Source organism: Ammospiza caudacuta, chromosome 1 (genome assembly GCF_027887145.1).
Source record: "Ammospiza caudacuta isolate bAmmCau1 chromosome 1, bAmmCau1.pri, whole genome shotgun sequence".
Lineage (NCBI taxonomy): Eukaryota > Metazoa > Chordata > Aves > Passeriformes > Passerellidae > Ammospiza > Ammospiza caudacuta.
In genome coordinates this window covers 49,126,314-49,414,671 of record NC_080593.1, presented here as the reverse complement: position 1 = coordinate 49,414,671, position 288,358 = coordinate 49,126,314, and the positions used below count along the sequence as shown (strand labels likewise).

Here is a 288,358-nt window from a genome sequence, read left to right as displayed (position 1 = left end):
GTGCAGCCCTGTTCTTACAAATTGTTCTCTTTCTGAGTATCATAAGGATTATCACATCCTTAAGAGAATGACTGAAAAACCCAACGATCAGTTAGGGGGTGCCAATTAAAGTTTTAATGCTGTAACAGCTGTTGTCTGCTTGTAAATGATTTCGCCTAATTTTGGGATTTTCTGTTAGCACATAAAATGCTTTGTTAATAAATGTGAAAGTCCCTGAGGATTTCTGTGCATTAAACTTTAATAATTGAAGAGTGCAGAGGAATAGCTGAAATGAAAATGACTGCATTATGGAACAACTTTTAATATGTACCAAGTCTACTAACGATCATAAACTCCCATGATATAGCATCTATTTTGGGTTGGGTTTTTTTCTTTATTTTTTTCTTTCTTCCTTTTTTCCTTTTTCCTTTTTTTCTGCTTCTGAAGTCTCTCAAATACTTCTCCCAGGTCTCAAATCCCCAAAACAAGTTAACTAGGATAGATTATTTGGAAAATCAAAGTTCCCCTTAAATACTCTTTCTGTCTAATAAGTTATTCTGTTACCCTCCAGTACAGGTCTGCTAGTTTTGGCAAAACTATGACTATTTGCATCATCTGAAATCTTGGCCGATCGTATCATACACCATTCAGCTGGTGTCCTTTCAAGTCTTTCCTTTCAAGTCTTTTTCTATTTCCTTGAAATCCTCACATCAAGTCAAATTTGACACAGTGCTGGAAAATGCAGCCTAGGCAAGTGAGTAGTCTGTTGACGACATGAAATATCCAACAATCAGGATTACTGTGAGAAAAAAATTTCCATATGGTAAGTTTCATATAAGAAAGACTAAAAGGCCAAAATTTAACAATGATTCAGATGAGCAACTTTTTCTGAAAGCGTTTCTGAAAGTGGACATTTTATCAGCTTCAGTATTTGCAGGGGCTATAGAGGTATATGATGATCCTATTGATAATTATAACAGTAGTAGTAGTAATAATAATAATAATTATTATTATTATTATACAACAAAAATAATAGGACATTAAAAGAAGTAATGTAACCAGATGTAATAAACAAAATCCTGTGTATTCCAGACGGCCAGTATAGGACTTTTGTGGGGCTGATCACTGCATTAGCAGACATCAACCTCATTTGATAATATTGCTGCTCTCTTTGGGTTGTGCTAGCCAGGCTGGCCACAGTATTTTTATCCTCACAAGTTTTCTCACTTTGTATTTCAGAGAATTAGCTGTTGCCCTAAATCCTGCACCTCTGAGCTGCTGCTGAGGGAGCTCAGCATATTGTGTGTTCAGCAGTGGCTCCAGCGTGTTTTTAATTTCGACAAGTCAAACTGATGCATATAGTTACCACTACAGCGCTCATTTGTTTACTGCATCCTGCCTGTCTCTGTGCTAGTCACATACATTATGCATATTGCACATGCTGTCAAATCACTGCAAGGCCCAGGGGTAACCTCCCTCCGAGTCACTAGCAGGTTTAAAACTGTCCAAGGCTGCACATGAGCGGTTTCCCTGTCAGGATCAGCTCCTGCGTGGATCTCCACCTGCAGTCCCTGACAGCTTGGCCCCCAGCAGGGCACTGGTGAGGAGAAGCAGTCGGGGGTTCCCAAGTCAGCTGGGGCCATCACTGTTTTGCCCTTCTGCTCCTTCAGCAGGATGCAGCTAAAACAGATCTGCTGCTGCATTGTCCAGAGGGATTGTGCTGAGGTGGGCTGGAGCCACACACTTCTCACTTCTTGCACTGGAGGAGCTGCACTGGCAGAGGTCATCCAGAGCAGAGGCTCTCCATGATCACACACTGGAAGCGTTAAACCTTCAAGAGAAGTAGTTTTTAGCTTTGGGAAATTCAGATGCATGCCATGTTTCCAATTTTGCACCAGAAACATGTTTAGGAGAGCACTTTCTTACAGGGGCTATGAGAGGAAAGAGAGGTGTCCCTTACTGTGCAATGCATAGAACAGTCCAAACTGAGTAGACTTTCATAATGTCTTAGCATGATATAAAATATATATTTTCTGCTGATCACTTCAGTTTGAGTACAATACTCCTGTATTTTTCAAAAGGTATTTAATTGCACATTTCGAAAGCTTTTACTTTGAAAAAATAAGAACTTTATTGGTTTTGAGATAATATAACTTTAGGAAATAGGATCCATTTGCCTTTTTTTTCATAATTAGAACAAAACCAAATCAGTACAGCATCATAATTATGTCTTAATTATTCTAATAACTTTCATTTTTGTTTTTAATCTTGATTTCTTTCCCTGTGCTGAAGAATAGAAGACAAGCTAAACAATGAATTAATTCATTACTCTAAGCTCCTTATTCTCTTTTTTGTTCTTTCAACCTTGCTTCTCAGATCATTAGAAGCATGAGATAATCAGGGCCAGATTTCATTTGCTAGCTCCTAGTTTTCTTTTAACTCCCCCACTTTTTTTTCCCCTCCAAATCCCACTTTTTTCTCTCTCTCTTTTATGCACACCTTCTTATCTGTATGTAAGTAACTTAAGAGCAGGTAGAATAGGAAGTGGTGTAAAAGGGAGCCCTATCCATTATTACTTTCTCAGTGGGTGAACTTCTGCAGCTCTTTCTGTAGCCTGTTGAAATCAATGGAGCTCTACTGAAATGTTCTTTGGGATCTCCTGTCTCCATTGGAATCACCAGAGACATCATTGTGCTTTTCCATTTGAATCTGATTCATAGAAAATACGGTGTTGTGTAGCACTGAGTACAAGAAAATCTGTGCCCCCCACTCAGTTCATAATTAGCAGCACTCCTTCTTCCTACCTGCTGTGGCTTTCACCCTCAGCTGCCACTCCCTGGAAACTGGGAATTAAATCTCCTGATGGAGAGGGAATTACCTGCTGCCTGCAGTTTGCAGTGCAGGCTTATTCAAACACATCAGATTAAAACTTCTTTCACGAGAGCAAACAGTGGAGAACTCTTGCTGGTGCTCTGCTGAACTGAGAGATTCAAACAAGAGCTGGAGTAAGAGAATGTTGCTCTGAGAAAATCTACCAGTGCAAATAAACCAGATCAATGATGAGTGACAGAAGAAAGAGAGAGGACTAGGTTTGCACTGCCTTTTGCACGCTCCACCTGTGTTACAAGTGGATTAGGAGCTAATATATTTTATGTTTAGATGTACATTTGGTGCTTGCAAGGCTGGGGGGAGCTACATGCTTCTGCTTCATAAATATCTACAGTCAGAGACTTGGAGTTGCTTGGGCAGGGCAAACTTGTGTCTGCCTCCACAGTGGGGGCCTGAACATCATAGAGGCTTGAAGAGATCTATCCCTCAGGAGAGCAGCAGATATTCATTCCTGACTCTGTGTTTCTCATCTCTCTCCTTTCTCTTCATCATAAGTTTATTCAGCAAGTTGATTTAGAGAACAAATTCACATTAGAAACTGTCCACTAGAAGTGGTTAAGTTGATTTCTTTTGGGCAGCAGAACCTGCACCATCTCAAAAGTGTGTATGAAAATATGGTATAGTTTTGTTAACTAGGATAATTGTAAAAGTCTTGTGTTTTCTTTGACCTTGTGCTCTTTTACTGTGACCACTGAAAATATGTCTCCAGTGTAATAAATTATACGTTTGTAAATGTAGTAGTACCTAATGATGAAGAAATGTTGAGTCCATTAGAGTAAAAGAGAGTTTTGACATTAATTTCAATGAAACTAGGATTTCATATATAATTTCAGTGTCAATGAAAAGCAGAAGAGAATAATAACTATAAATTCTGGTAGGAAATGGTGAAATCTGGAAATCCTACTCAGTATTTAGGGTAATATAATTTTTGCCTTAGTATGGTTTGTAAGATTTGACTTAAAAAAGAAGCATGTTAGCTTGCAGTGTTGTTGTTGGTATATATTCATGGTCTTACAGAGATGCCATTATATTACAATTATAATTATATTTTTTTTCTCTTTATCTTCATCTTTGCATCTTCTGCATATTTTCTGTTTGAGCCCATGAGAATATTCTTTTGCTCTTTTCTTTCTCCTTCTTCTCCTCTTTTTCTATCACCATCATATTTTCTGGAAAAATCCTTTCACCAGGATTTCTTCTCCTGGGAAGCTGAGAAGCCTCAGAGAAAAATGAAAACAATAATAATCTGATTGCTTCTCCTGTGTTTTGCTGCTTTGGAATGTGGTTGGAGATTGTTTATCCAACATGTGAATTGTTTTTACTTAATGACTAGTCACAGTCAGGCTGTGTCGGGACTCTGGAAGAGAGAGTCACAAGTTTTTAATTAGTATCTTGTTAAGCCTTCTGTAAGTATCCTTTCTCTATTCTTTAGTATCGTTTTAATATCATATCATATCATATCATATCATATCATATCATATCATAATAAATTAGCCTTCTAAGAACACGGACTCAGATTCTCAATTCCTCCTTCATCCTGGGGACCCAGAAAATACCACATTTCCCCATCTTCCTTAACCTCATCCTCTCATTCTTTTCCGTTCCACTCTTGTGCTGCTAGGACACGCCCACTTGTATGCTAAACCCAGAGCCATTTCCATACTCTGAACAACTGCATTAACTCAGAGCAGTGAGATCCTGTACAGCTCTGACATGTTCTGAGAGTACCTCTACAAATCACACTGAGGAATGTATATTTTAGACATTGGCTTTTCAGTGTCTGCAAAGTCTCAAAGTCTGCAAAGTGCTGAGCATCTCTCCCAAGTTGCTAGAATTACCTAATCCCATCAGTGTTGAAGAAGACACACAGGGTATTGGGAAGTCACCCAAAACCCCCTTCCAGTCCTATTCAGGGTGATGTAAGAAATTACACTTTTATCAGGTCCAGTAGATCTGTCACATTTAAATCATAATGCATCTGTAGGTGGCTTTGCATTTGTTTGTTTTTAAAAAAAGCCTGTGAACTTTGGTGTACTCTTGGTAGGAAATAAAAAAGGCAGGTGATTTTTGGATGTGTTTGACTTTAGTTTAAAAAAACGTATTTAATAATAAATGCATGTTTTCCTCTCCTCTTCTGTTTTACATTCTTCCAGCATACTTCCCTGGCATTCTTCTATTTCTCAATCTGGCTCCACAGCGAGTCGCAGCCAGCAGTAAACACTGAAAGGAGGCTGTGATTACTGCTTGCACAGTAAGTTACATCCAACCAAAGATGGATTTTAAAGTGAGAAAGAGGCTGCTGAGATGACAGATAACTACAGCTTGGCTTCTGAACTCTTTCAGTGCTTCCTAATGTTTTGCATCAGATTTGGAAGTGAAGCAAGACCATGAAATGATATCAATAGCATCACGGGGACCAGAGGAGAAGGGACTGAGGGTTTCACTTTGTGGGTGGGAAAGGAGATGTGTGGACATTCCTGTGAAATTTCACAGCCAGATTAAAATCATGGAAGGCAAGTCTTGGGATTAGAATTTTTTATCCACTGCTAGAAAAAAATCAACAAATTGTTTTAGCAGTCTTGTAAAAAAGACTCTTTTTAGAGAGTTGCAGACAATGACTGAGTGTGTTTCTGGTCTTGAATAAGAAAATTGTGCACAAAAATGCTGAAATTAAACTATTTAATCTGTGTCCTGCCAAATTAAACTGAAGGTAATATTTTTCATCTTTGAATCTTGACAAATCAGTATTTTTGTGGAACAAAGAGTACGTAGCATAATAAATATCTTTCTAGAGTCTTTGGACGTATTAAAATAAATGGATATCTAAATTTTGGATGATGTCAGACAAATTAAGTCAATATTTGTTTCTGAAATGCTGATGATATTAGAGTGTAGATTTTCTACTAAGGTTAGATTTGAAGCCTAGATTTACTCTTGTGTGTCCCAGAAGACACCAAATTAAACATGAACCAGCAAAGTTACATCACAAAAAATAAGAGAAATGGTGTCTGGGGCTGCATTAGGAGTGTTGGGGTGCTACCAACAGATAGGAGATGATCCTTCCCCTTTTTTCAGCCCCGGTGAGGTCACTCCTCTGGAAAGCTGTGTCCAGTTTTGGACCCCCCAGTACAAGAGAGAGATGGATGCATTGAGGTCCAGCAAAGGGTCAGAAAGATGTTTAAGGGTCTGGACCAGCTTTCCTGTGAGGAAAGACTGAGAGAGATGGACCTCTGCAGCCTGGGGAAGTCTCACAGGGGCCTCATTAATGTGTCTAAATACCTGAAGGGGAGGATGCACAAGGGATGGAGCCAGGCTCTTGCCAGTGGTACCAATGGCAGGACCACAGGTGATGGACACACACTGAAACACAGGCAGATCACTCTGAGCATTAGAATATACACTTTTACTCTGAGGGCATCTCCATCTCATATTTAAAAAGCTACTTGGGCTTGGTCCTGAGCCACCAAATTCTAGGTGATCCTGCTTAGGCCAGGTGTTGGACAAGGTGGCCTCAAGAGTTCCCTTCCAACCTCAGACATTTTTTGCTTTTGTATGGATTTTCCATAGTGTTATAATAATTGCGTGAGGCCTTTACGAGTGGGAGAAGAGCAGGATCTAGTTAGGATACCCATATTCACTTACTAGTATCTCATGCCATGTTTGTATTTGTAAGTTTTTGGCGAGAGTTAACTAAAACTTCCAACTCACTGATGCTAAATAAAAACATTATAGAATATTAGAAACACTAAGTTGCTCTGCCTTCTTTCCCCTTATCTCATTTTTTTAATAATTTTATTGTTGCTGTCTGGATTCTCCCATTACATCCTATTTACAGATGAATTGTGAAAACCTAAGGGCCTGTAATGCATCTTTTTGCAAAAATACTTTTTGCTGGTGGCTAGCAGAAACTTTGAAAAGTGATCCAACACATCACACTGCACTTGCAGCAAACTGCCAGCACTGGAGAAGCAGCATTCATATTTGATGGGTGCCACCAATTTTGGTTGAATCTTCTGTTGGAAGAGAAATTATGCTCTTGTCAAAGCCAAGGGTTGGCTGAGTATCTGCAGTAGGGAAAGGGCTGTCCTGTCCTTTATTTCTTACCTTCTGTGTGACTACTGACAAGTCATATGGTTTCTGTTCTGCAGATGACAAATGAGGAGCTAAACATCTCTGCCCCACAGGTGGGTCATGAAGACCCTTAGTGAAACACACTGTGTAAATACATTCAATTTAATATTTTGTTTATTTGTATCATGGAAATGCCTGTGACCTGCAGCTGAGATCAGAATCCCATCCTACTGAACACAATGATCAAGGGAATCAGTCCCTAGGAAATGAAATATATTTTGGTCTTCACCCCTGGCAATACTGCATTCTGCCTTGTCAAGATTAAAATAAAAATTGCAAGTGCTTGGACATAGAGCAGTTCCTCCTGGGATGCCTCTTAATGAAAATTTTTTCATATATATAATCAGAAAGGTAAACCAAATGAACCAGCCAAATCTTCAGACAAAGGACAGAAAACACATCTTTCTCCTCTCATTTGTACTCTTGCATTGCTTCCTTATAATGATGCCACCTGCTTCCTTTAGGTGAATAACAGACTTTTATTTGCAAGGGTTTTTCTTGAATATATTCCAGTTCAAGAAGAACACGTTCTTATGCTTCTGATAAAAAAAACCCTCAAGCCCAATACTTTAATGTTGGGACAATCTGTCTGTCAATATGCACCAGATGTGTTGACCATAAAGTTGATTTAGTATTCTGCACCCATATTTTCTCATGAGGCAGACTAATGAGAAAGGAAAATAGATAAGGGAAATGTCAAGGAGAATTGCAGTGAAAATTTAGATTGTTTTGCAGATAGGTAAATAGAAATGGGGATAAAAAGGAGGAACTTTCATTCTGCCACAATTGCTTCTGCTGTAAAATATCAGACAGTTTGAAAAACAGGGTTTCAGAACTAAAAAACCCCTTCATTATAGAAGCCTGGCTGCCTACATCAAATCTGTAGCTAAACATGTTCTTACACTATGCCTGACAGGAGAGGTAATCACAGACATGACTTGTAGCCAATAAATGTTATTACCAAGTATAGTGTAGTTCACTTATGATGGGCATCTGTGAGAACTCGCACAGTTTTAAAGAATATATTATTGAAGCCAAATTCTGTCTTTATGAAACATAAACCTGTAAGAAATAATGCCATCTTCAAGGATGGAAAAAAGAAATGTAACAGGTGCAGGGTTCTGTATGTTGACTGATGTCCAAATTTCTTTATCATCATCGTTCAAAAGAACTCATCCACTTAGGTTGTACTGATAAAAGTATTTGCTGCCCCAAGGGCATCCAATATAATTTTTGCCATTGTGAATAACCCTCTTTTTATTATCTCTACTTGTTTCTAACTATTTATATGAAAAAAAAAAATGTTTCACAACCCTATTATAAGAAGATGGTGTACAGCAAAGGGGAGAGACGTGAAGTAGGATGCAGGAGAACTGGTGCTTATGTAAAGATCCTCCACTGATCTGGTGACCTCTGCCAAGTCAGGTGGCCTTTCTTTATCTTTTTTTTCTCTTTCCAAGTTGATGATAATGATACTGGCCTCCAATAAAGTGCCTTGATATTTGCTTGCTGAGGATATGAGTTATGTGAATGTCATGCATTTCAGCAATTAATGCAAAGCAGAGGTTCTCCTCCTGCTTTATTCCATCCCTACTCCCTCTGGCTTATAAAGTTAGACAAAAATAAGTGACAGTAGCAGATAAGGAGTTGCCTTCTTCATGCATAGATACATAGATAATCTCAACCAGATGGGAACAAGGAACAGATGTTCTCTAAGCATATGTGCAAACAAAAAATTACAAGTGTGAATGTTCATAAGCAATGACTAAAAGAGGAGAAAGGAACAAAGTATGATTTCAGGACTCAAGTATTGGTGAGGCCTGACCTGGAAATTTTCAGCTTGCTCTAGAAGCAGCACATTTAAGAAAATGAAAGGATTTAGGGATATGAATTATTTTCTTTGAGACATGAAGACATTCATGTAAGTGTCCTCAGTCTTTTCTGAAGAAGAATATGATGGATAACAGTGTTGTGCTATATACATCTGTTTGTATTTAGGCTTCTCTCCACATGGTTGGATTTGTAATGTAAAGAATTACCTTTCCTTTCCAGATTCTGTATGGGCTTAAGCTAATTTTCTCATGATTCAGTTTCAGCCACTTTACAACATCCAAGGACTTCTGTTTTTGTCAAAGTGAGCATTAAAATGACTTACTGAAAACTGAATTGTTCTACTACTGGTATATTTCCCTTCTTTCTAACCATCTGGCTACATTTCACCTCAACTTTCTCTTACCCAAATTTTACCCATAATGCCATTAATTACAATGCAGATCTACAACCTATTACAGATGAAAGATAAGTTGAAGTCCAGCCTCTAATTGTAAAGATATTTTCCCACTACCTGACAAGCAACTGATTAGCAATATTAAAAATACAAGATAAGTTGTTAAGCTTAGATTAAATATCTTAAGTCATTATATGATACCTCCTTTTGTCATTGAGTGGGATGAAAAAACAACTATGAGCTTCCCTAAGATGCAAAGGAGACACAAAATAAACAATAAGGTTAATTTTTTTTCCTGTAAACATAGGAATTCTGTTTTCAGTGTTAGGACGTTGATCTTGTTCAAGCTTCTGTAATTTCAGAGATATTTTTGTTGTTTTTTTTCTAGAAATGTAAAACCAAATATGAAATATGTTGCTTTTTCTCAGTAGATACACTTATAAAATATCATGAAAATATGACTCTTACTTCTTAAAAGCTTTTGGAGGTATGGGTGAGAAGTCTGTTAAAATACGTATAGTTCTTCAAATATTTTCACACCATTATATTTTTTCCATTTGGGTGTAGAAGCCCCGTTTTCCATGCCAAACAGGAAGATCTACAAGTGTTTTTCTTTGATGCACGCTGTTTAAAAATATATTTCACCCTTGAGAAAATACCCATATGATGAATTTTTTATACCATCAGTAGCAAATTCATCTTAGTGAAGATTATTGTCTCTGCTTAGAAATCTTCACATTTATGGATGAAAGCTGCTTCATAAGGTCAAAGATATGAGTTCTCTTTTTCACACTAACTTGAGCAAAGCAAAGGTGAAAGCTGTAAAACATCTTCAAGCTCGCTTGGCACCTGATCAGCTCTGATTTACAAGGATGTTCATATTGCTGCTATTGAATTAATACATTTGCACTAGCCATCTATAATTTAGATCTGTTACCAGACCAGTTAGCTGGAAGAAACAAATAGGTGTTTAGCATTTAATAGATACGATTATAATTTTTATTTAACTTATTAGTAAAGCAGGTTAGCCAATGGTTGCCTCAGCCTCTGAAGTGCTTGGAATTTAAGAAGAGGATTCCTATGCCACAGAAGGAAAATATTAGATATTCTCAGGGTTTTCCTGTCTGTGTGTGTGTGTCTATGCACACATATAGACTTTGTAAGAAAAGACAGTCGCAAAATTCTTGCTGTGTAGTCTGCTGGTGAGAGTATTTAATAAGAAATATAAGCCCAGAGCAAATGAGCTGAACTTAAGTAATTTTTCAGCCTGCAATACTAAGTTGTGTGCAATGAGTCTTTCTCTTGTCAGCTCAGGAGGTCTGCACCGTGCCTGTGGGCCTCTGCCTGAGAAATTATTAGAAACAGTCTGCTGTGAAAAGTTTCATTTCTGTGAATCAGTGAATCACAGAGAAACCATTTAGTTGAAAAATTCACAGTCTCTGTTTAGGCATTTTGGTGTTTTCTTCTTGTATCTTCATTCTTTATCCCCTCTCTTTTCAGAGTACATTTTTCAAAAACTGTTGCTTTCAGATAAATCTGTTGAAATCTTAACAACAGTGATTCTTCAGACATCTGTCACAACATCTGGACATGGAATCCTGAGAATAACTAGCATACTCCCTCCTGTCCTCCTCATTCATACTTAAAAATCAGAATGGACATGTAATGTTTTTTCTGCTACTTCTGTTAGGATGTAACATATGAGAGTCTCCACAGGAAAAGAGATCTCTTAGAGAAGGTGAGTACACGGCTCCCAAGGGTGTAAAGTGTGGTGAGCAAGCAGAACCTGGGATATTGGATCCTGCCTCTGCCTCTTCAGCAGCCCTTGCTTGGCTTCCTTTTTGCTGTCTTGTTCCAGCTGCTTTTCCCTGTCTCCACAATTGCAGCTGGCTCTTGTGCTCGTATTCAGATTCTTTTTTAGCACTGAATTGCCTCTGATCCCTTAAAGTGGCTTCAAGCTCCTGTTTCTCTGTCTTTTCTTCCAGCTTCTCATGCTGTGCAGCTAAAGGATAGGGACAGAAAGGTCCAGGTTTCCAGATGTGCCCAAAACAGATTTAGTCCTAACAGACTTTTGTTTCTGGTCAAGCTGAACTAGCTATGTTATTTTATTTGGCGTTTTTTTTGGTTTTTTTTTTTTTTTTTGTAGGGTTTTTTGTTGTTGTTGTTGTTTTGTTTTGTTTTGTTTTTTCCCAGCCACATCAGCTCTTCTGGCTACGCTGGGTTTTGCATGGTGTGCTCAAATGAACTCACTGAAAGCTTCAGGCTGGTTGATCATATCTAATTTAGCTAACTTTGCAGTCATCACTCTGCAGTAGACAGTGCCACGCTGTCCTAAGTTGATGATTGCTGCTTTTCTAATGTAAACATTCAAAACTACTTGGATAGACCAAGCAAAATACCTTTTTAAATATCGTTATTATTCTGATTTTGTCTTCAAAATAAGACACATTATTAGCTGAAAGAATACCGTTCATCATTTCTGCAACTTATTTTCTTTATCTGAAATAATCACAAGAATTTCTAATATGTTTTCAGAGTTTTTGTGAGTAAATTCAGAAAAGGAACATGAGTTTGTTGAGGAGGCAAAGAGCAGCACAAATAGAAGAAACTGCATCTCTCTCACAAACTTGAGTGTTGGCCCTTCAGGTGCCATGCACACTCTTCTTCCTAACCTAACCAAGCTCTGAACCAGCAAATGTTACCTAGAGAAATTGCACAGAGCTTGTGCATGACCAGCTTGTGCATCTTAATAGAGGAACACTCTTTTCTGTGCGTGTTTTTTGCTTTAATGTACACTGGTTGTATCTTGAGAGAAGTATTTGGATGCTGAGCACCCAGTAAAAGTTTTATTTTAGTTTTACAGTTCATGCTACTGTAGAGGCCAATGCCCATTCTGTCCACTAGCTACCTTGAAACCACCCTTAAATCACATTGAGGCAAAGCTGGAAGAAGTTTTTACTTATTTAGTGGGTAAAATAGGCTCCAAAATTACTAAGGTTTATAAAGTTACAAGATGTTCAAACAGTTTGGCTTTTTGTTAGTGTTTGTTTTTGCTTAGTTTTTTAAGATCTCTAACATTTCATCCAACACTCAACTGACAAAACATGATATCTTTACAAGCTCCTCATCAAGGATTTATTTTAAAGAACCTTTACTACATTGATGGGAGAGGAGCTTGAGTTGTGGACACAGTTTCTTGTTTCTGACCTTTTTAATTGTTTCCACAGCTGACCCTTCCTGCACCGTTTTCAGAGTCTTTAAGGAAAAAAATAAGTCAAAGCATTGCCTGTTGCTAATGTTGCTCTTTTAGCCATGTGTTCCTTCAGTGCTCTCTAATAGTAATCAATAAGTGCTAGCTATTCGTAAGAGAGAAGCAGCATGAAGAAAGGGGTGAAAATATCGTTTGCTAGCACAGAATTGCACATCACTGGACCTCTAAACATGGATCAATTATTTCTCTCTTTGTTTAATGTGAAGCTACTTCAGGTTTTCTAGAAAATAGGTTGCACTTCCTTTCCTCTTGGCTGCATAAAGTGTGTGCTGGTCTTAAGCATACTTAAGAAAAACACAATTTTCTTTAGCCTGTTATATCTATCTCATGAGGATATACTCACCATGCATGTGAGTTATGATGCATTGCCAGTTAAAAGGTCTACTCAGAGAAATCCCAAAGAGTTTAGACATTCCGTATCTTAACCCCTTTCCACTAATATTATTCTCGAACACGTTTGTCATAGTTTTAAGATATACATTTTCTAAAAATATGAGTCTATCAGAATCAGTAGGAGCAATTAATGGTCACATTTTTCTCTTGTCTAGCAAAGTCACCTTATCAGGATTAAACTTGTGCTGAAACACTCTCCCAAACTGGAGCTGAGATCAGTGACCCTGCACTTTTCCTGTGGTTTGGCCACTCACTGCCATCCTATTGGAGGCTCTGTAGTTCTGAAGAGGAAAAGCTGAGGTGGCTGTAAAGGATAAACAGCAACAAAGAGCAGAACAAGGTGAGGAGACAAGGTGAGGTGAGCAGAACAAGGTGAGGTCATGATGTTGGAGGTAGCCTTTCACACCCAGATCTAGAGGGGTCTTCAGGCAGCTAAACTTAAGCCAGTGGCTAAAGGCTCTGCCAAAATGTTTTCAAGCCAGGTTAAGCCAGACTGAAGGTTTTCCATACACGTTAATTATGACTGAGGTGAAGAGTCCTGCAATTCACACGACCCACAAAAAGGTACGTCAATTTCCATATTACTATTATTATTGTATCTTTTAAAAGCCACTATTGACAATATTGAATCCCACATTTGCAACCAGAAGGACTGCCTGCCCATGCTGAATTAGAGACCTCCTGGCTTAAAAGCCCATGTATTGAACAAAGAAATTGTAGGGAACAATATGCACATGCTGCATTCTGTGCTCCTGACAGAAAGCAGAGAGGATGCCTTCAAAGTGTAATTGGTACAACATGTACACCGTGCCTCCTGTGGACCATTGAATATTGTATTCCATAAGAGCCAGGCCTAACTTATATGTATGCATAGATACCCACTGTTGTTTTCACAATAAAACTGCTATTTTTCTGGAAGTGCTGAAGAAATTCAAAATTTAGGCATTATTAGCGCTGGGTTTATCCATTTTTTCCTTCAGTAGGACTGTAGTGTGATGCTCATATGGTATTTTATATTCAAATCTGTGGAAAACATCAGTCCAGATAGTCTCCCAAATTGTTTTTCCCTGGAGTATTTCTACTTCTGTCTAATGTTGCATTTCATTTCTCACAGTCAGCATAACATATATTAACAGGGCACAGCACTATACGTGCAAAAAGTCAGTTCTACCAGTTCTTATTTTAATTAGGAATTCCTCTGGACATTTAGATGGGCTATTAACAGAGACTGTGTCTTTTGGGGCCTTTGATGTCAAGTCCATTCTTTCATGCTATTTTCACCTATGGAGAGGAAATCATCCTGGTTCAAACATTGCCAGCATGTCAGAGGTATTTCCAAGGAAACATTTTGAGAAAGTCAGATCTGTTGAAAAGAAATCTAAAGAAAATCGGTAACAAAACAGAAGAAAATAAGTTGAAAGGAACAGAGTCTAAAAATGAGCTAGGAGTAGGATAAAAGGCCATTTGAAAGATGGCTGAAATACTTTGAAAGACTGAAGAAAAAACAACAAACAAAAATGTAGAGGGGAAACAGTGCAAAGCATTCAGCAATAAAGAGAAATGCGCAAAATTTAAAAAAAAACCAAACAAACATTGAAAGTAGAAAAGAGGAACTAATTAAAGGTATGAGAGAAAGCATATGAAAGGATTGACAGTAAGGGAAAAGATGATAGCAGGAAGTGGATGGTTATGGAAATTTATTTGGAGAGAGGCTATGTCCTTAACATTATCAAGTGGGCATTATCTGAGTTTTGCTGATGACTTCAAAGTGAGCAAGGGGTAAAAATGGAAGACAGGTTCTTTACTTTGGACATCAAAGATCTATGAATATTTGTGAGTAATAAGCTGAAGGTAAACCTGGGTGGTTCCAAACTAATAACGTCAGGTTTTAGGAATGGGCTCATGAGATATTGTTTGTGTCAAGTAGAAAAGAAACATACTGGCTTTTAGTTTTGATGGAGGGAATCCATATTTCCTGCTGCTCTGAGTCAATGGTAATAGTCTTAGTCTGGCCTTTATTTAATACATTCTTTAAAGGGAATGAGATATTAAATCAGTACTGCTTTTGAGTTTGAGTAGATTTGTACTTCTTCAAAGGTGCACCTCAAGTAATCCAGGCCTTACCCAGCCTCACTAAACCCTGAAAATTAAGCTGGAAAAATCCTTTGAAGGCTGAGATCAGTGTACTTAGAAAATGTCCTAGCCAATATTAGGGTAGCAAATCTGATATGCAAGATCAGTATTATCCAATATCTCAAGGTGTTTGCATCTTCCATACCATTCCTCAGGTGATCTGAATGCCAGTCTGGAATGGCCCTGTGAGTGAACTTGCTTTCATACCAGGACATTCATATTGAGCCAGAAAGTCCTGGCACAACTCTAACAGTGAGTCTAACAAAGATATGTCTCTCCTTGAAAAGGATATTCTTTCTTGAGGAAGGAAACTCTGACATTTTAGACGTCAGAGCTCCATGTTAAACATTTAAAAGTATCTTAAATTAGAAATGGTGCTGAGTTATTCCTAAATGACTCAGCTCATTTACCTGTTTTCACATATGTCTAATACCTGAATTTTGGTCTTCTGCAGTTTCAAATTTAGGCCAAAATTTATCACCGCTTCTCCATACTTTAAAAAATCTATCTAAAATCATGTAAAAAACTTTACAGCATGTATTTTTACAAGTATATGACATAAACAAGCCATGCTTGTCTAGTAAACAGGAACCATTATCCCCTTTTAGAAAAGTCAGATTTTCAGATTTGAGGTTCTGCTGATTGGTGGAGAACAAAAATGCAAAAAAAGTCTTTATTTTAAAAAATTTTTAAAAATCCCATTTTCCTAAACCCACAAGGAATGGAATAGGGCATATTTCCTTGCCAACATCTTTTAGACATAATTCTGCCCAGATGGTTCTCTTTCTAGGCTATTCTTCAGAGCTGCACTCCTTTTTCAGTCCATTACCTTCACTTTATCTCTAGTTTGTGCTTTCCTGTGGCTCCTGCTGCTCATGCAAGCTCCTCTACTGAAAGTATTTGTTCTAGAACTTTTTGTGTATGTGCCTGGTATGCTTTTCACTGTGGGCCAGAACCTCACGATTTGGAAGCTGCAAATTTTTGCCATCTTTTTCCACCATGGAAGAATTATATTTTTTTTCTTTTTAAATGAAGAACACTTGTTCTTTCAATAAGATTTTAGCAAATAGTGTCAGTACAGTGAAGATCACTGTCATGGATAACTTGGTCTTTTTGAAATGGGCTCTCGATGCTTTTTTGTTGCAAATTTTCCAGTAGCTTCTCTCAATGCTTTCTAGTGAAAGAATGAGAAAGAAAAGACTGAGCTTCACATGGAAGTTGTGAGTTAACACTGATTAAAGCACATGTCTGGTGGCAAGTAGCATCAGATCAAGAATCAGGTCTCTAAGCAATTTGCCGAATTCTTTCATGGTTTATCTCACAAGATAAAAATGTAAACAACAATTTTCTCCTGTTATTTACATTGGCCTTTTAAAGAGTTTGCTCTTTCCCATAAATATTTGGGCAGGGTAAACCCTGGTATATCTTTGATTATCTTTTGCCCATATCTGAAAGAAAACTTATCACATACACGCCAAGGCCATTCTCCTTGTGCTGCTGTGATATAACGATGCAATATAAAGTTTGGAAGCTACTGCAGTAGAGTGAAGCACAGAGAAGTTCAGGAACAGAGATGAGTCTCCTGAATATCTTATCTACCTGCAGTATACTTAGGAACAGCTCCCTCATGAAGTAATCTCTCCTGCTAGAGATCTAGGTGGAAATGCCACAAAAGCAGCCTGCCTTTGATATGTGAGGATTTTAGTTATTCATGCAGGTTGGAATTCAGTGGGAATAAAATGCAATATACCTGTAAAAGAAATAAATCGTTAGTGTAACTTAATTCAGTGTCCTACTCTCTACCTACCTTAGAATAGGGTTAATATTTTTACAGCCAATACATTTCAATTAATATAGGGCATTTTTGTGCAGTGAATGTGTCCTCCATGGCCACCATAACTTTATGTTTTTATGCTTTTATTTCTATTACAAAGTCATTGTTCTTGTTGAGAAATGGAAAAGAGCTTCATAATGTGTCTGTGCAAAGTACTTAGCTTGTAAGGACTTCAGAATTGTTTTTCTCTAGATCTCTCCAGCTTTTTCAATGACTCCACATGTTGCTGTAGAGGTAAAGTAACTTTTTATTTTTTTTCTTTAAACCTTAACAGTTTCTTTAGACCTTAACAGTTGAACATACTTTTGAATAACAAGTGGTAGGTCATGTATCTTAATTACAAAAGCAAATTGAGGACAATTGTCCTATTCATCAAAATAAAACAGACATTAGTTAACTAATGAAAAAGTCAACAGACAGAAGAAAAATACCAGAGCAGTGTTAGCAAACATGGGATCAAAATCCTTAGCTGGTATAAATCAGCATGGCCCTAATTTCTTAACTGGATTGTGCCAGAAAATACCAGGTAATGATCTGACCTTTTTTGGGTAAATGTATGAAGAATTATGTGCACTAATTTTCTTTTGAGAAATTAGGGAGCAATATTAATTGGTGTCAAATCTTTAGATGTTGCTTTGTATGTCTCCTTTTAGATAAAACAATAATGTTGCTCATATAGTGGGAGAATTTTACTTCTCTTCTGGAGAATGTGATTTGCAATTCTCATTTTCCGAGCCAGCTTGACATGCTTACACACAGAGATTAAATGTCTGAGACCAGAAAGTTCAGTCATTAGGTGAAGTAAAGAGCTGTGGTGCCACAGATACAGCATTTTCAGATCTAGACTAAAGATTAAAGACCAAGGTTATTCAGTGTACAAGAGGAAACACATTTCACACATGAGGTTGAAAATTTTCTGTTAGAGAAAGAGTGAAATTGCTGTTGAAGGTGCAGTGCTGGCTCACAGAAACCAGAATATTTTCTTGAAACACTATTCAGGTCCCTTGTTTTCCTGTGGAGATTTTGTTGCAGTGAATCTCTGCTGCAGGTGCTTTCCAGATATACCAAGTTCCCATCCCTCCAAATATCCTCAATAAACAGAGGTTGGAGGGAGGAAGTAACAACATGGATTTTCTATTTTAATCAATATATTTTCCTATAAAGGCAGCAGAGCATAAAAATTATTTTGAAGCAGGGAAAAACAACAAAGGAAGCTTCAAGACAAATTAGTAAGGGCCAGCTGATGCAGAGAGGGACTGCAGAAGGGTGCGACAAGGTGACTTTTTGGGTTTGTGATAAAAGGGCATGAAGAGTTCAAAAACAGGGCAGAACAGAGGTAATAGGAAGGCCAAGGCTCCTGCTGAAGGGCAGTATCCACATGTCTTTAAGAGGACCTTCAGTGTATTTGCCTATGAGTATTTTATCAGCACTTGCTGATCATTATTTGGAGTGGAAAAAAGGGCTAAGTGATTGAAGACTGGGAAATGCCAGATTTCGGAGCTGTGTTGCTTGAGACTGTTCCCCTGTGCTGTCATGTTGGCTATAGCATAATGTAAGGGCCTTGCATAAAGAGATGGGTGTAGCATTTAAAGAATCACATATGGTATTTAAAGAAAGAAAAGCTGTGAAATGAAAATACCCTAAATCACCGTTACAGAGGAAAACACAGAGTGAACCAAAATAATTCCTTTATAGAGCGTGCTAAGGGGTTTGTCCAACCCAGGACTTTATACATACTAATCTATAGAATACTCTCTCCCCTCATGAATTATTTCTTTTTCTATTAATCTGCGTGATAAAATGGGCTTTAGGCACTTTTCCTTTTTTTTTTTTACAGAAGACCTATACAAGTGCAGCAAGTTTGTAAGGCTTAAGAGGGAACAGTGAGGAAGAGCAGGCTGAAGTACCTCCCATCCAGCATCCAGATCCCTTAGATATGATCTTGAGTTTAAGAAGTGGACCTCATAAAAGATACACTTGGTTGTTCTGACCACTTTTTCTCAAGAGCTTCTGATTTCAGTGCATGCCACTGTCAATACCAGGTGAACAATACCAATATTAACTTGTTTATAAAGGAAATCACCTACAAAAGAACATGAATTTATGGTAGCTTAGCTTATCAGCTGAGCAAAATCACTAACCAAATCTTAAAGACATTTCCTATGAAGATCTCCTATATGACAAATTATTTTTATGTATTTGCAAATGATTGCCAGTTCATTTCAAAGATTGTTCCTGGGTGAGTGCCACATAATTATGAAAATTTCTACAGGGGAGAAGTAGCAGGCTTATTAAATTATCCTTTCCCCTTTGTTTTGCATGTCAAAAGCCTTGAATTTGTTTATATATAATTTTTTCTTTTGCAGAAAGGGGAAATATTTTAGATGCTGGTAATTGATGTTTTTATGAAGAACAGCCCTGATGGTGTTTGGCCATCTTGAAATTTCCTTTTGGTTGTAGGACTTCTCCACTCCTGGAATAGAAATAATACCCTGAGACTTTGACAATCAATCACACAGCATGAATAATGAGAAATCTCTCAAAGCAATAGTCAAATTTGCATAAACCATTCATTTGGTTTATTTGAATATCCACCAAATTAATGCAAATCAAAAGAATCCATGGATCATTTACAACCAGGAAGGAGGGCTGAAACCATTGAATAGATGACTAGATAAAAAAATGTTCATGGCTCTGTCTTTCTAGAACAAAAAAGGGGAGACAGGTTGGAGCAAAAACTACCAGGAAATGTGCTTCTTGCCCAGCCTGACAATGTTTCTTTCCATATAGGTCCTCCATATAGGTCACTCTATTTCTTCCACTGGCTTTTGTTTTCAAGAGGGTTTGGAGGGAGAGAGAGGAAATCTGGGAACACCAGTTTGCAACAGTGAGGAGGGAAGTAGTAAAAAACATGAGTTTAATAGATTTTTGCAAGAGGAAACCAGAGGCAAACACTTTCAAGAAACATTAATTTCCAGAGATGCATGTACTAATAATTTTTTTTATGGTACACTACATGCCTGGGGAAATCAGTTATGTGAGGGTCTCTAGATACATTCAAAACAGGACAGTTTCGAATGCAACTCAGAAATACGTGTTCTTGAATTCTATCTGTTCTATTTCTCTTACTTTTCTCTTCCTGCTTGTAGAAGGTGCTGACAATCCTCTGCTGTGAGTCTATATTCAATTTCAAGACAGAAAACTCTTCCAGCTGTCATAACTAAGGATGAAACCTAAAATCAACTGATAGTTTATCAGGAGGTATTTTATTTATCTGCTCCTGCCACTGCTCAGGCTTCTCATTTCTTGAGAATCTGTTAGTCAGGAAATAAAAAAAAAAAAAACCAAAACATATGCATCATTCAAATGTGGATGCAATTAATTTCATTAGGAAATTCTGTAATCTTGATTTAAGAACAATTCTGTATAGGACAGAAGATCAAATAATGTTTCTCCTTCGATATTTAAACTAAAGATGCATGTATCTGTCTAGTTACTGATTACTGCACTCTACTTTACAACAAAAAGCTTCCACCTGTTCTTCTGACTTTGGCAATATGATATCAACAGAGATTTCACGCATGCCAAAATAATTATCCAAATTAAGAGATACGTATTTATTGCTTTGATAACTCCCATGGGTAAGGAGAGGCCACAGTGTACTTTGGATAAGTCAATCCCTATCAGTCATGACTCTGCCAGACAGGCTGGTGGTCTCTGTGCAGTTCTTCAGCCTGGGCTCTTTCAAAATGTCCATATTTGACACTCATCATTGCTTAAAGCACATGCTGATGCTCCTGCCAGCTGACTCCCTTCTTGCAGGACAGGAATGATCAGTGGGCTGTTCAGAGTCCCCCAGAGAGACTCTTTGACTTAAGGCCCATGTCAGCAGGTTAAACAGATGGCTCTGTTCAGCAGCCAACATCCTGCACAGCAGTCCCTGTGAAGATCCTGAGCCTAACAGCTGACAAAATCTGGGGAGCTGCCAGTTCCACAGGGAATCCCATTTTGGGGGAGACAGGAAGGAAGAACCTCACTCAGGAAGTAGCTCACTCACTCCTAGAGCAGTCCAATCTTTTCAGGTCTTCTTCATTGCTTCTAGGGTTCTTCTGGCATCTGTATAGTTGGGTGGGTTTTTAAGGATTATGGATGGAAATACAACATGCCTGCTTCTCATGGAGCTTATCCTACAGGGTTTGGAGTATGGGTGCTGTGTTAGTTGAATGAAACGAGTCTGTCCCATTGCCTGCTCACAGAAGGGACCTCATGTTCAGAGCTGTCATTTTTCTCCCTCACTGGCTGCTCTTCTTTCTATACCTAAATCTCAGCAGAGTAAGCCCTTGAGACCATGAACTCCTCTTTCCAAAAGGAAACAAACATCTTTTCATATATTCTGTGTATTATTTTAACAACAGCCTTCTGATGAAATGTCTAGTTCAAGGAACACAGAAAGGAGATGGCATAAGATGTACAGATTTCTGATTTTCATCTTCAAGAGCACAGACCATTTTTGTTTTCACTGAAGGCAAATCAAAGGCCCAATGACCTAACTGTAATTTCTCTTTTCTTATTTCCTTGTATTCAGAGAGCAAGAACTGTGCCATCCAAATACCAAACACAATTACTTTTTAGGGAAAAGTTAAAATTAACCCCCATGAAAATCAATTGAATAATATTTTTAAAATAACAGTCATATAAAAGAAGCTGCTTATAGATGGAAAGCTAGTTTCCTGACTTAAGCTGCTAGAGACATTGTTACTGGCATCTGGAAATTTCATTGTTATTATGCTTTTTATTTGTTAAACTAGATCACAAATGAGCTATTTATTTTTATTTCTTTGCTCTTTATTCTGTAAAAGAACCTGCTGAGATACACACCAGATGTCTGTCTCTGTTCTGTATGACTTTATTTCTCATACCTGCATTTGTCATGGCTTATTGCTCGCCTGACTGCTACTTCCTGTTGATTTATTGTGTAGTTTTACACAATAAATTTTTGTCATATTCTTCGTTCTCCCAGCTGTTTCTCAGTAGTCTCAAAGGATGTGACTTCTAAGTGGTTCCTCTCTTAATGTTCATGTACTGTGCCTCCTATAGCAGAAAGACAGAGAGCCTTTGCCCACCATTTGCAGATTTGCATGCACTTAGAAAGCTTTAAGTCATCATAAGTGAACTGTCATTTTCATGTATATTTCTTCTCCTTCTGAAGCAGGGGGTCTCAGCAATACATCTTCTTTTGTCCTCCCAGAACTCACAAGTGTTTAAATCAGCAAGTCACAAATGAGAACATTATGGTAGAAATCAACAGGAGAGCAAGGAAAGGAGTATCAGTAAAAGCAATAAATGTAAATGAGTGAGAGGAATGGCAGCTCCAGGGGGGATTCCAGCCACCTGAAGTCATACCCACTTTGTCCTCATGAAGTCTCCCTCCCTACTGCAGAAGACTGGATTTACAGCTCTCCTCTGTCTTCTCTCCACCAGCTCAGTCCATGGCCTCCTGACTGCTCTCATCACATTTCTGAAGCCTATTCAACAGACTTTAATTAATGCTGACTTTCTTGCCTGCTTTTTAAACTGCAGCCCCCCTGCTGTCTTTACCTTTTATGAACCAGAACTTTCCTGTCAAAATTTGTTTTCTTTTGCTAATATATCCATCCCCTGTGCTTTCTGTTTGCCTGTTTAATATGCCCTGACACCCTAGTGCTTCTGAGCAGATCAGTTGGCTTTGGTGGATCTGACCTCCGCATTTCTCAGTGTCTTTCACTGCTTCTGAAGGTCAGGCAAACTCAGCCTCCAACTTCCCTATCAGACCTATGAGTTAGCTTTTAGTGGCAATCCTTCAGCGCTGGTAACTTATTTGATTTAACCTTATCAGATTCAATATTCATGCTAAAAGAAATAAAATGCTTCTGGTTTTAAAGCCAAAGCATTACAAAGTAATTCACACATTAAAACACATTGCTACATCAACTTTAGTCTTCAACTTTTAGCTTCCCATGTGCTTGTCACATTTTACATTATGTCCTAAAGCTGTATGTTGCTCTAAGAAAGTTTGGTGTCTGCATTAAAATTCAAAGAACTCACACTGGTGATAAAGCTCTAAATGGCATGTAGAAGCAAAGCCCTAGGGCACCAGTATCACCAAAAGGACTGTCCCACCAGTAAATCTAGAAAAGAAATGGAGTCAGAAAGAAGAAACGTGAAGAAATTTTCAGAAATCCAGAATAACGTGAGGAATTTCAGCTGATCTCCAGGCTGCTTTCAAATGGACTTGCTCCATACCATGCCTGCCCTTGTTCCAACCTTCCAGCTCCTTTTTTTAACCACTTCACTGCATTTCTCTGTATTCTTGGAAGCTGTACAGATGCTAAAATCACACAGCTGGATTTACTCTCTCCCTAGCAAGATACTTATCTGAATCTTTTACAACCATTTGCTACTTTCTCAGACAGGTAATGGAGCAGAACATCAGCAAAAAAAATCCAAAATAAAACAAAACACCCCTAAAAACAACAAAAAAACCCCAAAACACCACAAAAGAAAAAGTGCCTGACTTAGAGATTTCAGTTTTATCCTAAGCTTAATGAATAGTTTTATAATCCAAGATTTTTTTGCTTTAGCACCGTGAGAGCTGAAGGGCATGCAATCATGGAGATTTCTTCCCCCTGCTAAAAGTGGTAGTACTTCTAAATATTCATGACATCGTTATGCAGTTTATCAAATCCAAAGCTTTTAATTTAGAGCACATCTCAGTCATGTATCACTTGTAGCCAGAAGTAGTTTTTATTTCTTTTAACATTTGAATCCAAAGTATTCAGAATGGATAGACTGTGAATTTTAAGCTCCTCTTGTCTCTCCTCAGATTATTTAATTTGCACTATTTTGTTTTGATTTCTTAAACAGGTTTTGCTTTTGAGCAACCAATCAGTGCAACTCAACAAGATATAGTGGGAAAGCAGCTCCTGACTGCTACTTTCCATTTTTCACATCCATAGTGTAATTCATCAGAATAAAACCTCCAGGCTTGAATGACAGTCTATTTAGGGCATGAGATAGGTACTCACCAATGAAAACTTAGCTACTCTAGTTTAATCAAGAAAAACAGTTGTTTGCTTCAGGTGGACCATTGCAAGGAGAAAATGAAACTTAGCCAAAATGCCTTTATAGGTTATTGGCTTTCAGACCATTACATCTTCTTGCAACTCTTCAGTCCAGGTCCAGAGATGGGATCTACTGCTGCTTCTCTTCTTGAATGCATTTTCTGTTTCCAAGAAGGTGTGGTTACATTGGGTATTTGGCACAGGTGGACAGCAGCTGCTGAATGTTGTTACATGAATATAGGCAGCCACAGGAACCACATGGCTGTTTTCCCTGGAACCACAACAGCAAAACTATTATAAGAATATAGGGGATAGGACTACACTTTTTGTGTCTTGTGGACTCCAGCTATCTTTGTCTCAGTTTATTTTTGACTAAATAGTCTGGGAATGTGAAAAGTAGGAACTTTCTAAGAAGAAGAAATTGATGCAGTAAGTTGAGAAAGAGTATAACTGAATGGGGTAATAATCTTGAGATTTATTCTCTATTTCACTTTGGGGCATAACAGGAACTCCGCTTTCCAGCTGTGTTTTGGTAGGGAGACAAAGGTTAAGAGAAATGTTTAGAGAGGGTGTGTGGTTATGCTGCTATTTGTCTGCTTGCCCAATTTTACATCAGCATTACTTGAATGCCTTCATCTGAAATCAGGTGCTTAAATGAAGGGATGTCCACTGTCCATTAGTCTGAAAGTACAAGGCATGAAAATGGCATTAGAAAAGAAACATTCATTGAACAAATAAGGAACTAAATCACAGAAGTTGTTCAGTTGTGCTGACAAAAGTCCTGACATGGCTTCCAGTTACCGAGAAGCAAAAGCCAAGAGGGACATTGCAAGTAAAACAAAATGTGGGGTAGCAGCTTACAACAGAACTGCTGACCAAGACTGAAATTACTGTAACACTACCGTGTCACAAACATGAGATAAGAGTAAAATCAGACAAACTGGGCCCATTGGAAAGTGCAAGGAGACACTGGCTGTTTATTAGGAAGGGAGTGAAGGTGGCAAGAGAGAAGGGCTTGGGAGGGAATAAAGGTGTAAAAAGAGGACACAAGGGGTAGCAAATTATGTGATCTGATCTGACTGGGATACAATTTTAAGAATGTTAGTGCTATGAATATTAGACATTTGTGATTATGTTTTGATGCAATTGGTCACTAATCTTTTGTTTCTGTGACAACTGTTTCTATTCTGCAAATACAGACAAATCTGCATTGTGTCAGATCATCAGCATTGCCTCAGACTGCTTTTCACCGGCAAAAAGTTTATTTCTGAACCCTCTAGGATCTTAAAAAATGTTAAGCTGTAGCATATGGATCTCTGTATTATTGTTGATGGCTGTTACTTTCTTTAGGTCTGACTTTGGGAATTGCAATGTTTTTGGTACAGCAGAGCAGTGGTAAACATTCTTCAAGATGCATTGTCCAGTTAGAGAGAGAATGATCCATCCTACCTCAGCTGCTTTTAGGCTTTCTAAGGTTTAGCATGTATTCTTGTTGTTGAGTGTGACCTTTCTTTGGCACAGACAGTTTGTCTCCACTCTTTAAAGATGATTGCCTGCTCTTTTGGTAGTGGCTGCCATGCAGCACAAAAACCTCCGAGGTCCCTTTGCAATCCATTAAGAGATTGGTTTATTTACTGTCTGCTATTGATTATTACTTAATCTTAGGCTTCTTCCCTCAAGGAAAAGAAAATAATCTTTGTGCAGTTTCAGGTTTGTTCTGTGGCCAGAGAGAAGAAAAAGCTCTGATGCTGCTGACTGAAGAGACAGTTCAGCTTTGAATCAAAGTGCATTTGCTTTCATTTTCCAGCCAAGTTTCTAGCCAAAAGATTTATCTTGAGCTAAAGTTTAGGGAAAATTGCCAGGTTGTTGATGCCTCTAGAGTTAAATGTCTCTGTTTACTTGTAGGGCAGATGCAACCCTGGCACATGATGTTTCCTAGATCTGTTTTCCTGGTTGTACAGAAGACCTGAGCCCCCGTCAGAGAAACAGGACTAACCACTGTTGTTGAGTGCTCTCCACTAAAGCCATATATGTCATTCTCAGGCTGCTATTTTTTAAACACTTTGGGGTAGTCCCAATGGTAGGGTTTGTGTAAACAACATGTAACCTCTGCACAGAAGCAAATGTTTTATTTTTCCCACTGTGTTGAACAGCCAATGAATGGCATACATGTACACAAATCCCAGTGTACTGCAAACCACTTACTTAGAAAGGAGTGAGAGCCCTCAAATAGGACAGAAGAGTCTTTTTAAGCAGCAGGAAAAACCTCCCAAACGACAGTCAGGTCAGTTCCTGAGGAGCAAAACTGGGAATGCCAACTTTCTGTGCTTTTGCACACTAACCCCTGTGCTCCTACCCACTGCAGGGGCTCCTCCCTGGCTTCTCACGGCTCTGCTCTCTCTTGGTTCATTCTCACGTCCCCTGACCACGCACTGAGCAAGAAAAGCTGTAGGTACTACAGGGATCAGAGCTGAGAGGTGCATGTGCTGACAAGACACTTAGTGGGTAAATTGCTGTGTGGGTACTGGGAGGTCACACACTACAGATGGGGCTCAGTTCATGCTGAAGCCCTTTTCCTCCTGGGAAAAACTCACTTGGCTCTCTTCTCAATCCATCCAGACATAATTTGAATGAAATTTTCAAGAACATAACTATTGTTATGATTTGTGCTACTTTGTCAAATTTGCATCGAGTTAGAGAAGAGCAGACAGAGATTTATGAAGGTCAAAAAAAAGTAGAGGGGAAACTAGGCAACTAAAAGTACTGATTTAATTAATCATACTTTTTGTCCAAAATTAATTTGTGCCTGAACTTTCTATTTAATTATGACAAGAAATTTGAGAAAAGAAAGAATCTTCAGTATTTCCTGTAGATTTTGTACAAAGTTTGTGATCAAACCATATCTTCTGTGTCCAGAGAAAGATAAAAGCAAAGCTGAACAGCCTGATGCAGCATTGTAATCTCATAAATATGAAAAACAAATCATTACCCATAATTACAAAGTACAATACAGAATAACAAATATTTCCATTTCTATAGTAGGGGTTTTGTTTTTCATTATTTTCTGTGTTGTGGTGTTTTGTTTTGAACATTTTTTAGATAAATGATGGGTCTAAAGGGCTTTTAATTACACACTTTTAATATACATTAAAAAAAGAGCTCCCTTGCATCTAGCATCATCCCTCATGTAGCTACAAACTTTTAAAGGGACTTTTCTTTCCTTCCCTGGTCTTTAAGAGGCAAATTTGGTAGATCTTCTACCTGACATTTCTGGAGCCTGAAATCCCTTATTTCCTGACAGAGGGGTCAATCCTCTCATCCCTTCCTGTTTCCATGGCCTCTCCTGAGCAGATGGGAATTGCAGAAGTGCTTAGCACTGCCCCAGCTCTGCTCCCTCTAACAGCTAAGAAAGGTGGCTGATGCCAAAGGCTGTAGCTGAACTGGACAGTCTTGAAAACCCCATACCTTATCAGCAGCCCTGTATTACCTGTATGTGTATAGAAGGAAGCAGTGAAATTCTTCTGGCCAGAAGCTCTAAGAATATACTACAGCAAAACCCAGGTGGATAGAGTTCTGAATATTTCCCTAATCCTGACTAAGGCTTTAACCTCTCCTGGTTTTATTTCAGTCTATATCTTTGAAGGATCATAGGATTTCTGCCCCTGGAAAGTAGAGGGAACTGGACCTGTAGCTCTCACTGTGGGAGTGATTTGTTGATCAAGACATATGGCCAGCAAATATACCCATTTCCCCTTTAATCCACTTATTAATACTTGATTCTTTTTCAGTATTGAATATAAACAAGCAAAAAGCCTCAAGACATTTGCCTAGGAAAATTCCTCCAGTCCCCAGATCCATTTTTCTCTGCAAGTTATTAAACATAACTAACAGCAAAAGATTGATAGTGATTCTTTTGGGCAGAATTTGCAATCCCTCTCTATTATCCAGATGCACTGCCTTTAGAAGGGGGCTGTGCCTCTGCAGTGGTGCCTGGAACCAGCAGGGCTCTTCTGACATAGCCAGTGAAACCTTCTGCAATGTCATGAATTAAGTGCTCATCTGTGAGTTAGGAGTGTATTTACTGCAGGGGAACAAGGACCTGAAGACAGCTCTTTCTTTTCTGCTGGAGTACATGGGCTCCAGATGATGTGCTAGCAAAGGAACCACCTGGCTGCTCAACCCATTTCTATCTCCCCCTTTTCTCTCAACATATATCCACAGCACCTGCGCTTCCAGCTGTGAAAGTGAGAAATTGTGCCAGCCAGTCCAGCTAGAATCCTGGTCAGCATTACATGTGTTGTTATAGCATTGTTATTGCATTTCTCTCTCTCTCTCTCTCTCTTTTTTTTTTTTTTTTTTTTTTTTTTTTTTTTTTTTTTTTTTTGATAGGGAGGGGGTAGAAAGACTATTTCTTGTGTTCTTACTTTACAAGTCCTCACTTTCCTTGCAGCAGAGAAGTTTCCAAGCAGATCTTTCTAACATAAATAATTTCCCTAATTAGTTTAGCAAGACATTTTCACTGCCACCTCTCCTGCAGTGGTACCATGTAATTTTGAATGTGCTTGAAGTCTCCAAGCCCCTCATGTTTAATGTGAATGTTCCCAGGCTTGCTGTGACCAAGCACTGATTGGGGATGTCCTGCCAGGTTGCAGGATCATAGGGAGCTTGATGTGGGAGGCAGCCCCTGAGTGAATAACAAGATAAAGCTGGTCCCACAACACAGCAGGAGCCATGTGTGTACTTCTACAAGAAAGGAAGGGGTGGAGAACGACTGTCTTTGACTTAAAGCCAAGAAACCCTACAGGAATGTGAAAATCTTCTCTGTGAACCCAGCATCCAGGTAAATCCCAAGCAAAGATGCTTATTAATACATGTATGTAAAGCTTAAAGCCTGGTTAAGCTGCTTGTTTCTGTTCTTCCCTGCATTGACCTTTTTTGGGAGCAGGGGGTACTAAAAATCTCTCTATGCAGTTTATGTGGTTTGAATCTTGTTAGATATCTAATTCACTATGTGTAGTAAGCAAGGAGGTGGGAGAGAGCAAAAACCAAGAGTGTAAATGTAGGTGGACTTTTGGGTTGTCTTAAGATACCTAAAATAATGCAATTACTTAAAGAATCTTGCCAAGTACAGCTCACCTTTTATATCTACTAACTATGTATGGATGCCTCTCAAGCCTAGGGATGTCTAAAATGATGGTATGTCCTTAAATATAGACATATGGATCCCACTGTGGAGGTTTCTATCTCTGTTCTGGATTTTGCTTCAGTGGTCTAAAGTCTAATTTACTGTGGGGTTGGTGAGCAACTCATTCATGCCTTTCTTGGATAGAGCCTTTAGTGGTAACTATTTCTGCTGCTAATAAGGATACCAGGATCCCTCAAGTTCATCAGGTGTACCCCAGAGAAGCCCCTGTTGCTAGGAGTGATGACACTTCTCATTTAATAAAAATATTCAACTAGCAGCCAAAAAAAACCCAACAAAACAACTCATTTAAATGTCCTGCACTAGTGTCTCCAGCAGCTACTTGCTTCATGGTCTCAATTATATCTCTAACCAACTCTCTATTAGAATTATTTCTGTCATGAGTTTCTTGGAGAAAAAAAGTTTTTGGGTTATTCCCCCCCTGCAAACCCAAGAGGTCCTGCTGAGTTAGGAAGAGGAATTTCTAAAAACTGTCCTGAGAAACACAATGACTAACCAAGCAAAAATGCTCAATAGGATAGAGAAAGCAAAGAGAGCTTGGACAAGCATCAAACTCAATAAAAAATTGGGACATGTGATTAACCTTTATGTGTTATTTTTACTTCCATATGTGTCACTGTGATTTATTCAAAATTTGTTTCCTCACAATTTTTTTAAGGCTTTGTGGATAACAACAAGTGAATTAGTGGTGTTTATTCAAGTGAATGTTTGTAAAGCTGCTTTATTGTGTAGATACTGCTGCATCTAAGCATTACTTTTCAATTTCATTTTAGTATAAATTAACTTATCTTCTTTCAAGTGCCTTTAAAGCTAATAATCCTAAAAGAATTAAGATTAGAAAGTAATGCTATCAGTGACAAAGCTCATTAATGGCTTTTTATCACTGCAAACTGGTGAACTATAGCCAAGATAATTGGAATAAATGGAATATACCTCTTCTTTAGCCAGGTATCCCTTACTCTACTTTACATTAATTACTTCAGGGTTTTGTTCTGGTCAAATAAAATTTGAGTGGCTTGTCTGCTTTTTTTCTGAAAGGCTGAGCAAATGTCAGGTGTGCTGTTTTGAGAAGGCAGAAAGGTTAAACCTGCAGCAGTCCAGATAAGGACAGGTAGAATTCCCACAGAAAAGGGGACATAGCTTTCTGGAAGGAAATTATGCTCATTTTGGAAATTATGTTAGTTTATTACTAGTGGATAGTTCAGGCTTGCTGGGGGAGTGCAGATTTTCATTTTATAAATAAATTGTTTGGAAGAAGTGTATTACTGTTTTAAAGTCCAGTGAAGGCTGGTTTGCCGCAGCCTTCTCTGAGAATGCATCTGCACAAAATAAATGCTCTTTTGATTATGGACCTTAGCAGCCCTTTCCAGAGAGGTTGCCTTGTCTAGTAATTCCACATTCAGAAATTAAAGTGTAACATGTTTTAGCATACTTTAGTATCCTTATAAAGCTCTTAATAGCCTCTCTCAGAGACCTGTAAGCACTAGCTAAAGACCCTGGCCTAAAGAAAAAGGAGTATTCATTTGAGTCGGAGCTCTTTGGTTTGTCTCTACTGGGAAATACTGGTTTACAACCCAAAGATAGAAGCGGATTTCTGGACTGCACCCCCTGTTTTCCTGCCAGCTTTTTCTGTTATAACTCAAAGTGCAGCAAACTTGCATCCTGTAGCAGCTGCTGCATTGTCTTTCCTTATGTTATCTATCTTCACGAACTGCAAAGAGCTCATCCCTTTTCTCCAGTTAGTCAGTACCTGAAAAACAGGGTTGCATTCAAAAGAGAGCAAATCAAAGTGTTAGGGCAACCTCTTCTTCCCTCTTCTGCCTCTCCAGTCTGGATTAGTTAAGGTAAAGAAAACCATTCCCACATGATTTTGTGCCACGCAGAACAAGCAGGAAGAGTGGTATGGGATTTAGGTTTTGAAGGCATGAGAATAAATGTACTACTCATTTCTGGCAAAAAATAGGAGAAAGGAAGCTTTAACAGTCTAAGGGACTGGTGCAATACGCTTTTTTTTTCCTCCTTCCTTTTGATCCAATGCAAAATAAAAGAGAAAAATTAAGCTGTGTGAGACAGAAGGGGAAGTTCTGAAAAAAAGTCTTCTGAAACTCAGCACAAACTGTTCCTCTCTTCTTCTTTTCTTCCACAGTTTATTTAGGGAAAAAAATGTTTGCAGTGGCCATGGCATAGTACATTTACTCAAGTTCAGACAGCTTTTACTTGGTATTCTTCTGGCATTTCTGGTGGGAAGTAACTGAAAGGGTCTATTTCCTCCCTGTCCTACACCTCATTTATTGAGCAGATTCTGCATCTGGCAGACTAATCAATTGTAAACCAACAGACTTCAGGGAGGTTTGGTGCCATGATCCATACATTTTTCAGCAATTCAAATGGAATGGGTTCTTTTACCCATCCTAAAAGTTTGCTGTGTTAGTGCCTCAGCCAGTACTCAGGACCTGTGCAGCTAAATGGAATGAAATAGGTGCTTGAAGAGTATTAATGTATTAACCATTTTTGTAACTTAATTCAGGGCATGATATATACAGCTGACATCAAAAGCCTTTCATAGCTGTTCTTTAATTTCAGTTTCAGTAATGAATATAGATCCAATTAGAAGGGAGCTGATACATGATGAAAAGAATTAACAATACCCCTAATTTCCACATTGAAGTAATGACTGCTATTATAGACTTCTTGATTTTAATCAGATATTCTCAAAAATGACAGTAGATTTGGATTAGATCAGCTCAGCTGATGCTACAAGTCACACTCTCTTACTTTCTTTCTCTTTCTTTGTATTTTAAAAAATAAATTCAATCTTACAGGCAAAAGTTTCTTCCATGTGCTATGCGTCTTTTTTTTTTTTGCACATTAATGTTTACCTAAGAAGCAGATTACAAGCAGGATGTCACTGCTTGTGTTTGCAGTAGCAGACCCTGAGCACAAGGTATGTGAGACAAAAGTTGAGTCAGGGTTATTGTGAGTCTGGTATAGTTTTTGAAAGCTGTGTGGCACTGTCTTCAGATCAGACCAGGGGCTCTTGCTTCAAAGCATTTTGATGGTATACAAAAGAATGTTGGAGCAGCTGTCACAACTCAATATCATGATGATTTATCCAGTTTTACATCACAATTTACACAGACTGTGAGGAAAAATGCCCCTGTGAGTGGTCTCTCTCAGCAAGTGGTGATGCACCTCTTTCAGAAATACATGGTGAGCTAAACTGGCTGAGAGCCTGCCGGTGAGAGAGGATTACTTGTGTTTGCTACATGAAGCTTTGTGTCAGAAAATGCTCTGTCTCCAGGACTGCTCTAATTTCTATGCCTTATGCCAGTTTAGGAGGGAAGAAAGAAATTTGTGTACATGCAATACAAGGGGAATGAATCTATTTGTGCAGGTTTTCATCTCATCCATCTACCCTCATGGTAAGATCTGGGTATGCTTCTGAGTGTCTGTATTGACTGTGCTTTACCTGTGCCTTTCTGTAACCATTAGGGTTTGGTACTGCAGGGAAGCCACACCAGCAGTTGCCACACGTACCTTTTTTGATATAGGCAACATATCAGGTGATGATGCGAAGTCTCTTCAGTTTGTCTTGCTTTCCTGACATTTTTCTGTTGCTCTGTACATCAGCCTTCAGTACCTGTGGGAGCAGGTGGGATATGTGCTATCTTTGGGAGAGACACTGGAGAATATTATATTTTCTGAAGCAATAAAGTCACACGGTTTAACTGGGAAAATAAACCTATTTGGGGAAATTGAAAGTGCACTGGTTTGTTGTCACTGAAGAAAAATTCCCCAAACGGTCTCACCTTTTAATAAGTGCTTGAGTGACGCACAAGCTCAAAATGGGAGCTATTGCTACTGTCTGGCAACAGCATCTAAAATGAAATATAGATACATCTATCCAAATCTGCTTTGAAGAACACCTTGCATGCAGTTGAGCTGCTAATCTAAGCATGTTTTAGTCACAGAATTTTAATCAAGTAGCTTGAATTAGAAAATTTCATCAGCAAGGACACAATCCTTAAATTGAAAGAGAAATTGCATGCTGCTGAATGGATGTATATTTTGTGTTCAGATTTGGCTCCATTTTCAAGTAGCTTTGGGTTACGCTGTGTTTATTGCAGTTATGAAGCATATGTGGGTTCTTTCTGGAATGTGCTTCCTTCCTCTCAGCAGGTTTTGTACCTTATAATTAATGTTGCCTAGCCCAATGCTGGTATTCTTGCTTCTTTCTGTTTCTATGTTGTTGCTGGAGAAACTAAGATAAAGGAGCCTGTATTTATTATCTGAGATAGTGGAGAGATGGCCTGGCATGTATCTTGGTCCAGAGCCAACCCTGAAACTATTTTACATGTAGAACAGAGAGTAGAGGAGACATGTGGATGCCAGAAAACAAAGTTGGGAAGTGGCAGCTGCGCTCTGAAGGAGTGTTAGGAAAGGAAGTATTGAAAGTATCTTTCTGTTTAATAATGCTAATGCATGATCCTACATCTCTGGTACTTAGCAGCAATGACAGTTCTATATGTAATATGTTTGCTGTTCTAGACTATGTAACTTGATCATATCTACTACTGCATGAGATACATATGGGAGAGAAAATGTTAATAAGTGTTTTTGAAGAAGGATTTATCTGGTTTTTTTGTTTTGTTTTGTTTTCATACTAAACAGTATGAATATGCTTGGGAGCAAAATTTCTGTAGGAAGATAAATCTTTGATATGTGCTGATATGAGCCTGTAATGGAAACTCTTAATTCCTTAATATGCTTCCTTCCTCTCAGTCCCTTATTTCATGCTGCATTGTGCACAGCATCAATTCAATTCTGTTTCAGTAAATTTCTACTTAACCCCTTCTCAGCTGTTATGAATTCAAAACTTTTTCTTTCTTTCCGGCAGCTGTTCTCCAGTTCCAAACTGTATTGTTGTTACTTAAAACATTTGCCTAGAAAATACTAAAATTAAATCTAGGTTGTTGGGGGTTTTTTTGTTCCCAAATTATTTGAAGAAAGAATGTTTGAGTATTAATATCTTTGAGGGGTTTGTTTAGCTTGCCAGCAAATTCTTTTAATTTGTATTTTGCTACTTATTTTAAAATGTAAAAATTGGTGCTGGTTTGAAAGTACTGAACAAATATTTGGAAAGAGTTAATAAATATTAATTAATGCTTAAATGCATGAAAAACTAATTAACTTTTCTGCTGTTAAAGGTTTACATCTCAGATCTTGTTTATAGTGCAATTTATAAATGTGTGTTTACATTGTGTGCTGGTGATCTGTCCCTCCTGACATTGTGGCTGCAACGTGTGGGCAGGTCATCCCTTACAACTGTACCAACTATTTGAAAAGTTGTCTTCTGTATAAGAAGAAACTCCTTAGCCATCAAGTTTTAGTAATTGCTCTTGTTCACCACTGGTGTTTCCATTCTCACCATATCATATTTAGCAACCCAAAACTGCAGGAGAAAAAAAGGAGTGGATAAAAGCACTGAGATCACAGAGGAAAATGCAACATTAAAATCCTGTCTTAGCCAGGAAGGCTGGGAAGACTGAGAAGCCTGGCTGTGGAACTACCAAATTAATGTACACCTAGAATTTGAAAAGATTAATATATATTGCCAATCCACTTCATATCTAAACCTCCAGCCATTCCTTTCTTAGGCACCTCTGACAGTGCTGGGCTATGATAGGCACTGGCTGTGCATTCTGTTTCGTAGTCTCTGTGTCTCTTGAAGTGGCACATCCAAAGTGAGGGGCAGAGCTTGTGGCCTATCCATCGTCCTCCCTGTGGTTGCTGTCTCTGAGATACTGGCTGGGTCACAGAGCACCGCAAGCAGACTTGCCACGACCCCAGTCTGAGCCCCCATCTGACCCCAGTCATGTCTCCTGAAGCACCAGCAAGTGCACAGTGTAGATGGACAGAAAGATTCCAGCCTGCTCTATCAGTTTGTGTGGGGCAAACCCTTCACTTGAAAAAATATGCAGAAGGAATTTTCTCTAAAAAAAAAAATAAAAAAAGCAAGCAAAAAAACCCAAACCCAGATTTGGAGTAGATATCAGCAATAGGAGATGTAAATGCAGACTTAAATAGTTGTACTGGAAACCAGATTTTAGAAGCTGCAGGGAGTCATTGTGTGTACACAAATGCTGTGATTTGGGTCCATTTTAGGGGTTTACCTTTGGGACTCATGTAAGAAGGCTCAGTGTCCTGGCCTCCCTGGAAAGAAAGTTAACTGAGACAACACAGGATGTCTGGACCTACCAGTCCTATTAGGTCAATCTATCCTGACCTGTTCAACTTGAAAATGTTGTGACCATTGGACTGTTAACATTTGTGCAATTTTTCTGGTGATAATGTCTTTTCTCCTCCGCCGTAGAGAAAAGCAAGACCTTTGTGAGAGGAGTTTTGCACTTTATTTTTTTCCTTCTTTTCTCTCCTGCTCAGCAAATAGACTGGAGACTGTAGATGGCATTTGTTTCAGACGTGTGCTTTTGAAATGATGATACATGGTTTAATTTTTCTATTATGCAGCCTCATGGAATCCTGAAGAAATCATGGTAAGGAAGTGCAGACCAATAAAGGCTTGCAGAATCAGAGGCTGTCTCTGTTCTTTAGTCTGAAGTGTTGTCATTACATTGTGTGCTACTGATAATTGGTCTGCCTCAAAAGTATTTTTATTTTGCTTTTAACGTATCAAACTTTTGTACAAGACCTATTGCTGTGCTTTTCTCTCCTAATGCAAGGGAGTCCAGAACATTAAGCTGTGCTGTATTAAATGCTCTAAACAAGCAAATCTGCATTCTGATAGTGTTGCACAATAAGCAATTAAGCTTTGCTGCTGGGCCCAAGCAGGCAGTTCAATTCAAACTTAGCAGGTTTTGTGGTTTTCTTGATCAAGGCCTCCCTGTGAATGCTCTGGTGCAATTTCCCCTCCTCTACCTGCTGGAATAACTATATTATAGTATTCATTACCAACTCTCAGCAACTTTCTTGGTCTTTGGGGTGTATCGTTTATCTACACATCCCATCTCTCTCAGGCAGTGTCACACAACGTGTCTCTCAGGTGGAAGGAGGGTGTTTTTCCTAAGTGGAAACCTCTCTGCTCCCTTCTCAATGAAGAGAAAGGAGAATTGGCTTAAAATATGAGTATTAAAATGTACTTTCTTTGACTTGGAGCTGACTTTAAAGACAATGAAGAAAAATACAATCAGATGGTTTCTAAAGAGAGGAAATGCTGAAACTGCCAGCGGGCAAATTATATCAAGGAGGCAGTCTGGGAGGCAAAAAGACAGATTTTTTTGGGGCATAGTAATATTAGGTATTACAGCAGAAATAAGATTTCTTTTTTTCATTAAGTAATCTTAGCCTAAATTCATGCCCTAAGTCAGCTGTAACTAGCTGCAGATTTAATGCTTCAACACAGATCATAATAATGAGAATGTAGATATACTGTTCTTTGTTTATTTACTTGTACTTTTAAGGGGTAAAATAGTTCAGGCAGCAACTAGTTCAGAGGTCTTGGATTTGGATGACTTAGTGGTTGGTTGGTTTGGGGTTTTTTAAGTAGATTATCTTTGGAATATGTTTCCCTTATTATTAGTGGTACTGTAACTAACAGATATATGGTACAATTATTGAAATGTCCTATAGATAAAACAGAATAATTTCATAGACCCTGGGAAGCAGTAATTGTTTATGCAGACAAACTGCCAGCTAAGAATTTCTTATGAGTATTTTCAATTTTTAATGTCATGTAAATTATTCCTACACTAACATAAACAGGAAAGCAGGCTATGATTTCCAGAGCCTTTTGAGTAACGTTTGTTCACATTTCTTTCATTCATTCTGCATTTTTATTGTGCCACCCAATAACGCCTTCCCTCTCTTTCCCACCCTGTTCATCCATTAACGCTCAGATAATGACCTCACTGCATTTCTGTGAAATGCACTTATGGCTGGGATTCATTATTCTGTCATGACAGGGCTATTTTTAGCCCAGACTCCAGCTGGCAACTGAGAAGAAACATAGGAAGGGAAATTGCCTCAGGTGCTATTAGTGTTATCTAGTTGCCTGTAGTGTCTACAATTTAATGTGAAGTGTCCTGGAGTGCATGGCTCCAAAATTAATTTTTTTTTTTGTTATTTCTTTAGCCTAAGAAGAAGTATTCCAGTCTGTGGGAAAAAAAAAAAGAAAAAGATAAAATATAAAATTGAAATGAATACGTGGCTTTAAGGGAGACTACTTCAAAGCTGTTAAGTAAGGGCAGGTATAAAAATCTATACCAGCCAGAGTTATGGTGAAATTTGTTCTTTTTGCATCATTTGCTTTACACCTTAGCTGTGCTGGGCAGAAGCACACCTCACATTGGCACGTCCAGAAGGCTGGGGATATTCATTTAGAAACTTGTGTTTGGGAGTAACAGATAAAAACATATTGTCACTTTTGCACAGCACAAAATGTTGAGAGTTTTAAGGACTTACCTGAAAAAAAAGACTTCTGGAGGTTTTCCTGCTGGTTTAACTGAGGTGCTGATAATTTTAATGTACTGTCCTATCTGTGGAAAATACTTAGGGGAAGTTTTCCAACTCCCCTGTCTCTCTAGATTTAGTTTCAAATGGGCCTATTGCATCTACTGTTTCCCTAGCAAAAGATTTCAAGAGGTACCAACTCCTAGAGTAGAAAAAATGAGAGTGAAACTTGCTGTTCTATGCCTGGCAGCCCTGCCTTGGGGAATGGGAGCTTAAGGCAACAGTCCAGCTCACAGTGCACAGATTTATGCATCAAAATTTACCAGTTTCAATAGAGAAGTTAAATGAGTGTGAAACATTGAGCTGCACTTGAGAGATCTCCCTTGGGTTTAAGCAAATATTTTGGAGTGTGGACTGTCTTTCATTGCTCCAGGATCCAACCTGGCTTGCCATAGTCCAGGACTACTCCTCCTGTGGGAACAGACTTCCATACTTCAAGTTTTTATTCTGATTCCATGCATTGTTAAGAAGATTGAAAAAACTGATTTTGAGACAAATTCAAAATCTCCATTAGAAGAAGCACATTATTTTCCACACGTTATTCTGTGGTGCATAGTGTCTCTGTAAAATACTCATGAAAAATCATTATTTTACTACAGTCCAAATACCGTTTATGAAAGCATGAATGTTTTGGAAACCTTTATAGTAAGACTGTGCATATCAAAAATAATTCCTATTAGTCTCACTAGAGCTTGAGGTGTTACAACTCCTCCCTGATCTTCCTTAGATACTAGACTGAGCTGGTGAGAGCTCCTCTTGAAAACCCATAGAACTACAGTAAGTGTTCATGGAAATTAGCTGTTCACCTCTAGATCTTTCTGTTAGCATAAACAGCTGTGGTGCCTCTGTGATGCACGTGACTAACTCGATAGATGCAGCTACAACCTGCGGTGGGAGTTACATGCCTCTGGGAACTTTGTGCTGGCATGAAATGATTTCAAGGCATGCTGTTTAATAAAGGAGAAAGATAAGCTCTTACAAAATGCAACTTTATGCTGCTGAGAGGCATGGCACCCAAGAAATTAAAAATTGTAGCTACGAGGGGAGAGGGGAGGAGAAGGGAACAGCAAGTTATTTCTGAAAACTGAGATAGCAATAGAGTCCATTTTTAATGGCCATTGCCAACACTTCTACATTTAGCTGAGTTAAACAGAGCTCCATGCCTGGCCTCAGGCATCATTACTTCCAAATGATTCTAAAATGACTATAATATTCTCCATTATACCCTTAATTAAGCATCACAGGACAAAGAAGCTTTGCAAACAAAGAACGTGTCTGTGCGAATTGTTTTGAGGAGGGAATTGTTGTGCATGGCATCTCTTCATGGTTCTGCTAAAGCACGATGGAAAAAACCCTCTCTCTAATTTTGTAATATGTTTAATCAAATTATGTGTTGTGAACCTGTGACTGGATAATGGCTTTACAGTGACTGTTTAATGCTAAGGCGATAATGAAAATAGGTTTAAGGAGATAAACATAAAGCAACTACTATATGTGTAAATCTATTATCTTTGTTCCAGGAATACTAAAGAATTGGATTTAAACAATAGACAGTAAAGTGCTGGTGAAACAACAACCCTTTTCTGGCTTTTAAAGCTCCTAGAAATCTCATTTAGCAGCAGTTGAAGTGGGGGACAAATGATTTTTTAAACTTTAGAACGTTTAAGAATCACAAGATATTAACTCAGCAAAGAAAACATGAATTAATGTGATGAATAGAAACATTCTAACTGGCTTGGAAAATAATCCTTTTCTTTCAGACACTTGGAAGCTAGCATATTCATTTAACAGAAAATTCCAATTAAATTAAGCTAAAAATATGTTGGTTTCCAAGTAGCTGAAATGCCACCGTATTCTCTGTGCCCTTAAGAAGCTCTCCTCTAAATGATGGTGGCTGCACTTCTGCATCCATGCTCCTTTGGGTGGTGTCCATGGCAGTAACACCTAGAGATGCCAGCTGAGTGGATTCCTTGGTGATTCCAAGAGGCTCGTGCCCAAAATGTGAGGCAGCCTGTGCTGAAGAACTCATGGAATTATGGCACTGGAGAGGCAAAGGACTGAGAAGCATGTAGGAATGTATGAGAAATAATAAAGGCAAAGAGGAAATAACACCATTTCCTGAACCTGGAATGGATGAAACCCCTCTGAAAATGGAAAAAAATTTCACTTTGTAGCTGTGACCATGAGGCCCAAAAGACCCCTGATAAGGGATATTTCTGGAGTGACTCAAGAGCTAGCTAAAGAAATAGAGGCAGCTAAAAACCAGTGGAAATTCAGCAAACCCTACAGCAATTCCTCCATTTCACGTTCAAATATATTTTAGAGACTTAAATAGGATGGAGAAAAACACCAGCACAGTGCTTCAGGGATTAAATGCTAGGCATTAAAGAAAAAATTCAGTGTCCTTTGCTAATTCAGAGCAGAGTTCTGTTATTGAAAAAATGTTACAACCACCCCTTGCAGTTGCAGCTAATAAACAGTTACATTTAACTAGTAAATTTCTCCTAAATGAGTGGAATATTACTGATGAAAACCCAACATTTCCAAGTGGTTTGTTTTTCTCCAAAGGGGGTTAGGGCTGCTTGACACTGTTTCTCTGGTTTAAAGCAGGTGAGCGGAGGTATCTGCAGACTGTGTGCATGTAAACACTCGAGGTGAAGCTCCGTGTGGCCCTGGGGAGCAGCTGCAGGGCACCTGGATTCATCCCAGGCTGCAGAACAAAGTCTAGGCTCTTCTGGGCTCTTTCCTTGTATGGAAGGAAAAACAAGCCAGTTTAATTCATGAAAACTGTGCAACAGTTGAAGCTATATGCATGTGTGCTCAGCCTGGTTGCAGATACTGAGATTAAATTAATGACAAGATCAATTTTCACTGACTATATCTTCCTATTTTGATCCAAGAATTTAGTTAGAAATGGCTGTAGATCACTTATGGTTTCATAGCTCTGTTTTGTATGATTTTCCAATTAGAACCATTGGGTTTTTTTCTGGAACTCTTTAAAACTTTCACTGCCTTTAATAAACATAGGGATGTGTCAAAAGCATGGTTTCCTACATATTGAGTGAAACTTGATGCTAAGAAAAGAGAAAAGGTCTCATTAGTGCCTAATAAAAAGGAAACAAGCCTAAACCATTATGCCTACCACACACAAGAGAAGCCTGAATCTGGTCATAACATCATATACTGAAGCATAATCCTTAGCTGAGAGATGTAGGAGAGATCTAGGGAGCAACACAGGGTTTACAGGACATGGAGGAGGGAAAGGAGGAATGTATAACCATGGAGCAGGAGGCATGAAAGACTGGTTTCAACTGTTAAGGTGAGTTTGTAGCAGCGCCTCAAATGTATGGCACAAACCTGCAAGAAAACCAGCATCCTTAATGTGGTGTATACACCACACCTCTGAGGTGTGTGGAATGGCTTGTCCTGCATCACATTTCCAGGGTTAGCAGCTGGTATCTTTATGGCAAAGGAGGTCTGTCACACTGTGATGATCTGTAGTTTATGTTATGTGGGTTGCCTCTGACTGGACTTTTGTGTCATGTGTTGTTTTTTCTGTCTCAAACCAGATGAAAATAACTCCAACTGTTTGTGAGCTTGTCCCAGAATGAGCTTCCTGTGGTGCCTGCTTAAATGCATCCCAATTGAGGTTTCTCCAGTGTTTGCTTTAAATGATTAGCAAGCAGGTTTTAAGAATTAATATATTTTCTGGCATCACTAAGAAAAATGAATGCAGCTTGAATAAACTGCCTCTTTTACTTCAATGACTGCTCTGTGCATACATATTTTTTCCAAATATTCAGGGTGTAAAATGTAGCTATTGTGGTTGTTTAATTTCATCCCCTGGCAGTTTGTACAGTATGGTAATATTTCAGGAAACCAGCAACTTACATCACAAAGAATAAATATAATTTTTTTTCTCCTCCATTTTTCATTTTCCTCCAGTTGATTGAAAATATTCTATATGTGAATCTCCCTGGTTCTTCTTCATTGCAGCAAACATCAAATGGGCAAATAATTGTCTGCTTTTCATTCACGGCATTTCTAGGATTTCCTTTCTTTCCTCTGTTCTGAATGATATCTTGAGGTGTTATAACTGAACTTTTGATATTAACTCATTTATTTGAAAAGTCCACAACCACCTATATTGATTTTGGAATATATTCAGGCCATTATATTTGAGGGCAGGCTAGGATTGAGAGGTCAGAGTGGAGCAAAAGTCATGCTGCAGACAAATCTGCTAATTTCAAATAATTTCCAGTACACTTCAGTGTAGTTTAGAAGTTTTCTCCCCTTATATGCTTTTATTTTTTAAATCTCAGTATTTAATTTCAAATTTGCCTGAATTTAAATGCTGATGCAGCATTTACTGAAGGAGTGGGACTTTTTTTTTTAAATTTAATTAGGGTTATATTTTTTTAATATAACCAAAATAAAATTTAAAAAAGAAAGAAAGAAAATGCATATCCTCATATTATGAAATTTTGAAAATTTTAGTGATAAGTGAGGTGACTTATTGTTGTATGTGACTGTGGGATGAGGAGAACTGTCATATCAGTGCCTAATGTACTGAATAATGGGCCTTCTGCATAAAGTGCATTTTCTTTGTTCCTATAGTGACAGATGCAAGGAATTAATTGCTCTTAGCAAGAAATGTTCATTGAAGATAAGGCCTGAAATGAACACTGACACACAACTGTGAAACGCCCTGAAACTGTTTCATGGTGACAAATTACTGCTGAGGTATATAGACCCTTCCACAAAAGTGACACCTATTGAATTTATTAGACAGATTATACAGAGAAGACTGAATAATTTTTTTTTTTGTCCTGTTTGTAGGGCTGACATTTACCAGCTTCTTCTAATGAATTGAATGTGGGCTACTGAAAACAGAAGTCAGATGGTTATGAAATCTCTTGCACTGACTGCCGTGGATCATGCAGCCACTGACAGTGTTTGTGCAGTAGTACTTTTTCTGAGGAGGTGGACAGACCCAGAGTTTCAGGCTTAGGCAGTTCTTCTTTTCCTGGGAAATGGCTGCAATCAGAGCTGTGAAGCCTCAGTGAGCACAGTGAAGCATGCAAACCATCTGCACATCACACAGACTAAGGCTGGACGTGATGACCAGCTTGCAGCAAAGGAGGAACCTGAAGGGTTGAAAGTAATGCAGAGGAGCTAGTGTCAAAAATCAAATTTCCCAAGTGAAGGAGCCGGTGCAGTCGGTGAAGTGTAAGCAAGCATCTCAAAGTCAGCTTTTTGGAGGGGAATATATGCTGCATTAATTTTATTTTGTGGATGTTTATCTTTGGAGACTTTTGTTAAAATACTGTATTTGGCCACCAGTTAGCTTGAATATGGGCTAATCTTAAATTATGTCTCTTCTTTACATGTAGCCAGAGAAGATTTTACATGGCATTTCTTATCAGTGTTTTGCAAAATAAATTAATATCATGAACTTCAGTTTACACAGGGTGAAGCAGAGATGCAGGAAAGTGACTGAGTTAATAATTGCCCTCACTTTCCAACTGGTGGACAGAATCAGCAACAAAAGCAAATCTGTTGATCACAATCCTGAGTTGCTTTCTACAGTCCAGTTTATATAACTACAAGTCATTTTAGTCCCCTAATTTTATTCTTTTGGGGTTTGAGTCCAGTTTGCTATAGCATGGGGAACAAAGGCTTTATCTCTTGTATCAACAGGTCACCAGCCACTACAGAATCCAGGAATGTGGCAGTCTGTGGGGCTCAGCATGCAAAGTTCACTGAGTTAATTTAATCCTGTAGTTAAAATGCAAGTGAGCAAGCTTGTAATTAAAGGCTGCTTTATAATTTGCAAAAGCAGAACCGTAAAGAATTTCCCTGTTGCACCTCCATCTAAATTATTATCAATGATCTCTTAGGAGCTAAACAGAAAAGTAATCCTTTCTCAAGGTATTCTGAAGGAGAGGAGAATGAAGTGTTCTTCAGCAGCTTAGGCTCAAAGCATCCATGAGACAGCTTCTCAAAAACAGGCTGTGTTATGAACATTTGCTATAGGTGAGCATCCCATGACATGGCTCCTTGTAGTTGTTTCAGAAGGGTTAGATCAACCCTTGCCCAGAATGTTGTACAAACCCAATGCACTGCTTTGATTCTGCTCTGCTCCCCGGTTTGCTGGATGCCAACACATGGCTGACTTTGCCCTAACACCACAGATGAAGATACAGTGAAAAAAAACATTACAAAGAAGTATAACCCAGCAATTTCTTTCCTTTTACCCACTACAGGGCTACCTCTGCAAATAAATAATCTGCTGATTTTAGTTCAACTTTCAAGCATGGAAAGTTTTACCTCACTTTCAAGCTTCCTAATGAGTTCTCCACAAATGTGTAAATGGAGCAAATATATCTGAGTAGGAAATTCCAGCTCTGTTTGGCCTGATGGATGTGAAGACAATCCAAGGCTATCATGTTTCTGTAGTGAAATGTTAAAAGAAATTGTCTGTCGTGTTAGCCTAAAAAAAAAAAAAAAAAAACAAAAAATCTGAACAACCAAAGCAACCTCTCATCCTTTTTTTATTAACTTCAATCCTCCCTTCTCTAATATCAGGGCTCAGCTAGACATTTGACTCTCTGCCAGTCCTTTCCTTCTTTTTGCCTACTCTAAATTATCACCTGCATCAGGGAGTGGCAGAAATCTTTCTCTATGCAGCTTTAAAGCTTTCTGAACCCCAGACCTCTCTGTCTCAGAGGAGCAATGGGGATGCTCTAGCCAATGAATTCTGCACCATTGCACTTGAGCAAGACTGTGCACATACAGTGTGATGTGAAAAAGGAAATTTCAGCCTAGCAATGACAGCCCATAAATGCTTTGGGTCTTGGGAAAGATTGTTTTGATATTCTTCTATATGTGTAATTTTAGTATTTTTTTTTCTCCCCAGAGATTTAAATTAATTTGAATCAAATCATTAGTTCAGTACCATCAGACTGGTACTGAACATAATGACTCATTCCTAAATTAATATTGTCTATCCTGAACAACTCTTGTCTAAATGACTGGAAGATTCATGCTCCTCACAAAGTCAGCTACATCCAAATGTGTTCTGCAACAGTTCATTAGATAATGGTGTAATTTATATGTCTGGGTCAGCAAGTGTTTTTCTGCTTCGACTTAAAATGGACAAAGTGCAAGTAACTAAACAGGTCTCCTGTAAATTTTTTTTGTATTTCTCTGAGTGGGGAAAAGAGGGGTAAAAAAAAAAAAAAAAGTCCTTGAATCAGGACAAAATGCAGTGTACAGCACTGCAGATATTTCCAGTTCCAGCCTCACTTCTCCATTGTACAGAGAGGCATTATAAAACAAACCTGCTTGCCTTTCAGCAAATTCTGTCTTAAATGATGTGCTTGACACCAACACTTGAAAGGTTCAATGCTAAAGGGATCTGTTAGTATGAAGAATAAATGTACATAATTAGTCTGAGTTCAGTGGTAGGTGAAACCTCTGTACAGAGGAAGTCAGTCATTCCAGATGCTTGCTGTATGTTGGACCTCCTGCCTCCCTGCATCTCTGTGCCAAGTGCTGTGTTTCAATCACTGGAGGAGAGACTGGCAACAGCACAGCAAGAGCCTCCTACAAATGCTTTTCCGTGGCTGTAGAGCCCACATGCTAAATGGTCTGCAAGCTATGCACAAGGCAATTTATCTTCTGAAGGACTTAAATAGCATAGCCTTCATGAAACAAATGGAGAATTGTTATTAAATTTTTTATCAACGGAGCAGCAAACTTTGTTTGTTGTTTTTTTGTGTTTGTTTTTTTTTTAACTGATTATCAACTTTGGGTAGTGACTATTTTTATGTATTACCCAGCCTGACAGTAAATGAGCTTCTCTCTTGTACACCTATGTTGACAGGGTATGGCATTTCAGATTTAAGTAATCTTGGCCTCCTTAGGGGAGCAATCTGTCAGTTGTTCCCTGTAATGAATGATGGGTTTATGGCATGAGGCACTGCCTGTAGTATTAGCAGCAAGGAGAGCACAGCTGTCCTAGATTGTATAGTGCTGGTTTCTGGTTATGGTAGCTGCAGTAATGAATGAATAAATGATACGAGTTGACAACAGCTCTGCTTTATAAAACATAACACTATTTTTGCTTAATTTCTGTGTTACTGGGAACAGCAAAAACTTCCTATCTTCCTCCCACAAATAAGAGAGAAGTGGTGATAGAAAACAAAATAATTATTTCCTTCTCTTTTCCCTTTACTGGCACAAGGTGATTATCTAGCCATTGAATATTTTAGCATGAGTCTCTTCCAAAGCAATCTTGCAGTGAAATTCTGTAACTGACCTTGCTGGCGTCAGTTACTTTTGTAACCTGAATATGCGGGATGCAGCACATTTATTTCTTTGTGTTGTTGGGCTCGGAGGAAGGGAAGGAATAATGCTAAAAATGAGTGACCAAGCTGACAGAAATGACATTTGAGACTGCAGTTTGGAGGGGCTCAGAATAACTCAAGTATAATGGGTGTGAATCATACCCAGCATATCAGCAGATTTGATATCTGGAAGCCAGTTTACCAAAACTCTTTATCAAGTTGTGTCTCTGTAGCTTCTGGGTTGCTGGTGATTGCTCAGTCCCCAGGGTGTCTGGGGATGGGCTTACAGGCTGCTTTTCATCTGCCTGCTCTGCTCTAACTGCTCACCATTAGTCATCCCATCTTGCTGCCATCCTTTTCAAGGATTTGAAGCACAGGAATTTCTTTCCATACCAAGGTAAAATCCTGGGGCTATTAGTAACAGTCATTTTAATAAGAGATGGAACCCAAATACTTCAAAAATTTTCAAAGTAGTTTTTACACTTTTGGTTCTACTTTTTGCTAAAGTTCCTCCGTTTTCTCCTTGTGTCTGGTCTTGTGTTTGTTATCTTTTGGGGGTTTTTTTGTTTTTTTCCCAGAAAAAAAATGTATTACAGAACTCAAAATGATCAGGAAAGAATTTAAAATAACATTTTAAATTGTGGGGTAAGAAGTTGCTTTGTGTGCTAGGTCTAGAAAGTGAAGAATAAATTTTTTGTTCTTTTTTGTTTTTAACAGGAATTTCTAAATGATATGTGGTTGGACAAATTGTTGGGTATATCACAAAGTCAATGACTAAATTTTTAAACAGAACACTGAACAAATTCATTAGTGAAATATTTAATTTTGATTTTATAAAAGCTGTTGTTCAATCGTGTAATTTTCTCCTTTGGCAGATTTTCAAAGTTTTCAAAATATCGATTGTTCTGTAATTTTAGTCCCCACAGCTGTGGCATAGAGTTAATTTCTTTACTAGAGAAGCCAATCTGCATAATCAAGATCTGAAACAATGGTATGTTTTCTGCTCTTCCTGCTGAGTGTTTGCCTAAAGTAATTCTTGTCCTATCATAAACTACTTTCAGGAATATAGAGCATAATATGTAACACAGAAGTTTCACATAAAAAATATCGCAGGGAATAATTTAATGGTCCTGCAAACTGATTGTATGCATAAATGTATGTACTTCTAGTGCCACTGGAAGAATATTTCTAGCCTTCCCACTTCCTGGAGTGTTCTTTACACGTACACTCCTCTTCTGCTTGAAAACCTATGCACCCTTCATTTCCCTACAGAAGACTCCCATTTTCCCAGAGGTGTGGAAAGAATTATATTTATCCAGATGCCCAGATAAAGTCTCTCTTAGAATATGTCAAAACAAAGACAGTTTAGAGAGCTGACAGGTGCATGCAGCAGTGAGCCTCTGAGAGGTCTCAAACACTGCAGCTGATGAAAGCAAAGTAGTAACTGGGCAAGAAAAAGCAGGGACGACAAAAGAACTTGGATGATAAATATTCCTCCACGGGCGAGTTGCTGTGCAACATCAGTGGGGGCTGGAAAGATACAAAGTGTTTAAAAATAAGAATTTCTGCCGCATTGTTGACTGCTGGGTAGTCTCTTGCAACATCGGTCCTGGCTTCTCATGCTTTAATCAGTGTGTTTTGGTGACTTAAACATTTCATGGGGAATGTGTCATTCTGTTGTAGGGATCCAATCAGCTCCACCCAAGGAGATCACCACAGTTCAGTGTAGCTTCCTTCCCAGGGTAAGGAGAGAGGACTCTGTGCAGGTACACTGTTTGTCCTCCACTTTCCTTGTGATCAAAACTGAGATCCGTGCCTGTGAGAGGCCTTGAATTTAGGAATATTTTAAATCATTTCTTATGCCTTAGAAAACAGACACCTAAGCTTCCTCTGGTCTGTCCATCTGTCTAGTGTGACATACCCACTGACATCTGCAAGGATGAAGGGAATTACTCAGCCATGTCCTCAAACAACACTTTGAGAAACTCTCCTGTTCTGTCTTTGAATACCAGAGAGCATTGCAAGCTGTGATAAGCCACGTGGCCGATCTGCATTTTGGGTCCTCAACAAGCTACAGCAGTCAAACCACTGTCCTGAATACAGTTTGCTCCTCTAGACCACAGCTTTGAATTCAAACCACACATGGAAAGCTAAGTCTCCAAAGCAGAAGAGGACCAAAGCACTGGTACTTAGAAGGAAAAGCCACTGGCTCTTTCAGTGAAAAGAAAAAAACTTACTTGAAAAATAATAGTAATCTCTGGTCATGAAATATGGGATGGAGGAGCTTGCACACTGGTTACTGGAGCAGAGGGTGCATGGAAACTGAATGGGAGCTCACATTGCTCTTTCAGAGGCCAGTGCTGTACTCTTCCACATGCCAACAGCTTCCACTTTGGAGAGCAGAGGTTCTTTGGGTGTAGGAAGTGTTAAGCTTAACATCACAATATGCATTCATAAGCCTGGACCGTTTACAGAATAGGTCTATATTTCCTACTGCACAGCTGGAGAAACTGAGTCACAAAAAAATAAGTCGTATTTAAGGACTGACAGTGAGTCTGTGATAGAATCAAGAGTAGCATTCAGTTCCTTCCTTATCATGATACAGGGTCAATAGCACCCTACAGGTGATGAGGAGCAGCTGAGTGAGCTGGGGTTGTTTATCCTGGAGAAAAGGAAGTTGAAGTGGGACCTTATTGATCTCTACAGCTTCCTAGAAGAAGGTTGTAGTGAGGTGAGAGTTATCTCCCAAGTAACAAGTGACAGGATGAGAGGAAATTGCCTGAAGGTTTAGATTAGATATTAGGAAAATTTTCCTCACTGAAAGAGTAGTCAGGCATTGGAAGAAGCTGCTCAGGGAAGTAGTGGAATAGCAATCCCTGGAAGTGTTCAAAAAGTATGTGAATGCAGCACCTGAGGATTTAGTTTAGTGGGGAATACAATGCTGCTGGGTAAATGGTTGGACTCAATGATCTTGGAGGTCTTTTCCAATCTTCATGATTCTTTACACTGGATTATTGCTTCTTCCCAAAATGCATCTGGTTCAGAGTCATGCTGACACCCCAGCCCCCAGCCCTTTTCTTTGTTGTTAATTGTTAAATTATTTTAACTAGCTACATTTTAATTTACTTTTTTTTTTCGCCAAGATTGAGACATGTTTATTTAATTTAAGAAACCAAGCAAAACAGTCTTCTAACTATTGCTGCCTTTTAAAATAGGCATTAAATCTAAGTATCTCTTTTCAGGCTTTAATTGTTTGTGTTTCCCTTAGTTTAACTTCAGTAGTGAATGTTCTATTTGCTTTTATCAAAGTTTAGGTTTTTGCTTCATGAAGGTATGAAGCTCTGCTACTTGCCTTTCAAGTTATTTTAATTGTCCTAACTAACTGAACTCCTTTGCACACAGAAATACCATTTAATTGGTTAATTTCTGTGAAGATTTTGGGAAAGTTTCTATGATAACTAAGATGCAGATAAAACGGTGTTAGTTAGAGATGATAAAAGTCAAAGTCTGTCTCTTCTTTCCAAGCCTAACGTGGTTGGAGCATTGCTCATTAATTTCAGATTTCTGATGAATTTAAATATCGAGTGTCATGATTTTATCTGTGTCTCCTGCTGCTCTCTGCTGTCTCACTTCTTAAGCAACAGGGATCAGATAGTGCCACTATTTTCAGGGACAAAATGTGCTTCACTCAGTGAGACACTTTAGCTGTTCTTGTGAGCAAACAAGCAAACTAATGTAGCTGAAGTACTTGGGAATCACTTTACCTTCATGAAGAACATTCTCTATCCTGCTTACTGTATTTTTTTCAAGGCTGTGACTCTAAATTGTCTTTCAAGGCCCTTTAATCACAGCTTTGTGATTATGTAGACTGTACCTGTCATTCACAGCAAACTCTAAATTTGCTTAACTCTCAGTATCTCCTGAGATGCCAGGAAACCTTCTGGAGGCTTTTCTCCTCATGGAGAGTTGATGTTACAATGCAATGCATGGAAAAGAAAGCAAATTCCATTTTGTTGGCAGAGCACTGCTGTCCACACATTTTTGGTAGGAAATGCCATTTGATGAGTTCAGCTCAGGATTCCTGTCTGCTGTGCCAACCCTCCGACATAGGCACTGTGTCACATGACGCTGTCTTCACCTCATCCTTAGAAAACTATGCCTTCACCAAATGTCTGTATATCTCCTGGTCTTTGGATGTGGTTTCTCAGCTTGGATGTGCATGAGGGAAGATTAATGATACATACAAGGCATATTACATTAATACTTAAGGGTGGACTTTTTTGAAGCCTCTGTGTGTGTGTGTGAGAATGTAAGACTTTGAGGGTAGGGTTGGCCCCTGTTGATGTCGCTGAGAAGTTTTGACGTTGGAAAAGGGCATGAGGAAAGGAGTTGATCAATGATGGGACTACTATTGAGTCAACCATTAAAAATAGCTTAGTTGTGATTCTTAAGCTGATATCCATAAGTTTTAGATGCTAAACAGATTTGCTGCTGCACAGGGCCGATTTAAATGAAGAGTATGACAAAACTTCAGAGGTATCCAGTTGAATCTTGACACTGAGCATTGCTTCTTGGCTTTTTGGAAATGAGGGGCTCCAGACGTCACCAGTGATTTGGCGCATCTAAGAATGACAGTGCACCTGAATTGCACATCTGCCCTGTCAGCCCTGCCAGCAGGGTTCTGTTTTGAGCATAACCTCAGAAAGTATGGAGGATCTTGGGCTACAGAAATGGGTATAAAAACCTGTGAATGAGCATTATATTTGATTGTGGTGCCATGTTCAGATCCCTAAACATGAGTCCCTGCCTGCAGTTTCACAGCTCAGGAACTTGTTCTTGTGAAAACACTGTGTGCCCGTGGGCTCATCAAGCCACAGAACCTCCCTCTCCAGCTCCTCCAGGCCCTGCCCACCCTGGCCATCCAGGGCACCAGGAGGAGGCAGCCTGAGAGGAGACATCAAGGAGTCCTGCTTTCACTTCCTCCTCACTCCCTCTCCCAGGCACAGCCACTGCTGGGCAGGGTCCACCAGCTCCCTGAAGATGAGCATGGGACATGCCAAGGTGATCTTCCCATCATCCAGATAGAATTTAGTGTTGAAAAATTTCTCTTTCCTCATTAGTTCTTTAGCTGCTATTTTTGCCAAGCCCTTTTGTTGTCCCATGAGGGCTTAGGGCTTGGTTAGGAGGGATTAAGACCCCTGAAGTGTCATGGTAAAGGATCTCTGCAGCTTGCCAGCATGAATGTTTTCATCTCATTAAAATCACAGGTGTGCTTTCTGTGAGAGAATGAATTTTCCTTCTTTTCTCCTTTCTCTCCCTGTGACAAAGGAGGCACTACTCCTGCTTTTCAGTGCCACTGTAGGGTTTTTTCCCTTATTCACAACATTCCCTCTACCTCATTCCACACATCCCAGGGAGCGTCAGACCACCGCTCTAGCACTGCAGCTTCGAGTCATGCTGCTTCCTTCATCCTCCGCTGCCTGCCTGGCTGTGAAGGCATCCTAACAACTCCCACAGCCTCTGAGTGCAGCAGGACGGGCAGAGCTACTGGCAGAGCTTGCTTGCAGCTCTCGGTGCTGAAGCGGTTGACAGATGTTCGGAGGATTTCTTGTCTCTGGACCAGCACTTCATCTGTTCCAAGTTATTCAAAACACAAACAGTGGGTTGGCAGGAGTGAAATATGTTCAGAACCAGGATGTCAAAACAGAAATATATTTTTAAAAGACAAGTGTCAAAAAAAAAAAAAAAAAAAAAAAAGGGAAGGTGTTCATGCAGTTTATAGGAAGATGTACTGAAATAGTTGAGATTTTCTTCTTTTAACCCCTTGGGCTCCCATCTGACATGCTATTCCACTATGTCTATGGTGGTTTTCTTGCTTAAATGTTGACAAGGGCATTTTGGGTCCTGGGTCCCTGGTTTGCTGATAGATGGATTTGCCACATTTACAAGGTGTTTGGACTACCAGCTAGGAACATAATTTGGGACTATCCTGTCAAGCGTACTGTTGTAAAATTGAAGTGAGATCCTACAAATGTGTTGAGTGGTACTCTTGAACAGAGTGGTGGAGGAGACATTTAGTGAGAAAGAAAATTATTCCAAAAAAATAGAGAGGAGCAGGGCAGAGATAGAGAGGAGAGCATGGCAGAAGTAAAAGATGGCTCAAATTTAGAGAAGAGAGGCATCTCTGTTTATTTCGATTCATAGTCAATATAGAAAGAAGAGTTTCAGGGTCCTGTAGCAGATGCAGCTTACTTTCAGCCTCCTTTGGTTGCAGGTGCATAGTAAGGCATGGGTGGTAGCTGACAGTAAAATGAATCAGCAGCAGAGCCCTCTGAGAAGGGCTGTGCTGCTTTGGGTGAGTTACTGCTAACAGGGTGTTAGTAACTCCAATCGCAGATAGAAAAATCAGTTCCAATAAAATTTGAGAGAAAGGATAGGAAGCAAGTATTTAAATTCGCAATGGAAAGGAAGACAAAACTAAAATTATTTCAATTATGCTTTTTTTCTTGTTTAGGGTGGTGATTACCTCAGCAAAATAGAGGAACAAAAAAATATAAAAGAAACCACAACAGTCCGAGAATGTTGAGAGTTTTCATTTCCTATCAAAATGCTTTTTGGTCAGCAAAAGATCTGTCACTATTACAATAAGGATGTCATAGGATAAGAGTATCATATTGTTCTGCACTAATAAATCAGCAAAATGCTGCTTTGCTGTCTTTCCCTAGTTGCAGAAATAATTCTTTCTTCAGCTGGTGATGCTGTTCACATGGGTATCACCCACATAATTTTCTGTTCTTGTTGTAACCCTTGTCATCAGGACAGAGTCACGCAGTAACGTTACCCAATCTAATGATAATCTTTGACCTGCAAAGTAATCTGCTGCTATGCTTCATTTTTGATGAGAACATTTTTGATGACAGTGGATGCATGGTGTCTCTTTACTGCTCAGTGTCGTGACAATGTGCTTGGTAGGAACACTTTGGGATTTTTAGAAGCTTTCTGTTCTCATGGCAAATCATACTGATGCTCTGGCATTCTCCATTTTTGTTGAGATTTGATGTGAAACTGAAAGCTCCAAATGTACATGCATGGTGGGTTTTATGAATTCTAGTTTTGAGCTTGCAGAACTTTTATTACTTTTATAACAGTCTGGACTGTGACTTAGTGCCCATTCCCTTTTCGTCCCAGTAGATAGATGGCTGTGTGACTAGTTAAAAGTGAGGGGACTGCTTTTCTTTGTATATTTGTGCAATTCTGCTTGCTTCAGCCCAGCTGAACCTGACTGATATTAATGCCAATGAAGAATTGAGCAAAATCTGCCTGCTTTCAGTAGATATTTCGCATATTTCTTCTACATCCTTTATTTTTTTTTATGCTAATGTAAGCCGAATTTGTGAGTTCTTATTCATGAAGACAGCACATAGCCAGGGAAGGTACTGCATTTTTGTCTGAAATGAAAATGATATTTAGCCATGTTTGATTCATAATAAATGTCAGTTTGGATCTGCTTCTGTGCATTTGTGGGTGGACAATACTTAAACATTCATATTTAGAGCATTAAAGCACTTTGCAAACTATTATAGCCAAGGGCAATGTGACACCTACCTGCCTTGTGCAAGAATCATTGAGTGGGTGTGGAGAGGAAAGGACAGGAAAAGATAAAAAAGCCAGCCTGGGAGATCTGTATTTCACATAATTTAATCCAAACAATGATATGCCTTTATTCTCTCTAACCCCTGGGCTTAAGGTGTAATTGCTTTCTGTCATTGGAGGCATTTTGCCTTGGTGTGTTGTAAATCTCAGGGAGAGGTGATCTGTGACTGGCCGTGCTGCCTGTCTGCTGGTGATGCTGGAAGCATCCTGCTGCCTCCAGCTGCTCTTGCTTGTGTTGGTGGACAGGTTTTGAGGCAGACCCAGTAGGCTGAAGCCTAGATCTGACTCCAGGTAGGGAATATGAACCCTTAATATTGGCTGGGCACAGACTTTTGACATGTGAAGTTAGAAGACAGGTTTACAGTGCAAGGACACCGAGGAGAGCCCAGATACAAAACCCCTGCTCTGCCAGAGGCTGGGAGCTGGGGGTGTTTATAATTTCTGTCTTGATGGCCGGTAGAAAACAGCTGAAATGTCACAGCCTACACTTAAAAAGCATTCTGATTTGGGCCTTTTTTGTTCCCTTTTCATTTATCTTTGTTTTAGGAAGACTTTATTTTAAATTGATTTTGTTATTAGTGGATCTGCTCAGCGGCAGTGCACCTGTTCCATATATTGAGAACCTGACTCCTGACTTTAGCTGGTGCAAGTGACAGTGTTTTAAATTAAGCTGTCCTCCCTGCAACTATCTTTCTTTTCTTTATCTCCCCACCCAGACATAAATAACTGGGCAGCAGAAGGCAGGTAGTGTTATAAATTGTCAGGCTACACAATTGCCTCATGTTTTGCATTCTGTTCTCTTCCCCCATTATCATCCATTTTGAACTAAAAGTTCATCCATTTGTGCTTCTGCCATGAGAAGATGTCAAATAAATTGATACTGTAGTATTTAAAAAGTATTAAAGAGTACAAATATATATCATTACATTGATAATGCTCAGCAACTACAACTGTAGTGCTTTATTACTGACATTTAAAGACCAAGGGAAGTCTAATACAGGGAAGAGTGATTATCTCTCAGAGTATCTAATTTAAAAGTTGAGCTGGTTTTGCTCGCCAGTAGGCCCATGATCTATTAGTTCTCTTATACAGTAAGTGTTCCTCTAATAAAGAGTTTGCTATTTGCTTCCAGCACATCAGTATGGTGTCCATCTCAGGTCTTCATGGTGGTTCTGCTAAGCAGTCACTGTCAGGAATTGTAATGGGCCTCTTGCTTTCTGAATGTTCAGCCAGAAACTCAAGGCACAGTGTTGGCCAGGCAGCTGATGGCAGCATTCTAGGGGAGCCTGGCTACCTCTCTGGGTGTTTTCATCATGGCATTCCAGGCTGCCTCGCTCTATTCCCCTCCCCTCTGGCTGGTGCTTTGCTGTATTCCTAGTGGCACCATTACAAGTGGAAGCTGGTTTGCATTGCAGTTACTTTCTTGAACGTGGCTCAGCTGTTGCGCAGAGTGCAAGGATCATGTCTGAGTTGCCGAAATGTGCTTACATAATACCTACAGCTTGTTGCCTCCACTGGGGCTGTGAGGGGATTGTGACTTCTCAGGGACACTACCCCAGCTCCAGTCTGTCACATGCATGCAAAAGAGACTACTCCAGTTCTCCGTGTCAGCCCTAAGTTTTTGTCTTTATTTATTGAAACATGCAAGGGTGTGCCTCAGTTCAGCTCAGAGAAGTCTCGAAAGAAAGAGGCAGAACAATATATACTACTGTCCAGAATATGACAGGCATATCTCATTCATGTCTCAGTAAGTGTAAGAAGACAAAAAGTGGGTCAGGACAAACTGTTGGCCTTAAAGTGTCCCTTTCCCTGACTCATCAACTATACCAGTGCCTGAGTTTGTAGGGGAAGGACACTTTGGGGGATAAGGTGGGTGGAGATTATGTTTTGGTTTTTGTGTTTAGCTTTCTTCTTTTTTTAAACATTTTTTAATCCCTAGCACTTTCTAAAATACCTAGTCATGCACTAGGAAATAAAACCTTATCTGTGTTGCCAGTTTCCTCATCAATTTGTTTGAATGTATCCCATTCTGTATAACCTTCAGACATTATGGAGAACCCCACAGGCTGTAACCTGCTATCAGTTTTAGAGCTGAACTCCCCTCCCATTGCCACTGAAATTTAGATGGTGGGTGGGGTTGCATAAAAAGCAATGACACAATATGGTCCAAGATTTTGTTTTAGCAAGCCAGGCTGACTTGCCAGATGGGTTTCTACTGTTGAGAGCAGACAATGCAACACTTGTGTCTGATCTTGGGAACTCTGGGGATAGAGACCAAAAGTGCAACCTCCCTTTCCTTTTCACTCTTCTGAAAATCTTTAGAACTGTGTTTTTGACAGTCAGCATTAAAAATAAAGGCATTTACATACTTGAACCAATATTTTGGGATATTCTTTTGTGCAATGCCAATCTCAAAATATTATGCAGTGTTGTTGAGAAAGCTCAGAAGGTCTAGAAACTAATAATATCTGAGAGAGACCATGGTCAGTAAACTACTCTTCATGTTTCTCCTTTTTGTTGTGATTTCAGTGGTTAAATCTTCAGGCAGGATTTTCATAGAAATAGTCACTAAGAAAACCAGCTTCAGCAGGAGGATCACAATGAACTTTATTATATTTATGCTGTCAGCTTCCAGGAGAATAGAGGACTATTTGAATAGATGGTCTGATTCCATGTAAGGAATCACTGGCCATGAGAAATGAATACCAGAGTGACAGCAGTGATGTATTCCAGGGTGGAGACTAATCAGGAGAATAATATGTGTTTGTCCAGTTAGGTGTTAGTCTTGCAAGTTAAAATAATTAGTGACAGATAAGGATAAGGGAGTGATTTGTTATCAACTATAACAAATAAGTCTAAAAATAAACATATGACAGAATAAACACCATGAATTGGGAAAACTGATTTTTTTCCAGAGAGATAAGAATGTCTTATTTCATCCAAAACTGGAGGCAGTCACGCTAATGAGTGGGAGATGATTGTGATACATCAGAAGCAGGGATTGGAGTTAGTACTAATCTTTGCTCTGGATTTTGCTTGCAAATAGGAAGCTTTCTAACAGGAGAACTTGGTGGTAGAATGTGAGCTGGCCTTGGTAAGTGATGCTAAGGAAGGAATTGGCAACAGAATGGGATGAGCCTCACATAATTTGGGGGTGGAAGAGGGAGCTTGAGTGAGTGAAATATAATTATACTTTCCTAGCTGGTAATGCTGCCTTGAAGTTGCTCTCCTCCCTATATTGTGAAGACATTTTCAGTGCAGCTGGAAATGTGTTGCTAATCAGCACACAAATGTGAACACTACAAATATAAAACCATTGGCATTTATTAAGAGAAAATATAAAGACTTTTCATCTGGAGGATATTTGTGCTTGCTAATAGCTTCTGAAAGTGATAAACTTGTGGGCAGTGTCATTTCACAAATGAGAGGTTAAAATTCTGACAGATTTCTGGAAACATGAACCCTGGGTCTTTTTAAGGTTCCTGTCAGTGAAAAAGCGTAGCCAGTCTGACTTGCCATCCAAACATGGACTTGTTAATTTCATTGCAGATCTTCCTTTTCTTCTGCTTAGAATTGAGGATTAAAAAAAAAAAAAAGAAAAAAAAAAAAAAGAGGACTATTTTAGGCAAATAATCTTTCTTATAAAGACAGGAATTGCTGTACTAGCTATAATGATGCATCTTGTGAACCATCTTTAATAAGCTCCTGATGCCCTACTTCATTTGTGCCAGGCAGCAGTTTAAGGTGGGTGTTGGAAATTAAAGTTGTCTTTCAGAGCTGCACCCCCAAGTCAGAGATGGATGCCATTTCACCTGCACATTCTGCCAAATGATCCATGATGTGCAGGGGCACCACCTCTGCAGTGGAACCTTGTTTTTTGCTATCTTGCTAGACTTCAGTGTCACCTTGCCCCTCATGATTTACAGAAACTCATTCTGTGTTACCAAAACTGGAGGCTATTGCAGTATGTGACATCTGAAAAGCAATTGGAGATATATGTATTCCTTTTTTTAGTGTTGTTTTCCAGACCATGATCTTTTAGGGTGAGACAAAAAAGTCTCAACATTCCCCCAAATCATCTTTGAAACAACTCAAACATGTTTCTCTGAGAGATGGAGAATTAACTAGGGTTGAACTACACTTGGTTTGAAGTTTTTTTTTATCTCAGTCAGAATAGCTTTTTTTGCATGTTCCCTTGTGTCAAGAATATGTGTAAGTAAAAGCAAAAAAAAAAAAAAAGGCGACAGATAACTGTACTCAGACAATGATGACACAATCTTGTTTCCTCCCAGGCATGTTTCAGATGTACCTTTTCTAGTTTATCTCTAATCATTCACCAATGGTGTCCCATCCTTTGACAATCTGGCTTTGCTAGCAGCTTGCATAGGTCAAGTGTTGAGGCCAGCATCTTGCACTGAGCTTGTTCTCTCTGCTCATCTCTGCTTTCTCTTCTCCTCAGATGGTAGGCCTAAATCCAGGTCCAATCTGGGATAGCATCACAGTGCCTGCAGGGGGTTAAACCAAGTGGTCTCTCCTAAAACCTCTGCCACAGCAGCCAGCCAGCCTGTTTGCTGGGTGAGCTGCTTTGTGAATGGGCTGGTGCAGAACAGGCAGGTTGGATGTGGGCAGGGTGTGTGTGTGCACAGGAACACTTAGGTGCCTGAAAGGGGACTTGTGTGTCCTCATCTCTGCTCATTAGGAATTTTTAATTTTGCTTCTTGCATCATCCAGGGGCATTTTTGGGTACCTGCTTAATGCCAAGCTGCCATCTGATTTTTATTTTTTTTTTAACTAATTTTTAATCTTTTCTGTTTGGGGGGAAAGCAAGCTGTGTTTGAGCACTACTTCACATCTCTAAAAATAAAAGTTGGCTTTCTAAGTGCACAGCATACTCCCTCTCTCTCTGCCTCTCTATCTTCCCCCACTTCCCTCTCCGGGCTTCTTTCTGCAGGAGAGGCTGGGAGGGGGTCACTCTTGGCAAGCACTGAAGATGGATTCTAAGTGGTGCACAAGCGCACACATAGCAATTTGGCACACAGCAGGGACTGGGGGCGGGAGGCATTTTGGATTTGTCAGCTCATCGGCACAGCTAGGTTCTTGTCAAACAGCAGAAGTTGCACAAGTCCCTGGTGGCTGAGATGCAATTGGTGAAGCTGTGCTGGTCTGGAAAAGCAAAGATGTGAGGTCACAGGATCATTTTCTCTCTGATGCTGCAGCACAATTGACAAATTAGCTCATAATCCAGCATTACCTCCTCAACTCCCATTCCCTTTCCTGTCTTGCATGCCCCAAATTTTATGTCACTTCTGATATCTATTCTTTGCCTCTGAATCTTCATTTCCCTGTCTTTATGTATCAGCAGTTCTGTTAATTTGGATCCTATGAATGGCTAGGAAATTTTAGAGACTTTACTGTGGTCAGCACAAGTTTGTGCCCAGGAAAGATTTTGTCAAGCCCAGGTGAGGGAGTTACACAAGCTGCTGCAAAGCAGTACCCAGTACAGGGCTGAATCAGGGGTTGTTTTTGCCAATATTGCTGCTGCCACTGATGTGCTATTGATGGCCTGTCAAGAAGTATATAAAAATTGAAAGTGTATTATGTTCCTGGTCTAGGAGCTGAATATAGTCTGCATAGCATGACACAGATTTCCTTCGATGAGAGGCCTCGCACTTCCCTAAACTCATTTTCTGAGTTAAATTATTTTTTTCACTATATTTTTGCGTGGCTCTGAGATGCCTTTTCTATTTGTGCTTGCAAGCAAAAAGCATTGGAGCTTTTTACGTCTGTGCTGTTTGGGAGATGTGATTTCATCTGCAGGTAAATACAGTGGAGCTTTGGGTATGATTGACTTCCTTCCATGACTGTCAGTTGCTTCAATTTGTGGTATCAGAATTTCTTTAAGGTATCTCAGCGACAGGTCCATGTAACTGTGTGGATTCAGTTCCTGCCTTGACCTCTACTGCTGTAGGTGTTGAGTCCTAATGAGGGTAGTAGGAGGATGCTGACAGATCCCTGCTTTTGTGTGTGCACAGTCCTACCCCTGGTGCAACATTGCACTCTGACATGGTGAGGGACTGCTTCTCTGTGAGTACGTGCAGTAAAGTCCTCAGAAGTTATTTTGGAAAAATATTAAACCAATCTGTCACATAAGGCTTGGCCTGGAATTAATACTGGAGTAACCTGATGATCAATCCACCCTTCCCCAGTGTGGTAGAGACTGCATAATTACAGACTTCTGTAGGAATGGAGCTAGGATGTTCTGGAAATCACACTTCAGGAGCAGTGCAGAGGAGCTGCTGCTCCTCCTTATCTCCCACAACACAGACCTGCACATCACACAGACTGTTCTGCACACTGCATGTCTATTGCTATTCTTCAGATGAACTGATATACTTAAAACTGAAACAGAATGAAAATTTAATGATTATTAGTAACCAAAGATAAGAGTAGATCCAGATCCATGTGCATCAAAACATTCAAATTTTTGTTTGGGTAATGAAAGGGTGGTTGACAGAGTTCAAAAATAAGGCTCCAGTCTAGAGATCAAGGCATTCTGCCAAGTTAAAGTCCTGTTGCAGAAATACGTGAATATTCCCTTGTATATACAGCCTAGCTGGAAACTTGCATAGTGCTTTTATCCTAAAGAATTTATTCTACTTTATCAACTAAAATAGCAACAGTTTTAAATTGCAGACATCTCCCTCAGAGTTTTGTAGCTTTAGCTGGGTGGATAGTTTCTTGTAGATGGGGAAAGGGACAATTTATTTCTTTCAAATACCCTGTCACAGCTCTAACCACCAGGTGTTTTGGAAAAAAAAAAGGTACCACTTTGATTGGCCTAATCTTGGATATAACCTACAGATTAAGCTCTTCAGTTTTGCTGTCACAAAGTACAAATGAGTTAATTCAATTGCAGATATTTGGAACAGTTGTATTGAAAACTAGAGGCATCTCCACAACAAGGCAGAAGCCAAGTGTTTCTTCTGAGCATCCAGCTCTTGTGGATCTGATTGTATCTATTTTTGTCCTCTAATATCCTTGGGAATACATTTAAAAACACAGGGGTTAGAGGGGTTGGACTAAAAAAATGCTTTTCTTTTCATTATTGTAATTTTGATTCTTCTGATAATGCATAGCAAGCTAGGTCAACAACATCATGGGAGACCATACACTCCCTAGAAGTTCTACAGCACCATATAAAACAAAATCAGCATATACATGAGACAACTCAATAGTAGGGTAAAATCTCTTGTGGGAATTGCATGCAGGCATATCCAACTCCAACACCAGCCTCCTGCCAGCACCTGAACAGCTTGTTTTGTGTTCTAAGGGCTTGCACAATATTGAGTGATGACACCAGCTGTGCTCAGGTTCTTGAATTACAGCTCCAAGGATGGTGGCCATCAGGGGACACACTGAGCCTGCAGGAATGATTGGCTTGCTGCTAGACTGAAAAGCAGAGGGCTGGGAGCTGAGGCTGAGAAATAAGTAGTTTCCTGAGTCTCTCTGGTTTTCACTATAACTCTCTTGGAGAATATGGCTTTGCATGTCAAGTTTTTGTTCTGATATGCTTACCTTCTAGTGGTATGTGCTGGCAGGTTGCCCCATATGCAGTAGAGGCTTGAAGGAGGCAGTCACATCCCAGTGCTCTCAGAGGTGAGATAGTCTCCTCCCTGCACTCAAGATTTGCAGCTAGATTGGGCTTTCATTTAGCTTGAATTATCTGTCATGAGAATTCTGGCTGAGGACACACATTTCCTGAAATGGATATACAACACATGCCTCAGCCACAAAGATTCCTCACTAAACCGATGTCTGGTGCTTTCCTCTTTTAAGGAAAGCTGTAATTTTCTTCCATGGCAAGTTTAATGCCTTTGACAGAAACTGAACAAAGCAAAAACTAATTTAAGTAATTTGTTTATATAGGTGGCTGCTCATAGTCACTTAACAGCTTGTGTCAGATAAAGACAAAGCAGACTTCCCATGTTCCAGTTTGGCAGGCATTATAAGGACTGGAAGACGTGGATCTGAATCCACATTCCTTAAGAGAAATGTTCCTTTCTCTAGCAGACTGGATTATGTAGCTTTCATCACCTGACATCTTTTCTCTGAAAGGCTGTAATATACCAAGAAAAAATTCCATATCTAGCAATAATGGCATTTGAAAGATGCAAATGTAAATTTTATTTAATTTTTTTTTAAGATTTAGTTAAAAAATGGATTTTCTTCTTAAATTGAAATATGTTTAAACTGAACTACTTGAATGATTAGTCAGGGAATGAATAGACATTATTTGGTTATTGCAATTTGGCGAGCCCATCCTGATTTGGTCAGCTAGCAGGGAACAATACAGCTAGTAGGGAAAGAGGAAGCTGCCCAGTTCTCGGCCAGGCTGATATATTACTATCACAAGAGAGAGTTGGCTGTGGAAATTAATGAAGTTTCTTTTCTCCAGGGACCAAAGAGGCTACTCAGAGGATGCAGGAAAAATGTAGGGATTCAGCTGTGTCACATTTTCTCTCTAATTGAGCTGTCTAGGGAGCCTCCCACGTTTTGCAAAGTGGAAACATCCAGTTTCATTTTATCTTTCTCAGACTGCAGCAGCTCTCTTCTTTGGAAGCCAAGGTCACACTGCATTTACTTTTGGTGTTTGTCCCTTTAATTCTCCTACAGTTTCGCAAATGCTTCTAGTGTATTTTTACATTTTAGCTTATAATCACTTTTTTTTTTTTTTTTTTTTTTTTAAGGCACCATCTGGTCCCTGATACAGTTTAAAATAACAATCTAGCCAGGACACATCAGCAGAAGTACTTTACACCTTTCACAACCCATTATGAGAGCTTCCCCACCTATATTTCTCCACAGACACTGTCACCATCAGATCCTGTTCCCTCCAGACTGGTCTTGCAGAAAGCAAGGTCTCACAGCTCTTGCTTTCCCTTCATTTAATCTTGAACATAGTCATTTTATGGACACAAAATGGATGCACTAGAGAAGCTTACAGCTAGGAATGTGGGAGGTCTGCTGTAAACAGCTCAGTCAGAGAAATTCTGGTTGGAGCTCACGTCGGCATTTAAGCTGCCCTCTGGTGCTTACCACTTCTGCAGTGCCTTCATTGTGTCCCCTGGTGCCTGGAGACATCTGCAATATCCAGGGAGAAGAGGGAATCAAGCATTGCAAAAATCATCTCAAAAAAAAAAAAAAAAAAAGTGTCCCCATTCTGTGGGTGTTTTATTTTAAGCAGGACATTAACATGCTATGTTATCATTGCAGGTTATGCTGGGCAGGAAGGGTTTTTTTTATTATTTTGATTTTTATGAGTCACTTACTGCATAGTTTATTTTATCTTCATGCTGTGTGCAACAGCACTGTCTGTCATGGTGCTTTCCCAGTAGCCACAAATCAAAGCCTGGCACTAAGCAGAGTGATCGTGTGACTGTCACCCTCAGCACAGCTGAGCCTCAGCCTGGTGTTTCTCCTCTGGCTGTTGGAGGACCTGAGGTTATCAGTGCCAAGGAAGCAGGGACAATAAATACAAATGCACCTTTTCCTGCTGAAAGGCCCTAAACCACTGCTGGAGACAAAAGCAGGCTAATGTAATGAACAGGAAAGGACTGTGAGCAATTCTGGGACTTCAGTGTAGGTTATCTGTCTGGTGGGACATTCACTGCTCTTTTTTGGTTTGTTCTCCTATTAACTAAAGGCAAAGGGGGACAGTTATTTCCCTGTGAGTTTCTCTGAGCCTGAATCACGCTGCAGCCCCCGGTGCTGGCAGCACGGCTGGTTAATATTAGCCCCACAGCTGATGCTCCTGCTTGGTGCCCTCCCTGAACAGGTGCGGGCCGGCCGCCGAGCTGGAATCCCGCCCGGCCCGATGCCGGCGCTGGCACCAGCCTTCCCATTATATCAGCAAGGGCCATGTCCCGTGGCCGCGATGCCCCGGCACCCCAGGCCGGCCCCAGCTGTCTGCGGGACGTGGAGCCGGGCGGCCAGGGAGCGCCCAGGGAGGGAGGCTGCTGCGGGACAAGCGCACCGGGATTCCTCTGGAGCGGCGAGACGGGAGGCTCCTGGATGGCGCTTCCAGCTGTGGCTGCGGGGTAAGGAGAAGGTTTCTGCAGAGCCCCAGGCCCGTGGTTTTGTGGCGTTGCTCTTAGAGGAGGGAAGCACAAACGAATAAGTACTAAAAATCGAGTATCAGCGCTCTGAAATGAGCGAATATGGGTTGCGTTTGCTCATCGTGTTGGCCGTAGTTTCTTTATAGCGCAGTACTTTGGGCTTGCATTAATTTTAATTGGCACTCTCTAATTTTAGAATGCTCCTGTGAAAAGTTACTTTCAATTCCAATGGTGATTAGATGGTGATGACGTGTTTTAATAATAAACATGGGACAGATACTGAAAAAGAAATCAAATGTGCTGGCTGCGCTTCTGGGGAGGGGAAGAAGTGCTATTGCTGTCCTCTAAAATTATCTGATCTGTCTGCTCTGGCATGATATCTTAAGGCCTCCCATCTCTTTTTTAATAATTTTTCTTTTTTTTTTTCCTTTTGTTTTCTTAAGTCATAATAGCTTCTTTTGGTAAGAACAACAAAATATCTAGGTGGTGTTTACGTAGCCTAAATGTTAGAGAGAGGAAGGGGGAGCCGAAAGGTTTGTAAGCTTTTACAGGATCACTTCTAGTGTCCTGTTCCCTTAATGTGACCCGTCTCTGTTGGCTGTGTGAAGAAAGGCAGGGCTGTAAGACAGGTCAGCATGGATCTGTGTGCCACAGTGTCACTTGTGTGAGCTGGTGCTCTGCCTACGTGCATGATCAGAGAGGGAGCCAGGCAGGCTTGCTCAGGGACTCGAGCAGGCTCTGGCTGCAGTGTGGCAGTCTGCTGTGTGCTGGAAAACAGATACCGTTGCTGCTGATGCTGCTTCTAAATTAAGGAAAAAAGCAAAAATAAAAGAGGGGCTCATCTCTACATTCAGCAATTTCTGCTCTGAATTGGTCACAACCCAGTAGGTCAGCCTGAAGTAATGGTCCTGGAGAGTCAGATTGATGCAAGGGACTGAAATCAGTGGGAATCTCTCCCTTAACTATGGTAGGATTTGGGTCAGCACAGTCCTCACTATTTCTATTTCTATGTGTAGCTGTGAAACAACTTTTTTAGGAGTTGTGGAATAAATAAGTGCTATGTGGGCCAAACAAGTACAATAGGGAACTGATGAGAAAGGTTCAACTTCATAAGTGTCAGGTGTCTCTATGCATAGTTTAGGTTTAAGTTCCTTCCAGGAGAGGTTTTTGATTGAAACCATTAAAATTTAGGCATTGTTTTGACAGGAAAGAGAGAAAATATCTTTTCTCAGTGTTGTATGTGGGGTTGTGCCTCAAAGAGGAAGTTCTTTGCTGTGGGAACCATAATGTCTTAGGGGATTGTGAGATCCTTCCTGGGCCAGTGCCTCTGGCTGAGGACACTTCTACTGTAACACTACTACTGCCCTGCAGCTCCTGGCCTCTGCACAGGCAGCACTGCCCTGGGGTTTGACGTGGCTGCTTGGCAATGAGGACACTATGTAAACTATGACAACCCCGTGCATCTCGCAGTGCCTTGACTCAGAGAAACCTTTCTCCAGCGCCCTCTCTATTTCCCACTGCCCACCCACACTGGTTTCTATTCCTCCTGTTTTGATACGTGAAGCAGAATTTGCTGCACCTCAAGCTGGTGCTTCAGCCATGCCTGAGCAGGAGCTCCCACAGGGATGGGCCAGCGCCGAGGGTTGGTGTTGTGCTGAAGGGACGTGTGCCAAGGCACAGGGGAGATACAAGACTATCTCCCTTTGAAAGGCGTTGATTTGCGACTTTGAAAGTGCCTCTATAAGCAGCTCAAAGAGAAGCCATTTGCAAATTTGATGCCAGTTTTTAAGTGCACGATGAAAGTGGATTTTGCTGCCACTAAAATCGGGAGCTCCGAGTCCCTCAGGAGAGGTGCAGCAGTCTGCGTCACGGGAGAGCCAGATCTGTCGCCCTGCTAAAGATCTTGTAGCTAGGTAGGAAAGCATAAATGGACATGTGGATCTCCAGCAGTGATGGGTACAGAACAGCACGTTAGTAAAAATGTTATTTGTTTTTTAACCACTACAATAAAATGCTCAGAGTTACAAAAGTTTGAGAAGAATAAAATTATTATCCCACTTTGTACACAAATTGGTGATCTTGGAGAGAAGTTAGAGGCCATATCCAAGTGAATTTTGCAATTAATCTTTTATAACCAAGGAGGTCATGCCGTCATTGCTGTATCTAGAAATTGTTTATATATTTTTTATTAAAATTATGCATCATTTTCAAAGGAAACTGACATTATGGGTTTATGGGCTCCTGTATTACATTATGTAGTACGTCATTATCATAACTTACCCTCCCATCATTCTACTAATTTCTTGGAAATTTAGCTTGTAATTTTGCTACAACATATTACAAGAAAACTCAGTTATATTTATAAGCATTGTGGGAATCCTCTCTTCTACTGTAGACACATTACCTGGTCAGATTTATTTTAATTTTCTGTTAAGGAAACACAAGAATATACTCCAATGACAGACAAGTCTAGGTGGTGAGAAAAACCATCCCTTTTACTTTTTTAACTACCACAAACATCTGCCTTTTCCTATGCCCTAGGAGTGTATGCACATATATGCATTTGAGAATATAATTTCTATAATATAAAGAATCTGTGCTAAATACTCCAAAAATTGACATTTTTAGGGTACTTATAGCACTGTTGGTGAAGCTGATGATAGCTGAGCATGCAAGCAAGGTATCCCTTGGTAATAGACTGACAATGTTGCTCTTCTGTGAATTTATAAAGGAACGCTCTCTTCTACATTTAGCACAGAAAATGTGATGATGGCCCGTTCCCTCCTCAGTGACAAAGAGAGACAAAGAGCAAGGGAGAAAGGATGTTTGGCAGAGCAATTGGGAAGAGAAGAATGGGACAATTTCTACTAGATTATGCTCTCCAGACCAAAGACAATATGCAGACAGGTTTGCCTACAGCTAGAATTGTGTATAATTGAGAAAATCCTACCTCCTAAAATCAAAAAAAAGAAGGAAAATTTCTTTAAACACAGAAAAAGGATGCATGAACAATCTTCCTGGAGGCTGCAGGGGTACATCAGTGGAACTACATGACCCATCTCTTGGGAAGGTCTGAGGAGGATTTACCCCTGTGGAGCTGAGTCTGTTGCTGTCCTGTTCTTGTCTGACTTGTTATTGACAAACTCCACTAGAAAACCAGGGTAATGTTAACATGTTCTCACTAATCATGACTACACTTAGATGTCTTTTGTCTTGAATCTAGATCTGTCTCAGATCTGTCTAATTATGGTTTTCCTCTGTTACTTTCCTGGCAAGTTCAGCCACTTCTCCCTTGTTGCTATGATGGGAACTGCATCCTTATTTACTCCTTCATCCCTTCCCTGCAGCAATTAAGAAAGGTTAGGTGAAAATTTGTGTATCCTTAGGCTAAAGACATCCATATGTGAGCATGCAGGAGAGAGCAGGCAGGCACCACAATTATTCACAGGGAAGGAAACCTTCATCCATTTCTCCTTCAAAGGAGAAGGAGGTGAGTTGTTCATGAGGCATGCAGGCAGGTTGGCTTCTCCTATATTAGGAGAAGGTTACAGGAAAGGCTCATAAAGAAGGTGCCCAGTCAATCCTTATCAACGTGCTGGCTGCTCCAGGCAGGTCAAGTGTTAATGGAAGAATGACAAAATGGAAAACAGCGGCAGCCCAGGCCCCTCACCCCTGAAATGGTGGATCCCTGTGCAGTGCAAAGGCCCAGAGCAGGAGCAGGGCAGGTGACTACCAGTGATGGATGATGTTGAGACCTCAGAGGGAAATGGTATAATAAATGGTTGGCCTGACACAGTAGGAAATGTTTGCATAGTGAAGTGACGGGTAATAAATAAGATTATGTTGCTATAGGTCCTACAGGCAATGCTGGAGCAAAAATAGTTTCTGATTTCCTTTCTCTAAGGAAAAAAAAAAGGTACAGAGGCAAGGACTCTTATTTGTAATAGCCAGGCAAGAATAAAATAGTGTTTGCTGCATACAGTCAGTGTAATCTAAGGCTGATGCAGATCCAAGCCAAGAATTGCTGTAAGTTCTCAGTTGTCATAGTTAAGGTTACAAAACAACTTCCCTCACAGCTTGTCTAATGTCACTGTCTGGAGCTGAGGCCCCACTACTGTACCCATGGTTAAAGCATTGTCTTTTCTTGCACATGTTATCAGAGCTGCCACCAGGACTGGAACAATCAGACAGTTTGCCCTAGGCATTCACTCATTATATGTGATACGTGATAATACATAGAGGGATACAGACTCAACTTCTCCCCTGAAATTTCCAGGTATTATGGTTTATTATTTACAATAGCTTTTTCTCTGTTGTAGAAGAGAAGTTGTTCCTTGGGCTTTGTTTGTTTGGTTGGCAGGTTTTCTTGGTACAAATTTTCCTCTCTTGTTCATTTTTATTTGAATAACAAAACCAGACCTCTATTACTGCTGCTGCAGTGGTCCATTAAGTAAGTTTTCCGTGCTAGTTTTTTCTAGGTAGATAAATACTACCTGGATGCAGCACTGCCAATTAATAAACACTTTGATTGTGAAATCCATTAATTGCTTAACTGTCTTAACATTCAAAAGACATCTCTTGGGGTTTTTTTTTAAAAACAGGAATGGAGGGACTACTCTGTGTGTATTCTTAACATTTTGAGCTAGCTTCAACAGTCTTGCCCTCAACTCCCTGAAACCAGTGAAACAAGGTTCCCGCTCTTTTATTTTTCTTTATAAACACCTAAGGAATGCATAAGAAATTTTATGTTGAACTTTATTTTCTTTTAGCATGTGTCTGAGGGTTAGTGAGGAGCAAAGGAATGAGAGTATTGAAATTACCTGCCCAGCAGCAATGTTTAAGGTCTCGTATGATACATTTCAGAATACTTCGTGGCGAATTTTTGGTGGCTTTCTCCCCCTCAAGAATCTTCATGCAATGTCAGTTATCCTGCCATCCATGTTTAAAGAACAACCTTCCTGCTGTTGAAAAAATAAACTGAAAAAATAAACTCACAAAAATTCCATTTTATGCCATTGAGTTCTAGTTTCCAGAGATAACCCTGCTGAAAGTACGAGTTTTTGGGAGCCATTGGTAATTAGTTAGTGAATAAGGACCAGAAGAGCATTTGAGGTCCCTCCCAGATATGGTGCTGGTGTCTCCAGTGGGTCTTCTAGGACTGTTCAAGAGAGTGAGAGTTTAGAAAACCAGCACTGAAGTTAAATGACATAGTATGTGTGGTTTTTTCATACATTTATAATTTTAGAAGCTTTGTCATTTCAATGCCTTCCTGTGCACCTGATTGCATATCTCCTGTTTTTCTCATCTGTGATAAGGATTTCTGGGACTTAGGACTTGGCAGGGAGGCAGAACTATTTTGGAATAGGCATGTGACCTATGATCTGAATATCAGGCAAAGACCCAACAGTTGCTGTATAGACCTAGTGAGCACCAGCATTGGAAAGTGAGATCTGCAAAACAAAATGAAGAATTTTTTCCCAAACCTATCCCTGAACTATGGTAACTCAAAGTGACTGGATAGATTCTTGCTCTTTCCTGTACTTCTGCAGTAGACTAAGCCTGTGTTAACTGGATTTCAGGATTACTTGCTCTTCAGTACAGCATTGACACCACAGGATTATAAGGCAGAACTTTCTAGCCACTGGAGTATACAATATTAAATCCTGCAATATAGTTTCCATAGTACTGCATTGCATTCTCTCCTCATTAATCCAAAGTTCCCTAAACCCTGCATTTTTAATGAACAAATAATTGTTCTATTACAGATAACTCTAATAGGGTCAAACCTATTTGGTAAAAAAGACTACATGGTTTTGCATAGGTGAAAAATAGTGGGGGGAGAAAATATGCGTGGAGTTGATAATTATATACAACACAGATTGGTTCCAACATCATGTTTATCTTAATTATAAGAATATGTTTGAGAGATAAAGTTTCCCTAGAAGACAGCTAACTAACAACAGTGGTTTTATCTGGCTGCTCTTTTTATTTGTAGGTTTCATATACTTTACAGAATAGCTGTCTATGAAGTGGTTATCCCCACTTTACAGAGGAGGAATCCAATTTCTTGAAAATGAGAAAGAGTTAGAGGGCAGCACCAGTTGCCAGCCATGCTGTGTCCTCTTTGACTTTCTGAAGAACATTTTTACAGCCACCCATTGCCGGCTCTGAGCAGCACATACACGTCTGGGGGTTGGATTTCAGCCCCACTGCTCTCTTTTTGCTGACACTGCAGTAAAGAGCTGAAACAAGACATTATTCCCAGGGCTGTGTGGACATTGTTAATGCCAGTGACTGAGTAAAATTTATTTGTTGTGACAAGGTGATACTTGTGTATTACACTAGATCTTGTGTTGTTGGACAAGAAAATCTCTACTGATTTTTGTTTCGCATAGGAAATAAATACTGAAGAGGAAAAAAAAGACTATTTTCAAGCTGGGAATGTATGTTTATCAGGCTTCTGAGAGAGACTCTGGAAAAAATACAAAGTCTCACATAGTAATTAAGGTTGAGGAATTTTGCCTTGAAATTAGAATCCATTTCCCTTTTCACACTTCCAGACATTGGGAATATAAAAGCAATGTCAAGTCAGTAAGTTTCAGAAGGGCAGGGAACTGAGCTGTTCATTACATTCCCAAAAGCTTGCCAAGGCCTCTGAATTTAAAGCCCCAGTGGTTGTGTGAAAAGACAACACGTGGAGGGGAAAGAGCTGCTGCTTTGGTTGGCATTGGTTGGTTGTGGTGATGGTGTTGGCAGGAGGCAATGCCCATCTTGCTGAGATGAGTGAACAGGCATGGCCAGGCACCATCACTGGCTTCACTGTGACCCAGGCAAATACAACCATAGTCCTTTGGTAAACCAGGCTGCCAAAAGGTGAGAAGTGTAGCTGAAATGAGTTTTTAGAGAAGGATATGTCTGAGTAAGCTTATGGTCTGTCATGAAAGCTCAGGGTCCTCTGTGGATGTCTGAGCTGTGCTTGATTGCAGGAGAGAGAGGAGATCTTGGCATGGACCCTTCTTTTCCTTTGCTGGCCCAGGAGATGAGGAAGGGCCCTGAGAAACTGCGCTGTTTCAACCACAGGCTGTTAGACCCAGAACTCAAATTCCAGGATCATGCAGCATATTTGAATTAATAATGCTTCTATTACTACTTTTACTTTTGTAGCATTATTTACACCATATTCTTGACAAATTGCAAAAGAGTTTGGTTTGCCTGTTTCACCGGATGGATAAACAACTTCCCCAGGCAGGCTGATCACCAAGTTTTAATCTGACTCCTCCTCATAAAGCCTTCTTCTGCATTGCAAGGAGGCTTCAGTGAACATCACAGCTGAGACAAGGATGGTTTTGAATGGCAGATTATGAGACAAGGATAGTTTTGAATGGTAGATTATGGGACAAAATCTTCCAGCCAGAGAAGGCTTTCATGGAGATGTCAATGAAATCTGGAGATGTCTACTTTCGCTTTCATGAACAGCATAAGCCAAAGTAGACACCTCCAGATTTGGCTCCCAGAAAGGGTGATAAATAAGTCTTAAATGAGCAATTTTATTGACAAATACCTCATTGTGTGACAAGTGAAAGGATGTGGTGCTTTTCACTGAGTGAAAACTGATCTGTGCCGAAAATGCCTTCTGGCAAATGGTCAAATGCAGCACAGGGCTGATCCCATTGGTGTCCTGGGTATTCTTCTCAAGATGGTTAACTGCGGTCAGAGGCATCTCTGCACTGCTCAGACTCAGAACCACCAGCTCCACAGCCATATGTTTGTTATGGAGAGGAGGTGGGAGACTAGATATTCATCTGGCTTGGGTCCTGCAGATTAGCAAGGACCAAACCCTCCTTTCCCTTCTACTGCTCTTTGCCTTCAGGCATTGAGTAGTCTAGGAGGGACTTCCTGAATGGTGTGGCATCCCAACCTTCCTGTTTGTTAGATACATCCCTCATAAATTTGTCTGGTCCTGGCACAGGCTTATTTTATTCTTTATGGCCTCTGCAGCATCCTGTGGCAGTGAGTCACAGCTTAATTACACCTTGTGTGAATAGGTTCAATGCCTGGCTGGAACCAGCAATTAGTACTCGCAAAGAGACATTTTCTGTGTGAAATGTACTTTTCATCAGTGCCACCCCATGAGAGGAGCTGCCTGTTGAAGCTCACAGGAGATAACAGTTTCAGGGGGAGAAGGGGCCAGTGCCAGCACTTGTGTCACTGATGAGCCAGAGGAGAAAGTCAGGTACTGCCAGCGTGGTGTCACACACCTCACGCTACCCAGCACTGGAACAATTAAAAATCCCACATTACACGCTGAACCCCAGCTGCTTATTTGGTTCACTGTGGCCATGGAAATATCTGACCTATTTACACCTTCAGCAGAGTGAGTGGTGCCTGGTGGAAGAGAGGTGGGAAAAGGGAAATGCTTTCAATTTGGATTTTGGAGACTTAATTAAGATGGATGCATGTGCATGTGTGCTCAAAAGGGAGAGTCAGAGGAACATGGCCTGAGCAGACCAGAGGTTCCTTTTCCACTGCTGCTGTGGCATCAATCCTCCTTGAGGAAACATGATTTACCCAGAGCTTCTGCTCTGCATACACAAAATGACACCGACCATTTCCAAAGGTCTTGTGGAAATTCCTTCTTCTGTCACTTTGTCAGCAAAGTACTTCATGCTGTCTCTGCAGCATTCTTCCCTGAAAAGGCCCCAGTGGATGGGAATCAGCTTGTTCTACCAAGGAGGGAAGGGTGATGAGTCTAATTCTGCACAGGGCTTGCCCATGCATCTCACAACACTCATCTGCTCCTTGCCTGTTTCTCAGTACAGATGGGAAGATGGGAAAGAGCAACATGAAGTCATTTGGACACATCAGATGGAGCAGGAGATTTCACTTAATTGCAGCTGGGGCATTTACCTAGGCTGCAGATTCCCATGACAAGATAATGCCATGCAAGTTACCAGGCCAGGGGCACAGCACATGTCAGACTGAGCCTCCAAATCCTATTCTTCTGAGGGCATGTATTAATATAAATGGGCATATTAGCTTTTAGATAGCAGTTACCTGAAATGGACCCTAGCTAAAAGGAGATCTGCTGGAGAGTGGAAAATATTAAACTCTAGGTATAAAGAAGACTTCTGCAGATACAACATAATCACAGTGAGTATTAAGAATAAAAGGAACTTCAAGACTTTAAAGATCTGTTGGGAAATCTTGAGGAAGAAAGGGTGTTCACTTTTGATATAAGTGAGAGAGTGTCTTTACTATCCCCAAAGCATCTGATTGATAACCATAGCATCAGACCTCAGGAATGCAAATTTGGTAGCTCTTTAAGATGAAAGCTCCCCCTCCGCATGCTTTATTTTTTTTTATTGCACATTTCAAAACCATTCATATTCTGGCAGGTAACAGTTTTTTATCCTGAAAGTAAGGGTTGACCGAGGAACAAACTGTGCAAAATTCTGTTCTCAAACACCAAAATTAGAGAGAAAATACCATCTGTTTCCTCTACAGCCTACTTCCCCCAGTTCCAGCGATATCTTCTCGTGGAAAAACACTCATGAAGCCAACAACAGGACACACAGCAATGCACCATAATGCCATGGTTTCTTGGTGTGTAGGGTTCCTCACTGGAGGAGGCAGCTGGAAGCCCTGTTCCCAGCTGGATGGGGAAGATGTTCATAGGGCACTGTGCCGCTGGGCTCCTGCTTGGGCTGGGTGGGATTCCTCTTCCTCAGCAAAGGCTTTCAGGTGGCATTCCTAAGAGTTTTCTCCTCAGCCTGCTACAGCAAACTGATGGAGCTTTGACAGCAGCTGTGACTCATTTCAGGAAGAAATCCACTCGAGTGCTCATTATCACTTCAGCATCATTTACATTTTTCCCAGTCGGGTGAATATTTTGTAGTCACAGGGCACAGGCTGTTTCCTTTGTCCTGGGAAGCCCACACAAACAGACTTTCTACCTGTAAGCTCCTGCCAGAAGCTTTGCAGCTGGATGTCTTTTTTTTTTCTGACTTCTTTCTTTACCCCCCTCCTCCTTGTCCTTTGTAGATGAGTTACACAACACTGTTTTTTCCTCCTCCAGAATCGCTGAGCAAATTTCAAGGCTGCGGAGGAGGGGGAGGAGAGACTGATGCACTGAGCCACCTTTGCCCATCCACTTGTGACTGGGGTATAATAGGTGCAGTTGATTTGAGACTGCCAAGAGTTTGCTGCCAAATTGAATTTTTGATAAACTGATTACTGCAAAGTGCTCTTGGCAGAGGAAAGTTAACACCTTTCTAACAAGCTCTGCTCAGCACAGCTCATAAAGAGGGATACTGTAATAATAATCCTCTTCTGGATCCTTGGCCAGGATTTTAGATTTTCCGAGAAACTGTTTCCACCCTCATTCCCTCACCCATGAATAAATCCACTTAGAATTTTTTTTCCATAGCTGTTGGTGAAGGCATAGGAAGACTTCTCTGCTGGTGTAAAGCATCCAACCTCCATTGATTGCAGTGCTCTGAGTTACTTTAGAGCTGTGGGGGTGATAGTATGATTCAGACATGGTTGATAAAGTTAATGGTAATCTACCCTTAATAACTTAATCTTAACATTTTTCTCTAAAGAGAGCTATGGAGCCAGGGAAAGGCACTGGCTGAACTCCTCAAACGATTTATCTGACAATTTCTGCCTTGTGTTTTCTGCTTGCAAAACACTCATCCAGAAAGCTTTTGCTTCGTAAGGGATTTTATTCTTCATTTTGTGTCAGTGGGTTATGAAGTAGGGAGGGAAATTTAATTCCTCAAGTTGCAATGTTGTTCTTGTTGCCAGATGACTGTCACCCTACTATCAGAGAGAGGCCACTTCCAAGGAAGAAGGACAGTCTCCCTGCCTGCAGGCAAGAGTACCTTTGCTCATTCAGAGACATGTGCTAAGTGGAGAGACTTCCCCAGAATTTATTTAACTTTAATGAACATTCACAAAAAGAAAAACAGAAAACAGATTTTAGGAGCATCAAAGCTGCTATTTGTAATTAGCCCAAATCACACTTAGAGATCAGAAACCACACACCAAGGGTATTATTTTGGACAGACTGCATCCCTTTAGTTTAGCTTTTGGAAGCTGTGCCCACTCAGCCACCGTGGAGGACCCAGTTTGTGGTGGTGCCTTGATGTGAACTCCAGTCAGATATTCCAGTGGGTGGGCAGGGATCCCACAGTGTGAAACATCTGCTTCCCAAAACAGATGCTGAGTGTAAGCAATGCCTTAAAATAATAATAAAAATCATAATTTCAAATCTCCCATGCCTCAGATGACCTTTCTAGCAGGTGCTCCTCAGTTAGAATAAAAAGTGCTTTAGCAGTGGCAACAGGGAGAGAGCATGTCCTTGTTAGTTATTCTCTTTGCTATGCTCTTCCTCCATATTTATATCATTAAAACATGTCAGGGCTTCACACTTGCCACTGACATAGATGCAACAGAAAGCTTTTACTACTCCAAAGGGGGAGCATTTATGGAAGTGCCAAGGAGCAGACAACAAAGGCCCAATATGCTGCTAGGTCCATCACCAGTGAAAGCTTCTGTGGAATAATCTGTAAAGTGTACAGGACACACATGGACCATGTGGTCCTCGTTTAAAATCATGCCATCTGTTTGGGAGATCCGAATGGTTTTGATCTGCTTTGAAACAAACAAGAAAAAAAGGAGCACTAGGGCTTTTATTCTCTTTGGTGGTTTAGGAGAGATGTTTCCAAGTGTCCAAGATCCTCTTCTGCTTGGCAAAAGGTGTGGCTGTGCTGGCCCACAGAGCAGGCAGGGAAAATTGGGTCATGTTTGCAAAAATTACAAAGTCTCAGTTTACAAAAATTGAGAGTTAATTTAGGTAATGTAGATATGTTGATATTTATAATTCATTTTTTTCCACTATAGTTTTTTTCAAATATTGCACTGCTTGAATAATTTCAAATATTGCATCGATTGAATAATAAACAAAAGCTACAGGTAGGAGAGGAAGAAACCTTTGTGAGTTCAAGTAATAGATTCTAGTTTTCATTTTACTCCAGGAAAATTTATTTTTGCTACCCATTAGCATCCATTTTGAAATGAAAAGTCACTTTGATTTGGAAAATGAAGCTTTGAAATTAAAAGCAAATTTCAGTTAGACATTTTAAATTATGTTGAATGTTCACTGAAAATTGCCTAAACCAATGCCAAATCCTCTCAAAAAAATGCTTCATTGAGTGGCTTGAGCCAGTGTGTGCCAGCTCTTCTCATCACAGAGATATTATCTATAGCAGTAGGAGTTCTGGTGTTAAAACAGAAAGGGCATATCATGAAAAACTGCCATTTCAGCCGGATAATTCATAAATATTAAGGAAATTTTTTTGACATGAGAAATTACATTGAAATTCACTATGTGGTAGGAGAGATAAAATGGCTGTGAATGTGCTATAGTTAAGTGTCAAAATAATTTGGTGATAAAAAATTATATATTTGTTGTTTTAATAAGAAAAACTGTGTTGTATTGTGGTTTTAGTGTTTCAGAAATTGAATAGCATGCCAGTAAGGAAGAGTTTTAAACAGACAAGAAAGTCAAAATATTTTTTTCTGATTCTTCTCTTCTAATCAACTAAGGAGTTGAGAGAAAGACAAGCTGCTGTTGCAAAGTTCAGTTGCTTTGTTAAAAAAAAAAAAAAAGAAGAAAAATTCTTTCATTTCTTAGACTACTCCTAAAGAGGAGTATATGAAGCTGACTGACAAACACCAACCCTTTTCTTGCTTCTTGGCAAAACCACTTGTAACTGCAGCACAGCTTTAGTGAGACGTGTCTGTCCATCCACCTCTTTGAGTTGGGAGTCTGTTTCTTTTGGTCAGTGCTGAACCAGGAAGATTATGGCATGTTTTTCTTCTTGGCATGGCTCCTTCCTAACTCTTGCATGATTATATATAGTAAATACATTTTGATTCAGCTTGCAGAAGGAGAGTGGCTTTTAAGACACCAGTGTCAGGATCTGCCCTGCCTGGTATGTTCGTGTCATTCAGTTCTTGCGTTGAAGGAGAGACTGATGCCAAAGACTCAGATGCTCTTTCCCTTCATCCACAAACCTCCATACAGTGGGGGAATCTCCAGAGCAGGGGACACTGGGTTTGTGAAAGGGAGTGCATGTGCAGTGATTTCTCTGTAACCTGTTGTCCATCCTAACTGCTGTCTTCCAGCAAGCCTGTTCCCTCACCATCCCCAGCAGGAATGGGGGCACAGTGCCTCTCTGGACTCACCCATGGGTCAGGTGTAGCAAGGACCATAAAAACCTTTTGGGTTTTCCCACTCTGCCTCCTCTAGGCAGAAGAGAAGACAGTGATTTGTTTCCTCAGGTCCATTTGTTCACCTTTGTTAACACAGATGTACAGTGTGTGTGGGGGAAACAGTTCTACATTTATTTTAGAGAAAATGCTGAAGTGTTGTTTTGATTCTGCACTGGGAGCTAAAATGCTCTTGACTTTCTCAAGGCACAGAATTCTAAAAATTCACTTAATGTCCTATTTTACTGGCTTTTCAGTTCTGAATTTATTTTCTGTATTTTCCTCTGGTATGTCAATAGAACACAGTGCTGGTTTTCATCTTTCATTTGGTCTTGTTTGCAATAGCTGAAATACTTATTTTAATCGATGATTCTTTTTTTAAACGTTAAGAGCAGCTGCTACTCGGTGTTGACTAGCACATCTAATCATTGCTTGTAGATCACAGGGTTTCTTTTTCAAATTCTAGTTGAAAGTGTTTTTCACTTGGCTTAATCTATTTTGTAGTTATCTAGATACCATACTTTTGAATTAATATTTTTTAAAAATAAAGCAGACTCTTTTCTTAATTTGCATGGCATTGTTATGTTAGACCATATAATCCAGCATCAAACATTTATTTAAACGCATATCTTGACTAGTTTCATTCAACTTGGAGGCATCAGGCAGAACCCTTGAGCAATTTGTTTCCAGTTGAGAGATATTAATGATTTTCTGTGATAAAGTGTTGTTGCTTTTCTTCAGTTTCATCTTTCTGTGGCATTAACACTGTGAAGGCAACAAGTGTTGGTAAACAAGGCGCTCAGAGAGCCAAAGAGCACACCCACCCCAGTGAAAGCAGAGTGACATGAATTAGAGGCAAGAGCCATCTTTTGATCCACTAATACATACTTTGTGTGCACACCTAGGTTGCTGTACAGTGCTGTCATTTACTCGCTGGCTGTATGACAAATGAGGTGCCCTTGTCATCTCTGACTTGTGCCTAAGGAAAATGAGCTTTTAAAGCTGTGATCTTGTGTGTATGTACTGCCCAGTTTGCTGCCAGAGAATGCTGCATATATGTATGGTATCATCATCTGGTAAACAAATTGTATTTGCAATTTGGTCAGCATCATTAGTTAATTAGACTCTGGTTGTTTAGGCACCTGGAACAAGCAGTGGGAATTTAAATTCTTCTGATAAAAGGATTTATTTATAATGAGTTTCACCCCATAATGAGTTCCAGCCAGGGGAGACTGACCATTAGCTGATGACTCACAGCATTACTATAAAGATCAGAGTCACACATTCAATTTTATACGGCTTACATGCTTTCATCTAGAGCACAGATTCTAAAAACAAGCCTTTTGGCTCCAGTTTTTCAGTCATGTTAAATTTGATACAGTCCTCCTATGCCTGAAAGTAAACAGGCAGGATACAGCAGACTATTTATTTTATTTCATTTTTTTATTGCTCTTCCCCTCTACAGTTTCAAGAGGAAAAGAAGCTGAGTTTTTAATATTGTGAGAATGCTCAGCCCTTTTCAGCTGGGAGATGTCAGAAGCAGCTGCAGACCTAAATGAAAGGAGCTCATCTCTGAAAATTTGCCATGCTGTAATAAATGCAGGGTTCTGCTGGTGAGCTGCTGATGGCTCTTTAATGTCTTTAGCAGTACTCCAGGGCACTGCTGTTCCTCCCAATCCCTTCCCCCCCTCTCTGCCCACCCAGGCTCAGGATTTCGTCATGTGAAGGCAAAGATTTCACTGCAACACTCAAGGGCCATGCTGAGTTTGAAGAAAGGGTCGTGCCTGGTTTTATCATCCAGCCAGCAGCTTCCCTTCAGTCCCGATTGATGTTCTTTACTGGCATATTAGCTTTAAACATTTGGCTCCCTGAGTCACATTCATATAATGGGAGTTGTTGGTATGCAGCAACATGGGGGTTGTTATCTATTTATTTTATCTAAGTAACATATGTTATGCAAGGAAAAATGTGTTTTTCCAGCACCCTTGTGACATATTTTCATGATTAGTTACAAAGCACAGTCAAATGAAATCCAAGAACTACCTTCCAGCCTCCAGGTCCCTGTTTCGCCTTCATTAATCTGTGATCATGGGCATCTGCCAGTCTGGAGACTGGAAAAGTGTTAAGAACATGACAGATTCCCAAAAAACCCCACTTTTACAGCTGGGAACTGAGCATAGCATATGTGTATCTCGGTAAAAGGATCTCAGAGTTTGAAGAGGACTCTGAGAAGCCATTTGGTTTGAGAGATGTTGAGTCTTGCCAAGCTGTATGTGATTATGGGATACGTGAGGCACAGTATTTTGGGCTGGTGGGTGTAATCCCAAGGAAAGGGGGCAGTGTGACTGATGGGCAAACCAAACACTGCCTGGAGCAGCTCTGGGTAATGTGGAAGAGCTACTAGATACTTGTAATGGTCAAGAGAATCACTCTGAGGCAAATGGGCATATGCAGACAGATGATAAAACCACAGGACAGTTTGGATTATTTGGAGATTATCACAGCTGAAGGGCAAGAGTACTTTCACTGCTGGGTAGAAATAGGACTAAACTCAGCATAAAACCCAAAACCTCTCTGACAGAGAAGGAAAGAGGCCAACTGTTGGGCTCCTTCTCAGCCTAAGAGGGACATTTCTAGGCATTGATAAACACATGGTTTGAAAAAGAGCCGTATGGGGTTTATGAGACTGTAGCGAATGTGGTGCTTGGAGCCCTGCAGGATGCACTGAAGCTGGCAGGGCTGTGGCCATGAGCTGTCTCCACAGTCACTAAAGCTCCATGGTCAAAGGCAGCAGTCCCCCATGCAGCAGGAGGCTGGGTGTCTGAAAAAGCCAAGGTTTCCAGAGCAGCAAAGAATATTGTAGCAAAAGCAATGAAGATTTATACCAGTCTCCATCATTTGTCCTGACTCAAGTGGGCGTGAATGAGAACATGCACGGGGTAAAGAGTCCCATGTGAAGGCATGCCAGCTACAGTAAGAAAGAAGCATCAGATGACCCAGTGATGATAAACCCCAGTTGCCTCAGGCAAGCAATGCTCTGGCAACCTCTCACCCTGCAATTCAGCCCATGCCTGTATGTCAGACCAAGCAAAAATCACAAGAAGTGATCTCTGGAGTCTGGAGGAAAGGCCATCCGTGGGAACACCACCAACATCCCCATGAGCAGAAGGTGTTTCCACCTCATGGGAAAAGATCTGCTGGTAAAAAGCTCATTTTGTTTTGTAAGCTTAGAATCCTAACCTGAGCTTACCCAGCACTCAGCTGGCAGGTGTAGCATTACAAAGAAAAGAATCAGCAATCATCATTAAAATGAAACAGCAGTTTTTCCATAGCTGGGAATATTGCAGTAAAATACCACCAGGAAGCAAGTTGGTTTGAGCGACATGATAAGTATTAACATCAAGAAATAATTTTTTTTTTTGTCTTAAATTCCCCTCACTTTTTATTTCAGGTGATGCTTTTACATTAGTTTGAAGCTTGTTCAGACATAAATAGTCCATTATATAATACTTTAGCCACCCCTTTTCTTTTAAAGTTGCTCATTTGGTCTTCTATTGTAGGAAACCAGTTTGTAGCTAGGATTTGCCAAGAAAATGAAATAGTCCTTTTGCTCCTTTTTCCCAGCATGCTACCCAGCTGTCCCAAAATCTCTCTGCTCTGTACTACTGAATACTTCAAGGCAGAGGGAGATAAATAGAAAGAGAATAAAAGTATCTTTTTATGGGGCAGTTTGCCATTTGGCATGAGCCTGTCTGAGTCAGAGTTTAATTGTATTTGCTGATCATAGTTTTGGAATAGATAATTTAAACTAGATGTTATCTATTGGAATAAAAAATAAGGGAGAGGGTGAAAGAGAGAAAAATTCACACTTTAAGTTGTCTGTATGCTTTTAATTTTTTCCCCTTTTAACATAAATAGTCTAGGAAACTGAGAACATGCATTATATTAAATTCAAGTAGAGACTTTGGAGTTCCAGTTTACCAAATATGTGCAAAGTTCACATATATAATTAATCCCTGATGCTGAAGCCAGGATGAATTAATTCCAAGATCCATAGAGAGGCCTTTAATTCTCTGATTTGACAAAGAACAGCCACGTTCTCAGCCATGTTATATTAGATATTCGAAGCATGGAGGCTGTGGTTACTTTTTTGCCTAAAGTGCCCCCAGTGCCCTCATTGTTGTCAAATAGTGTCAGTGGTATTGTATGCAAAAGCAGCCAACACAGTTTGTTCACCCTAAAATACCACAGCCATTAGCCAATGGTGACAAATTTGAGGGGCATTTTTTCAGTTTTTTTTGGGGATGGGGGATTTTACTCCATTATCCAGTGAAGCTACAATTTGAAATTCCTCTGCTGACTGTATTGTGAGAATGAACTCTAAGGCTGCAAACTGGAAGATGAGCTATTGACAAAAAAAAGTATTTTGGGGGATGTCTTTCTCTGTATTATTTCTTAAGAGAGTAAAGCTGCATTACTCAACCTATATAGGAAACATCCTGGGAACTGCAGTGGAGTTCAGGAAGGGCAGGTGTGGAGGCTGATGTTCCCACCTCCACACTGCCTGCAGAGCAGGCACAACTCCCTCAAATTTTGGCAGGTGAAGTGTGATCCCAGCAGCCTAAAGTTTCTTACTGGCAAAGTTTCTCTCCTCCATCAGGGGTCCCACGCAGGTGTTTCACACTTGATCAGGAGAAGAATCCAGCTCTCTGTGGCTAAACTGTTTCCAGGTGCAGGCAACAATCTTCATGTTTGTCTCCTCATGCTCTGCCTTCCACAGAGCAGCCTGTAGTAGCTGTCAAAAAGTAGTATCAGTCAAACAAAGCCTTTTCATAGCTAATTTTCCTTTAAAATTAATCATAAGTGTAAAAAGAAAAAAAAAAGAACAAAAACACTCATAGAAAATGGTCTCCAAAAAACCAACCCTGAAAATGAACCACTGGGAATTTGGGGCACAGTTTGTCATGGTTGTGGACTGGGATGGGGGCAGAACATCAAGATCTGTATTGTGTGTGTGCGTTTACCATGATTGCTTTTCCCTCTGAGACTGATCCCCAGGTTTGTTTTACTTTCAAACTTAGCCTCCAAAGAAAGTAGGAGAAATGGAATAGATCAGGTATAAAGTGCCCAGCTGGCATGTCACTGGTTTAGGTCTTTCATCCTTAAACTGTGAAGAACATTGTAGGTTTCATAAAACCTGAAGGATACATCTGTGTTCCTCCGGCAGTGCAATAATAAAATCAGCAAAGGCTGATGCTCCTGCGCTGCTCCATCACTCACAATAAATATTTGAAAGGCACTATGGCTCTGCAGTAAATGAGGCTGTCAAAGAAGGCCACTTCCAATAGCTCATATTAAATTATGGCATGTGAAAAGTACAGCAGATTAGCGGCTCTTCGTTCATTCAGCGCCTAATGGCCGGTCTTGAGTGGCAGGCCAGGAGAGGGAAGCTGGTGCTGCTACTCAGCTATGTATTATCTATGGAAATCAGAGGGAGATGTCTTGAACCCAGTTCTGCTGCCTGTCCTGAACCTTTCAAATGCCATGGAGCTTCAGCATCTCTGAAGGGGTTGGCAGCAAATTCTTGGAGCCTGCTCCTGTGGATGCTGCACGTTGTGCTACCCACCACGCTCCCTCTTTGTGGAGCATTTTCCCCTTGCCTGATGTCACTGAAGCCATTCAGGCTGAAAATGTGTTTGGCTCTTTGTGTATCTGCAGCACAACCAACATCAATGTCTCCTCACTCCTAGTGACGAGGAATAACCCATCCTTGCCTGCCCTGCCTGCCTCTGCCCCTCCCCACCCTGCCACCAGCTCTCCTTGCAGCCTTGGTCAAATCAGCTCCCTCTCTCTGCTTGCAGCAAGCACCAAATGGCATTCCCAACCCTTATTTCTATTTTTGTGTGGATTAGATGGATGAAAAGCTCCATAGAAGGGAATTATTAGTAATTGTAGAGTGAATTATTAGTATTTATTGTGCCTCTGGCAAGCTCTGCCTTTTTAAAGGAAGTGCCAATAATTAGTTATGGTGTTTTAGTTAAAGAGAGCAATCTATAATTAACAAAGGGATGTTATACTCTATATCTGACTTTTATTATTTTTATTAATCAGCAGTACGTCACAGATGTTATATTTTGAATTGTTCTTACTACTCTTCTGCATATTTTTTCCCTCACTTCAAGGCGCACTAATTGAGTGAAATATTTTCATCAGGCTTTAGGACTCAGTCAAACTGACAGGGGCACTGTTCATTTCATACTGGTGCTTGTGACAGTGTTGCACAAGTTACTCCAGACACTCTTCAGAGAATGTAAATTTAAGTTCTTGTGCTTTAGTTTCAATGCTTTGCTTCTTCTGTTGTGTAAGTCACCTGCTGAACTTAAATCATAGAGGTAATTTAGAAACTTAGTTTACTACCCAGCTTCTTTTCTCATTAGTGGTTATTTCTATTACCTGAGTAGTTAGGTGTCATTGTATAGTATTTAGGTAAAAATAACTTGTATCATTGCCCATAGAAAAAAAAATACTTTTCAGTTGTTCTTTTTTATTTCTAAAATTTAGCTATGTGGTGAACTCAGACATTCTTCATGTCAGCAAGATGTATATCCCAAATGGCCAGTTTGACTGCGAAATATATTTTGTTCCAGTAAATGGTTGCTCTTCATGTGGTTTTTATCTTAGTCTGGATGGCTGAAATTGGTGTTAAAACCTAGAAAAGACCCAGGGATGGTACCTGAGCAACTTTCAAAGGGCTCATATTTCTCTGTATTTTGCTTTGGAGACGTATGCATTCAGTTGTAAGTGTCTAGCTGAGAATGACCATGGACATTAATTTCCTACAACATGTGTGTGACCATTCATCAGTTTGTGTGCTCTTTAGAGACATCAAGAGGCACAGTCTCCAGGATTGTATGCTCCTTAAATAGGTTGCAAAAGCTGGTAGAAAAATTCTGAACAGCTTCTCACTGCTGGCATTAGCAGTTAACACCTTTCTTATGTATGACAGGCCATGTGAAAGAGGTGTGTGGTCACCTAAGCTCTCTGTGAAAAGCAGAGTGAAATGGTTCAGAGCTGTCAGTACTACAAGATTTATATTAATTCCTTGCTGTTATGTCCTGCACACACCATGCAACCTCTAAGCTGATAGCCTCCTGATTTTAATTTTCAGGCTAAGTCCCTTGATACTGCTGCAGTCCTCACAGCTTTGGTGGCGGAGCCGTTCCTGCAAGATGTAGCCTGATCAAGGGATTGTAACTGCAGATTTAGTCTGAATGTTAATGGATGTGGAACTGATGTAGGAGGGGAGGGGGAGGAAGATATTTTCTTTCCAATGCCTGTAGCCAGGTGAAATTGGTGTGATCCCATCAGCCTCCTGCTTAAAAGGCTCCTGCTGGGGCTGGCAGAAACAGTGATGTGACCCCTGCCTTGGAGCAAGGGACACACATACACGTGTGTATTCATCCAGGCTTTGCAGCAGGGGCAAAAAGACTTTAGTTTTTCCCTCCTATTTCTCTCTCCTCTTGTGCCTTCCCTCCCTCCTGCAACTCTAGGTCTAGATGTAATTGCTATTGTTTGTTTTGAAACAATTTGTGAAACTTAAGGAAAAAAAGAAGCTTAGCATATTGCAGTCTTGTATCAGCCTTACTTTCCTTATTTATCCTTAAAAATATCTTCTAGAAAGAGTAGCCAGGATTTAGGATGCCCAAACTGACTATAAGGTGAATCTTCTCAAATATCCTAGTCACCTTTCCTCCTAGCTACCCTCCTAACTAGTGTCTCAAAATAGGAGAGACTTTTCTGGAGGGAAGAGCTTACCTGCACTTAATTAGAGATTTAACCATAGCCTTAAACACTTTTCCAAACAGGAATCATCAAGTGAATCACAGACTTGTAAAAATCTCTGGCAGGGGAACGTTAGTTCTGAGGCTTCCAGATGGTTAACCATGCCCTTGTTTTCAACTCCACTGAAGAGTGCATGAAAAGACTCACAGCCAGAAATACTAGGGCTTACATTTATTTATTTATTTTATTTTGGTTATATTCCCATGAACACAAGTTCGTGGTCTTCTTGAAAGGAAAGTTGGAGAATGTTGGCATTTACTAAAAAGGAAATGTTTTCCTGTGCCAATGTGTGTATGAGCTAATGCAGTTTTCTAGGGTAGTGGAGAGAATGTCCTGAAAGTCTCTCTTCCTTATTGCTGCTGAAGGAAAGAACGCAAAGGAAGAGGCAAGAGAGCAAAAGATGGAAGAAAAAAAAAAAAAAGAAAGAATTAAGAAGCTAATAACAGTGAAATCTCACTGCCCAGGACATGTCTCTTTTTGTGTTTGAATGATTTTTCTTTGTAGACAGCCTTGCATGGCACTATTTTTAGAATGTCTTTAATAATTGAGTTCTAGTGATTGTGCTCAGCAGTTAGAACAGGCAGGAAAAATAGCATCTCAAAGAAAGTGTGCACCAGGGTAATAATTTAAATCAAACCACATTAGATTGTGCTCCCCGTTCTTCCCTCCCCTAGAAAGGTGAAATGCTGCAGAACACTGAGCACAGGGGGAAAATGAAAATTGGTCAAGTTTACAATATGTAATAAAACCCATCAAGAGAGTTTATGTTTTAGAGGTGGAGCACAGGAAGAGGTGATCTGGTCAGCAGTTAATGAATTGCTGTGACTGGGTGGTTTACAAGGGGAGTGCCTCAAGTTTCCCCCGTCATCAGTGAATTAGGAGAGAACAGCATGCCTCTAACTTGCGAGGAGAGGATTGTCACAGAGGAAAAACGTTTGTCAAACCACTCTGAAAGGGGCACAAACCAGCAGCCCAGTGACATGCAGGAAGCTCCAGTGGCCTTGCCACTGTTGGTACGTTTGGTTTTTGCCTGGCTGTAGAGCCAGGTCTGTGGCAGTCCTGGCACAGAGCTGGGTGCCCACTCTGTTCCTACCAACTGCCTCAGGCAGGCAGGTCTGCCCACCCTGACTGCAGAGTATTGTCCCTTACACCTCTTCTTACAAGCAGCAAACTTGGGGCTCCCATAGGAAAGTGGCTGAGGTGTGGACAGTAAATCCACAATCAATGAATCACTAACTTCTCTTGAAAATACAGAGACAGCAGCACCTATGGTAATTTGTAGATTATTACCACCCCCTCTGATTTTTTGTGAACTCTGTCCATTCTAATACTGCTATTTCAAATACCATTTTATAATGGTTTTGGTTTTCATTCCATTGTGACAATGTTTTTTTATTGTATGTCCAGGCCTGATGACATGGTCAAGTTCTCTTTAAGAATTCCAGACGTTTACCTTGCAGTTCCATGTTGGTTGCTTTGTCGTAGATAACACGCTTCATTAATATACAGACTGAAAACATTTTGAAACAGAAAAAGAATAAAAAGTGTTAGGATTGGCACTAAGTACTGACTGGCTCTAAAGATTCAAAAATAGAAAAAAAATTCTGTTATCGTCCCACAATGTAATATTACAACACAGTAATAATAACTAGAATCGATTTTTGAAGAAACCCATGGGAACTGGTAACAAATTCATGATTTAAAAAATAAAATTACAAGATTCAAGCTTCTATTCCCTCGATTTTATTTTAACACAAAAAATTTTCCTCTTAAGAAGACTGAAACAAAGACATTGAGAATTTCTTACCAACAAAAGAGTCTGAGTGTTGACCTGTTCTGCTCTGCTGGTCTGCAAACTGTGTGCAAACATGAAAATACACAATAATCCACTGGGAGTGGGTGTAAGGCTGTTATAGATTATGACTATAAGGAAGCTGTATTTGCGTCTTAGAAAGTTTGATTTTCCTATCAGCACATGGAAGATTCTCCTCAGCATTTTTTATTCAAACCTTTTACAGCTACTAGAGTTTATTCTTTAATATTTCAACTCATATTCTTCTCTCATATGACCTTCTTCTTCCACTTCTATGACAGTTTGTATAAAATAATAATATTGACAGTGTGATATGAGAGATATCCTGTGATAAGCTCGTGTCAAAGTTATTGGCTTCCCTTCAAGTTTTAACTTGTCCGTCAGAATGAAAAGATGATTTTCAAAATCAATTGTAATAGCCTAAGTCATAAAGATCCACTAAAAATATTAGAAGTATCATATAAGACATTGGCCTTCTCTCCTGTTCTGACCTAAATTGGAAAGGATTCCCTTTGAAATTCAAGAAGAGTATTAAAATTAATTGACTTGTCTCTGTTGTCTTTATTAGTTGGGGTTTTATTTCCTGAAAAAAAGCTTTTTTTTTTTTTTGCTTTGGTTGTAATAAGACTAATTTTAAAAGATGTTTACTTGTTTTACTTGCAACTAAATTTTAAGCCCCTGAGTTTTGACAAATATGAATTTTTGTATCTTCACTCATGAATTGTAAGCTAACCTTACACTTAGCTTAACCTGGGAGCTGTCAAGCAAAACAAAAAGTAGGGAACTTTATTTCCCAGGATAAGTTATTCTTCCATAAATGCATAGATAAATAGATCCAAATTCTTAGCACTGAAATGTGTATTGCCTGTCTGCAGGCAAAATAATGTTAAAATTAAAATAAGAATATCACATAATAAATAATAAAGAAACCCTGGCATGCTTGTAGAAGGTACTGTGTCAAAGACTGGTACTTTGAAGACTAAGCTGAGACTGATCACTGGAGCAACTAGTGCAGGCTTGCCTGGGCTATCACAAGGCAGGAAGAGGCACAGAAATTAGGCCAATGTGTACCTGAAGGCAGGTTGTATATTTTCCAGTTGTCTCTAAGTGGTGGCTTTGGGACTGAGATGACTGACAACTTTTACCTGTGTTTGCCTCAATAAAAGCAGTATCTTGGGATCTGCCTATCTGCCCGTGTCTATACAATTTGTAGGACCCTAAAAATCCTCATGAGAGCTCTGTCCCAGTGGGCAGGAGGAATTCCTCAATTATGGGGGAGTAAAGAGAGGAAAGGGAATGTCACTAGATAGCATGCAGGCAGTACCATCACTTTATCGAGCTAGTCTCACATGTACACTGAAAGAGAAGTTTGGCCTTCAGTTTGAAAAGAAGCTATTTTAAATTTGTTAATGTCATATGTAACAGAATGTTTATAGCACTGTCTAAATGCTAAACAGAGGGAAATATCATTGCTAGTCAGTGGGCTTTCATATGAATAAAAGAAGAAGTTAACTTTTATTTGGAGACTTATCAACTGATAAGAAAAAGTTAGTGATGGAATAACAGAGGGTTAGAGATATATGAATAAGCAATAAAAAATTAATTATATTGTTTTGTTTTCAGCCTCATATTTGATTTTTTGCTTACTGTTTGTTTCTATTTATTGCAGAACTTAATGTTGGAGTTATATCTAAATATGAGATAGAAAATAAAAAACCAAAAAACCAAACAAACAAAAAAAAAACCCAGAAGCATGAGTTCCTTGGAACAAAAAATTCATTGTTTATGGTTTAGAGGTTGGCTGATATGCAAAGAATACGCGTGAGTAACATCCCTCTGCAGAAAGGTAGGAATATGCATGTATCATTATACTTGCAGGCATTCAGCAGAATGGCAATTTTCAACTTCACAGACTTTCCTAAAGCTCAGCTGCATGAGCCAATTGGATCCATGAAATTGAAAATGAGCTCAGATTGGTTTGAAGGGATTAGAGCTACAAAGAGCATCCACGGAATGGTGAACTTGGCCTCTCTGAATTATCTCAATCCAACCTCAGAAATTCTAGTTGGAAGCTTCATTTGATGGAATTTGCAGTGTGCTGGAGAGCATCAAGTGGACCTGTGGTCCCAGAGATGGCTTTGTGGCTTAAATGTTGTGAGCTCTCAGCTCAACCCTGACTCCTCTGAAGCTGCTTAGTATTTGAGGGTATTTAGGTGGATTATATGTCAGCTGGAAAGCCCATGAGTCCTAACTGTTCATGTAAGCTTGTAACTCTACTTCTGTTCCTCTTAACCTTCTTTCTTTCTGAATTATGAGTGATGGGAATTAGTGTTTAATTTAATAATTTTTTCTTTCAGTGATGGGAGAAAAAGGGGAATTTAAAATTTAATTACTCCCAACTTTTTTTTTTTTTTTTTTTTTTTTTACCAAAGAAAGAGACAGAGCTAATAGTCAAATATCTGGAAAATTCTTCATGCTTCATCCACTATAGATTCCTGAAATAATAGTTCCTGCTTTTGTTACATTCAAGTGTCCCAGCACTATGGAGATTAAAGTGAGGCCATATCTTCAATAAGAACTGTGGTGGCTGAAACACCTGTATTGGTAACAGAAATAAAAGCTACCTACTGTTGGGAGGGCACCCATTTCCTTTTACTGCATGTGCCATTCTCATCTCCTCATTATGTTTCAGCCATTATGAAGTTATGAACTTCTTAATGTCCATTTGTTTACAGAGACAAGTGGCAGAGGGATCATTTAATTTGGTCTTCAGTGTATTTTCTGAAAAGTGAAAGTCTACCACTGCTCCTACTAAGATCTTTTCTTTGTGCAGGTAGCAAAGGATACTGTTCTAGAGAGAAAAAGAGCTTTTGCAGGTTTTTAGGATCATTGGTAGGTTTTTAAATTGTGACTACCAGCAATTGTATCAAAGCAGAACTCTAGTCACAGACTCATTGCACCATCCGTCCACTTGATAAAAGACAAGTTCATTTAAGGAAATGCTGAAAGGGAGACAGATGAAGATATTAAAGGCTCCTATATTCATGGACACTAGACTGCAGTACAGTGAAAGGCTGTGCTTGCATATAATTTTTACAAAATTATAAAATCTTGTCATCAGCAGTTTTATTTTTATAACAAAGATTTAACAATAAAATATTTAAAGAATCTTTTCCACAGGCAGCCAAATATCTAACTTGTGTTTCTCTCTCCTCTGAAAGCTTGAGAGAAGCTCCTGTTTTCACCATAGCACATTCCTTCCACTGTTCTTAACTAGATTGTCCTCAGCTAACATGCTGTCATTATCCTGTATTAAGATACCCATTACAAAGTGGCCATTGCTTTCTGTGTCAATCTAGAGAGACTGAAATAACTCTTATTGTGCCTTTTAGTAGTCTCATGGTGAAAAATAAAACCTTAGAAATGGAGATTAATGGAAAGAAAATGACCATTGCCTACTGGTCAGGTAGACACAGCAGAACCATCTGGGTATTAATTATGTAGGAAATACAAAGCCTGTCCATTGTTACATTATCAAAATCACTTGGGACAAGGCAACAGGCAATTGTGAGGTGCTAAGTTGACTAAAGGGTCCATTTAAAATTATATATTAATTTAGAAAATAATTAACGAATTTACTTGTAAACACATGGAAATACCAATTATGTTCTGAAAGTGCAAGTGCATCAACATTAAGAAGCCAAGCACTGTCCTTCTTACATGGCAATGTAATTAAATCTGGCTGGACCACCAAGGGCCACTTCAGACTGTTCAAACTGTATGTCCAGTCAGTTCAAGGGGACATACACATAATCTATACATATAAATATATATTTGCCTAACATATACTAGTGGTCTATTCTGGCATTTCCTCTATTCTAAAATGCTTATTTGAATTGAGAGTGTTTTATTAGACTAGTAAGTAATTTAAGGTTTTGCATTACATATGGGCAAGTATGTATTTATAATTTATTTTCATTAGATACTCAGATGTATAAATGCACTTACAGCAAACTTACAAAGCCCTCAGGAAGCAAAAATTTCCTTGTGTTGAGGAAATTTTACGGTACCATTAAGGCTCACCCTAGATAACTGGTTAGGAAAGTTTTGTGCTATCACTGCACCATTCAAGGTAAAGTACTAACCTGGCATTGTTATGGCCTCTGAAGTTAAATGGAGTTTCCTGATAGGTATGAGCAGCTATTTTACAATATTTATTCATTAATATGTACAGAGCTTGTATGGTTTACTATCATTACTTCAAACAGGAACAAAAATAAGGGTTTTAAGAGCACTGTAAATATCCAGTGTTGGCATATTACAGTGCTAATATGCTGTGAGCCAAATTTTCAAAAGTATTTGATGTTCAGGCTGACATCTCAAATGAACCTAGATTGCAGTTCTGTAGTTAGTCAGACAGCAAAGCTGCAGGGGAAAAAATCTTGCTCCATTAACTGTTCTGGGGAGAAAACCAGTTAATGGGACTGGAGCCAGTATGCCCCCCCATCACACTGGCCAGCAGCATCACCGTCCCGCCTGGGGAGGAGCATGCAGTCATGGAACACAAGGGCTACTGATGTTTCATTCTGTAAAGATTAAAAGCACCCGTTGCAACCCTCAAGGCTGAAGAACAATGCTAAATTATTGAGTTTCGAACATCATATTAAGTATTCAGGTGCAATTGCTTTCTAATTCAGTGAATTCTGGAAGGTTGCAGAATATGAGGCTTTGGATTTCACTGCCTTTTTGAAAAAAATGTATCTTTAGACAGTGCTTGAGATAGATCAAGAATGTGGCAGGATGGAAGCAAGGCTAGTAGAAAGACTTCTACATCCCTGCACAAGATTGTTGTTTATACACAAACTCATGGACTATAAGGGGTGAATGTGTTTACATTTGCATCACCTTCTTCTGACAGCAAACAGAAAAAGAGAGCAGAAATCAAACTTTTAATATCTGCAGTACCTTCCAAAGCACTGGCTTAAAAGGGTGACAGCATTTCTTCGGAACCTACATTTCCTGCACCATGAGGAAGACAACCCCTAAAGCAGATGCATGGCGACTGGCATCCAGACAGATACTGCTGTAGGTGGAGCAGGTAGCACAGCCAGACAACACCCTGTAAAGAACAACAGCAACCATAAATAAAACCCACTCTCATTCCACTTATTTATCGTTCTGCCTAATTGTCTGTCATTCTCTCTATATAGAGACTTTCCAAAGTCTATGCTTTGGGCAAAAGTTCATTGAAATTTCATTCAATGCCATCCAGCTGTTTCTAAGAACAAACCTAGGCAATAGTATTGTCTGGCTTTCCTTTACCAAAACCAAGCAAGTAGAAGAACCATTCTTACAGACTTTCCTTTAAAGACTCATTTCCCTGAAGACCTGAATCAGATCTTTGAAAATAGCCATTGTTTTAGAGATGTGTATTTTTATTCTTCCCATGAGACTCCACCAAGATTACACATTTTGTAACTACTGCTCAGACATGTGCAGAAGAGATTTCCTTTAATTTTAGTACGGTCTTAAAAATATTTTTTCTCATGTTTTCACAATATTTTTAAAATTCTCTAAAAAATTTAATTGTCTGAAGCTGCAGCTGTACAGTGAGTACAAGGAGCCAGTCCTGGCAGTGTTGTGGATCTGTTTAGGAAATACCAATGGACTATTGATTTTCTGCCCCTTGCAATCTGGTTGTTTGGTTTTTGTTTTTTGGTTTTTTGGGGTTTTTGTTTGGTTGTTTTTTTGTTTGGTTGTTTTTTTGCTTGGTTTTTGGGTTTTTTATGTCATAATACGCTGCACAGAGGTTTTGGCTCACAATGTTAATATCTGACACTATCTGATATACACAGATCATACGTGCCCCATTTCTCATGAGGACCTTTTACAGGTCACAGCTTTCTCAAGAACATGATATGTGTGTTTTATCAGCTCTTTATCATGTGGTGCTGCCTATAACAAATTTAATAATCTGTAGAGATTTGCAGTTGGTCTTAATTTGGTTGAAATGGTTGATCAGTCAAGTCACAAGCAAACAGCTGTGTTTACTTCCGCTGGTACTTTGTTTGACCAATTTACTTTGATCCCTCTATTGAAGAAAGAACCATTTATTCTGTTTTTTGCTCAGCAGAAGATGAGTCTGATATACAGGCCTCTGCCCTAACTGACTGGAGTTCTGTTTCTGGAAGCAATGATGAGGAAGGTGGGTTTCAGTCCCACCCTGGTAAAGGTGTGAGGGGAGCCAAGTGGGATTCTCTGAATCACTACCACTGAAAAAAAGGGAGACAGTAAGGGAACAGTCTGGATGATGAGAAATCAGGCTGCAGGCAAACCGGAAAAGGAGATATAGAGAAAACAGGAAAAGGCCATGAATAAATATATTAATGATATTGCTGTGTGTACCTTAAGGGTTGTCAGGATAAGCTTGCTACACTTGGGTTTTGATGAACATTTGGATGCTAAGGAAGAGCAATGGATCTGTGATAAGTCTCAGGTTTGGAGGCTGTGATTAGCTGTGCAGGGAGAACAAACATGGAACAGGGAGCCCAACTGGATGAGAAGGAAGTCAAGATCACAATCAGGAGCTTTCAAAAAAGCATGACACTTGAATTCATGCACATGCACTATTTCCAAAACCTGAAGAGGCTCTTGAAGGACCTTGGATACAAGCTTTGCTTTTTGAAACTTCTGTGAAGTTTCTCCCATCCCAGCCAAGTATGTGTTTAATCCCTTTTAGTGTTGTTGCACCTTCATAGTAGTAACCTATGAGACCTCCAGTAGGAAGTGACAGAATTAGTTTTGCCTGTGTCACTTTAATTAGCCTCTCCCTGCTCTGCACATAAATAATTTACTCTTTGCAAAACAAACTATAACTGCATGATGAAATTTTTCCCTCTGGACTCATGCTTTGTTCATTGCAAAGAACAGTTCTGATACAGCAACAAATACAAACTGTGCGGTTAAGGATGCTGTATATCTACAGATGTCCTGCCTCACCAGTTGGGAAATTAGGCATTGTACAGAGGAACTGAAAATAGAGGTAGAAAATTATCATAGTGAAATGTTTTCCTGAAGGCTTTTTTTCCTTACTCCTGCCATGTTGTTTTGATGCAATATTAAAACCAGAGAAAGGCACTGGAGCTTTTACAAGTCCCACCTGAACAGCTCCACAACATGTTACACTAAATGTCCCCTTAGCAGAGATGCAGTCACTGACCATGTGAAAGTTACAGTACTGTGACCCTGGTTGCTTCTCTAATGGATTCAGAGAGCCTTTTCTACCTTGTCCTGAACATGTGGTCACTTACTCCCTCTCTGCTGAAGGTGCAGTGACTTCCATGTCAGCTGCAGTAACTGGGAGGGGGGACGCAGGAAGACTGTCAAATTCAACTGCAGCAGCACCTGAAACCATTCTTTCAACTGGGAGTGAAAGGTGCATTTCAACAGAAATTTGAGGGTCTGATCTCTGTGAGCATTTGAAGGACTCAGCATCAAATGAAATCTGTGAGAGATGTACTTTGGACATAAATGATGCCATTGAATACCAGATACATTTTAACTCTAAAAGCAAGTAGAATGTCTCTTTAGCCTATGCTTTTTTTTTTTTCAAATCTGAGCCTCAATTCTTGTACTTTAAAATGGAGTTAGTATTGCTTTTTAACCCCACAGATGTTTGAAAATAAAAAGTAGCATTTCAACAGCTGCTTGAATGCTTTAGTGATATGTGCCAAAATGTCTGTAAGTAAATTGTTCAGACCAAGGTGTAAAGTGTGAAGCCAAACCATTAGCACTGATGAGAAATGGAACACTGAGCAGCTTCTCATAGCATGGGTACCACCCATCCCTGGTGCTGTATGTTTTGAGGAATCTGCAAAACAGACCATGTGCTTAAAAATTCCTATGCTAATGCATCCTCATGAAGGGAGTAAATTGCAGCTGCACAGGCCAAGAAAGCAAGAGCTTAGGAGTAGCCTTGAGAGTGAAGGGAGCACTAGGATGGAGTTGAGCGTGCTATACGCAACGCACTGAAGTTTATTGCATGGCTTTCATCATGCAGAATTTTCTGTAATTGCAGAAGATTTTTCCATAAGAACAAGTTTCCTTTCTTATAAGAATGACCACAATTTGTCTTGTTTATTGGTGTTTTGTTAATTGTGACTCTTATTGGAGAATATTTAATGTGTTTCTTCTCAGCATCACTCATTTTTTTCTAAATTAAATTTACTGTTATATTTGGAAGTGAAATATTACAAATTTACCTTTCTTCTAAACACGAAGATTAGGATCTGTTCCATCTCTGCTGGAGGCAGTTTTGTAATAAAGTGTTTTAATTACAAGTAGTCTTGCTGTCCATGATAAAAGTGCATAATCATGCTGCACTGTGAGCAGTGACTGATACCTCTGCCTCTTTCTTTCCCTTACTTTGTCTTTCCCTGAACCACACTTTTGGCAAGAACACCATATATACTTTCTTTTAGTTACTTGGATATGCTGATCAGCTGGTACTCATTAGAAATAGCTAAGTAATTTATCTATGGTGTGGGTTTGTTAATTTGATTTTGGAGTTCCGTTTGGGGGGCAACACAAAGAACATGTGGCATGTTGGGGAAAGAAAAATTCATGATGAAAACTAAACGGCATAAAATGGAGCAGATGTGCAAAGTGGAGGTTCTCCCTTATCTCCTATGTCAAGTCAGAATTAAGGAGACAGTCTTGGAGGGTCTGCTGCTGGCTGAAGAGTAGCCAGAAAAATAGATTAATAAATTTATGAAGTGCTTAAGCTGAAGTAGAGCTAATTTTCTTCACAGTGGCTGGTGTGGGGCTGTGTTTTGGATTTGTGCTGAGCACAGGGTTGATAATATAGAGAGGTTTTGTTATTGCTGAGCTGAGCTCAGAGATGAGACCTTTTCTGCTTTTCCTACTGCAACACTGGTCAGGGAGACTGGGAGGAGATGCAGCCAGGACAGGTGACCCAAACTGACCATGGGGACATTCCAGACCACGTGACATCATGCTCAGTATATAAACTGGAGGGAAGAGGAGGATGTTTGGAGTGATGGTGTTTGTCTTTTCAAGTCACTGCTGTGTGTGATGAGGTCCTGCTCTGCTGGTGATGGCTGAACTCCTGCCTGCCCATAGGAAGCACTGAATTAATCCCCGGTTTTGCTTTGCTTGTGCGTGCAGCTTTTTTCTTTCCCTATAAAAATTTATTTATTTCAATCCATGAGTTTTCTGACTTTTACTCCTCTGATCCTCTCCCTGACCCTGTGGCTGGGAAAGGGGAGTGAGTGAATGGCTGTGTGGGGCTGCGTTGCTGGCTGGGGTGAAACCATGACAGCTTGTCTCCCAGTATAAGCTCAAAATCTTGTTTAGCCCCTTTGAACTCTGAAGGGCCCTCTGCTTTTATTAAACAACAGAAAGCATATTGGTACTCAGAATGCTGAGTTCATAAACCAGATGTCTAGATTACTCTAGTTATTGAGCAATCTAAGTTTTTTTCCCACCAAACAGTAAATCCAAACACAATACAAATCAGCGAACAAAGTTATTTTGTATTTTTACATAAAGGTTCTGAATCCTCTCTAATTTCTTTTGTGGAAATGTGTCTGAACTTCATGAAAAGGCTACTAGCATTCCAAGTTTGTTCGTGATCTGGGGAGACAAGAAAAGCAGAGGTTGATGTCTCAGCCTGTCCCCTTTAGTGAAAGAGCCTTGAGGGGTATTATCCTGCAAGTGAGATATAAGTTTGATTTAATTCCCAGCCAGGACCACCAGAGTATTTTCTGCCACTGGGTCTAGTGATAACAGGGAGAAACAAACCAGTCAACAAGAAACAGCAGGAATTATATGGGTGTCACTGGTAAGCCAAAGCTGCCTCTAGGTGGTTGGCCCCACGCAATAACTGTCTTTTCTCATGATACAGAAAGCTATCTTTGGTCATATGAAGGATGTTTGAGGAGCCAAGCCAAAGAAAGGCAGAGCCAGGGTTTTGCAATGAATTTTTCTGGCAACTGAAAACACTTAAGGGAAAAAAGGGTTTCACAAGGAGTATATATTAAAAAAGTACTTGTTAAAATTAAGTTGTTTTATTTTCAATTAGCACCTCTTCTGAGAAACTATTTTTTTGCCTAAGATCTGGTAGTCTAGAAGGTTCAGCTATCTTACACTCTCTCTGGTGGTCTGCTATTGCACATAGTACAATTTTTCATTAATATGGTTGCATTTTAAATATGTTTAAAAGTCGATTGCAATCACATTGGGGTTATAGACAATCCTGAGTTGGAAAGGACCCACAAGGATCATTGAGTCCAACTCCCTTCTCCTTGAAGGACTACCTAAAACTAAACCATATCCCAAAGAGCAATGTCCAGATGCTCCTTGAACTTTGTAGTACTCATTTATCTTGGAACTAAGGGAGAATGCATGCAAAAGTTTGAAACTGACCAGTTTATAAGATACACTTCTTGTTTTTTTCTAGTGTATTTTTGTATCTTAATGATACTAACATGAGTAAAGTAAAAACAGGAAAACAACCAACCAGTTACTTTTCCATTCTAGTTAAATCTCTGAGTAATTTAGAGAAGTCCCACTTTCAGTGGACCTGAATTGTTTACCACCATAACAGAATCCAGCATCTCTCATCAGGAGGGTCACTTTCACAACCAAGCCTGGTTTGAAATCTGGTCTTTCATCGCCTCTATGAGAGACCCTTTGTGTGATTGGAAGCAGTGCTTTTTAACAGCGGGAATCTCATACTGCAAAGGATGTAATAGGATTTGGATTTTCTGTTAAATATCTTTAAAAACTGGCCTTCAGCAATGAGTCCTTATCAAAACCTCAGGATAGTCTAGGATCTCTCATTTCTCTGACTTCACAGCCACAGAGGATGCTATCAATGGCAGACCACAAAATTTGGCTCCTTCCCACTCCTTTTGAGTTGTCCCACCCTTCTCTGCCAGCCCCAGATTAGGTCTCTGCATGGCATTACTTGGGAACTCCACTAGAAAATCCAGCCTGTATGGAAGACAGCTTTGGCTTCCCAAAGTAGCAGTGTGTCACAGACATGTTTTATGAAAAATCCTTTCCTTAGGATTTTTTCTCCTGAGAAGCTGAGAGGCCTCAGGAACAAAATGTAAACAATGATTATCTGCTGCTGTGGAATGCAACAGGTGCATCTGTGATTGGTCTCATGTGGTTGTTTCTAATTAATGGCCAGTCCCAGTCCAGCTGTCTGGAATGTCTTGGTCAGTCACAAGCCTTTGTTATCATTCTTTTTCTGTTCTTAGCTAGCCTTCTGATTAAATCCTGTCTTCTATTCTTTTAGTATAGTTTTAATATAATATGTATCATAAAATAATAAATCAAGCCTTCTGAAACATGGAGTCAACATTCTCGTCTCTTCCCTCATCCTAAGACCCCTGTGAACACCATCACAGCAGTGTGAGACAGAGAGAGCAATTATGATCTGTTAGTTTTTCTAGGCCTTGCTTGTCAGCTACTGGTTCTATTTAGGCAGTCAAGGGCATTCTGCAAGGCACTGAGCCAGTTTAGAGCAACAATCTATGTGAAATCATCTTTCACTCTTTCTTCTTTCACAATTCAGATAATTTGTAACTTTCTTGGACATTCTCCTGCACTTGGCAGTGCAATTCATGTCTAGCAAGTTTTTCCCTCTTTTGTGCTGGAACAGCATTCAGGGAGGCCGTTCTGTTCCAGAGCATCTTTAATGCTTTCTGTCCACTGGTATCAATACTCCTTTCCCATGGGGCTTACTTTTCTTGGAAAGACTGGTGACCCACATCAAGCAACCTTTAGATCACCACTGGAGGCACATTTTTTGCTGTTCCTGTCTTTTTCCTTGGGGTTTTGAAACCAGCCATACATAATTCATGTAGCAAGTGGAATTTCTCATTGTCATTGTGCTACAATATGGCACGTAATACTGATCAGTAAATTTTGAAAGAAAATTACACTGGAAATTGAGAGGTCATGACAAGAAGTAAAAATATATGGATATACTTGGTTGGTAAGCTGGAAATTAAGTGCTGCAGTTGTATGCTACTACTGCTATTCACAGTGATCTCTCTGCTTCATTTTTCTTGTGTATAATGCTTTGAGAGCCACCTCCATCAATTAGGAGTTTAACTGGAACTGGAAAGGTCATGTAATGGAGTTGCAAGCTTAAGTTAGTCACAAATGAAAAGACAGGCTTACAAGTAAGAACAAGAAAGAAAGAAAGAGTATCACAGCTTAAGATGCTTTTCAGTTGCTCAGGGAGGCAAACCAGTTTTGCAGTATTAATTAACATTTTAGGGCATGCTATATCTAAAGCAAGAGACTGTGTGTATATGTGTGTGGGAGGTGTCATTTCAGCACAAAAAGATAGAAATAAATAAAAAGCGGTCATTTTTGAGGAGTAATATTTTACTTAAGTGGTACAATAGAAAGGTGAAAAACATGTTTTTACGATCAAATTATGAATTTGGGTGTTTTGGCAAAAGCCTAGCACTAAAATCGTTGAGGAAAATTATGAGGTGTACGTGCATCTTGCTCTCTCCTTCTGTTGTTAGTCGCCTCTCTGTGTCTCTGGCAATCAAGCTGTCCCTCCTCCACTTCAAATGCATGGAGGATGCCAAGAAAAGTTGCCTGGCCCTTTCCCCCTAACTCAACAGACACACAGTGGGGCTCCTCCTTCAGCACAGGGACTCCAGGATTCTCGGTGAAGCCTCCCTCAGACAGACCTTTAAAGCTTTGTTCACTGCTGGTGTCTTTCACGCGTTGCTCCGCCGTGTCCCAGCTGCACATCCAGGGATGGGAATCTCAGCCCCTCTGAGCTGTGATCCCTCTTTCCAGCGCCTCCCCCCAACACGTGGCAACTACAGAACAGCTGGGCTCATACAGCTGCTCCCTTCTCACTGCTGTCTTGCTCCATAGGTCTCTTCTAGATGCAACATCCATTTTCTGAAAAGGTTGTGACAGAAGAAGAGGTGTATCTGTGATGGCAATATACTGTAGAATCTTTAAAATACCTGATTGCCCTTCAATGTACAGTTACCATTTCACCACATTTATTTGTATGCATCCCTTTCTGTGTATCTGTGTGGTTTTGACCCCTAAGTTTGCTTTTCATTATGCCAGGATAGTGATTTCCAACATTAAAAAATATTTTGTAGGTGTTCCTAATTGAGGGTGTTGATATTTTAGCATCTGGCCAGTGTAGTAAGCCCATTTAGGCAAATAAAAGGAATTTGGCACAAACTGAAAAAAAGCTGTGACTAAGAAAACATCACTAACAATGAGCAATTGAAAAAAAATGGATAGTAAAGGCTTGCAAAGAAATTTGATCAGCTGGGAAAAAAGAAAAGAAGGTAGCCAAATTTCCAGGGAGACTTAAGTAAATAATAAAACTAAATGGTGGACATAATAAGTACTGAATAAATGCCTGAAGAGAAATCCTGATATCAGCAGGATTACAAATTTTAATGTCTTATCTGTAAGGTAATGGAAATTATTAGGACAGGTGTCCAGTTTTATATTCTATTTTAAATTGAGCCTTTATTTGATATAATTTTTAAGCCAGAAGTGGAAGTTGAAGAACACAGTAGCATTTTTTTGTAAAGTCTATTCTTTGTGTATCTCTGTGGCCAACTGTGTATTGATGTCTACAGTTTTGTTGTTAAAGAAATCATCAATCAGTCATTATGATACAATGCTGGATGCACTTCAGCCTTACTACTACAGGCCAAAATATTGATAGATTTATTTTTGAAGGTTATGTGTTATACAAGTTAACTGACAGTTCAATAACTCAGCAGCATCCTTGAATAGAGCTTCTTTATATGGTTTTGCTCTCACAAAGCAAAATGAAAGAGGGAAAAACCCAGCTGAGATGCACAGTTTCAGAGAGCCTTTCTGCATTTTTCAGGAAACAACCCAGAGACATGTGTTATAAGTTTAAAATATAGAATATCTCATCAATTTATCAACTCCTGCCTCTGCCATTTTTTGTGGCAGATTTTGGTATGAATATATTTTCCAGCTTTTCACAATTGTTAAAAAAAAATAGTTGGAATTTAACTGAAAATATATGCACATGACTATCTATCATAGTTGTGTTGAACATAGGAAAACATCAAAGCATCAAGTCAGATTGCATACTTTTAATTCAGAAATCTGAACACATTTTAATTCTGGAAAGTACAGGAAATGTTTTTTGACATAAGATTGTTTAAAGACAAAGAAGCTAATTTAGAAGATATGAAAACCTGTTGTCATTATCTTTAAGGTTTCTGATGAGTTGGACTTCTTGCAAATCATAAAAACTAAAGCTCTTGTAAACTTTCACAAATGGCGAATTTTTTCTTTAAAAGATAGATAAAAAAAGAGGAGGCTTTCAAAAAGCAGGCCCAGAAATACTTCCCATCAGCATGACTCATGCTCCTAAATCTCATTCTGTGTCTGATACATCAACATGTGTAACCCTACATAAGCCTGTGGATTACTTTCCATTGAAAAAGGAAATAAGATGTTCCAGGCGGGAGATAGAAAACCAGATTTCGCGACATGTATGACAAGATCTCGGGCTGACAGTGTTAACAGAGATTTACAGAGTTTAGGAGGGCTGCTGCCTGCCTGTTAGCACCACTCAGTACAGCATGTTTCGTGTCTCAGAGACATTGCACAGCCCTGTGTTGGAGGCACCAGCCATGAACAGGAGTCGCGGTTCTGCGCTCACTGTGCTCAGGGATCTACAGAGCCAGGGCTTCTTTCTGGATGGAAAAGATAACATCACTCCTGTATTATGTGCTGGGCTGGGCTGGGCTGTGCTGTGCTGTGCTGTGCTGCCAGAGGTCTGCATGGAATTATAGGATTAAGCAAGAAAAGAAGGGGGAGATTTAACTCATGTTCGTGCCTGTGTTTGCAGGTATGTATGCACACCTAAACATATTTATAAGCCTATCAAAGTGCTCCTGTGCCAAAAAAAGCATGGAAATCAGAAAGTAAACCAAGAGGCATTCCTTTATCACTACATGATGAGGTTGTTTGAAGTGCTCTCATTCTGGTGCTCTGAGCATCCTTTTAGGAGGTGCCAACCTTTAGACGTATCTACAAGAGCTCCACTGAGTTCCTACTTGTACTACCAACTGCCTTAGCTGAAGAATATGTTATGGCAAATCATAAAATTGATCAGATAAATGAGTAGAGATCCATGCCAAGTTTTTCTCCTACACTGTTTCTTATGTTCCTCCAGCCTTAAATCAAGGTTACCTAATACATACGACTGCACATGCAAGATTTCAGTGTCATTTAGCAACAATTAGTTTTTACAAAACAATTGAAAGCTAGCAGAGCTTTCTCACTAACAGTCTCCAGAGACAATCAACTGCTTCACTAGAGCTCAGTCTTTGCCATGAGTTCATTTTCCTTCCATCTTTTGCTTTACAGAATGAAACGAAAAATTGAAAAATAACTGTAAAAACTGAAATGTGAAAAAGTTACAAAGTGAAGAACAGAGCATACAGCCAGATTATGGGGAAGGGTATTGACTTCAGGTTAAGAATGTCACTGATTTCTGGATATTCAAAACAAACTATTTCAAAAAAAGGCCATTTTGGCTTTTTCACTTAAAATTGTGTTTTGTGGTTTTTTCAAATCTTACTGCATTATGGACTTTCCTCTGTTTGATATACATAGTTATACAGACAAAGAAAACATTTGTTCCAAATGTTTGAGTTGAAATTACATTATATATGCCTCATAAGAGTAGAAGGTCTGCAAAAGGAGTTGAGCTGTTCTTGGAAAATAAAATTTCATCTTGATTATCTGCTAGGCTTTACCACAGAAGAGGGAGGGAGAGGAAATCAGAGGGCTTTGCTAGATTCAGGCTATGATCCTCCACAAGTGAGCTACGTGCCAATGTGAAGGTCCCAAGGAGAGCAGTCAATTTTTTTGGTGTGGTCTGAGCACACCTTCTCTCATGTCTATTTTTTAATTTTTCTTGAAATATTTGAGAACCTTGTTTTGAAGTAGAATATTGAAATCTTGGCATTCTTTCAAAAAATGTCTCTTGCTTCCTAGACAGACCTCAGAGAATTTTTGCATCAATACCAGTAAGATGGCAAAAGGGACATCAATATGCAGGTTTATTCTTATTCTTATGCAGATAAGGTGCTTTTATGGCTAAAAATATTAATTAGGAATGTCATGAATTAGGAATCATGACATTAGGTTCTTATGAACAGTAAAGACAAGTGTTGACATGTTATGTGACTCACGAACACTTTTTCACCTGGAGTGACCTGTGTAGAACTGTAGGTCACTTTATTTTAGAGAAGGTTCTATGGGATGATTTCAGAAAAGAATGATGACAGTGAATAAAAGCATAGGATAGCTCTCATATGAAGTGAAAATTTATTACCTCAGAAATAAGAAGATTCAGAGTTGATATAAAAGAACAAAAAAGCAGTGAGTGGTGGCAAAGAGTTGAGTCTTTATTGCAACAATGGTGGAATTTAAATGGGGATGTTTAACACTAGAAAATGAATACTCCTCACCATGGCATCAAGATTCTATGGGATATTGTAAGCAAAATTAATACACTTGAATCTTGGTCATTGGTATGGATAAAGAAAAATATCTCCAGTTTAGTGCTAGGAAAGGACTTATAAAGAATTATTTCAGTATTTATTTAGTGCACTTCAGGATCAGAAGTGGGCTTCTGGTAGATTCAGATCCACTCCACTGACTTCTACACATGCGTATTTGTGCACATTTCTCAAATGGCCCCACCTTCACAGGAAATTTAAGTGCAGTAAAATGAAAAAATAATTCCATCACTTGAACCCTCACAGAGTAAGCCTCAGGACAGAGATTATTTTTGTAGGCGTTTATCTAGTGGGAGATGAAACTTGCCAGGAAATGCATAGCTGAGCTTTGTCCTGGAGGGAAGCAGCTAATTTACTCCAGGACAAAGCCATCCTTGCTTCCAGCCCAGCAGAAAAGGGCTTCCTGGTTTTAGTGATGGAAGTGGATATGAGTCCTTCTATTTCCCAGTTTCTTTGGAAAGATAAATAGAAAAAAAAAAGGAGATGAAAGTTGGCGGCAGGGCCCTCGCAAAAATGAACAGATAGGGGAAAGCCTTCTTAGGGCAACTGATATCAAACAATAACAACAAATACTTTCAGAAAGGCCTGAGACACATGAGGAAAATAACCTGTATTTCTTCTTAACAAAAAATGTATAGTATTATATGCCATTAATATTGTGACCCTCCTAGAACATTAGAAAGAAGAATGTGAGACACATATATTTCTTTTTTCTGCAAAATTACATAGAAAATGCTAGGATTTTCCACAAGTTGCAGCAACAAAAAGTATTATTTTTTCATCTGTTACATTGATTGCATAGAGTGCTTATAGGGTATACATGAAATTTAACACATTGCTCTGTTTTTGTTCTCAATTTGGTTTTTTCCCTAAGCAAATCGGGGATTGACAACAGTAACTTATCATTCACCTGGAAGTCCTTTCGAATTTCATGATTGATTTTTTTTTTGTCTTTGATTAAATTATATGATTGATTAAATTATGTTTTAAAACATATTTTAATTTGGACTTCCTTAATTTTTCCAATGGCCATTCTTGTCTCACCAGCCAGCTGAGGCTACTTTTTATTGGAAATTAATTCTCTCAACACCTATCACATAGTTAAAAAGCAAAGCAAAAGAGAATCTAATTCACCTGAGCAAATAATCCTGGAAGAACGATTACCAAATAATATAATAGCACTTCAGAAAAGGAAAATAAATTAATTTCTTCATTCCTGGACTCCTGTTTGCAGGACATCGCTGGGACTATGTTTCTGACTCCATCAAAATCTGGGTTTTGTGTGCAAAACAGACAGCTCCTCTATTGTAAAATTGATATCACCCCCTATTCTAGCCGTTGGGTACTGATCTGAAAAAAAAAACATTTTCTTTTCTCCCAGCCCGCCTCCATGGACATAGTGTTTTATTGCTGGAACCGAGCAATTGTTGTGGCCTGTGCTCCATTGCTTCTCTCTCTTTTATTTTCCCTTCTGGCTCTGAGCGAGGGCGGCAGAAGCATCTGCTGGAGTTAAGACACACTGCGGCCACCCAGCTGATGCGGGAGCCCTGGAGCGCTCTGGCTGGGCAGGAGCAAGGAGATGGGCTCTCCTGCCTACATGATCTATAACACTCTGCAGCTAATTCAGGAAGAGTGAACTATTTTTGGAGGTTACCAAATGACTCAGAATAAAGAAACAATTGTATAATGCAGATGCAAAACTGAACATTCAGATTGTCTGTCTGTTCAAAAAACTGAAAGGAAGCAATCTAATTTCAGTTTGGCTGTGGGGAGTGGGTTTCTTTAACAGCACCCCAAGTTAATTTAAAGCATGTTCCTGAATAGACAACTTTTGCTATCATGAACCACAGATGCTTTAAAAATAAAAAAAAGACCTTTTACCCCCTTCTGATGACAACTATGAATTCTAGTGCAAGAGATTTAAGCCAGTGTTTGATGTTGACTTTGTTGCACCTAGAGTTATAAATCCCATTATAAAATGACTATCTTATTAAATGTGGAGTTGAATAGTTTGCTTTTATAGTTGACGGTCAAAATAAGATCAGTAGTGTTTTCACAAAATGAGAAAAATGATAAAAATTATGATGACTGAGTATGTACTAAGTGTCAGCTTTGTCAGGATCATGGGCTTGGGATATAAATTTTAATATAATATTTTTCAAACCTTATTGATCATCTCTACTTAAAATTCAGATTCCCCTTATAATGCTTCAGGAACATTGCAAATGTCACTACAAATTCAACACCTTGAAAGTCTTGGACTTGATTAAAAAAAATACTGCAATATTTGCCCTTAAAAACTGAGACAACCACATAGCCTTAATATTTCAACAGTTTTCTAAGGCAGTGTGTTAGGTACACTGCATGAGGTTTTGACAGTACATAACAGGAAATAAGTAACTTTAAAATTTAGCCACTGTTGTATAACCTTCATTATTATAAAGATGACTTGTAAAAATTAGGCTTAGATGAAATCAGTGCCATGAATTCAGCAGAGCATTGATTTCATCCCTGCTGCCAAAATCCTACTTTCTTCAGCCAGATCCTGGGCTTAGACGAAATATTAGTAGGGAAGTGACTCTAATTGTACTTTAAGATAGGGTAACCTGACGTGAACATGCTGAAGTGGAACCACAGGATGGAGTCGGCAGTGGTTTATCTTGGCATATTGAACTCTGAGGGGAAAAAAAGCCCCATACACAGAATGAATAAGAAACATAGGCATAGATTGAGGATATACCCTGTTTTGGCTGACATGAGGGCTGTCATGCAAATTAGCACAGGTTGAGTAGAGAGCTGGAGTTTTTCCTGCTGTACGGGATTTTTCAGGTTAATATGGTGGAACTCCTTACTGTTTCTGCAATGGAGGCTGGGTGTTAGAGGAAGCAAAGCTTGCAGGGCTGTGGGGAAGGGACAGAGCTGTGACAGCCACTAGAGCCAATCTCAGTGCGTGCTTCTCATACTTGTGACACCTATGCGCAGAGAAAACTCTGCTTGTGAGGGAGAAACAAATTCAGTTCCACTGTGTTTTTTTCTACTTGGCTCTGCAACGCTAATGAATGAAAATTCATCTGGAGAAATACTAATTGGGTTTGACAACACAAACACGCAAGCAATGGGAGCAGGTTTCTCATCTAAGCAATCTGATGATCTAACAAGATGTCTCAATGAGAACAGCTAGGTTTAAGATCTTATGATGTTATTCATTAGTTTTCTAACACCAAACTTTACAGTACACCTACCAATTTGATGTTGTTTCTCCCTCTCTGTTCTTTTATACCCAAGATAATGCTTCTTGCTAATTCATTGACAATCATCAGCAGAGAATTATCAGTCCCCCACACTTCAGCAGTGTTACAGTATCACCGAGGATGTTTGTTTCACATCAATGTCATTTTACCATCAGTGGCAAGGTGACCAGATGAGTTGATCAAGGAGGTGTCAGTAAGTATATCTAGATGGATATCTAGGAAATTTATCAATCCTGAAATAAGTTTTGTGCAAGAGAGATGGTTGAATACTACTATTGTGTTTTTGGGAATGGCCAAACTGGGAGTGTAATAGTTGATTGCTCAGAGGAAGTATCAGCCTCCTGTGATTAGCTAGTTACCTGTTCATGTCAGTGCAAGAATTTGAAACAGGCAAATGGGTGAGATTTTCTGTGGTTCCATGAGCATGGCAGGAAGAAAAAAATAGAATTAACCTATGTGTCTTTAAATAATACTGGACTAGCATCATTAGGCTTGCAGCAAAGCATCCTCTGTATCTTGTCAGACATTAAAATCATCAACAATTCTCCTTGTCCATCCTACATTCTTACTGCTTTTTGTGGTAATTCTTATCAGTGTAAAAAGTTCCTCTTATTGAAAGCAAGTGTGTTGTTTTCGAGTCAATTTAAAGTAAAACGAATTTGCTATTATAGAATAACTGTATTTAACTAAAGGACAAATATTAGCTTCATTTTCAGGGACATGGGATTTGCAGAGAGAAAATGCACTGTTCCATTCCTTAGCTCATCACAAAATTATCATGTGGAGGAAAAGCTATTTTGTATGCATAAATAAAAATCAACAAACACAGTACATCCAACTATTTGTCTAGGAAGTTTCACACATTTCTTCTTTTATAATGAATCATAACTTGAATGTAAATATCAATTGCAATCTTCTAAAAAGTAGAAAGTTTCAGCTACTATTTTTGGTCACTCACTGTGCAAATAAACACTTTGCATATCATAGGAAAAGCTGTTCATAAATGGAGCATTTCTCAGTTTAGAAATACTTTGTCCTATACTGTTTTATTTAGGCTATACCTATAAATAGAAATCAGCTGCTGAGAAATGAGTTTCCTATGCTAAATCATTCTGTTTTATTTTGCTACACAGCTAATCCTGGCAAGGCTAAAAAATAGTTAATAGGCAGTCTGTAAGATCTTGTAAGATGACATTTGGAAATCCTGCAGTCATATTAGTCATTAGCCATGGCAATATTCTGCCATAAGGCAATGAGTCAGACGATTGATTAGAGAACCTCATCATGATATACCCTCCAGCATGAGTATGGAGAGAGGGAAAGGAAAATGAGAAAGGAGAGTGCACGGGACACAGAACAGTAAGAACACGGAGGAATAGAAGGGCAAAGAAAGTCTAAAACAGTTTATTTTTTAGAGGTAAAGGGCAATGGCGAAGAGTGAAACAGCATAAATCATGGATCTCGGGGACCCACAAGGTGTGCTACCATCTTACTTTGTAAGTGAAGTCCTGTATCACTGGAAAATCTAATTTTTCTTACACTCCTGGCATGACATCTTGCCCTAGACATGAGGCAGCTGTTGGCGACCTCCTGACAGGTGTTCACTGAAAGTCTTGGAGAAGACTGGTGTTGAAACATTCTCTGCTTTTAATTCTGTGCGTTTTCTCAAATGGATGTGTAGATACATATGGCTTTACCAACTATCAACATGTGTGCTAAGGAGCATCAGCAAAATAAACAGAGCACAGAAGCTGACAAAAGGCCTACAGGGAACACTGGACAAATGCTCACTATTGAAAAAATTGCTAGGCACTGCAATTAAAAGGAAAGATCTCTGCTATTTAGGAGTTTGTGATGCTTTTACTGGCAGCCCTACTATGACTCCCCTGCTGCTGTTTTGGAAATTAGCACACCACTTTTTGCTGTGCTACTCAGGTATGCAAGGCTGACTACCTGCCCCATCCTTGCAGTCAAGCTTAAAAGCTGGCAGCTCCTAGTAGGAGGCAGACACTACACAGAAAATACAGTTTACTGTACCAACTATTGGACAAACAATAAGAATGAGAGATGCACCTAAGTGCAGCTAAGATTTTACTGTAGCACTGCTTCTTCTTTTTTTTTTTAATTTAATTCATGTGTGCTATTCTCCATAGCAGGGCATGATTTGCAGTATTTCCAAATGACTGGATCTGTCTTGATTTGTCCTGTATCAAATTAATCTAGGTCCTCAAGTGATGTGCAATTCTATCAAAAATTGGTGAGCTTTGTAATTTTACTGCTGCAGATTTATTACAATTTGTTCAATATACTCATATGATGAAAAGTCAGAGGTGCTTGTGCCTTCAATGAAGGGGAGCTGAAAGTAACATGTTCTCCATAAAGGCATTGTCTTTTATGATGTTCACGGGCTTTCCTGGCTTGCTGGGCTAATTCCTTTCTGAGACATTTCAGGAAAGAGCTTCCTAGTTTTATTTATGTTTATAGAAAAGATATTACATTTATATTACAGGGAAATGCTGATTTGTTGGGGTTTTTTTTTGGCTTATTTTCTAAGTATTCTGATTTGTATGAAAATACTCTCCCTGCAATAAACACTTACTATAACTACTTTATAAGTCAAAATGAATAATTTATTGTTTGTGCTTTTAAAAACTGTCTTAATCAATACAAAACATTTCAAAAGAATACATACAGATGATATTATTGGCAAACAAGATTGCTGCCAAGATCAATGCAAAACTCCCATCGTCTTCAATGAGACTGTTTTCAGACTGGGATGTAGGAGGTTACATTTTTGCAGACTGCCATGACAGAAGCTCATCATGACAGATAGTACTTTCCCCAGAATTACAATAGCCAGAAGAAAGATCAGAAGCAGCAGCTGTGAAGAACAAACAAAGGCACGAGGAAACGGGTTGAATTTCTCAAAATGATCAATTCGATAAAAGGTAGAATCGGGATCAGAGCCCTGATATTTGAAGTCAAGACCTGGTTTCTGCCTAATGATGTTGCTTCACACGCAGCTCTCCCAGCTCATCTTCCGTGGGCTCATAGAGAGAGAGAGATCTTATACAGCATGCAACAACAAAATCAATTGTAAGAACAAGCTTCAGCAGATTACTCCCCACCACCACTAATTAGCTTTCGCAGTGGCATCTTGCCTTTCTCTCTGCCCTATCCCCACTCTTCTGAAGCACTTTGCTCTCTGTCACTTTGCTCTCTTCTGTAAGCTGTGAAGCTCTCCTGACTTAGAAAAGGCAAATGGGGAGAAGGCTTCATGCCTCACATGCTCATATAAGCACAGGATCACAGGGCCAGGTAACACAGTTGCAGATTTGAAAAAATATTTCTGTTTGCCATGCCTGTCTCACTTTGAAATTATTTAATAAATCTTTTCTTCTTCATAAAAATCTTGAAGGCCTATGTCTAATTCATCTTTGGGGGAATATGGTGATATAAACACATTTAATTATCTTAAACAGCTAGAATTTCATGACACAAATATTACAAGAAAAATACTGTTGAAAGCCACACAGCATAAGGATAATGCCATATGCCATTAAAATATATTTATCTTAATTGTTATATTAATGGGTAGATCCTGTGGGCTGTAAATTTATCACAAGTCTGGTCTGCATTAAGAATGGATCATAAGATTGTAACTGCAAATCCTCGTGCCACTTAATAGGTAAAATTAGGTGTCCCATTAGTCACAGTTGTGACTAATTTCACCTGTTCTGACATGATTATGAACATTATGCAGTTGTTTTAATATCTTTGTATAAAGATTAGCCTAGCTGTTTTATTATGTTTGTGTCTTACTCCATGATGTCTCATTTCTTTTGTCTGACTGCTATTACTAATAGTCAGTACATGAAGGAGTCCAAGGACTACACTCTTTTCTTTAGAGTCCAATTATTCCCCTATAACATTGGAAAACTATGAAGGTGTCTAGCATAGAAACTATTTTATATGGAAGATTAGCATCAAGATTAGCAGCTACTGAAGTTCACAAATCACTAAAATTTAAGGAAAATTATCTGCACTATAAAAACCCAACAAATAAAACACAAGTTAATGTCATAATCCAATTTTTCAAGAGTATACAGGACATCTGTTATGCCAATCAAGGACTTTTTGAGTGTATTCTGAAATTTTTTTGTGGACATGTAAAGGTGACTGAGGATCACAATCTGGGCCTTTGTGACAGCCTCACATTCTCTGCCCAAAATATCAGGAGGCTTTGAAAATAAAAGACATATCCTATAGATATCTTAGTCCAAGGCTCTTGACCCCAGAGTCAGCAAAAGAAGATGAACTGCAATAGCCACAGAAAGCAGATGAATCTTGAGAAAAACAGATTTCAGGAGGACTCTATTTACACAGAGCAGCTGTACAATATCTGAGAAAAAATGGTGAATCCCTGAATCACATGTTGATTAAAGCTGGAATAGCTGCCTTTTTTCTGATTGCTAAACAAAGTAACTTTATTAGAATCAGAAAACTAATTTTATTCTGAGACCTACTCTCCTTCTGCATCTGTGTCTTTTTCTTCCACATCTGATACTTGTTAAATATCTGCCAGGAGCCTGCCTGCCCTCTAAAGCTCGGCTTCTGGCTATGGATTTAAAGAAATAATAGGAGTGGTTTATACTTTTTGCTTCATAATGTACTCCTAATAATTTTTTGTAACATACACAGCATGCAAAACAACATTAAAGAGAATGGAATAACTGATTTTCAATTAATCTGAGTTTGTTTTTTGTTTTTAAACTACAGAACATTCTCTGATGTTAGAGAGCTTCATAATTCAAATTGCTGATGAGTAGCAGTCTTGAAATGAGAGCTTAAATGAAGATAGTAGGATGATTATGAGGCTTACTCTGTGGACCTTGGATCAGGCCCCGAGAAAATTTCAAGTTATTTGCTGTGTAGGACCATACAGACCAAAGTATAGTTACCATCCCTCAGAGCTCTCAAAAGGCTGAAGTTACATTGTAGGGTTGTATTGTACTGAACTTCCATGGCATTATTTAATGCAATATGCTTCTTGGGTTTTCCATGACACTGGAAGCTGATTAGACATTTAAAGTCGATGGTATTAAAAAGAAAACAAACCAAATTTGGAAAAGGCTTTTCTCAGAACAAAGCAAATTTTCTTATCTGCAGCAGATCAGCAGTAGGAGTTAATATAAAGACAACACATAGGTAAAGGGCTCTCACAAGCTAATCTTCATCATTCTAGGTGTCTCATGCTTACTTTAATAGAATATGTCATTCATAGCTGGAAATCCATCAATTCATTCATTATAGGATGGGCATTTGTCCCAGGAGGAAGTATATTCCTTGTATGTACTTGCATCCATCCCGACTCCTGCTTCACTAACTTGGGAGAAGCACAAAAGGGAACTTCCTTGGAATGGCAGGAAATAAATTTTTTATATGTACAGGTTCCCCCCAAACTTAAGGTCAGGTTTGCTAGCCAGCAAATGGAGTAAGAGTTGCCACACCTTTTAACGAACCCATTCTTTCTCCCGTGGCTGTCAGTAAATTTACCTTTGGCTGCCAGAATCCAATTTCTTTTGGCAGCACAGGCATTGAGACATGTACGGCTTGTGCAGACTGCAGCCCGTATCAGTACTTAGTGAGCTCTGAATTTCATTGCTAGACTGTTCAGTGCCCCCACAATGTCTTTCAAAGGCTTCTAGGCTCTGGTTTATTGTATTACCTTTGGCAGTCTGAAGTGCAGTAATTTGTATTTGTCACAACTGCCCTTCAACTGGTGTGGTGCTGGTACAACCTTGGGTTTTTTTGTCTTGTCTTTTTTTTATCAGTGAGGGAGTCCAGTATTGTGAATAATTAAAATCCCATAAGTAGTTGATCTTGGTGATACAGCATACCACACTAAATGACTTATGTAAAAACCATATATTTTTACTTCTACCCTCTCATTTGCTTGAACTATATTAAAAAATTCTCGTCATGAAAAATTAAAGATTATAAGAATAGCCATTATTATGCTGTTTACTACATGCAGCTGATGTAGAGATATTTAGCTTTCTCCTGAGGAACGGTTTGATGTATATTTGTTTTCAATTAAATTTGCATATGCCATTTTAAAGAGAAAGATACTTTATTTATCTCTCTATTTGCTTTCACTAAGGAGGGAATAAAGTTCCACACTTCCCCCCCTTTCCTGAATCACTGCAGGAGAGCTCTGCATTGTGCATCATAAAGAGATTGGGAAGCTGGGTAATTAATCATGGGCTTTTATGTAATAGAAAGTTTAAAATTCATTAGCTTTATATCGGAGCGAGTGTTATGAGGGAGAACATGTTGTGAATGAGAGGGAGAGCCTTATAATTAAGGAAGTGTGTAAATAATAATGAAAGTCATTAGTGCCATTCAGTTTCTAAGAATGTCATAATGTAATTGGAGCATTAAAGTGAAATTTGCGATGACAAACATTAACGATACAAAAGAGAGAAAATGTGGTTATCTTTAGTTTGACAGATAATGTCAGCTTTCTTGCAAGGCCCAGATGGTACACAGGAAAATGTTATGAACAGTTTTGTTTTAATATTTTTATGATGTGATATTTGGGGATCCAATGTCACAAACACACAAGGAGGTTTACATTTGTGAACCAATAGGGCCTTTGAGTACCGAGTCCAGTGCTGAAGCAATATATAGGGAAAGTCTTGCCACTGATACAAGACTGTTGTTGCAATAAAGTTGAGTTGCAGTGTAGCACAATATTATGTGGCATGAAGTTTTCTGTCTGTCTCTCTTTCTGGATATGCACTTTGAATCTTTCTCTCCTTTATATTAAAAAAAAAAAAAGAAAAAGAAAAAGAGAGGGGGAGGGAGAAAAGGAAGAAAATGATTTAACAATTATGCAGGAAATTATATGATGCTAAAATTGTACCATGTACTGCTCTTTCAATGAAGGGACTTTCTACAGTTATTGCACATTGCAAAGGCTATAATTTTAGGGCGTGAAAAAATGTAGATTCCAAACAAAGGAAAATTTAAATATGTCTAGTGGATAAGGCAAGGCGAAACAAAAAGAAGGCAGCTGGAGAAAATTTGAGGGAACAGTATTATTTTAAGGGAAGTGACTTAGAAATAACTATGCTTAAGACTCCAAGACCTGGAAGGCCCAAGACCTCAAAATGCTGAAACGTTAAATATCTGTCTTTGTGTTCTGTCCATGAAGTACAGTGTTGGGGGATTTCTTACTGCACCCATCACTTTGTGTCAAAAAGACCTAATTTTTATGTAACCAGCCATTCATTCTTTACTGTCTCTTTTCTGCAGCCCAACAGCCAACACAAAAGTTGATTCGAAGTGTTGTGAAAATTGCTAAATTAATGCTAATTAATCTCATATTTGATTGAAAGTTTTAAGAAAAGGAACACTGGTCCAAATGAGTGAAAGTGGAGAGGTAGGGGTGATTACTTCAGTAGGATTTTAACCCATGGTCCTTGAAAAACCTCTAGGACTTCCAACTTTATGACAAAGGCCACATTTTTTCACCACTGACAGAACTTGAAAGGGTTTTTAGATGACATAGCGAGAATTATTCTCTGCATACTGGGGGGCTGCTGCTACTTTTGGGTTCTTTGAGTAGGATGGTTCAAAGTGACTGTGTTCACAGTGACTGTACCAAATTGTGGTTACATATGTGCCTTTTCTGGTCATTTCTACTGAGGATGAACAAAACCAGTGTGATGATACACAAGCTGTGAAAAGAGGTTGCCTCCAGTAGTTTGTAGAGGGCTGTTTTACAGAAGTGTGATTTAGCACTGGTTAGGCTTTTTTGTTCAGTTTGATTCATTTTGTTTAGGTTTTTATCCTGGTTGCTCCTGTTCTTTGGCACATCTGCACACATCTGCATGGCCTTAAAGGGGGCAAGTACTTAATTTCATTGTGAGGGGAATTGATCTGCCAGAAAATTCTGTTACTCTCCTGACTCTAATGTGGAGGGTACCCTCATCTCCTCTTGAAAAAGGTTCATGGTCAATGTTTGTTGTTTGCTGCTTCTTTCACTGGTTGAGTTAATAAAGTGAGTGTGAGCCTCAGAGCATACACTGCAGTGAGGTAGGGTGGGCAGTAGGAAACCAACACATCCAGGTTACACAGACACTGTGGCCAGGATTCTTTCTAGAGATTCTGATGGGAGAAAATAAATATTATTCTTAAAAATTTTAAAGGATAACTGAAAAATGGTATCTGGTTGAAGAGTACTTGTGAAAAGTACCTGCAAGGTAGGTCCTGGCCTCATATAAATGGGGACCCTTCTGTTAAACTCTTAAATTTAAAACAGGCATTTCAGAGAAGACTAGACCTATAGGTGGCCATTGAATCTTAGTATGTATTGTATAGGTGGCCTTTGAGCCATAGTGAAATATATGTATTGTATAAGTGGCCTATGAGTCTCGGTATGTATTGTATAAGTGGCCTTGCCCCAATCCTAGTTGTTCTAAATGGGCTGCAGCTGTGATGCCCTTAATTTGGTGGCAGCTGTGGCTAATGAAGATAACTGGGATAAGAGGGGGTGGGTTGGCTGGTCAGGGAGAGCCTTGGAGGAGTCAGGAATAACAGTGCTGTGAAGAGCTGTGTGTGAGAAAACCACCCAGAAGGTATGGGACTCTAGAAATATGATAACAACATAGACCTTCTAGAAGGAAAGGTTAAGAGGGCACCATGTTCAGGGGAATTTCAAACAGAGAAGTTGATGTTAGTGAGTACTCAGAGTTACATGGGCTGATTGGCACAGCAAATTGTTGTTTTTTCACCTCCAAATCCTTTGCCAACTTCATGCTCTAGGTTTTCATATGGCAGCTGGGGTGATGGTCTTCTCTAAAATATACACGGTTTTGAGAGTTAAAGCAAACCTACAGCTCCACAAGCATGTTTTACTGCTATTCTTGATATTGCTCTGGTAGGATTTCTGTAAGTTAAGTGGGGTTTCCTGTCAAAATTGTTTTTTCCTTCTTTTCCCCTCTCTATCATTACTGGATCCACTTGCTTTCCTGTGAAGTTCCCTGGTCCTTCAGCTTCCCTTCTTCCGGGGAACCCTAAGGGCAGATGTAGCCTGTAATGTTTTAGCAGTGAGAAAGACACCATGCACCTGTGTTGAAAGCCTCTATTACCCACATCTATTGTGGTAGCTGAGAATTGTCACCAAAGCTTGTCTGCTGGCCAGGTGTGCTGGGAGGTAACCAATGCTTTTACAAACTTTGCTTTAGACAAAGGGCAGCAATAAAGGCTTTTATTGGTAAGATCCCGATGGGAAGCTGCTTTGTGCCAGTAGAAGTTGTTTGTGACTCTTGTGGCTCCTACACCAAGGGCTGCAACTACTCACTCTCTCTCTCAGAGATGCTGTGTTTGTCATATGTCTCCTTAGAGCCACTCATATTCGTGAGCCAAGCAGTTCCTGGGCTCTTAGGTGACCCTGGGCCATTGGATTATTAAAGCTCATAAATCCTATTGAAAGTGTTTGGAATTTCCTCAGCCTGATTTCTTCCCTACAGTACTCTAATATGTGGAGGTAGTGCATGTTCTCCACAATGAATCACAGATCTCAAGATAACCAGCTAACTGCATTCCCTGCCTGGGACTCTCCCTCCTCCTCTTTTTCTCACCATTTTCTCTCTGGCCCGTTCCAACACCACAGTTCACAACACTCTAGCTGACTCTCTTCATACTACTCTTTCTCTTACTCACCACTGCATGTTTTGTAGCTTTGTCCCATTGTGCATGCCATACATATTATAAAAAGTACTACTATGCTAAGTTTGTATATCAGAGATGAGTTTCTGTCCAGTGCAACTGAGAGCTGCTGATGAGTCCTTTTTGTGGTGACTTTAGAACATCCTTTTTTGAGCTGCCAGCCACTCATTAGCCCATGAAACAGGCCACTGGCCCTCCTACACTCTGACCTGAAGGTTCACTGGTCCTCCTGCCTGTAAACATGAATTGGAGAAAAGGCTACAGCAGGCGAGACAATGTGCACAAATGCTAGCTGTCAAAGACAGACTTCAAATTCCTGCTCATCTTCCTCTGAAAGTCACAGCTCTGCAGTGCTACAGGTTCTGGTCTTATGAGGGATCAGGCAACTTTTTTTGTGTGTGGGGTGAGGAACTCCACTCTGTAATCTCCTTTTCAAGATACATAGATATGGCATATCAAACACGACAGGATTTCCAAAAGAAACTGAGAGGGGATTTGAAATGTCAAATACAAAGAAATGATTCTGTGCTTTTGGTGGGGGGGAAAAAAAAGCTGCCTCAGCCCCTCTAGCAACAGATTATATTTTTAAAGGGTTGTTCATTGATCTTTGTCCAAAGAAAGAATCTGAGATTTAGGTACCTGATCTTAATCCTAATGAAATCCATTGCAAAATTCTTACTGAGTTGATTGGAAAGAGCATAAAGCTTAATTTTTTTTGTCAAGTCTGAGATACCAGTGTATGATTTACACAAATTGTTTGGGTAATTTTCCTTGAGATGTTGTAGCTGAAAAATATGTTAGCTCTTCCTAAGAAGTATTTAAAACGAGTAATTTGGCTGTATTTACATATTGTAAAGTGCCATTTTAAACAGACATGCTATATTTTTAAGTCCATCTGCAAATTATGCATGATTAATTTGTTTGTGATATGTAAGGACATGAAAGTGGAAAGGAGTTTAAAAAGAAATTAAACCCCCTAAAACTGATCTCTTTCACATAAGATTATGATAAAATACATGAACAGTTAGCTTATCATACTGTTGTGCCTCAAACTGAATCATTCCATAACTCCAAAACACAAGAGACTTTATATGTTAGAGGGTTTTTTCCACTAAGAAATGACCAGAAGCAGCAGAAATGTGCAACCAGTTGTGCAAGATTTTATTAAGGTATTTAGTAACACCATGTGCCTTCTCTGCCAGGAATCTGTGATTGCAGAACTGCAAGAAGCTCTGTTTATTTTTCTGACATCTCATACTTCCAGTCTGACACTGGGTTTTGAGAGCCCAGTAAGGTGTTTTATTTTATTTCTAAGTGAAATTGAAATATCATAGCTAGAAGGTATGCTTGCAGTGAACAAGTAATATAATCTGTTGTTATGCTTTGGAAATACCTTGACCTGAGGCGTTTGTGTGTGCACATTCATGTGTGCTCCACATCTATAGGTTGCTTCTATTGCACAAGGGCACTTGGCAGTACCAGAATCCTGGAAAGAATGTGCTGCTGGTTAATTGGTTAGATGTTTTGCTCAAGAAAGTACTTGGTGAAATAGGTCTTGTGTCTTTTTGTTTTTTCCCCCATTACCCCTCGAAATTTGGTCACATACAGACAGAAAAAGGTGTCAGGAGTCTGAAGAGTTGATCTAGCTCTGTTTCTGCTTAAAAACACAGCTTCTGCTGTGCTCATCAAAGTGCTGACTTTCATGAAGATTAAATGGACAATTATCCCTGCCCATGTTTACAGATCAGGACAGGCAGCAGCAAGTCATTGCCATGGTTTGTCACCTCTTCAATATTATGCTTGTGCAATGATTGTTATTTTTCTTTCTACAAAGTCCTGAAGAAAGGGATGTAGGCTGCGTATTCTGCCAGATTATTATCTGACTGAGAAGGTCTGAGGTGACTTCTTAACAAAGGAAGGCAATTTCACTTATTTTCACATGCTGTGTTTGATGCTACTCAGCATTCTGAGTTGAAAAACTTCATTACGTGATACTGGAGTGATACTGGGCTTTTCTCCTGATTATTTCCACTGGTGTTGCTGTAGCTGGCATCTTTTAGCATTTGGTAACTTGCTCCAGGCACATCCAGCCTCGTAGGAGAGGGTGGAATGAACTGCCAGACTACAGCTTGGATTAATTTTTATCTTCTTACAGATCTGATGTATAAGTTTTGGCTCTTCCCACTCTGAAGACACTCCAGTATCTCAACGCTGGGAGACAAGCTGTGGACACGTGGCTGTTTGACACGTGCATGGTGTCTACTGACTGCAGCAAGGCTCCCAAACCTTCACTACTCTCATCCCCTTCCCTTCTGGAGGTGAGTTGCAAGGCGTTTACTGAAGGCATGAGTGAGTACTGCTTTTGTGTCCTGGTGCAGGACACAAAAGTGCACTTTTGTGCATTTCTCTCCCTTCTCTGGGTAGCCTGCATGGGAGTAATGGAATGATGGGCAGCAGCCAGGTGAGGCCCTCTCCATTTCACTGTAGGTTCAGAATAGTTTTGATTACCATCTTCAAAAATTAACTTTGGTCCATTGTTGAGATGGCTGCAACATCAAATGGCAAAAAGCAAAGACCTGGTCCTTGCCCTGTCACCAGGGGTAGAACACAAGGGCTATTTATAGACTCTCTGCTGGTCTCTTTGCTTTCAGCTGGAACCTACAGCACAGCATTAAAGGGAATAATGCTAAAGAATGAAATTAAAAGTAGATGGAGGCACACGCAACCATCCTAGGAGGAATCCACATCAGGAGGTGCATTAGCAGAACAGGTTTTGGTGTGCCTGGCTGAATGCCTCTAATCACTTGAAGTGTGCACCAAGAGCCAGCCAATGCACACCCTGTTGTGGCTCATCACTCACCGTATTCTTCCAGTCTGATTCCATTCAGCAGTCCCCAGTAAAAGCAGGTGTTTGCTTCTAAGGGGAAAGAGGGGTTCCAGGGGTGCAAGGATAATACCTACTAAAGCAAACATTTTCCTGCAACACTGCCCTGGCCTCCTGTATATTTGTCCACATTTACTGGTATGCAAATTCTGCTACATTCATTAACCATGGCAAACTGTCTTCTCTAACTAGGGCTCTCTGAAAGCACATCATGAAAGGAGTGCATTTTTAACTGTGTATTTTAAATAAGAATTGTCTGTCTGTGGGAGTTGGGTTATTTGTATCACCATAGACAAAAATGATCTCTGTATTTCATAGGACCTTGCTGCTTTGTAGCTATTGACTGTTTATTTTTCATCCATAGGATTACTAATTGCAGCTAGTACCAGACACTTCTGTCTCCTTTCAGGTTATTGTAGTAGAGGGCATTGTACCAGATGCATGGTTATTCACAGACATGCATTTCCAGCAGCTGAATTGCTGGATCTGCTCTAAATGATCTATGGCAATTACATTTGGCGTTGTACAGCTATAATTTTACTGCATATTAATAGCCACCTAGCAAAGAGGTAAATGCCCTTTTCTCCGCTGGGTGCAGGATGAATGCCTGGATGTATTCAATTGGGTAAAACGAGGCCCGGGTTTTAAAAGCATAGCAGCGGTTTCATGTGTCGGAAACGCGTGTGCTGGTGAATTGCCTGTTTCCCTCTGCCTTGATGGTGTGCAGCAAGGCTCCGAGGGAAACATCATCAAGCCAGATCCTAGATAGAGACATGCTGGGCAGGGGAGGGGGAAGGGGATCATGTGCCCCATTTTTAGTGGCTCATCTGCTACCACCCAAAAGCTGCTGCAGTGTTTTTTTTTTTTTTTCAATTTTTTTTTTTTTTTACCCCTTTTAGCAGCTTGGCTGATCAGCCTGAAGGCTGTCAGGTTGCACCAGCAAAAATAATAATTAAAACCACCCTCCCCAGACCTTTCACTTAAAGATGTCCTCTGGAGTCAAGGCCCATTTCCTTCCCTCTTTATTTTTCTTGGGGGTCGCGTGTCGGGGGCGACAGGGAGTGGGGGGGAGCAAATAACAAGGAATCGGAGGGGATTAACGAGCTCTCTCCTTATTAGCCCCGCTCGGGTGCTTTGTTTCTGTGCTCCTGGCTGAGGATGGGCTGACGGGGGAGGGCTTGAGGGAAGGGGGGGGAAACAATGTGACTGGAGGGGTCGGCGTGCGGGAAGCCACAGCCGCGCGGGCGGGCGGACAGACAGACAGAGCCGCCCCACAGACAGACAGCGGCCCGGGCGGGCATCTCGGGCCGTGCGTGGGGCTGGGTGTGGTGGGCTGAGGGCGGGCAGCGCAATGGCGCCGGGGCCGGCGGGTGCCGTGCGGCAGCCGGGGCAGCGGCGCTGAGCGCAGCGAGCGCGGAGCCGGCGAGCGGCGGAGCCGGAGCGCGGCGCTGCCTGCGGTCCGGGGCGCACCACGCTGCGTGGGCGGGGAGAGAGAGAAAGGCAGAGGGAGAGACTCGCAGACAGACAGTAGAGCCCGGGAGCGCGGCAGATAAAGGACGGAGGACAGGGAGAGAGGAGCGAGCCAGAAGGGGAGCCAGGCGGGCGCCGGGAGCGGACGGGCGGAGCGGGCCGGGACAGCAGAGGAGGCGGCCGGCGGGTCGGGCGGTGCCGCCGCGGCCACCGCGCCCGGGCAGCAGCGCGGCGGCGGCGGATCTCCTCCCGCGGCGGAGGCGGAGGAAGAGACCATGTCTTTCAGGAAGACAGTCACTGTACTGTAACAGCAGCGTATCCGCAGCAAAATAAACAAACCGGCCAACCAAAAATACCAAACAAACAAAAATAGCCCGAGCCGCCAAGACGCTGGGGGCAGATCCCGTTTGCAGGCAAGGTAAAAAAAAAAAAAAAAAAAAAAGAAAAAAGGAACGAAAAAAACCAAAAACAAAACCCAAGGAAGCCAAAGCAGAATCTGTCGACATTTGTGTGGCGTGATGTTCTTTGTTGTCGCGATTTTTTTCTTGTCTATTTTTTTTCTTCCAGCATGTGTTTTCTGTCATTTCGTTGGAGTCATTCGCCCCATCCCCCCGCCACCCCCCCTGCCACCCCTCCCCGTGATCTTTTAATTTTTGAGGTCAGGGCGGCTGGAGCATGTGGAGTGGAGAGAGAGGGAAACAGGAGCTGTGTATGGAACCGGGGCTTGCCTTTATTGCGTGCGATGGGCAATTACTAATAGCGGCTGCAGGATTCCGGCTCTAAGATGTGGTATTTACTAGAGGGGGAGGGAAGAGAAAAGGAAAAAAGGGTGTCGCTCGTAGTGCGGCGGGGCAGGATGCTCTCGGTGCTGGAGCCGGCGCCTCGCACGGGACTGCGGAGCGGCAGCGTGGCGGTGCTGACGGCCAGGTAGGGCGGGAAGGGCTCGGCGCGGAGGGCGGCGGCTTCCCAAAGTTTGGGGCGGCCGGCGCCGCTCGCCAGAGGCGCTGCCGGCGGGAGCGCAGGCGGGTCGGGGTCGGGCGCGGAGGTGAGGTGGTCGGGAGCCGGGCTGGGGCAGCGAGCGCCAGGGAGAGGGGGGGGTCTGCGGGGGGAGATCGCCCTCCTCCTGGCCGTCATTTTAGCTGAAATGGATCAAACTCTTTAGTAAAACCTCAACTTTTACTCGCTGGTTTGTGAACGGCATCGCGGCATCCGCTTTCAAAGCCGTGTTTGCTGGAGGGCAAGCCTGGGCTGCTTGGACTGGCATTGTTCTTAAGGGTGGCGATGTGAGGGCAACAGATTTACTTGATGCTTCCTGGGCATCTCTTTTTGCATGCGGTGGAGGAGGATCACGGTCCAGGTGTTACGGCCGTATTGTTGGGTGTCCCGTTTTCACAAAAAGCAGTTCGTGTTACTCCGTTTGGTGTATTCTGCCTACTTGTCTCGAACGATATCGCTTGTAAATCTAACCCCGACTGTGGTTAGATTGCTGTGCCCATCTAGCGCAGCCATTGCGCAGCCTTGTTTAATTGCTGTTATTTATTTTGCCTTCATTCACCGCGTCAGCCGGCGGGGGCAACACGCTCGGGTTCCGGGTGCATTTTTACGTGCTAGGTGTGTCTCTGCGCTTCCAGGTGTGTGCGGTTTTGCTTAAAACTCATCCCGCCGCCGTGTGACATCGCTGTAAATGTGCCGGGAGGGGGAAACAAAAGCATTAGAGAGCCACACGAGTGTCTGTGCATCACCTGTTTGACTTCTCTGCCATTGCAATGCTGAGCCAGATGCATGCCCGGTGCGCGTTCTTCTAAATGGCATATGCACATTTTAGGCAAGTACAAAGCAATTGAGGCTGAGGGTGATGGGGAGGGGGTAAAAAAAAAAAAAAAACAACCGAACCAAAACCGCACTGTAAACTGATCTGCAACTTTTTCAATCGCATAATTTAACTGCACGCTGATTTTGTTTTAGCAGTCTTCGTCACGGATCGAGGCAAGTTTGTGTGCACAATTGGGCTTGCAAATTGCTAATCTCGCACTGACTTTGCCTCTCAGCTCCCAGCTGGGTATGGTTACCTTGAGAGCTGTGGTATCAGCACTGTCAGAGCATGCTCCGGTGGGGAGATCGGGTGTGTTCTATTTTTAATACTATTTAATGAAGATGCTTCTCACTCTGCAATATACGAAGCATAATGGAAGAGCAGAGCGATGATTGGTTATGGATACTGGAAAAGGAAAAATGCAAAGGTAAAAACAGAAATCCCTCAAATATTTCTATTACATTAATGAAAGAAAATGCAGCTGTGCAGAAAGGGGATTGATTAGCTCATTTTAAGCTGAAGAGTTTTGTGGTGTCTGGGATGCTTTTTTTTTTAAAGTTCTTTTAAAAAGTTGCATGGAGCAAACTGGATAGATTATTTTGTGCTATTGCTCTTATTCTATGTGGGCATGCTTAAGTTGAAGCATATTCCATTTTACTTATTTTTTAATAGTGAAACATCTTACAGTGGAGTAGTGCTGAGGAACATCTTGAATATTTAATTTTTTCTTGTGATAACCAGTTTGAATGATTAGCTCTATTTACATGCTTATTGGTAGCCTCCTAAAGTGGGAGTTTTGAGTTTTTATTCCTTGCAGTTGAAACTTAATTCAGTTGATATTAAAAATCATTGTTGCATGCAATGCTCACAGAATGCAAGCGGCTGTAAATCTCTTGTGAAGTGTAAAGGAAAATACCTATAGATAAATACAGTGTATACCACTTGGCGAGAACCATGGAGAGATACCTTTGAAAACTGCCCTGTTATATTCTGTGTACTTGTAGTCAGAAATGTGTTTATCAGCTATTTGAAAGAATCCACACACTTAGAATCATGTAGAGAAACTCGCCTCGATTAAAGATGTCTTCTGTAAAACAACTGTATTTTCTTTCTGTTGTCTGCAGTTTTACAGGATGGTGGTCTAAGAAACAGCTGAGTACCCCTCCTGCAAAATCCTTTTTCCAAGCAGTTATTTGTTTTTGCTATGTGCTAGTAATTTTGACTGCCCCTGGGCTAAGTGTGCAAGAGAGGATTGCTCAGACGAGTGTTGCACCACATCGTACCCATGAAGGAAAAATTACGTAATGGTGATAGAGGAAATGCAAAGAGGTTTTTAATACAGGTGTAATTATAGTTCTCAGACAGGAAGAAAACAGTGCAAAAGTAACTTTGAAACTTCATTCTGTTGGAGGAAAACTGTGGGCCAAATCGTTTTCCTGATGGTGCTGCTTTTCCTGTGGGCTTTACTGGGGTTATTTGCATGATTACAGTAACTAGACTTGGCCTGATAAATCGCTGTTATTAAACAGAATTTCAGAGAGTACATAAAAGAAACCTGAGAAGTTTTAAAATCTGCTGTGTTCTTGACTTCCTCACAGGTTATGGTTTTGAATAACTAACTTTAAACTTGGAATGAATAGGGGGGAGGAAAAGTGTACTAATTCTAGGATGGCTTACTTACGGTCTGTCTTGTGTCCTGTAGGCATTGGTCTTGCTGCAGTCAGTGGGAGCTTTAAAATTGGCTCCATGGTTTAATCAGTGCTAAAGACAGACACCGGGACAAATTTTCAGCAGCTGAAAATTGATGTAGTTTCTTTGGTCTTAAGAACAGTGTAGACTTGCACCAGCTGATGATAACACCTCTCTGCTTATAACATACAAAATCTGTAACTTGCATTGAACGGTATTACCAATTTTGTTGGCATTAATTTCAGAGTAGGAAAATTATTTTGGCAGACTGGCAAATCCTTGTTTATAGGGACTACTCACGAATGAGCGGCTTGGTCCTGTGAGTGCTCCCAGCCTAATTTCCTTGATAAGTTTCAAAGATACATGTGTGTAAGCTTCATGATTATTTAAAGGAAATGCTATTGATGTTAAGTAATCTCTTTTCAAAAATATCTTTGCAGATTGGCCAGTTGAGAAGTAATGTAACTACCATGCAATAAACTTGCAAAATCCATTTGTCCCCTGCTTATTCATTTATTAGATTTGAAGTTCTGTATTAATGTTCTTAGCAGGTAGTAAGTCAAGCAAATGGGTCCCTTTTTCTTCTAGAAGATTGAAACATTCATCAAACAAGTAATACATGGCAAAGTCTCTGTGCGTTCCAATGGAGAGCACTCAGTTCTGAAGATTTAAAATACTGTGTATGAATATCTGTGTGGTAACATGCATTTCTAGGATACATTCTATTTTGATGACAAACTGCACTCCAGGTAAGTTAGATTTTCCCTAATTTGAGTTGGGTAAATTGAATTGCAGATAAATTATAAAAACCATGTGAGGTCATGCATCTAGTTTTTGACAGTTGTCAAGTGAGACCTATTCTGGTCTCCAGGCTTGTAACTGGGTCACCCCTGGATTGTAAGTTTCCCTGATTAATTGCTGGTATTTGTTTAGTTTTCTTATTTTTCTACTTGATACATGAAATACTGATTTTCAAAAACATGTAGATGTAAATAAGTTTACATGTTTGTTTGTAACTATCAAAGTACTTTATTTTTACGTAGTAATTTAATGGTAAGCCCTTCTAAACAAGGAAGAAACTTCAGAACAAGTGCAAATAATGACTCATTTCTGGTTTGGTTGTTTGTTTTTTTTTAAAAATAAATTTAACCTGCCTATAAATTCGTATAGACATGCTGCTTGTTGTTCGTGGACAGAATGTGTTTTTCTTAAGAAGGAGGCTAAAACCCAAATCAGAGGAACAGCCACTATGGCTTGCACGAGTATGCTGGTGTTCTCACACACCCAGACACACACCTTATTAGAGAAATGAAAAAGACAATACACCATAAAACTACAATACTTTCCGTTTTAATCAAAACTAATTTTTTTTAGTAAATAACATCTATGATGGATTCTAGACAATTCCTCATTCGTCGCTGAAGGTGCAGACTGCTTAGTTGGAGGACTTCACAGCTGCTTAGATGTTTGAAGTTACTCTAGTTTCAGGCTTCATGTTTTCTCATATGTTGGTTTTATAGTAGGCAAGCTGGATGATTGGGTAAATTGAGATTCCTTAGCTTACCTAAGTTTATGAGAGCACATAAATAATCTGCATTAACGCTTAATGTGTGACATAGACAGTCCAAAGTTAGGAATTGGGTTGATGCCAGGGGAGGAGCACTGGAGCTCTCTGTCACCTTTCAGGAAAATGCCACAAGCAAACACTTCCTTAATGTCCTGCCACAGCCGCCCTCTTCCACCTGGTAGTAATCTTGCTGGCATTTACTACTTTTTCCTTTTTCACTGTTGTAGTTTCCAGGCTTTCAGGTAATGCACCACCAGTACACTTCTTTTTGGTTCCTTGGAAAAAGCTGTTGTGGAAGCGGTCTCCTTTCATTCAAATGTACAATTTTTTAGTCACATGGTGGGATCTTTAATCTGTGTTTGATCATTCTAGAGTCCAGAACAGGTAATGAGCTGTTATATGAAAATGATACGTCAGTTTTTTTTGTCCTTTTTTTCTCTGGCTATTACACGTAAATTCCCTGTTACCGAGAGGAAAAAGAAGACTAAACACAGAGAGAAATACATAAACAAGAAGTAAATGAAATTGCTTTTTACAAGAGTGGGCTCACGATGACTGTTTACATGAGCTAATTGCAGCTGTGGTAAACGTGGTCGATGGAAGCACGAAGTAGGCGGCTGGGTTAGTGCTGAAGGAGGATGTGAAGCGCGAGAGAGCGATCATGTCGTATATCATGACTAAGCTGAAATGCAGGAGCCATAGTTAGGCAGTGACAGCTGGGAATTTGAAATTTGTGATTTGGATATCCAATGACTTTGTGAAGCAGGGGTTTAGAGTACTTTCTAGTTACTGGCAGTGTGTGGAGGCAGTAACCATGTAAGGATGTTTTTAGGGCAGACATTCGCATAGCATATGCTGAAGTATGTAAGGTGAGAAGTGCATTTTTATAAGTGAAAGAAAATGTTCACAGGGAAATTGGGACGCTTAGGGATCAGGTGAGATGTCTGATCTTGATCTTTTAAGGCCAAGAGTCACAGATTACAAAGAGTAGTACCATGAGAAAGCAAAGTCCTATAAAAGTGTTTTTGTAATTCAATGCTTTCTGCCATATTCATAATTTAGTCTTGGACAATACTATAATTTATTTATGAGCTGTTTATACAGCACTTGTGTTAAAATTCTAGAAGCTTGGTAACAACTTCCAACTGATAAAACTGCCTTTTTCCAAAATTGGATGCCTTCAAGTCAAAGGAAAACTTAAATGGTTGGCAGAATGGTGTGACAAAAAAATAGCAATTAAGAAAAACCCCAGCAAATACTCCCACCCTCCCTCCCCCACAATTAAATGCCCCGTTTTTTGATTTCTCAAAGTTTGTCTTCTGTTTGCAATCTCTGCTAAAACATAAAAAGCAAATATATACAAATCACCTCCTTTCAAGCTTCTGTTTATCCCAATTTTTACAGCCATGCAGCAATAATTTTTACTGGATTCATAAAATCATCAGATCCAGTTTTATGTTCTAGGATTTGAACTCTGTCATCAAAAGCATGCCTGAACAGCTAATAATTTCATGAGTAATGAATCCTGTTGCAGTATTTGTATTTTTATTGCCTCATGAGTTGTAGTCTTCCTGTGCTTTCAATACAGAAAACACTTTGTAAGTTTTCATAATTAAATACCACTCAGAATGTGCTGCTTTTCCTCACAGGGAGTGCATGCATCTTGGGTTTGGTGACCTGCAGAGCTTCTCGTGGTGTAATGCTTTTTTCTTGTGAAGAGAGTTATCACAATTTGTTCCTGTGTAAAGAGGGATGGCAAGGCTTCTCAGTAGATTGAAGCCAATGAAGATAAACTGCAGTGATTAGAAGCATTTTAGCAATACAATTAAATTATTATTAATTAGTATGGAATGTTCAACTATATATTTGATTTAATGAGAGGTTTTGCTGGGGAGCAAACTTCAGTGTTGATACTCTCATGTGAAATAGGTACAGCATGATGGTCTTCTGAAGAATATGCCTACTTTGTGCTTTTTGGGTGTTTGTGCCATTGAACTTCATTTGACGTTCCTGAAAGTAAATCATAAATTGTGGTGGTACAAACTATACCTTGAGGCTTCTCCATTTTCAAGTCACTATTCTGTTTTCAGATACTTTGCCGTTGGCAAAACATTTAGGACAGTTTAAATGATGCTGCTTAATACACTGTAAAGTATTTGTCATGGAGTCAGAAATGTTTATGGTGTCATAAAAGCTTTGAGGGAAGCACATCAAATAAATTGGTCCACTCTAAAGGTTCACTACAGATTTTAATGTAAGCCCGGGAAATGTCTGATAGCTTTATAATTTGTGTACTTTATAAACCCTGAAATCCGAAGTGAGAAAGTCTGACTTTCATGCTTTCAGGTTTTGTTCCTTTAGGAAAAATTCAGACCTTTCTTCTACAAAGTATAAAAAACAAGGGAAATTCTGACCATTGATCTGTAAGGAAAGCCTAATGAGTGACTTAGGGCATCCTAAAGTGCCATATTTCATAATGCATGGTACTGTGAGCATCTGGAAATGCCAATGAAACTATGTTTGATCCAGGTATGGTTTTTGGGGAAGCTTTGATTCATCAAAAATAAGCTTAAGTTGAAAAACATAATGTATTTACTAGGTTTGTGTGTCTCAGTACGCTTTTCCACTACAGTGTAGCACTCTGTTCTGCAACAGAGCAGCAAAATGGACTGAGAGCTAGGGCAAGCAGCATAAGAATCCCGTTAGATACGGAAGACGATGAATTATTACTGAGGGATAATGCAACTTTTGTTTAATCTATGTACTGTTGAAAAAGACTGCATTTGAAAGAAGTCCTTGAATGACCTGCTTCTTAAAGTAACCCTCTCAAAATCGGTGGCTGAGATAAGGGAGTGGTGGGGCGAGGGCGTAGTGGAGGATTAGCCCTAGTAGTGTGCTTGTGATGTGACGTCAGGTTAAGGGGCATGAGAAGTAGGAGGACAGCAAAGGGAAATTGAACTTTGAGGACAGATTCCCTGAAGATTAAGTAACTGGAATTTTCTGCATTTCTATGCAGAGAAAATACATAGATTTGTAGCTTCTTTTCAGTATCATTTGTTTTCTGATTAAAAAAAAAAATATAAAACTCCTTATGCATGCATTGTGATGTGCATCTTTGTGTAGAGGATCAGGACAAAATGACTACTCCTCTGCAATCACACCTAATCTCACTAAATCTGAGGTTACAGGGGCTGTAAATGATCTACATCTTCTGATTTTTGCTGTTTCAGAATTGCTCCTCTCTGCCACCTATCTGGCAGGAGAGAAAGGAAGATAACAAAATTGTTGCCAAGGTCTGAGGGCAGCTCCGTGACAGTGTGGGCTAAAATGGGACTTCTTACCTTGGCTTAATGTCAGTGAAAGAAACTGGTGGGTGAGTCTTGGGGAGACATGCAGGATCCTGGGTTCTGTGGTACACAGCCAGTTCTTCTCAGAAAATAAATTGGTTTCTATCCTTGGTACCTCTTCTCTTGGCATGGCAGTACCTCATAAGTTAGTCAGGTATTTGCTGGAATAGTGTAATGTGCCCTGTGACTACATAAATCCCCACCTTTCCATAGAGGGCTTTCTGATGATGGGGAAGGATTGGTAGGAAAGAGCAGATTGAGACACAAATCTCAGTGCAGCACCTCAGCTGCCTGTGGTTGTGCTGCCGGTAGCCCTGTGGGGATGGTCTGTGGTTCCACAGCCACCCTGTCCACTCGCTCGTTGTCGCTTTGGTTTCCGCAATGCGGGAGGAAGATGCGGCAGGCACCTACCTCTCTCAAAGCCCACGGATTTCTTTGATGTGTTTGTTACTCCTCAGGGTTTGGTTTGTTTTTTTTGGTTTTTTTTTCCCCAGGAAGTAGACCACAGAACATCATTCGTACTCACGAAGGCTAATTACAATTTTTTCCTCTACAAATCTTTCCTTGGAGAGCTGTGTGTTCAAAGAACTGCTGCTAACTATTTTCTGTGCTACAATTATGTTCAATGTCCAGGCAGTGAGTGCTGAAATGTAGATTTTTTTTTTTTTTTGGCACCCGTTCTTGTTTGTATTTGTTTGATGACATACACTTGTGTCTTTATTAATGTTGTCAGGCACGTCAAAGCCATCTGTAATAAAACTGCATCAGGAGAAGAGCATGTCAGAAAATGTGACAGTAAAATATCGATGCTTCATAACAAAACTTTTTTATTGATTAAACAGCACAACTTCAATATGTGGAAAAATGAAATCAGTTCTAATTATTTCAGGACTTTGAGAGCAATTCCAGTGAGCCCTGAGTCTTTGGCTTGCCTATAAAATGACAGCAGACTGAGCAATTTAGCGGTATATTACGAGAAAATTCCATGGCATGGAAATATGTTTGCTCGGTTTGCATTGACTGAGATCGTAACAAAAGAGGAGCGTAAGTGACCCTCGTATTTCTGGTGCATAGTTGAATATTCTCCTGGAATCTGTCATTTTTTTACCCATACTCAGTAGTTGGAATGAGGCTGGCATGTGATGTAACATACCAGTGGTCCTCGGAACATCAGCTGCATGTACGAGCAATTTCAATGTCTATTCACTGCCAGACAGATGATTTTAATAAAAGGAATTCAGGGGCTCCGTTCCTTACCTAAGATGGTTTATTTTGGGACCAGTAACTTGACATACTATTGCATTATAAAATCCAAAAAACAGAGATAATTTCAAGTAGGTTTGCCACCTCAGCAGAGAAAATAAAAAATATGGAGGGTAGCTAATGTTATATTCTTTTGTCAAAGCTGAATGTGTGAAGTAAAGCATACTGAAGTTAGGAGACTTACTGTGTCCCTAGGTGTAACACAGAAAAGGGATTTTCCTAAAAATTGGTCCATAGCCCTGATTTGAAGCTTGCTGGAAGTGCAGGAAGAGAAATATTGGAGGAATTCACCCCAGTCCCAATATAAACTCTTCTCTTGTTCTGCTTCTTGACACTGAATTTCAAGCAGTCACTGGCATGGATGTCTCTGCCTCATTTTTTGGCTGTTTTGACACTTTCATCAGTTGTCTCTATTCTGCTTCATATACTCTCTGGCCATTCTTCATCCTGAGCCTTTGCTTTTTTTCTAAATTGTGCCCCTTATGCAAACTTTACTTTGTTAAACTGACCCTTCTGGCTTTACTTGGGTTTTCATCATTTGTTCACATTTTCCAGCTTTTTTTTTTACTTGCCTTCTTCTATGTCAGGTATTTGCCCCTGTTTGAATGAGTTGAAACCTTTGATTTAATAGTCATAGAGTACTGCAATTTTTAAAACAGCCTTTCTTGGTAGATTTTTTGACATTTAGTTTATAGATATGCATGTTATATAAAACATACTATTATTATTCAGGATTTCCCAGTTCCCAAATCTCTTGGGTTTTTTCCTGGTATTTCTTAAGGAGAGATGCCACCAGGTCTGATTGCATTTGTGAAACAAAATTTTTATGGTGAAAGCCAGAAGACCCTGTGCTTTTGAACTTCATATATGGAGCTCCTCTTGGTATATCTGGGTCCCTTTGGGGCCTCCATCCAAATTCAGTAAGCTCCATAGAATTGTGTGTGTATTTGATGCTCCTGGAAAATGTTGTGTCCTGTACTCTCTATCTATTTATTTAGATTATTTTGGTTTTCTGGGATTAGCATTATTTTCAATAATTTTTTCTCTGTTGCCTAGAAAATAAAATGTAATGGGAATGACTCAGAGTAAATACCTTTAACAGTATTTTTTCTTGTCAAAGACTTATGTGTTGGCTCTCTGATCTTTCAGATGGACTTCTGTCTATGTTGTGAGCACCATAGCACCTAAAACAGTATGTTGGATGCAGTTTGCTGTGTTACTGGGTTGTACAATGTAAGAAGGGGAAAATTACTGGAGTTCTTATGTATGGTGAATTTTGTATTTCATGTCTGTACAATTGTTGAATAAGCTTGGAAACTGCACCAAAAGCTGAACACTATATATTCTTCTTGTACCTCTGAGTATTATGATGTCATGGCCACAGATCCTGGTCAAAACTGGAGGAAACTGATTGATTGTAGAGATTGTTACCAACTGAGGCAGCTAGCTGTCCACATTTGAGGACCTATACTAAATACATGATCCATATATATTTTTGTGAAATGCATATATAGTAGCTCCTCCTAAAGACAGAAGTAAAGGAACTGTTGGCTGAAATGTCTCACTCTTGTGTTTGAAGGAACATGGTTTGCTGCCATCATCTGAAAGCTGAAATGTATTTTCTCCTATATTTTGTTCCTTTTTTTTTTTTTGTTGCTGAGATATAGCAGGAGAGTTGCCTGTATTCAGCTGCCAATTACAGATTCAATTCAGTTATTTGTTTTTCAGTAATCTGATTGCCATTAGTGCCTAGATCACTAATTGTTCACTGTACTCTGTCAGTTTATTATGCAAGTAACATTCTGAAATGAAACCTAATAAAGAAATGATGGCAGCAGTCTGAACAGATGAGGCATAGTAGTTATGAACTGATTTTTTATTTCTTTTAATGGGTTAATTTCCAGACTGGTGGACAGTCAACTCGGTTATCTCTCAAGTAGCATGAGTTGAAGAAATTTCTTAGCTTTCAAGCACAAAATTTTGTTGTGTGGAATCATTCTACTTTTTTAGAGGGATGTCATGTTAATAAGCTGTTTATTCCACAAATAATACTTTCCTCAGTGTCCTTGGTGGTAATTTAGTTCTTGAATTCAGTTGTTTGCCAAGGAGATTTGTGATTTTTTAAAAGCTTGAGTGTAAATGGCTGTAGTACCACAGACTTGGAATGCAGTGAGAGGGACTTCTTTTTTTCACATAGCTTAGGTTTAATTTTGACTCTTGTTTTTATTACCTTGATTCTATAATCTTAATCCTTGTAAATAAATGCATGAAATTATTAGCCCATATAACCCTATTGATGCAACTCAGTCAAATATGCAGCAGGATCCTGTTTCTGTAGCAGGAAGCAGGTATGGCAGAAAATTCTTCCAAAATGTGCATCTCCATATTTTGTGGGCTCAAAAGTTCAAGATTTAGCATTTGTATTACTGAGCAAACTAAGTTGGAATTTTCCCCAAATGACTGCATTATCAGTCTGCTGCTCAACTGCCCTTCCAGTGCAGTGGATAGGAAACAACAGGATTGGATTTGGAAGACAGAGAGGCATAACATTTGTTTTCATCTTTCTGCTAAATTCAGATATTGATGTGGGTGAACTCCTGATACATGGTATGGAAAGGTGCTAGAAAAGTAATGTTAATTGTGTTTAAAATTTGTCCTTTAGCCCAGTAGAATGACTGCAGATGCAAGATGCAGTCTTGACCACCCCCACTCTTGTGCTCACTAGTGTCAATGAAGAAAAACTTTATTGCTGAAAACTTATTTTTTTTCCTGGCATTTCTGTAAAAGCAAGAAATGGGAAAAAACAACAAGTAAATTCTCAAGCTTAAGATGAGGAGGATGACACTGGGCTGCTGCTGATGCCTGGCTGTGAAGTGTGTGCATGTGGAAATGGGCTGGGAGGGATCGGGGGGCAGTGGAGACCTGTTCCTCTCAGCCCTGCATGGGCTGGCTGTAGGTGATGGGTGTGGTGGTCATAAAATGCCTGTTTATTTCAAGAAGCAAAAGGAGACCCTTTTATAAATTGGTCTGCCAAGAGAGGATGTGTTCACTGAGTTCCAAGTGGAGAAATGGGACTGCTGCCTTTTGAAGTATTTTGTGGTAGTGTCAGTGAAATACTATGACATGTTTGGTGGGGTTTTGTTGGGTTTTATTTCAGGAAGGGGCAGATTTTCAGTACTTCCAAATGCCTTTCTGAGGTTATTTGGATAATTTAAGGTTATTCTTTTTCACTGAAGGCTTTTAATAATCTTTATGTCATTAAAAGAGGCCTTTCTAATAGTGGGAATAGCTACAAATTCAAGTGCTGCAGATAATATAAGTTGACAAGTTCTATAGCATAATAATGTCGTCAGAAAACCCAGCAGCTTTCTCCAAAAATACATTTTCCAGTAGTAAAAGCAGATATATGGGGGGGTTGTGAGTGAGAAGCATGAAGCTTTTCCAAGAGGAGAGTGGTCTGCCATGAGACAGTAAGTTGCAGAAAGATGTGAGAACAATGAAAATTCCCTTTGTTCAAGGGTTTGGTGGTTTTGGTTTTTTTTTGTTTGGGGTTTTTTTGGGGGGTTTTTTGAGTTTATTTTTGTTTTTGCTTTGTTTTCTTCCAGTCTTCCAAACTTAGTCCAGCAATCCAGCACTGAATTTCCCTTCCTCAAGTTCAGCTTTAGAAAGCATGAATGTCCGTCCCTCTGGAAGGAGAATAGGCAGCTTGCCATTTCTCATCAGTGTGAAACTTTGTAAGGAAGATGAATTTGGGAAGCAAATAGAGGAAGAAAACAGTACAAAAGGAACTGCTTTTTAACAAAAGATACACTTTTGTCACCATTTGCAGTGCTCAATGAAAACTAAGCTGTCCAACCTTTAACTGCACTGACCCAAAATATGTCTGTACAGTGTGCTGGCAGCTGTATATGTATTAGGCAGTGAAGATAAAACCCACGTTGTGAATGAGTAGTCCCAGCAAGGCTTTGGAAAGCACTTGGAGTGAATTCTAAGTTGGGTAAGGAAAGCAGGCTTGGGGGGAAATTGAACTGCTTGCCCTTCCTGATTGGCATGTTCAGCATGCATTGAAACCCCATAATGTCCCCACTGATATCCCATAACACAGTGGGGCTGTGGCTGAGGTCCTCAAGGTACCCCAGGGAATTACTCCTGCTTGTGAGGAGCCATGAAGAGATGGTTTCAGGCATGTAGCCGCTGCTAATCAGGCTAGTAGAAGAAACGTGAAAAATAGCAGTCCACTTTCAATACTGCATTTGCTGTAAAAAACTAAAATGCCATCAGTTTACTGTTTAGATGCTGGTGTGGTTACCTGGTTTTCCCCATCTTTATGGCCAATTTTATGATGCAGGCTTGCATGCTGCTTATTTCTTAATTCATTTCTCTTAAGGAGGTAGTGAGTCTGAGCCATCATTATAAAAGGCTTGTAAGTGCTGTCTCAGTCTAGTTAGACTTATAACAAAATGGATCCTATAGGCAGAGTTTTGCATAAATAAAAGCATTTGTCTTTCATTGCTCTTTCACTTTCCTACCTACTGTCTTGTATTAGTAGTTCCTGAAACACTTTCCTCTAGAGGCTGCATTCTAATTCTAATATGCTTCAGGAGGTCAATATGAAAGAAGCATAGAAAGTTTTTCCTGGTTGTTATGACTCTTGTTAAAAATGCTGATGCCCAAGGTTTCTTATTACGTGCCCTGCATCTTTATGTATACAGGCAAAATCATTTTTTAAAATACGCTTCAGTTTTGTTGGTGGCTCATTTGCATGTACAAGCAAGCATTCACTGCCTGCCACAGTAGTGTCTGTTACAAAGGGAGCAGTGGAGAATGCAAAGTGCTGGAGTATGATGGCCATGTATCTGGGAAAGGGGGTGCTGGTTGCCCATCTAGCTCTTATTTTGACCAACTTCATTATTTATTTAGCCTCTGCATTCCTCAGTGTCCTCACCTGGAAGGAAAAACTGACTTTTTGTACTTACTTTCCCTTGGATCTTTTTTTTCCCCCCATTAATTAGAGATTATGGCATTTTAGAAGCCTTTTATTATAAATAGATGCAATAGGAATATTCACTTTGCCTCTGTTGGGCTTATATTGGCATACACAATCAAGTCATGACACCTTCATAAGTTAGCTAAGTCACAGTTATTTGTGTGCAGCCCTGGAATCTTTAGCAAATTTGAAGACCCTTGCTTTCCTTTGGCTGCAGTTACACTCTGCTGTCACTGTTGGATATTACAGACTTTACTTACTGGTTCTTTCTTCTTCCAGACAAATAATGTGATAGCATGTTTCTCTTTCAGCAGGTGATAATGTTGAAGAATTTAAACAGGTGTAAATAAAGATAATTTGAAAAATAAAGTCTCAACCATGTGAAAATTTAAGAGACAGAATTTGAAAGAATTAAGAGATTTCTTTATTTCTTTCAACTGATTGATTTCATATTTCAAGTCTAGAAACATGTGTTAATATTTATTATATATTTAGGGTTGGTTCTAGCCAGGATAGATTTAAAATAAAAAAACCCAGAAAAACAATACCCACCATTGTTTAGACCTGATGATAAGTGCAAGTAATTAGAGCACATCCAAAACCACCGGATTTAAGTATTGCAAACATCTGTCACCTATGTAGGCAGCTTTTTATTTTGCAGGTGAAAGTTCAATAGGCAAAACATTTTGAGGGGGAAGTTTTTGAAAATGTTACGAAGTGGACACGACCTGTTTTTTTTTCTAGGCATGTGAATCCCTCTCTAGTGCCTTTTTTAAAAAATTTGTGTAGCATGTATAATAGGTCACCCCCTTTTATTAAGCAATAATCCTCTGTGATAAGTTCTCTTCAATCTTTATAAACAACTAGCTCTTCTGATACAGCTGTGATTCTAAAATCAGTATTGAAATTGGAGTCTTTATCTGTTTTATTTTTGGACTGTAAATATTTTTTGCAACAGCCTTTTCAGAATATCATGAAAATGCATATTGTAATGATTGTGTAGGCATGTATAAGAATTTAATTGCCTTCTGCATCTGTGTGTGGACTTTGTAACTTTTATTTTGAGATTATTACTTTGTATTAGAAGCTATTATTTTTCACTTGACAGGGTTTTTCAGGAGGCTGGAATACAGAAGTGACTTAAAACCAGGTGTTGTCTGGTTTGCTGGGCCCTGTGTATGTGAAAGGTCCTGGCTTTTGCTTTTCAGCCTTCCACTGGCTTCCACTATGGCATCACAGTTTCACTCTTGGGTGTTGCCTGGACATCACTGAAGTGTGTGACTGAAACAACCAGTTTTACATGCACACATAGCTTTTGCTTAAATCACTTAATTTTAGATAGAGATTTAATTTTGCTTTCTCCTTACTAAGATTTTTCTGTAACTGCTATAACTGGTTTTTCTATAACTGCTCCACACTGTAAGTTTCAGGCTTTTTTACAATCTTTCTCAGCACTGCTCTAGGTTCATTTTGAGGAGTACCTGTACAAGAGGTACTCTCCTTTGTGCCAGAATTTGCATTCCATTTGCCTGCCTGTCCAAGGAGGTACCAGCCTTGGATGAATGGCTGGGACAAGTGTGTTGATTTTTTTTTTTTTTTCCAATTTTGTGCTCAGCATAAAAGAATGGTTTAATTTGAAACTTCAGTTGTCCTTTTTCTTTTCCAGTTCCCCTGGAGCACTGTGCTTCTCTGATCTCCAAATTTTCTTTTACTACTGGAAACTTTTTGGTTTCTTCTAGCTGCAGCTAGCTCCAGCCAGTCTTTCTCTTTCTTGTTTTCAGTAATGCCCTGTTTATCTGTTCCTGAGTCCCTTTGAATTTTCTGATACTTTTGATATCATGTGATTACCCATTTCTCATACCTTTATGAACCAGGGAGCATCCCTATACCTGTTATGTCTTTCCTCTCTGCACAAGAGCAGCTTTCTGGATATACAGGTTTCTTTGTTCACATCTTTAGTAGTTCCTTATGTTGTGGAAAATGTGTAATGCATTTTGAATTTTGAAAAAACAAATTGACCAGAAGCATGAATTTCAAAGATTTTTTAAGTAAAATAAGCCTATGGCAGCAGTAATACATTAATGTATTTACCATTACTTTGCTCTTTGAGAGGGAAGAATTCCTGAGAAAATCTTTTACATCAGCCAGAAGAGCTGAAAGACAATTTTTTCCTACTATGGTATAGATTGAGCTACAGACTATTGTTTTGGATTTCTGAATGTCTGACAAGAACATACATTCATTGTCTGAACAATTGAAAGTAAACCTGCATTCAGTAAATTTATACATACAGTGTGTCAGAAGCACAAACACTCTTCAGTGTGTGTCACTAGCAGTCAGCACAAGTGTTTCTTTGAGACTTCACACTGCAAAAAAAAAAATCAGTCTGATCTGTTAAAACAGCTGTGAATGTTTAAGTGTTGAATTACATGTGTTGTCAGTGCTCAGAGGATGTCACTACCCATTTACCCCAGTAGGCTGATTCTCAGCTGACCTTAGCTTCCACAAAACCATGTGGAAATAGATGCCACTGCAGTCTAAGAAAAAATAAAAGTTGTTTTACCTTGTTTTACTCATACTCAGGTTTCTTTTATAGATACACAAGTATGTTTACACAAGTAAGCTTAGCCATACTTTCCTGCAATTAAATTTTTGCATTCTTTGTGGTCACAAGTAGTAAAATAGAGTGCAGAGAAAAGGAAGCCATAAAAATGATTAGGTTAAATTTAACCAAGTAAACTAATAGCATTTCTATTTCTTAAAAAAATATGTGTACGCACTAGTTGCACACATGTATTATTGGTAGGTGTTTACTGAAAAAAACAACCCCCCAAAAAATGAGTGTTGAAATACCATTTTTCATTTAAAAAGAAGGGCCCCATCAGGTTCTGTTGTAAACATTCTGTGATTTCGCAAAGCTGGTACAGTTAAAAGTGTCCACATTTTGGGAGAGAAAGAGATCTGTAAGTTTTATGGTACATCTTTGGGATCAGGCTTCCCCAAGACTGTATAGATGAAAAACTAATTAATTCCCTTCAGTTCCTATAGAATCTTCTAAAGGACCAAAAAAACAAAAATGTGGTGGTTGTAAGTTTTTTTTACCATTCCCAGTTCACATCTGGAATCTATAATCTATAATATAGGAGCAAACCCAGAAACAATGGAAGAAAGCTCCAACCTGAGATACTCTCCTGGGAGGTAATTTTGAGTTTGGAACATGCTCAGAGAAGTGCTTGGCAGAAGAACTAAAGACCATTGAAAGAAGTTTTATGTTGTGTCTCTTGAAACAGAAATAAATTTAATGTACTTAAATTATCCCTTCAGACCTCAAGGTCTGTATTACTATATAATTTTTTTTCCCTCCCTATTGTGAATTGCCAGAGATTCCAACTAAGTTTATGAAATTTGTTCTTGTACTGGTTCATGTGCTTGGACTGATACATCTATTTGCCATATGAAGCCAACAAGCCTCTTTCATAGGGGATTATAAAAGCTGAAGAAGTAGGCGTAAAGGAAAATTATGTGGACATTTTTACTTTGAGATAATTCAAAAAAGTTGTTAAAATGCTTTGTCTTATTTTGGTTAGTTTTATCAGGTCACTCATGCAAAATCTTCAGTGTTTGTATTGAAATGAGAAGACCTTTGATTTCAGTAGAGGAAGGCAGAGCATTTTCAGACTAGAAGGAGGTAAGCTGATCTCGAGGCCCCTGAAACAATGTGTGTAATACATGGGTGGAATTACAGCCCGCAGCCACACAGCACTTGGAGCGGGAGGGGTGCGTCCCTAGCTTTGCCAATCACAGCTTCAGCTGGAATACTGGTAATTCTGCTGTGGCAAGGAGTCGGTGCAGTCTGATATTTGAATCAATTGTTGCAAGATACTAAATGTTCGCATACCAAGGAAATTACTTGCCCTGAAATTGAAGCAAGTTTCTCCTATTGCATTTGAACCCTTGGCGATCCCTAAAAAAGTGACTATCTAGAAGTTAAACACTTGGGAAATATTTTTTACAGGTCAGAGGATAATGGTGAGGCATGTTGATAATGAATGGAAGGGAAAGAATATCCTCAGGAGGAGGTCTTCTAGCAGCTTGTTTTTTACCAATGGCATGCAGTGCTCTTTGGACAGCCAAGTGCATTGTCATTTTCCAGGGATTAGCCTATTAGTTGTTACAGTGCTAGTGGTCGTACTTGCCAAAAACAGGGGAACTGACTGTCTTAATTATCCCTGCTCTTTGACTTCATGCTCCAAAAGTTTTTTATGCTGAAAAGCCTCTTGAGGAGGAAAACAAGTGTTGCAAATAGTTTTAAAATACTTATTCTAGCCTCCCTTATGAAATATCCATAAGGGTTATATTTTGCAGTTGTGCTTAGACTTTGCAGCAGGATTCAAGTCTTCCCTTCTTAGTCCCACACACTGAAAAAAGGATCCTTTACACTGAACAGGCATAGGTGGGAGGCAAATTGAGAAATAGAGGCAGAGATCCACATTCATGCAGCCAAACAGAGCATGTGAGACATGTCTTGGTATTTTCAGGGTTTTATTGTTTCAAGAAGGTAAGTGATATTCTTCCGAACTGTGCATGAGAAAGTATTGCCACATACAGTTATTAGGATATCAATACCTTTGTTATGATATTGATAAACCTTAACATAGTTCATTGATTTTTCAGAAAGTTACAGGATTAAGAATGCCTTTCAAATGCCTGTTTTACTTTGTGTTTTCCTTCCTGGTTTGTGCTTTTAATACTTCACAGTATTCTTGTCAATACTCCTAGTTTTCCATATCATGACTGTCTTTAGGCAGCCGTACAAATAGCAAACTAATGTGTCCTGTATGTGCATGTGCAATGGACTGGAATGTCAACATACTTCATTTCTTAGGCTGTTCTAAGTATGAAAATATCTGTTTGCCAGAGCCTTCAAAAAAGTAATATTCTTGTCATGCTCTGATTGTGACTAGAACATGAGAGATGTAAGATTTTTGGGTAGACGAGATGGCCAGTCCTGATTACGCATAGAAATTTTCACTGTGACCTTCTGCTCTCAGCAACTTGAAGGAGTGTAGAGCAGTTTTGCACACAGCAGACAGAATATTTACAAGTATTGGGCTTCTCTTTCACTGTTGGTTTTAAGGCCATTGATGAAAAGATCCATCATTGACTTTCTTCTGCTCTAGCTATTCTTCCTTTGATTCTTTTTAGAATTGGTGACAAGCCTCTGGCAGTGAATGAAGCTTGATTCTGTAAATATTTTCGGTTAGGTAGAAATACTTTGGGACATGTTGCTTTTCTAGAAGTTTTATTAGTCAAAGGAGTATATTTCAGGGAGATGGTGGTTTCGGAAGAGTAGGATGACTGGAGCAGGTTTCATTCAGCTGGCACTCAAGTCCTGCCCTATTGTTCCATTCTGAGTTGTCAAGCCACCAGTATGAATGCTGGAGGCTGCTTGTTTATCTCAGTATCTTTTAAATTTTGTCAGTGCCTTGGTATTTTGATTTAGTGAGGTCTTAATGTTTCCCAGAATGAATATTTCCAAGAAACGAGACCCTTTGTTGAACCTAGCACTTGAAATTTGGGCAGTTCTGTCAGATAATACCATTTAGAAGACCATTAATCTTTCAAATTCTAGCCTTTGGTGGAATAAAAAAATTAACATTAGGCATAAGGTAATATGTGAGCAATTACAGTTGGCAGCCTTTGCACCTGTCTTTGGCTACAGTCGCATACAAATGTAAACAGTCTCCGATTCTTTTATTCTTCTGTATCTCATCAGACTAGAAGCTGGATAAAATTTGTCTGAGTTTAAGGTGGTAATGGTTCAGATAAGGATTGAAAAAAGCCAGATTAAGGAAAAAATGAAAAAGCAGTAAACTCCCTCTCTATTTCTTGTTCTTTAAGTACACTTCTAAAAAAAAAAAATCAGAGTTCTATTTATCCTCTTGTGGCTTTGAAATTTGAATTTTCAGGAGCAATAGTGTATTTGGATACTTTTGCAGGAGAAAACAAGCAAAGAAAGACTTGTCCAGTGGCAAGAGTTTTTTGCTTTTTAATAATTGCTCTGTCTTTAAATGGGTGAGAAACTCAGGGTTAGGAGATAAAATTAAATATGTAAATACAATGCTCTTTAAACAACAAGTGTGTGGGCAGAGTGGGGTTTTTGGGGATTTGCTTGCTTTTTTTATGAGAACGACCTCTAAAGCTGGAAGTTACAATGATTAGTACACAGGGCTGTAGTGGTATTTAAAAGGGTTGGTCTAGTCCTGCTGGTTTAATTGTTGTGTAGTTTCTCAGGCTTTGCCTATTTTGAGAAGATGGAATGGGGAAGTAATAAACATGCAAGCTGAAAAAATAACACACAGCCGCAAATGTTGCAAGAATTATAAGATAATTGGTTTTGTATGTTTTAGGAAGGTGGGTTAGGCCAGAGAGCTCTTATCTCTCTCCTGGGGATAAAGAAAGAGGGAGCATTGCTTCCCTTTGTACTGAATTTCCCAGAATCACAGAATAAGCTGAGTTAGAAGGGACCCACAAGGATCATTGAGCCCAGCTCCTGGCCGTGCACAGGACTTGTCCATCTTCAGACCCCACTGCCACTTGGTATTTTTTTGGGAGATCATATTGTTGTAGACTGGAGAATTTCCTTCCAGCTAGAGAAGATCTGGTGGCTGTTAATGGGAAGTATAAGGTCCTTCATATGGCCAAGAGACACATTCCTTTTCTTGGCTGGCTGCACTCGTAACAGGGGGTGCAAAAAGGGGATCTAATGGTGTTGGTGTCACTGCCTGTGATAGCAGGGTAATGCATTCCAGGGATAACAGATTTGCCTGCAGGCTATGTTGAAAGTGGATTAGTGTAAGCACTGGTTTTCCTAATACTCCATGCTCTCAGCTCTTTTTAAGTACCAAATTCACCACAGACTTGTATAATTAGAACACAAAGAAATTACAATGTTCTTCCTCCTTTTTCTTGTGCTATTTCCTTGTATCTTTTTCCTCCTTTTCATTTCCTTCCTCATTTTTGAAACAAACAGGGAAATTAAGTACCAAAACTCCCTTAGTGCAACATTGCAGTTGAGAATGAAATTGTCAGGATGGCTGCTTATGGTTCCCACAACCATAATAACTAGGCTAAATTGCATAAAACATAGAATATGGAATATTTCTTATGACACATTATGTATGCTGTGGGAGCCATCACTTTGAAAATCTTGACTTCTGTGTTTTTAAAATATCTTTTGAAATTTAGCATTAATGTTTCTTTTTTTTTTTTTTTCCTTTTGCGTGAAATTTTTTTTTCTGTGTCCACTGGTGATAAAAACCAGCTCATGAATGCCACCCTGATATCCCTGTGAAAAATGCATAGCAATCAGTCCTCCTTCTTTATTTAATGAAAACTGTTACAAGGAGAAATAAATTACATTATGCAGTGAAATGAGAAGGCTAAACAGTGAGTTCCATTACAGCCACATCACATCTCAGTACAGTCTTTTAAATTATCTTGGATGAATGTTTTAGAAAAACAGGTTGAAATATTACTTCCTTGGCTTACAGACAACTAAAGGGATACTTAAATTGCATTTGTATTCTGCTGACTCGTGTCACGCCATTTTGTAATCTAGCAAGCCCTTGGTTTTGTACTGCTGTGCAGTTAACTTTTCGGCTGCACCGCGTAGGTATCAGGAATGTTACTGAAGCCCTGACCTGAGGAGAAGTGAACTCTCAGTGGTTGCTGAAGCTAACCTCTGCAAGCTGCTGTGGCAGCACAGCAAGTCTTGCTCTGTTCACTAGCGCTGGGACTCCCTTTAGTCTGCTTTCAGAGTCATCCTTCCTTTAACCTGTTTGATTTGATTCTAACGTTTGAATGTTTTAGCTTTCAGACAGTGAAGGCTTCATATGTAACTTGCAGGACCAGGAAGGCTGATCTGATACTGGCCTTGAGAGAGTTTGGTTATTTCTTAGTTCAAGAAGATAGATTCATTTTCAGTGTCAACATTACTGTTATTCTTCAGGTGTTCCACCATCCTCCTCCTCTTATGACCTCCATTTAAACCAAGAGGAATTTGTATGGAGCAGCAGGATCATTTATAACTGACAGTTGGGTATTGCATTTACAATGATTTTGTTTAACTTGCTATAATTGGAGTTCATGTGCAGAAATTCTGTTTGGTTTTATCCTATTATGATAAGAAACTCGAATTTCGGGAAGGGTCTGTGATATTTGGTTTCCAGCTGTCCTTGGAGGTTTATGAATGTTTAAATGTCCTTATATTTGGTGTTATTCTCTATCCTATATTCTGATGAACAGAATCATGATAGGTATTTTATGTTTTTAGTCAAGACTGGGCTTTCTCCCTAAATATCCTTACCACATTCTTGTCTCGTTTTGGTGGATTTGCTTCCTGTATCATGGTAGCCCCAGGCAGCTCCTGTAAAAATGTGGAGGATTCTGGATAAACGCAGTTTAAAAAGTATTTCCCTCCTCAAACAGGATGCAATCTATTTAATTTTTTAATTCTAGTTAAAATGGCAAATTAAACCTTAGAAGCACGGTGCTATCTGAAATACTTTAAAAATAGTTACAGCTTTATGTGGCTTGAGAGGTGTTATCTTTGCAGCTGCTGACAATCTTGAATTGGTGTTGGAAAGTGTGCTGTGTGAGTAGCTCTGACTCGCACAGCTTCAAGACTCCTTGTTTATAGGTCAAGGTGGGGTTTACTGTTGATAAACCCAACTATTTTTATGGTCCTGTACTAGCATAGAGGTACTAACTTGTGCATTTGTTTTCTATGAGCTGGCTGTCTAACTCGGAAGCTCTTTTAGGAGAACCAAGATTCAGAAGAGGGGTAGAAAGAAGAGAGAAATATTGCTATTCATTGGGGGTTTATCCATTTCATTTTTGTCTGATGCAAGAAGTATCCCTTAGATGTAACAATGAGATCACAGGCTTGAGGTTGGTTCAGGTCTCCATGCATGCAGGAGCTTCTGAGGATCAGGGCTCTTGTGCCCCACTTCTCAACTGGAATCCAGCCTAGTTTTTTGGGTGCTGTTGAGCCTTTAACATATTGGACTGAATGGGTAATTGTAGGAGTTGCTGATGGACCTATGCTTGGTCCTTCCTAAATAATGGATATTTTCTGAAGGTGTTACTTTGCTATTTAGAAGACAGCCTGTAGTGTACCCACAGCTTCTCAGACTGGAGACAGCTATGAATCCAATTAAAAGTAAATTCCAGAACTGAACTTACTGCTAGATACTTTATTTTTAAGGCATGCAACAGATTTATTAGTTTTCTTTTCTTTTGGATTTCCAGGGGAAGAAAATGAAACTTGTCAGATTATTATGTGTATATGGTGCATGTGTATAAAAGCCAGTGCTCATCTGTGAGAGCAGTGAAAAATCACCTGTGCAGCATAGAAGGCTAGGCAATAGCAAAAGGAAAAAACTTCAGCCCAGTTAATTCTGATCAGTGTACTGAAAATCAGCTGACAGTTGAAATATGAGGTTTTAAGGAGAAGAGAGAGAAGGTTGCTCAAACATACAGCTATTTTAATTGAATTATTTTGGAAAATAGCTAAACTACCTGGCAGCTGAAGTTATTATCAAATGTATTTTGTTGTAAAATTAGTTTTTCAAATCCTCTCAATTTTTTTTACAATATGCCCATAACTTATACTGTCAGGTGATTACTCAGTCAAAAAAAGATATTTCTTATGGTAATGAATGTTTTTGATATTTTTGACTGGGATTTTTCTATTTCTGTAATGGACTGTAAATTTTCACTCAATCATGTGGATTTTTTTAAAGTCATGCATTATTGAAAGTTCAGTGATTCTCTAGCAGAGTTGCTAAGGTGTGGTTATTTACACTTGCTTCTGATGGCATCTGCTAAAATTTGGAATATTGGTGAGCTTACTTATAGTCAGCACCTATACATAGCAAGCCCCTGGGTGTTTTAACCCCATTTTGAAACAGAGCATATTTACCTAGGGATTTGGGGCAGAGGGGGAAGGAGAGGATGTGCTTGATCTTCTGTTTATTTATTAATTTAAAGTAATACTTATAAACTGGATGTCCTAATTTTATGATTTTGAGATATTGTACTACTTACCAAACTTACTGTAGCAAACTGACTGTTTTTGGAATAGTATAATTGCTTTATTTTTCTGGATGAAACTGCAGTTCTCTTTCCCTCCTCTCAGTGTCTCAAATTCTACAGCAGATAAGGGATTTTAATTGGTATTTGATAAGGAGATTTGTTTTGCTGTAGAGTGTGTCATGAATTAAGCAAAGCACACAGTAGATTACTTATATTGTCTTTTGCATAAAGTTCTCAGGCACCTAAGTTTTATCATCAGAAGAAAAAGTCATAAATCTTTGCCATTGCACTTTGGCATGTTACAATAAAGGATGCAGAGGATAAAGTTTTTTGTTTTTTCCTTTAGGAAGGTTGATTTGCAAGAAGGATCACAGATCTGAGGAGAACTGGGATTACTGTGACAGAAGTGGTTATTGACTTGCCCTTTCTCATGGTTGTGTCATGTTTCATCAGCCTTTGAAAATCTTGAAGGTACCAAAATAAATCCTGAGGCTCAAATGGCATAGTGTTACATGCAAAGAACTAATTAACCAAAGAGACTTTGTGCTCTACACAACAGGATGGTTTCAGTTCTTGGAAGGGCAAGGTCAGCCTCGACTCTAAATATGGGTACATAGGTGAAAAAACCTTAATTCACAGGTGAATTTTACAAAATGTTTAAAGGAGGAAAAAAGAGAGTAACTGGATTATGCTGAATTCCACCATAACAGCCAATATGAAATTTTAGCTAAATTAGGGCAACTGAAGTTTCAAAATACTCATTAAATTCTGAAATCTTAGAGATACCTTCTTGAATTATGAACTTTGTTTCCCCAAAAAAACTTTAAAATGAAAGTCCCATTTAACAATCTCATTTAAGGGCCAGACTGCAACTCAAGCCTGGAAATGCATCTTTACTTTAAAGATTTTTTAGCATAGAGCTGTCTCTAATATATATCATAATAAATTCCTACCACCTACATTTTTCTTCATCAGTTTCATGCAATATCTTCTCCCCTGTGATTTTGGTGTTGTGCTTGATAATGATATTTTTGTTTTCCCTGTTACTGAGCACAGCAATGAAAAAAATGTGATGATATGGCCATTCTGCAGTGGAAATCAGATGTATTGCAGGCTGTAGAGCTTTGGTCCCACACCTCTCTCCTGTAATTTAAATCTCAGTATTTTTAGATCATTGATGTAGTTACTGGTTTCTAGTGCCAAGTAAGACAGATTGTTTCACTGCAGGTAAACACAATTTTTGATATTATAGGAGGTTTTTTTTAAATCATATTTGAACTTCTGGAGGCTTCAATCTGTATAACAAGATTTAAAGTACTGGAAAAGCTCACTGTTTTTCTGATTGTTTTTTTAATGTCCTTTTGGATAAAATATATATAGTTTTCCTAGTTTAAATTTAATAGAACATATTCCTTGGAGACATTGGCTTAAATATTTGATTTCTTTTGGGTATTCATTGCTCTTTTATTAGTTCATGTGTCATGAAGCTTTCTGGCTGGGTGTATGTGCAGTAGCCAATTATGCTTTTTACAAAACTGCTTATCTCTCTCATAAATATATCATCATTTCTTTCCTGAAAAACACAATCAGGCATTGAAATACTTTTTCTGCTTTTTCTTTTGTTCATAATATCACAGGGAGCCTGGAATTACCCACTGGAAAAGGCAAACATAATGTGGAAACCACAGGGTTTCTGGCAAGATCTTTTCAGAAGCCAGAGCTGCAGATCTGTGAACTGGCATTGCCTGTTCTGTGAACCTGAGCTCCTGCCTTTTTTCTCTTGACTATTGTAACAATTTCTGAAGAGGATTTCTTCCTCTTGCTGGCCATGGGGGTGACATTGAAAATACCTGGCTGGTATTTCATAGTTGAATGTCTTCCTTTGTTTGTTCAGCAGATGATTGCAATGTGTAACACATTGTCTTGAAGCTGCTAAGGAGGAAATGTGGTGTATAACCATACATATTCTAGGATGGGTTTTAATCTCTTTTTCCCATGACAAGGGAAGTGACAAAAGTTATAAAGCTCAATTTGTCTTTTATTTCTACAAGTGAGCATAACTTGAAGTTCTTTGGCACTCCAGTGCTTGGAGCATTATGCAAAAATGTCTAATGCTTTCATTGGCTTTTGTAACATGCAGTTAATCATTAGGCCTTTTGACTTCTAATTTATACTTATAATTGGCATTTTTCTTAATTTCCTTTTGAAACCATGGCAACAGAGTATTGAATAAAATCCATAGCATACTTAAGGCTTCTTTTTGTAATCTATTGTATTTATTATTTAACTGCTTTGCCTGAGACCAGACAAAATTGCAACCAACAAAATGGGATTTGTGTGTTTTCATAAAGTACAAATAGCCTATATTCAAATGTATATATATATATATATATTAAATACATTAAAATTTATTTTCCTACAGCTTTTTATATCTATTATATCTGTTTATAGTTTCTCTGTAGTATTAGAGCCAAAAAATAATGCCTCTGCCTTAGTTTTCTTTTTCTTCAGAATAAGAAGAACCAATAATGAGAAATATTCAAATAATGAGAAAAAAGGCATGTGGATCTGATGTTAAAAAAAGAACCATTCTTTAGAGAGTCCGAGTTAAAAACAGACCATCTCCAGACTTGATTGAAAACTGTGAAAATCTTGTCCAAATCTTGCAAGATTTTAGACAGAAGAGCAGTTTGTAGCAGAATGAGTGTACTTGATAAGACTTTGTCCATGTAAGCTGTTGTCAGTCAGTGTTGCTCTCCCAAGTCTACAAACTGTACAAAAGTAATAATCAACAGAGCATTTTTATGCCAGTATATTTTCTGATAAACACAATCAAAGAAATTTTAGGACTGTTCCATTGTTGATAAAGAAAAACTAATAAAATTATATATTAAAAAGTATAAAACCATCTGGTATGGGGAACTCTCAAAGGATCTATCTAGCCTTTGTGGGTTTTGATAGAGGAGACTTGGCTGGAATATGAGCTTAGAAAACTTAGCATTGAAACAAGCTTGATATGAGTTGTCTTTGAATTTGGAAAATATAATTGCCCTTTCTGAGCAGCAGAGTATGTGAAGGGTTGTCTCATAGTGTATGGTGGTGTTTTTTTGATTTTGTTTTTTAATCTTTATTGTTTTTTGTTTTGTTGGGGTTTTTTTCTGGAATGAAGAATTTTACTTCAGCTGCAGGCTGGTTTTGTTTCAGAAAATGGCCTTAGGAAAACAGGATTAGCTGCTATGTTTAATTCTGGTAATCAAAAGAGACTTTTGGAGGAAAATAAAGTAATTTTTTTTCTGTCAATTCTTATATGAAAGCTTTTTGCTGTTTTGCAGTCAGTGTTTGTGTGCCAAGGCAATTCTAGTTGTTAAGCTCAGGTCTGTTTCATCAGTGTAATGCTGCTTTGCTCTTAGCAATTATTTTCTTTCAGGATTTGCCAATTAAGCTAGTGCTAGTGAAAATGCACCTAATTTGTCAAGAAATGGCAGGATGAAATATAGGTGCTATTATATAAATTGGGAAAGAGAGAGATCAGGACAAGCACATGTGAAACTCAGTGATACTTGGTCAGTTCATGATGTATTTTCATCAGTTTATGCTTCCATCCCCTGGTGATGTTGGAAGAAATGTAAAGCAATTGCTTTTAATTTATGGGCCATCTATTCACTGGTATATATTTTAAAATACTGTGCTAGTAGTGTACGAAATTGTTTTGTTTCTTTTGTTTAGGAATATTGTGGGCTTTTTTCCCCTCCTTTGACTCAACTGCTTTTTGTTTGGTTATTAGTGAATGATGAAGGATGGCTTAGCTGGCTGCTCATTCATTACCTGCAGTCTGCTTAGACTGAATTCTTCAAAGGCATCTATGCTCAAAATGCAGAGGCACAGTGCTTAGGTCTTCTAGCAAAATCCTTAAGCTTTAGGAGGAGCTGAGGAAAGAAATAAGTTGATCTTGTAGTTCTATGTGTAAAGCAAAATGGTCATAATCTGTAGCTACCCGATTGAAATGGAAAAGAGAAGGCATTGAAAGAAGAAAGAGTAGGGATGGTTTGACTTGTAGAAAAAGAAATGTTTCAAGAACTTCTGTGTTAAAGTCATACATATGCATATATTCTTTAAAAATTAAAATTGGTGTAAACTGTATATTCCACCAGATTTCATTATGCATAGAAGTGTGTCGTGACATCACACCAGCAGCTTTAATTATCTCACTGAGCTTGTGCTGGGTATCTGTAGCCTCATCAATTCAGTTCAATTCAGTGGTGGCTCCCACACTCTGGCTGTTTACAGTAGCTCTGATTTGCCCTCAGCACTGCTGAGACCCCTCTGCAGGGAGCCCAGGTTCATTTAGGCTGTGCTGTTGATCAGGGTTTCATATTGAAATGATATGAAATGATTGCTTCTGGGATGTCCTTGTGTTATTCATTGTCCTTAAACTGGTTTTAGATTTTGTGGAAACAGAGCTCCTCTGGTGCATTCACCACTATGTGTTGATGGGTGGAGGAACACGTGTCCAGAGTGTAGTCTTGGTGACAAGGGAGGAAATGATGAACCAGACTGTTGATTGGCAAAAAAAAAAAAAAAAATACAGACTAGAGGTGGATGGTGATGGAAACAATGCAGACCCGTTTAGCTGGCAACTAAAAGGAATGGGCTTCTTTAAACCTAACAACAAATGATGAGGTGATATGCAGTTAATTCCCACAGAAAGACAAAACTATTGTGAAATCAAGAAAGCTAATTAAACTGGAGGGCAATTACAGGCACAGTAAGAAAAATGTGTAAAGTATTTGATGTGTACAGTGGGGTAATGGAGATGATGTCCTGGCAAAGCAGTGAGATTCTTGAACATCCTCACAGCAAAATTACTAAAGCATCCTCCCTGGACATCCTCTAGTCATAAAATAAAGCTATTGGTCTCTAAAGAGGACTTTGTGATATAATTATCTTCAGCAGCTGAGAAATAGACCTGATTATCTGGGAAGATGAGTTTTGCTCCCTCTTTCCATTTGAATTGTGTATTTGCTCACGGTGGCTATTGTTTTCATTACAGGATTTAAGGAAAATTACTTTTGTGTGTTTCAAGGAGATGTGCATGCATTGAGGATGGCTTGGAACCTCACTTCTCTCTCTTTGGACTCATGAGTCTTGTGCTGTTTTCCACCACCTAACAGTGAGACCAGTTAATTTAATGACTTTGATTTTAGGGAAATTTGTCAGGTTTTGTAGGGGAATGAGAGAAAATTTGGCATATGTGTTTGAAATGCATGAGGTGGTGTTGAAGGCTGTTCTAAAGCAAACAACTCATTCCAGGAGTGCTGATTTGTACATCTGATTAGCTTGTTAAAAGTTTGGGTGTTACTCAGTTCCTACAAAAGTTGTGTGATTGACATTTATGAGCTAGATCACTCAGCCTCCTATCTTTTCATGCTGATCCTGGAAGACTTCAAATGATCATTTTGACAGATAAAAGAGTTGGTTTTTTTTCCAGCCTTATCTTAAGTATTAAAACAAAGCAGAGTCTCCCTATAGGCCATCTATATTTATTTTTCTGAGTAAACCTTCTAGCTTTGCAGAAATATAACAAGCTGGAGGGAGCATCATTATTACTTGTCTGAAGATGATGACATTGACATGAGGTCGTCTGACAGGGGATTAAAGTGGAAAAATATTGGTGGCAATCTGTTAGTAGCAAGAGGATCTCTTTGACAAAAAAGAATCAGGTGTAAGACACAAAAAGTTGATTTGCTTCTGGGGTTTTTCCTTGGTTGTTAAACTTGAGAATCCTTGCTGTTATTTGTAAATACTGGGTTTCACATGCAGACTGGGAGGAGAGCCAGTGCCATTCCAGGATAGATGTTTCATCTGGGAGGCTGCTCCATATTTTCCAATTGCCTCTTTTCAGAGACAACTGCTTTTTGAATAGGATTTGAAATCTAGTTCAGTGTGTTTCAATCTGCCCTGTTTTCGTCAAAATTTGGCTGCCCCTGCCACTGATGGTTGATTTCTGGCCTGTTTAAGCTGGGTCAGGGGCCTCTGCACTGTTGCTTGTATGCAGATGCTCATGTTTTTTTAACTCATGGGAAAAAAATAGCATCTGCTGACAGTCTCTGGTAAAGTGCCATCAGTAAATGAGTCTAAATAACCTTTCATTTGCAAAGGTCCGTGGCATGTAGGAGCAGAAAATGTAGGCAATTGCACTATTTAGTTTTTTAGTGATGATGAAGAGGGGACAGTGTGAGGAGGAGGAGGTGGGAAATAAAATACAACATCAAACACTTCAATTAAAAACAATGCAAAATTATTTGTTTAAGATTTAGTCTTCAGTCTTTTAACAATTGGTGAACTTGTCGGATTCCATGCATTTAACAGCTTTAAGCTTGGTGACTTTTTTTTTCATACTAAAGCATTTTGATATGAGAGCTGGTATAGGTTATTATCCTGCTATGCTAATGCACTGACTTCCAAGTGCATTTGTGTTTTTCTTTGGGAAATGTGGGAAAACAGTGAAAAGGAGCATACATTCTAGTGGTGCAAAGACTAGGACTAGTCCTAAAGACTGGGAGATGGACAACTGGGTAGTAGTGTGTTTGATCTAAAACTGCAGGATTTATTTTACTTGCCTTTTTTATGTTTGCTGGAGGTGTTGTTTGGGGTTTTGTTGTTGAGATTTTTGTTGGGTTTTTTTATTTTTTTTTTTTAAACAATACATTTTATGTCATGAATGTTTTCTTTGAAGACACCAAAGAGTTGAAGCTTTTGTTTTCATTATGAAACCTGAGATTTTATTTGATTTTTTTCATGGTAGAAACAAGAATATTTAAGTGTCAAATAACATGAATTTTATTGTTTAAGACACGAGAATCTGGCACAATTGAGGGTTGTGCCTACTGATAATCTTAAGATAATGCTAGAGACCATTTCCATTAGCTTCCAGGAATCTGATGAGTGGTTTGGCAATAATGAGTCAAACCTCTCTTGATACGTATGGGTGAGGTTTGCATCACACAGTGGAAACTGACAACTGTGCTGCCAGCCTGTGGAGTCATACCTGCAAACCATTCATGAGAATGGAGAATCATGATGGAATGAGAAGGATCTTGGCTCACAGATCTGGCCAGTGTCAGCAAGTTTTCAGTAGCAGGCAGTATTCAGGCTTTGGAATGACTTTAACCTCTATGCTTGGCAGGTTTGTTTGAAGAAAAGCCCTTGGATTTCACTCTATCAGAGTTCTGTCCTGCCTGCTGCTGCCTGCTCGTGGTTAAGAGTATGCTCTTTGGCCTTAAAGCCTGCTCATCTCCTCCCTGAGAGAGGACATGTGTGATACTGGGAGTGTAATGATCTTGAAATGCCTGCTTCACCATGCATAACTATGAGGCCATCAAAACACCTCATACATAATAAAAAAGCGGCTTGCTCACCTGTAGAGGCCTCTGAGGGTTTTGTCAGATGTCTCTCCTGAATTTCAGTTGATGGTGAGCTCTCAGGTGCTCGTTGCTTAGGGCTTTCTAACACCTTTGCTTGCTTTTCTGTTCCATTTTTTTTTTTTTTTTTTGACAGTTCTTCTGGGTATAGTTTTTAAACTCTTGCATTAAATTAATTGTATTCCTTCCCACAGACTTTTCTTGGAATTTGCGTGGTATGTGTTGTATGAATGTATGTGACCATCCACGCCTTCTTCCATCCTTTCTCTTCAAGCTCTGACTGTAGTTGTTCAAGCTCAGTAGTACCTTCAGCTTCCAAAATGAAAATCCTGTTAAAAGGAAAAGAATTTAAGAAAAAACCTCTCATCATTGCCATCCCACAGTGTATGCTGAGCAGCTGGTGCTTATAAATTCTATACAAACAGATCATATTTCCATTAAAGTGGACCTACAAGTGGCATGGTGGGTCCCTGTATTTTCTGTTGTATTGCTGTGTGCAATACTCAAGTTGCTTTAAGGATTTAGGGGCTGAAATTTTGCCGCAAGCTCCTGTAGACTGCTAAGATCCCAACACCCGATGAGATTTTGCTCCCTTGCATATCAAGAAGGTGTTTTTTGCCTAGCAACAAGCTTTGTGGTTTCTACCTGAGGATCAAAAACAGAAGTGCATTTGTTCAGCCTTTTGCGTCACTTCGGTACTGGAGGTTTTGACAGTCAAATCATCCCTGACATTTCTGTTGATGCGCAAGAAAGAGAATAATCCAGTGTGTTTTTCCATAGCAGTGCTGTCGTTGCAGCACTGACAATAGTAAAAAGTAGATTCATCGCTGAATAACGAGATATCCTGGAAACATACAAGAAACAGAGACACACTTCCAACAAAAATGTCTCCCTTTTAACGGCTATTTTCTGACTGATTCCTTTTCGCTATTTATACTCTCCTTGAAATATTTTATGGAAACCTGAGTCCCTCTGAAAGCCCACCCAAACAACCAGAAGTGTATTTTACGTATTGTAGTATGTAAATGATTAGTCATCACCTCTAAATTGCTTAATAAAGGAGGAGGAATGTATATTCAGGGAAGGTGAAGAGCTGGAATTGATTGCTATATGTCTCACTTCTTCTTGCCTTCTTTTCATTTCCCAGAAGATAATTATGAAGGATTTCTTTAAAAAAAATCATCCTAACAGACATTGTTCTTCTGGGTCTGAGGAAGGTAGCTGTACATTGTAAGATTATTTTCCACTTGCTTGTGTTTTCTTGGGGAAATTTATGTACAGGTTTTTTGTTTTAATTTAAGATTCTGTGGTGGTCTTGTACATTGCCAGGGAAAAATGATGTTGTCTTCAGAAATCTTAAATGTAGCAATATGGGGAACACATTTTATAATGAAATTTGCCTTGGGTAAAACATGATAAGATGATATTGAGCATCTGTGCACAAGACCAAGTCTTGGCAGATCTGTTCCCTTGCTGCATATGATACCCTTTGGTTGATTGGTTTGTTGTCTCGTTTTTGTTTTGCTCTGTTTGTCTGTCTTATGAATAGTTAATTCCCAACAAATGGTCACACTGGGCAGTTCTGAAAAAAATTTTGTGTGTGTTCTGATTTTGGTACAGATATCTGTGTCTCTGTTGGTTTTGGAGGGTTTTGATTACAGCAGTCTATTTCCTGGATGGCTGCTTTCCAGGTGAAACCTCCATGCATTGTACTTCCTTGGGATTTTTGGTTTGTGATTGATTTTGGTTGATTCCCTCTCCTAACCCCTCCCCCATCTCTCTTTTGGAAGTGTGGGGGAAACAGTCATTGGAAGATGGGTGTGAGGAAAGGATTTTGAGTCAGTGGTTTATTCACTCTTTGCTTGCTGAGTATTGGCTCCATGGGATACATTGGTGTGTGCTTGAGTACTTGGGCATAGTTTTCCATGGTGTTCTTCCACTCCCATTGTGAGCCTACGTTTCTAATGAGCTAGAATTTCTAAAAATATCCTGCAAGAAATGCCAAAAACCTAGTGGGAATGCTTATTTTCTGTTACTCTCTACAAATTATGAAATGGTTGGAGGAAAAGAAATAGTTGTGTTTATAAATTTGCAGGATGGCGGTGATAGTTTACAGAGCTGCAGCTGCCTGCTGGTCTCCTCTGTGTGCCAGAGCTCCCAGAGAGAGCAGGACTGGAATATTGTGAGAGGCTAAACTCCACTTCTGGTGCAGCAATATCAGCTCTTTTCACATGGCAAGTTGCAGTGTGCTGACACGTGCTGTGTGGCAATTGCAGCCGTGCACAATGTAAAATGTGCTGCAGAAACTGGGAGTCTGATAAAATCAAAAAAACTGAAAGTCATCTCCCGTTATTCTTGATTGGCTTCCTCCCCCCTCCCCAGCAGAATATGTGCTTTCTGTTTGCTGGTTTTGTGTGTCTGCACTGGCTGTTAAACCATGACTCACATGCAAGTCTTGAGAAGAGCTGCCTGTTGTATCAAGACAGTTCAGCACATGGCCATGGCCTGCAAATGAGTCCAACTCATCCTAAAATGATCATTTTTCTGTTAAATGAGCTATTCAGCTGGCAAACACAATCCTGATGAACAGTAAAAGTTGCATTGCTGAGGCAACTCTTTCTTTAGGTTTATTTCTCAAACCATAACCTGGAAATCTCATTTTTCCTCCTCACAAAATACTTCAGAAGAATTTCTTTTGGCAGATGTTATTCAGGGAATAGGATTTCTTCCTTCTCCTCCTCTTCCTCCTTCCATTCTGGATAATTTCAAATTTTATTCAGCTTATTAAATGAACATCTCAATTCACTACCCTGGTAAAGCAGGTCACTTTCTAAAAGCACCCACCTAGCTATTCTTTCAATAGTGCTTGACTGTTGAAGTTTTAATTGAAGCAGAAGTCATAGCTAAAAAGCAGGCAAATCTTTTCTCCTCATTCCCTCATTGATTTCTGTTGAAGCAAACAGATGAGCTTATATATAAATATGTATATATGCTTTTTTTTTTAATGAAAAGTGCTGGAATTCGCTAAAAAAGGTTAGAATTGAAATGAGTAATCTTCGGTGCATAATGCAATTGTTAATTTTAGCTTCTTGCGTAGGAGCTGTTATGACTTGAACAGCCGGCTCTAGCCTTCATTAGAGAAGAAGCAGGCAGTTTTGAGACAGGTGGAGCTGGATCAAGCTGTGAAAGTGACTTGCTGGAAACTGGTCATTAGCGTTAGAAATCTGGTCCTGTCCATTTTACCCCTCCCTTGTGCCGTGGTCACTGCCGGTGTTATTTATTTCTCGTCTTTTCCAGGTTGACTATGGTGCGTCGAGCTCTGCGAAGGACCAGCATGGAGATTGGCACTCTGGACTGCTAATGGGGACATGGGACTCACGTTGCCGTTGATCATTTGTGTGGACTTAACCAGCAAAGACCAACAGAAGACTCTAGAAAGGCAGTTGGAATTATAGCAGTTTTTCAGGTAAACGGCTTCTTTGGTGCAGCTGATTCCAGTGTAATTGTTTTTGTGAGCACTGTGTAAAGCGTGTAGATGAGCTGCAGGTTCATCTGCCCATGAGGAGCTTGTGCATGCATGTGCATTTCTTGATGAGAATCCTTATCAAATTAAGGGTTATTTAACAGACCAGTTAAAGGTCTCGCCATTCATGTTTTGAATTTTCATCAAAGTAGTTCAAGTTTCAGTTGTAACTGTGGAATAGCCAAAATCATTGGCCTTCTTGGGGAGAGCGGTTGGAGACAGGAAGATCACAAATTAGCTCACAGAAAGGCAAATCAAACATCAGGTTAGTTTCATATTCCATTCCATTTGTTTATGAACCTTATAGCTTGATTTCTTGTGAAGTTCACAGTCCTTCTCAAACTGGAAGATTATACAGAAAATTGTATTTGCTTACAATGTGAAAACAAAAGCAAAAAGGGAGAGAAGTAAGTGCTTATAACTCAGTATGGTTTAGATTTTTTCACTTAAAGCATGGCTTAAAAAAAATAAAGGTAAGTTATACTGGTTCTGTTGAATGTTTAATTTCAAACTTTAAAAAGAAAGATGGCAAAGTGCGATTTTGCTTCATAGCTGCCGTTTCACTGTTGAGAAGTGGCAATATGTTGCAAAAGACCCTCCTGAAATAACTTCACATTTCAAATACAGTTTTTTTTCTTGAAGATGCTTCCTAAGAGAAGTGGATGGGGAAAGAAAAGTTAAATTATTCATGAGTCTTCTTTGACAATTGATCAGTGGGGGAGTGTTCAGGAGGGAGCTGGGGGCAGAGAAAGAGAGAGAAAATAATAGGCTTAACTCTGAAAAGCCTTTAAACTTCTGTACAACAACCCTATTGTAAGCTGAGAGTAAATGCAGTTCAGTTGAGATTTCTTCATTAGAAGTACCTGCCAAGGGCTTTCTGTACAATTTTCCTAGTACTGAAGAGTGACATAGGTTTTGGGAAGAGGCTTAAGGTTTTAATAATGGAGCTGTTGGTTTGATCCCTGAAAATGTTGACCCTGAGAGTTTTATTGTCAAATTTAGAGTTCATACTTAGCTTGAATTATTACCTCTTAAAAAACAGATAAATATATATTTATAGTGGTAGTGAGCACTGTGGCTTCTGCTATGCATAAAACCCATGGCTGAATACTAAAAACAGGGTTGTTGCCCATGCTTGGTTTTTATTTCTGTTTGCTTGACTAAATAAAATATAAAAAAAATATAAGAGGAGGGGAGCATCGAGATGCCACAGACCTAGAATGGATCCTTTTTGCCTGGTACCATTGAGCTTTGTAGTAGAGAATCCTTCACTGTCCCTGCCTGAACCTTGGAAGTCCTGGGGCTGGGCTGGGGAGTCACAGAACATTACCTTAAATTTGCTATCCACAAAGACTGTTCATATCTGCTTGCTTAACCTGACACAATTCTGTTAACCAGTGTTGTTGATTCAGTGCATCTCTTCAGCTGGGACGTACATAGTTTTCCACTTCTGAGCTGCACATTTTGGTTTGTTTATCAAAGGAACTGAAATTAGGAATTAAAAGAAAAAGATAAATTTCACCCCAAATTTTTTTGTGTGTGTGTTTGTGTTGTGGTATCTTGACCTTTCAGGTCACCAAATCTTGTTATTTTAATTTCTGTCTGGAAGAATGTCTGAGCAAGGTAAATTGAACCAAGAGACAGCAGAAGAAGCTGCAAAAGAGCAGGAGACTGCCATCTCTGAAGCCAACCCGGACAACTGTGTTCTCAATAAATCTGAAAGTTCAGAAATAGAGGAGGAGAAGCTCAGTGATTCCAAGGCAGAGCTGCAGGTAAGACAGGAATAGTGAATGGGCGTGTTAAATATCAATGTGTTACCATTGCTTTTCCATTTCTGTGAATTCTTTCATTGCCCACACTTCCCCTATTTTTCTTATGATTTTGAGACTATTTCTATTTTTTCCTTTTTAAATTTTTAATTTATTCATTTATTTTATGTTCTTTTATTTCACTATAAAATAAATGCTGTTATTTGTTATACCTTTCAAGCTCTTTAGGCTGCTGTCCATGCTATTACTTTTTCTGAGAAGTTAATTTCTAGACATCTGTTTTAAAGCTTGGTGAGACATTTGACTGTTTTCCCTCTTTGGGGATTTAGAAAACTACCTTGATCTCATGAATTTACAGGTAATACTAATGAATAATTACTTAATGTGTGGTTTGGTTTGTAGGTGTTACTGCCAACAAAAAGTTGTAATGCAAAGCCTAAGAAGGTAATTTGATAAGACGACTTTATCGGATGAGGGGTTTTTAATCCTTTTTGCTCAATCGAATAAAAAAATAAAGGGGGAGACCACAATTTAAGAGGAATTTGGAGAGGGGGAGCATTAACTTAAGTATACCTTTTCTTACATTTTTATTATATGCAAAATTACAGAGCACTGTGTAGTGTTTTCTCTTGTTTAGTGATTTACCTGTTTGTAAAACGAATGAAAATGAACAGAGATGATTCTTGGTTTTCCCTGGTTTCTAAACTGGGTTTGGGGAAGTTGCTTTTGCGGTCAGCAACTGATTTAAAACATCAGATAGAAGTGATTTAGTCTGTTTATTGGTAATGTTTTCATCATGCCCACTGTCCACTGAAGTGATAACTGCTTCTCTTTTTTTGCTATACCCAGAAACGAGGAGCAAATCAGAAAAAGAGATCCAAGGTAAGGGTCCATCTCTGTTTGGAGTTGCATGCCACAGTGGGATGAAGAATTTCAGTTAAATGTCTTTCTACAATCAAAATTGCTTTCTTCCGTCACTTGTCTGGTTGAGCTTTTTGTTAGTGTTGCAGGTTTTTTCTTGCCCCCTACCTGTATCCTTTTACACAAAGGCAAAGAACTGCCTCCAGATATAATGTGTCAAGCTTCCCTTTATCCATCATAATTTTATGCTGCTGGGCTTGCTGTGTCCTTGTGTTAGACAGCATGTGTGCTTCTATGCACCACTGGAAAAGGAAAACGTCCGCCCCTTTTGCTTTAGTAATTAATGTTTCTGTTGGAATTTTATTTTAATGGAATAATCTTGACTTAAAGAAACAGAGATTGACTAGCTCCCTAAGGGGGGAATGGGTGGGGGCAGGTGTGCAAAGGAGCTTCTAGAAAAAATAAAACCCTAAAAACCTTCTTTTAGTTTTTCAAGTGCAGATCTGTAATACACACATATTTTACTGTCCATATTTCTTGGATATATAGTACTTGAAGAAGGGTAGGGACTCCCAGAACAAACAAAAAAACCCCAAACCAAATGACAAAAGGAGCCCTTGAGTTTATGTTAAATTGCTTTCGGTATTGGACTATGTGTTCTTTGCTGTTACAATTTTTGGTGGTAGTGAGTGAACTGTGGCTGAAATGATAAAAGCAAAAAGAAGCCCACCACCTTCCCTGTGTGGCAAATGTCTTGCTGCTTAGAATTCTTTTTTATCCACGTCGTATCCAGGCATATGCATTTTTTTAGACTGGGTAGGTAATAGTTATCTGGGATATTTGGGAACAGCTGATGTGACTTGGGGTCAGTAGTAGTGTTTTCTGTTTTGTTCTCTTTCTCTCTCATTCAGTCAGGAGCTAAGGGAAAACTCGTGCGGAGTCTTGCTGTGTGCGAAGAGTCAACCCCTCGCCCGGGAGCAGAAAATCTTCATGACAACCAGGTACCCTTGCAATCATTGCTGTTAGCTGCATGGTTGACTTCCATCTCCAGTTGCATGATTGTGTGTTACCTAATTGGGCGTTTAACAGTGTCTTTCTTGGGGGAAAAAATTACATCCAACAATGAACGTGTTTTTTATGGTTCTTATTGGTTTAGCGTGAACTTTAATTTGAAATACTAGTTTTATACTATATCACAGGGTGTTGTTTGCTTTTTTTTCCAGACCCCCTGAAAATTTCAGCAAATGGAAAAGAATTCAAAAGAATTCAGATTTTAAAATTTAAATAAATAGTAACAATCAAAAAGAATATTAATATGTTCTTTTCTCTAAGGCTATCTCTTTCGAGGCTGCACCAAATACAGTTTTGAATATGCTCTGATTTGTGGTTCCTCTAAGACTTCAGTTCATATTAGTGTCCCCCTTCACATAAAATTCAAAGATCCTTCATTCTCTAAAATACCTTGGTAGAGCCAAGGATGCCTCCTACTGAGTGGCATTCATTTTTTAAACTCTTGGTGTAAATTAAACTATATCAAAAAGCGTGTATTTGAGTTTATCTGTATGGGTGGTGTTGTATTCCCAGCAGCTGGTAGAGTTCTGTCCTCTGCACTCCTCACCTCAGACAATAACACTGATGACAATCTTTGCAGTCTAACTCCAGAATGTACACCAAAAAGCAAAAGTTAAGCCTCAATTACTCCTCTTTGCTTGCCTAGTAAGAGCAAGGCTTAAAAAAACCCAGCTAACTAAAACCCAAAATATGATGAACACTGCCTATAATTTATGAGATGTTTATGTGCAACTGAAATCAGCCATCGAGAGAGCTTGAGTAAGTGGCTTCTTGTGAGCTTAGCACAAAAATAAAAATGACATTTAAGTGTACTTTCTCACTGTTTCCTCTATTGACTTGAAATGAAAAAAATCTGTCTCTCCTCTTAGCTCATGAGTAAGGAGAGGTTTTTCTATTTTTTTAATTTTATTGAAAGACCAAAAACCAAGTTGTTTAGCAGCAGGACATTTGCATGTTCTTCTGCTCTACAATGATGCTTATGCAGTAGATGGGCAGGTTATTTTATCAGTTGTTCTGTTGTAGGTAGACGCTTTTTGCTTGACTTGCATTACTCAAAATGCGTGGCTTTTGTTCCAATTTTGTTTGTATTTTCTATTGTTTAATGGAGAACGAGAAGGAGAACAGTATAAAGAGATTGTATTAAGCATTGCTGGTAGTTTACAATGTACTGCACAGGACCTGTACTAAACTAGAGAGAGACTGGCAGGTGTTGAGGCTAAATCCCTATCCTTACACCAGGCAGAGGGGGGGTTCCTGTTTCACACAGCCTTTGGTCTTACCTGACTCACCAGCCTCAGCAAGGATTTCTTTGACCATCTTAAAATATTTATGAGAGATGAAATGTCTTCCTTGACCCCATCGTGTTTTCTAAGGAAGCAATTGGCTTGATGTCATTAATTTGATAGGAATTACATTTTGCTGACCTTTTACTAATGAATGTGGCTCAACTTTGCCATGGAAAGCTGGACCTGCAGGCTCCTCCCCGGGCTGGCTGAAGGATACAGGAAGTTTTGTGCCAACCAAATTGTTTTGCTTTCACTTTACAGGAGAAGTAGCTTATTTTTGGTTTGGATTTTTTTAAATTAATTTTTATTTTATCTTAATGGTTTATAAACCACAGGGAATTAATTATCAGAGAATGTACGGTACTTTGCCAGAACTACTGAGTATGGATTGTACTGCAGACTTGATGTTTGTACTTATATTTGAATACTTGCCTTCATTTTCCTGTATAGGGAAAAAACTTGTTTACCTGTATTACTTGATCTTGAGTGCTTATCCAATGGTTCACTATGTCCTTACTTAAAAGAAATGTTGCCTTTAATGTTATACTATAGACCAAGAAGTGTATTATTATTGCAATTTGAAAATCTATTTTGTTGTTCACTATACTTGTATCAATGTATTTATTAACATTGTATTTTATTATTGAGAAAAATCAATAAAAATCTGAGAAAATACATAGTAGCTTGCTTTCACGACTCTACAGCCCTTTTGTGTGTTTTTTCTAGTGCAGATCAATCAGTATTATGTTACATGTAAAATAGTATTTACTGTATGTTCATATATGTGCTTTTCTGTAAAGTCTGTCATTTTCATCAGTGCATTTTGAAGAACCACTGTGAAGTTTAGGATTAATATCCTGGGAACAACATGGCCAGTTACATTTTTCTCCTGTTGAAAAGATAGCACCACAGTCACTCTGCTCTGGGCAGGGCAGGCAATCAAGTTTATCCTTTGGGGTTATTTGGAAATAGTTGATCCAAAGTTTGTTTGAATGAGAAATCAAACTGCCATTTGAAGTGAAAGAAAGCAGGCACAGCATTAGTTCTCTGAGCACAACTGAGCAATTGAGAAAACATTTCTCAACATATGCTTATCTCAAATGACCAGGAATTCCCACTCTGCCTCTGTAGGCTCAGATTTTGTGTAAGACTGTCAGCCATGACTAAACAGAAGTAGGGGTGGTAGGTCAGGTTAAATTTTGGGTCCAGGTCTTTGTTGCTCTTTTACAATGCTTTTCATCTCAAGTCTTTTGTGCCACATTCAAATTTCACAAATAGTCAGTAATGATTAAACTGAGAAGTTACCAATTTCTGTCTTAACTGTGGCATGTTTATGCTCATGCCTTGTTTTGTTAGGATCTTGTCTTGTCTTGTGATGGCTGATTCATAGTTCTTTAAAGAATTCAGAAATGTAAAATTTGTAATAATTACTGGAAACATCTTTTGAATTCATAATGGTTCCTTAAAAGCACACCCCTTACTTTAAAGTTTTCTATTGATCTTTTGGTATGCTAGTATTCTTAGAAAAATAGTGAAGGAAGGGAATTCACTAGCATTCAAGAAAATCTGAAAATCTCAAGTATTGGTGAATTAGGTTTTCATTAACATGATGTCAAAAAAATTATCAAGCACACATGATTTTCTTCTATTAAAGAAAACTCTTTTACCAGGGAGTTTTATGACAGCTTTCTTCAAATTTGCTTTTTTACACTACTTAAAGCATATAGTTTTCTGGGGTGGCTTTTTTTCTTAAAAATAATAAAATACAGAAGTATGCTTCCTTCAATTTTGTCCAACCAGAATAGGACTTCTTGAAATACATAAATTATGCCATGGTAACTTAAAAAAAAAACAATTTGGATTTTGTTGAAACAAAACCAGTATAAAGTAATGTTGTGAGCAGGGGAAAGCAAGTTCTTTAAAGAAATTAGAAAAAGCAAACCAGCTTGATTTCTCAAACTGCTTAAAAAATAACTTTTTAAAGCTGAAGCATGTTTCAAAGGAACTCATAGTCTCTGAAATACTGGACTTGTGATGCTTTAGAGAAGTTCACTTACTAAAATGTCCTTGAAAAATCACAGGGCACATTTCCCCCCTTCTGCAGAAGACACATCTGCATATGTATTTAAATATGAATTACCTGATAAGTTAGCAAGCCCTCTTGTATACAATGGAGTATGGAATTTGGTGGCACTCTTTTACTATTAGAGCCAAAAAACTCCATCTACCTGATACTGCACTTATGTGTACAAAACAATTCATATCAACCTGCAGACTTTCTAGTGAAAGGAAAAAAGTTTTCTTTTTCAGATATCTAGCCATTGATCATCACAGAACATATGTAGTATTAAATGATATAATTAAGAAAAGCCATATGAAATGAAAAGTCATAAGGGAGAGCTACTGAAGTTTAGAATAATATAGTCCCCCTTAATAGAAGTAGCCTAAATTTTCTAATATTCAAAATATTAGAGAAGTAGTGCCTACTTACCACTAGAATTTGGCCTCTAAGATATCATCATTCACCTGGCTAAAAAGTGCCATGTTTCAAATAGGAAAGAAATGTATCTGGCTTCAACTTTTCTAGCTACACATAGTTTAATGCTGATATCTGCAGGTTGGAAGCCATGGGAAGCATACTGGATCTTGCCCATAATTTATCTATCTTTTTTCCCCAACAGGAATCAATCCAACTGCAGCTTTCAAGTTTTCCTAGCTTGCAAGAAGAAGATAAATCTAGTAAAGATGACTCCGAGAAAGAAAAAGAGAAGGATAAAAATAAAGATAAAAACAGTGAAAAAAGCAAGATCAGAATGTTATCAAAAGGTGAACTTAAAAATATTTGAATTATTCTAATTACCACTGTAGAAAGGATTGTACATTTTTGCAATTGTACATTATTTGTGTGTATGTACACAGTAAAAGTGTTTTCACACACTGAGAAAATTCAGAACCTAAAGTGTATATGTGTAAGAATGTTTTTCAAACAAATATCAGGTTGGATTTTATTTATTTTCTAATGTAAAATCAATCTTTTGAATGCTTAACTGTGTTGGTATGAACACTTAAGTATATAAATATATCTGTGATTGCATGATAAGTGTATATAGTGCATAAGACATTAATACTCTTTTATCTAGATTAATGATAATATATTGGCATGTAACTTGTGCAGTGTAGGCAGTAGAGGGTAATCCTCTTCATTATTGTTTGTCTCTCCTGGAGAATTTATCTTAAATGGTGTAAGGAAATTCATCCATGACATTTAACCTGCATTGCCATCTTCTATTATCACCTACCTAGACTTCTTCAGGAAAGACATTTTAGCTAAATTTGGCATTGCTTTTTAAAATCCTTTTATTACTCCATGGTATAAAGTTGCACTGTAATCTCCCAAAAATAATCATTGCCTACCTGGGTGTGGATCTACAGCCAGTGTGAATTGTCATTTGGCTTCAATGCCAACTTGAGGATGTGTGTGTACATTTGAGTCAGGAGATAATGCTGAAAAATTAATTCTAACTACTGTCACGCATCCCTATTACCTGCCTACTCCCAGGTGTCATTGGATTTCAGGCTTTTAATGCAAATAGAGTTCCCACTGGCATGATTCCTCATTTGCTGAGTGTACAGCATTTATTAAGTGACGCAAAGAGACGTTGATGAATAAAACTTTTCTTTCCTCATTTTAAAATGTTTTTTTAGTTGTTTAAAGGAAGAACTTGGCAAGATCTTAAATGGCATTGAAAGTTTTCTGTGTTATTAAATGACCAGCAATTTCTGGTCATTGATGTAATTGATGCCGTGTTCTCCTTGGAGTTGTACAGAGGAACAGTGAATATCCACCTGGTGCTTGAGAATGTATATCTTTCTTTGATAAACTCCAAATTACTTTTGTTTCAGAGCATATTCTTTCAGATTGTTTCTGGAAAATGGATTTTGATTTATAGCATAGTTAATTGGAACTGTTGAAATGAAATAAATGAGTGGAGGTTGTTTGTTTTTATTTTTCAGATTGCAGTCAAGAGTATACAGACTCAACAGGCATAGATTTGCATGAGTTTCTCATTAACACATTAAAGAATAACCCCAGGTAGGTATTTCATGCATTAGAGCTGACATTCCTGAAATTGTAGCTGGCAGTCTTTGACTTCTCATAGCTATACACTGTGTTTTATTTGTTCTGGAGATGGTTTTGAGGGAAAATGTAAAGGAGGTAGGCTGTTAACTGAGAACAATGGTATAAAAAGTCATCACCTATTGCTTAATTTCATTTTCAGTAACATCTGGTCTTTCTCCTTCTTTTATACAGCTCTAAGTGGTGATTGCAATAATACATTATAACTATTGTGGTTGGAGATTTGTATATGAATGTAAAGTAGCTTTCTTCTAGCAATGCTGCACACAGTTAAAATCCTGTGCTTGGTGCCAAATTTTGCTCTCAGTATTCCCATAGTTTTCATTTGGAGCTACAAGCCCATCTCATTGTTAAAGTCGCCTCTGAACGTCCAAGGAAAGATTTGTAACATTGTTATACATTGTGATTTTCAATGTTCATTTCAGCTGGATGTGTTAAATAGGTGCCATGTAATTCTGCAATTATTCCCAGGAGAACTGGGAATAACTGGGTACCTAACAGCTTGCCTAACTTCTTGCACAGATGATGGAAGGCCCTTCAATAGCTTTATCTGTGCAAAATGAGAAAGTTCAAAAGAACTAAGGAATGATGGAACTCTCTCCAGCACAGAAATGTGTGGAAATATGCTGGGGACGTTTTGAACGTTTTTGACAAGGGAGGGGAGGGAAAAGGAACATCTGAGACCTTCCAGTGAAAACCAGAGCATTTTGCCTGAGAAATACTGTGGCATTGCCTCCTGGGAACCGGAGCTCAAACGTGATGTTCTTCATTGTGCTCTCTAACTAGATTGGATGTGTCCAGCTTTTTTGCAGCAAATCAATGCCTTCTGGAATTCCAGTATGTCTCAGGAAAAATGTTTAAAATTTCTGTTGTTAGCAGCTCTTCTTGTAAAAGATCTGGCTTAGGTGGAAATCTCATTTTCTATCAAAAAAGGTTGAAAAAAGACCAAAGCTATCCATAGCAGTGAGAGTCTTTCTGTGCAATGCATTGATTGCAGCCTGTGGCTGAAAGCACTCTCAAACCATAGCTGAGCTCACAGAAGAGTGAAATCTGTATGTCAGTCAATGTGCAGAAAAGCAGGCTTTAGTCGTTTGCAGATGATCCAGGGTAAAAAAAAAGCAGGTTTGATTTATAATCAAGATGACTGACAACACTTGCAAAATAGCCTTGCTAACACCGTTATATGAATATTTTCCTCCGAAATGTCTGCTCGTAGTTGATGGTGCAAATCCTTGCATTTCTTTTTGACAGGGACAGAATGATCCTCTTGAAAATGGAACAGGAAATTATTGATTTTATTAGTGACAACAAGTAAGTTGAGTTGCACGCTTGGTTTGTTAAGTCCCGTGCGCGTGCCGCAGCGTGCGTTGTGCGAGGGACGCGCTCGTATGGACCGCAGTGCTCCTGAGGGCTGTGACTGGCACGCTGCAGGAGCAGGCTTCTGTCTCCTGCCACGTGTGGAACTGCTTGAAATAAAGTAGATATAAATGAAAACCTTTTGCTTTTCATTGTGTTGTAATTGCACTGGCTCTGCTCATTTAGATCCAAAAATGTAATTAAAGCGTTGAGTGTGGAGGATAATCAAATATGTTATCTCATGGCTTTTCCTTTGTGCTGTGTTATTCTAATGCATTGGAAAATAAAACTGAGCTTAGGTGGAGGGATTCTTGCTACTGTGTGGTCTTTATAATAAAATAGTCCTGCAGCTTTAAAATTAGAGAGTCAGAATAGCAGCAGAGGAAAGAATTATGCTGACAGGAAATAACCATTTTGTCAGTAATAGAGGGAAAAAGGGGTGTTTACTAAACTAGATCTTTCCAGAATTGCCCTGCATCTGACCTTTGGGAGAAAGGCAGAAAGCTGTTGCCAGTGTCTCAGCAAATCTGTAGGATTGGTTGCGCAGGGAGCGTGAGTGTGTGTGGGGGATTGGGGGATGAGTTCCTCCCAGCACTCAGAACTCTGACTAGGCACCGTGAAGCGTGAGCTTTGTTTGTCCCAGGGTTGCACATGGAAATGTACTTATTAGAAATTCTAGAATTAATTCCTTTTTTTTTTCTTTCAGACTTTCTGTAGCAAACATTTATATGTAAATGCATCACAGAGAAGTCTTCAGTGAGATTTTTGTCCACTGAATTGTCAAATGTATTGCTGTTTTCATTTAATTATGGCTTAGAGGGAAATTTAATTATCAATGCTATTAATTTCTTTTGTTTATAGTAATCACTATAAAAAGTTCCCTCAGATGTCGTCCTATCAGAGGATGCTAGTGCACAGAGTGGCAGCTTACTTTGGAATGGATCACAATGTGGATCAGACTGGAAAATCTGTGATTATCAACAAGACCAGCAATACAAGAATGTAAGTAACAATGCTGTTGTGTTTTTCTTTGTTCCCTTTCTCAATTCAGGAGCTGGTTTGTACCATGACTATGTGGTGTAATTTATATATATATATATAAATTTTTGTTTGTTTTTGTGGCAGCAGTGAGTGCTGTTTATTGTTTTCTAGATTGGGAAGGGAGGACAGGGTTCTCATGGTGAGGTTATCTAAGGTGATAAAAGTTACATGAGGAGAAATCAACCTAACTGGTTTCTTGCAAGAAAGCAAGGTATCTTGGAATGTCACTTTTCCTGATTTCTTAGTGCCATCACTTTGCTACAGAAGTGAGCTCTTTGCTTTGGAAGTCACCTGATACCACACAGATACATCACAAATAGCCCAAATGTATTTGGAAGATTGCCTCTTTCCTTGTTCTGGCTCTGCCTGCTTCAAGAGTCATTTTCTGCCCAGCCTGACTATTTAGGATTTGGTTTCCCTCCACTGCCTGGTGGAGGGAAATGGTGATTCCTTCCCTTTTCTTCTCCTCCCATCTTGATTCCACTTTATTTTCCCTTCAAATCTCACTGTTTGACTACAGTGTTTCTGTGAAATACAAATTCCTTCTGATGGTTCAAATGCATTGCAGAATTCCTGGCAGGTTAAACCTGTTCTGATGTAAGTTCTGTGCTTCTCCATGGACTGGTTAAAGCTCTGTAAGGCAAAACTGTGTCAAGGTAACCAAAACTCGATATGAGCTGCGGTGATGGATCCATGCCTAATCACCATCACTTATCCTGCCAAGAGCCACGTGTCTTAAACATAGCCTTCCTGTCCCTCTCTACCTATGAGCTACATAATGAAGAGGAAGTAATTACAGCTGGGTAATGAAGTTTTGGTATCTGGTATTGGAACAGGAAAGCCCCATTTGAAAATTGTGTACTTCCTGTATTCAATTAGTAGGAGAAATCTAAACATTTGTTTTATTTATATATCCAGTAGCTAGGCGATTTATTTATATCCAGTTGCAGAAAGCATTTTCTAATGTTGTTAACTTCTCCTGTAGAAGGGTGGAAGGACTTGGGAATGGTGCTGTGCAGGGCTGGGAGTTGGATTCAGTGATCCTCATGAGTCCTTTCCAACTCAGCTTATTCTGATTCTGTCACTACCAAATTCTTCGAGATCAATACACATTGGTATTTGCTATTTCACTGAGCCCTGAAAGTCTTCTATCTGAAATTTAAGATAACGGGCAGTTTATTTTAGATCCTTTTCCTGGGCTGTCCCTGAGATACTTGGATATCTGTGAAACAGTATTTGGGCATTAATATTTTTAAAGGTTTGAGTAGGGTATGCACTCACAGTTTGATTTTCAGAAGTCAAGAGAATTAGAGTAGCTCAATAAAACACCCAGGTTGCAAAGGCTTAGCCTCAGGGTCTGATAATACCTGCCCCCTACAAGGGCTGTCTTTGGTTTTGAGTAAGAAAAACCTTGGTATGCAGCAATCTGGTGTTCAGTTTTGAGCTGAAAACGAGTCCCCTCTTAAACAGAACACGATCAATCATATTTGAATGCTCTTTAGGCATTCCTCTCTCTTTTACAGTCCTCCCTTTTCCCTTCACATCTTTGTCACTGGTGTAGTGAACCAACTGCTACAGACCTTTCCTTGCAGCATTGCCTTCTCCTGGTTGACTTGGTAATGGAATAACACTAACACATTAATATCTGTAAATGCCTTGCTCTGTTGTGTGGCTTTCATCTCACAGACGGGCAGCACTGGAAGCACTGTTGGAAATGCTTCTGGAGAGGACACTGAAGCCTTCTTCAACAGTCAGGGCTTTATCTGAGTGCTCTGGTGAAGCTGTGGCTTCATGCATGGTGGGAGTGAGCAAGCAAGGCCATTTGCTAGGTATGAACTGCCCTTCTTGCAAGCACAGCAGGCAGGCTCTTGTAGGGATATAACAGATCAAATGGCCTTTTCAGCTGTGCTCTTGCAGACTGGAGATGAGGTCGTTGAAGATTGGTGCTGACACCATTCCTGTCTAGATATTCCAGAAATAAACATAGGGGTTTGCCCCTCTGTTGACTGTAATTACAGCTGTTTTGCAAGCACCACACAAGCCACAAGCTGCTGCTTTCTTCCCTCTTCAGTAATTTGGTGGTAGGTAACTGGATTATGTGAAGCCTATATTGCCTTGTGGTTTTTCCAGTGTGTTACTTACATTATTTTGATATTACCATAAAATAAAGCTTTTGTGAAGTGGCTGTTTCTTTTCATAACTGGAGGAGATGGCATGTTTTTTTTAAAACGTCCTTGGCTCTGACAGAAAATAGTTTGTTATTATCTGGCATGAATAAGGGCTGATGAGATTTTATTATCCTCAGCAAATATTGTGTAAGTTCCACATCTGAAAGCGTCTAATGTGATTTCATATGTTCTGCATTTCACTGCTCTCAGAGGAGACAGTTTTGTGCAGTTTCAAATCAACACCAAATACTGGGAATGTGTTGACTCTATTAATTACTGCTTGGACAGTATCCAGAATACCGGAGAATCTGAAGAGCGTCTGAAACGCTGTTCAACATGGTTATGTTGTGCTGTAAGCCTGAGCCTTGATGGCTTCATGTGAATTTATGGAGAGGCCCCACAGACAGATGCTCTGAAGATTTGCATTTGGGCAATAAATTATCTCTTTATGGCATGCTGTTACCAAACTACTTTAGCTACTGCTGTGGAGAGAGAAGAATATTCTTGCATGCTCAGGAATTCATAAATTCTGCACTGGCTGTGACTTCTGTGCTTGTTTGAGAGGAGCGTATGACTCTGCAGTGTCGCCCTGTGGGCTTGAATAAGCACCTTGTGTTTATTTCTTTGGCTGAGTGAGAGTTCATGTCACATCTCTGCTCCCACTTGCAGGCGATGAGTTCTTCCCTGGTTGCAGGTGATGAGTTCTTCCCTGGCCCCTGGCAGTGAGGTGCAATATTTCTGCTCAGCAGAGACCTCCCATGATCGCTGCCTGCAGGTGCTTGGAGGTGCAAGTGTCAAAAGAGTTAATGGTTTTGAGATGAAAGAGCTGGTTGGAAAGCTCTGGTATCAGTGTTCCTTATGGGTGCCTTGGAAAGGCGTAGTGTGTGTCAGTCAGGGGATGAGCATATGAATGAAGCAGATCAGGGCATTTCGTGGCTTTCATCAACTGGCTGTCCTAGGGCAATGTGCATCCACTTTTATGTACCTATGCCTGTAAAGTACCTACTTTACAGAGGTTTGGAACATGAGAAAGTGTTTATTGAAGAAGTCATAGCTGGAGGGAGGGCTGCGACTTCTCCTGTTCATCCGTGCTGCTTTACAAAGAGGGGGAAAAAAAAAAAGATGGTAAAAATTCATTAGGATCTGAATCTCTGGGAGTGCTATCCTGCAGCTTTCATGAACTCTCGGTGAAGTCTCTCTTAAAAATGCAGTCAGACAATAATGGCAATTTTTCAGGCCGAAGAGTATTTATAATGAAGAGCTTACTCTAAGAATCTAAGATGCCTTTTTTTTTTCTTTAATTTTATTGGAATGTGAATGAAGCCTGCTGTTTTCAGTGCTTTTTTTTTAAGAAATGAAATGTTAAAAGACAATGAGGACCTCAACCACCTAAGTGTTTATTGACCTTAATAAAGTTAAGTCTCTGTATTCTAGCTTTCATTAGAGAATAGTGGATTTTCAAAACCAATTTTCCTTTCATATGAAGTGCTTAGTCCTGCCTAACTAAATCAACCAATTTTTGAAATCTTATTCTCAGCAGTATATATGAGAAAAATTGATTAGAAAATCAAGGAGGATTTTGTTGTTATATTGTTTCCATAGTCAAAGAACTCAAATACTACTTAAAATGGGAAGTCTGCCTTGCTCAGTATGAAACTGCTCTTGTGTCACTGTTCTAATGTATATTTGTCTATCATCTGTGTCTGCCTGTCATCTATCTAAAGATGCACAGAAATGTATGGGGAACTTAAGAAAGTGAAATTTGATATAAAGAAGTTTGGAATTGAGGCAATATGTTGGGGCATCCTCTTTTTGGGGGCAAAAAATGTGTACGTGCCACCTTCTGTTCTGCGTATTCCTCGTAATTCCTATCAAACAACTGGAAGTACTTCAAGGTTTTTTGCAGACCCATTCATATTGTGAACTGTATTAGTTCAATCAGATTCATTGATTTGGTTATCTGTAGCTAGGTGGAGAAATGTAGGGGAAACATGTTTGGTGTGCTTGGTAAATTGAAAGGGTTTTCATTTGGTTGAGATCATCAGCCATGTGACAAGCATGTCTGTACCACAGCCCACACATGCATTCATGTACTTGTTTTATAGACATGTGAGTGGCAGGGCCCATCAGAATCGAGAAGGTGGGATGCTTATGATATATAATGCTGTGTTTAGACATTTTCATATATTCTGAGGGTGTTTATAGCTATTATGAACTTCATACCGATGCTCACATCCTCAGTTCTGACTATTTTGTTTTTCAGGAGTATTGTGAGTTATAATCCTTGTGATGCATGGGTTTTTTCCTACTCTGTTAATACTATACTGGCTCAGTTGGGCTGTGTTTTGTTGTCTTTGAGATGCTTCAAAAACTTTAAGAAATATTAAGCTGTTTTGTGCATTACAGGGGTTCCTTTTAATCTAGAAATGAACTATATCAGCAAAAGGAGACTTAATGTTCAAGTTGTACTTTGAATAACCTGCAAGGCTTTTGTAATTTGGCATACAATCTATGTTATTCTGCCTCCTCTGTGTAAGAGTGGTTTGAATCAAAAGCAAAAAAGAAAAGTTCTTGTTTGGTTTGTATTGTGTATTCACTGAGTGATTTTGCTGTAGATAATATCTATATTAGTAGAGGTGCACTGTAACAATATCACTATCTTCAGAGTCTGAACTTTTTTACAGGATCCTACAGGCATGTCAGTAAAATGGCATTCACTGAACATGGCAATTTCAATGCAGAATTGATTCTAGAATTTCTTTTACACAAGGCTGAAGTCCAAGAAGGCTTTCTTGAGATACCAAGTGTTACAGCCTTTGGAGCATGCAGAAAAGTACACCTTTCCCCTTGACTGAGTAAGGTATTCAATGTAAATGACTTTAATTTCTTTCTAAGCTATTGTTTGGATGGGACATTTTAGCAATATGGGAGTAGTGACAAATATATACCTGAAAGTGAATACCTTTTTTGTGAACTCTCAGTCAAAGCAGTTTGATGTTTGCCAGAGCATTTGAATAACAGTTTTGTTACCCTCCCTATTGTAAACCAGAATGGTTACCTTGCAAATGGTTTGCTTAAATTCCATCTGCATTTAAGCACCTTATGCTATTCTTAATTATCATATATGTACTGAGAGGAATGATCTCATGAGAGCAGAATTGCTTTTATGAGCCACATGATGCATGAAAACATACATGAACACCCTTATTTCTGGTTTCATTATTTTCATTGGAGTCTGGCATTGCATTTTTTTCTCTTAGAGGGCCTATGGAGTCAGAGGACCTTGTTTTCCTGTTGTACTTACCTCTTTTCCATCTTTGCTGCAGAAGAGTTACTCCTTGACTATTAAGAAATAAACAGAAACTGGAGATATCCAGATGTCCCCACTATATACAATTTCTGTTGCTCAGTCAGTATTACCATGTTCTCTGCTACAAATCTGTAGAGAAATAAAAGGGTGCACAGTAGATGTATGCAACTAAAACAAAGAAACTGTAGCTGAGAAATAACACTGTAATTGGCTGACACATTTTGGATTAAGATGAACTAATATGTAATGTGACTAATAATTCAGTGAGAACATCAATAAAAGAATAATGTATAATAAAAACTTAATTTGCAGCTACACTGTAACATGTGTAGCATTTAAGTAACAGATCACATTGGTTTTCATAGATTTGAGGGTTTTTCATTATAAAAATAATCAGTTTACTTCAGTCAGAGATTCAATTATTAACATGATTAGAAAAAAAATGTTTATTTTGTTAATGATAGTTGAATTATGAGAGCTTTTTATTTTCAGCAAGCATTCTGTCATTTGAGTCATATTTCTCTTTTGCATGAAAGATACAGATGAAAAAACATAGATTCGTAGAACACTTGAAGCTGAGTTGAATTTGACCCTTAAATACTGCCTTCATTCTTTCTTCAGTGTAAACTGTATATTGGACCCATAAGAATTTACTTATTCTGTAAATGAGATGTTAGGGTTAATGAACCAGTTCTAATAGCCCCCATATTAAATTTTCATCTAATGTAATTTATTAAAACTAAATTGTTTATAATGAAGGTGGACATGTGCTTTTTACAGCTGTTCTAAGCTGTGATGAAACACTGGTCAAGTGTTAATCAGAAGATATCTATGTTATATCTTCTTCTATTTTTTTCTTCCTTTTAATCTTTTTAATCCACTCTACTTAATAGTATAAGTTTTATTAAACCTAGAAGGTTACTGTCACCTGCTTTGTGTGGGTAGATGGAAGGTTGCCCAGGAAGGGAGTGCTATGGAATAGCAAGTAGGTAATTTGGTTGAAGGAAGCTCATTCTTGCATGAGTAATTAATCCTTATGCTCCTTCACACTGTAGTAAGAAAGTGCTCATTAATCAAGATGCTGTTTGGTCACTTACACTTTCATATCACTGGGGAGAGATCTGGAAATCTGAGATGACCCCTGTGCTTTCCTCAGAGCTAACAGTGCATCCATAGTAGGTGAAGTAATGGTTTTATGTCTGAGCATTTCAGAAATAAGGCGTTGAAATTTCAGCAAGTAAATTTTAGAGGTGGTTTAGATTTATTATATAATTGTCTTTTGCAATATTCTGTAGCCTGCCACATTTTTTAACACCGGAAATAGGACTCATAGAAATGTAAAAAGTATTACGAGTTTAGAGAAGTCTTTGTCCATTGTTTCAGCTTGCTGTTTCCAGGATAGCCTTGTGAGGCTGTCTCTGACAGTTTATTAGAAACAGGCCCTCTTCTTCAGGCCAATGATTGTTCAGAGTATGCCTTCTGATCCACGAGTCTTCCTGCTAGAGTTGGCAAAAATGTTCGTGGCATGAAGCAGAAGTCAGAACAAGAATTTGTTATGGTATTAATGTGTATTTGTGAGGCATTTCCAGAGGACTGATAGTTTCTTTGTTAGTCTGCTGGATTTTGGTGAACCATCTTCAAATCTTCAGCAGTCTTCAAATCTTGATTTTGCTTCCTTTTTCTCTCTCTCTTACGTGTTAATTTTTGAACTTCTGAAATAGAAAAGTGTAATTTTAAATAGATCACAGCAGTTATGCAACACTGTAATTTTCAGCCACTTACAGAATATGCCACATCCTTAAAATCAGATATTAATGAATTCCATAATAAACTGTGCTACCACTTTTGAGCCTCTATTAGCTGGAAATAAATTGGCACTGTGCAAGATGTTCAGTCTCAATAGACACCCTGAATATCAAGAATTAAATCCAACAGGGGAGAAAGCAGCAGAAGCCCGTCCCTCAGTAAAGAAATAATCTCAGTTTGATCACAGGAGGACAGCAGAGCATTTTGAAGCTCCTAAAATGGTCTCTGCCTGAGAGAGGATGTTGTGCTTCTGCCCTGTCTATCAGAAGAGCTGGTATTTGCATGTTCCCTTGGCCTGCAGGCTTTCTCCCATGTGTTCAAAGCCTGTGTCCTGGCCCAAGGATACTGGGCAAAATATTGAAGTTTGCACTCCAGCAGATGCTCAGGGAGCCAAGTACTGTTTTTGCATCCATATCTTAAAACAGGATGATTTTCTGGAAATAAGTTTTAGGAAAGCTTGTGAGGGTCATGAATTGTGCAGTGATGCCTCAACATTAGATTGTATCTTTGACATCCCTCAGAATCTGACCCCCTGTTTGTTCCACACACAACATAATTTGGCATGAAAAAGATTTCTGTAGCATCTTGATGGATGGGCAAAGGTGACATAATAAAACCTCATAGGCACTGAAGGAAAAATGCTTCCATTATGCATTCCTGCCTCCTTTTTTCAGTCCTTCCAGACTTATTAGCAACCCCAATTAGAGGGGAAGAATGCCTGTGAAAATAACTTGTGATTTTCTACATCCCTGTTTAATAATTGCTGAACATGTTTAGAGGCCAGCTGCTGTTCTGAAAAAAATGATAAAGAATATATGGTCTTATTCTGGGAAAGTAGAGCATTTGGATTTTGTAGATTCCCCCCTTCGTTCCACAGAGAAGGCAGCACCTTGAAGAACCATCTTGTACAGGATTGATTTTTCTTTTATAGCTTTTTATGTGCTTTTACCATCATAACAGAAGTTCTTAGTGACTCATATGATAAAAGCAGCAATCTGTTAATGAGGCATTTACCTTCAAATGCTTGCAATGCCATCTTGAGTGGTTTTAAGTATTAAGTTGTGATAATATAACTGTAATGTACTTTAACAATTATCTCTATTTAAATTCCCATTCTAGCTTTTTGAAAACATGTTTTAGCATCCATCAGACCATAAACACATGAAACGTATTTGAAGGGTGCAATTTCAGGCCCTCGTTCTTGAAAAATGTTGTTCTGATAGAATTTAATCCACTAATTTAAACTGATGGGCTGGAATTCTGCCTTTTTCACTAAGTTGGGTGATGAACCTTTTGACAGTGATTATATTTGCTTCCATGGTCTGTGAATTCTCTAACTCTCAGATTATGTTCCTGTGCCTCCATGATCAAAACAGGCATTTGTACTGCAGATAGAATAGGGTTTTGCCCCTCAGGGTGCAAAGCAAAGAGACAGTAATGCTTGCATAGTTTTACTATAGTGGTAATGCAGAACCCTAGGAGAGCCTTCAGCCTAAAACCAAAAAAAACACACAGCAGGCAGATATAGTAGATATTCACAAACTAGCACAGCAGGGAAGGTCACCATACTGTGTCACAGCATGCCTTCAAAATAGAGGCCAATGTGATGTTGGACTGAGCAATCCATTTAATTAAAGACAAGTGTAAATAACAGGAAAACACTGTTGAACCATCAGAGCACCTGCATAAGAGTGCCCCAAATCTTCGCGACTTCTTTGAATCCTGTCTGCAGCAGTGACTCTCTCCCGCTCTTGCTGCTCTGTGGCTTTCCTCATGGCATCCTTCTGTAAGATCCTTTTGGTCAGTTACTCATTTTGTTTGCCAGATGGTGATTCTGAGAGTACCCCAGGTGGCGCTTTTCCCACTCCTAGCCCCATTACCATACCTATTTTTTGGTTTTTGTTGCCATTCATTCAGGAGAGGAATATTAATCTGCTGCCCTATGTAATATGCATTAAATTAACATTGCATTGCAAATACAAAGTTCAATTTTTTTGGGCTCCTGCCCATCTCAGTGATCTCCCCTTTTGAACTTGCATTCCTGTGTGGAGTTCTTTCAGACAGCTGCCTGGCTATTACCTGTGAGGCTTTTGCAGATGACATACACTAAGTGCTTGCGAGATTTTTTAACTGCATCAGGCACTGTAATGGCAAACCCATCTTTTCCACACATGGTGAGGCTGCTGCTTCTTTTGAAAGGCATCTTGCAACAGCCTGTGTGCTGTGGGGCTGTCAGAAACATATGCCTCATAATAAAGATTTATGTGCTGTATAGAAATCAGCCCTGACAATACCAGACTGTTTGTGAGCTGTGCTGATGCAGTGACTAAGCCTTCAGAATTGTAACATTCAAAGCTCTTGCTTGTCTCTTTCCATTTATCCTTTTGGTGTGGAGTCTGTTCTTCCTGACTCTTAGACAGTTATTTCAGAGCTAATTAACTTATTTTAAATGAGTGCAGGCTTTTTTTCCCCCTAGTATTTCATTTCTTATCTCCTGTGCAAATAGAGGTCTATGAAACTGCATTAGTTTGCTTGGCAGACTCAAGGAAATGCCCTGCTACTTCCTTAGTCTGTGTATCATAATAGCTATTACCATTCTGCAATATGTTATTAAAATCCGTAATTTGATTAAATAGTGAATACCTGGTTAAGGTAGTTAGAGCTTGGGGTTTTTTCATTACCACTTACAAGGGCTGACTCATAATCAAAAGCGTTAAATGAGCATGTAATGAGGAATTCTCCTTAAAGAGTCCGTGTGAAAAATATGCGTGAGGGATGAACTCTGTTTTCTGTCATCCAGAGATAAATTGAGAGGAACTCTTCTACTGAAGTGAATGGAAGTAGCTCACATTAAAATCACCATAATGATAGAAGAGTAAAAAAATCATCTAATGCCATCAAAATCTTCTTTTATTTTCCTTCCTGAAACACATAAATACTTTGCTGCTTACTCCAGCTTTACCATTTCCAAAATACAAACTTAATTGTAAGGAATGAGTCCAGAAAAGGACCTTTGGGGCCCTGCTTTAGTAAGAACTGCCCACAGCTTTTAAGGAACTATAACATCAGAAAGGAAAACAGCCAACTCATAAAAGAAAGAACAGACACAAAAACCATCTAAAAGGTACTGATGGAGGTTTGCTCTGCTATGGACTTTTTTACTGTACAACTGATTAAGTGTTTCACAAAATGACAGCATGGTTAAGGATGGAAGGATTCTGGAAGTCCTCTTGTCCAATTCCTGGTCAAGCAGCACTGCCTGGACCAGTTGCCCAAGACGATGTCCAGGACCATGCCTAGGATGGAGACTCCACCCCCTGTCTGGGCAGCCTGTGACAGTGTTTGGTCACCCTCACAATGAAACAATTCCAAGCCCAGAAATAAGAAACTTACCTTGAAGTGGCCATTACAGTATTCTGCCAACACCAAAGTGAGGCTGAAAGATTTGGCATGATCAAGATTTGGCTGCCTGGGAAGGAGCACAGTCACAAGAAAGGGGGACACAGTACTGCCATGAGATTGTACCTGCCTACTCCCCCCAGGTCTGGACCTGATATTGCACACAAGCATGTAGAACTGCTCCTGATCCAGGGAAATACACTGGGTAGTAGGGTTAATGATGCCTATTACATATTGTGTCTGGCCTTGGGTTAAACTGATCACTTGACAAAAAGTGATCTCTTTTTACTGTGGGGAAAAAAAAAAATAGAGATTAGGAAAAGTCTAAGGTGATGGGAGCAGACTTTGCAGAAGTTTACAGATGCACAGAGAGTTCTGGGAAGCTTTTAATAGTGAAATGTTTGGGTGCTGCAGGACACCTGCTGAAGCTGGCAACCTGGAGATATGCTGGTGGCACCTACCTGAATGTCATGGTGCTACTTTTCTGGGCAGGATGGGGAGGAGAGGCTGTCTTGGCTGCTCAAAGGGCCTGTGCTTTCTGCCAGATCTGGGAGTGACAAGGGGACTGTCCCTGAGGATTTGCTGAGTTACTCTCAGGTCCAGTCTCTGTTAAACATTTGTAGTGCCTGATCAAAAGCTTTACCGGGAAGGAAGAAATAGTTCTGCATTTTGTTCAGAACCATATTGCCAGAAAGGTGAGTAAGCTACCTGAGAACTGTTAAGAGATATGAAATGAATTCATATGCAGTTGTGGTCTTGTGAAGTTGCATTTTCAGGGCACAGATGTTTTGCTTCCGCCCATATCGTCAAGTAATAAAAATTTGAATGATCAAAAGGTTATATTAAAGAAAAGCAAAACAAAGGAAAAAACACACCAGACTTTACATCTTTTTAGCCTGTGTGCTTTCCCTCTCCCTTTATGTTGGTTTCTGAGCCTTTAAGGTATAACTGGGTCATACTTTTTGGCTTTCTCAGTAGAGTCCTCAAATTACAAAAATCCCATTCATTTAAAAGGTACTTATTCCTTAAACTTCTTTTTCTGGAGTACTAGTAGGCTTTGAGATTCTCAAGTGGTGCATGAATTCCATGGGGGGTAAATTAAATACTGAAAGGGCTAAATGAAATCCTGTCTTACAGGTAGATAGCACTGCTTTTAGGCAAATATTTGCATATCTTTTGTCCTGCACATGGCTCTTACCAAGTAGATGGATGTACTGTTATCCATGGTCAACCCACCAGTATAGTACAGGTATTGTAGGTTGTTTTGTTATGTGATTTTTATTTTTTTTTTAAGATCCCTAAACAGTGATGAGTAGTTGAGTTAGTGATGATGCCTTCTGAAGTTCTCAATGTCTCTTCAAAAAGGCTGTGCAAATCCCATTTTTAAAATTACACGATTTTTTTTTTTTTAGGACTTGATGACAAAATTTAGGTATCCAGTGTGGTAATAGTGAAGAAGTTCCTGATTTTTTATGGGTTTGTAGTAATAATAATAATTGTAAATCTTGCTTTGATGACAGCAAGAACTTAGTTCATGCCATACTAAAAATAATCTTGATAAATTCACTCCCTTAAATGCATGAACACAGTCTGATAAATTGTGCTGACTACTAGTGGCAGTATCAGCAAAAAAAGCTCAGAAGAGTAAATATGATTGTTATTAATTTAGGACTCGCATTAATTCGCTTCATCTGCTGTATTATTGTAATTATATACTGTATGACACTACACTACATCTTACACAAAATTGTGCATTATTTTCCTTGTTTTTAAGCAGTTGATTCCCCTGCAAATTCTTAAACTAATGTAACAGTTTTCCCCAGAATAACCACAATGTTTCTGGTTCCTTACAGCAAATGCATTATGCTGTTACAGGGAACTTTATAACTGGGAATGTGGAATTTACCCTGGCTTCCATCCATGGAACAGACCAAAACCATTTCAGTCAACCTGTTCTCTACCCAAGTGATTCAGAACCATTTGGTTTCACTTACTGGTTTTAAGCATTGTTTGCCATCTGTATCCCACTAATAATTTATTTGTACAAGAGATGTTGAAAAAGAAAATGCAGTAGCCAGTATTAAAGAGAAAAACAAGCACATGTGTGAATATCTTCTTTAAAATAGTCTACATTTCTTTATACTGATGATTTTCGGTGTTTGAGGGAGCCCTGCAGGTTGGTGTGCCTGGAGACAGTTGCTGGCGGGATATCCTAGATCTCACATGACAGTCTTCCCTCAGGCTTTGCATCCCTATGAACTGAGCTATTGTATTTGCTGGGAATGCCCGACAAAGGCAGGAATGATGAATCTGACTCCATGTTCTCAGAAGCCTAGTTTGTTACTTTATAACATTGTATTATATATTAAAGAATACTATACTAAACTGAAGAATACAGAAAGGATACTTCCTAAATGCTAAAAAGACAATAATGAAAACTCGTGACTCTTTCCAGAATGTCGGCACAGCTTGGCCCTGATTGGCCAAAGAGCCAAAACAACTCACACCAGAATCCAGTGAAACAATCACCTGTGGGTAAACAATCTTCAAACACATTCCACATGAGCAAAACAGAGGAGAAGCAAATGAGATAAGAATTGTTTTTCTTTTCTCTGAGGCTTCTCAGCTTCCCAGGAGAAAAATCCTGGATGAAGAGATTTTTGCAGAGTGTGTGAATGCCACGCTGAGCTGATCATACTCTTTGTGACCTTGCTGGCAGCAGTGGCCCAGAGCTGCAGAGGTGGCTGAGAGGGGTGGACCTTCTCATGGTGCTGAAGGTACCCTGGTGCTCCAAAGTGCTCTGCACATTTGCAGAGTCTCTCTGCTCATGCAAATTTCTTTTCAGGACTGGAGATTGACCACCTGCTGGGCTTGCAGATTAATTTTATTAGCAGGCACCTACTGGATCAATAATTTTGACTTGTGGTTTGATCATATATTTTTCTCTTATGAAAAACAAAAACATTCTATAAATAGTAAATGAATTGAAAATGGGATTTAAAATTTAAAATAGTGCTATGAAATATGAAAAGAATGTTATTGCTTAAATAAGTTAGTAATTGGAGGAGACATTTTTTTCAAAATCTTTTCAAGGTTTTTTTCTCTGATTTTTTTCTAATTACTTTTTCCCTGAATTTTAAAATCTAATTAATTTCTTTTTCTTTGCAAATGATAGATATTCAGTTGATAGTTTACAGCTCTAAATTTTACACTGATGGTACAGAAATTTTGTTTGTGCTTCAGGATGTAAAACCAGAAAAATAACAATTCTCAGATAGTCCTGTGAAAGCAAAATATATGAGTGAAGGAATCTTCATTTCTGGCTGCACAGGCATAGCACTTATTAATGGGAGCAAAGGGAGAACAACCCACGTAGCAATCCACTAGTGGGGCATTGTAGCCTTTCTGTTTATGAGGAAACATAATGAATGACTCATTAGATTATGAAACTACTATGCAGAGAGCCATGGTCCTCTGGGCTTTTCCTGAATAAGGCTAGTAGGGCAACCAGAGGATCTAGTGACTTGGGCCCTATAGCTATGGATGGTGGTCAGAGGTTTCTTTATTTGTCAAAATCTGTGGAAATTGGGATTTGTTGCTTTGCGTGTTTTGTTGCTTTGTCACAAAAATGGCAAATTGTGGGCAGATGTGAAAGTGCTCAAAATTCATAAAGAAAGAGAGGCAGGATAGCTGGTGTGCCTTACTATTGAATTTCTTACATTTTATTACAACTGTTTCCTGTATATCTGACAATGAATTGTTATGGACTGCAATTATGGCGTGAATGTGTGCTGTATTTTGATTTGAAATCCATAACACTGTAACAACAAAATGGTTGCTGATTTATGCTTCTGGTTTAATTTTCTGTTTTGAAATAAGATGAAGATGAGAGGTTTTTTTAAAGGTTGTCGAGGACTCTTATTTGCAAAAGCACTTACTTCTTTAAATTCTGCCTTTTGATTTCTTCACCATTGCTTGTATTGATGTCAGCAGAAGCTTCATGTCTTGTTTGTGTGGGTATCTAGACATGAGCATCCCCTGGCACCACTGCAGTTGGCAGCTCTTTCAGCACTGAGCACAAGGCTTGTGTTCCCTGACAAATCTCATGGTGTATTGCTGCTTTTAAAACACAGTTTGTGCAGTTATAGCCACTCAGGTGATGGCAACATAGAAATGTGAGCTCAGTTCTTGAGACCATTGGTGACCCTCTTGATGGGGTTGGGCTTAAGACTCTGCAGGTTTAAACACTGCAGGCTTAAAACAGGCTTAAACACCACTCTGGGAATGGTGCAGGCTGGAGGAGCTACGAAGCATTGCCTGTGACCAACTTGGCCACATAAGTTGCTTCTTAAAGTTCTCTTTTTGCACAAGACGGGGTGATATCAGATACTGCTTTTTGCACAAGGTGAGAACATGGAATGGCATCATAATATCTTATAAACCTGAAAACATTGAGCCAAAACTCTGATGTTTGACTTTGTAAATAAATAACTAAATAAGTAAATGAGTTTAAATCAGTGAACTAATTGATGCTCTATGATTGTTCTGGAGTATTCTTCCCACTTAGTGGTGATGAGATAAAATTTTGTTTAAGCAAAATATCATCAGTCACTCCCTTTACTGGTTTTGCTTACCAGGAATGCGGAAACTCTTGAGTGTCTGGTTTTGATTTTGTGATTTTTAAGATTCCTACCAGTTTTTTCCTTGCTTTTCAAGATGGATAGACCTTACTAAGCGGCAGTGTTGCCAGAGATCCCAGCTACTGAAGGAAGCAAATTAACATACAGTATGGTAATTTGTTTTCCCTGTCCTTCAGTCACAGTGAGGAGAGTCTAAATATTTCAGTGACTGAGACTTTGGATTCCCATTCCTTGCTACACAACAACAACAACAAAAGCTATTTATAGCAATAACAGTTAGCAGCGATACAGCAGCCTCAGACAGCTATAGGCAGCATCTCACAAATGTTAACTGCTTTTGCACTGAATGCCTCTGTGAAAACAAAGAGCACTGAGAAATAAAGATCAAAGCAAAACCAAAAGAAAGATTTTTTTATTGCTATGTTTTACTTTGCTGGCAGACCAGAGCAAAGGTTTTCTGAACATTTAAAAGATGAAAAAGGTGAAGAATCCCAGAAGCGATTTATCTTGAAGCGAGATAACTCTAGTATTGATAAAGAAGACAATCAGGTTGGTTCTCGGTTCGAGAGTTGCTGAAATTTGTTCTGTTTTTGAAGGTGGGCTGACTGATGTTATTGTTGTTCTTTTGTTGTTGCTCTCCTCCTCCCCTGCCCTGCTGCCCCTCCCCGCCTCCTCCGGCCCACGAACCACCGTGGGTGGCTCCGAGCCCCAGCGTGGCCGCTTCAGCTGTGGCACTGTGTGGGTCTGCATGGGTGGTTTGCTTGGCGCAGGACTTGCTGCATGCCCACAGTGGGGGGGGAATGCCAGTGGCTCTGGGCTGCGTGGGAGGCTGTGTCAGTCGCATTCCTCAATGTCTGGCCTAACTATGGCAGTTGTTACGCTCCCTGTAGCTTCCTTCTTCCGTTGTACCTGTTCAGAGTTGGATTTCGGTGTGGACCAGTGATGAACTGATGTAGCCCAAAAAGGAGAGAGGGAAAAAAAAAGTGTAAAAAAAAAAAAGTCCCAAAGATGTGATGGTGAGGCCAGGTTGATTTTTTTTTTTTTTAAACCATCCTAAATTACATTTTGACCAAAAATAAATTAGGTCTGTCTTTTACTTCCCTTCCTCCTCCTGTGCCCTCACCACCTTTTACTGTCTTTGTAATTTACTTGCTTGTGCATGTACTGTGGCAGACGTTCCCCCATGTGTTGCCTGTGCCATAACACTACCTTAACTTAGGTGAGCTTGATGACTAGGGGAGTGCCAGGGAAATGTGTGTGTTTGTGCTGCCTTTAAAAGCGGGTGTTGTGCTGTTTCAATCCAGTGCAAGCTGTATATGTGGAATAGATTAACAAAAAAAAAATCTATCTGAAATGGTTCTGTTGTGATTTGATTTTATGAGAAAATTCTCACAGGTAAGAGGACAGCATATGTTTCTTTGCTAGGGCTACGTTTGCGGAGGAACCAACCAGTGATTCTCTTATTGCCACTTCCCTTCATGTTTTCAGTAAAGGACCATTTTTTTTCCTTCCTTTTTTCACCCTTTTTTCCTTGATGTTTAGTTGTACATGGCAGCCTTGCCAGTTGTGCTGCATACAAGCTGGCTTTGAAAACAAACCCCAAGCAATTTCAGGGTGTGGTGACTGTGGGGATCACCCAAAGGAAAGCAGCATGACCTTATCCCACCTGGTGCTGGGATGCAGGGGGAGAAGGACCAGTCCTTGAAGCCCATTTGTCAGTGAAGCATTTCCTGATGGGGCTCATCTCCTCTCCTCCTTCCCATGGCACAGCCATTTCCCACACTGTGGTTTACCGAGAGGCAAAAATGACCCTTCCTTTTCCAGCCAGAATTCAGTAGAGGGTTCCATACAGTGTGAAAATCATTAAAACTGTTGTGCTGAGTATCTGGGACTTCTCCTTGCACACACAGACTTTGTGGGTTTCTTCTAGGGTTTACAGTTCAGCTCCAGCAGCCTAGTTACCCTCTTTCTTCCTTGATTTCTTAGGTAGCCCACCACTGCCTGCCCTCCTGCTCCTCACAGCTGGTAGGAGAACCAAGAAATGTTAGCAGTTGAGAACAATGGCACTTAGACCTGGGGTGAGGACACCCAGTTTTAGGATGGTGGGTCCACAAAAGCTGTGCAGAAAGCCTTGTTTTGGCCACCTGCTCGATGAACCCATGTGCAGCATCTAACTGGAAATCTTTGAGAGCCAGTCTCACAGGGTTCTTTGTGCAGGAACGACAGCTATCATTTTCGTGCTTCATTTGTTTAAGTGAACATTCATTATTCTCAGCTGACAGTTACTTAATGGCAGTTTTTAACAGCTCAACTTATATAACCCTCCTGGTTTTCTTTCTGCTCAGCAAAACAGAATTCTTCCATTTAGAGATGACAGACGAAGTAAATCAATTGAAGAGAGAGAAGAGGAGTATCAGAGAGTGAGGGAGAGAATATTTGCACAAGATGTGAGTAGTTATTTTAATTGCCTCTTTAGTGCCATACCTTCGCCGGTAGTCAGACAGTTTTGCCCCCCTCCTACAACAACACTGCAGCTGGGCTTGCCCTGTGGGGCTGGAGGTGACAGGGAAAGCAGATTGGCTCAGAGGGTCTCAGAGGAGCTCTAGAGGTGTGGAGCTTGGCTGCTGCAGGGTGAGGTGATGAGAGTTGCAGGGAGAAGGGTAGAGGAGAGATCAGGCCCAGCATGTTGTCTGGGGAGTGCCTGTCCTGTTTCTTTGAATGTTCATGTTCACATGGCCTAGGTTTATTTCCTTTTTCCTTCTGCTAGCCAAAGAGCAGTGATTTAAGTGGACGCTCTCAATAATTTCAAATGGCTGTGTTATTTTATATTTCTTTCAAAGTGGATCAAATCTTTATAAGTGTCCTTCTGCAGAGACTCCCTATGGGTTTTGGTTTTTTGGGCCAATGCTGTAACATCAAGACGCTGAGAGCAACAAAAGGGCAGAGGTAATCATGGAGTTGCCTCATTCTTTTTAAATGACTGATTAAAGAACTGTGCTTCTACCATCAGAAAGAGTCAGTCATGCTGTTGATGATTATATTCTGAAAGGAATAAAATGAAGAAGACATTAAAATTCTTGCCCTTACCGAAAAATCAGAACTTTCAAGACAAGGTATATTGCTAAGGAAAATACTTAAATCTGAAACATCTGTGAGCAATACCTGATGCTCCTGAAAAAAAAATCACAATTTGCTATAATACTGTAATGATGAGGTAATAAAAGAAAAAAAAAAAAAGAAAAAAGCATTTTAATGCTTTATTTCATATCTCAGTGGGAGTTCTGCCATTTATGAGAAATATGGGAATAAATCTAATTAAATCTATTTTTGAAAATCATATTGGGCAGTGTCCTTTTAAATTAAAGCTGTTCATATGTTGCAGGGCTAATAGTACTGCTAGGAATTGCACATGTCCAAGCTGGGTTATTTTGGCAGAATACACTGTATAGTTTTAAGGTATGTGTTGTCTCGCTTCTTAGTAAATAGCTAGCTACATGTAAATATTTTTAGCTTCATTTTTCCCTGGCTGAGATGATTCCAGTAAAAGCAGAGGCCCTTCAGTTTCTGTTCTGCTTTCAGTATGTTGGCCTGGATATAAATACCGTTCCAGGCTACACATGGTGGAATTGCCAAGTTGTTCAAGAGCTGCAAAAGCCACTTTGCAACAACTTTCTTATATGAAATATAGGAGGTTTTGACACATTACAAAAGAGCTTGTGGAAAACAAAAAAAATCTTTGGGTTTTGATGCAGAATTCAGATGAGGCAAAATGCTAAAAATTACCAAATAGGAGGTTATTTACAAAATAGTCCAGTTTCTATCACAAGCTGCAGCTAGAAGTGCCTGTTTGGGAAAGAGATGGCTGGAAAAGTGTGCTGAAAGTGGCTCCATAGTGTATTGCTGCTTTTACTTTTAGATATTTGAGTTCTAAAAACAGGCAAGTGGAGAGCATTTGAATTGCCCACAGCAGGAGGCTGTTGTGGTTCATTGGGTTGGCATTTTCAAGTGGCAGGACCTAAGTAAAAGTGTGCTTTTTGGCACACATTTTAAATGGAATTTGGAGGGAGCATTTTTAAAGATCAGCAATGTTAGATATCTCTCCCTCTCTCTCTCATATCCACTCCTTTGCTCTCTCTCTCACAGCTATTGCAGGTGTTAGTGAGCATCATAGTGCAGTGAATTTCAGCAAGCTGTATGTTTAATGTCAAAGGCAATCTGTGTTTTATCTGAGCTTTTTTGGGTGGAGCATTCCTTGCCAGATACAAGGTGTTTTTAGGATGATGTCAGTGGTTGTGGTGGTGGACAATGTATTTTTTCAATTTTAGGAAAGAGAGAAATGGCTTCCTGTTATAGATAGTCACTTACTGCATGTAAGACTGTGAAGTTTTAAGGCCCTCTGCAGTCATTAATTAATCCAATTCTCCCCAGGTTTGTGTGAGGTAGGTACCTAAGCCTTGTTACTCTGCAAATTACAGATACAGAGAGTCAAAGATGGATTACTGATGTGGTATTTTTATTACCTCTGTACTGTTTACACTCTTGTAGTCAAGCCTTTATGAATGCCTTGCTTGTGAATCTTAACAAATGGATCACAGATACATCTCTTCTAGTTAGAGTATGCATGAAGAGATCTTGCATGGGAAGTCTTCAAAGCGCAGCCATGAAGGTCAAGAGTACTGCTATAACTTGTTGCATCCAGCAGCACCCACCCCCCCCGAAGATGTTTGAGATGCCCAAACCCTTTAGATAACAGCCCAAGAGTCAGAACTTTAAATGAAATTCATAAGGAAAGGGCAGTCTGGTTGCAGGGCCAAAAAATTCCATGCATGTTTTGAGTGCTGTGAAAAATGTCTTAACCTGAACCCCACATAACCATATAAAGCCTTTCTGTTCTTCCTTTGATCTTGCAGAACTCTAGTGCACCAGATCTCTTCACTTCCAAATGGGAAGGTTTTAACAAAATAAGTATGTTCATGAGTAATGCCATTGCTATGATAGTCCTTATGATGATTACTCTAGTATTAGTCAGTTTAAATTATACTTTCTGGCAAGTTTTCCATCTGCTGTGTTGGCTATCACAAATTTCGACAAGGAGAGCTGGAAGCTTTAATGACTTCTGTCTCAGCAAGATTGAGAAGCATGTTAGTTTGATATTTTAATAAAAGGATTGGTGAAGAAATAAATAGCTAAAACCACGATCATTCCAGCTCTCTGAAACAAGAACTGCAAAGTGCACCTCCAATTTTTCAGGCTGCTAAAAAAAGTTTAAAAAGCACAGTTTGAGCTCTGTTATGCTCAAAACTATTTCAAGGTTTTTTTTTTTAATTGCAAAACTTATTTTATTGGAAACTTTGTTTTAAAACAAAGTGTGAATTTTACAGCCACACACACTGGAGCAGAGGACCTGCACTGTCTGGGTCTTGCAGAGAAGTTCCTTGTCTGAACTGCTTTAGTTGCATTTGGGAAGTTGAAGAATTATTGTCCAAGAAGGACAAAGAAGAACATACAGGAATAAAAAAAATGTTATTTCCCTGTATGTAGAGAATCCCAAATGCTTGCATAAATAATACATGATGTTTGGCTTTGAAGCATGCAGAAAATTGACTGTAAAGACCAGCAATCAAATTACATGGGGGAAATTTCATCCTTCAAGGTTAGTGCAATTTATAATCTCATGAGCCAGAGTCACGCTAGGACCATTCAGTGCTCATAAATGCATTCTCTGGGAATCATTCTAATTCACTAAAAAAATGTAGATGTTTTCTTACTTACACAAATGCTAGAATTGCCCATGATACACATGGAACTTATTAAAGGAAATACACCATGCTCTTTATTTTCTGTTGTCAGCGGTAGTGGCTGTTTTTCACCAAGGAGTGTATTCTAAAGAACCAGATCCTTTAGGTACAGTTGGTCACAATTCCTCTACTTAAGAAAACTCAGAGGATCTTTATCAGTCTCTGATAAAAGAGAGGAACAAAAGAAATACCTGTAGACCTGGCTTCAGCCTGTTCTACCCCTCTAGTGTGAAAAGATTAGGAAGAAGAGGGCTTAAAACTAATAAAAACAAATCAAAGGCACACCTCATTCTTGCCACCGTAAACCTGTAGGTACTCAAACTCCTGTACTGGTGTACAGAGACTTTCTTTGTGGCTGAGGATGAAATAACAAGCATTAGTTGGAAGCCTGAGATCTATCACATCTTGTTAACTGACATGAAAATTATTACCTGATAGTACCCATTGCAGGATATTGCTGCATGTTAGTAGTTATCTCTGTTTGCTAATGTAATTAAAAACAAGAGAAGCAGCTCCCAGTGTATCTAGTACACTGGCAGAACTGATGCACATTTTCCAGTTGAGACTTTAAAAGGTTCTTGGAAATCGGAAAAGTGAAATACTCAGTTCATAAATAACAATCAGTCATACAGAGCATCCTAATGGAAATCTTGCACGGAGGGATCTCCAAGGACACTAACTTGTAGATAATCTTACATAATTTTTTTATGTGATAGGTTTGTTGCCCGTCTGTTTAAAGGGTAAACAAGAGTCAAGTGTTCTAAGGATTTTTTTTGACAACATCTGTGCTGGCTATTTAAGCTTTCCTGGTGCTTTAAGTGCAATACATCAGGAAGGTGAGTCCTGACCTTGTAGTAGCTAAATTTCTATCCAGAGCTGCTTAGCCACTTGATTTTTAACAGTAAGAATAAAATAATACAAAAGTGCCTGTCTTCTCTGCCTCTCAGCCTCACACCTGTATTGAAGAATAATTTCCAGGGATTGGAAATGTGTTGGCACAGTGTGGCACTGTGCTAACATCATCAACCAAGAAGACAAATTGAGTTATTATGGACTCTGTTTAAAGTCTGTAATACACTTGATAGTGGTTCCCATCAAGATGCTGAGAAGGAAGCAGACCTTTCTGCTTGCTTGATAAAATATAAATCCCAGATATTTATTCTGCTTTATGCCCCAGTCTCTTAAAAAACTTTAATAAAATAAAATAAATACAGACAAGTGCATTACAGGCCCCTTTGCTTTTGTAACTTGGTGGGTACACCGTCCAGTACTCTGGTCTGAGCCAAGGTTTTTCTGTAAGAATAGCTGTAATCCTGTGCTTTGGAATGTGACTGCACAGAAGTCAATGCACAGATGTCCATCATGAAGCTCGAGATGATGACCCCACAGCTGAGGTTGTACAAGCCCGTGGGGTGATTTCAGTATGCTTTTCTGGGGCTTTTTGCTTCAGCATAGTTAGACTGTGCTGAATCCTGCAATTTTTTAATGAAACCTGGTGCCTGAGTAAGATACATAAAATGAGAGAAGACACGGTGTTGTAGATGTACAAAGGATCCCACTGGTTTTAGGTGAAGCAGTTTGTACCTTCTCTTAGCCTGAGGTGAAGGCCTAGGTCTGCTGTAGCTGGTGGGAATCTGATTCCTGGCAATGGAGAACTTGTTTCTGATCTCCTGAGGCTTCATGCTAAGGAGAAACAGATTGCCCCTGATGCAGCCCAGTGCCTTGCAAATTTAGCAGGAGTGCAGGGTGGGAGCTCACTTGGGAAGCCCACAGAACTGTCAAATGTTCCCTAGTGTGGATTCTGGGTGGGTGAATTACACTCTAATGAGAAATTGTAGTGCCATCTGAGGGATAAATTTCTTCCTTTTGTAAATTGATGGGGCAGCACTAGCTGTGGTGTCAAGGAAAAATTTCGTCCAGGCATCAGCTGGAGCATTAAGAATGAAGCAGGGTGTTGCTTCTGGTGTTGGCCAGGACTCTTTTGAGTGGGTCATTAGCTCACCCTTTACAAAACACAGGCATCCAAAATCTGTGCTCTAACATTCCATACTGTTAGAATTTGACACAATTAATGATGGCATTTTATGATTCTTTGGGCTGAGTCCTATTGCTACAGAACTAATGGCCATAATCTCTGGTGTTGTACTTCCTTTACCTGCCTTTTGTTTAAATTCAGTGCAAATGCTGACTATTCTTTCTTCTGCACCTCATCAAGATATAATCCAGTGACAGCTATGAGGCTTTTTGTGTAGCGAACATGAAATAGGAGGGAAATGAAAAAATCAAAGAGGGAGAATTATTCATGGGAAATTGAGCACAGCTTCATTTCTCTGCATAAAAAATTAAGTAATTCTGAAAGAGATATACACTTGTCCATAGGATTTATTTCTTCTGAGCCCTTCACCTTTTTTGGGATCTAAGTGCTCCAGCAGAGAGCCTTCTTGCTATGATTGTTGTTAATATTATCATTAAGAAGGTTATTATCATTTTATATCTCAGTGTTCCCTCTCCAGCCGTAAAATGTGAAGTCACACACTATTTCTAAGTATTGCAGTATCTTCTCTCCCTTTGAGGAACTTTGTAAATTCTGCATGCTTTCCTTCTGTTTGTCCTTCCTACCTAGAACTCTATGCCATCCTGCAGTTTTATTTTGAGGTGGTAGGCCAGACCAGTGGAACCTTATATTATGCAGAAAAAACATTTTTTTTCCCTTCAAATTGCCAGTATTTTGCACATAGTGCCTTCTTCAGATCTCTTAACTGAGAAGTTTCAGTTTGTTCCCAAACTGAGACACCTTATTGGCAATGTGTTGTAATGCATGGAATTTATTTTACTGGCCTGACCTGATTCTTGACCTTTTTTCCCCTCTTGTCTTCTGCAAATGCAAATGATGCATGAATTGAAATCCCCTTAAGCCTGAGCAGGGGAAGTAATTCTAAAATCAAGGAAGAAATTGGAACAGCAGAGCATATCTAGAACGTCTGATACAATGCCTTTTTTATTTTTCAGTCAGTTTGCTCCCAGGAAAACCTTTTTGTGGAAAACAGGTAAAAAATAGCTTTATTTTGTGTGTGTGTGTGCTAAACTTAGCTGTTTCTCTTATTGTCTATCTGTAGTTCTATAGTTATTTTTCCTAATGTGAAGACTGTTGAGCAGATTTGCAGTCTGTATTATCTGCATTGGTTTTGTGCTTTAAGAGGGGTAATGGAGCTTGCCTTGCACTATGGTATCTGAGGAGATAAAGTATTACTGCTGCTTTCCTGGGGCTTTTGCATTTCAGTTTAAAAAGCAGATTGTGGGAGAGAGTGTGGGGGAGGCACCTAAGCTTTCATTTCAAGTGACCATTCTGTCTCTGGAGTGCTCTCAGTATTTAACTTATTGATCTTTAAAAAGCACTCTAGCAGTGGCTGGATGACAGCATTTATGAAACACCAGGCTTGGGTGTCTGTTGTTTAACCTGCTCTCCCGTGGGACTGAGCAGCAGCATTGGCATCATTTGTTGCTTGTGAAGGCTCACAAGTTCCACACAAGTTCCTGCTTTATTGGTGCAGTGTAGTAGTGAGATGGTGATATTTGAGCTCACTGTTACTTTGCATTACTGCATGATAGTCCTTGTGAATGTTATTTTTGTTACGTACTCAAACCAAAAGGGAAGAGTAAACTGTGTTTGAAATGTTGAATATGAAATGTTGGCTCCATAACAGCCGTAAAGTAGCTTAACTGTGTTGAAAATCTGAAAAAATTGAGCATCTTTATGGCAGATAAGGATTTTAACCAAAAGGGGGGAATTTAATTGGTGAGGGTTTGAGAGTGCTGACCCAAGTCTGTCCAGCACAGGTTTAAAAACTGTTTATCACCCGCCCTTGAATAAGGGGAGGCTCTCTCTCACAGTATTTTATTCTCTGTCCATCCTGACATCTGTCAGATGCGTTTATGGGTGAAGCTGTTCCCATAGAAAATGACTCCACAGTAATGGTACAAACCAGCTTTTCCAGTGGACACTTCTGTAAGTGGACTGAGGGAAGGCCTTCAGGAGATCATGGCCACTGTCATCTAACCACCTCATGTTCTGAGGGCCAAGGGTATTTCCTCAGCTGCTGCTTCTGTGTCGTGACAATGGAGATACGTTTTATCAAAACAAATCAAAATTCCAACAAAAGAACCCGTAAAGCCAAAAGCAGACGCTCCCTGAAACCTGTTTTTCCTGTCGGGAGATTGGGGCAACAAAGATGACACAGTTGTTGACACTTCCAAGTCAGCTTGGAAAGCACTCAGAGGCTGCACTGCCAAGGGTAGGGTGGGTACCTTTACGGGATAAACCATGGACTCCATAGCCCAGCCTCCCCTGGTTTATGCATCCTATCCCACACCTGTGTGCCAGAGAATGTGGTCAGCCCTGGTATTTACACGTGGTTTGCTGTCCTTGAACCTGGGAGCTGACTGACCAGCCCAGTGTGAGGATGCACACCCAAGTGGGGACCACTAAAAGGCCAGGCTGGGAATTGCACAGCCTGCACTGTTGCTGTCCTGAGGGAGACTTCAGCTGCCTTCTTTTCTTGCTGCATTCCCTGCAGACTTTGATTAGGTGAAGCACTTAAACTTATACTTAGCTCCGTGCACATGAGCAATCCTGTTGATTGGCTGTGTTGAAAGTTAGGTGTGTAAGTGCTTTGCCTTTCTTTTTTGTCAGAGGATCTGAGCCTTTCTCTGAGCTGCAAAGACTTCCAAGCGACTTAGCAAGTACTTAAAATTACATATGCAGTATTTTGCTGGCTTGCATTTTTTTTATGTTCTTATTAAGTGATATTTTTATGAATTTTCCTTTGGATGGAATGATTCCTCAGCTTCTGAGAATTACCTTTCTCAGTAACAGGAAATGCTAAATTGGCCCTCAGCCTCGCTGGATGATATTTTTTATGTTCAGTTGACTGTGTACAGCTAAGGGAGAGGGAGGAGGGGGCATTTTTAGCCTTGGTTCTTTAAACTGAATCTAGCACAAATTGAAAAAGGTATCTAGAAATCAAATAAAACTTTACAGATCAGATAAATTTGAATTACCATGTTTTTTAGCATAATCTTTCTTTTCATTTTTCAGTAGGCTGTTGGAAGACAGTAGCATATGCAATGATATGCATAAGAAGAGACAGCTGTTTAGGTTTGTATGAATTTTATTTAATGTTTATTTCCCAGTGTATCCCACTTGTGATTCTGTCTGTGTCCTTGCCAAGGCACACCTTGACATGTGTGGGTATGTCAGTTTGCTGGTTGGAAAGGAGCATGGAGAAGAGTGTCCGACCCCACTCTTCCCATGTTCTCTGAATGAAGAGGTTACAAGAGGACCCTTTTCTTTGGGTAACTGCCTCAGGAACCCCATGAGATTTTCGGCTGCCTGGCTGTTCAGACTGTGACTGTTTGGGAGAGACTGGAGAGGCTCCATTTTTACTGGAGCATATATGACAGGCACGTTTCATAGACTGGTGCCCAGACTGACCTTTTTTCCTTTTGTTGGTTTGTTAAAAGCTGAAGTAAAAGTGCATTGAGGCAAAAATGATTGAAGCTCCCTTATCTGAAGTATCTGTTTTGAAACTTTTTTCTGTTAACTTTGTCTTCTCAACTCCAATTCCTTCCATACATTCAGATGCATTCCATATCCCAAAGAGCATCCCAGGCCAACAGGAAATCATTAAAATTTAGTCCCTATTTTCATGGAGAGCAGTTCTACCAATTGACACACTGAATCAGTGGAAGTCTGAAACTGGTGATGACAGTGTTTCTCTGAGAGTTTTAGAAAGGTTGTCTTCACCCACCATGAGCTCTCACACATTCAATTCACATCAACCAGGCTCCTTTAAGAGTCAGTCAGCTGCCACAAGTCTTAAGCAGAGGAGGCAGAAGGAATGGGTGCTTTCAGAAGTGTGCCCTTCATCTATTAAGGCACATGGACAGCAAGGCAGATATTCACTAGATGTCTGTGTGCATTGGGGTTTGCATATGTCACTTCAAACCTATATCATTTATATTACATAATTTTTCACTGTGAGGAGAAATGGATGTGTGAGGAGAAAATTTGATGTGTGGTTGCTGAGTCTGCATGCCATCACAGCAGCCACAGAGGAGATGGAGAGATTGCACCAGATAAGGAGCAGTGCTGGAGCATCTGCTTCTGCGCCCCATGACCACAGGCAGCAGGCACAAAAAAGCTTCCTTCTTGCTTTGGGTTAGCCTTGGTGACCTGAGAGTCTTGGATTGGGCATGCAGGACTTAGGAGGTGTCTGCACACACGCTCTTAATAACTCATGTCTGAGTTTGGGGAGCTAAAAGAGATTTTTTTGTAACCCAAAGCCACAGATAATGGGGATACAATAGCATTCTGTTTCTCTCCCTCCTTTTCTCTAGCATATAAATGGAAGGGAATTGTTAATTTCTAAGCACAAGAGTACAAAAGAGTCTGTAAATAATATACTTCGGGGTTTTTTTCTTTCTGATTAAAACTTAAAGGATTATTTATTTTTAAAATCCTTTCCCCTTTTTTGTGTTGTTGCTTCTGTGCTGTTTCTCTTGATGCTTTCCCCCTTTGTGGGTCTAGCAAAGGTCAACAGGTTTATACTGCTGATCACATCTGAGAGAGGCTCTGTTACAGGCGAGGAATGCAACAGCCTGATCCCATCTTTGACACGCTGCCTCCTTCATGTCCCAAGTGACACAGCTCAGCAGGTTCTCCAAATAAAAAACAGGAGCCAAGTCCACAAGGAAAAAGGGGACCAAAAAAAATTAAATTGATACAGTCCCATCCTTTTGATCTGTAGAAAGAGTTTTGAGCCTGCAAGCTATTGTACTGTAATATATGACAGAGGAGTGGAAAATGTCTTTTAAAATCCTTCCAAATACAGTGTTATGAGCACCACTTGGGATAACAGTCATGGTGCACTAAGCCATTGTAGGCATTTTGGTTCTGTCATTTTAGCAGCACAGTGCAAGTAGTTTACCATAAATAAGCCAAATTCTGATCACAGGATTTACTGTGTTATTACTCACAGTACACTGGGTGCTCTGCAAGTGTTCAAGGACAGGCAGCATTTCTACCCAGGAAATTTTAGTATTATTTTGTGCAGAGTGGAAACAAAGTAAACTGACTTGTGGGTCTCTAAGTGAAGCACTAAGAGTGAAGAGATTGGGGTCACACTGGGAGGACACATGTTTAGGAAAGGCTTTGGGTGAGCTCACAAAGCTGATAATGGCTGGGGGCAAGCTCCTATAGAAATAAGGTAGAGTGCAGGTGAAGTTGATGACAAGAACATCACAGTGGATGGACAGCAAAGTGAGAAGTGGTGAGGGGCTTGCTGAGGGAAGAGAACACTCAACGGGCACAGAAATGCTGCATCAGTGCTGCATAAGACTGCTGTGTCAGCCCCATCTGGTAAAGTGCTCTTTGGAGACATCCAAAAGGGGAGGGTGGTAAGTGCCATGCATGTAAAAAGGTTATAGCAGTGTTTACATGCTGAAGGCAGATAAGTCTAGGGGTCAAATTCCATTTCAGACCTGCTTTTGTGAAGGCAGAGTATCTCCTTTTTTCATTATTTGGGTTGCTGCAGGGTACCTGAAGATAGACTTTGCCTTGACATGGTTTTATTTGTGTATAAATCTTTGTTTCATGATATCTGCAGGGGCAACAGAGACAGCATTGGGAAGACATCTGGCAGTCGACAGAGCAGTACAGAGAACGAATTGAAGTGGGCAGACCACCAGAGGCCATGGAGCAGCACAGACTCGGACAGCTCAAACCGAAATTTGAAGCCAGCCATAACAAAGACAGCCAGTTTTGGTGGGATAACCGTCCTGACAAGAGGAGATAGCTCATCAAGCAACAGAAGTACCGGCAAACTGTCTAAAACAGGTAGCTAGTACTGTATTGGATTCACAGTGTCTCTTGCTGTGTGGTGATAAATGTCTGTGCTGGTGCTTGTCTGAGTATGGTCTGTCACACGATGGTTTGGGTTGGAAGGGACCTTCAGACACCAGGTAGTCTGACCCTCGTGGTTGGTTCCGTAGATGGAAAAATACATCAACAGTTGTGTTTCCTGTACAAAGGAAATGTGTATGTCCCTCTGTGGATGCTGGTATGTGGGTGCCTGCTCCTGAGTTTTTAGGAATCAAGAAAAAATGCAGTGCATGAGGTTTGCAAATCATAGGAGAGATAGGCTTTCCCTGGGGTATAATGTGCACACACCATACACGTACTGCACTTGTAGCCTGGAAAGGTGGTTCTCCTTTCAGAGAAAACACAGATTCTACCTTTTTATTAATATTTATGAGTTGTGAATAATTAAATGTCAGATATCTGAGGAGAAATAGAAGAACATTTTGTTGTCATTCCTAAAGTGCACTCCATCTGTATTTTAGAGTACAGCTTCTGCCTTGGTGGTGCCAGTTGAGGCCATGGACTCACAGAGGTCCCACAACCTCTCCATTTTCTTCTTTAGTTCCCATTAAACAAAAACATCCTTTAAGGGGACTATGAATCTGGTGGAAATTCTGGATTTATTTGCATTAACTTTACAAGTACATTAACATATGAGTGAGTCGCAGGGTCTGGATCTAAGTAATTTCAAGCTATGCCATTAAGCTATTCTATTATACTTTAGGTTGAAAGTGCATAATAAATAACGAGGCCATCAGATGATTCCATCAGATTGGTTCATTTGATACCTATAGTACAGGACAAATGGTAATCAATATGTAGCACTTAGTGCTCTTTCAGCTTGAGCGTGTTTTATGGATGGTACTTAATTTACACCCAGTTTATCAAACCTGACTTGGTCAAATTTCACTCCTATCCCCCAAATCTTGCAGTAGCTTTTGTGTGGTTCAGGATGCTGGGGAATGGAGTTTTTAGAATAAATAAATAAAGCCATTGACATAGTAATTACATTTTAGATCTCTGGATGTTGAACATAGTTTAAAATTTTAGTCAGTCATAAAGTCACTTGAGTTGAAAAGACCTTTAAGGTAATCAAGTCCAAGCATTAACATAACATGGTCAAGTGCACGCCTAAATCATGCTCCCAAGGGTCACACTTACATGTGTTTTACGTACCTCTAGGGATGGTGACTCAGCCACTTCCCTGGACAGTCTGTTAGAATGCTTGACAATTTTTTCAGTGAAAACATTTTTTCCTGGTATCCAGCCTAAACGTCACCTCTAGAAACTTGAGGCCATTACCTCTCATCCTGTCACTTGTTCCCTGGAAGAAGAGAATGACCCCCACCTTGCTACAACCTCTTTAACCTCTTTTAAGGTAGTTGTAGGGACCAAAAAGAACTCTGAGCCAGTTCTCTCAGCCACTTCTCATCAGACTTGTGCTCCAGACCCATCACCAGCTCCATTGCCCTTCTCTGGACGTGCTCCAAGCACCTCAGAGTCCTTCTTGTATTGAGGATCTAGAACTGGACACAGGATTTGAGGTGCAGCCTCACCAGCGCAGAGGGACAATCACTGCCCTGGTCCTGCTGGCCACACCATTACTGATACAGATCAGGATGTCATTGGCCTTCTTGGTGACTATGCTGGCCCATATCCAGCTGGCTGATGACCAACACCTTCAGGTCGTTTTCCACTGTCCATTCTTTCCCAAGCCTGTAGCACTGCATAGGGTTGTTGTGACCCAAGGGCAGGATCTGGCACTTTGTCTCATTGAATGACAAAATTAGCCTCAACCCATTGCTGCAGCTTGCTCAGATCCTTCTGTAAAACTGTCTTACCTCCAGCAGATCAACGCTCCCTCCCAGCTTGGTATCATCTGAAGATTTCCTGAGAGGATGCATTTGATCCCTTCATCCAGATTATAGATAAAGACATTAAACAGCACCAACCCTAGGGAATTCCACGTGTGATCAGCTTCCAGCTATGTGTAACTCCATTCACCACCACTCTAGACCTGGCCATCAGCCAGGAGGAACTGTACACCCATCCTGGCAGTAAACAGCTAGATTTTTCAGGAGACTGCTATGAAAAACAGTGTTGAAAAATGGCTTTTCTGAAGTCCAGGTAGACAGCAATCATAGCCTTTCCCTCATCCACTAAGTGGGTCACCTTGTCATAGGAGATTGGGTTGGTTAAGTAGGACCTGCCTTTCATAAACTCATGCTGGCTGGGCCCTGTTGCCTGACTGTCCTGTACATGCCACATAATGGCACTGAAGAGGATTTGCTCTGTAAGTTTTCTTACACCAAAGTCAGACTGATGGGCTTCAGTTCCCCACATGCTCCTTGTGGCTTTTCTTGTGGGTGGGTGTCACATTTTCTAGCTTCCACTTAGCTGGGAGATGCCACTGGGACTGCTGATAGGTAATGAAAGTGGCTCAGTGAGCACTTCCATCCTCTCCCTCGGAACCCTTGGTGGATCCCATCTGACCTCACGGACTTGTGTGGGTCTAAGTGATGCAGCACATCACTACCTTTGTCCTTGGATTTTGGGGGCCTTGTTCTGCTCCCTGTCTCTGTCTTCTGGCTCTGGGTACCCAGAGAACAGGTCTGGATATTACAGACTGAGGCAAAGAAGGCATTAAGTACCTTAGCCTTTTTCTTAATCTTTGTGACTGTTTCCCCCTCCAACCAATGAAGGATGGAGATCATAGTTACCCTTCCTTTTGTTGCTAATATGTTTATAAAAACATTTCTTGTTGTCTTTTACAGCAGTAGCCAGATTAAGTTCTAGCTGAGCTTTGGCCTTTCTAATTTTCTTCCTTCATAGCCATTTTTTACCCTGAGCCAGGGTGGCTGTGTTCCATGTTGAGTTGTCTTTTAGCACATGGTTACAAACTACTCCTGCTGTTAAGACAGCCTTCTTGCAGAATGTCCAGTCTTCCTCGACTCATTTGTCTATCAGGACTTCCTCCCAAGGCCAAAATCTCCCTCTGAAAGTCCAAGGTAGCCAATCTGCAGACCCCTCTCCCTACTTCTCTGAAAACTGAAAACTGTCTTTTTTGTGATCACTGTGCCCAATAAAACGTCCTGCCATCACATCACCCAAAAGTCCTTTGTTCACAAAAACGGGTCCACTGGGGCACCTTCCCTAGCTGGGTCCCTCACCAGCTGTGCCTGGAAGTTATCTTCCACACACTCCAGGAACATCTTAAACTGGGTCCGATTTCCAGCAGTTGTCTGGTAAGTCAAAGTCATGTGTAAGAGCAAGGGCCAGTGATTGTGAGACTTCTCCTGTCTGCCGTTAGAATATTGCATCTGCTTCTTCATCTTGCTTGGCTGGTCTATAACAAACTCCCACCCTGACACCTGCTTTGTTGGCATTTTGTTGATTTCTACCCATAAACACTCAACCCTTTCGTCACCACTGTCAAGCTCTAGACAATCAAAACACTCTCTTAACATAAAAGGTGTATCCCACCATCTGTCCTTCCTTGTGTATGCCTTCAGAGGCATTTCCAGCCATCCTCTGCAGCCCTCCCCTTGTGGGAGTCATCCCACCCTAGGATGGTAGCTGTGTCACAGCTGTCCTGCAATGCAGGTACTCCCACCTCCTCCTCTTTTGTTACCCATGCTGTGTGCATTGCTGTAGATGCCCTTAAATTGAGTTACTGTTCCTGCCCCCTTTTTGTGGGAAGAAGCTGTAATTCCTAGTGATCATTCTCAGGCACTTCTTTAATTTCTAACACATCAGTAACCTTTGTGTCTTCACTGCCTCATGAATCTCCATCCCCTGACTCCACTGGGATGTCAGAACAAAGAACCTTACTGGAACACCGTCCCTTAAACACTGGCATGCTGCATAGCATCCCTTTTGCTTTTCAAATCTAGTTTAAAGACCTGATAACTCCTCTGCAAAGATACTTTCTCCCCTTTTGACAGACAGGTGTAACCTGTCTTTCTAGGCTTGGTATTCTATAAACCAACCTGTGGTTAAAACCCCAAAAGTTCTCTCAATGACAGCATGCTCAGAGTGTGTTCTTAATCTGCTGTCTCTTCCTTCCTCAATCCCTGCAACTGGAAGGGCAGAGGGGAGCACTACTTTTTCTCCTGATCCCTTAATCAGTCATCCCAAGGCCTTGAAGTCTCTTGATTGCCCACAGACATCTTCTTGGGATTTCATTGGTGCCTAACTGAAAAATCAGTAATGAAGTGAGAGCTGTATCAGAGTGAAAAGTTTTATTTTCATATCTTTAACTCTGTCACTGAGGAGGCAGAGGACAACCGCAAGAAATGAGTCTAATCAGCATATTGGGTGTTCTGTTCCCTCCAGAAGCGAGTCTCCCATGACCCATCCTTTTTTCTCTATGGAAGCAATTTTGATGCGGGGAGCAATCTGAATTAACCTCCAGCCAAGTGAACCGCCATCCTTGCTGCTGTTTGGTTCCACTTGCAGAGGCTCACATCTGTTATCCCAGGGCCCCTGAGACAGTGAGATAATCACACAGGAGACCTGCCTGCTGTGCTGGGCAGGAGCTTGTTGCCATTGCCCCCTGTCTCTTCATCCCTGTGTTCAGCCAGATGGAGAGATGACAGAATCCTTCCTGTCATATGTTCTGTCTGCCTATGGGATGTGCTCCATGAAGGCAAGGTGCAATTTCAGTGTGTATGTAGTTCTGAAACTACACTCCAGTGTGTTTTTTATTTGAATATAGACTAAATAGCCCATACAGTGGGGCTTGAATTAGGGAATAGAGCATGGTTTCACTTCCAGATTTCTTTGCCTCCCATGAATATTTGAATAGCATCAAAACTTAATTTGTTGTGCAAGAATTAAGGAGGAGGCACAAGATCCTGCTATACTTTTTTTTTAATCATTCTACCTTAAGTAAAGTGCAGGTAAATGTATTTCTCCGCAACATTGTGTTGCAGAAGTGCAGAGCATTTAAAATGGTGTCAGGGAAATCCAGTCTGGAGGAGACATCTAATTGCAAGGGCAATATTTTTAAGAAGCCATTTTAGTGTTAAAATCAAGCATAGTAAAAAGGATGCACTCAGGAAATGTATTAAAGAAGAGACTTGTGAAGCATGCCAATACTTGTAAATGCATCTGCACCCTGTAGACGCCAAACCCCAAATTGCTTTCAAATGAAAGCTCTTATAATACATTTTTAAAACATCAGTGATATTAAAATTCCATGTTCTTTTTTAAATGCTTTGACTTTTTTAAGGAATGCATTTAACTGGAAAGCTAGCCGAGGCACAAAAAGAATAAAAGAGAAGCAAGATAAAAGGAAGAAGTGGGGAAGAGGAGCAAGGCTGGATATCAAAACAAAACTTCAAAGCCAGGACACAAAGTCAAACAGTCAGCCTGAAAAAAGTCATAAGAACTACTATCCTAATCACTATTTCTGTCCTTCTCTCTGAAATGCTATTGAATGGCATTAAAGCAGAAAAGAATAACAATTCAAAAAACAATGGGGAAATATGTCTTGGTAAAATGTTTCCCCTTCACCAAAAAAATGCTAAGTGCTTTCATACAGTAGTCAATGTGATACTTGCATTTTCTAAGGTGTGTTAGGTACCAAGTGATACTTGATAGTGAATGTTTTGCATACTATCTTCATTACTTTCTACTTTTGCCATAGGCAGCCCTGGTGTTCTGTAGTTCAGTAAACATTTAAAGGTTGATCTTGTTTTTATTTTGGGTGATTTTGTTTTGGTTTGTTTTTTTTTCCCTTGTGTTCACTACAGTAGTTGAAATGGAATTGCAGAGGTGTTGCTACCCACATTAGACATGCTGCCCTGGTAGCATGCCAGAGTCTGCTGGGCACCAATTCTGTCCCAGTTCTCCTACAGAAAGACTTTTCTCTGAAGAGCTTTATGGTTCACAGTAATAAATTTAAAATATTTTTGTCTTGCATAAAATTTGTATTGAATCAGTGTGAAATCATTAGTTGGTCAAAATGTTCTTCATTGGCTAAATGATGGAAAATATTTATGGTCTCTTCAAATGTGAAAATTATTCTCTATATATATGGCAGTCATCCAGAAGCATTGTTAAACACTCTTCCTGAGCATAGGAGTAATAAAATTTTCAGGATTTTTACAGAAGGCTTACAGCTGCTTTCAACAGGGTACACAGTGATGCTGTATTAACATTGTAGCCTTTCTGGATTGCTTTTTGTATTGTCACCAAAATTAAATGTTCTGCCCCTAACCTGTGATAAATCAGTAATTAATGGTACACAGCAAACAAGCAGAAGGTGAAGCTCAGAAAGATGTTAGCTTCCCCTTAGGCTCACAGAGAGATCACAGAACATGCTGTTCTCTGCTGTTGAGTCCAGTAGTGTCAATTAGTCTTAGACTTTATTGTTTTCAGCTGCACAGGAATTGGAGCTTAGCAAAGGAATTATGTTACTTCATTTTTGCAAACTTCACAAAAGGGGGTGTTTGAAAACCATTGCATGGTTGTCCTATTGGTTCTGATGGTTATTTTCATGCACCTGTTGATCATTTAGAAAACCCTGTTCTACTGAAAAGCACAGATTGTACAATGCAAATAAAATTTCTTTCTCTGTTATTCTGTAGTTCTGTAGGTACAAGGAGATGTTCTAAGCTATAATTCAATATCAAATGGGGAGCTAATAATTTAACAAATTTCAATTGGATTGCCTTCCTACTATTTAGGGCATCATGCAAAATGTCCTAAATAGTAGGAAGGCAATCCAAGTGAAATTTGTTTAGCGTTCTAGTAATACAGTAAACTTTCCAGCATTGTCTAAGAGTGGTAAGTGAAATGGTTGTCACTGTAGGGGCACAATGATATACATGTTCAGCCTGTAACACCCAAAAAGACAAAATCTAGCCTATCAACTACCATGTTATTGTCACTGACACATTGCAACAGGTTTTAACATCATGAGAAAATATGTGTTTCACATAAATGTTCTATGTGTATCTACATCTCTAGTTAGATAATTGTCGGGAGGCTTAAAAGTTGTAGCTATTGCACCTTTAGCTTCTCTTAATGCATTTTCCATTCAGTGGAATGCACATCTGTCAGAGTATATTTCTTTCCCCTTTAGCTGCAAAAAGCTGGTTGCATTGGGGTATTAGCTGTGTTGATACAGATCTGTAGGGATCATTAGCTTCCTTGGCAGGGCTCCAAGTAATCTGAGACCCAGTCTAATCTCTCCTGTTAGGTGCTCATTGCTACTCCTGTTGAGAAAGGCATTTCAATACATTACTGCGGGCATTTTAATACCTTAACCTTCCTTTGCTGGTTTGTTTGGTTGGTTTGTTGTTTAGGCTTTGGGTTTGTTGTTTAGGCTTTTTAGTCCTGTATATTATATTTTTCCTCTTGAGTTTTGGAACTGGATTTTTCCTTCTTTATAATTTACTTGAATTAGGCATTAGCCTGATGAATCTTGTAAGTCCAGCAGAAACTGTCAGAATATTGATGTATGGGCAGCAGGTCACGAGCCAACTGCTTCCAGTCATAATCTTCCCACTGACAGTGCTGAAGCATCAGTTTTATTTTTAGAAGTGCAGCTTAGAGAGAAATAGTCATGTTCACATGAGCACGTGCCATTTCATTAAAAGATCACAAAATATATTGTTGCATAGAGAAAGGCAAGTGACTTACAGAAGTAGCAAGTAAATATTTCTAATCCAGGAATCTATATCCAAGACAAAAATACTTCCAGTATTCCATTCCACTGCTTCCTCTAGAGCATCATCATTTTCACCATCCTGAAAATGATGATGGTCTCGAGTAAGCAGTGATAGTGGATAGATTTGAGAGTGTAGTTGATAAGAAAGGAGAAATTTGCCTTGGACTTGAAAGTTGAGATGAGCAGAGATGTTCAAAGTCATCAGATACTGAATGCTGATCCAAGGAATATAGAGCAAGACATGTTGCATCATTCACTTTTGCTTAGAATATTGGAAAATTAATGGCATTTCCATGCTCTCCCTCTGCAAACCCTCTAAGCTATTAAGCATTTTTGGTGGTTTTTCTGTCTCTTTTTCTTTACAGCTCTTTGAACTTCTGTATCTCTCAGAATATTTAGAAATATATTAATGGGAAGTGATGAGAATGTGAAGGTTATTATTATCTCAACTGTGAAGCAGCAAGAAAATTATAGAATAATCTAGAAGAACTATCCATCATTACATGCTGAAAAAAGAGGTTAGATTATGTAATGGGGGCAAAAATCTCATTTAGTCCAAGTTCCTTTCAGAAGTCTTTTGCAAGACATCTTTTAATATGAATCTGAATAAAGTCAGATAGTTTATTTTTTCCCCTTTTTACAGTACTGAATTCATTATAAAGTGATTTCCCATTCCAAATTCAGGCAGCGTGAAAACAGCTAATCAGAGCTACAAAGACAAGATTAATTGGTGTTAATTCCAAATATTAGTGTTGGAATTTGCTTGGCTTAATGGGTCTAGACTTAAAATGATAGGAAATAAGTTACAATAATGGATCTAAATAAAGTAGATCATTCTTATACAGTGTAAATGGGGGGAAAATTGATGCAGCAGTAATTTCTGGATTTTTTTTTCTTTTTTAAATTCAGAAAATTCTTGAAATGGTTTTGTGACTTATTTGTGTTATTTCAAAATCACTGACTTGATCTGCTGACATGGGAGAGCAGATCTTGCATCTTCTAAGGCAGACATTTCAAAGCTATGAGCTTGACCAATGTGTGGGGGTAGCCTCAAAGTGTTTTCCACTTCCATGCCATGTGATGAGTACACCTGAATTCATTGCAGTCCTCTGGCTTTTATCATTCAGAAGCTGGTGTAGATCAATACATAATTCTGCCATAAGAGCAGCAGAAAGGGAGGAAAGAAAAAACCAAAACAATTGAATGTCAGAGCTGCAGTCTTCTTTTGTGCCAATAGCGTTTCATTGGAATGGCACAAAAAGCGGAGAGAGTCTGAACTCAGGCTTGGTACTACTCACGCACACGCTTAGAAATAATGAGAGGTTTAAGAAATCTCATCACCACTACCATCTCCAGGCAGCTTCCTGACCCAGTGAATTCAAAAGGTGAAGGAAAAGAGGAGAAAGTAAAGAGAGAACTCAACGAAACAACATGAAGTGCATGCAGAAAGGCCAGGGAAATACAGCAAAGGACCTTGTAACTGATGTGGAAGGAAAATTGAACTCCAGCAGTTGTGTTTGCAGATGCAAGGAAGATGCCAAATACTACTTGCATCTTGATGAGGAGGATGGCCTCCAGGAATAACTGCAATTTGTAGAAACACAGGAATCTGAAATGAAATAAAACTATGTCTTTAGGAATAATATTTCTAAATTTCTAACATCAGTCTGCGAGGAAAGGAAAAATATAGCAACTAGTACAACTTTGATGTTTTATTGAAAGACTTATTTAATGAAATGAAAAAATTATTTGGAAATCTCTATTACTTTCTGGATTATATACCAGAGAAGCAGATGTAGGGTCCTACTTATGGCAAATAGTGCACTGCTCATAGAGAGGACTGTGTCTGTAGTGATTGCTGTATGAACCCAAAGTTTGAAGAAGATGGATAAAAAAATGTGTGTTACATAGCAACCTGCAGTAATCTGTGGAAAAATCCTCTGTTAAGTAACAGGATGGTGGTGTGATTTCTTCAGAAGAAACCTCTTATGCTCTCGTTTCTCTAAATATGAGAAAATAAATGAATTTCAAGGGCATTTGACTGAAAATTAATTTGAACCTCAAAGCAGTCCACTACAGGGTCCACCTGCTGTATCCCCTATCTGAAAGGATATAATTTGCCTCAAAGAGGTTTGCTAAACTGAAGTCTGAATTCTGTCCTTGCTTTTAGTCTATACCTGCAGATAAACGCTGTGGAGGTTAGATGCATAGACAGGGGGCTCAAGTAAAATGAAAGAAGTTGCTATTAAAACATACTTTGCTCTGTGGAGTAAGCATCCATACCATCCTGCTTTAAGGAAGCTGATCACCTGATGCTCTCAGAAATTCTTGTCTTTTTTTTATGTGAAGCAAATTACAGTCTAATCAAGTAGTATCTCAGAAGTCTGAATATTATTTTGGGGGGTTAAAACAATGTGTCTTCCCATTTTTCCAGGCACAAATGTGTTTTAGCACAGTTGATTTATCTTGATTGTTCAGTTTTAATAGGTTTGATAGGCTGAAAAACTGAAGTGGCAAAAGTCTTAGGTAGTATCTTAGGTAGCTTTAAGTTAATATGGATATTACACAGCTACCTTGTGACAGGACCGATAACTCAGTTGCTGTTGCTTTGCAGAGAATGTTAGGTGATTTTTTTTTTTTGTTCCATTTTTGGGTTTTTTTTTTTTCATTTATAAACACTGTGTTTAGTTTTTATGCCTTATGAACTGATACCTTGGTATTATAAGTACATGCTGAGGATTTTGTGTTCCTCTTTGGTAAATCTGTTTATTGGCTGGGAGGAAGCTGATGTTGCATGAGGAAAGTGGGTTTTTGAGTTGTGAAAATTACCACTGGCTACTGGGTTCAGTAGGGAGTGAAAATCCTGTTCCTACCAGCTGGGCATGGAGTGGTGCATGCCTTTGCAGTCTGTGAAGGCTGTCCTTGTATGCGCCCTATCTGGTGGGGACTGGTGTCCCTTATAACCCCCCATTCCTGCTGTGCTTGTGTCTCCCTGTTAGGCTCAGAGTCTTCCAGCAGTGCTGGCTCCTCAGGATCCCTGTCACGAATACATCAGCCTCTCCAAAGTGCATCTCTCATCCCTGGGGTGACAGCCAATTCTTCGGGCAGCGTGTCCTACCCTGAGAACGGGATGAGTGGCCAGGTGGCCCCCAGCAACACCAGCTATATCATTCTTCCACTTGAAGCTGCAGGGATCCCTCCTGGCAGTATCCTTCTCAACCCTCACACAGGTCAGTACAGCTCCCTCGTGCCTGATTCTGCCCTTTGGGGCTTCTGATGTCAGCTCGTGAATCGGCAGGTTTCTTGCTTCCAGACATGTTTTTCTGGAGGCACTTTATGAGCAAATATACATTGAAATGATGTTTGGCAAATTGTTGTTTTCAAATATGCAGGCAAAGCTAGATTTGATTTCTGAGGCTGTTGTGGCTTAGCTGGTGGGAAATGATACAAAACACTCTTGCTCCATCCCAGACAGGATATTCATCATTCAGCAGTCCTGGTGCTCCCTGGCTCTCTGAATCCTCTAAGATCCTGTTAGCATCAATAAGGACAAATGCTCTTCTATATCAAGCATGCTGAGATATGGTGCAACCAAAATATAAAGTCATACTCTTAGAGATTTTGCTTAACAGCAGAACTTCAAAAGGCTTAAAGGCTGCATTTGAATCTGCACTTCAGAATTAATTTTATGTGAGCTATATGATTAGCAATTGTATTTAAATTGTGAAGTTTGTGATAAGACAAAGATTCTTAAATTTCTGATAGTTTTCATCATTGCAGCTCACAAACGAGGCACTTGCAAGCACCAGAGTGCTGTGGGCATTTCAGAAACTCTTCAGTTTGAACTTGAGTGCTTGATGAAAGCTTAAGGCCTCCTTGGTCTGGATGAAGTCTGGATCATGTTATGCTGTTGCTCCCCACCATATTGTAGTATCAGTGTTAAGAAGGTTCAGGGAGTTTGAGGGTGTGGTGCTTCCTTGGTAATTTAGACTCTTCCAGTGACCACGGCTAGCTGTGCTGTCAGCCTTAGCTGAGTTATGCTGGGTTTAAGACAAGAAAGCTTGTAGTGAAATGCAGCTTCCATTATACTGAGAGCTGAGGGTTAAACTCCAAAATATTTTTTTCTAAGTCCTTAAAAGGACATTCAGGAACTTCTTCTTCGGGGATTTTTGTTTATAACTTGTATTTTATGTGTATTACATCCCTATGTTCCACTATTTTGGTGGAAATGCCTAAAGCTTACTTGTGTGTCCACTACTAAGAATCAATTTTTGGCCATAGTTCAGTCAAGAAAGTTGCAGCCTTTAAGGAAAATGCAGCCTTGGTAAATTCTTCAGCCAGTTTTACCACAGATATTTATAGGTGGTGATGTCTGGGGCTGATCAATATGTATCAGCATATTTAAAATTAAAGAGGAGTTCTTGTTTGTTTAGATTTGAATGTTGTAAGCTTGCTAAGTTCTGTCCGGAGAGGTGACTTAGTAACTTGCACAACCTTTACTCTTCCAGAGCCTTTACTCTTTAAGAGTACTTTTTTCCAAACCAATATTGACATGACAGCCTAATACAGTCAGCAAGGAAAACATCCATCATTATATTCATCTACTCATTTCTGTTCTGGTAGATGACAGTTCTGTCTGCAGCACTGAAATTTCTTGGTCAATACAGATGACAACATTTTGTGTTCCACCATATGGTCCATTTCCATACAGAACTCATCAGGCCTAGGCAGGAGTCAACTGTAATTCAGGTGACAGGACTGAGAAACAAATGAAAGGAAATTTTGCTGCATGGAGCCCTCAAACAGCTGAGAGATGCTGCTTGTTCCTGGCCAGGATTGTTCTTTGGCTTGTTCCTGGCAAGGACAGAGACTGGAGCTCACCACACTTGAAAGAGCCCTGTAAGAGGAACATCTCCTACATCTATCTTGTCAATTTAGCAAATTGCAGCAGCTAGTTCAGATTTTTGCTTGGTACACAGGGAGTCTTTTTTTTTTCTGCTATAGATATAATGCATTTCAATACTGTCTCTAGACCAGAGCACCTTATCTTCCCTCCCTGTGTGCCTCTGTCTGCAGATGCATCATTGGGAAACCCATGCATGTTTGTATGGTTAACATTCAGGGAGCAAGTGTTTTTGTGTACATATTATTTTGTGTTTCTTTCAAACCTTGTGTTCTGTTTCTGCAGCTCCCATGTAAATATATACATAATAAAGTAATGGAGAGTGCAGATTTCTTTAAAAACCTGAAATTCTTGTCTCACACTCCTAGCTTCATGCTGATACTTTGTGCTGGAAGTCAGACTGTACTTCGGCATCTGCTGTGTTTTTCACATGCAGCAAAATACATGCTGCAAAATTGTCACTCTTTGGGCTCAGAATCTTTGCATCTTATTAGGGAAACATTACAAAAGGAGCTCCATGGGAGGAAATTTAGATTGCTGGATGCTGTGATCGACTATCAAAGTGATGGATGCTGTCAGAAACAGAGATGAAGAGAAGACAGTTGAAAGAAAAGGAAAAAAGATCTTTGTTTCCGATAATGAATAGATTTTCTTTCCCTGTGTCATACCATTGTTTAGCTCTTTCTTCTCCTCTTGCAGAGTGGCTACTTCCAGTCTTTTTCTCTCTTTTTGATCATAACACCATGTCCTTCAAAGATCTTTCCTTCCTTTCACACTACATAGTCATTGACTGTGCAAGCCTCTAATGGCATCCAGAGATGCAGTCAATTTCTTCCTGCTCTGAGGATAACTCTGCTCCTTACCAGATGTTGGGAATACACACTTTCTTTTCCATATCTGCAGTTTCCTTTATTTTCTCTCCTCTGCTTTACCTTTCTCCTTCCCCAGATAGTCAAGCTTCGTACTTGCTTTGGGAAAGAGCCATTTATGTGGCTGTGCTCTCCATTTCACTTACTTCACCAACCTGCTTTACCCTTTAAAGGATTCTTCTTGACACATTCTTCCTTAACCCCTCTGACAATTTAAGAGCATTTTCTTTTCATTGGTACTCCTTGAAGTGACATTGCAATCTTCGCCCTTCTATCAGGGCCAAAGTTCATAACTTACAAATGTCTTCCCTGTTACCTTCTGATGTCTCCTTTTCATTTCTGATTTCAAGATTTCTTCATGAGAAGTCTCCTCTTTTTTTTTTAATCTTTAAAAGTGTTGCTGGGACTTTAGACTCTCAGTTCTGCCGTCTTTCATTAAGCCACAGGAAATGCTCTTTATTAGCTTCCCTTGAGCATCTGACACAGGCTTTGGGATTGTGTTATCCTGCTTCCTCTGTCTTCTAAAGTACTTCTGGGGCTTGAGATTCCCAAAGTTTGGAGTCCATGCCATAGTCACCCAGGGGGTTCACAGCAAGAATCAGGAAATCAGTAAACAGAACTAGCCATGCTTCTTTTCCACTCAGTCATGACCTTTCTCAGCATGAATGTGGTGTTGGGTTCATCCAGAAACTTGATGCTTTAAAGAGACAGAAAGCAAGGTTCTTTGGCTGGTGCTCTAATGCATCTCTGACCATGATTCATTGGAAGAAGAAACTAGAAGGCTGAGGAGTAGATAGCGCAGATAGAGATGCTTTGTAGGATACAAATCAGAAGTTCATTACTATTACTCCAAGTTACTGAACTCCTCCAGATCTCTCTTTTTATCTCAGATAGTCATACCTTAGTTACCTACTTCAAAGATTATAACATCATTGCTAAAATTACTTTTTTTTTTCCTCTTGGAAGTATTCATAATTCCTTTGATTTACAGATTTATGATGGAAGTGAAAAGAGAACTGAGGCAATGGAAAACATTTTTCCTACTGAGAAATACCATTTCTTTTTTGTTTTCAAGACAATGACTTGGGTAAAATTTTTCTTTTAAACAAACATTGTTTTTGCAAGATTATTCCCCCCAGCTTAATTACCTGAAGCAAAATGAGTTCAATAGCTTTAGTAGAACTCTGAAAAGAATTTGTCTTGTATATAAGAGATTCTTAAATACACCATAAGTGTTGCTTCCTTGAAAACTGGAGTGCTAGCTCCTCTAAGCATAAGGCACAGCTCTGTGTTATTAGCATGTGTAAGTAAATCAGTAACAAGAGTGGGTTTGGTTTTTTACCCTTTCCTACAAACCGTATTGTTTCAGAAGTAGTTGTGTACATTTGACTGCTGTTGTGTTAGATGAAAATGTAAGGCAATGTTCTCTACTTTCAGTGTTTGCTCCAAAGTTCAATTTTAATGTTAATTGATTCATCACTGAATGATTTCAAGTAACCATAGCATCTGAATCATCTTATAGCCATGGTAACTTTCCATCCATTCCTTGGAAAATCATGCTACTGAAACAAATATCTGCAGTCTTGCCTGAAAAATAAATAAAAGCTGTCTGATTCTGTAATTACTGTAATGAGATGTTGTGAGTGATGAACCCTTTACTCCCGTAGCAGGTCAGCTAAAAAGCGATTAGTTAAAGCAAGATCGTTTGCTTTCACACAGCAAACAGTATTTTCTTAAAAGTGTCCAGCAAGAGCCGGGCGTTTTGTTTCAGGTCAACCGTTTGTAAATCCTGATGGGACGCCGGCAATATACAATCCTCCCAGTGGCCAGCAGACAATGAGGAGCCAGGTGGTGGGACAGTCTCAGCAGCAGCCTTCACCCCAGCAGCCTCAGCAGGTTCAACAGCCACAGCAGCAAATGGCAAGTCACCTTGTCACACAGGTAGGTGTGGTGTCACTGGAAGAAAGAAGGAGCTCTTGGGGATATGAAGAATGATCTAGAGGAAAGAAGGGAGGAACACAGCTAAACCAAATGTCAGGATGTTCTTTTCAACGTGGATAAAGCAGATGGAGAGGGAAGATTACATCTTCAATTTTATCTAAAGGATGATTTAATTTCCAAAAGTACTGTTAAGCATGTTGGTGCATGTCTACATAAAATTAGTTTGAAAAATTTACCCATTAGTGGAAGCTGAACCATTCATTCTCAAAACAAGTGCAGTCTGTAATTCTCTCCAAAGATCTGGGGACATTTCTCTTTTGACAGCAGTGAGTTGAGTCAAAGAATAAAGTACAAGAGCTCTACAAACCCTTTCATGCCCAGTTGTCTTGGCCCCAGTCTGTGGGTGCTCTCCAAGCACTTTTGCCCCAGTTTGGTGGTTTTCTGCCTGCACCAATATTCTGGCTGTGATCCTGCTCTTAGCTAGAAGTTGTGAAGCTGCAGCAGGAAGAGCAATTTTGTTTGAGCACAGTGCAATGTTGGCTCTCTGGTCCCTGTGCTGGCTGTGGCACACGACCAGACATGGCTGAGCATGGGCAGCAGGGTTTGGGTCTGGCTCAAACTTAATTTTGTGGATTGCATGCCTGTTCTCCCAGGGCAGAGCAGGCAGAGGGAACTACTCCAGCAAGAATCCTATATCCTGATTAGTCACAGAGCAGCCAAGATCTACTTTGGTTCTTGTGTAGCTTTATAATTTGGCACAGCTTCATCCCAGCTTATGCAGAAATACAGTGTTTGAATTCAGTGAAGTTGCTTTGATTTTACTGGGTTTGCACTTATATGGTTATGGCTCTTATTTCTTCATCTGGTCTTCACAGTTTTAGAAGACAGAGATAGGAGCAAACCTGTAAGAAGTTATATGAAAGGTTAAAATGACAGGAATACTAAAGCTATTCCAAGGTAATAGTGCTGTGGAAAATTGTTTTTTTCGCTTAGATAAACATCTGCTCCAAGCTGATGGCCTGTCTGTTGGTAATTCACAGTCTGTTCTTTGTCATTTTTTAAACTCTTGTGTTCTCCCAAAGCAGCTTTACAATCATTATTCCTTTGCCTGTGACACACTTGGAGTTAAATCAGTCACTAACAGCGAAATTCAAATATACACTTATGCTATGCTGCTTTCCATTTTTATCTCTGCAAATGAAACGTGGAATCATAATTTGGCTTTGCCTCATATTACGAGTAAGAGGGGATAGCTCTGGCTATATTTAATCTAACAGCCACCAAATCCACAAAAAGAGGCAGAAATATCAGTAATAAATAGTTGTTTTGTATAAGGCTAAAATGAAGACTAAAATCTCAGTACTTGACCTCTTGTACTCAGGCTGGTGATGAGTCACCTGTATTTTCAGAGCTGTGTTTGAGGTCTTTGTTCTCAATAACAAAGGTGGTGATGATGGTGCTTGTTATCTTTCTCTAGTGGAATTTATTGTCTTTCCCTTTGCTTGTTTTGCAGCCTGTTCAGACAATGCAGCCATCTTCTCAATCAGTCCAATATCCAGCAGTTTCTTATCCTCCCCAGCATCTCCTGCCAGTCTCTCCAACACAGCAGTTTTCTGTGGTACTAAATATTTCTTACTTCTGTTTTCTGTGGTACTAAATATTTCTTACTTCTTTTTTTTTTTCTTTGAAGTTGGAGGTGTGAGTATGTGTGTCCAAGAGCCTCTGGGGAGCACCGCAACAGGTGCCCCACACGACAGCCCTGTCTAAATACCTGCTCACCTTTATGCTTTGGTACTGACAGGCATTTTGTACGAGCATTCCCACTGGTTCTGGTTCCCTAACCCGAAGGGTGATGTTACAGCAGGGCTCTCTACCTGCTTAGCAGACCCTCCAGAAAAATATTTTGTTCTGCCTGCTGGTAGGAGCTTATGTCTCCTCACTTAATGCCAAGTGACCTTAAATTGCTAACTTGAATAGTTGAGATTTGAGTTATTCCTCTTTTGTGTCCACAAAGACAGGAGAAGAGACCTCAAGAAAACACTATTTTTATTTTATATTCTTTTACCCATATACTAAATCCACTGCCTGGATTTATTCCTTGGTGATATCAGAGGACTTGGGAAGGAGAGTAGCACTGAACCAGCTGCAGAAGGTGTGGTGTGCTGTACATCATGACAGTGCACCAATGGACATGTATAATGAAAATAAATAGAGTGTTCTTCTGGAGTCTGATTCTGGCTTGGTGCTTACAGGGCTAAGATTATACTGTTCTGAAATGAAACTGACCTTTTAAAGAGGCACCACAAGATTTTTTTCTGTGGTTTTTCACTCTTTGTCTAGTAATCTTGTTTAAGATTGATTTTTTTTTTCCTCCCAATATCACATAGTTATAGTAAAATATGTAAACAAAGCTGAATGGGTCCTTGCAGATAAAATAATATTATAAATAACTAGTGATATCATTTGAAGGAAAAGAAATATTCCATGCTGAACAAAAGTTGCATATCTTAGTGCTAATTCTGTTGAAAAGTGTGCTGCAGGAATATCAGGTTGCCTTAGTTACAGTCACAAGAAAGCTAATATTTTTATTGGTTAATTTAATAGGGAGGCTTCATCTGAATGACTATCTTCAATACACATTACATTTTATAAACGCTACATAGATTATATGTGTTTGAAGGTGTTTTTCTCTTTTGTGACAATCTAGAGGCGTTCCTGGCTCAATAAGGTCTCTTGCAGAATCTGTTTGCAGTCATTTGTCATTCTGATAATGAATATCCTAGCTTTCTAAAGGAACAACTTCACAGAGACAACTCATGAGTCTGAGTATGAATGTAGGATGACAGAAAAGTTAATGGCATTACTTCCATAGACCACCTGATGATCTGTCAGTAGTGTTTTAAACACTGATCCATGACATCTGCTCTCAGTTGTGTGAGTCTCTCTGTGTGAGGGTGAGTCCCAGAAGTGCTTTCCACAAGCAAATTTTTTATTTTGTTTTGTTTTAACACATTTTGACATTTCCAGACATTAAATGCATGTGCAGGATGGTTTTGGAGAATAAATATCACAGGGCTGCTAATGATATTAAGAGGTTTCTTTTGAAAAAAGAGCATTTTTGTGGTGCTTATTTCCTATCTGTAATTGGCATATTAATACACAATGGAGTTTGACTTGAGTATTTAAAAGTCTTATGTTATGGGCACAAAAGATGCCTAGAACCACACCCACACTTGTAAATCTTTGACCTTCACAGAATGAACTTGAGAGCATAGAATAGTATTAATCTTTTTGCAAGAATGAACAGATACAGTTCAGAATGCATGTATTATTACTAGCATGTAATGAAGCTTAGGTCCATTAACTTTCTATGGTACGTTTATCCTACCACAGATTTTTTTTTCTTTTCCCCTTCAATCAAATAGTAGAACTTGTTTCTCTTCAACACTGAATAAAAAGCCTTGAAACAGTAACATTAGGCCTAGCTTTTCTTTTAACTTTCTCTATGTTTACAACCTTGGCTTTTCAAATCAGTCCAAAAAGGGAAAGATCTGCAGCTGAATTCTACTGAATTCCTCTTGGGATCAGTTTGAAACACAGATGAAATTACCAGCATGTGTTTGGCTGACAAATTCTGTATTTGAGGATAGAGGTATCCATAATGTTATTTCCATGCCCTTTACATTTAAAATGTCTTCTTTTGAACACTGTAAAGTTCACTTGTCATTTTGGAATTAAAGGTGAGGGTGGCAGGGGGAAAGAGCCAAAATAATTGGCTTTTTTGCCAAATTATGCCATTCACCTTGCAGTCTGGAAGTCTTCGTCAAAGCATTTAGAGTGATTTTCATTTTAATTGCCTCCATTTTTGCTGAGATCCTTGCAAAGTTTGGCATGGATCGGAGCTGAGTGATTGCTTCCCCCCCTCACTCTCTGAGCCTATTTTGTTTTGCTAACTCATGTGCCTGCTGCACGCATCACATCTGTGTCCCCTTCTCCTGCCTTGTGCCCCGCAGCGCGATGACATGACAGCGCAGTTTGGCCAGATGAGCTTGAGCCGTCAGTCGTCAGGAGACAACCCCGAGTCGCCCTCCGGCCCCGTGTACCCCTCGCCCATGCTGCAGCAGCCTGCCCAGCAGACGGGCTACATCATGGCCTCCCCGAGCCAGCAGCTTCCCCCCGGAGGCTTCACGGGATCAGGAGCTCCGGTGTCCCAGCAGGTGCTGCAGCCGCCGCCCCAGGGCTTCGTGCAGCAGCCACCGCCACCTGCTCAGGTAGGCAAAGCCCCGCTGCCCCTGGGCACCCTGCCCTTCACAGCATCAGGGAGGGAACAGAAGTTACAGATCGTTTCTTATTTTTCCCCTGCTAAAAGTTTAGCAGATCTTGAGGCAGCAGGGGACTCTGTTGTTTCCTGGGTTCCATCGTATCCTTCCCTCTCTGCAAAACGCTTTCTGAGCATATGTTCGTAGTCCGTGACACATCTGCACATGAATATGAAGGAGGAGGGTGAGTAAATGCCCACGCTCCTCCTTCCCTGTGCAGGTACCAAAAGAGCAAAATGCACATCAGCCCAGGTAGTCGTTAATCATATTTAATTGACTTGAACATGTGAGGTGTCACAGATCAGTAATTTTAACTGTCTTCCTGAAGACTGATTATGTTTTACTGTTCACTACCAAACATCTCTGCTTGTCTCCTGGGTACCCTTACAGAATATTGAAAGTGATTACTGTCAAGAAGTAAAACGCACAGATGACTTTCTGGCCAATTTTCAAGGCATACACATTAAAAAGACAAATTTCTTTATCCAATTATAAATACTTCATTTAAATTCTACTTTAAATGGTATTAATAGCATTTCTCTTGTTTTCATACTATCCTTTGTAAGAAAAAATGTAAAAATAAAGTAAAAAACTTCACCATTTCTTTTAATGTAACTTCATTATAAACCTTCTTGGAAGTGGTTAGTTGGTTGGTTGGTTGGTTTTTGCTTACTGCTTCTCACTGAAAATTTCCACTTATGTTTATTAATGTAATTTGGTATTGACATAGGAATGAAGAATTTTTACTGTTACAGTGTTTTAAGTGGGCTAAGGATCTAGTTAATTAGATCACTAATTAACAGTAAAAGAAATCTGAGGACTATTGGATGCTGACTGTGCAATCCATAATTTCTGTGGTTAAAAAATGTGCAGCTATTTTTTCTGAAAGAAGGCTTGGCAAAAACAAGTTTGAAGGAGATGAAGTTCAGTATAATGTGATTTCTTTTACAAAAAATTGAAAATACTGCTAGAAAAATATCACGAGGAAAATATTTCACAGTTTGCCAAATATAGCAGGTTTGGTGGTTTTTTAAAATTTGGGAGAAAAACATTACCTAAAGAGCAAAATTCCCTAATGAATCCATCTAGATTGTGTGTCCTAAGTATAGGCTGTCCAGGCTTTAGTCCTCATGTACAACCCCCAGGTGCCCTCAGTGTTTTCCAGCATCATTTAATCCAGCCTCAGGACACTTCCTGTGAACCAGGTAACTGTGAGCACCTCCATGTTACAGGCTGCCACCGCAGCAGGCACTGATGTTTCCCGGCTCTGCCAGCCAGGGATTGCTGTGGAGTGGAGTGGGCTGCAGGATGGTGCTGCCTGTCCTGACAGGGACACCACAGCAGCTCCTCACCCCCTCAGGTGACCCCCCCAGTTCACCCTGGGGTCTCTGCTAGACCTGCCTTGGCTGGCCTTGCATAGGCTGCTTTGGGTGGGTTTGCCCCCTGCTCCTGCCCCTGGCTGAGCCTTGCTGTGGGAGCACTGTGTTTCACCCCTGCATGCGCAGCAGGGCACAGGGTTTTCACTCAGCACAGTGCAGTGTTACTTGGTGAAGCTCTTTTCCAAATTAATCCTTATACTGGTGTTACTTAGAGGCAGATTAACTTTTCCACAGGCCAAGTGATGGGGAGGTGCCTTTTCATGTGCAGGCTGCTCTAGGACCAGTATTGGTGTGTCTAATGGTCACCATGTCTCTGTCCATTTTCCAGCTGTTTTCCTCCTATAGTTTAACGCAGTGGAAAGTTAATTGACAGGAGAAAAATATCTTTTGGCTTTGCAAAAGCTTCAGTTATTTCGCTGTGGAATGGTTTGTCCTCGGGGGGAAGTGTAGAAAGGTGAGAAATTCAGTGCTGTCAGGTTCCTCTAGTTCTGCAGATAACATCCATCTCCAGCTTGTTGCTGTTTCAAAAAAATCCTTGTCAGATCCCTGTGGAGGAGGGCATGGCAGGGTTTAGTGTCTGCTGCCCATGCCCCTATCCCTTGAAAGCACAGTGGCCTTGTTCTGCCAGAAGGGAGAGAGGGCAACCACTCTCTGCATCTGCATGCACAGATGGGAGCTTCTGATTCGCATTTCAACTTTTTATTCATTCACTTCAGTCCTAGAAAGTGGTTTGGATACACATTAAGTACATGTAGGGCAAATAGGGAATCCATCCTATAAAAAAATAAGAGGGAATCCCTGGGAAATAGTAGATCTTCTGCCCTGGGAGCTTAGCTTTCTGTACATGGGCAGATAGATCCCAAATCCTCGTCCTGCTCGTGGCACAGCTTCTCTGTGGCAGTGGCTTTGTCAGTCTGAGTCAGCTTTGTTACTCTTTGGGGCCTAGATGCAATAGTGAGGCTGCTCTCAGACACCATAGCAGGTGGTCTGAGGCAGGCTCTGAGAAAAAAGAAAGCATTAAAGACGGTAATGGAAGCAAAACATTATATGATGCATTAATCAATGCAATGCAATCAATGTAAAAGCACTTTTATATCTTAAATGTTGCTATTGAATTTATACCAGTATAAAAGTGGCATGACTTTAATGGCTAATTAGTTCCTGTAAATGCTCTGCTGATAAGGTTGGCTGTGATACCCTGAATGCTGTTGGAAAATAGCAGTGAAAATTTGGGTGGAGATTCTGTGAGTGTGATAATTTCCTGTGGGAGCTGAAAGGAGGAGAAAAAAATGCTTCAAGCCTACACATCCAATAGTACTAATTTAAATTAGTAGCTTTTCTATTAAAGTTCAGTTAAATGTGGGTCTACAGCTGCTCCCCAAGATTCTTTCTCCCAGTCTGTATTAAAGCAGAAGCAGACTGAGTTTGAAATGACCTGCCTAAGAAGTGGTGAAAGAAGCCTTTGGGGTTTTTTTTGCTTCCTATTTCATCACAGGTATCCCCCAGCTTGACAACAAAGTCATCATTTAATAAACTGAAAATAAGGATTTCTGCTTCTTCAGCCAATTAGGAAAAAAATGAAAAACAAAACAAACAAACAAAAAACAAAACAAAAAAAAAGACCAAAAAAAACCCCAAAAAAAGACCCCAACAACAACAAAGAAACCAACCCAAATCCCAAATATTACCCAGCGTTTTCTGAAAGGGATTTTTAGCAGCAAATGCCAGTTTGCTTTCTGTCATGGATATTGAACCTATATATATTTGCTTTCTTTGTTTTCAGTTTTCTTCTCTTCCTGATAGTTTTTCTGTAGCACTTATGGACCAAATACTTTAACAAGGGTCCACATTCTGCTTTGTAGTACTTTATCAATGGTGCCTGTCTTCGCCTCTGCAAATGAAGAAGTGGAAAAAAATATGAATATTATGTCAATGGAAAAGGGATATCCTCCCTGAAAAGTTATTTTCACCTCTGACTCATTCTGGAAGGTATACTGGCAAAATGATATCCAAAAGTGAGATGGCAGGAATTCTTGGAGAGGCCTGGAGATGTAATTAACATGTTGAAGGATTTTTCACTTGAATTAGTTTTGTGTCATCATTAATTTTGTGTCATCTTTAATCATCTGACTCTTTGCAGAAGCCTTCTCCTTGAGAGTCTGTAATGACCCTAAGACAAAATCTGTATTCATATCATATTTCCTCTAGGAAACTTGTTATGAAGAAGGTTGGGGAGTCACTGCAAATGAGCAGGGCTTTCCTTGATGATCTTTGAAAATTATAATGGAGGACATCTTACAAGGCGCTTTTTTTTTTTTTTTGTTACCTGCTACTGTAATTATTATTGAGGGTGCAGGGAGGAAGGGAAAAGACCTTGAAGAATGACTGATCCCTGTCAGTTAGATATTGGGAAGAAATGGCACCTTCATGTATCCGTGCATCACTGGGGTTTCTCTTTTCTTCACTGCCATTTGTGTGGCTGTATCAGTGGCATTAGCAGTGGTGTCAGCAGCTGGATGGAGGTGCTAGTCCAGACCTGTCTGGATATCAGCACTGTTAAGAGAGGGTAGAGTACCAGTCCAATGGCTGAATCGAACTGTAAGCCAGTAGAGGGGCAGTTTATGAAAGTAAAATCATCCTGAACTGTGTCTAGACTCCTGACCCTGCCATGAGGAAATAAACAAAAATAAACAGAGTACCGGTGAATTTCATGGGTGCTGCTGGAGAGCCGCCAGGGAGACACCCAGCCCCATAATGGCTCCAGGCTGTTCTGTATGGACAGAACAAAGCAGGAAACCAATGCTGCACTGAGTCTCTGCACATTATCTAGGGACTAAGCGCATTAGAAAGAGGAGAAAGTAATGTCTGACTGTGCCATTTCATGAGTGTCTCTGAAATGACACGCCCAGTCCTGTTGCAATTTAAGTTAAAGTGTTGTATAGGAAAGAAAAACTAGAATGCAGGGGAATGGTCAGCCTACAAACAAGGTAATTATTAAAAATCATACTAAAAATTATTTTTCACAGTGTCAAGAATTAAGACCAAAAATTGTGCTTTTAGACTAAAAGAGGTGGCATTTATTTCGGTTATAGTCTTAGAAGTGCATTTTTTTGGTAAATTTATTTTAGTTTTAGGGTAACCATACAGCTTCATTGGCATGCCTGTTAGTGCCATGGAAACCTTCTGGTTCTGTAAATAAAATGTTTTACAAGCAAAAGGTTGAAGGTTGGATTGTGCATTTCACATGGGAATTCAACTCAAGTATAATTTGGTATGTTGGCTGGCTGCTACAGAAATGTAATGTTTTTTGTTGAAGAGCACATAAGTAAACGTTTTAGTAACACTGATGTGATGAGAAGGTAAAAAATTCAAGAGGATCAGAGCAGATGATGTAAGTGATACTTGTTATCTCTGATCCCTCTAATTCCACTGCTCACCAAAGTAGAATCAGAAAGGAAAAATGACATTTCAACTACTGACACAGAGATGTACTCAAGATAAATGAGAATGGATCCTTCCAAGCCCCTCAAGCATAAAAGACCTATTTTAGATCATGTCTATATTTTACACCAAGCCCTTCTTTTAATGTGTGAGCTTTTAAAAAACAAACCTGCCCCCTCACCCAACAAAAACGAAGCTAACAAAAGCAAAAACAACAACAAAACACACATAGACACAAAACTAAAAGAACAAATCCCATCAAAAGCCAAACCTCTTGTTTCCATGTCATGTGTGCATAACTACTGTCCAATTCTTTAATTAATCTTTATAAGTGAAATATTTTTTTTTACCCTTCTACTACTAACATTTTTTTCATGCTGATAGATTGTGCTCTCATAAACTTTTAAGTGGGTTGCATAACAAATGTACTCCAATGAATTGAGAAAATGAGAGCAAGGGAAAGAACCCTTTGACTAATGCTGAGGTTTCTTTTGTGTGGTAAAAATAAAGGAGTGTATGCTTCAGTGTATATATTTTTTTGATCAGCTGGTTCAACTATAAACCTGACTTCAAAACTTAGATTCTTCAGGTTATGTTTTAAGGTTAATACCAACTGAATCATTTCCAAAGAGAAAATTCTTATTGTTGCCAAATGCTCATGTTGTTTTAAATATCTAGGGGCTTGTCTGCACTGGAAAATGAGGAAGTGGAGGGTAGATAAAATAAATCCTTTAAGTGATATTAAGCTGCTGGCAGGATAAGTGAGAGCATTTCCACAGGGGTTTAATATTCCTTGGTTTGTAGAATATGTTAATAGAAAATGAAGAATATTTGAAAGAATGTCTGTTCTGTTCCCCTGCTCCAAGGCTGGATCAAATATCTGCATTGACTTGACTTAGAGTGGGTCTCCTCATTTCTTTCAAGCCTCTTGTAGCAGAGTGTTGCTGAGAGCAACCAGCTGTCCACGAGATGAGTTTATCACACTAAACTTTTCTAATCCACAGTTTATGCTGCTTAAAGAATGATTTTGTGCCTTAAATGTGTGGGCCCACCTTCCTATTCCTTGTGGCTTTTCTTTGCAGAGAAACAAATTCTTATTGGTGGTGTCCATTCTACAAAGGCATTTTGGTTTTGTTACATTAGTCACTGACAAAACAAATGGCAGGCACTACCCATTAGGTGTCACTTGGTATTGTCTGGAGGGAGGGTAGCTTACAGCATTTTCCAGTCAAAACCTTGTTTTTCTCATACTTGTTTGACTTGGCTGATGTATGCAGAGAGAGGGGGGGAAAAATCAATTGTTTGAAAAGAAAATTAATAGAAAAAGAAATTAACACCCATCCTTGAGGAATGGATGGGTGTTCAGCCTCTTGATTGACAGATGCTGTTGACTGTCAGTTGGTCTGCAGGGTTAACTTCACTGACACTGCCCAGTCCAGCTTTGTTAATCCTAACCCTTCTCCCACCACAGTTACCCATTCAGTAGGCTTCTATTTGCCCAAATAGCAATCCATAGCCTATTCTTGTCTAGTCTTTTGTGTCTATGCCATTTTTTTTCCTCATCTGAGACTGGGTATTTTCCAAGGAGAATTTCTGATCTCTCTTAAGATGTTCTAGCAGTCGTTTTCTTTACTCTGCTAACTTTATGGATGATCAAATTGAATGATCTGTATCAGGAATATTTCTTCCATGCAGATAAAAGTTCTTGTTTTTGCATGAAAAAAAATAAAATCATTTGGTCTGACTCTGTGCATATGTCTGTGTAGGATAAATGCTATGCACAAAGTGAGAAAAAAATTTTATGAAGAAATGCTGACTGCTGTGGCAGAAGTTGAGAGAGAAGCAATGTTCTCCCAAGCCTGTATCCCTCTGCCGTCTGTTCATACCATACATTGCCAAACTCTATCAGATGCCTAAAGTATCCCTGACAGCTGAAAATGAAAATTTTTGAGTGCTTTGAACTTGTGAAGGGTCAGTTGGAAGCTGTTTAACTGAAATGTCTCTGTAACAGTGGTGTGGCATATATAGGAAAAAATCTTTTCCTGCCGTCACCATCATCTCACCTGTGTGATAAGGAGATGTAGTACACGTTTCTCTGTAATAACAGTAATAATAGAAGAAAAAAGATGTCCATTTAGCAGAACTTCCTGACTTAATGCCTATCCTCAGCTCCTGCAAGAAAACAACTATGATTATTTTTTGAACTGTGATTGTTTTCACAACAAGAGCAAGAAAGGCTTTAGAGGGAAATGTTCATGTAAGGAGGGATGTACATGTTAAACAGAAGCATCAATCTGATCATTTCCTTACAAGTGTTAGGGGTGCACACACTCCATCTTGCTCTCCACCATGTTTCTATGTATTTGTGCTCCAAGCCATTCCTCCTTGCTTTGATTGGACCATTTTCTCCAGGGTTCCTTTAATGGTTCAGCATGCTGTCTGTATGTGTTATGTTGATATGGAAGGTGTTGTTTGCATCTATTTTTCTGCAGCTTTCGGTATGTTACTATGATAAAATGTTACTGTGATATTTTTTTCTTTGGTATATATATGTAGTTTTTTATGGATCCTATGTTTTTTTCTCTTTAAATTAACATTCTTTTGTTTTTTCCTATTTTTCAAAGTATCTGAAAATAAATGTGGGCACTTGTAGTCCTTTTCCTAGCACAGCTGAAAGCAAGCAGCGATTCTTGAAGAGACAGGAGGCAAACCTCTTCTCTTGAATGCCATTACCACTAATATGCTTGATTTGAACTTCTGCTCCCCCTCCCTGTTTTGTTTTACTTTATGAATCTTTGATCTCTAGAGTTTACTGTTCTCTTTCTTTGCAGATGCCAGTGTATTATTACCCATCTGGTCAGTACCCTACCTCAACAACTCAGCAGTACAGACCCATTGCCTCAGTTCAGTACAACGCACAGCGGAGTCAACAGATCCCCCAGACTGCCCAGCAAGCAGGTATGTACATCTGTACTCATTTCTTCAGCTGCTCACAGTGCCTTTGCAGGTGAAACCTGTTGGTTGTGCTCTAACTGAACAGCAGAGGAGAAACCTGATTGCTGTTCTGTTTGAAAATACAGTGGAAATTAGAAATTGAGAAATGTTTTGCTTGGACATCCCGAGCAATGGAAGAGCAGGGGTTGCATCCTCCATCCCTGCTGTCCTGCATGCAGTGTCCTCAGTGTCCATGCTCCAAGTGCTGGACACAGAGAGAGCTGAGAGGGCGCTGATGTGAGCAGTCACAGTGCACCTTCAAGCCACCCATTGTGGTTGCCCTCTGCCATGGGAGCTCCTCAAGTGTCTGTAGTGCCCTACGTGGGTGGCAGGCCTGCAGTGAGGCAGAAGGGGCCGGTGGTTCTCCACAGCTTGTGCTGTGCCTGTGCCAAGGAGCGGCAGGGCTGTGCGCGGTTGGCGCCGCGGGGAGCGGCTGCCCGCAGCAGTGCGGCTGGAAGGGGGGCCGTTACACTGTAAGAGAGTGAGTAGCAGGTCTCACAGTGAACCGGTCTCTTTTCCTGCTGTGTCACGCCACCCCGCATCACTCCAGAGTGACAGGGACAGAGGGGGAGCTGGGCTGGTGCGTGTTGGGAGAGAGCAGGAATTGTGGTTGTCAAGGAGTCGTCGCATGTCAAGGGAATAAACAATTCTGGTGTTGGAGATTTTTTAAATTTATTTATTTCCTGTCTGTTTCTTTAGTGCACACCTTCCCTCATAGGGTGTCTCAAACAGTAACTCCAGGCATAAGGGGAGGAGGTGGAGGGGTGAGTTTTGTTTTTCCAGATGTGCCAGCTAGAACAAAGCATTCATCATTCCATCTCAGTTTGGCAGAAATCCTTTAGAATGGCAAAGCAGATTCCCTGCAATATCCTTGATATGGAAGTCATTTAAGATGCAAGTCAAGAGCCCAGACATGAGATGTGAACAAGACTTATGGGGTCATCCAGCTTGTCTACCTATCTCCGTAATGTGACTGCTGGCAATTTTGTTCCACTCTCTCAGGCGCTCAGGGAGACAAAGACATGGCAAACACAGCTATAACTAAGCAATTCATTACTTTTTTTTTATGCTGTTCTGTGTTCTAATAAAATTGGTGACATTTTGGTCAGTGTCAGTGGTGACTGACTGTGTCTGCTTTCATACCTTTATATTATACATTCCTGAGAGAGAAGAGGGTGAAGTATTGCACAAAGGTCATCTGTCTCTTCTAGCTTCTCCTGCCTGACAGTCTGGTACCATATTTATTATCTCTATATAGTAGATCCTTGAAACAAAGTGCAAATCAACTTAGATGACTTTACCTAGATCTACTGTGTTGTTATAAAACCATATTTATCAGTTTAATGCTACATCTATAGCCTAGTGGAGAATATGGTAAGTGATATGCACAAGAGATGGTCTGACGTATGAGTGATGTTCCGGAGAAGATCCAGCTGGGTGAAAATCCTAGTTTTAAAGATATACTGTAGCACAGGAGCTGTTGAGTGCAGACAAATGCAGAGATGCAAATGCTAATTTTGTTTCAGTGTTTACTGCATTGTTTTCCTTACATGTTTGGAAAACACGAGTCAAGGAGTTTGTGTAAAATCTCTAGCGCATCGGTCTTTCCCTGCAATCCGCTCTTTGAGCTGCCTGCTCAGTTGGAAGTATTATTTTTATCTCTTGTTTAAAAATGAAAACATTGTGTCTACAGTTTAGACTCCCTGCTGTGGTGATGATTTTAAGTGTTTAGCTATTCTCAGATCTTGAGACATGTCTGAGAACAATTTTGCACACTAGTTCATCCCTTTGGCCTCTGATACATCCTTTTTCCTAGTCACGGTCCCAGCGTGTGGTAAGTGTGACAGGAAGCAGATTGCAGTTCTCTACAGGTCTTGTTTTGGAGGTGGTGTAAGAATCGTTCAGATTTACTGCATCTCTTGGTATTTGGGAAACAAATAGCTGTGTATGACCAGAAAATAGCAATCCACAAGGAAGTGTTTCAGACTTCCATTTTCCTTCCCACACAGACTTAGCTTCAGATCAGCACATGAGGAGCCAGGGATAGCCAGGGGCCCGAACAAGAAGCTATGATGGAAAATAGTGTTTGTGAAACAGAGTGTAGTATGGGAATATTCAGGATGGGAAGGGTGAACAGATGGGAAGGAGGCAGATGAAACGATGATTTCTGAAATGGTTTCCCCAAAGACCTCACATCACTTGCTGCTGCTTCGGAGAGAGGACGGCTGCGGTGCAGGCCGGCCCAGGGGAGCCCCGCTGGACCTGCCGCAGGGCGAGCAAGGAGGCAACCTCAGCCTGGCAGCTCAGGAAATACTTTATTAAAATTAAAAATTTGCCTGCTTGGAGGAGCTTGTGGAAGCTTTCAAAGCAACAACAAGGAGTTCAGATCTTACTTCCCCTACTTTGGGATGCAGAGGTGAAAGTTTCATCTAATGTTAGCGATTTGTTTTCATTTTTGTTAGTAAAGGTCTCTTCAGGATGAAGCGATATTGATGACTTTTACAGCAAACAGCTAAAGCAAAATATCTGCACAGCATCTGTGGTGGCTGAGGGAGCCTGTACTCTCTCGTGGCTCTGGAAGAAGAGTAATATTGAGTTAAAATGGCTCCAGGGCAGAAAAAAGGATGACCTCACCTAAAATTAGATTAGAGCTCTGGCAGCAATAAATCATTTGGAGAGAAGGCTGAAAACATTTTGTGTCTTTATTTACCCTTTTTATTTTTATTTGCCTAAGTGCTGGCTTATGTGAGAACCTAAGTGACCCATTTCTGGCAGAAGCCTAGTACAGTGTCCTCCATGCAGATTTTTGTGCAAATGTCTGCCATTTGAATTATGTTCATTTCTGTTTGAGCCAAAATGTGGTATCAGTGTAAACAGAAATACTTTTGTTTCACTCATGCCATTGCTGCTCTTCTTCGTTATGCTTTTTCTGCACCATTTTCATGTTCTGAACTGCTCAGTGCAAAGTGTTGCCATTGGGTTGGGGCCAGGGTTGAGTTGGTGTCTGTCACACCATGTCATACGTACAATGTGATAGGTGGATTCTTAAGGTGTGTTCAGGCAGGTATTCTCAAAAACAGTATGCTCATTTTTCAAACCATTTGGGTACGTTGCTGTTTAAACCATTTCTGCCCTCTGTAACAGGTGATACTGTGGAGTGCCCAGTTTTGGGAGCACATGGAAGAAAATATTATTTTTGTATTTGCATCTAGCAGTGCTCTGTAAATTGCATGTCTGGCATCATCAGTATTTCATTCTTCAGTAATTATCTCTATTTTGATAGACTGATCCTAGTTACTGTCTGAGTAGAAAAATAGAGATGTATTGATGATAAATCAGTAATTATTTCTATTTTGTCATGACAGAAGAAGTCAGCAATGTTTTATTTTATATCTGTGTCTCTATTTTCTCCTATTTTAGCAAATGCTGAGCACTTGGAGGACTTTTCATCTCTGAAGTGCTTCATAAGTATGAGCTGGATAAATACATGAGTATTTTCCTCGGATATGCAACTCATATTGCTGTTCACAAATGAACAAGCTGCAACAAATTACATTATTTTTTTTCTTCTCTAGTTCATTGTTGTGTGTTTGCCTCATGTTCCAGATAATTTCAGAGTGCAACAGAAATTTTATGGATAAAATAATATTTATCTTCTTGCTTGAGCCTAGTTCTAAGAGACTGTAAGCTTGATTCATCATGCACTTGTAAGGTAAATGTCTGTGGAGTGTGTTTTGCATCAGCAATGAAATAATCTTTTGAGGAGATTAAAACAGATCTTTAGTATATCTTTATGTAGCTATAGTACTTTGATAATAAGTTTTCCTGCCAAAACCTTACACTATAATATTTGCAAACAAAATAAGATGGTATTTGACATAATTTGTTTTTCTGTAATTTCTGGCGATTAATGTAATGATGTTAGGATTTCTCATATATTCAAGAATCAACAAATAATGCCATTATAACCTGTTTCAGGTCCCCAATATCAGGAAAAGACTCAGAGAGAATAGGAAATCTCTCTATTTTTTTCCTAAAAGCAACACATTTGCTTGTGTACAGTAGGCAAAGAAAGTCCTAATATGAGAAAAATATATATCTGAACATTGTTTGGGTGTACAGTCCTTTCTTAACCAGTGTTCATGGATTTTCTGTAAACAGCAAGTGTTTGTCTTGAAGAAAAGGTTCCTGATGGAGAGCAGTATTATAAGCCTTTACAGCTTCCAGTAAAGTAGAAGAGGTAATTGTCGCTTAAATGCACCTCTGAAACAAATTTTAAGTGAAGGCAAAATGTACTTAACAGAGTCCATAAATTTTTTAGGTAGGCATCAGAGTCAAATAGACAATGAAATACTGAATTTTTGCTTAATTTAATCATTTCAGTGTCAGCATAATTGAAGAGTGTTAACTTCAAGCCTCTTTTATCCTCTTTGTCTTCTGAAAGCATTTGTCACTATAAGCTGATACTTAGTGGGAAAAAAAAATGGGGGAAGGGAAATGTGCAGCACTAAAAACAAAATTGGTTTGTTATCATGGTCATTAGAGAACCTTATAAAGAAAGATTGCTGCTTTCTACCTTCATTAGCAACCTGACAGGAGCTCATGGTCCATGATGGATTTGTTTGTATAATTCTGTCTATAATTTCACTGCTTATATAAACATAAACAACTTCAATTTTTAAGTATCTAATTTTCTGAGGAAACTGTTTCTCTAACAGTAATTGCTCACTGTGTTATTGAAATGGATTTGTAGGGAAGGTGTCCATCTGTGTTCAGTGCTATTCTTTTCAGCAGATACTGCTGCTCCTAAAAAGCAGTGAATCACAAGGGGGGTGAATCTCATTTTCACAGAGGCTTGACAGGAATAGGAGGCACAGAGTCCTACTGTTCTAGATACATAAATATAGTGCTGTGCTCATTAATGTTGATGGAAGGCTTTGAAATTTATAAGAATTTAGTGAAATAGTATGACCAGATCAAGAAGGAATTTGGAGCAATTTCAGTCGGACTAAGTTAAAAATTGTCATCTTGAAGTGATCCACACTGATGTTATTAGTTTCTGTTCAAGTATTTTATGTTTAAATTATCCAGAAGCTTAGAGCTTTACCTACAAGCATGCTTCCATTTAGACAGGATGTCTCATCCTGGGAGGATGTCAGGTAGCCCATGCTACCTGAAATTTTGTGCTCTGGATTTCATTCTTCTTACTGCCTGAGGAGGATGCTGTGAACAAATAGTTCATTCAAGACTTTTTCAGAAGGTTCCTGAATGAGTCAGGATTCAGGATTAATTTTTTTTTTCAAAATCTAATCTTAAAACCACTAATCCTTTTGTCTTCCTGACTTTATGCAATAGTGCTGCACCAGTACTGAACCAGCATTCAACTTTATAGAATATCTGTAATTTAAATTAGTAGCAAAATTAATACTATCACACTTCCTACAGCATACCTGACTCTGAAAATTAAAAGATGAAATTACTTTTGTCAGAAAGCTTTGTTAGTCCTCAAATGACTTGTTTAATTATTCAGCATTCACACCAGGAGAGGGGAAGTATTGAGTGAAGAGAACACTGGTAGGTTCAGCAGCTACAATGGTCTTAAGACAGACACTTATTTCTGGTTTTCTTTCAAGGCATCACAAGTTGTATTCAACTTCTCTAATGCTAATTGGAGTTTAAGCCATTTATGATGGCATTTCTAGTGTTTCAAAGTAAAATACAAATTTTTTTAATTTTAATTTTGTTGTAGAGAATGTGTTAGTCTCATGTTAGTTAATACACAGGAGCAACAGAGAGAGAGGAATATTTCTAACAGTGTTGTACAGTAGACAGAACTTCAAATAGCCTTTGTAAAAATTACAGAGATAATGGAAATAACACAGTAAGGTATTCAACAATGTCTACAAAGAATCTTTGTATTTCTGGCTTTTCTTTGCCAAAAAGAGTCATACATCATCTCTGCTGCTAATTCTGTGTTGGATCAATGTGCAGCGCTCCCACTTCTTGCGGTGGAATTTTCCAGCACTGAATAATTGAGAGGTTTATATTGTAGTCCTTGAGAGCAAAGGCAGATTTCATTTTTTTTTTTTTTTTTTCGTGTTCTGATACCATCCTGCCATTGGCAGAACTAGTGGAGCCCCGCCATTGACAGAAATGCTAGAAAGCCTTTCTGCAGGGACAGAGGCCATCTCCAGCTCTGCTTCAGGCACGCTGCACACAGGGGGTCTGTAGACTTTAGGGCTCACTTCTCTGTAGCTATTCTGCAGATGAAAGCATGCAGTGGAATGCAGAAGTGGAGGGCTTTTGGGTCTCAGCTAATAATGGAAAAAACTCTGAATGTACAGCAGAGATCTGCACTGCGGGAAGGAAGAGCAGGGAGAGCTTTTGCCTCACAGTTGCTATTGATTGAGGGTTTAAGAATTGAAGCACACTTTGCAGTTGTAAAACTCCATAGAACAGGAGACATATTTAGATTGGGAGGCAGTAAAAGAATCATGTGTGAGTATGCTGGAGGAAGGGGTCACAGTGTGTGTTCAGTGTTAGGGCAGAGGAGCTCAAGAATGATGTCACAGTAACTGAAGCAGTGCTCTGCTAACCAGTCCTGATATATTATAAAGTCACAGTGTCTTTACCTGAATTTTGTTCAGCCTTTGTCAGAGGCTCTTATTGTTTACCTAAACTACCCACAGGAACAGCATCCCTCTGCAAATACAAGGACATTTTTATTTGCACTCACCAATGGTAGTTATATAGAATGTATGAATTTATATAGCAAATGAGCATTTTTTGAAAGTTCTCCTTTGTTAGTTTGCAAGTGAAATAATGCTCATAGTATGGCTGTGTAAAAGAGGCAGCCCTTGAGTCTTCCCAAAGAAAGCAGCTGGTTTCCTTAGCAACTGGCAAGGATATGTGATACCCCTCCAAAAAGTTCTTCGCCTCTTCCCCAGGTCCTGCTCTCTGTTGCAGCTCACTCGTTATGCACCAGAGCAGAAAGCATTCCTGCAGCATGAGCTAATTGTAGTGCATGATGGCTGGTAGCTGTCATTGGTATTGAACAGAAAATTTAAAAAAAATTGAATTTGCTGTCTGAGTGTCTGGCTCTAACAACAGCTTGATTATTTCTGTTATTACTAGTAATACATAGCCCCTGCTGAGGTTTCACTTCCAGTGGGTATCTCTGGCATTTGTCATGATGAATGATAAGGATAAACACAGGTTTTCTTGCTGCAGACCCTGGTGAGGGTTCTTTCATGTCTGATGGGATGTAGATTGAGGAAGGAAAGAGGTGTTTCTTTATTTGGCCTTGGTTGCCAATCCTAGGACTTTGCTGTAAATGCAAGTCATTTTATGTTAATTCACTCCAGAATGGAAAAATAAAGCTGCTATTTCTGCTTCTGCTTATGTGTTGGTGGCAAGACATGACTATGACCCGATCAGGAATGTTATTTTCGGGATGGAGAGACAAACAAGCAACACTACTCAATATGTTGAACTGCAGTTCCTTGTTCCACAGTACCTTTTTTAGAAGTTTGTATCCCTAGTGCAGCAAGTAATGGGAAGTTAGATAAGCTTTTATCCCAGTTTTTCTGAGAAGAGCTGAGATTAAAAGTGCTTCAACATAGATTTTCATTTGAATTTTTACATATTTAATTTAACATTTCTTTTCAATGCACTTCCCAGGATCCTAGTGTGTTGGTTACAAATGTGGTCTTTTGATTACAAATGGTCTTTTGATTACTGTCATGTAAATGCTTAAGGACAAAGAAAAAAAAAGAAGCCATGCTGTGTAATAATGTCTTTTTGTCATACCAAGGAGCTTTAGCAAATCTTAAGACACCTCCTAACTAAAAACTAGGTATGAAGAAATGCAAATATGAAGAAATTTTCTGTTTCACTCGTGGGACCAGGCAGAGAGCTTGCAATCAAGGCTAAAGGAATGTTCAGGCATCTGCCATGGTGGCCATCCAGTTCAGGGCTGTTTTCCATCTCTCAAAAATGTTCCTTAGCTTAGGTAAATCAGAAAAAGAAAGAAAAAGCTTTTACTGTGGCAACTGTTATTCATTCACACCTGTAAAAAGTTGGGCATCCAAAGCTACTACTGAGTGCTGAAGACAGGAAGCATATTTTTTATATTGTACATATGGAGTCCCCAAGTGTGTTTTCCTAAATGTTAGTGTTTGGACTAATTTGTGGATTTGCTGCTGTTTGAGTTTCTCATTGTCTTCATTCTTGGTGTTCCTTAGATTTGCTCACAGAATGAAAACCCACAGCCATCATGAGACATGGGCAGTGGACTTTGCCTGAAAACACCAGCAATGTTTTTCTTGTAGCAAATAATCTCTTTCTGAAGGATCTTGGCCCTGTGGCATTGCTTAAGGGAAAAAAATGAAGGAAAAAAAAAACCCCAGCTGTTTCTGAGCAAGCAAATATTTAGGCTATGTCTATGTGTGTGTGTGTATATATATATGTATGTATATGTGTATTCCTTCTCTTTCTGTCACTCTGCATTATCAAAACATTTTGCTATGTGCTTCAGCACTGTCCTCAGGGCTTCCAAGTGGCATGCTGGTAAAACAGAACATCTTCAATAGCATCTGCTCAACACTGCTGCATTTCCAGCTTTCTCTTTGTTGAGAGCTACCTTCATCAGGTACTGAGTCTGCAGGAGTGCAGACCGTTTTACAGGTCCTACAAATGAACCTCCACAAATTGAATTTTTAAGGTTCCCAAGCACTACTTTATAGAATAAGAAAAAGAGAGGAAATGTATTAAATTATAAGAAGCAATGTGCAGCTTCAAAATTATTGCTGGATTAATAGTTTGTATCAAATGGCAATTTTCATTCTCTCTCAATTGGAGAAATAGAAAGCAATTAATCTTCTGTAGCACATTGTGAAAAATAAGGGCTTCTACAGGATCTCAGTGAAGCTGTTCCTTCACTTAACCTTGAGCTGGGCAATAAATAATTATAAATGCAGCTACGTCGCAAGGCAAAAGTAATTTGGGGAAATAGAATTATCATCTAATGCAGGAATAAGAAACTTGAATTAGGTTTCCTGATGTTCTTTGTTCCAGAAGAGTATGAATTTGATTGTGATTTGTGCATAAGAGAGTGGAGCTGGGGTTTTACAGAGTGGATTTTATACCCAAGCTAACACAAGATGATTTATATTGCAGTGTTGACATAGGCAAATGCTCTTGTGCTCTCTCAGCTATAGCTCACATAGAGCCTCTGATGAGAGGGCATGTTTAACAGAGGGAGAAGGTAATGTCCAAGGTGCATGGGTGCATTAACATCTGTCAAAGAGTTTCCTGCTCTTCACTAAGGGCTCCCTATTGTCAATACTGCCTTCCACAAAATTTTCAGTGGGTCCCTTCATATAAAGTTTCTGTTCCACTGTGGAGTGCTGCTTAGGAGACTGGGGATACAACAGAGAGCTGCTTCATCCTGAGCTTCTCTCCTGCCCACAGTGCCATTCCTCAGAGCTCCCATGCATGCCTTGCAGATCCCAAAGCAGTGTTGTTAACCTCGCTTCACCTTGGGACTTTCCAGCCACGTCAGTGGAAGCTGGCCAGTGAAAGGATCAATGAAGCATGTGTGAATGGGTCAGCAGCTCATGTCATGGAGCAGTGCACAGGATACTCTGGGAAGGAGAGGCAAAGGATGTGAGAAAAAAAATAAATGCAGGAGTGAAAAGAGCTGTATCTTTTTAGTGCAGAACCCTGCCTCAGCATACTGCTCCACTAGAGCAATAGGCAGGATCTATTCAAGCCCCAGGCTCATTCCATAAAAATGGGAAGCCATGAGTTTATGTCGGTTTCTGTTCAGGAAGAAAGTATTCCTAAATATAATACAGCAAATATTATTCTGCTTTTCTTTCAATTGTTCATCTCTGTTTCCCAGAAATCTGTCTTTGCAGTATGAGCAGCAAGAAGTTTGTTCCTAGAAAACACAGCTAGCAATGGCAGTGGGTTTGTGGGACACTGTTGAGTCTGCACACTAATTTCATGGAGATAATGTATGTCTGGAGTGAGCCATATTTGTACTTCCCTGGTGGACACGTCACACTGATTAAGACTCATCTAGTTTCACCCATTTCTTCTAGATGTTGATAGTGTGCTGTGGAGCACTTACAAACTAAACTGAAGATTTCTTTCTTTTATAAAATTTAAATAAATGGGATGTACAGTTGCTCATACACTCATAGTTTCTTCTCTGGAAATTTGAGACCAACCAAATAGCTACAAAGGCTGATGTGGTATGTCAAATTTATGAAATTGAAGAAGGTATGGAATAGAAGATACGGAACTAGCATTTGTACCTTCACCCACACACACACTTTCCCCCCCTTTGATGTATTTATTTGTTACATTATCAGGAAAAGTGTAGAAGTGCAAAGCTAACCATTTTTTATTAAAGGGTGTGTGTGGTCTTAAATCAGTTTTCTGACCAATTTGAAACCCAGAGGAAGGGGACATTTAGTTCAGTATCTGTCTGCTCAGTCTGCTTGGTCCTAATTGCTACATTGCATAAGTTTAGGGTGGTCTTTGGAATGCATTAGACTGCTTTTTTTGCTATAATGTGGCCCATTGTGTATTTAGAAAGGTATGATTTATTGGAGAAACAGGTGTGGGCACATGGAAAACCAATTTGTCTTAGAGAGTTATTTCTAGATGACTAGAAAAATGTTGATTCCAAGTAGGCCATAATTAATCAGCAAGAAGTCTTTTCCTGAGTTTCCTCCTGTAGGTAAACAGACTCAGGACATCCATCAAATTGAAACTGAGAGAATGAGGGGGAACAGCCTGAGTCTCCAGTTAGCAAAGCAGCTGTATTTCTTTGAAGGAATCCCAGCAGGGTGCTTTGCTGAGTGACTGCAAAATTGGCTTTGAAAACAAATCCTGAATTTCTTATTTTTATAGGTTTTTTTAAATTTTAATATACTTCTGGTGGCTGCTGCATACCAAGAAGGTGAACAATGGCACAGAAAATGGGCTGATAAACCAAAAGCTTTCTCTGATTTCCCCTGAAGTGGCCTCACACCTTTTCTTTTATCTTCTTTTCATTATGTTGTGGTGTGCAAGTCTATCAGTAGTTACTTAGGGAGCTCTAATCATGCTGAGCTCACTAAGCACAAAAGTAAATGTCAAAAACTTCTGTTGATTGTCTGGTTTAAAGCAGCTTTGTCACAGTGCTTTCAAAAGCTTTAGGTGTGGAGAGGTTTGATCTGGAGATGAAACAAGTGGTAGCCTAGTTTTTATGCTATACTCTAGTAAGTTTTGTTAACTGTAAATGTGATTTCACTTGGTTTATGTCTGTTTTGTGCTGTGAGAGATCTGTAATGCTGAGAGGTAGGGCTTGCATTGCACACTGTGCTGGCCATGGAGCAGGGGTGAATGTTGGTGGATCTGCCATGCAGATGGTTGATTTCTGATTTTTCTTTAGTAGATGCAAGAATATGTCATTCATCTTCTTGTTCAACAGTTTGGGAATTAAAGTCACTTTATAATACCTAAAAGTCAAAGAACTCCCAGCTATCCTTCATTTAGGGTAAGGTCCATAGAGCTTAATGATTAAAGAATATTCAGGGAAGGTGGAAGCTTTCTGGATGTGGAAAAGGGGGGAGAGTTTGAGTGTCCATGGCAGGAATCAGCCCTCAGAAAACCACCTGCTTAATTTGCAGGACTTGACTTTCCAAAATCTGAAGAACTAGCTTGCTGGAATGAATCCAAAAAGTCCAGCAATTAGGTGAGGTCATGCATGTAGTTTCATAATTAGGTCGTGCTGTAAATGAGGAAAAGCCATAATCAAAATCGTTATTCAATTCCTTAGGTAAAGGTCATGTGTCACATCTTTCTAGTGGTTTTGAAACTAGGTATAACTTTAGATTAAGTTTCCAAAAATGCCTATGAATTGCTTAAGAAACCCCCTTAGTCTTCATGTACAATGAAGATAGTAAAAGCACTGTTTCAGGATTCAATGTATTAGCTGAATGTTTGTCTTTGCTCAGATATTGGCTATCCAAGCATTTTTGTTGCTTTCTAGTGTCTAAAGAAGGACTGAATTAAGATGCTGAATCTGTCTTTTTAAAATGTAGTTTATCTGATCACCTGTAATTTCTACAACTCACTGTATCTGTCCCACTAGGGACACAGCCTTGGACTGCTGGTGTCCTTGGGAAGATGTGTGTGGGGCCCAAGAGCTGTCCTTTGTTGCATAAATGTCGGGGTCTTCCTACGCAGAACTGCTTGTTTCCTTAGGAACGGTGAATTCTTCTTGGATCCCAATTGGCCAGCAGCTGAGTTTTTAACACCTTTAATACAAATGCTTTGTCATGACCCCAAGACAAGTTTGTGTGGAGATTTTTTTCCTTTTTTTTTTTTTCTCCTTTAGTCTGCCTTGTGTCCATCTGTTTCTTTCCAAAGAAGAACCTCTTTATAAAATTCACAAAACCCCTACATGTGTGTCTTCTGAGTAAGAGGAGAACATGCTTAGGTACGTCTGTTCTCCCCCGTGTGACTAAACAAGGGGAAAAGAAAACTTGTGGCTTCCAGCACCACTCTCCCCGGGGCAGGAGGTTAACATTTGACAAGATATTTGCCCTTTTGAAGAGCCCCAGCAAAAGCAGATGCAGATTTCATCGAGACTTGATCTTTTGAAATTCACTTTGCCTACTCAGCCAACTTCTCACAGGATTTTTCCCACAGCTCACAAAGGATCCATCTGGAGAAAACTGCTAAGCAATGTTTACCAATCCATCTGTGCTCTTGAATGTCTAGACCTGTGTAAGGGCTGAGGTAAAGTCTTTATAAGCTGTCGTGCTGAATACTGTTTTGAAGTCCTCCTGGGATTTGCAACATAGGAAATGTAAAGATTATAAATTCTGCTGAAGCATTTCTCACATTAATTCCAATTCTTCAGCAATTTTTAGGGCAAATTCCATTGTAGTATACATGATTGTTAGGTAATTAAATACTGGATCTCATTCATATGTGCCTATGTCACTGGAATTAAGGTTGTAGGGACTACTTTTGCATTGCCTTTTTTCTGATTTCTAAATATTAACCTTGCTCCCTGGTGCTCTCCAAGGCCATTCAGACACAAATGCATCGACCTGTATTCCCATTTTTGAAAGCTGGAAATATGACCTCTAAAGAGAATGCAGCTATAGCCAAGCAATGACAAATTTCTTCCAGTTTTCAGTGCTTGTTTTTCATTTCAGGGATCTGTTTGTCTCTGTATAGTTGTCAGTGTGTGTGGTTTGATGCAGATTTATTTATCAAGCTTTTTCTTACATTCATGCATCCCTAACTTTAGGAATAATGCAGTTCTCTGCTGAAGTGTCCTTCAGTAGTGAAGCTGCTGTGATCACACTGTGGAAGAGCAGGGCTGGCATGAAGGGAATCTTGGGGAGTGTAAGATTTCTCTTTAGTTTGGACCTTAACCTTCTGCTGGTGTGAGCGGACATTTGGACAGGTGCATCTGCACAGACCATCCTGCACCATCAGAATTCTGATTTGCTTGCAGGGTTGGGAAAGAATGGTGCTGCATACTAAAATATATGCAGGCTTTTCATCCTGGCTACTTCAACCTTTGGTCTTGAAAAGCAGATTATTATCTATTGAGTAAGAATTGCATTTGTATTTTGGCAGTATGTTAAAATAGAGCCTTAGCAAAGAGACACCAGTTGCCCTTGCCTGAGAAGTAATATTGATTTCAAGAAGATGAAGAAGCTTTTGTCTTCTTGTTACAAAAGATTGTAATATTGACATAACAGAAACTGAAAAATTGAACATAATATAGTGGGGAATTTTCCTTTCATTTGAAGGACAGCACTGCAAAAACATTCTTTTTAGTTACTAGGCTGTAAAAGCATGTGACAAAATACTCTCAGCTTTTATACTATATTTACCTTCCATGACAGCTTTCCAGAACAATGTCTTAGGCCTGGGAATCCTGCTGCTCTTTTCTTGTAGACCTAAGGGACCTGACATGTATGGAGCAATTCTAGTTTTTGTGTTAATTTGTTTGTGTTGCTGAGCCCACATGTAAAGTCATGGCTAGGATATTATTGAATACCTAGTATAAATGAAGGGAGTGGTGGGGACAATATACCTCAGCAAGTTTCAGAGACCACATTTTCTGCTTTCCTTTCGATGGTGCTTTCTGTGGAATCTTCCCTTGCAATGAGAATAATGAAATCACAAGTCCATCACACTATTAAAAGATGCTAGGTTTTGTTCTGTAATGAAATCTCAGAGGCCCAGGACACCATTCCTGCTCTCCCTTGGGAAGAAAAATGAGCTGCAGCTGCAGCAGCTTGGCTGGCTGCTGTGGCCAGGGAGGCTGGGAAGCTGTCAGAGGAGCTGGAGATGGAGCAATAGGTTTCCAGTAATTTTGGCTCTTTAGACAAAATAACATCTGTGCCCATAAAGAGAAGTTATCCTTCCAGGGAAGTGTCCTGAAAGACATTTCAAAGCCTGCAGTGCAGAAATGGGGTTTTGGGAAGAAGGTGGATTTGGAACGTATTTAAGAGTGAAATCTTCAGGGAACAGGGGATAAAGTGAATGTTTTCTGGGTTAGAGTATGTGGGAGGAGTATAAATAAACATTTTCTGGTCACTTTTACTGTGACTGCTGGAATGCTGTGAGGGTTATTTCATGGCTTCAGGAGATCAAGTCACAAGGAGGTGATGGGGCAGGGAGGGGTATTACTGTTTCTTCTAAATAAAGACAACAGGCTATAGCAATGACTGCTGCCTCCTACCCAATTTGCAGTAGAGGGGGATTATCCCTCCCCTGCTCAGAGGTAAAGTTTAGTAGAATATTTCTGATTTTTTGGTAAAGTAGAATTTGAGGAATGCTGTGGACATTCCTTTATTTAAAGTGAAAAACATGAATCTGAAATGTATAGACTAGAAAAAGAAAGGGGGGAGTGCATTCCTTGTTCCAGTTTCCATATCCAAGTTGTTGTTGAAGGAACAAAAATGCTCCTATTTCTTTCCCTTGCTTGAAGTAATCTATTTATGCCTTGTATTTCTATGAAGTGCTGTAGAAAAAAATTGTAATTGCATTGTATGAAGCTAATTCTTCTACGCTGAATTAAGTTTAAAATAATGTTGAATCCATATTTCCATTAGCAAGCAATGAAAAAGCTATTAAGGCTAAGGCATAACACACAATCAGTTCAATTCCTGCAAATGTTTCTACAGAAGCGTGGTGCTGCAGAGCTGTAAATAAATGGAATACCCTGAAATGTGCTGTAGTATCAGTGCTACCTAAAATTTCAATTCAAGAAAAAATATTTTTTCTTCTGTTAGATTAGAAGTACAGAGGGGGAAGGTTCAAAGAGGTACTGAGCTCTTTTTTCCTATATGTTTTAGGAAAATTAGGAAAATCAGTTTTATCACTTTTGCATTTTCTCCAAGCCCCCACCTGTAGGGAAAGCATTTAGCTCACTTACTTTTAAAGTATCAATCCATGTATAGGTGTTTTATATCCTTTCAGTTATGGTGTCACTGGGCCATTTTTCATTCCGAGCCAGTAAATACAGAAAAACTCCAGAAATGGCCAACTTCCACTAAAAAGTTACTCACAGACTCATTCTGTTAGCATGCCATATGCCTGAGGTCCTCAGGTTATACAGTAATGGGTATCATAGAAATAGGATAGATACTCATTATCACTTCCCAAGGGAGTGTTTTGGATTAAATAAGTTAAAAATTCCCACCAGGCAGGAAGTCTTTGTTAAATGTGCTTTATTTTTTGCAGATGAGCTCATTACAGTATAACTGCTGATAAACTTCTTTTGATCTATGGCAAGATGTAACTGCTTTGGCCCAGCCATTAATTCAGGACACAAAGATGAGCTTACCAGTGTGTCAGAATGGGAGGACTGCAATAATTGGAGGCAGATATAATTTATTAAACTTTCCCCTAGTAATATGAGAAGAGCCTGAGACATGGCTCTCCACAGCACTGCCCGGGGCTGTGTGCTCTTCAAAGGACACCCCCTGAAGTCCAGGTTGACTCTGAAGTCAGTGTTCATCTATGCTGGTACATCAGAGGGCAGAATTTAGCCCAAAGTGTATTAAAATAATTTTTCAGTGCTTTACATTAGCAAAACCCTGCTGTGGGTTAAGGCATTGTCATCATGCTTTTTCTGTGCTCCTTTGCCAGTGCTGCTCTGAGCCCTGGGAAGAGCGTGGCTTTTTCTGTGAGATTGAGCTGCTGTGATCAGTGAACAAGTGTGCCCAGAAACTTGATTCCCTTGCAGAAGGGGTGCTGCAGGTGGGGACTGCAGCGTCCCCATCCCATTCTGGGTGTTTGAAGAGCTAAACCACAGCAGCTCTTGGGTCCCTTTGCCCACCGTGCTGAAGCCATGCAGTAGGTGTGCTCTAGGTCCATAGCCTGCAGCTTCCTTCAGTCCTACAACCTGGAAGCAGGAGGCAGTTATTTTCCAGCTTCCACCCAAGAGGTGGCATCTAAATTGTGACCCTCTGAGGCAGACTTTGTTCTAGAGCCAATTTGTAAATGCTCTGTATGTCAGTTTTAGCTGGGAAGTCCCAATCAACTCTCACCATTGTAACATTATCTTCCAAAGAGCCAATGAAAATACAGCTTTGATGTGTTTCTTTTGGTGCTCAGATGCCATGGCCTGTGAGGTATTATCCTGAAAACCACATTATCACAGTAACTTAGGTCCTTTGGGCATCTGATGTTGCCGATTGCCTTCACTTCTTGCTGGTATGTAATTTATCACCAGCGTGGCCTACCCTGCTAATATGCACCCTTTGTGGGCACAGGCAAAGCTAATATACTTTCAAAGTGTATTTGAATTGCTTCCATAAATCACAGCTGTCACTGTGAGCAGTTTTATCACTTGCCAGAACAATATGTTATGCTCATGCTTTATAGCCTTGGTACTATTCTGAACTTCTATTTGTCTAAATTGTAATGCATCATGACTTATTTTATCAAACAAATTTGAGCAGCCCCAGGTTTTTTATTATTATTCTATTTTTACATGGAAACACTGTAAAGAAGAGCATTTTTATGGGACATGCTTTATAGTTTTAGTTATTACTTTTTATTACTAATTAGCTCTAAGATCTCTAGCAGTTTGCTTTCTATTTGTTAATTTTCATTCTTCTAAGTTCATGCAGCTGGGGCAGCTTTGTTTTTGCAGCTCATTTCCTCTCCTACTCTGCTGTGTAGCAGGAAGAGCAGCTACATGGCAGTCGTGAGCCATGGAGTTGGAGATGGGGAGGAGGAGCCTCATTGCCTCATAGATTTTATTTGCTATCTGTGCAGAATATCTACCAAATTAATCAATTGTGTGGATTTAAAATAAAAAGCCTTGTGAAATCCACAAAGCACTTGCAGGCAAGAGCTCAAGGAGAGAGAGCTCGAGGATGGTGTAGCAGGGAGGTCATGAGTAGTTATTTATGCCTAGGGCGTAACGAGTGCCTTCATCTGGGAGTGCTTCCCCTGAGCCGCAGCGAGCAGCTGGGAGCATGAGCAGCATGAGAGCTGAGACTCAGAGCTGTGCCTGAGTCAGGCAGGGCTGGGGAGCGGGACAGTCGTGCCTCAGCAGCCAGAGCCACCCACCTGGGCAGGGACCAGCTGTGCCTGCCCCATCCCTGCCCCGGGCGTGCGGCGCGGGGCTGCTGCCATCTGCCAGCCCAGCCTCCCCAGCAGGCAGCCTCTGCTAGCACCGCTGAAACTCTGCACAGGGGCAAGCTCGTCCATCATGTTTGACTTCTTCTGCCACAGATGGAGATCTGCTTGTGAGTGGCACCTGTGGCTGGTTTAGGACTTCACTGCAATAAGAGACTCTCCTCAGCTCTTCTTTCTCAGAGATGCTCTGACATCAAATGCACTGTTTCAAGAACAGTAAAATATCTCCTTTTTTTACAGCCATGCTTAAAATACCAGTGAGTATTTATGAACCAATTTGCCATGGCTTCTCCTGTGATGGGAAAAAAAAAGTATGTTTGTTTTTTTTTTTTTTTTCTAATTGATGCAATAGCTCATTCCAGAATATGAGAATAAGGTCTATAAAGTAGTCAGTTTTATAATTAGAAAATTATTTATTTGCAGCCGATATATTTACTAAAATGTGAAGATTGCAGTCCTCTGTTTTTTTAATGTGAAAAAGATATGCTAATTGTATAAAAATGAGCAGTATCTCTGATGGAATTTTTTAGGAGTAGATCAAGTTCTTTGTCATGGGCAGTAGTCTAAAGGTCTGACTTGGGTTTGTCCTTTTACAGAAGTTAGTGTTTATTCTCAAGGTTTGCACTCAGAATGAGCAGTGGTTGCTAAAGAATGTTCTGCAGATGTATTTGCAGATCCTGTGATTTTCTCTTTTCAAAAATTTTAGCTACACAAACATTTTCAGCAGATTGACTAGGCACATCAGCTACCACTTCAGAAATGCATGTTGTAAATTTTACATGAAGAGACATTTTTGGCAGCTGCTTTGTGCTTTGACTTTGAGCAACCCCAGAAAGGGTATGTGAAATCAGTTACCCCATCCAGACCACGTAAGCAAGAAACAAGGATTTTAGCCTAAGGATGATTTGGGGGATGGTACTGTATGAAATTCAATGATTGCACATGGAGGAATTGATATATAATTTGGATATTATTCTGCCCAGATACATAGATTGTTTCATAGGATGAGAGGAACTAAGGGTGGAGGATAGTCCCAATTTATGTGAAAAACAAAAAGCACAAAGAAACCCGTTTTTCCCAGAGAAAACATCTGTCCCACCTTAGCTGAGCCTGGGGAGCTGGCAGATGCTTTTAGCAAGCATTGTAAAGCCTCTGTAAACCCTTCCAGTTTAATTTGAAAACATCCATTTGTATTGCTTTGCTGACAAATTTCTGATTCACAGAGACCTGTAGTTAAGATTTTGCTTTGGCAGCTGACTCTTACTATGCCCTCTTCCTCACCTTCCTGCCAGTATTGACAGACTCAGAGCTCTGGGAATGTGGCCCAACCCCTGCAGGCACTGCCAGAAAAAAAATAAAAAAAACAGACTTTTTTGGGGGTCAAAGAAGCATTTTTCATCTAACTGAAAATTTTGCAGAGCTCTGTGTGTAACTCTTAGTTAATTCAGCACTTAAAGATCTCTCCTTATTATAGATTATATTGAATATCAGATATTTTTCCATTGACTTTATAAATTGAACATATAGCACTTTTCAGCACTGCTGGATTTCAAAATGTTTTACGAAGATGCCACCCCTCAAAACCTTATTTTACAGATGAGAAAACTAATAAGCAGAAAGAAGTAATGCACTCAGAGTGTACTAGGTCCCAGGCAAGAAAAAAAAGCTATCAAAATTTATGATGTATGCAAGGAAAAAAAGTTCTGCTGCTGCTGGCTCTCAAATCTACCTTGACAACACACCCAGGTTGATCTTCAGTATTTATGCTGAGTTGAGGACTCCATATGTTTATGGTCTTTATTGTGCATTTTCCATCACTCTGATTGCTTAGCTGGCATCCATCAGGAATCCAGACTTTGCAAATACTTTTGGCCATGAAGATTGTAAACACAGCCTTGCTGGGGTTGCAAAATATTAAGTGTGCTGTGTGGCAGCAAATGCGCTATGGCAGGTCTGTCCCAGTGATTTCTGAGGGCACACTTCACCCTGGAGAGACCCACAGCAGACAAAGCACAAATATTCAGAAGACTTTCCTACATTTAAATTTGTGCTATGCTATGGGGGATTTTGCTAATGAAAGTATATTTTGCATTATTTACAGTTGCACAGTTGCAGATACCTTGAGAGGAGATAAAGGGGACCAGGACTGATCCTGTGGGTTTTGCAGAAGAAGTCTGCATAAAATGCTCTTGCTTGGCTGTTGCACTGGTGGAGTTAACCAGCGTCCTCTTCTCAGCAATAACACTGGACCAGCTGTGGTGGGAGTTTTCCAGCTAACGTGCTGTGCAGTGGAAGCTGGGGATAGAGGGGAGGTTTTGGTTCCTGAAGCTGAATTGAACCATGTTCTGGCTGGCCATTATGACATCTGTTGACCAGGGGCCTGGTTCCAAGCTTTCTCAAGCCTGCAGAACGAGTGCCCCTAGCATGAGTGAGGCAGGGACTGGGGCAGTGATGCCTGCCCCTTTCCCAAGCACTGCTGTCAGCCTGTTGTCCAGCTTGGTAGAGACTTGGGAATCAATGCAGAAAATAACTGATAAAGTCACCTTCATCCTCCCTCTCCTTTTCTCTTTCTTCAGCTCTCTTTGAGCCAAGATTTCTTGGCACAGATGTTCAGGAAAGCTTGCTGCTGAGTGTCATTTCTATCAAATTCTTTTGTGAATTATGCAAGGAATTTGTGACTCCAGGTGTTAATCTTCTTGTTTTCAAAAGTGACACTAAACCCTTGTTAGAAAAGTCAAAGGTGAAAGTTTACTTCCACAATGCATTCCCTGTTTTCTTTTTTTTCCTTTTGGTTTTTTTTTTGATGTTTATATTATTCTGCAAGAGTTGAGAATGCATTTGCCTGTAATGTGGGGATAGGCAGGCATTGTGAATTTAGGTGCCCGATTAATCAAAAGAGTTTGTAAAACTGTATGAACGAGTTATTTTGCACACTCCTTGGACAATTGAAACAAAAACTCAAATTCCTCTGAAATGAGACTCATACCCCACACATCCTCTACACCCAAGGCAAACTAAAATATAAAACGAAACTGCCTGTAGATACTAAATCAAACAAAAAAAAAAAAAAGAGTTTTGGAAATTGGTGGTGTTCTATTTGGGGTATCAAAGGGGAATGTTTTTGCCTTTTCCAGAGTTTTTTTCTTTTAAAAATATATTCCTTTCTTTGTAAGATGCACAGTTTGGCTGCAGGGGAAGCTAACCAGGCACTGGGATGACCACCTATAGATTCCACTCTTCCCCTCCTTCAGAGAAAAAGCTTTAGCTGGAAGATACAGCCCAGTTGTGGTGCAGTAATTGAATGTATTGCTTTTGTACCTATGTCAGAATCGCAGCAAGTGTTTATATATTTCTGCAATGATATGGAATGGAGGGGATGCCCAGAATACACTGATACAAAGTACTTACTTTACAGGTATTTTACTTCATACTTCAAGGGCTAAAGGGAAGGGAAGGTCTCAATGTCAGCAATTGCTTTAGCAAAGGCTTAACCCAGTTTCATTAAGGCATGTTTAGTCAAGAAAAACAAGAAAAACAGGAAATGTAACTAGTGTCTGCAGTAAACTAGAAGAGTTGGTAATGGCAAAGCAAACATGAGTAGGAGCTCCCTGTGTCTGTGCCACAGAAGTGAAGTAAGGTAGACTCATCCCTGAGTGCCATTTGGTTTATTATTTGCCAGTATCTCTTGGTACGCTGCCACTGCTTGGTCTGGTGGCTCTTTCATACAGGCACGTACAGGTGCAAGGGCCATGCATTAATGCAGGCTCAGTCCCACCTTGCCCTAATTTTTCTCTTGTGGGTTAAGCAATGGTTATGCAGAAGGATTTGAGAAATTAATTTGTTTAATATATTATAGAACTGAATTTTATTGGAACAGGACCTCTCCTTAATATGATTGCTACCTGCCTGGTCAAGTTTCTCAGAAACCTATTAAAGCAATGATGAGGATGTAGTGTGAATAAATGTGCCTGTGTCTTTCCCACTGGAGATCCTCTCCTTCAAAAGGTTGAGTTCCCTGGTCCAGAAGTGTATTCAAGCCTGAAAATCATTGCTCTGAAATCAAGAAATTACCTTATATGCTTAAAAGTTAAGCAAATTCTCAAGGGCTCTGCTGCATAGGGGCCAGAGTAATCACTGTGTTGCAGGCAAGTGCTTCTAATATGGTACAGAACTGGTTAAGGTTGATTGCTAACCCCAGTAATCTTTGGATTGCATTCTGCATGGATGAACTTGGAAAAGATGAGATTTTTGCAGTTGGACCCATATGGACAGACATATGCTCCATCCAAGTCCTGTTGGCTTCAGTAACGTCCCTGTGCCTGTTTGCATCGAGCTGGGGGCTGTAGTCTGCAGCTTGCTGTGTCCTTATGTTATAGGTAAACAAACAAAACTCACAGCTTTCTGTGATTTGGTACCTCTTGGTGCATGCAGAAGCCGTGGGGAGGAAGAGTGCCATCAGGCAGTGGCTGTGTCTTTGTTGCTGGCAGTATTTACAGTTGATGTTGTGTTTATGAGAGCTCTTCCTGAGGCTGAGACACAGAGCAGAACCCAGCTTGTGAAGGTGAAAAAGCAGGGTTTGTTAGTGATATGCTGCTAGCAGTTGTTTACCCCAGTCTGCCCACAGTAAAATGGAACACGGTGCAGTGAATGGTATCACCAGAGCAGTGCAGTCTTCTTTAATGGAGAGGATGTGGGCAGGGCAGGAACCTGTACCTGGAGTGGTGTGGAAAATAACAGCCTGGCAGGGGCAGCCAGAGCCCAGGGACCTTCCATGTCCACAGCCCTGCTGGTGAGAAGCAGCCTGCCCGAGCAGTCCCTGCTCAGAATAGGGGTCTAAGCACTCCACACGTATTTTGGTGTACTTCCAGAAGAGTGGTTGTGTGGTTCTTGTCCCTTTCTCTGGGCAAATTATTTTGCTTGGCTGCTTATTTTTCTACCTGCAGTTGTCTTTTCGGGAATGCATCATCTTCACTGTAGTGACTGCAGCTATTCCTTGAAGTTTGCACAGTGTCTGGCACGGAGGTTCACTCTGGGCTTGTGCTTGTAGATATTTCATCAGTTTCAAGAGCTGATGCCAAGATAACAAGCAAAGTTATAGATAGATCAATACACAGGGCTTAACATTTTTTTTTACTCCAACCTGCCATTATTTATTAGGGGTCAGTCCAGACAATCAAGCCAGAAGAAATTAATCTGCTGAAATTCAGTGAGTCTGAATCTGTGGTTTGCAGCTGGCATGAAAAATCTGATCCTGCTAGTCTTGTATTTGTGCTTTTTTTGAATCATACTGAATTTTGTTTTGATGATTAGCTGTCCCCACACAGTTCCTTAGGGATTTACTAACAAAATAAATAGATATTTCATGTAACAGTTATTCTTTGGCCATGAACTGTTTTATGTAGCACAATGCAGACATAGACACAGGTAATGGGCAGTATTGTTCTTCATCTAATGAGCATGTCATCTGCCAAAGGATTCTGTAAAGACTAATGGGTTCTCACAATGATGTTTTAGTTGTTCATTAGCTATTCAGAAATCTCCTAAAGAGGAATTGCAGCAGACCTCATCAATGTAACTGTGTCTACAGTAAGGGCTACTACCAGATTTGCATCTGTTTTGGTCTTTAAGCTGTAAATCTCCCTTAAGAGCATCCTATATTTTCTCCAAAATTATCTATTTGCCGGTCCATGGGTCTCAGTTGACTCTCCTTAAGGTTGTTTGGATTGGTGGGCAGGGGCTGAGAGCAGGATTATTCCTGGATAATCCTTAGCATTATTTTGGACCTCCCTGTTGTGAGCACTGTGCACCAGCTTGCAATACATGCCTCCAGAGGCTTAGCCCTGTTGGGATGAGAAGATTTCACCCTTCTCAGAATAACATAGTGTCCTCCCAGGTCCTGTAGTAGCCTCCCTGCAGGAACGTCAGCTGGCTTTGGGCATCTTTGGGCATTTTTGGCAAACCCTTGCTTGTGGTACTGGCCAAGGGGAAATGCTATCCAAAGCTTGTGAGCCTGTGAGCCTGTCATTTGCTAGCTGGTGACTTCTTTTTCCTTTTTTTTTTTTCCCCTTCTTTCTTGGTCTCCAGTAAAATGCAGAAGGCTCAGATTACAAAAACAGCTGCACATGCTTTGGGTTAATGCATTTAAGTCAGGCTCCAGGGCCTGGGCAAGTGCCAAGATCCTGGATCAGCTGCTTTACCGGAATTAGGCTGCTGTAATGGAGCCCTGCATTATTGTGTTGCAATTATTTTGGATTGCAGCTGGCTGTTCCCTGTATTTTTTTCACTGAAGTGAGATAAAAGGATTTGTCTTAAAAATAGAATTTTCAGAAGCTTTGAGTAATATACCATGTCTGTAGGATGTGCCCCTCTGTTTAAATTTATCTTGAAGGAGAAGAGCAAGAAATATTTGTCATAGTTTTTGAAGAGCAGGAAGAGTGCTAAAAGGTCTCAAAACATAAAATAAATGTGTATTGGAAAGGAAATAAAATAAGTGAATAAAGTGTCATATAATTACATGGGTTTAGGTTTTCAGAAAGAACAGGTTTATTTCAGCATCAAGCCACTTACTAGTAGCAAGTTCTTCTTAAAGCTGTCCCTATAATTTGAAAATCCTTTGTATAGAGAAATATAGGAATAGATACAGATTTTAAACTGACAAAAAACATTTCTCCAGCCTCAAGTCTCCTGTATTTGTATCCATTCAAGCTCTTTTTGATGCCTGTTTATATACATGTCTTGTCAAATAACAGCTCTCTCAGGTTCTCCAGTTTATAGCAAAAAGTAAACTGAATGCAGTAAGTTATCTTTGAACTGTTCAACTGTGCCCTTCTTCATGTTCTCGTTAATAATGCCAGGTCTCCCAGGAGCACTCTCACACAATTTTATCACATAAGCTTTTTCTTTGACCTTACCTGCTGTTCCCCTGGAATATAAGGGGGACTAAGAAACTCAAAATGCCAGCCTGCCTTAATTAAAATTTTAGTCTCAGAAGATGTTACAGTATGTGATTTCATTAGGTATATAATGAAAGTATTTAATCATACCTCTTACTTGTCTGGGCCTTTTTACTCAGCAGTGAAGTCACAGAGTTTTAAACCAACTCTGTTCAGGTGTGGAAAGGTAACTGAGGGGTGGTTATGCATCTCTAAGTAATTCATAAATTCAATTTACACACAATTTTGCGTGTTTGCCCTGAAGGTAGTTGCTTGGATTATGGAGTAGAAGGCACTAAATAAAAGTTCAGCACTCTTTGCAACCAATTTTTTTCACCCTTGGGACAGCGAGCATGCATATAAATGTTTTTTAAAAGATAATGCTATTCCTCATTTTGAGGTTGGAACTTAGCATCATAGAAAAAAGGTAAAAGAATGGGTAAAAGGTAATGGATATTTCTTTGCCATATAAAAAGTGCTAAATCTTACATTGTGATATGTGTTGTTATTTCCATCATTTCTCATTGCCATAGTCTAAATCACCACAACAGGAGGCTTTCTACCTCCCAGGTGAACTCATTTGTTTTATTCAGTGACTAGTCTCAAGAAAAAGACTGTGCAAAAAGCAGTCTATCTTGGCTTTTGTAAAAATGTACCTTTTTTAGTTTATATAGGAAAAGCAGAGTTAAAAAGTATGTTTTTGAGGCTCTGAGCCTGCCCATCTTTTGGACCAGGAGGGTTTGGTTGGCTAGGGAAGTTGTGTTATTTCCCTAACATTTTTTTTTCCATTTTGTTAGCAGTGGAGAAATGCCCCCAGTTGGCAGCATTGTCTTGAGTAGCACATGAAACTATGAATGCATCAGATGCTCTGTGCTTTGGGCTTCTTCTAGCCCCTGGGGCTGCAAAACAAGTAAAACCAAGATTTCATAGAGCTTTTTGAGGAAGAATAAAGCAAGAGGACAAGGAGGGGCAGTTCATTTGGGTAGTTCCTAGAAGAACTTGCCACGTGGGTGATTTCAGAGCTGTTACCCACCAAAAAATAGAAAAAAAAAAACCAAAAAACCCCAAAAACCCAACAAACCAACAACCTAGTGTACCACAGTATTTTCATCAGCAGTTTTTACTAAATCCAACAAATAGGTTGCTCTGGAATAATTCAAAATTGCAGGAAATTTATTTCTGCAGTTTTATTTCTTCTTCTGAAGCTGGATCACTACATTCTTGCCCTATTGCCTTTGGGGGATTTTTAGCTTTGTAAACTAGAGAGAGAAAGAAGTGGGGGGAGACAGTCCAACTTCTTTTATCCAGGATTTTTGTTCTTGTGATAATAAATCTTACTGGCTCATATCTTTGATGTATATACATCTTGTTGAGTTTCTTAATGCAGCTGAATATGGCTCTTTGTGTGTGAGCCTGACAACAAATGTGGCTCTTGGTCTGTTACCAGGTTTGGGAAGCATGAATGTGTTTTTGCAAAGCTATGGCCAATTTAGGGACTCAGAGCTGCTGTTCTGGCAGCAATTATGTTTCAAGACTCAAAGTTCAACATCCTGCAGTTTTATAACCTCGGGTCTGCAGAGAATTATTTGAGTCGCTGTCATTGTAATCACTTTAGGAATACATTTGCTGCATTATGTGTTTCCAGTGAGTGTAGCTGGAGAGCCATTAGCTAAAAATTGTTTTGATCTCACAAACTTGAAAGAATCCATACCATTAGTTTAAAATTTTGAAAACAAATCTAACATAATAACCCATGGTTTCCCCTGCAAGCTGTACTGTTGGAGTGGGATGTGCTTTTACCTGAAATGAAAGAAGCCAAACTTGTGTTAAAAGGCTTCTCTTGTTTTTGGAGGGTCTGAACTTGCCACGTGCCATGGGCAAGATGAGTCTGTCTGCTGCTGTTTTTGACATGTGCTGTTTTATGTGCTGCCTCGTACCTGTGTACCTTTTCTGTTGCTTCTTAAGACTTCCTTACTTCAGGCATAGGTATTCTTTGTATATGTGTGAAAACTAAGTAAACTAATTGCATGGTCTTGTGTTTTGAGGGGAAAGGGATGGAATTTTAGCATTCAGCTATGAGGTACTTGTCCTCTAGCTCACATGGTGTCCAGTTCACACTCAGAAATTATCTGTGATGTCTTCAAGTAGAATATAAAGCTAAAATATCTTACTAGGTCAAGACATTTTTTTGTGTATTCCAGAGAAAAAGCATAGTAGGAATGGATAGACCAACTGCAGCCTATTTGCTTTGCAGTGTGCTTTGGATTCTAGATCCAGGCTTAAACTACAAAATTGTTTACAAAGTGGTTTGAATTTCAGCTGCACAAGATGCAGTTTAAATCTTCAGACTCACACAGAAAGTAACACCAGGAGGTAGACCTTAATTAATGTGTCTTCTTTGTGAGTCTTCCAAACTGCAGACACTTTAGAGTGAGGCTAAAATCAAAATTAGCTTAAATTTAAAGATTAATTTTGCATTCCATGGCAGTTCAGTCCATCATTTGCAGTGAAACTTAACAGATAATGGTCAACTGCATAATGGAAAAAAAAACCCAAACCCTTTCCTCAGGTGATTGGGCGCCCAATTCTAACACATCACACCTGGACATGAGAAGGCAGCAAGAACACAGTGCCTTGGAGCAGCACTGCTCTAGAGGAAGCAGTGCGTAGGGATGGTGTTACAATGTCCTCGTAGGAGGTGGAACACCTGGATGCAGTACAGTACTTGAGTATCTCACACAAAGTCTGGAGGGACTGATGGACCTCTGAAACAAGAAGGGCTTTGTTCTGGCCACCAAAAACACTTGCCTGGAATTCCTGCTCTCACTTGTGCTCATTATATGGCTCCCACAACATGGCCAACTGTCCTATGCAAGATTCCCCAACTAGGCTGGCTTTCCTCCTGTTTTACAGACAACCTTTAGGGTCTATTTAAGAATCCAAAGGTTCTTTGGGATGTCTAGGGGTGTGGTTTGGTGGTGGATGTGGCAGTGTTAGAGCAATGGGTGGACTTGATGATTTTAGAGGTCTTTTCTACCCTAAGCAATTCTGTGATTCAATTCTCTGATTCCATTCTGTGATTCTAAGAGAGTGTTCAGTCTTGCTGAACACCTTACTTCAGTTTTTTCCTCCTTCCAGTTCTGCAAATACTTTGGAATGGACCAGCTCAGAGCTTTTGGTAAAAAAGAAAGTTGTCAAAAACTTTACCAAATGTACTGATGTATCTATGAGTGAATTGTAGTTCTACAATGACATTTTTTCTTCTCTGATTATAACTTAATCATGGGCATTGTAAATTTATATTATTAGAAAGTAAAAGCTACATCCATCCACTTTCAATACTTTGCCCATAGCTTATTTCAAAAAGTAAAGGAGAATGTAGCTTAGTAAAATTGTGGGAATAGATACCAACCATATTCTTTATGTTCTTCTTACAGTTTACAAAGTCTACTGAGCTCTAATTCAGCCCAGGCAAAGTAAAATAAATAGGCCAGAAATATCCCTTAGAATATACAGAGGTTAACTCTGCCTGTGGAAGAATGAACTGTGTGGCCTTGCCAGCCTGTGATTAAAGGGAGGAGAGGCTGGGGAGGAGATAATTTCTCCTATGCAAAAGATCAGTCCTTCTGCTTAGGAGGCAGGAATAATGTTAAGAGCTAACTGGCTAACCTTTTCCTAAGTATTTCAAATATGGAATGTGTAATTTAATGGTCTGACTAATACTGGACAATGAGCACATTCTGATCATTTTTATTACCAGAACTACTTATTAAACTGATGAATATCTTCCAGCAAAATGTCCATCCTCATTTTAGAGGTTTTAAGTGATACAAAAGTTCTTCCACTTTCAGCAAGTTGCCTCCTTGTTAATTATAGGGTCTGATGCAACTTTGAGGTTTTTTTCTAATCCATAAAGTTCTAGGTTTATCTTCAAGACAAGTCATTTTATTAGACCATTTCCTGGTCTATTCAAGAACTATTGTTATGGTTTAACCTCAGCCAACAACTCAGCTCCATGCAGTTGTTTATTCCTACTCCCCAGCTGTACAGAGAAGAGAATCAGAAAATTAAAAATGAGCAAACCTCATGGCTTGAGATAAAGACAGTTTAATAGGGAAACCAAAAGCTGTGAGTGCAAGCAAAGCAAAACAAAGAAACCATTCACCACTTCCCGTGGGCAGACAGGTGTTCAGCCACCCTCAGGAACAGCACCCTTCACACCTAAGAATTATTCAGGAAGAAAAATGTACACTCTGAGCATTCCCCACTCCCTCCTTGCCTCAGCTTTGTATGCTGAGCATGTTGTCATATGGCATGGGATATTCCTTTGTTCACCTGTGTCTCCTCCCAAATTCTTTATTCACTCCCAGTCTCTTTGCTGATGGGATGGTGTGAGAAGCAGAGAGACTGAGTAAGCACCACTCAGCAGTAAATAAAACATCCCTGAATTATCAACCCCCTTTTCAGCACAAAGCCAAAACTTCATCCCATACTAGCTACTTGAAAGGAAATTAATTCTACCCTGGCCAAAACCAGCACAACTATCTATTTGCAGGTACTTCTTATTCAAAAGAAAAAGTTGAGCAGAGTGAGCTCATTAAGCCTTTCAGAAAGAGGTGTGCTTCCTGACCAGAAGAATTATGTTTTCAGCTTGGTTCTCAGCTCTTAACAGTTTTGAGGAGCCTTCTGCAAATGTAAGCACCTTCTGTGTGCAGAATTTGCTGTTAAAATATTTTCAGATGCTTCACAGGGTCCACACCAAGAGTTGGTGCTTGTTCTCCTTGGCTTTTTCATGTGAGCTCAAATTCCCAGTGCTCCTGGCAGTTGTTGCAGGGGCTGAACTGGTCTATACAGGGGGATTGAGGAGAAAGGAAAGGGAGGATGGCATAGGGCACCAGAAAGGCACTGCACTAGTTGCAGAGCAGACAGGAGCATGACCAGATTCTGTGCAGCATTCCACCCAGCCCACTTACCTCTGCTTGAGGCTTCTCTTTTAACTTTCTTTTGGACTTTGCTTGCCTAAGCCATTGCAGTGTGTTCCTGCAATGGTATCTGAATTTCAGGTGTTACTACACTGAGTAAAGCAGGAAGGGAGCAGGTGAGCTCTCAGATAATGTACATCAAAAGCACTATGAGTGTATGTGTTTGCATTGGATGGGCATGGATGCAAGGAGGCTGTTCAAATGGAAAGAGTACAATAAGATTTGCAGTTCAGGGACTCACACTCTTTACCCACACTGCTGATACACATGTTCCCAACGTTGGTAAGACATGCTTCAAATCTGAAACGAGCAATGAAACAGTCCCTCCCAACATGAATGTGCCATTTATGAAGGGTGTATGCTGAGGCCAGGAGAGCACCAAACATGCTTTAATTGCAGCTCTGGGTGACCCTACCAGAAAAGGTGTAAAACTGCTGCATTTTGTCTTTTGAGCTGCATAGCCTCATTAGGAAAGTGAAACATTTGTGGGTCTTTCATGCAGTCTTTCTCCCCTGGGATGTTTAAGTTAGATGACTTTTAGCATGGTGAGGCAGGCTGTAAAGGTTCAGAGAATTACCTCGATGATATGACGGCCTCTTCCATTTCAGCTGGAATCCAAGGCTCGTCTTTCCTCTGAGGCATTCGTTGAAATTCTGTGCACGATTTGTTCCCCTGGTTGTTTAACAATGTCTCTCATGTTTGCCCTGATTTAAAAAAATCCTCCTTTGTAGCAGAGATAACATAGAGCAGGATGATATAATTGCTGTAAAGAGGCCCTGGAGCTGGCAGTAATAGGATGGTTCATCTGATGTGTACTGCCATTAGAAAATAACCCACGTATGTATGTTCTCAGGGGACTGTAAAGAGGCTTTTAAGGATTACTCTTCATGGAGTATGAAAGCTAATGAGCAAAAGAGCAAGTGCAAAGAGAACTATTGCTGCATAAGCATGTTGCCACTTCCTGTTCTCACTTTTCTTATACCTGTGTAGCTCCAAAATATCCACCTCTGCCCAGTAATGCCTGGTTTCTCATGCACTGCAGTCAGTTTTCAAGACTTTTGAGAATACAGTATTATTTCCATGTCACTGAAAAGTAAATAGCACGTGAAAATCATGGTGTAGTTTAAGACTGTGCTGTGTGAGTACAAAGTAAGTAATTTTGTTGGAATGGCATTCCCTGATAGTCTGTCCCTGAGGAAAAAGAAAAAAAAAAGTATATAGTTTCACAAACAGTGCTAAAAGGTTCATGTTAGTCTCAATTCTCCCACCTCCATTATTTTTCCTGGCCAGAGTGCAAAAACATACAAAGATATCGACATCTAGTAAACAGTGGAGGACCTGTTTCAAATATTACATGGAGAATGTGGGCTGCACTGATAGGAAATTCAGAACAGCTGGTTTCTGATATTAACAACTTCTTCTCCTAATGGATTGCCACTTAGACTGCCAATTGTTCTACTTCCATTTGTGCTGAAACAGAAGCCATATAGCAGAACAGATATTATTTTTTTTTATTTTGTCACAGCATTTTTTTCTTGCTTATAAAGCTTGTTGTAGATAAAAAAATGATCCACTTTTTAATATTCTCTATCTCCTCTGTAATGTTGGAATATACTTTTGTACTTTTGTACCATGTCATGTTTTTAGGTTCAAAAGAATGGGCAAACCTGCATGTTGCCTCATGCATTTAACATGATAAAGGGCTTTCAGGTAAAATAAAGTGGCTTTATTGAGGTGCAGAACCTTATAGAAGATGCTGGGTTTTGACTAAATGCTATACTGGGTTCTACAGCACAGTCTGACATCCATAGCTTCATTTAATTCCAAACAGTACTGATCATTAGAAAAAAAAAAGTCCATGAATATTAAGTAAAGAAGAGATGACAATCAGCATCTTTGCAAAGATACACACAGGCCATTAACCTTCTAAAACATCCCCATTTCTACTCACAAGTCAGGGCATTAAATATGCAAGAGTACCTCCTTCTGGACAAAGAAGGGACTTACATTCTCGTTAATTCTAAGAGGATTCAGGATACAATCTATTTGTTCCTATCTAATCAAAATGGAAGTATGTTAGAGTGCATGTGAAGTATTTGTATTGGGGCTTTTCTGCATTGCAAAAGGCTTAGACGAGGAGTAGGAAAAAGGTCTTATTCTCACTTTCAGGGATGTACTCTGCAGGTTGGGCCAGGGGTGAGGAGGCACATGTCCTGTGGTCAGGAGAAATCACTAAAGTCTTTGAAGACTGTTGGAATAAGATTGTTGAAATATTAATGCATAGCCCAGTGGACCTCAGCTCTTCAGCCTGTCTCCTTTTCATATTTCTGCACCTTAAACCTGGAGTGTTTATGCCATGTACTAAGCAGTGCTTCCCAATACAGAGGAGATTTTTCAGGGTTAGGTGTTTATATGTGTGTGTGTGTGTCATTGGAACTAGATGGTCTTTAAGGTCCCTTCCAACCAAGCCCACTCTATGACTGTTTTTGTAATATCCCCAGGAGATCATGCCTATACATTCATCATACAGGTAGCTACTTCAGCTTTTCCATGATTTTTTGTTTCAGTTTGATAGTCATGTCTGCACTGGGTCATAAATCTATCATATTTGGAGAATATGGAACACAAAGCTGAGGTGAAGAGAGAGCTGTGTATTTAAACACACAGCAGGGCATTTGCAGTAGGCTCACAAAAGTAATGTTAATGCCATCATATCCACTAGAGATAACAGAAGAGCTGCTTTCTACTTGGCCCCAGTGGTGTCTGTCTGTCTGTCTCTGCAGCGCACCAGTCTGCCACCCTGTGCCTGGTGCACTACAATTCAGTTCTCTGAGCCCAAATCCAGTGTTGGATTACATTCCGCAAAAGTGTCACTTGATCCCTGGCTCACTATCCATCTATGGTTCTTTACACTGCTGGGATTTAACTTTAACAACTGGAGGTGAGAGGAGATGAATTTTGTGTTACTGTTTCTGCTGTCAGTTGACACCCCTCTACTTAACTTCTAGTCCTGCAAATACCAGAAGAGCAATGCTAAATTTTTTATTTCTATCCTCTATCCCCTCCCCCCCATAATTGGTGGGCTGGAGCAGAAGAGAACTTGCAGTTTTATTATTGCTGTATAAGCCTTCTGTAAACTCAGTTGCAGCAGTTCTGATGTTGGTAATTTTTATGACTAAAAATATGCTGACACAGTGTTTGGGCATAGGAAAAGAGCAAATCTGAATGTATAATAATCTGGTGAGTTTGGGAGATGTTTAATGCTATATCTCAGCCAAGTTAATCACTCATGGAATTTTTTTTTTTAATTTTGCTCAGTTGACTGGAGACATTAATCTCTGGAATAGCATCTTTAATGCCAAATACTTGACCAGAAATCTCAACGTTTTCCTGGCATAAGAACAGACTTAGAAGGAAAGCTATCAACCAACTGACAATAGACTAGCAGAAACAGACATTTGTTACATTATTTCTCTTACATAATGAAGAAATATCCAGATGATGGTTTTCAGATGTAGTATATTGAACTAGGTACTGTATTCATGAATATAAATTGAGTAGACGAGACACAATTTTTTTCATAGAAAGATGACACAGTGTTGTTCCTTCTGGTAGTTCTTTGTCTGAAATATGCATATTGTAAAAACATCACTACAGAGTTAATAGTGCGTTGCATAACTTCATGTTAAAAATATGAGTGCTAAAGAATGCAAAATGTGTTAAGGAGAAATTATTCATAGATTTATAATACCTATGTCTGGTCACATTTTTCAAGGGCAGTATCTTTCTGCATAGTCCATTCCTTTCCTGCTTTTTCTGTGAAGTTCTTAATTGCTAAATATCACCATCACCCAACCAGCCCAGTTCCATCTGTCTAGGCTCATTCCCAGGCAAATTTGCATTGCTGCTGAGCAATTTTTTATTTGTGCTTGCCTTCCCATCCGCACCGCTGCCTCATCAGCGACTTGGCTCTCTAGATCATCCCATCTTTGCCCATTTCTCTGTCAGTCCTAGAGGAGCCATCCCAGCAGAAAATCTGCAATATTGTGGTCACTTTGAACACAGAGTTAATCACAGGTTAAAACAGAAGCATCAGCTTCTCATCCTTGTGCAGTGTTCCTAACAAGCAATGGGGAGGATACTCCCTAATTTTTTTCCTTACTTTGACACACGTGAAAATAGTATGGTGGATTATTACCCTTAATATTTTCTAATTGGATAAAAAATCTTGCAAGTGAGAGCCAGTGTGTATAGAGGTGTTCTTCTTGATTAAATAAAGGCTTCTCTGTTTATATTGAGATAGGGAGCTGCATTACAAGGAAGGTAAGAGGATGAGGTAAGAAATGTGACCTGAAAGAAATTGTCAGGCTAGACCATGAAGGCCAAATGCTGGTGTCCTTGATGTTGTTGGGAGTTTTGCCTCTGAGGAAGTAGCCAAAAGACAGTAGCACCCTGTGCCTTTTGAGGGCTTTACAGCCCTGTGCTGCAGTCAGACAGTCCTCCAGGTGGTCTCTGCCACAGTGTCAAAAAGCATAAAGAAAGTGTGGTGCCCACTCAGGCCAGCTTGCTAGGGCTGCCAGCTCATGGCACTTGTTTATTGCACTTTAGTTTTCATTTCCAGCAACATTTCTACAGGAATGAGTAACTTTTTAACTAACTGGGTATAAATGATAGGATCATTTGCTGTACCTTAGAACTGTTGCAATTTTGCCCCTACAAGCAACAGGGTATTTGAAGATGCCTTTCCTCTTCCAGGTTACCAGCCTGTCCTGCCGAACCAGCAGCAGGGGTTCCAGGGTCTCATGGGAATGCAGCAGCCGCCCCAAAGCCAGAACCTGATGAATAATCAACAGGGGAATCAGGTGCAAGGCATGATGGTGCAGTATCCAGCCATGTCGTCTTATCAGGTATTTAGGAGCTGTAAGGAAAGATGTTTTTTTCTTGGAGAATGCTTAATTGAATTAAGTTTTTGCATCACACAGTGCCTTTATAACTTCATTTGGGTAGCGTGTGGCAGGAAGCCTTCTGATGAAAACGCTTCTAAGTCAGTTTCTTTGCTTCCTATTTACATGTTTTAGTACTCCTGATTTTCGTTCTGATTTCGGAATGCTTCAAATGAACTATTTATTACAGCCTGAAGTGAGGGTAATGTCACAAAGAACGAAGGAATTAGACTTCTTCCTGTGAAGAAAATTAATTTTAAAAAATATAAGAACATTGTTCATTTCTTCTCTTTTTTGCCAGTGCAGTACTGTTTCCTGTAATGAAGTTGAGGGCTTTGCCTGATCCAGTTAAAAATTACTCATCTGTGGAGACTCCTGCCAAGGATCTCACCATGTCTTCTATAACAAGCTGTAGCCAGATGGATTATTGTTTATTGGGTTCTGGGGAGAGGGAAGGCAGTGGCTTGATTTTTACCAAGTCCGTAAGTTACCCAGACTTATTTCCCAACCTTTGTACCTAGTTTCCGTGAGATATGCCAAGCGCATGTGAGAGGTGGCCTGTGCTTACACTTCCTACTGGTCCCTCTGGAAAGTTAAGAAACTAAATGACATCTCATTCATTTTAATAGATTGCACTGATTGAGCAGCCATTCCCCTTTTCCCTCAGCTTCTTTGAAAACGCTTCAGCGACACAGATGGAAATGGGGGAATTGCTTATGGGTAAAATTTTCCCCTTACATCTTCAGAATTACTATTTGGAAAACGTGTTTTAAAGGTTAATGATCAAGTTAAAGGTTTAGACCTTTTAGATGGCCTAGATATACCAGGGTCGAGTCTTCTGTTTGCACTGATCCCATATCACAGTAATTCATATTCTACTAGGTCAGGACAGAGACACTTTCTAGGCCTAAAAGCAGAGGGAATTCTCTTTAAAACCTTCTGTAACAAAAAAATCCTCAGAGATGAGAACAGTTCCGAGCAGCAGATAATAGCACATTTTGGCAGAACATACAGTATACTCAAGTTCAGCTAGAAGGAATGTAGGGATACTGGGAGCCTACTTTAACTTGCTTAGTAATTGCTGTCTTTTTTTCCCCCTACGTCTTTCCGTATTCCTACCCAGGTGCCAATGACCCAGGGTTCTCAAGGATTGCCGCAACAATCATATCAACAACCACTCATGCTACCTAATCAATCAGGTCAAGGAACACTTACAGCCACTGGAATGCCTGTCTACTGTAATGTCATACCTCCTGCCCCACAGAACAACCTCCGGTTGATTGCCCCACACTGCCCCTCCAATAACGTTCCAGTTATTTCTGCCAGCTGCAGGACAAACTGTGCAAGCATCAACAATGCAGGGTGGCAGGTCAAGTACTGACACTGTGGCTTAGATTTATGAGGATAGAGGTGCATTATTTGACAAATAAATCATGGCCTTCAAATGAAGAGGAACACAACAGAATAATCAGTTGAGGACACGAGTACTGACAATGCTCAAGTGATTTGCTGCTGGAAAAACCTGTAAAAAAAAAAAAGAAAAGTAAAATAAATTTTGAAAAAAAATGTTTGCTGGTTAATGGTGCATATTTTTGTCATGTCTGCTAGGTATGCCTTTATAGCTTAGCTAGTGACATGAATTCATTGAGGTAAGATTTTTTCCTACCACTGAACACCACTGTGTAGATTGTAATATCCCCGATTCGGATTAGTTTTGTACTTTGTGTTGAGTTTGTGAAGCTAAAAGTATTTAAAAATATAATAAAATCACATTGTACCAAAGCTGTAATGGAAATGAAAAAAAATTGAAAACAAAAAGAGAATTACTGAATGGAAGGAATAATTTATATACACTATAGAGTTTTTTTATGGATATATACTGTATTGTAGTGCTTAATCACAATAAAGCTATTTGACCTCATGAAGGAAGGTCATGTTTCTACCACCTGCTTGGTCTCCTCTGTTTCTGAGTGAATTTCCTTTAGTTTCTGCATTGTCTTTTATCAGGTGAAGCTAATGGGGGAATGGTGCTTAATGGGCTTAGAGGAGTTTGATGAGAAGGCAACACAGCTGTGTCTCAGCATGAGGTACCATAACAGCTAAGACCACTTTGGAATTGTAGTGTAGCCACCCAGGAAGTACATGAGAAGACATAGTTGTCCCATGATATTCCATCCATTGGATGGAAGATCAGTTAATACTGATGTGCCAACCACAGTACCCAGCAATCCTGCTACATAGAGATGCTCTACCCAGTAACTGGTGCACCAGCTGTAAAGCCATTTTGACAAAAGAAGATGACCCAAGAATCAGATCTGTCATTTTTAAGTAAGTGGGGATGAACAGTCTATATGGGAGGTTGGCTTTTAAAACACAGTGGTTTGCCAGAAAGTTTTAGAGCTTTTTTCAGTTCCTGTGGTGGTGTTTTATTATTATGTCTGTCTTAACTCAAATTCCCAGCTTGTTCTGATAAGTTGTTCTTGATTCATAAATGCTACATGTAGTTCCTCATTTTGCTTCAGATGACAACATTTGAGACAAAAGTCTGAGTAATTTTTCACTTAAACTTCACTTTTGATAAATTTTGAGCACCTTTACAATAGTTAAAGTTAAGCACTCCAGAATTATAATTACACATAATGAAAAAAACAAAGATCCATCTGTGTGTAAAATCTGTTTATGACATAATATGATTTTAGGTATCCACGATTACAGCAGCCTACATAGCCCTTGACCAATGGTAATCTGAATGTGAAACAGCTTTAATTTTACCTTTGGCATATGTGGCCTTTCCTATGGTTTCCACTTCAGCTGTGGAAACAGGAGCTGGAGTGGCTTCAAATCTGTATTTGAAGGAAACATTTTTATTTTCTATGCAATGAAAAGATATCTTTCAGAGTTCAGTTCTTTTTTTACATATGTGTCTTAAAGTGTAGAATCCAGTCCTGTGGGATCATAGGAAAGCCAAATACTGAATTTTATGTAGTGTAATCACGATTCATTTGCTGAGAGACAGTCAAGAGCATGAGCAGTTAAGTAAACACAATTCACTCTTCAATTAGAGGTGAAATGCCTTGGGAGAGACTGCTGATGGATTTTTTTCTTTTTTTTTTTTTTTCAAATCAAGATACTTCATTTGAATTTTGCCTGTGACCCTGAGCTCTCATTTCAGATTCCCTACATTTTATGTTTTATTTCCTTTAAGAGTTTCATATACAACAGGGGTTTCTGTCCTAGCATGGATGTAATTACAAAATTGATGCTGTGTTTGCTGCTGTGGCATCACTGACAGCTGAACGAATTGGTCTCCTCTGTCAAGGCTCCACAGTCCAGCAGGAAGAACCTTGTCCGGCCCATGACACAAGCAATGCTTTTGTGCTAAGGGTGGTTTGCTTCACTTGGTAATAATTGAATTTTTTTAGGTACTTTTTGGCATATAATCTCTTATTTCATGTCAAAAGTCTTGTATGGGACAGGTTGTGTGCCCAGGCAGAAGGAGAGGGGAGGGAAGGGCAATCTCTATGCACCCAGTGTCTGAAATAAAGAGACCCTTTGGTCATCACTATATTTAAGCCCCATTTCATCTCTGAAGCACTACTGTTACCTTATAAATCTTCCCTCTTGTCAGGGAACAATGAATGAATTTCCTGGTAAAACAAAAATCTGCCCTCAGCGTCATAGATCAAGGGCAAGCTGGGCTGTAGGTGCTCTCAGTAGAAATGGGGCAGGGACTCAAAAAGGAGAGCCTAGGAATCTTGCTTCTGTTGACAGGATTTCCTCATGTCCTTAGGCTGCTCTAGGTCATGTCCTCTTGGCAAACAGCATATCCCATGGGTGACCATGGCCATGCTTTCCCCATGTTACCTGTCTGCTAGCACAATCACCACCTGGTGGAAAACACCCACTGAGCTGTGGGAGCAGGGATCCCACTGACTGACTTCTCTCAGCCTGGTGGCAGAGCAGCTACCTGCGTCTTAATGTGCCTTCCTGCTGATAGGAGACTTGGACTTTTTCTGTGAAATTTAATTTACAGTTTTGGTAGACAGTCACAGCCACCCACCCAAAATAGCCTACATCCTCTAATTGTCTCACTCTCCAAAAAGTTTGAATATCCTTAGGCATACCTTGTCTTTGCAGGGTTCCCAGAAAAAGGATGGAATGATGTATATGACTCCACATTCTTAGAATTCTAATTTATTAATTTATGATACTATATTATATTAAAGAATACTATACCAAACTATACTAAAGAATACAGAAAGGATACTTACAGAAGGCTAGAAAGAAGAAAGATTAATAACGAAAACTCATGACTCTTTCCAGAGTCCCAACACAGCTTGACCCTGATTGATCATTAAGTCAAAACAATTCACATGAAACCAGTGAAACCACCTGTTGGTAAACAATGTCCAAACACATTCCAAAGCAGCAAAACACAAGAGAAGCAAATCAGATAATTATTGTTTTCCTTTTTCTCTGAGGCTTCCCAGCTTCCCAGGAGCAAAATCCTGGCAAAGGGATTTTTGCAGAAAATATGACGGTGAGAGGCATATGAGGAAACTGAATCTGTTCTCCCTCAGCTATGGAGAATTCCCCAATTACAGTATTATGTACATGGGGGAGACCTCTCACATGGTGGTGCATTGTATTTGCTTTATGCTGAAAGAATTTGTATTTGAAGACAATTAGGTTATTTTTCTATATCAAGTGAAGCAAAAAAAAAAATCCTCTAATTTTTAATTATACTATATTTTCAAGTCTTTTTCCTATTTTTTGTTCATTAGTAAAAATATCCTGAGCTGCATTGCTTAGCACCTTTTCTGCTATTAAAAAAGAGATATTTCAGCATTATCAGAAGGGGAGGGGAATGAGGAGGAAAAAAGTGATGTGAATACATATAGCAAAAATACATAGGTGGATCTCAGTGCTTTTTCCTCAGTCCTTTGAAATATTTGTAAGTAATCTCTGTAAAAAGAGTGGTGTTGGATTCACATGGCCAGACTTAGCAACTCAGGAACTGGTCACCATGAGTTCAGAGTCACGCTTACAGCAGTGAAATTGTTTGCAGGATGTGTGCCTCTCCTGTGGGGATGCTCTGTCCCTGTGGGCTTGTTTTTCTCTAGTCTTCCATTGGAATTTGGCAGACTCTGGCAGCTGCTCTGTGGCAGCCCTATTGTAGTACTAGGGACTGTTTGTTGCATTTTTCCTTTGCCTACTGCATACTCACCTTGTTAATTGTATATTCCTTTCTCCTCCTTTTTTATATTCTATAGCTGATGGAAAGTTCTGCCTAGGCCCCATACATATTTAATTTGCCACTCTTTTTTTCTAATTTGTATTGCACTGAAGAACCAAAGAGGCATATCCTGAATTAAGCTGACTCTGTTAGATGACACTGATCAGCCTTTTGGATGGCTCTTATTCATTTGGGCTGTAATTTGCAGACACTGTACATCCTGACAGAAACCAGATGCCATTTGCTATTGTTTTGCCCTTTGTGCTGCCCAAGAAGTCAATGATTTCCTTCCAAAACTGTATTCCCTTATGTTACTGTTTAACTCTGGGTGGAAAGCTTCCTGTACTGAGGCAAGGCTGCACAAATTATCCCAGCAGCAAGGAATGGGAATGTGCAGGGGGGATGTAGAGTAGCCAGAGAATCTTACTCTCTGCCCTCTTAGCTGCTCTGTAGCATGAGGATGTGCCCTGATGTGGCCACTTAATGTTTCAATACAAATATTTCACTTGGTGTCCCTGAAATGTGCACAGGTCAGTGTCCTTTCAGCCCCTCTGTTCGGCTGTCTGTTGAGTTGTGGCCCATGTTTCCCCTTTGGGCCAACAGCAGACAAAACAGTTTTCTCCCTTAATGCTCAGTGGAGAGGCTCTGATGGAAGATGCTTCCCAGTCCAGGCTTGGGGTTTTGGCATGCTGTCCCTCAGAGTTCCTCTTGACTGGTGGGGGAGAAGTCCTTAGCCTTCAAAAGTGTCCCACTCATGCTTAGCCCAGGTACCGTGCTTCAGAAATGCTCACAGCTTCAATACCTGCTAAGCTTAGGTTGCCTAAAACCACATTTCTGGTGTAGGGCATCAGCATCCTTTTGGGCAGTGGCCAGTTTGGGAAAACAATGAGGGAAGCTCAGACTGGTGCTTCAGCAGCAACCCTACAGGCTTCAAGGGGGTTGTAGTGAGGTGGGGGTCAATCTCTTTTCCAAGGTGACAATCTGCAGGACAAGAGGGAATGGCTTCAAATTGCACCAAAGTTTAGAGTGGATATTAGGAGAAATTTCTTCACTGAAAGGGTGGTCAGACATTAAAATTGGCAGCCCATGGAACTGGGGGAAACATCATCCCTGAAAGTATTCAAAAGGCATATGGACATGGCACTTAGGAATAGGGTTTAGAGGTGAATATGCTGCTGCTAGATTAATAGTTGGACTCAATGATCTTCAAGGTCTTTTCCAACCTTGATGATCCTATGATTCATATCTCTGTAGCAGGATATAGAAATGCCTTCAGTGTTTTGGAGCAGACAAAGCCTCAATTAATGCTCATTGCCTGCATCTAACACAGTATGGGTGATGCAGCAGTTTGGGCTATGTCTGCTCCCAAATCAGAGCAAAAGAAGACCATTTCCAGCTGGATTTCTGCCCCTGGTCTGCTTTAGGAATATACTGCCTTCCCTGCTGGTTCCTTTCACTCTTAAGAAAAGTGCTTATAATGACCCTTTGGGGCAGTGGATTGATAGTTAAATATTTAATGCCAGGGAATGTTCCTGAGGACAGTTGGCCCTGCATTCAGAGAGGGATGTGAGCTATTGATATACTCCTGTATGTTTTACAGACCCTGGATTACACACTCCTGAAAATTCACCTTTCCAGTGCACATCAGAAGGGGGAATCCACCCCCAGGCTTCTGGCTCTTTTTACAATATCTCACCAGCTGTGGAAGGGGATGACTCCTCATTATCTCTCCTGATAAAAGGACTAGGGGACATAAGAGGAATTTTGCCTATTAAACCAGAACTCTCCAAACAAAGGAAACATGAAAAATCTTTTTTTCCCCACAGAGTATTTAGGCAACCCGTGGCATTCCTTGCAGCAGGATTCTAGGTGCCCTTTCAGAGATGGATGGACATGGTCAGAAAAGAATGTTGTACAGAATGAAATCTGCTTAATACAGCCAGCCAGTGTTTAGTCCACAGAGGCAGAAAACAACCCAGAGAAATGTCACCATATCATTGCCCCACCTATAAATCCTTTCTCCAGACATGGTCAGAGATGAGTATTGGACTGGGAATGAAGCTTTGACCTGGTGGAAAGTGCAGTTCCGTAAAGCAGTATTTTTAAAATAATAATAATAATAATAATAATAATAATAATAATAATAATAATAATAATAATAATAATAATAATAGTAGTTGTATCACCCTTCAGAATCCATCCTGTAACAAAACAAAGGAACAGAGGGAGGGAGTGAGACTAATCTTGGGTTAATTTTCTTCAGTTTGTTTAGTGTCATATGGCCCTGACTGCATGAGTGACTGTGACTGGCCTTACACAGTTGTTTTGTTCTGCTATTCAGAGCAGGATGTGTTACTGCACTGACAGTGAAATAAAGCTTACAGGGGGAAGCACCTCATGGTTTTTTCCTCATCTTTCATTTCTTCCTTGTAGCATATACTTGTTCATTATCGTTGTAAAGGTTAATTATTTACAAGCAATGCTTTTGTGCTAAGAGTGGTTTGCTTCACTTGGTAATAATTGAAATTTTTTAGGTGGCTTTTGGTATATAATCTCTTATTTCATGTCAAAAGTCTTGGCTTTCCTGAGCATCAGGTATAATTGCTACTAAGAATGGGTTTGACAGTATTTTTTCATTGACTTAAAGGGGCTTAATTGATGTAGGAATTACAGGAAAAAACTGGAAGAGAGGAACTGTGATTAGCTTTCAAGATGAAGAATAGCAGGTGTTCAGGGCAGACTTATGGACATCTTGTTGAAAAGCAATATTAAATTCTTCCTTGGTTTTTATTTGCAGAGATCAGCTGCAAAACTACACATAATGAAGCACTATGTTCCAGTTTATCCTTGTTGTTTTTAAGAAATAGTTTTAGAAAATAGGTCAAAAAAAAAGTTGCCTTTTTTGCTATGGGTACAGTTTTACAAAAGGCATTTGTGAAATGGAAATGTAAAACTATGTATGGCACGGTATACCCATTGAACTCTACTAAATATATCCCTAAAGAAATGTTAGAAAAATATCCCCTCAAAGAGTACTGTGTTCCTTCAGATAAAAAGCAGGTTTCACAGATCCCAAGGCTACATGGGTTTTTTAACCCTAAGGATAAATCATATGGGTGTGAATCAAAACACTCACCATAGCTAGGCTTTGCATGCAAATTTGTGCCAGATCATCTCTGCCACCATGAAAAACTGCTTTCATATGCATGGAAAACAGATGTACATGAACTTCTTTAGTATTTTTTTTTTCCTTCTTAGGCAGTGTCTTCTCAGTATGATTGGAAGAACAAGTGAATTGATAGTAGACAAGACAGGAAATTTTCTACTTAGTTCCCATTAACTTTGATCTCACCAGGTTCCTATGTCCAGTGAAGCCTGTAGGGAAAAAGGGATTCTGTGCATGTATGTGCATGTGAGTAAAAATTTTTGTGATTAAGAAAAATGAATTGTTTGGATTTTTCTAAGGCCTTTCAATTGAAACAAGATTTTAAAAAATTTCTCATGAACTGTACTCCTGTCTTCCAAGCTAAGTGTTATTGATTCTTTGAGGATATGATTAAACATAGGACACAATGTCAGGAGGGGAGTGGTTACAGTGTAGTCCTTTGATATGTGACATTTCGTGCAGATGCTGGCAGGAAAAAATGATCTTATCTAGGAATCGAGGAGGAAACAAATTGACACTGAGATCAAGCCTTAATTGGAAAATCTGGACAAATTTTGCCTTTGAGATAAAACCTTCTAAAACACATTAGAGAATATCTCCACAGGAGGAAAAAAGAAAAGCTTTCAATGTCTCAATGCCTATTGTAAAGACCAGGAGGTGAGACCTTAAAGTAAAGAGCTGGATATTTTTAAGTTTCCTATAAATAACAGTTTAGAGCAATTTGCACATACATTCTCAGCTAATCTCATTAACAGTAAGTAAAATGGAGGCCAGCAAGCACCCAGAATCTCCCTGGCCCAAATATTCAATGAGGGTCAAGTCTTGGCTACACTTCAGCTTAAGGCAAGGCTCCTTTCACGGCAAGCAGGCAGAGTTGCATTTGCATGAATCTCACATGTGGCACTTGAAGCGAGCTCATGTGTGTGCTCACGGCCACCCTTTCATTTTGTTTCATCTCTGCAGATGAAACACTGAGACAGACAGCACGCTGTAATTCAGAACTGCTCCAGGCATCCACTCTCCTGCTTCCTACTGGGTGCCTGAGCCTGTTGGGTAACACGCTCCCATGACTATGGGCTAGGCACAGCTGGATGCTTCTTTTATTGGCATGGATATCAGAAAACCACATGGCACGGGGCTTGCTGTCATCTTTCATGAAGCTGAAATTATCAGGGAGTGTTTCAGAAACTACAAAGGGGTCCAAATTATATGGAAAACACTTGGATAAATCTGGATGCATGGATAAATCTGGATCTTTCGTGCTGTCATAGAGATAGAAAGGAGAATAAAAAAATACTGGTTTAAGTATTTCTTGTACATATAATATCTTCCCAGTCCACTGGGATTGAAGACTGTATGCAGTTGGCATGTGGTGGAAGGAGTTACTGCTGATGTGTGAATAAAGATGTTGCAGACATCAGAGCTGTCACACAGCAGTGGAATGAGCTCTGGACATGAAGCATTCATACAGCACAGGAAAATATTCTATCTGAGTGTTGTTCTATTATTTATTCATGTGCTTCTGTGCTCCCCTGGACTGGGGCTGCATTTTTTAGAAAGCTGTCTTGCACTACAGAGGATGTTCTATGGGTCAGGGCTAGGAGCATTGCCCCTCTTTGCTTAAGGAAAAACCTGGTGTTTGGCTCAATTTTTGGTTTGCTTGGTTTTTCTGGGCTTTTGGTTTGATTCTTTTGTTTTGGGTTTTGTTTCGGTTTTTTTTAGTGGAAAGGTGAATTTTCTGCACAGATATAAGAATCTCTTTAGCAAAAAAATGTCTGTTAGTCAGAGAAGCATTGTCAAAGTACAGGTATGTAAAGGGAAGCTGCAGTTTTTTAAAACCACTCATCCAATAGAGGACCCTGCTGGTATAGCATCCTCTCATCTATAAAGCATGGGGTTTTTATAAAAGAGGGGGTGTTGTTTAACTACAAAGGTACCACTGGTTTTTAAACATATTTTTGTGCAAATAAATAAGTCTTTTTTGTTGGTTTTTTTTTTTTGTTGGTTTTTTTTGGGTTTTTTTTTTTTTTTGAGAACTGCTAATTTCTTCTGCGTTAAAAAACATCAGAAATAGCTGACAGCAAGCTGCAGTGGTAGGGCCATTTTACTTAGCTCCGTGTGATGCTGTGAGCCAGGTACCAGTGTCTGAAACAGAATTTTTACTGCATTTTATTTCTCTTTTTCCTTTCATTTTTTTTTCCTGCCCAATTTTATTCTGGATAAGTAAGCTCATACTGCTGGGAGCAGGGTGTGGTCTCTGAAACATCTTACAAAGGAAACAAATGGCTTGCAGATTTGGTGAGAGAGGTGTGATGGCAGCTGTTTTTTGGGAGCCCATGAGGAGGTTCAGAGCTGATAAAATGCTGCTGTGTGCTTCAGGAATATGAGCTGAGGCCCTGGAGATTAGCATGGCAAAATCTCTGAAGCTGCTGGCCAAAATGAGGGGCCTGCACTCGTGATGGTTTGTGAGGGTGCATCAGCACCAGCGTGAGAGATGTGTGTGACCTGATGCCAACGTGGCTTGCAAATGAAGTCATTCCATGGCTGCCTGTTCCCTGTGCATATTATGGACAGTGTGATAGTGGTCTTTGAACAGCAGAAGCATGAAAAAGCCATCTGTGGCCATACACAAGGTGCCAGGGAAGGCATTTCTAACATCAGCAATATGTATAACATCAGTAAAAAAAGGATGCATAATGCTCTGGCACCCTTGAGATCCAGAGGGGAGATGAAACAGATGCTAATAACCACACTACAGGACTGGTTCTGTGGGAGAGAACTGATCTTTTGAGCTCCCAGAGAAATGCAGGCAGAAAAGGCACCATTTGAGATTCTCAAACTGTGCTAGCAGCAAAGAATATTCCTTTTGCTGATGCTGCTTTCATTTAAAAGAAGAGCTATTATCCTCAGTTTTTCATGATAAAGACATATCCTTTACAGAGATCTGTGAGGATGCAATATTCTGGGGTGGCATGAATTCCTCTGTGCAAGTTCCCATTCCTCTCTCTAGGGGAGCCAAGGTAATTAGTGCAGCTTGACTTCTAGCTTCTAGACAGCAGGATGTGGGAAAAATGATACCCAGGGCACAGAAATCATTCCAGGTACACCAACAGCAACTACTGGATTGCCAGTGCCCTGTGATGGCTGTCATTAGAACACACACTGCCAGCTGGAGCACAGCCTTTCTGAAATGAATCTGTGAAATGTGTGTCATGGGTAGTAGCTGGAGAAAAGGCCTGGAGGTATGGGATACTCTCTCACAGAAATAGTTATTTCTCCAGAAATAGTAACATCTTGAGCTGAGGGAAGACTGAAGGGAGGTTCTGGGGTGTGGTCTTTGCTGCTGACAGATATCGGAGCAAGGGCTCTCCATTCAGCACTGTGTGTTCGTGAGACCCATAAAACCAAGAGTCACAACTGCTCTGTCTCTCAGCCTGTTACCCACTGTATTTCCTTATAACAGTCATTTATCTGTGTCTGGCTTCTCAGCTGGTGCATTTGAGATTGAAATGGTGGCTGTCAGCTTGTAAGAGAAGCTGGGTCCTGCAGGAGTTAAAACCCTCACAGCAGAGATCCACATTGTTGGTGGCTTTCAGATAATGACAAATATCATCTGCTGGCCCAACTGCCTCAACAGATGCACATTCCTGTCAGTCAGCTTTGATTCACATCCACATTTAGCTTGCAAATTGTGCCTAATGCCCATGGCCCCAGACATGCAGCTATGTGACCTTCTGGCCACTTGTGTGGACCAAGTCATGCTGGTGTCAGTGAAGCTCAGAGTCACGATAAAAAACAGGCATCCCGCCCAGCAATCGGCTGCCGCACTTAATCCTGCATTTGTTCCTTGCTGACTTACAGCAGCCAAAGTGGCATTAAGAGCGCCCTGCGTCAGTGGCACTGGAATCTGGAGCTGGGCTTCACAAGGCAGCAGTGCTGTCTCCTCCCAGCCAGCACTCAAAACTGCTGGGCAAAGCCCGGCGCTGAAATGGGCCGAAATTACCAGTATAAATATTGCACATGCTCAGCTTTTAGGAGAGGAAGATCACTCCAGGGAGTGGACAGCCAACTAAGCCAGCAGGTTTTTCCCAGTCTCAGTCAGGGTAGATACATTCTCCCCAAAAATGTGTGCTCTCCTGGAAACTGGAGCAGCATCCTAAAATGGATGGAGTCCAGTCATGCCTCTCTTTGCTCTTAAACATAATCTCAGTCCACCTTTCAGAGAACACTAACTTCATTTCCCCTCAGAAATGTTAGACTGTGAGTTTGGGGGGTAAGAGTGGTGCTGGAACATGGTTGAATTTAATGCACTAGTATATATCTATATACCAGTGGTGTATATCTATATACCATATTAAAATTAGCTATGTTTTCTGATTTTGTTGTCTCTGCTACCACATGAGAGAGTGGCAAACACCAAAAGCAATGTGGAAAAGTGTAATTAATCAGCTAATTTAGTGGTGTATTTGAATGCTTTTTAGTTATTCACTCTTTTTTATTTGCTCCTTCTTAGTGCTTTCACAGTTCTGTATTTTCCTTAAAATGCCATTCAGCATTGCACATTGATTAGAAGAGAAGGAATGAATTATTTTTTAAGCATTGACAGTGTCTCTGACCTTTGTCTTAAATTTTCTATATTTTAGATTCATAATCTCCTAAACCTAATTTATTTATTTTTTGTTTGAAACAGTCTTAATAGCTACAAAATGCTCTTGGAAACAGAACGTCTTGTTAAGTGTATAGAAGCAGCCAATATGCTGAAAAATATATTTTTCCATAAAATAGGTTATCTCACCTGCTGTTAGCACTGTGGCTAGCTTTTGGGTTAAATACACAAGATACCAAATGTGACTTTAACTGGCACCTCTCTTGGAGACAACATTCTGGTGGAATGTGTGCAGTGGAGCTGCTCATGACTATGTAAACCCAGGGCACTGGGAATATTTCTCTGTCTGCTCTGGGGAGCCCTGACCCCAGGGAGCACTGACTTTGACCCTCATTCATTTCCTAGAGCTCAAGATAGACTAGAATCCACAAAAGTGTGAAATAGATTATAGAGAGTAGTGTGGGTGTATCACTTGGTGAGAATTTAGGTTTTGGGATTTTTAGTATTTAGTGGATGGAAGCAAGATGGAGGGCACAGGGTGTTGTCCTGGGTTTCTTCTTCATATTTCTTCTTCCTTCTTCTTCATGGGTTTGGGTGGCATTTTGTAATTGGGCAGAAAAGTCTGCATTGCAGCTCTTTGGGATCTGTTATTGGATTAAAAGGGAAAATAATCTAGGTGTCAGTTCTTAATTGGATAGTTTAGTCTTAAAGGACCTTGTAACAGGAGATTGTTGGCCATTTTGTGCCTTCTAATGAAAAGCTGCTGAACTCACAGTAGTGAGACTGTTTTACTGATAAGCAATAATAAACACCTGATCCAAACATGAATTACTGCCTCAAGTGCCTTCAATCCAGATCCAGAGAAACTGACACATGACAAAACCCAGGTGGGCAGGAAAACCGCCATCTCAGGGACTAGATTTCCAAAGCCCTTACAATTGCCTATTTTATCCAAGGTAAAACAGTAGTATCTAAACCACTACCTTTACCCAAGGTAACTCTAGTGGAAGCCAGAGCCATGAACTTGCACTAAGTTGTCACCAGTTTGCACTTCTGTCACCATCCATATGCACAGATTCAACCTCTAGTGCCTGCTGGTATCTAGAAATAGCAGTGGTGGCAATGATATACAGGAAAATGAGGATAGTTTCAGATGTTGATAATGTAGAGCTTCTTGACTGAAATATGCTTTTTCCTGTTCCCTCGCATTAAAAGTCTTAACATTTCTACCCTCTTTCAAGGGAAATGCTGATCCTTTAGGAAAGCCTCTCCAGTAGTACCAAACTCTTGATAATAATTTTCCCCAGATGCTTCATTGTATGCTCCCTGTGTGAGGAGATTAGCCTCATCATTTCTTAGCAGATGGAGCCACTTGGGTGAAGGGGTTTGACCAAGATCATGCAGGAAGCTAGCAGACAGCAAAAGAAAAAACAACCAGAAGACAAAAAGAGTGCAAGAGTTCAAGAGAAACACAAAGTTCCTCCATGTAGCTGACGTTAAAACTAGGAGACATCAGCATGGTAATACTCAAGGCTGTAATGAATTCCTTATCCCCAGTGTTGCAAAGGGAGGTTCAGGATGAGTCCCAGAGGTAGGATTCATGCCTTGCTCATTCAGAGCAGCTTAACTTCAAAGGCAAGTAGTAAAACCTCTGTGGTTCCACTCCTGCCTCCTCCTACTGTTCTTTCTCCCTCAATTCATTTTTTCTCATAAGAGGTGGATAACAAGTGGTTGATATATTGGCAACAGGAGAAATCCAATGTGGGCAGATTATAGAATTATAGAATCTGACTTTTCAAGGTGTCAGAGACTTATATATATATATATTCTTTTGGTTATCACTGAAATAAAGTTGTCCAAAGTTGGTAGTGTAGAGGGCCTGAGAGAACTGGCAAATCTCAAAGAAGAAATGGACAGATTTGATTTTTTTTATAACTACCACAGCTCAAGAGAAACAAATCAAATACAGCTTTAAAACTTCCCTGCTTGAACTTTTCCTCTTCCCTTCCCTCTCCCTGGGGTTTCTGTTTTAGAGCTCTTGAACTGATTTGTTGAGACAGATCAAAGTATAAAGTATTTCTCAGCTGGTCTTATTTCTCTCACTGGATTGTAGTGGCAGGAGACAGGCAGCTCATTACAACAGGGAGAGTGCTCCTATGAAACCAACTTCATTACAGCTGGTAAGAAAAATAATATTCCGCTGAAGCCATAGTTCAGTCTCACCATCACAGAAATAAATTATTTTAGAATGAATAAATAATGTCACACTGCATCTCATTAGAGTATAAGGCTGAGTAGAAACATGATGTTAAATACATCTGAATTGTACTGCTTCTGTCTGGCATTGTGAAGGCTTTGAAGTACGCCTTGGGTTTGTCCAATTTTAGAATGTTTGCCCTATGCTTGTTCAGAATCCTCCTCAACAGTGCTTCAGTGAATGGGAAGGATGGGAGGGTGTTATGTACCTCAACAGCCTGCCAGCTTTCTCCAGCTGCTGACTGGATTTAGAAAGGCACCAGAAATTATGGGGTAAGGGTATGTTTTCAGGGTGGATCCTGAACACAGATGTGGCTCCTTAATTTTTCTGAGAGTGCATCACGTATAAATCAGGGAGTGCTGGGCTCTTGCCAGTTTGAGAGCAGCTCAGAATAGGCAGCTTAGGAGGCTGCTTCTTTCTACAGATCATATATGTGAGATGTCCTTTCACACACTTCAAGGGGCAGGACAAGCTTTCTGTCTTTTTCCCTCTGCTCTTGTTATTACTTCTCCCAGCACTCCCTTCTTCTAGCTCCCAGCACTATCCCTTAGTAGTCCCAAAACCAGAAAAAAGCCTCATTCCTTTGAACCTGGTCAATACCATAATTTGCTCACAGCTTTACAGATTTTTTTTTTTGGCAGGTAAGGCAAGGGAGAATGGTGGTTCCAATCAGCAGAAGAGCTGATTTGTGAAATTACTCCTCAAAAGGATTTTAATTGTAGAAAGAAAGGGAAAGAGGAGAAGAAAGAGAAAAGAAACAAACCACCTGCCTTGGTTCAGTGGCAGGGATAGGAGCAAATTTTAGGTCTCCTGGCTCCCATGAAATCACAGGAATTCTGAATTTATGAAGTTCTGAAATATGTGGTAAGTTGAGACATGACATGCAGAAAGCAGAATGACAATGTCTTTCATTGGAAAGGGACTCTCCTCCAGAGAGTTTGTTCTTATGTTTCTGCTTAAATGCAGCATGGTACATGTTGCAGGCTCTTTTGCCTTCCTTTCCCTTCACATAAGACAAAAGAGAGAAAGAGATGTCCCTGTAGGGGAGTGTAACTATGTTAGTTACTATGTAGTAACTATGTGAGCTGGTGATAATTTTTAGAGCAGCAGGACGGGTATTTTGGACAGGTATGGCTGGAGCACAGGAGCACATGCTGGGCAGTGAGGTAAGAGGTACTAATGCTAGCAGAGGAGCTAATCCAGCTTAGGTGAGCACGTGGCTCCATTTAAAACCAGTGTGGATGTTCCATTACAGAAATGTTAAACATTGATCAGGCTCTGCAGCAAGTTCACTTGCAGAGTAAAGCAAGATGTGGGATGGAAGTGAGGTCAGATCCTGGGTTTGCTTGCTAAAGGAAAAGGTTGAGTGTTGGCAAGAGACAGTACAGTGCTAAGACGCATTTCCAAAGAAGGACTTGCTACCCCTTATATGGCTGCTGGGGAATGGGATAAGAGCTGGTGGATCCAAGTCCATGACTCAATAACTTTTTCTCTGTATGCCCCAATGTTCATGTCAGCAGCAGCTGCTGCCCAGGTTCCTAGTTTTGCAGAGTAAAAAAAGCAGATAGTCACTTAACAGGCTTGAAAATGAAACAAGGTTTCCTGCTTTACCTGTACCAAGTGTGGAGATTTTCATAGACGTACCATAAACAGGGCAATTTTTGGCCAGGTTCTTGCAAGACATAGCAAAATAACTCCATGTTTGTGAGCCCAGATGTAGTGCACTCCACTCTGGAAGGAAAGGACCAACAAGGATGTTACATGAATGTAGACTCCTGAGGAAGGGATAAAAAATCTCAGGTTTCTTCCCCACTCCTCTTGGCATCAGACCTACCGTGAAATTAAATTTCCTCAACAAGGCAAGATTTGAAGAACATAAAGCACATGAAGTCTCCTGGGGAGGCTGTATTTGAGAATCCTGTTCTCAGTTTGCTGTAGTTTACCAGCATGAGAGTGGGCTCACTGGGATTTCATGCTAAAGCCAGTCTTTGAAAACTCATTCATCTTACCTTTCCATGGTGCTCCCACCTGGACACACACATTCAATGTCTCAGTGGGCTTGTGACCAAAGTCAATGTCCTTGAGGGACATTTTAAGCAGGTGGAATAGCTAAGCATCATGATGCATCAGTGTTTTCTTGTGTAAAAACCAACCTAAGCATGAAAACAGAGGAAATACAGCCCAAAAGGGACCTTCCATGTCAAGGAACTGTGTTCAAAGAACTGTGTCAGCCTGTTGTTTTCATTCATGGATGACTATGAAACTATATAGAAATATTGTCCTCCTGTCCCTGTGTGCATGTTTTGGAGCTATGCCCATCAAGGCCCTTGAGACCCCCTGGCAGGATTTTCTGAGGTGACAGTAGCATGGAGAGATTTGGGCTGGTATCATACACCCATCGTGGGGCCCCTGTAGCAACAGGGATTGATCCAGATTTGTTTTTCTGATTCGTGGGGGGCATTTCAGTTACTTAGAAGAGACCATTTTTTTGTAACTGAGCTGGCAAGTTTGAGGCTTGAAAAAGGGTCAGGAACCTGTAGTTATTTCATATGGTTTTGTTTGTCCAAATTCACTGTATTTGATCTTTCCAGAAGTCACAACCCCTTTCCCAAGCTGAAAGCTGACCTCTATGCAGCACTCTGTTGCTTTCTGAATGGTTTCTGCTCCACAAACACTTCTGCAGGGTTCTAAGGGAGGGAACAAAGATTTAGCTGGCAGCAAATGTGTCAGTGTGCCTGTCACTGTCAGTCCAGTCTTACAGAAATGCTCAAAAATAAAAAAGAGATGGGCAAACTTCTTATTCTATTGTCATGCTTGTGGTCACTGACCAGAATTTGATCAGATGTACCTCACAGATAAACCCTAATAAACAAAGAAAGAGCCTGTATTCCACAAACATCCATAAGGGTTTTGCTATTAATTCAGGGGGGCTGGGGTATGATACTCTCTGACTAAATCTTGGCTTTGTTAAAAACCAGCTGTGAATTACTTACAGTCATTGGTGGTAGTGCTGGGTCAGCTGAGTATAATTGATCTTCCTGATGGCTTGCATTTCTTCCTTGGGAAGAAAAAAAAAATGGTGGGTAAAGACTGCTGGGAGTCACTACTGGTGAGTACCAATTCTACTTGTTACTGCATGATGTAGTTCTTGTATCTGAGAAGTGGTGATTTTTTTGGATTGGTTTCCATATTGGTGAACAGAGGTATGTATTTCCTACTGTAATGAACAGGGGAAATGCATAAATCTATTCATAAATGTTCTGAAATGCTTTGAAGGGCATAACATGTGTGCTGGGGAGACCAAAGTGTGAGCAGTAGTGGTACGAAGTTCCTGCATATTGCAAAGTTCCTCTATGCATCTCCCCAAAGTTGTGCCCCTGCGTCCTTCTCCCAGGTCTCCAGTCCTCCTATTACATTTTCATGCCACCTCAATACAGAGGTTCTAGCCCTACTTCTGTGTAGCCTGAATCTCAGATCAGCTCCTTTCCTGAGGCCTTGAGCTGTGACAAACTGAAGTCCTTGCCTCATACACACCCCACGTGCTTGCTCTCATTTGTATTGCCTCAGTCCAGCTGCTTGGCAGAAGAGCCCACTGCAGAAGGTTGATGAAATCTGCACAGAGGGTAAATATGCTGTAGCTTTGAGGGACTTGGCAACACAAAAATTATTAATACTTCTTTACCATTGTTTCTTCAACAAGATCACTTAAATGTAATGTTAGCTCAGGGAAGTATTGCTTCCCTTAAGAGCAGCATGGAAAAGCAGAAATATTTCCTTTAAGTGTAGGAAAGCTCTGCTGTTGCTTGAGATGGCTTAGTGAATGCTGCAGTGGCTGTATGCCAGTTGTACACCCTGCCCTGTCTGATAGAGTGTTGGAAAGATTATCTGAATCAAATAAACCTTGTGGGTTTGTTTTCTGTGCTGTACTTTTATCATTTCAATTTAATGTGTTGTCCATGACACAAGAGTTCACTTCCCTCTGAAAGTAGGGTGTTCTTCATCAACCACTGCCCCACTTCTGTTATTGATAAAGACCTCACAGTAATTGTGCTGCTCTTTGGCATACCAAGTGCCATCCTGTCACCTATGCCCTGCTAGCTCATGCCTCTGCTGTTGGAGAATCTCACCTTTTTCTGATGGGCACAAGCTTCTGCAGTGAAGCAGTGCAAAGCTAATGTCAGAGATGGCATCTCACCCAGGAGCAGCTGAAATAATATTGCTTGAGATAGCTGGCTGCTTCCTGTATGCATTAGAATTCATGAAGGGTTACAAGATTGAGACTGCAAATCTATATTCACTTATTTCTTGCACATGTGCTGTTGTAGCATGAGATGGCATGTTCTGCTGCTATGCATCTAAGGATTGATTATGCAAGCCCTGCATGTTTCACAGTGTCTTACAGGCAAGTACCAGTAAAAGATATCAAGAACCCACAAATAGGAGGTATTTTGGCAATGTTTTTGTTAATATTGTCTTCTCTTTGCAATTAGTAATTGCTTTTCACAGCAGGAAATTCTATAGCTCTATGATGTAGTGGGACCTGGATGGGAAACAGCTTCCTGTCTAGGAATAATTTTTGGGGGTTACTTGCTTAGTTTTTTTCTGGTTTGGTCCAGAAAGATTTTTTTTTTTTTTTTTTTTTTTTAAGATCATATTAATTGAAATTCTGGTGTTCTTTGCCATAGGCTCCCTTTGATGGCCCAAATTTATAGGCAAAATTCTGGAAGAAAAATTTGATAATATTTAGCCAAAGGCATTGTCTCTGGCTTGAAAAGTCCTCTGAGCCTTAGATCCTAAGGGGCTTGAGGAGTATCATGGGGAAGGACCAGGATATGTTTTCCCTGTCTTAGACTCTTCCTAAAATGTGTCTTTTTGGGCTCAGTCAGAGAATGAACTAAATGCTGGACTGACTTTGCTCTGATTCACTACAGCTGATTTTCTCCTTTGGTCTCTGGAGATAATTGTTTAACTGTCAGTATGATCTTTGTTCTAGGTGTGATAATATGAGAAGATTCTTGATATGCTCCTATTTTTGATAATGTATAATTTTGAGACTTTATTATTTTATTTTCTGTATCTGTAGGACACCTAGTAAGATATGAAACCCCCTTTTTAACCTGGTCCTTTCAAAAGTGTTTATTTACAAGTTCATGAATATGAAAATTATCTTCCCAATAATACAGAATATTTAGCTTAGATAAAATAACTATAAGGGATGGTTATCTTTATACATCCAGACCAATTAAGGCAACCACTGATAAAATAGGACTTATTCCAGACCTCACTGTATCTTTGCCCTGGGCAGCGAACAAAAGTAATTTAGTTTAACTTCATATTGCCTTTTTTTTAAACTTCACTACTAGCCCTTATGTTCTACCCAAATCAATAAGAGACAGAATCACTAAACAAGATCCTGTTAAAACAGTGACCTTGCACTTCAGTACCATCCAGATGGGTTTAATAAGTCAAGCAATTGTTTCTCCAAGGTGTTTTGAACCTGTGACCACAACAGACAGAAGGAGTACATACTAGGAGCCAATCTGAACTCATCTTTATACAAGTTTGTCCTGGATGAAACTAATATGTAGGATCTTTGCCATTTTTTGGACTTGTTTTAAAGCATTCAGCCTGTCATAAATCACTTCCAAAGTAATATTGAACTTCAGATTTGCAAAGGCCTCAAGTAAAAGATGCATAGATGTGGCACTTAGGGATGTGGTTTGCTGGTGGACTTGGCAGTGTTAGGTTAATGGTTGAACCTGATAACCTTTAAAGGTCTTTTCCAACTGAAACGATTTTATGAAGTCTATCCAGCCGGAAATTTCCCAACAGACTCTTCTCTCATTCAAAAACACCAATTAATCAGAGGTTGAACTAAGCCCCAGTTTGAGTAGAATCAATAAAACCCCCAAAACAAACACCACAACCATCCTTCCGAAGCCTCAACAGAGTCCTATGAAAATGGGAGTTAGGAACACGCAGAATTCTGTCTTCAGATACATGTGGCCTTCAAAGTGTGGCTTATGATTGAGGAAGTTGAAATCACAATGTTGTACTTAGCTATTTTGAACTGAACAAATTGGTCTGGACCTTTTATTATGAGGTGGTTGGGGTTTTTTGGTCATTACTAATTTTATTACTTTTTTGATTTTCCTACTGGTGTAGACCTCTTTTGGGGTGGATTATTTTTTCATATTTAAATCAGAGGGGGTTTGTGAAGCAGACACAAAATGTAGATTTTTGGAGTTCTTTGGGTAAAAGAGACCTGTATTTCTGCCTGGGGGAGAGGAATATCTATCAAGGAGATCAGAGAGGATGTCACCAAAATTCAATAAGGGCATTCTGCTTGCTCTTCTATAGCAATAAGTTTCTCTTGTGAAGCAAAGCAGTCAAGGTGAAGCAAAGACAGATATAGTTGACATGGATGGGAAGAAAGAGTGAAAAATGTGGAGTTTGTAGTTGAGCAGGACATGATTGTATCCCAACCTTCTTTCTTAGCCAGGAAATCTGTATCTGGGTGATGCAGTTCAAGGACAAACTCTTCTGGTTTTGGTGATTTTCAGAAAAGTAGATTCACTTTTGCAGTTTTTCTTTCACAAGGCTACCCTAGTGTTTCTCCTGGTTGTACCTTTCCAGGTCTGGTGAGAACTGGAGCTCCATGTCACACCTCTGACCTATAAGAAGTGTTGCATTCTGTGAATCATCCGTGTTATGACCTTAGGTATTCTATACAGCAGTCATAAAGCAGAAAATTATAGTCTATTTCTTATCCAACTGTCTGCCTTATAGAAAATGAGTGTGTCTGTAATTGGGCATGAAGTATTTTAAATTGGGCCATCAACCAGACTGCATCTGTTGTTCTCTTTATTATTATTCATTACACATCACAGACACTGATGTTGTGTTTTCATTAATTTTTCTATTAACTTTTCCTCATCAATGTGATTAAAGATTCATTATTCTGAAGCACAGTAAAACAACCTGCCACCACCTCCCAAACCTGAGATCAAATGAAAACCATCCTTCATATGACATTAGACAAAACTTGATTCAGCCTTATAAAAATGAGTTCATATCTCTGAGAACAGATATGTTAGCAAAGGATTAGCTGTGCAAATGGTCAAGTCAAACAAGGTGTAATCAGGGCTACCTTTACAGCACCTCCTCATTTCACTTCTCCCATCTGTGATTTCACAATCCTTTAGATGTGAGTTTAACTTAGTGCCAATTATCTTGTACCAATTATCTATGTATTTAATTTGGCCGTGTAATTGGCAGACATTTCCAACTTAGCTATTTTTTTATATGCTATGTATTTAATGGAGCTGAAGGATTTTTTTATTCCCTCTTGTTATGATCTTTGAAGAAATATGTGAGCTCTCCTGCCTCCTCTCTTCTTCAGACTGTTATAAGAAATATTGCTTTTAAGTGTGAAAAGTACCCTTTGTAGAAGCTTAAAGAATACTCTATAAGGAATGGGAAAATGATGGAAATAGAAGTTAGATTGTCCTTAGATGTGGTGCATTCATGTGGACTAGCAAATGTAAAGTTTAGAAACCCAATGATAACAGTGATTTCATCACTTTAATTTTGTTAATAAAAAAAGTGCAGGCATAAGTGTTTCCACAATAGAAGCCCTTCTGCCCCATCCCAACAAACTGCTAGTGGTAGTAGACTCAATGATGTTCATGTTTTGGAAAAGCACATAAGACCTGTTGATTATGGCTTGTTTCAGCCTGTGTGGAACATGGTGTGCATGTGTTTATGGCTTGTCCTTTGTGTTGAGACCCATGAGAGTACAATGCTTCCTACAGTTCTCTTCTCCTGGGAAGCAGGTAAGACATAAAGCCATAAACTTAAAGCATTAATCTGAAATGGAATGTGGTGGGGAGAAGAAAACTTTTGTTTGGGCCATGGCTGTAGAAGAAAGCCAAAAGGAACAAGCTGTCCCAAGGTTACACTAAATTAGGAATTGAGTCTCATCTAGGTGTTGTGTAGCACCTGTGTCCCAGCTTAGAGCTTTACTCCACCCAAATACTTTGAACGTGTGTAATGGTAATTGACTTGCTTTGAGGAAAAAAAATCCAGCCAGATGTTAATGCAGATGTGCCTCTCTTAGAGTTCCCTGTCTTTGCCAAGTCAGCTTCTGAAGCCAGGATTTGCAAAGGTCCTCAATTCAAAGGAGTTCCTTAAAGGACTCTGATGATAACCTGCTGCTATCAGCAATGGCCTGGCTAATAACATTGGCCCATACCAATTTTCAGACATCTCAGAGCACAAACTGGTCGGCAACTGCTCAGTGAAAGAGCCATGGCACGTTCTTGATGTTTATGAAATGTGTGAATGGTGAATCCAGCCTCTGTATGGACCACCCTTCCTGGGAACAGGGACCTCCCTCAGGTCCTGTGGTTGGTACCAGCTCTTTTGTAACAACATATTAATGGACCAACTTCTTAGTTCTACAGAAGAACAAATTTAATTTGCTGTAAGGTAAAATTGACAAAACTTAGGTCTGCAAGCAGAGACCAATGGGGAAAAGGCAGGTTTGATAGTAAAATGGTTCTGCAAGTTATCTTTAGTTTCACCCATCTCTCTAGTTAGGATCCATGTTAGTTGCAAAATTTCAGATATTGTTTTAGATAATGTTTTCCATGACCACGTTTGGGGAGAAGCCTCTGCTGTTTTCTCCTTGGAGAGACCTTCAGCTTTCAGAGTTTGCAATTCATGAAAGCAATATTTAATTAAGGCATCGGGAGGAGGGAAGTGAGGAAACTTCTTGCTTCTTGCACTTTTTTGTCCCTAGGTGTACTTCTTGTCCCTGCTTAATTTTGAATGAAAAAAAAAGTGCTGCTGTCCTCCAGACATGGCTGTATAGGGCCATCTTCTGGTCAGGCAATAAATAAAATTCTTTACTGAGTGTTAATGCAGCCCAATGACTGTCTGGGCAGTAGCTTGGCTGTAAACACTGTTTTACACAGATAAATAAATGACACCAATGCATGCTCCATGTTCCTATCTTAAGATGGGATGCCATAGTAGCCCACAGGTTTAGGTGACAAATTTTGCATGGGAAAATTCTTTAGGGGTATCTTAGGTCGTATTCATATTATACTTCAAGTGAGCTCCAGGGTTCCGTTGTTTTACATGAATTTTTCATTCCAATTTTTTGCAACAAGCATGAAATGCATGTACTGGAAGTACTCAACTGAAATTTATTCAGTCTTCTTGAGACAGTCAAGCATAGTAAACCTGGAGGAAAGACAGACCTGAGGGAATAGCCTAAAATTGTGTCAGGAGACATTTAGGTTGGATATTTTAAAAAGTTTTTTCACCCAGAGGGTGTCAGGCACTGGAACAGGCTCCCCAGGGATGTGGTCACAGCTCTAAGCCTGACAAGTTCAAGAAGTGTTTGGACAATGCTCTCAGGTGCATGGTGTGATTCTTGGGGCTGTCCTGTGCAGGGTGAGGCATTGGACTTGGCTGATCCTTGTGCGTCCTTTCCAGCTCAGCATTTTCTCTGATTCTGTGATAGTTTTATCTTAATTTACTGTACTGCTAATGTTAAAGAGGATAATTGTCTGGAAACTTCTCATTTGAGTACTAGAGAAAAGGCTATAATTGAGTACTAGAGAAAAGTCTATGTGGATGAACTTTGGTCAAGTGGAAATGGCAGAAAAGTTGATTTATATATATATATATATATATATATATATATACACATCTTTAAGTTTTAGTGGATCTGATGGCTGTGATTACCTTTGGAACAGAAACAGTACACTTTAAAGTGATGTCCTATTTAACTGGAAAGAATTACAATTTAAGACAGAATTGAAGAGATGAGATGCAAGCAAAATTGTTTATAACTCAAAAAAACCCATCTAGCACTTGGATGATGAAAAGTTAAATCACAAATTATAGAAGTAAATACTGCAGTCAAGAGAGGTATTATTTCCCCTGGAGACAAGCCAATAGGAGTTACTTGTATTGCTCTTCAGAGATTATGTCTTTTTATTCTTTTTTTTCTTCGTGAGGAAAATGCACTGCCTGAAAATGCCGTGTCCACACCTCTGTGCTTATCCACCTCCCTTCTTAGTGCTTTAGCAATCCAGTACCTTAACAATTCTGGAACTTATCATATCAAGTGCATCATATATTATCTATTTTACAGCTTATAAAGAGGAACACAGAAGGACTCGTGAATTCACAAGGATTATTTTTGTATTTTCATCAATTGAAAGCAAATTGATGAAACAGTTTATCCAACTCATTAAATGAACTGACCCCTGAAGGTTAATGTAGAGTTTCAGAAAGTGCCCAAGCGATTAAGCCAGAGCAGTATCAGAATGACTATGGCATGTGCAACTATTCATTGCCTCTGTGTCGAGAGGGCTGTGGGGTGGGATTCAATGGAATGACTTTTTTGTTTTTACCTCACTTCCTGAATAGCAGAACAGCTTGTTCTCCAAAATATACCCCTGGTGGTAGTAAGCAGCTTCTCCCATTTACTGTACAAAAAGCTGTAGCTCTGAAGCCAGGTGAGTTATACCTATCACAGGGAAATATATCACTTTGTTGACTGTGGAAGAAAAAAATCACACCACTTGTAAAATAATAATGGAATCATGGAATGGTTTGAGTTGGAAGAGACATAAAGGATAATCTAGTTCCAATACCTCTGCCACGAGCAGGGACACCTTCCAGTAGACCAGTTTACTCAAAGCCTCCTCCAGCCTGGCCTCGAACATTTCCAGGGGTGGGGCATCCAAAATTCTTTGGACAGCCTATTCCAGTGCCTTACCACCCTTACAGTAAAGAATTTCTTCCAAATATCTAACCTAATCCTACTATCAGTTTGAACCCATTCTTGCTTGTCCTAGCATGTAGTGCCAAGACAGAGAAGTCCCTCTCTCCCTTTCTTGCAGGCTCACTTCAGGATTTTGGAAAGCGGAATTAGGTGTCCCAGAATAATAGTGATAATAGCTCTTAACTACATGTGGTTAGCAGGTCAATGGCAGCATACAATGGATGTTTTTCCTCCCATTGTATCAGTTGTATAGTGCTGCAATTTTACTATATCCCTAAACTTAACTGTTTTATCTGAATAAAAGAAGTGACAGGATACTTATTTCTTGACATGCTCAACAAAGCTTCCCACACAGTAGACATAATGTGAAGTTGTCTGACTTCTCTGACATGAGAAAAAAAAATCATCTCCCCATTCACCTAGGATGCCTTATGGTACAGGTGTCCACTACCCACATACTCTTCTAGCCACGGTATCTCTAAAAATAATTCTGCATCTTCCAAATATCAGAAAGAAAGAGGTAAAGAAAGTGTTAATGGTTCAGATGCAGCACCTGCTTGAAGTGTTGCTGCCTCAATTCAGTTTGCAGAAAGCAGGGGGTGGTGTGGGAGCAGGAAGGACGGGATGTCTCCAGCTGTTTGAAGAATTTCTGCCATTAGGCGTATACCTGAGGTCTGAAGATAAACTTTTTAAAGTGCACTTCATGTTGATCTCTATTTCACTTAGGCTGATGTTCAGTGCTGACAACAAGCTGTTCTGTAGTAGCTCTTGTTATTTTCTCAGACAGCACCCTTAGGACTGTATAAATGGCAGCCACAGGAAAAAAATATTGAGAACATCATTATTCTCTAAGTGAGTTTCTATTGTTGTTACAGAACTTGGAGAGTCAGGAGCACTGAGACTCATAAAAGTGTCTTTGATTATTAGTTCTTATGATTTCATCTTTTTTTTTTCCTATGTTGGAAATGAGCTGGGATCTTGAATGAAAAGTGCATTTAAGATGATGGTATTTCCTGGAATTTATGGAACATACATTACAGTATGATGAATTGTTATAATATGTTTATCTTGAGTGTTCATAAGATGGAAACACTTATTTCACACTTACATAAAGAAAATTAGAGGTAGTTTAGAGTTAAATCTAATGCCTGGAAAAATAAAGAAACCTTACAGAACACAAAGTAAGGAAAAATATTGAAAGGCTCCGTTTTTATTTTTTTCTTAAAACCACTGAAAAATGATGGTGCTCTGTTTCCTTTTTTTTTCCCTCACAGGTTTAGAAATGTATTAGCATTCCTTTGTGCAAACCTACTTATCTTTCCAAGTGTCACAGCTATAGTTTAAGCTAGCTTGTGATGATGCACACACTGGCCAATATTACTGATGGCTTCAGCATAACTGGCTTGAGAATTAAATTTTCTGCTTGCAAAGGATTTAAGTAAGGCTTATAATGCTGAGCAAGCTACCAAATCTGTTCTTGAAGACAGAAAGTTTCAGGTTTTTTGGTTTAATTTTGTTTTTGTTTGGTTTTGGGTTGGGTTTTTGTGTGTGTGTGTGGTTTTTTGGGTTTCTTGTGGGTTTTTTTTTTCAGGGCGAGGGGAGATTTAAATTTGCCTGTCTGGAGATTGGGCAAGTCCTAAGGAAAGGAGCCACCCTTTATGGCAAGAGATTTTTCAATGCTCTTGGGCATGTCACACTGTCCATAACACCTTAAGATATCAGATGACATCTGGGCTCTAAGTAAACACTTGGTGTGTACATCCTGAGTTATAACTGCAACTCTCTGTACATGCACTTGTGGTCACCAGGAAATGTGAAGTAATTTATTATTGCCTAAATTGCAAAGGAAGAGTGTATAGTTAAGCTGTATTACCTCACTTCTCCAGTGGGCTGATAGCTGTGTAGCTTATCAGATCTTGTATGAAAAAGGTTTTTCCCTTCCAAAGAATTATCTAGGCCCTTTATAATGCAAAACAGTTAAAGGTGTCTTGAGATTTTCCTTGTCCTCCTCATAGGTTTTAGAGTGCCTTATTATCTGATCAGGCTTTTCCATGTTCATTGATGTCATACTTAAGGATGTAGTTAAATAATTATACCAATTCTTCCTGAGGAAAATTTAGAGACTTATCAGGTTTGACAGAGGCTCTCAGGCTCTTTCTTCACAAGGAGTTTTGGGCAGGCAGATCTTTTGCTTCATGTTATTTCCATATGAAATGCAGGTATATGTGTGCTGCTGTCCCTCTCCCTGGAAGTTGCACTCAAAACCAGCCAGATCCAGAGCATGCTATTGCAGCCCAGTCATAGGAGCTGCCAGCTCATTTCTGTCATATGGACAAGTGGTGGGACTGCCAGTGTCAAGCCTCTGTTACTGGGTTATAACCAGTCTGATACTTCACTGGTCTCAATCTCTTGCTCATTAAATTTCTTCAGAAAATGTGTTGGCTTATCTGCATAACTATTTCCAGCCTCATTTTGCCAAGCTTTGTCATTAAAATATTGTCATTGTCATTAAATAAAAATATAGTCATTAAATTATTCAGGCTTTGTCATTAAAATACTGTCTGTTACTGGGAAAAAGTCCTGAGGACAAATCTCTTCAGGGCTTGCTTATGCAATGAAAAGCAGTTCAGAGACCTTGTACCAAAAAGGATAGATTTCATACCAGAAGTGGCAAAGGTACAACCCTAACAGACAGATATTTGTCTAGGGTACAGAAATAGTCTGCTGTGCATCTGGGATGCATGAAGTTGTCTGCAAAGCAGCAGTCAGGCTTTTGAGAGGGTCTGGAGAGCTTTTGTGACAGATCACAGACATATCTGTAAAGGTGGTTCCAACACCCTATCAGAGGAACAAATTGCTAGACAAATGTTGAACCTGATGTAATATGATCACTGAAATTTGGGGTTGTACTAGAAGTTATTTTCCCATAAGTTGAACCTGAAGAAATATGATCACTGAAATTTGGGGTTGTACCAGAAGTTATTTCCCCATAAGTTTGGTGTAAAGTTGCAAAACTTAATAACCATCTGTCACCATACATTGCTGAACCGGCTCTTTTCCTTTAGGATGACTGCACCAAGGATACTGATCAAGCAAGACTTCTCAATCTGTGTGGTTTCTTGTGGCCTATGTGTCTTAAGCTCCTGTAGTCCTTGCAATATTTCCTTGTGAACAAGCTCTAAATGGCCAACAGTCAATAATTGAAGGAGGCATTAAGAGCCAAGGCAGAGGAACCTTAGCTCCACACTGTAAATGTGATGGGTGTTGCAGGGAGT

At 39.7% G+C, this 288,358-nt stretch overlaps 1 protein-coding gene across 18 annotated transcripts; it reads left to right on the top strand.

The window, feature by feature from the left end:
- The first annotated feature begins 115,176 nt into the window (after nt 1-115,176).
- Nucleotides 115,177-260,951, top strand: ARPP21 (cAMP regulated phosphoprotein 21). Of its 18 annotated transcripts, XM_058819961.1 has the most exons (23): nt 115,177-115,238; nt 118,487-118,649; nt 156,168-156,336; nt 157,966-158,165; nt 158,565-158,606; nt 159,012-159,044; nt 159,935-160,024; nt 164,062-164,206; nt 165,395-165,473; nt 166,770-166,829; nt 167,736-167,876; nt 183,679-183,787; nt 185,584-185,685; nt 192,046-192,083; nt 194,132-194,191; nt 196,701-196,930; nt 207,632-207,862; nt 212,176-212,345; nt 213,859-213,963; nt 216,359-216,616; nt 224,316-224,442; nt 258,827-258,978; nt 260,138-260,951. In XM_058819961.1, the coding sequence occupies exons 4-23, from the start codon at nt 158,004-158,006 to the stop codon at nt 260,393-260,395; spliced, it is 2,592 nt and encodes an 863-aa protein (XP_058675944.1). In that variant the 5' UTR covers nt 115,177-115,238; nt 118,487-118,649; nt 156,168-156,336; nt 157,966-158,003; the 3' UTR covers nt 260,396-260,951. The 18 variants fall into 18 exon arrangements, with proteins under 18 accessions (XP_058675944.1, XP_058675977.1, XP_058675989.1 ...); XM_058819994.1 differs by lacking the exons at nt 115,177-115,238; nt 118,487-118,649 and adding an exon at nt 120,786-121,103 and having other exon boundaries at nt 158,003-158,165; XM_058820006.1 differs by lacking the exons at nt 115,177-115,238; nt 118,487-118,649 and adding an exon at nt 120,786-121,103 and having other exon boundaries at nt 194,135-194,191.
- Nucleotides 260,952-288,358: the final 27,407 nt, after the last annotated feature.

Excerpts from the sequence above, each read along its gene's own strand:
- ARPP21 (XM_058819961.1), top strand. The coding sequence starts at position 158,004 with ATGTCTGAGCAAGGTAAATTGAACCAAGAGACAGCAGAAGAAGCTGCA. Across the intron at positions 159,045-159,934 it reads ATCAGAAAAAGAGATCCAAG|TCAGGAGCTAAGGGAAAACT; the intron begins GTAAGGGTCCAT and ends TCTCTCATTCAG. Across the intron at positions 207,863-212,175 it reads CCTTCTCAACCCTCACACAG|GTCAACCGTTTGTAAATCCT; the intron begins GTCAGTACAGCT and ends GTTTTGTTTCAG.